The following is a 288,358-nucleotide window of genomic DNA, read 5'->3' as shown; positions in this document are numbered from 1 at the left end:
AACAGGTGCTACTGACCAGCCTGGTCTAACCTGCTTCCAGCCCTGGCTCTTGCATTCACCAGTGAGAACCCTGGATCTCACGTATGCCAGCAAGGGTAGTGACCCTGCTTGACACGGTCTATACTTAGTCCCACCTCTTGCATGTGTCAGTGCAGGGCTGCAGCTTGACCTTACTTGGGCTCCTCTCAGCCCCAGTTCCTGCAAGTGTCATATGGGTTCCTTTCAGATGAGTTCTGTGGTCCAGCCTGGCTCGAGCTGCTTTTTGCATAAACCGGAGGGTGCTGCAGGCACCCAGAGGTGAGCCCACAACTCCCCTAGAGAATCTTTCCTCAGACTCAGTTTTCTCACATTCTGGTAGGTGTTGCAGCCCAGCCTTATACAGCCCACCCCATGTTCCAACACTTGCAGGTGAGTACTGTGGCCTCACCCAGCCAGACATGCTCCATCCCCGGCCCCAGCTTTCTTGAGATCCAGCAGGCACAATTCCAGGGAGGTCCCCTGCAGCCCGTATTGAGTCTCTGAGTGTGTGTTCCAGTTCCTGATCTTAGTTTCCTGCTCAAGTAAGTCCTAGGAGGCAGTGGTGACTGTACAAGGAATTGGGTTCTTGCTATCTTGTGGGCGGCGTGGTTTGAGTTGGGAGTTCCCAGCTTCAGCCCCAGCAAAACCAGGAAATCTGGATGGCAGTTCTCACTACTTGTCACTGTCTGCCTCACAAACACAAAAATTTTAGTTGAAAGTTCAAGGAAAACATGGCATTAAAGATAAATTTGACTTAATGGAAAAAAAAGTTTGAAACCCAGGCAGAAATTTTAATATGTGTTGCCAGGGAACTGGAAGTACTCTATACTTTTACCAAATTTGCTAGCATCCAAGGAAGGTTAGATAAGGGTCTTCTGCTGTTTCTCTTCTTACAAGTACTCCGGGTCATTAAAAAGAAAAATCCTAAATGCCTGTCAAAGCAGAAGTGTAGCAGGAAGGGCAAGTTAACCCAGGAGATGTGCTGAGGCTGCCGTGGGAATCTCACCTGGGCTCTGATGTCAGGAAATGAATGCACTACACTGAGGCCCTCTTAACCCTGCACAGGTTGGAAGGGGCACTGTGGATGGAACAAATTGTACTTGGCAGCGCTGGAACTAAGCTGCTCTTCATGTTTGGAGCAAAGGGAGGTTGGGCTGCGGGGAAGGGCAAAAAATGCGAGGGGCGGAGGCGGGGAGGGACAGAGGGCTGCCCAGGTCAGCAGACAGAGGAGAGTGCAGCTGCCTGGGCAAAATACGGTGGGAAGCAGCCCAAGCTGTTGCTGCCCAGAGACACCCCCCCCCCCCCCGGCTGCAGCCTGCGCAGCCCAGGGAAGGGTCTGGGGGCTGCGGGCAGAACCTGGTCCCTCCAGCTCTCCCGCTGCCAGCGTCCAGCGTGGGCGAGGTAGTGGTGGAGGTTGGCTGAGAAGAACCGGGCGTGCTGCTGCGCTGGACCACCAAGCAGCAGCCATGGGCTACCAGGAACAGCTACCGGTCATTCCGGTCATTCCGCTGCAGGTAAAACTGGCGAGGATAATCTCTGAAGCCACTTCCTTCTCCCCGGGAACACGTCTTGGTTTAGCACCGTGGGAAAGTTCTCCGGGAGGGAAAAAAGTTGTCTTGGTCTTTTTGTTTGCTTCCTTTTTTTTTTTTTCTTTTTAAATTGTCAGGCACTTTATAATGCATTCGCTATAAATTTGGTGACTTCCTTAACAAATCCTGTCTGGGACTGTGTGTAATAGCCGGGCAACTGTAGTGTGGCCATTCTAGTTTGATTTGAAAGATCTGTGAAACTAGTAGGTATTACTGTTGTTCTTCTATTGCTGTTATGTTTCTTGCTGTATTATCCTTATTGACAAAGCTTAATATTGCAAATAGCGTGTTAATATCGAGTATTGCATACTTGTCCAGCATTTTCTAACCTATGAGTAATGTCTATTTAATGTCTATTTCATCTATGAAACTAGAGAAATTTAGGTGACAGAGAGACCCTGGTTTCCAATCAAGAGAATAAAGGGAAAACTTACCAGTCCGCTGCTGTTTTTAATGTTGTCAACTCCATTATAGGTTCTGGTATAATAGGTAAGTGTTTTGTTTTAATTTTGAATGAATATATAATTTTTGAGAAAAGTATGTTGCTTGCATTCAGCATTTTTAAGGAGAAAAAAGTCATAGTGAGAATGTTGGTAACTTTGTTCCCTAACAGCTTTCCATGTTTCCCATAGTTACAGTCTGCCCTCGCCCGCCTTAAACTGAAGCTGAGGTTGTGATTCACACTCCACAGCTAAGAGCATTCACCGCGTGGGTAGATAAAAGTAGAGCAGCATATGGGAGGTGCTGAGATTTTTAGGCTGTGTGGTCAGTAGATAATGTTACTTAGTTTTGTTTTTCTTTGGCCCAAATAAAAAAGTGTAAGACCTCCAGATACCGCTAATATTGCAGCAGCAGCAAAATTAAATGTGAAAATTTACCAATCTTGTGCAGATTGTCAATACAGTATTTCTTATGCATATTAATAGTGCTAAATTCTCAAATACAAACTTAGCATGATATACTAAACTTAAATATCCCTGATTCAGTAACGCCAATATGTTAACTGCAAAAGCATGTGATCTCTTAAACATGTGATCATCGAATCATCAGAATGAAAAAAAGAAATGCGCAGATCATGTTTTCCCCATGTATTTGAAGCAAAACTTGTGAAAAAAATGATTAAACATGCATTGCTTTATAGTTATAAATGCAGATTTTTTTCCAGTATTTTTTTTTTGTTTCCATTATTCAAGAACATTCTCTCTAAGAAAAGGCAAAGACATTGAGAAATCACATTTGGTCATATCACACACATTGAGCTACCTTTCACAAGCTCATGTGCTCCTGGATATTGTATTTTGTGCACACGTACACCTTGTTTTTCAATGAATTAGAAGCAGGTAAGGGCGAAAATTGTTTAGAGCCGGCCTCTGCTCGGAGAGGAACGCAGAGCTCCCCCTAGCTGTCGTCTGGAAGTCCCAGGTCTGGTTTGTGTTCCTTAAGCTTCTGCTGGGCTCTCCTGTCAGCTCAGTAGGAAGGGATGGGAGCCACCTCAACACATTCCAGGGTACATGTCACCTTCACCCTGACGGAACCGCTTGTGTGAACTACCACCTACTTCTCACTTGCTGTTTTCTAATTTTTATTCCATCAACTCACCAACTTGCTTTCTGGGCACATTCCTGAATGGATAGCCATAAGCTGAAATAAGTGTGAACATTCTAACCTTTCAGTATTGTGCCATGTGTGTGACTTGTAACTGCCATGTAAACTTGCAGATTTGCATAACCCATGATATAGATGAATTGGGAGGACACGTGTATTTTGACACGCTACTAATGCAAGGGATGGGGAATTTTATGCTTTCTTTCAAGGATTGCCTTATTCGATGAAGCAAGCTGGATTTCCTTTGGGAATACTACTTTTATTCTGGGTTTCATATGTTACAGGTAAAATGATACATGACTCTTATTCCTGCAATTTTTATTGTACCATGTCTACTCACACACACACACACACACACACACACACACAGAGAGAGAGAGAGAGAGAGAGAGAGAAATAGACTTTACAAGTTAATTAAAAAGTGCATCAAAGAATCTTAAAGAATTTAAGTACTTATGTCTGATGAGATTTACTTGTTTTGCTAATCCTTTAAACAGATTAGGAAAAGTTGTAGAGCATCATATGTTAAAAAAGACTAAATCCTTTTCATGTGCCTTCACAGTTTGAGCAGAAAGTGGTGGGCGGGAATCACTTTAAGGGTAGATTAAGGCTAAGCGAAGCCTGTGCCATGATAGCACAGATGGCAGGGCTTCGTGAGCAGGTGTCTGCAAACGAGTAAACTTTTCCTGCCATGTTTGTGCAGGTGGAGCTGAAAACTGTACTTGTTAACCAGCAGGGTTCACTCCTCCCCACCTGGCCCCTGCCTGCCCACACTGCCAGCCTGCCACTGTCTTTCATTGCAGCCATAAGGTGCTTGTTTACCATGGCTTCTCTTCTCCCCATTGTTCATGAGCACTCACACCCACGGTTTATCATGCCTTATATAAATGCAGCTTTTTAAACTCAGTGATTTCCCTTCCTGCCATTCTCACCACCCATGCCCTGTCATCCCACCAGTTCGCTTTATGGCAAATACAGCATCTTTCCTTACCCTGGGCAGGGGGGTGGTCACTGAGAAATATGGTCGTCTCATTAACAGACAACATTATATAGCTCTGCTACCATGGTGACTGCTGTCTGTGGTCACACAGATGCTTTCCACTGCCTAACACAGCAGCTGCCCCCACTCTGGAGGGATCTATGAGGTTAGGATGTCCCTGTCCATTCCCTCACAGCTTCAGCCACTGGCTGAGCCAGCCTCTGGCTTCTCAGTGTGACCTGTGGGTGGAGCAGTTGGAGCTCCAGGGCTTCCCTGGTACACTGCTGGATGCAGTGAGCACCCTCCCCCCCCCCAGAGGGCATCTCTGCTGAGCCCATCCCTATTCTTCCCCATTCTTTCCTCCCCTTCTCCTGGGAGCGCCCCACCCATAAATCCCTTTTCCAAGAGCTATGGCTCAGCTCCGTTCTGGAGACCCAGATCAAGGTGCCATTCCTCATGAAATTTCAGGCTTGCCCAAGACCAGCCCATAGCTAGGTAGAGACAAAATGTGAGGTAAACTCCAAACTGCCTTCTTCCTGCCACCCCACCCTTGAAAGCTGAGCTGCTGCTAGCCTCTACAGCTCTTAATCCATGTGAGACTTCAGAACTAGAAGTTACATTTTTTTTTCAAAGATTTATTTTATTTTTATTGCAAAATTAGATATGCAGATATGAGGAGAGACAGAGAGGAAGATCTTGCATCTGATGATTTACTCCCCAAGTGGCCACAACAGCTGGAGCTGCGCTGATCCGAAACCAGGAGCCCAGAGTCTCTTCTGGGTCTCCCACGTGGGTGCAGGGTCCCAAGGCTTTTGGCCATCCTCGACTGCTTTCCCAGGTCGCAAACAGGGAGCTGGATGGGAAGGGGGGACGCCAGGATTAGAACCAGTGCCCATATGGGATCCTGGCACATACAAAGCGAGGACTTTAGCCACTAGGTCATCATGCCGGGTCCCAGAATAAAATATTTTTATTGTCCAAGCAAACATAAGGAACTAAAAGCAATTACCTCTGCTAAATAACATCAGTTGACCTATGGATATTTAATAATTTGCATGCAATGTAATAATTGATATTGGTAACTTGTGTTTTACAACTAAATGAAAACTTTGGTGTTTGGTATTGTCTAAATAATTAACAAATTCTTAATTTTCAGAGCAATGCATTTTGAACTTTTATGAAATACAAATACATAGTTTTTCTCTAAACTTTCACATTTTTGAAACTGCTTGCCTCCTCTTAGTGACACAAGTCTTCCTTGGACCTACTCCATAGTCAATAAGTTACATCTTAGCTGTCATGCCTCTAGTTTCTGGACTTTCGAACCTACCATTCTTCTGCAGTGGTGAAACTTCAACCTTATCCTCTAACTCTTCCCATGAAAACACGCTAACACTTTCAAATGACCATGACAACAACAACAGCAACAAATCATTGCATCCAAATCTTGTGTATGTTTTTCAATATTCTCAAATCGGCCACCCATGTGCTGAACAACTGGACCAGGTGCCAGTAAGGCAAAGCAGAATGTAATCTATTCCTTTATGAAACTCACAATGTAATGTGTCAGACAGGTAAAAAAACATGTAATTGTAATATTTTTTGAAAAGCAAAAATATAAAAATATTAAAAATAAATATTTGTGCATGAAGATGGTGACACTAGCAATGAACCTGGCCACAAAGCAACAGGAACATTCTGAAGGTAATGGATGTCCCTACTTAGTATTTATGGGAGGAAAAGATGTGAATTAGCAAAGAAAATTAACAGTGCTCTTAGTAGATGAAAATGTAGAAATGTAAAAGGAAAATTTAGGCCAATTCGAGTGTTGGGTTGATGATTATCAGTGGAAAGATGAAAATTAGATCTGCAAAAGGAAATGATGGGAATTTCATGTAATGGCAATCATTGCGAATTGAGTGCAGCATATTTATAACACTAAATCTTTATGAATTCATGAGGTAGATACTCATATTGTACTTATATGGAAGAAGTATTCATATTTTCCTTATATGGATGGAGAAATTAGCATCTTAGTAGGTTAAATGACAACCAAGGTTTGTATTTCCTGACAACAAAAGTGGAATTTTTTATTACATTCATGGATTCTGGTGCTAGACTCTTCCATCATTAGCCCTTCTGGGACATTTCCATCACCATCTCTGTGGAGAACAGCAATTTACCTTGCCTTCCCTGTCTCGCTTTCTTATCTACTAAATATGGATAGTAAAAACATCCATGCATGGTTGTTGTCAAGATTAAGTGAGTTATATAATGCATTTGGAATGTTCTAAAAACATTTGAGGATATTTTGTAGTTATTATTGTCACTATCTGACTCTAAAAATGATATTTTTTATACAGCCAGAGTTAAAAATAAAATCACAAGCTCTTGTTTCTTTAGCCTGTCTAACATGCCAGGCTTAAACATCATGATTTTCACACCTCTCCTCAAAGTTGATATTTCATTACTTTGTAGATAAAACTCAGTAAACTGGGATCTTTTCTCAGGATCACATAGTAATAAATAACTATTTCTACTGTTTGAAGAGGGTTTTATTTTTCTTCAAAGGCATTAGTGGGTCACCCCTGAATGTGAAACTACGGGCAGCCACTTTGTGGAAGGGGAGTATCCAGAGTGTCTTGATACAGAGGGGATGTCAAAAATAGCTTGGAGACAAATGAATAATTGGGAAAACTGCCAAGAGATCATTACAGTGATCTAGTCAAGAAATTCGAAAGCCCAATGTATACAGTAATGCTGGTTAAAGATTAGAAATTAGAGAATATAGTTCCATATTTATGCTATGATCATTAGTAGTTCTGATGACCAAAGGAATATAGAAAGTAATGGATAATGTGGGCCCGGCGGCGTGGCCTAGTGGCTAAAGTCCTCGCCTTGAAAGTCCCGGGATCCCATATGGGCGCCAGTTCTAATCCCGGCAGCTCCACTTCCCATCCAGCTCCCTGCTTGTGGCCTGGGAAAGCAGTTGAGGACGGCCCAATGCATTGGGACACTGCACCCGTGTGGGAGACCCGGAAGAGGTTCCAGGTTCCCGGCATCGGATCGGCGTGTATCGGCCCGTTGCGGCTCACTTGGGGAGTGAATCATCGGGTGGAAGATCTTCCTCTCCGTCTCTCCTCCTCTGTGTATATCTGGCTGTAATAAAATGAATAAATCTTTAAAAAAAAAAAAAAAGAAAGAAAGTAATGGATAATGAGAAATCTAGGACTATTCTCAAGTTTCTGTTGATACTCTTTATACCTTGGAGAACTATGCAATTGGTTTTTCAGAACAAATGTTAAAATTTTGCATTTTAAAATTAAAATTCTTGCATACCCTCCTAGGTGAAATATTTATTAGACAGCTGGATTTAGAAGTCTGAGATTTTGAAGAGATATGGGTTGGAGACATAAGTGTGGATTTGATTTAACAATTGGATGAAAATCGACATCATGGTACAAGTGTTCCGAACAGCTGCCACCCAGGTTCAAGTGCCAGTTTAGGAAGGCTACTCTCCTTCCCATCCAGCTTCCTGCTAAGGTATCCCAGGAAGCAGCAGAAGGTGGTTTAAGAGCCTTTGCTATCCATATGAGAGATCCAGGTTGAGTTCTAGGTTCCTGGCCTTGGCCTAGTCCAGACCCAGCTGTTGCAGGTACTTGGAAAATAAACCAGTGGATGAAAATCTCTCAGTTCATTCATCTCAGCCCCTCTCTCTCTCGTTTCCTCTTACTGTTTCCCACCCCATTACTATATCTTTGAAATAAATACATAGAAATACATTTTTCAAAGACAGAAATTTGAGAGAGTGAAAATAAGGCATCATGAAGAGGGAGAACAAGAAAGTCTAATAAATGAATCCAAAGGAGCAAGAAAACAAAAAACAAACAAACAAAAAGTAATACAACAAGTCCAAGATGAGCAGTGGAGGGGAGCAGCATAGGCAAAGGGAGTGATAAGTAGGAAAAATAAATTCTGAAAGAGCAAATAATCTAAAAGTTTAGGGAGGACCACTTCAAGTTTTTACCTTAGAGATATTGATGAACTTGTTTAACTGATGTGGGAATGTAACTGATATGGGAGGAATCAAGGTGGAAACAATATTGCCATGGTTGTGCTTTCTGCTTTGCATTTTAATACATGTACATATGATTTAAGGGAGAAATAGAAATTGCTGTTGTGGAAACATGAGAAAGATAAAAGAACAAGTGAAACGTCGTGGATTATTGTGTGCCTATTATCACATTGGTGTCTATCAGTATAAATAATTGAGTTAGAAAAAAAAACAAAAGCTTTCAGTTACACAATTTGTGTGTTACATCTTCAATTTCAATTCTAAATTATTCTAAATTTTGAATGGAAAACCCTAAAATGTAAATTTCTGAAAAAAAAATCTTAGAGTACTCTGTTAATCATTTTTTGTTCAACAGGTGTTCACCTAAATCCATTGAATTCTGAATGCGTGCATATTTTTCTTTCTCACTCTTCACATATTAAATATCTCTAAAATTTTTAACTATCTACATTGAGTCACTTTTTGACCGTAGGCATTACTGTCTAGAAAAATAAGCAAGCACACGGCATTCTGACAATACTAGCTCACTTATTTCTGTTTGATGCAGTGCCTGGACTTATAAGTTCTGTTTGGATCTTGACAGAAAGATATATAACTGAAGGTATTATACTTCCCTGAAAATTGTAATATGATAGTATTAAATTTAGCTGTTTTTTGACTCTCCCCTTTTCTTAATGATAATTAATTGAAAACATGAAAATCCTTTGCATTAAAAATATTTGCATTAAAAATATTCTGATATCTGCTGATTGTTTTGCTTGACACAGACTTCTCCCTCATTCTGTTGATAAAAGGGGGTACCCTCTCTGGAACAGACACTTACCAGTCTTTGGTTAACAAGACCTTCGGCCTTCCAGGATATCTCCTGCTTTCTACCCTGCAGTTTCTGTATCCTTTCATAGGTAAGATGATGAGGATACACACTGCAACGATTTTCCTAAACCTAGTCATTTCTGAATGAAATCGGTTTTTTTTATACAATTTAGTTGGCAGTGATTTTAACAGTCATCCATCGTGAAAGGATATCAGCAGTTGAAACATTTTCCAAATTGCATTTTTGCTTCTTTAAACATTTTCATTCTCCTTTTCTTCTCCTTCTGTTTTATTTTATAAACATTTTGAAAAGTAACATGAAATAAAGAAAGAGAAGGATGGATGGGGAATGCAGGAAGGAGGGAGGATTTGTTTCTACATTTGTATTGTGAAATACATGAGATGTGTTTATTTAAATAAAATGACTTCAAAGCATTAAAAAGAAAATGAAACTGAAAAGTATTACTATTGGGTTAATTTGGGGTTTTTTTCCTTAAATGGTAAAAAAAAAATGTACAATAAACTGAGATTAAAAGTAAATGAAAGAAATGTTATTTGCTTGAAAGCATAATACATATTTTTTAATGTAGGGATTTGTGGATACCATGTAGTCAAAATCCAATTTACAATTTGTTCCATACTAGTTAAGATGTTACTTAGCATTTCTTATTTTGCTAAAATGTTAACATTCACCAATGACCAAATTCACCTCATTTTAAACTCAGTATTACCAAAACTGTCATTAAGCCATGAGTTCTAACGTCTTCACAGAACCTTAAAAATGTATTTCCTCTAAAAAAAACTAAAGAAACCCTATGTTACTGGAGAGGCTATTTTCCTACTGCTATTTTTCACTTTAGGTACTACATGTGTTCCTGAAAATGTGTTTGGAAACTAAACTTTACCTACAAAATTAACTGTATTTTAAATGCTTACCCAAACTCACTATTCAAAGTATTTTGGAATAAAATTATTTGTAATGTTAAAATGTTAAATACAAATTGATATATGATATTGTTAGTTATATATATTTGATATCATATGAACATGTTAACATTTGGGAAGTAATAACATTACTTTGAGAATATTCAGGATGAAATATGCTATAGCTTGCTGTTAACTATTATTTTAATTATATTTTTAGCTATGATAAGCTACAACATAATAGCTGGAGATACTTTGGGAAAAGTTTTTCAAAGAATCCCAGGAGGTAAGTCAAATAGAAAATTTGAGGAATTAAATATATTTATTTTACATGATTATAGTTTTAAAAAACATTTGTCTTATTATTTATTATTTGAAAAGCTAAATGACAGAGAGGAATAAACAGAAAGAAAGAGAGAGTGTGTGTATGTGTGTGTGTTTGCATGTGTCACTATCCAAGAGTTGAGTCCTCAAACGGATGCAACAACTAGGGCCAAACAACATGAATGGCAGGGTCCCAGCTTGTGGGCCATCTTCTGCTGCTGCCTTTCCAGTGGAGTAGAAGGAACTTAGGCCAGCACTCTCATACGTGATGCTAGTGTCCCAAGTGGCAGCTTAACTTGCTGTGCCAGAACACTAGCACCTAGATGTAATAAATGCGGCCATGATAGTTTACAAGGAAAGAATATTTGAAAGTGAAAGAATTTTGTTACTTCAAATATCTTGCAATATCCCTAATCCAAAATACTGATTTACTTTTACATGGAATAAACTTTGTGTCTGCTGTTGGAAAAAAATGTTAATATTATTCAAACACAGAGAAATTTTGTTTCAAAGCCCTTATGCTTCATATCACCAGCTCTATGTAGTTACGTTTTTGACATACTACTTATGTTTAATAACTTCTTACATAAGCAAGCTACTTTCCCCATTACTTTCTTAAAGTACCCTTTAACACACTAAACGTAACCTTTTAGAATGTGTTTTTATTATGTGTATTATTATGATAAAGGCATGTAGTGCAATCACAGCCACAATCAAAATACAGAATAATCCTATTATTCCCTCAGATTTTCTGCATTCCCCCTTTGTAGTCAAGCATTCCCTCATCTCCAGCCTGTGGGAACCGCTAATTTGATTCTCTCCACCCTGTGGTTGCGCTTTTTCCAGAATGCCTTAAAAAGTGACGTCATACAGTGTGTAGATTTTGAGTCTGGATTCTTTCACTTAGCAGATGTATTTGAGATTCATCCATGTCTGTGGGTGTTTTTGGAGCTTGCTCTTTTTTTGCTGAGAATTTTCACATGTTAGGGATGTACCACAGTTATCTGTACTCCAGTGGAGGGACAAAAGCATCTATAAACATTCTCAAGTTGAAATCTTCAACATGGGCTGCAACCCTACTCCCTGCTCAACTTACCGCTGTATCATGGTTATTAAAGTAACTCAGAGATAATGTATCGCTTATATTTCTTAAAGAAAGATTTCAAAATTATTTTAAAAGGCAGGATTACAGAAGGAAATGGAGGAGAGGAAAGGAGGTAAGAAGAGAGGGAAAGAGAGGGAGAGAGAAACAGAAAGAGTGAATATCTTCTCTTAGTTTGTCCATTCCACCAGATGCCTACAATAGCCAAGGTTACATCACGCCAAACAGGAGCCAGACAACCCCACCTAAGTCTGCTGAGATAATGGGAACCCAAACATTTGGACCATCACCCACCGTCTCCCGGGTGCAAATGTAGGTTCCCAGTACATTAATGGGAATCACAGAGCACCCAGAACTCAAACATGGTTTCCTATCGTGGGATGTGAATGTCACACATGACAGCTTAACCACCGCCTCCTGCCCCTTTCATTTTGTTTTGAAGATCTTCTGATTAAAGTAGAGTGCCCCAATTCACTGTGACCTAACCACTAAAGTTGAGAATGTTGACGCAATAACCCCTTTTCTCTTAGTGCTTGGAATCCTTCATTTTAGTGACATTCCAAGCACTGATGGGACACTGATGTGAGTGTTGCAGGTGGCTTAACCCACTGTACCACGATGCCAAACCCAAAGGGACAACTTCTTCCATTTCTCTTAGATAACCACAGCATTTATTCTCAACGCATGTCAACATAGTAACAAATATCTGTGTATGAAATAGAATATTAAAGTTCTTTTAAAATTTTCAGTCATCTCAATTGTCCATGTTATTATTATCTCAACATTTAACAGCCATATTCAAGTGCATTTTTGGTAGAAAATTAGTGCACATAATGGCTGTTCTCACTAGATCTTAATGAAGAGGCCATGTTTATCAGAGCAGCCTGGGTCAGAATTTTTTCCAGGCCATAGCATTTTCCCTGAAAAAAAAAAAAAATTGCTACCAAGCATAGCAGAAGGGCCAAAGGTTTGAAGGGATTAAAAACAACACAAATACACAGATAATTTAATTTATATTATGTTTACCAGGAAATACGTAAATAGTTGAATTCAGTGTTTGCAATGTGAGCATCTTGTTTGAAGCCTTAACTTTATGAAGAGTGTTTATGGCTGACTTAACTGTGATTCATGTATATTATTTTATGGTAAGGAGAGAGAAAGAGAGAAAATGAGTATGCCATTTTGAAATTCATATTCTGGAACTTTTTAATAAGTTAATTAATCATGCAAGAAAATTAAACTCATCACTCGGAATAATGAATCATTTTTACTTATCACAATCATCCATTTGTTTATGTCTCAACCTTTGTATATTTTAATTTTGAAGAAATTAATGCCCAATAACTTCATACTATTGAGGACATTCCAACAATATAATGACATGATCTCTGGAAAGAATCCATTAGAAACTAAAAATTAGGGATAAACATGTAACTTTTTCAGTAACTATTTTGATTAGCACAGCTTTTAAAATATATAAATCCCAGGCATTGTAAATTCCTAATCCTCTGCCTTGCAGTGCCGGCATCTCAAAGGGGCACCAATTTTAATCCCAGCTGCTCCATTTCCTATCCAATTCCCTGTCTGTGGCCTGAGAGGGTAGCAGAGGATGACTCAGGTCTTTCGGCCCCTACACCTACGTGGGAGACCCAGACGAGATTCCTAGCTCTGGCTTTGGACCGGCTTAGCTGTGACTGCTGCATGAACTAGAGGAAAGACCTCTTTCTGTCTCTCTTTCTCTGTAAATCTGCCTTCATACATAAATGAAGCTTTAATATATACATATATATAAACCCTAGTATTTTACTTTAAAAATATATGTGTATCATCTTTATTTTTAATATATTAGGTAATATAAAAATTATGAAAATTGAACTAAAAGATAAGTTCATGCAAAAATTTTAGAATTCATGCATTAGTTTTAAAAATCTGTTTGTTATAAACTTTTAAAGACACCTCATATAGTTGCTTTCCATTTTTTCTGTACCAAAATTAACATTTGCTTTCTTTTAAAAAAAAAAGATTTATTTATTTTATTACAAAGCCAGATTTACAGAGAAAAGGAGAGACTGAGAGAAAACTTCAATCTACTGGTTCACTTCCCAAGTGGCCACAATAACCAGAGCTGAGCTGATCTAAAGCCAGGAGCCAGGACCTTCTTCTGGGTCTCCCACATGGGTGCAGGGTCCCAAGGCTTTGGACCATCATCTGTTGCTTTACCACTCCACAAGCCGGGAGCTGAATGGGAAGTGGGGCACCTGGGATACAAACTGGTACCCAAATGGGATCCTAGCACATGCAAGGCAAGGATTTTAGCCACTAGGCTACCACGCTGGGACAAAAATAAACATTTTTAGTTCTTGTTTTCTCTGAGCTTCCTGAAGTATCTTTTCAAAATGTTCTTTATTATTTACTATTTTTATTTGTTCATTATGCTAACAAAGAATCTCAGTGTATACCAGTAGTGGCAGCTTCCCTGTCACTTCTGCTCCACCCACAGTGTTAATTCTGTCTACTTTCCTACAAGCAAAACACTTCCTTCTTGCCAGATACACTGTCCTCGTGTACTTACTTCTATGTGAAGGGGTTTGCCATGATGAGGGATGTTGGATAGCAACTGACATGTGTTTTACCTTTGAAATGATCCCTGGTATTTCTGGGTCTAGATTATCCTTTAAGGGAACAGAGGAAGGCAGGAGCAGAGAAACTGGTTAGAAGTTGTGTGTTGGAAAAACATCCTGTGTCCACTCAGTTCCACAACACCATCAACAAAGGTGATGCTGTCCTCCACATCAAGCAAGCAATGAAGTGTGCAGGAAATTCCAACTGGGTAACCTTTATTCCTGCTCCATTTGGCACTACAGGTAGAATGCCACAACGCATGCAGATCAAAGGCTCAGTCCTCAAACCTCTCTGCTCACCCCCACCTTTAGATGCCAGTCAAATGCCCAAAGTTACGTGGCCTGTGCTTTGGTTCCCCCCTGTAAATCACAGTTCCCACAGCCCCTCAGATGAATTAGATCAATCTCCTTGAGCAACTCAGAGAACTGAGGAAACACTTGTTACATTTGCCAGTTTGTTTTAAGCAACATCACAGAGGACAGAGATGAAGAGAGATGACGCATGAGCGAAGGAGCAGGGTTTCAATGTCCTCTCTGGGCACATCATCCTCCAGGAACTCTGCTCAGCTGGTCAGAAGCTCTCAAATCCTATCCCTTGGATATTTTGAAACTTTTAATTTAATTTTAACTGATAGATATCCATGTGATGCTTAAATATAGGTATACATTGTATAAGCCTTGAATCAGGGTAAACGTATCTCCAAAAACATTAGTTCTTGATGAAGAAAACATTCCAAATCTTTTCTTCAACCACTGTTTGACCAAAGTATGCAGTACATTAGATAATGCTACCGTACTGTGCAATAAAATATCAGAATTTCTTTCTCCTATTTACTTGTGACTTACCATCCATCGATCCTGCATTCCCTATCCCTGCCTCTCATTTTTTGTTCCCTATTCAGAAAACATCATTGCTTAGATGGAATTGTTAATTGAGTGCATGAGCAAACCCAACAAACCTCTCTGTGCAGGTTCTTCTTGGCCTCTCTGTGTAATTTTCCTTTCCCACAGCAAGGGGGCAAGTCCATTCTGGAATGAGAAAGTCCTTATGACCTACTATCAGACAAAGTAATCAAAAAATTCCATTATAGCTACCTAAAATAAGACGAATAGAGAATCTCTAACCCATCTTTGGGAGGCAGTTATAAGACAGAAACTACAGTTGGGCCCGGCGGCGTGACCTAGCGGCTAAAGTCCTCGCCTTGAATGCCCCGGGATCCCATATGGGCACTGGTTCTAATCCCGGCAGCTCCACTTCCCATCCAGCTCCCTGCTTGTGGCCTGGGAAAGCAGTCGAGGACAGCCCAAAGCTTTGGGACACTGCACCCGTGTGGGAGACCCGGAAGAGGTTCCTGGATCCTGGCTTCGGATTGAAGCAGCACCGGCCGTTGTGGTCACTTGGGGAGTGAATCATCGGACGGAAGATCTTCCTCCCTGTCTCTCCTCTCTGTATATCTGACTTTGTAATAAAAATAAATAAATCTTTATAAAAAAAGACAGAAACTATAGTTAAAAACTAAAATATACTTATAATATCACATGGACTATTACAATAGTGGGAATGTAAAATATCACAACATCTTTCAAAGTATAATTTCATTTTAAGTGACTTCTTCATTACATTTTTGTGATTTATTTTTATTTTTCATGGTTTAATGAAATTTAACTCAAAATCATTGTCATCCAGGTAGTATTTGTATTATTTAAGTGGTTGTATGATTAAATGCCTGAATATCTAGTTGTGAAATCAACATGTTATTTACACCTGTAAGTCCTTAATAAATAATATCCATTGTGTTTCAGTTGATCCAGAAAACTGGTTTATTGGTCGCCACTTCATTATTATACTTTCCACAGTTACATTTATTCTGCCTTTGTCCTTGTACCGAGATATAGCAAAGCTTGGAAAGGTATGTTCATATTTTTAAAGATAGATAGATATTACTTTTATGATATGTATTCATTTTGCTGATCTACCATCTATTTGACAAAGTTCTTAACAATAGCAGTTTTCCTTAGTAAACTTATGACTATGTCAGAGTAAACTGGTTAAATCATTAGCTTCTTCAGGGGAGGGATGGGTATAGAGTTAACAAGTATAAAATAAGCATGCTCTTCCTTTTTTTCCCCATTAAGGTAGATACCTTTATTGTTGTCAAACCACACAAGTTAAACTGGAATTTGCAAAGGTTTATTTGTTTGTTTTTGGAAAGGCAGAGTTACATAAAGGGAGGGAGAGAAGGAGACACACACACACACACACACACACACACACACACACACGGGAGAGAGAGCACTTCATTCACTGGTTCACTCCCCAAGTGGCCACACTGGTCAGAGTTGGATCAATTTGTAGCCAGAAGCCAGTAACTTCTTACGCTTGGTCCAGGGACACAGCACCAATCATCCTCTGCTGGTTTCTTAGACACATTAATAGAGAAGAAGATCCAAAGTGAAACTGCCAGGATGCAAAAACTAGAGCCTGCATGCAGTACCAGTTCCACAGGCAGTGTCCACCACAGCACCATCCCATAATTTGGAGTTTTTAATTCAGTCATTTTATTTGTTAACATGTTGACTGATAAGTTTGATCAATATCTGATTCTCATTGCTAAAGATAATGAATTCTTTATAACAAAATCAAAAGAATTAGTCAATTCATGACAGAAATTCATTTACACAGATAAACCTTTATCTGCCTGCATTTTATTCTCTTACTCTGAAGGTAAGCTTGTATTTTGTGCAAATTATCATTGGTGTTGATCTACATGATGCCAAGCATTCTGATGAAAAAAATTTAAAGTTGTTTACATTCTACTTCAATACTGAAATTTCAGCAGGCTGAATTTTTCTTTCTCCTGTGACATTTGATGTGCTTAGTTCTGAAGTCTCTTCTAGGTAGAAGTGTGAACACAGACAATATTCTAGAGCATTCCTTCCCTAATAGCCATCAAGAAATGATCGAGAGTATACCAGAAGGGACATTTGATGAATTACCTGAATGAATCGACTGATTTTTAATTTGCATGCCATTCATATGTTCAGAAACAGAAAATGAGGTATTCATGAAACAAAGTCCTGTAATATTAATATCTGATTTAAAAAAATACCCCTTGGGCCCGGCGGCGTGGCCTAGCGGCTAAAGTCCTCGCCTTGAAAGCCCCGGGATCCCATATGGGCGCCGGTTCTAATCCCGGCAGCTCTACTTCCCATCCAGCTCCCTGCTTGTGGCCTGGGAAAGCAGTTGAGGACGGCCCAATGCTTTGGGACCCTGCACCCGCGTGAGAGACCCGGAAGAGGTTCCTGGTTCCCGGCTTCGGATCGGTGCGCATCGGCCCGTTGCGGCTCACTTGGGGAGTGAAACATCGGAGGGAAGATCTTCCTCTCTGTCTCTCCTCCTCTGTGTATATCTGGCTGTAATAAAAATGAATAAAATCTTTAAAAAAAAAATACCCCTTAAAATATAGAACTGAATTACCTAAAGGAATGTCCCAATAAGGAAACAGACTAGTTGAGAACCTTGACCTGACGTCAGGCTGCTTACAGTTCAGTTCCTTTTGTGTCTCAGTGGAGCTGTGTGTCTTTGCACATGTTACTTAATCTCTCTGTTCCTTGGGTGACTACAAACTTCTAATAGAAACTTCTTTATGTTTAAAGATTAGCAACTTAGAAAACAATTCTAATGGAAATCACATGCTACAAAAATGATAATATGATATTATCTTTTCTTATTAGTGGAAAAAAATCTAAAATGTGGTTATCCACTGGAAAATTAAGCATAGAAACAGTGATTTAACTTTAACCAGGTGAAGTAGTGACAGAAGAGAAAGGAAAGGAAAAATAAGCTGAAAAACACAGACCAAAGGGCAAAACCACAAAAACGAAACAAAACACCCCAGACCAATCAAGCTAGCAAGCTAACAAGCTAGCAGCTTCAGAGTTAAAACAGAGGCACATCCCCCAGATGTGAATGGGGGAGGTATCTGTATTGTGTGGCAAGGGAGAAGGTAAGCTTAAGACAGAAGTGTAAGTAATTGCAGACATATAAAAAGCACAAGTTAACACTAAGACAGGACCTGAAGACAACCAAAACTTAATTTCACTTTCACTTTTGTAAACTCAAAGTCTTTTGTATTTTACATGGGGAAAATGCTTAGATTCAAATCTCAAGATTATAATTGTTATACTTCATATTTGCTCACCTCTCTGGCAGAGGGGGCAAGACGAAGAAGTTGCGTGGCTGAGATCATGAACTACTAAGAACAACTGAGACTTGGATACAGGAAATCTATGTGGAAATTTACCTACGTAAAAGAAAAAATCCTACTATTATCAATAAAGTAATGCTTTCTAAACTGACAATAATTTTACATATTCTTTTGCAGATCTCCTTTATTTCTACAGTTTTAACAACTTTGATTGTTGGAATTGTGATGACAAGGGTAGTTTCATTGGGTCCATACATGTAAGTGTCTGTTGGTGCTATTGTTTTAAAATTTAACACATTTAAGTTTTCTTGTTACATTTGTTGCTCTTTGGTTTATACCTTTATCATAGATATTTATATGACATAGCATAAATGCTGTATAAATGTCAAAATATAAAGCAGTAGTCCAGGGATACCATTCATCTTTAGTATTTGAAAAAATGAGTGAAACAAATACAAACAAGATGATTGTACTTATACATTTTTCAGTTGCACCTTGCAAAGCTCACGCCATTATACCAAGTGTGTATCATCATTTTAATAAGCAGTCTTTTTTTTAAGATTTATTTTATTACAAAGTCAGATATACAGAGAGGAGAGACAGAGAGGAAGATCTTCCGTCCGATGATTCACTCCCCAAGTGACCGCAACGGCCGGTGCGCGCCAATCCGAAGCTGGGAACCAGGAACCTCTTCCAGGTCTCCCACGCAGGTGCCGGGTCCCAAAGCTTTGGGCCGTCCTCGACTGCTTTCCCAGGCCACAAGCAGGGAGCTGGATGGGAAGTGGAGCTGCCGGGATTAGAACCGGTGCCCATATGGGATCCCAGGGCGTTCAAGGCGAGGACTTTAGCCGCTAGGCCACGCCGCCGGGCCCATAAGCAGTCTTAAGTACTAACATAAGCAAGGGATTTTGAACAGTGAAAAACAAGAGCATAATAGAAGTATGCATTGCAAGGAAGAAATTATTTTTGACAAAGTTTACCAATTTAGGCTGAAATGAAGGTAAAGTAATATTTTCTCTTAAAAACTAAATGTTACCACATTGAAGTCTACCCTTTAATCTCCTCTATGATTATATTTTAAAAATAATCTTGTGCTTAAATCATCCATGATTTGTTAACTAGTGCTCATGGTGGTATTAATTTATTTTTAATGTTATTATTTGGCCAAGTAAAATGGTGACAAAATTGGTTCCCTCAATTTTGAAAATATGGCTCATTTTAGAAATGTAAAATGCATGTACTGCTAATCTGAATCACACAATGTTTATGCTTTATTTATAGAATGAATTCACCATGTATGTATTGGGGACTTTATGCTAATAGCTCCAAGAAAATGTATAAAATGTATCTGTAATATAAAATTGTGTCCTGAATAGATAAAGAGAGTAGCTGGGAGTTTCTATCACATCTTAATAATTTCTTCAATACTAAATAAGAATAAAAAAATTAATTTGCTACAATGTCTGGCACAATCAAACAATGCGATTTTTTTTTTTTGATGAATGGTATCTGCGAATGAAAGTAGAAAGGAACCCTAGTGAATACTTTTATGTGCTGGTGCAGTTCTCTGGGTAGTTGATGGTTTCCTGTTGATTGATAATTATTCCTCAATGTTATTTCATTTTCTACTGTACAGGCTTATGAGAAACTCCTTATTTTACCAGGAAAAAAATGCAAGCATTTCAGAATTTTGTTTGGTAATGTAAGATCTCTTGTCTAATTGCATTTGATGAATCTTCTCTTTGAAGAAACAAATGCCTATTTTTAGAAGATTTAAATTAAATTTTAAAGTATGCATATCTTCAATGTTTATGATAATTTTTCTCTCTAAATAACTTAACCTTGATTCTTAGTTGTATTACTGTGTGGATCAACCAACAGGAATCTCTGTTCTGCTAGTTCTGGAGTCAGAGATCAGGACGCAGCAGGATCAAGTCCTTGCTGTTGTGTGCTTTCTGGTGGCAGAGGCAATGTTGCTGCCGCATCCTCATGTGGCAGACAGAAAGCAGGCTCCAGGTGTCTGCTCACACAAGGGCACTGATCCTACTGACAGGACCTCACCCATAGGTTTTCTTTCAATTGTAATTGTCTCCCAAAGATCTCCCCTCTCAATAAGATAACTTTGAGAGCTAGAGTTTCAACATAAAAATGTAGAGGGAAATAATTCAGGCCATACCTTTACTAACTCTGAAATGCACACGATTCATTTTGACATGTCCATTTATTCTTTAAGTTAGTAAGCTGAGTGTCTATTTCCAGGTACTGTGCTGCATCCTGAGAAGAAAATGGAAAGGAAGGTCATAAATCCATACCCACTGCATGTTGCTCATGATCATTATAGAAAAGGGGTTTATGATTGTACACTTTGGAATGTGTACATGTATTGAAATATCACACTGACATCCATACATATGTATAAATTTACATGTCAGTTAAAAATTATTTTTAAGGATTTATTTATTTATTTGGAAGGCAGAATTACAGAGAAAAGGACTGAGAGCAATTTTGTGTTCACTGGCTCACTCCCCAAATGACTGCAGTGCCTGAGGGTAGGCCAGGCAGAAGCCAGGAACCTGTAGCTTCCTCCAGGTTTCCCTCGTGTGTGGTAGGAGCCCAAACATTTGGCCCATCGTGTCTTGCTTTTCCTAGGCCATTAGCAATGTCCTGAATTAGAAGTAGAGCAGCTAGTACATAAAGCAAAAAAAAAAAAAAATATTTTAAAATAGTAGCGAATAGAGAAGTTGCAAATGAAAAATTACATAACTATTGACAGCTATAGATGATTTTAGTAGTAAGGGGTAAGAATAATATCGAAGAAGAAAAAGTGTGGAAAAAGTAGGTTTGTAACTAGCACTGGAAAAACGTTGGAGTTCAATGCAGTTTAAAATCTGAATGCCACTTTCTAGCAAGAGTGTGATTTTGGATCAGTTGTCTTCACCTGCCAAGATCCTGGGTGATAATGCTATCTCATAGAATTGTGTTGTGTGAATATTACATATGGCACTATATGATGATTTGGACTATGTGGTGATAGTATCAGGGGTAGATGCCTATGTCCAAACTTTTCAAGATGTTAAATTACATGTGGAATATTTTTGTGTATCAATTATATGCCGCCCCCTCAAAAAATTTTAAAATGAAAAAGAAATGATGGTATGTTGGGAAAAGTGTCAAGTAGAAGCTTGACAGAGGAATGGAGACAATGCCAAGGAAGAACACTCGATAGTCTCTCCAGATCAGCTAGGGCTTCCTCAAAGAAGAAGTGTGATCTTCATATTTTGATGAATGAATTTGAATTTTTCCAGATAAATAGAAGAGTTAAAGATCTGACAGGCCCAGTAGAGGCATATAAAAGCACGAAAACCCATATTTCATTCCAGTGGTACTTACTTAGCTTCTGTTGTGCTGATGCTATAGTCCACTCTAGTTTTTAAAAGCTGAATTAACAGTAATGGAAAGACAATCAGAATATTAAATAGAAACCAAGAAATAATTTTTGCTAATACTTTGTGTTTGAGACAAAACTAAATGTTTTAGATTTATATATTTATTTGAGAGTTAACAAAAGAGCAAGAAACAGAGAGAGATCTTCTATCTGCTGTGTCACTCCACAGATGTCCTCACAGCCTGACTGGAGCCAAGCCAAAGGCAGCTTCTTCATCTGGGTCACCCGCACGGGTTACAGGGATCCAATCACTTGGGCCGTATTCCACTGCTTATCCTAAGTTACTAACAAGGAGCTGGAGCAGAAGTGGAACACCTGTACTAAATGCTGGTGCCACAGGTGGTTGCTCTACCTGCTGCTGTGCCATGATGCTAGCCCCTCAAAATTATTTTAGCTAAAGCTTTTTTATTATTGCAAATAATTCTAGAAAACAAATCATTTGGTTACTACAAAAGATCTTATAGATCGATAAATGATTAGTAAATGTAATACCATAAGGAAATCCTGTGGAGGAAAGGTAGCTAATGATAAAGTAACCAAATTCCTCCACAATTCCATGAGGAGACGGGAGAAAAGCATTGAAAATACTTCCTGAAACGTTAACAGACTTGTTCTAGGACATGCAGTGAATTTCATTCTTTAACAGTTGATCCTGTGAACCGGAATCTTGGCTTAAACAGAGTAAAACCACCAGTACACATTTTAAATGACACATCCTTTCCAGAGTTAAGCCAGAGATTTCATTATTTTAATGGCTGTTAGGTGATCAACTTGCATGATTCATTCCACAGTTTTTCTTTCATTTATAGTGTTTTATGTATAAAATGTCATTTGTGATACTATCATGAAGACAAAGAGATTTCTGCTCTCAATGGGTACACAGCTTAGTGGAAAATATAAAGCATACAGATGGCTATCATATAGACAGCGTGTCATGGAACAAGGGAAAGAGGAAGGGGAGTCCACTTCCTGGTGAAACTACATGAACTGATTTTATGGCCAAAGCGCTTTTCATTTCTGTTGTAAGCAAAAATGTTGTCTATACTTACCTACTGTAGTAGTAAAATAATATTTTAGCTGAGCCTTTGAAGTTTTGCTACTAATATATTATTTACTTAACTCTCCCAATATTTACATGTTAAAGAAGCATGTTTTATTTTAATACTATGCCACCTTTATTTCTGTTTGAATACTGCAAACAACTTGTGTTTGTACTGAATTACAACCAGGCTAACCAGATCTGGTTTTCAGGAGTCGGCAGGGTAGCTAGTCAGGCTTCTTTCTGAAAATGTAGGAACTATAAACAATTAGGATCCATAAAACATGAGAAATTCAATGCTTCAATGCTTCATGTGTGATTTCTCTCCATTTCTGGTTCAAATAAATGATCAGAAAATCTGTTGTTTTTCACCAGGCTTTTAAAGCGGCTTTTGTAAAAGATCTTTAAACTCACTAACAGAAACGATGAAGGCCTGTAATGGCTACTTGTATTGACCTTGTTACTATGGAAACACCTTTTTAGTGGTTGTGTTTTAAAAATTAAGCACAATTCAATTTCCTTTTCCATAAGTCACAGGGCCATAAATTCTGCTTTTTGATATTATTTCAGATATCTCACAGCCCAATGACCTTCAGTTCTTTTGGAAATTGCATTCGGTTTTCATTGTATTTTCTAACCTTTCGCTTCCTAAACCTGAGGTGGCAAGACAATCTAATTGTTTCCAGAAAGTGCTCAAGAATAAAAATATAATAACATAGTCCTTCCATTTTCCTAACTAGGATGAGAGCTTTTATCGCTATGAAAACCATTCAGTGTCTCATTAAAATGCATGTTTTAGCCTTAGAACAAAAACAACACTTTTCAAGTTTACAATTCTTTCTGCCTTCATATGATTTCTCTTTTACGACATTTTAGTGAACATTACAGTATTCTAAGTGTAATTCCAGAAAGTGTGTCTACATTTTGAACAGGCATGTATACATATAAATGTCCTTCCTCAAGAATCTCAGGACATTTTAGGATCCATTCCAACCCTGAAATTCTGCAATTTAGTGCTTCATATAAAAAAGGACTGGAGGAGGTAAAAGAAAGGATTAGAAGAAACAAGGTAGGGGGTAGGCAAAGAAAGAACACATAATTGTGGGAAGAAATTATTAAACTGACAAATGTAGGACACTGAATTTTTATGGTATATAAATTTTTGTCTTTTTATTCCTCTGTACTAGTTGAAGCAAAAGAGAATTAACTGACTGAAATGTAAAGTTTAAGATTAGTTCTGCTAAGTGTGGCTGGATTTAGGAGTTCAACAGATAAGTCTACACAGTTTTTGTTTTCTTGTTTTCCCTCCCTTGGCTTCGTCTTCTGTTTTGGCTTTAGTTTGTGAAGAGCTTCTCCCTTGTGCCAAAATAGAAGCAGGAATCCTAACCTACATTCAGTCAAAGCTACCTCTCCTACATTCATTCACTCTCAGAATTAGTTGCTCTCTCTCACTCTAAGAGTTGGTTTCAATTATCTCTAGTGAGGATCTGTAATGGTCCCAGGCTCCATCATGGCTTACATTCACACCCTTGTTTTCAGGTTACATGATCCCCCTTGGAGCTATGGTCAACCCACTAAAGCACCTGGATTGGGGGTAGTTCAAAGGGCAGTTTCGAAGGAAAGGAAATTGAATCAGGAACACCCCCAAGAGAAGGGGAAGGAGCTTGCAAACTATAAATTCTACTTCAGGTAACAGGAGTTTCAATGCAGTGGTAGTGGTGGAAGTCAGACGTGAGAGAATGAATGTATAAGTGAATGGTAGGAAAGTAAATTTCACAAACCCTAATCCTCTTTCTAGTCCTCCTCTATGTAAAGCATGCTTAAATGAAAGCAATGTGACAAAACAGTGGCTTGAGTAAGAGCTCTAGAAAGTACTTTTCAATTAAGAAATGTTGATTGTTTTAGATAGACGTAGGTGGAAGATGGAACCCAGTTTCTCCCTAAGATGTTAAAAAGTGGAATCTAGAATACAGTTAGGGCTCACCTTTGCTGAGGAGCTAGTACATTCCTCTTGAAACAATCAAAGTTGGACAAGAGCATTCTGGAGTGGAATACCTGTATGAAACCATGTGCTGTCTGGTTTTATTCCACTTAACTTGAGTGCTGTCTAACCAAAACTTTGAAGTAATGAGGCAATGTAAATTTTGTTAAAAAGTTCATTGTCCAAGAAGCATTCATTAAGTTTATTTCCAAGCTAATATACTTTACTAATTCATTTACAAAAAAACACTTGACTCCAGAGTTTGTAGTATATTTTGCCAGAGAGACTGCCTACATGAAACAACCCACAGAATTGTTTTTTGAATAAAGACTTTGTGAATTAGGAAAATCATCTGCAAGACAATACTCATTCTTGGAGGATTGTTTATTGCATTAACGGTGCTGTTTTATTCTCATCATATCCCTTTATAAATGTACCTTCATGTGCTTCATGAAATTCGCCACAAGAGATATGCATGTGCATATGCATATGCATATATGTATATGTATTAGTATATTCCCATCAGAAGCCAGACTGGTCTGGTTTTACTGGCTTTGCAACCAGTAAGCAAAGTAGAGTAGCCCATTGTTTGAGTTGTTAAAAATTTAGTGACTGTCTAACTGGAGCTAGCACTCTTTTAGGTGTTGGGTCTGCAGAGACAAAGAAAGCAGCATTCCTGACCTCAGATCCCTAGCGCTTGTGGACATGTAAAAGATAATGTCAATGTAACAGATAATAGAATTATGGGCAAGTGCCATGGAGACAGATTAAATATTCTTAGTTCAGACTGTGTAGGAAGGAAATATTTCAGGGTAAGATAATGTAATGATATGCTGCTTGGGAAAAAAGTGCATAGGCATTAAGTGGGTCAAAAAGGAAGAGTGGTGGTAGAGAAAGGCTGGACGGTATTGTTGGCAGAAATGTGTTTAGTCTATAGATGTGATGAACATGACAGCAGAAGAAGCTCTAAGAGAAAAGATGCAATGCCATGGGGGTGGGGAGCAACCATATAAAAGTGAAGTTCTTCCCTTAATAACATTCTCAAAAACCCCCTCTTGTTCACATGTTACTCTTTAAAATATACTGTCATCATGACTTTTAATAGCTGTCATAATACCTACCTTGAAAAACTTCTGAAAATGGCACTTACACACCTACTGTTCTGCCACTCTTACAAAATACTACAAGCTGCATCATTTATAAGGAGCAGGAATTTCCTTTTCATGGTTCTGGAGGCAGGCAGCCTGATCAAGGTACTGGCATGTAGTGTCTGCTAAGGGCTGATCTCCGTAATGGAGCCTTCAATTCAGCTTCTTGTGGAAAAGGCAAGTGCTATATCCTGACCGGATAAAAGGAATAAAAGAACAAAAAAGAACCAAACACACTCTATCTAGCCCATCTATACGAGAGCTATTTCCCATCCATGAGAGCTCTGTCCTTCTGGCTCAATGGCATCCTAAAGATCCTATGTCTTAATCCTGCTGTACTACAGATTGTTTCAATGAAATTTTGGAAGGATTCGAAAATCAATCATAGCACCACCATCTCCCACTTCCCCACTGCCACCAGCTTAATGGCTTCTGTTTTGGAGAAGTAACTAAGGTTTTGTTGATTTTGAGCTGAATGTTTGGTTAGAGTATAATACAAATGAGTCAAGAGTGTTTTTTAGAGATCAAGATAAAAGGCAACCTTAATGCGCAAGGTAAGAAACTTCAGATTGTTTTTAATTACACCATAATAATTTAAGCATACGAGAGTTATTTGTAACTCTATGTTTGCTGCTGCTCAATTAATAATAGCTAATCTATAGAATCAACTCAGATGTCTATCAGTTGATGACTGGATAAACAAAATGTATTATATATTCCCTACAGAATACTATTCCTATTCAGCCACAAAAAGACAAATCCTGGTTAGTTTTTGTTGCTTCTGTTGCTTGTTTATTTGTTTGTTTTTGCAACAAAATGAAAGCAACTAGAAACCACTGTGCTTAGTAACATAAGCTAGTCCCTTCCCAGCACTCCATAAAAAAAAATATTCTTTTTTTTCCTGAAATGTGGCACGGGTCATGGAACACACAAAGAAATTGTAGGATTAACTTTGGGATGGCATTGTTGTTTTTTGTCATGATTATATTTAAGTGAAATGTGGCCCTGTGGTCTTTCTGCTTTGTTGGACAATGAGATTACTGCCAAATTAAACCTGCAAATTTAGAACATATTATGTCTGTGCAAATATCATTAAAGAGATGGAAAAGAAGGAAGAATACTGAGAGAAGTATCAGGAGAGTGAGGAAGGTGTGATTGTGTCCTTGGAACTGTACATATGGGATGCATAAAATCTGTTCTCTTTATATTAAAAAAGAAATTTCTTAAGCAGAAGTCATCAAATCAAGTCTATGCTTTGATTTTTTTATTTATCAAAGATTTATTTTATTTATTTGAAAGACAAAGTGCCAGAGGGAGAGACAAAAATGAAAAGAGGTCTTCCATCCACTGGTTCACTTTGCAAATAGCAAAGACCAGGCCGAAGCTAGGAGGCAGGAGATCTGCCTCAGTCTTTCACATTGGCGGCAGGGCCCCTTCATGCACCACTTGCCCAGGCAAATTATTAGCAGGGAGCTGGCTCATTGGCAGAACAGTAGAGTCTTGAACAGGCATTCTGATAAAGGATGTCATGGCTTTAATCACTGAGTCACAACCCTGGCCCCCCGAATCTCAGTTTTGCTTTCATAACTCAAGCAACAGTGTGAGGAAAGATGGGATATAAACACCTGGACAGAGTCTACCTTAGTGGTTTTTCAGTCAAAACAATAATTGAAATGATGTAAGGGCAAGGCTTTTAGAAACGAGGAAAACAGAAATTCGAATTCATTTTAGAAAATTCAACAAATCCACAAGCATTAGTGCGGGAAGGAGACATCCAGAGAGTAAGCGTTTGCTAGGTGATAAATGATGATGCCCAAGTTTTCAGCTTGAACAACTAGGCCGGCAAATAGTACAGAACTCACCTCCAAAACAAATGAAATGAAAGAGTGTGCTCATTCATTGGGCGCCCATTAAATGCCCTCTGGGTTGGTCACTTTTCTTGGTTTGGGGGTCATAAAGATCAATAGCACATTCCTTTATGAAGCTGTCCTATAGCTTACTGAGGTTGAGATAGATAAAAAATAATCATAAGAGAAGGCATCAGTAGACTAGCAGTAGTTGCAAAGGGTACTGTGGCAATAGAGAGGGAGGGCCGTACCTTCATTAAAGTTGCTTGCTAGTAAAGACAAAAAAGTTGATGTGGAAAGTATACTTATAATTTTAATAGCTTGATATTACATAATCCATCAGGGAGAGAATGAGAGAAAAATGATAAGTTATCTAGACTTGGGAGATTTACTAATAACCCCAAATGCTAGAATTTCAACTCCAGCATTTGGGAAGATTTGTGTATAGATAAGATACTGTAAGAATAGGAAAAAAAAAAAAAAAAGGTGAAGACAAGAGCAACCCAAGCAAAATTTCAAGGGAAAATAATGATCTGGAAATCAAATCTGAAATTTTATTTACATTTACTAAAAACTAACACTATGTTTTAATTTTATTTTGTTGGAAAATAATATTAGAAAATCTAAAAACTCATAATTATTATGATTTTTGCTTTCCATTTGAAAGTCAAAAAGAGAGAAAGACCAACAGAGATCTTCCATTTAGTGGTACCTGCTGGGGAGTCAACGTAGGATTTCTGTATGGGTGTCAAGGCCCAGGTCACGTAAGCTGTCAATGATGTCTCCCAGTGTACACATAAGCAGGAAGGGGAAATTTGTAGTAGAGCCAAACTTATACCAACACATTCCATTACGGGAAGTAGGCACCCCAAACTGTATCTTGACTGTTAGAACCTACTATTGCCCTAACACACATAATCCTAACAAGTTCTTTATAACACAAAGATCAAATGCTGTCTACCCCCATTTGTTTGCCTATTACTCCAACTGAAATAAATAACATCAACTTTAAGAGAGTTGAACAAGGAATTGGAGTCAGCAGTAAAGAAAAGCAAGTGAAAGGAAGAACAAAGAGATTAGTGTCCCAAGCGGCAAAAGAGAAGTACTTGCAGGGTTTTTGGTGCTTATCTGTGCCAGGTTTTTGTATGACTCATATAAAAAATTGTGGTTTGGTTAAAAAAAAAAAGCAGCATAAACTTTCATTCAAATTTAAATCAAACTTGGGTTTTAAGAAGCAAATGTGTTTTAAAAATAGATTTGTTTAGTAGTTGGGATGATTCCCAAGTATTTTCCTAAGCAGCTTTATATATTTAAACCATATTGTCTAAAGATAGAGTTGAATCAGCTAAGTTGGAGTGGGAGGAAGTGACTGAGAGATATTAGTAGATCCTGGGACCTAAATGGGACATGCACAGATCCACCTACCGTTAATAGCAGTTGTGTTGTTTGACAGGAAATGAGGGGCCTTTGTGTGCCACCCAAAGCACTTACAAGCCAGATGTGTCTGGTCTCAGAGATTAATGTCTAAAACTCTCACAGCAAACAAGTAAGCTGTGCCTGGCTCACCTGAATTAGAAGGGGCTCTGTTTGGCCAGAGTGCAGAGGAGAAACCTGTTGACCTTTGATCCTCCTGGAGTCCAAGTTCCAGTGTTCCTGGGTTCAGAACAATCACTTGGAAGCTTTGTCTTCACAACTGTGAAGACCAGAGATATTTGCTAGGACTTAGGGCCTATCAGGATCAGGTAAATCTGTGTTAGTTCCTGAGAGCTTTGAGAAGAGTATCTGTGGAAGGCAAAAGCTAAAATAAGGCTTAATCTTATTTTACTGATGCTTTGTTTCTTGGTAACCAAAGTTGGAAATTGGTTGTTTGTACCTACACTGTGTAATCAATGAAATTCTCTCTGGTATAAATCAGGAAAAATTAGTTCTCCATTGTGTCCAAAGAAAATTATTCACAGACAATAGGCATACATACTCTCAAGACTTTATAAATGTGAGGTCACTTAACCTTGCAAAAATAAAATGCAGCACCTATAAATAACGCCTGAAAGTGAAATTCCGAATTTCCTGGTCTAGTAGGAAACCTCCTTCTCTTCATAAAAAGGTGGTACTAAGTGTTCAAGAAACTAACTTAAATGTCATCATATCTAGTATTTTAGCATGTCAGTAATAAAATATGTTTTTTCACAGTCTTTCCCTGAAATTAAATACAAAAAGAAAACATTTTACATTTGGAATACCAACCAAGTAATACTTATGGAATTGGAAAGTTCTATAACAAACAAGAATAATCCTTAAGTTGTGTGTGCATGTGCATAGATGGAATTTTTTTAAATGTACCTTTCTCACCATGTCCACACCAGCAGTATGTTAGTAAAGTTCTGAATGCAATTTAAAAAGCTTTTACTTTCAAATCATTCGTTTAGGATGCTGCCTGGTGATTAAATAACTAGGTAATTTGCTTCTTCATTTGAAATGTCAAATGTTGTAAGGTTAAATGCAAGAGTTCTTAAAAAAATATAGACGTACAACTATAGTTACACAGCTAAAGCAGCACCTACAGAGCTTAGTTGGGAAGACTGATGGCTGAGTAAAAATGCAAACTGCAATGAGATGAGCAATGTCAGATTTTTTGAGGTTTTATAAAATTGTTTTATGTGCTTACTTGCAAGGCAGAGACACAAAAAGAGAAGGCAGGCAAACGAGTTGAGCTCCCATTTGTGAGTCTACTCCCTAAGTCCCCACAGTGCTGGATCTGAGCTGAGGCTGGAGCTCAAGCCAGGAGCTGAGAACTCAATTCAGCCCTACACTGCCTCTGGGGTTTTGCAACAGTAGGAGGTTGAAATCTAGAGCTAAAGCTGGGAATCAAACCTGTGTACTTTGATTTGGGATATTTTAACGAGCATCTAAACAGTTTGGTCAGGCACCCACTCCAAAAAGTTAAATGGTGAAGATTTGCTGTGATTATAAAAAGCAGAAATGAATAATTTTTTTCTGTCTTTAGCAAAAAAATTGCGCTTATGTCGATAATCAAGATTAATTATTCATCTTTTTCTAGATTTTATTGTGGTAACATATATACAAAATAATAAACAGACCATATTAATCCATTTTTGATATATGACTTGGCAGTATGAAAAACATTCTTAGGGTAGGTGTTTGGTGCAGCAGTAACAACAGTGCTTGGAATCCCTGCATCCCATGTCATAGTATCTGAGTACAAGTTTCAGCTCAGCTTCCAATTCCCAACATCCTGCTAATGTAAATCCTAGGAGGCACAAGATGATGGTTCAAGCAGTTTGTTGGATCTCTGCCACTCACATTGGAGACCAGATTGTTTCTGGGCACCTGGCCTGGTGGATGTGGCCATCTGGGACATGCACTAACAGAGCCTGTCTCTCTCTCTCTCTCTCTCTCTCCCTCTCTCCTCTGTTCTCTCTCTTTGCCTGCCATCTGATCACTATCAAGGTTGGTGTTTTTGATTTTTTCCTTTATGGGACTTAATTTCTTGTTTCTTTGTATGCTTTATTATTTTGTGCTGTTTTTATTAAGCTGTATATTAAAATCTAACAATGTAGTAATGCTGTATATCTGATTATCACTGTTCTCTGAGGACTGATTTTATTAAGGAGTGTGTGTGTTAAAAAGTCTCTGTGCCATGGATCAGCCAAAGGAGTAAATTAAGGATCTCTTCACGCTTTTTTCTGACCTTCTCCTTATTTTCCTCATATATAGTTATGTTTGAATGCCACATTTTTTCAAAAAGATTTTATACACTTTTATTTATTTCAAAGGCAGAGAAGCAGAGCGAGAAAAAGAAATCCTCCTTCCATGCACCCAAATGCCCACAATTGCTAGTGCCAGACCAGGCTGAAGTCAGAATCCCAGAACTCCATCCCTGCCTTCCACTTGGGTGACAGGAGTCCAAGCACTGAGCACATCCACTGCTTCCCAATGCATGCACCAGCAAACGCCTGCACCAAAGCAGAGGCAGGACTCCATACAGACACTCCAATATGGGATCTATGTGAAAAGGCTTCAAAACACACGGAGCCACCAAGTCCTCCCCTGAATTTGCAATCTTTAATTCTGTCTCTCAAAAGGATAAAACAGAATGAACAGGAGGGAGGTGTACAGGCCTTCAGAATTCCTTGGACATTAGAGGAGTAATAATTTATACCAATGGAAGGAAGTGCAGCAGGAAGTTGGGATTCACCTTTGTTTCTGCAGCTTCAGGATCAGACACAGCAGTCTGAGTGCAGGCCTCTGATATTAGCAGGATGTGAATTTTTTGGCCCAACTTGGTTTTCTCAAGCGGGATGGATGTTCCTCCCGTAACATGTGCATGGCTATCTGGGCCAGGTTTCTAAATTGCACTAAGAACTTAAATACACAAAATTAACATCAGTTAATTTTTGTTATCATCTGTTTCTTTGAGAGTCACAACTTTCAACACACTCAAAGTGAGTTTTATCAAACTGATTTTGCCAATGCAATTGTTGCCTTCAAGACAGAGTTTTACTGCATTCTACTATACTACTTGCTAAAACATTTTCATTTGTTTATTTTATATAAGGTGTCTTGCCAGGTTCAAAATTCACTTTTCCTCAAAAAAATTATGAACATTATGATTAACATAAAATTTTCACTTTTGTGCCCTTGCAAGATCTTCATACCAAATTAAAATATGTGTTATTACTACAATCATAACATAGGAAAGGAGAAAGAGCAGAGGAGGTTTCATCTAACTTAACTATCCACTATGTACCTTTTTCTTTATTTTCTTATTTAACCTTATGTCTGATATGTAAAACAGAATTACGAATGTTGTCTCGGTTTACAGAAGAGGAAAAGGCTGGTGTCACTGATTTAGCTTCCCAAAGTCATCCAGCTAGTAAACCATGAAGTTAAGACTTAAACTCAGCCTGTCTCATTCAAAGCGCATTTTTCCTTAATTTTTGGATATTGTATTCCTTAATGGGGTCTCATAGTTATGAGAAACATTGTCTTTCATCAAAAAAATTAAGTTTTAGCTGTCATTTATTAGTGATGTTCGCCCCTATTTAGTCTGTCTTTAGCAAATAATCATGTTAAAAAAAAAGAGAGCAAGGAGGCCAAATGAGGCTAAGGAGTTTTCCATTCTTCAGCAGGTGATGTAATTTGCTGAGGAGGCAGGACTGACCTCGGTGTGCTACATCAGGTGTACTGTTTCTAATTACACACTGCAGACATCCATGCTAATCAATACTGCCGGCTTCAGTGCTTTAGGGAAATGGACTTCAACAACAGATCTAAAATAAGAATTACTGGGAAAGTAATTCATAACTGGGTGTTTCTTCTGAAGAAAACTCTCCTTATTTTGGCAATGGAAATACTACTGAAGTTTTATGTTAATTCATGTTTGAATTTGAATAGTCAAGAGAAAATCACTCTCCAGTAAAAAGTAATTTGTAAATTATTCAAAATATTTTTAAAAAGTAGAACCTATATTATAATTTGATGGTTTATAGTAACTATGTTTTATTGGCTCATATCTTAAGATATTTGACTACTGTATATTCTTTTTTCTTCCCTATATCTTTACTTATAATTACAATTTCAATTAAATTCTGGCTTGTTTTCCTTTTGTTCAATTTGTGAATTCAAAAATATTTAGCACTCTTTGTAAGTAGATTAAAAACATTTTTGTTTATCTTTAGATATGACTCCTGCATTCCTCTACTTGTCATTTAGAAAGTACAAGTGGTAAACAGTAGGCTGAAACAGATCAACTCCACTAAAGGAAACAAGAAATCTTTCACTAATTTCTTAAACGCTTTTAAGCCGTTACAAGATAATCCTGTTTTCTGAAACAAAAACTACCTGCATGATTCTTTTTAATATCTGCATTGTCCTTTGCAGTAGCTACTAGCCACTAGTGGTTTTTAAAATTAGACAAAATTAGAAATTAATTTCCCAGTCATACCATCCAAAATTTCAAATGCTCGACAGTCATGATTGGCTAGTGACAACCATATTGAACAGCACAGATAGCAAACATCTCTGTGTTACAAATGGTACTATTACACAGGCTATTACAGTGGTTTACATTGTGGTCCACAAATATTTGTTAAACACTGAATAAATTAAGTGACTAGGAAATATATATATCCAGTTTCAGCTGTAGACTGTTTAGGAAAATTCAAGTCTAAAATTTAGGCTCAATACAGAAAGGTTTCATGTAGAAAACATTGTACATTATATAAAAATCAGAGAGAACACACCTGAACTTCATCTTTTTGAAATATTTTGTTTACTTGAGATTTGATTAGCAATAGCTATCTTATTTAAAAGCTCATTATTTTTTTTACCAAAAGAAATTACATTTAAATTAGTTTGATTCATGCTGTTTAAGCCTTTATGCTGTTTTATGCAATTATATGTTGACAGAAAAAGATAGTATTGTAAATTATTACTCTGCCAAAAAGTTACATTCTCTATTATAACTTTCTGCCTTCCCCCAATATTTTATTCCACATATTTTCATTTTAACACATTAGCATATGAAATTTAATTGCTCTGTGCCTCCAAATTCTAGGATTATACCATTTTCACTCTTTTGATATATATTATTAGCAATATGGCTTGACATTGAGGTGTTTTTCAATATAAAATTAACGTAAATAATATAGTGGTGAACACCTTTATATAGTTCTCTGTAAACATGTGTGGCTCTCTAGCCTAGGCACGTATCTATAAATGTATTCATTTGCTAACAAGCTTTGTTGAACTTACCTTTTACTAGTTACTACCAAATTCATTTCCAAATTGCTTTACCATTTACAATTCCCCTGCCAATAATTCCTCATTGTTCTTTTCCAGTAATTTATCATTATTGATGTTGTTGGCTTAGTTGTGAAATAATTTTGTTTTTATTTAAATATCAAATCATTAAAAAAGTGAGCATCCTGGTATACATTGCTTAGCTATTCACTTTCCTAACCATTGTTGTCATTAATTTTCCATTGTTTATTAAAATATATTATTCTTATAGATACCTGATCATTCAGTTTTGTCTTTTTACTTTATGATTAATTTTATTATACAGATGCTTTCAATTTATATTCCATCAATTTTATACTCCATTGTACTTGATGGCTTTGTTTTTGGAATTTTCTGAATTCTTTCATCTTTAAAGATCATTTTTATTCTTTCAATTTAAACATTAATTTGTGAGAGCTGACATCTGCCTAATACAGAATGTTCTCATTCATGTTTATGGACATGAAATGTCTCTTTTTTTGTCTTTAATAAAAGCATAACATGACTTAAGATAATATATGCATTTTACAATATTTAGTGTTTGGTTGTCAGGCTATTTTTAAAACATTTTAATTGACTTTCATCTGTATACATCAACCTCTTTCATTTGCTCTGTTCTGTACCATCTTTAGTAATCTAATTGGATGAACACACTTACTAATTCCATTAGCTTATCAGTAGTTTTACTGAAAGTTCCCAAGTACATAATTACATTTTGTAGAAGTAACCTAGCCTTTTCCAGTGTTTAATACATCCTAGCTAGGAATTTCAAATACATGCGGATACCTCAAAACATTCATGAAAAATGGAATTAAAAGATAAATTTATTTTGGCCTGAAAATTTTTAATCCATGCATATGATAGATTTTTTTTAAGATTTATTATATTTTTGTTACAAAGTCAGACATTCAGAGAGGAGGAAAGACAGAGAGGAAGGTCTTCCATCCGCTGGTTCATTTCCCAAGTGGCTGCAATGACCAGAGCTGAGCCAATTCAAAGTCATGAGCCAGGATTTTCTTCCAGATATCACACATGAGTGTAGGGTTCCAAGGACTTGGACCATCCTCCACTGCTTTCCTAGGCCACAGACAGGGAGCCAGAGCAGAAGTGGAATAGCCACATCTCAAACTGGCACCCATATGAGATGCAGCACTGCAGGTGGAGGATTAGTGTGCTAAGCCACCACACTGACACCGCCATAAATCTTTTAAAGTACTCTTCCTATATATTTTGGAGACAGTGTTATTGAACACCCTTGCCTGGTTTCAGCCTTTAGTTACAGTATTTTCAACTTCAATCATTAATACGTAATTTACTGTAGAATTTTGGTGGATGTTCCATTCAGATTAAAGTACTTCTATTTTATTAATAGCTTGCTTAGTATTTTGATCATATGCTTTCCGGTACTTTGTACCAGTCAAGCTTTTTTCTCCATTAACCTGTTAATCTGTTAAATTGCATCAATATTGATAAATGTAATATCATTGAACTATTTTAACATTTATTGGAAAAATTCTTTTGTCATGTCTTCATATCTTATAAATTGCTTCACTGCAGTTGCTAGTACTGCATTTCACATTTACACTTTATTTTCTAAAGTCAGAAGGGTCTATATCTTTGTTTTTTCCCCAAATGAGTGTCAAAGTTTTAGCAGTCTCAAAATACACCAGCAAACTTTCCTTCTTTTTTTCCCCTATGGAACTGATTTTCTTGCAACTTGCTTTTCTCTTTGGAAAGTCATTTTTAGTTTCTCTTCCCTTTTCTCTCTGTAGACATGGACACGTATATTTCCTATGTTTACCATTTTTCTCTGTTATTTTCTGTCTCATAAAATTACCTTCATTAAAATGAACAGAGAAAATTCAAAATCATGTCTTGCTATTGCTTCACACTCCAGGAATATACTTAAGATGCCATACGTATAAGGGAAAAATTCAGGAAGAAAAATAAAGTAAAAGTCTTACATTTTAATAATAATCCATGCCTGCAATGATGGACTTATGACTGATTATGAGGAACTATACTTTTGTAATAATTTAGGGGAATTCAGTGCAGGGAGAAGGGTAAGGGAAATCCCAGAGCATATTGAATTGTATCATAAAATGTTAATAAAAAGTGAAAAAAACAATGTAAGACACTGTCGCAGTCTACACTGAAGGGGAGAAATGGATATTTCTCACATGCAAAAACCGAGATAGGCAGTTTTCAAATGTCCACAATTGCTAGCGTTGCTTGTTCTAAATCATATTCTAGGGATCATGAACAAAATATGTAGGTTTTGCACATTAGCATTGGAATTTAACAAGGTGTGTTGCTATTAACATTGACTGCAGTAAAAGTAGTGGAGCACCAGGTGGCAGCAGTTCCCACTCAAAACACTGCAAGTTGGGAGTAAATCATCTAACAGGCCTTCCCAGCAAACTAGCATTTCTATAAAGTTTCATTGTGTCTGTAACTGCTCATTTCATACATGGCAAGAGAAATGACATGATGGATTTGTGTGTTTGGGAGGGGTATGTATTTTTTATGAAGAGGATGAGTGACAAGCATGATGACTGGATGGGTTTTCATCTTCTGCATTCCCCTGTGCTACTTAAAATATGGTGGTCCCTTCATGCTTCTCTAATGTGCTTTTCTAACCCCTGCTCCTGTCTTCATGAATTCTTTTGGGATTCACTCTAATCCTTCCTTTCTAGGGCATGCACCTTTAAACATTTGGCTACCTTCCATGAAATAGCAGTAGATTACAGTGCAAGATGATTATCTACTGTGTGATAGACTCCCCAAAATGTTGCATGTTTTATCTTATTTAATCCATACAATAACTCAATGTATTGTATTATCTCTTTTATAAATGTAGCAACTGGAACACAGACATGGGGGATAATTTGCCTAGGATCACACAACTAATAAATGAGGTAGTCAGAAGAAAAGCACAGGCTCCACCATCTTGGAGCTTGTGCTGTTCGTATTTACTCATGGAGTGTGAACCAGGCAGCCTAATCCCTCCAGTACCGAAAATATTAATCCCGCTAGGTTTAAATGGTTTTCAGACTAGTTGGAGTTGTATTTCCAAAATTCCTGTGAGAAATGTGCGTACAGGTGGAAATATGAGACCACTAACAGTCACACATGGAATGATACATCAAAGTGAAAAGATCAAGAAAATGAATCTTGCCTTAATTTTCTGTGTAGAATTGGTACATTAAGTTGCCACCCAGAATCAAGCTTTCCTCGTGTGTTATGTGGTGAAAGCAGTACTTAAATGTCATGAAAATTAAATTAGATGATGCAGAATTCCCATAACATCCTCATGGTTAGTTTCATGTCTTCCCCTTCCAATAACCTGTAGTACCAACTAAACTCCCCTTTAGAAGGCTGAACATGGGATGACAAGGGCGAGGGGAGGGCAACATTAGAGCATTAACAGTTGTTGTAGCTCTGTCAATGAGTTCCTCACCTGGAGAATAACGAATGCATGTGTCCCGTGAAATTGACTAGCAACTAAATAAATTCAGAAAATTGCACAATTGATCAATATTTTATATACATAAAAAAGAAAATATACAAGTATTTGATATGCATTTCAGAAGGCAAGGGTTAAAAAATAACAAGGATGTTCTCAGAAAATTAGTTTATGATTAAATAAGATCAGTCAGACTCCTATTAATTCCTCATTTCAAGATATTAAATTTACATTAGTAACACCATGTCATATTTTCTGCTATGCTTATATTTGTTCAATAGTTTATCAAACTCTCTTCTAGACCCAAAACAGAAGATGCCTGGGTATTTGCCAAGCCCAATGCTATTCAGGCTGTTGGGGTGATGTCTTTTGGTGAGTACACATGAAAGAGGGCTGTGTTTTACTTTTATAGCTGGATCACAGATGTCCTGTTTTAGGTGTCCAATTAGCAGCATATGATCTAGTCTATGCTGGTGTACAATGAAGCTCAAGCTTTCTTCACTCATCACTGAAATTTGCTGTGATTTGAAGAAACTTGTTTCTCATGTAGAGAACTTGTCAGAGAAATCTTATTTCTTAATTTGGAAGTCTAGCAAATATTTTGGACTTTTTAAAAATCTTGCACACAAAGTGTTATGAGGTCTCCAGAGATCTAAAGCTAGTTTGTGCTACAGATGGCAAAAGAAGTCATGAGTTAAAAATTATGATGTTCCTTATATTTTTCCCTAAGATTAGAAGGGTGATTAGCAAAAAGAAAATTGGAGAGAAGATCCGATTGATCTGGTTTATATCGAGAGTGACATAGCCTGATATGTTAAAGGTTGCTATTCCCAGAACCTCTAAAGGAGAATATTTTCGGATGCATGAATAAACTAATATATTCAAACCCAAGTTCATTGACTTTCTATAGTATTACACACATATTAATTTTCAGGATTACAAAAGGAAACCTAGTGCGTACTTTAACAACAATTTTTCCACTTTTTTTTTTATCGTGCAGCATTTATTTGCCACCACAACTGCTTCTTAGTTTATGGTTCCTTGGAAGAGCCCACAGTAGCTAAGTGGTCCCGCATTATCCATATGTCTGTCTTGGTGTCTGCATTTATCTGTATGCTCTTTGCGACATGTGGATACATAACATTCACTGGCTTTACTCAAGGTAATGCAAGACTCAGTCATGTCATCTTTTGGTGCTCGTGTGAATTGGTGCAAGCATATTTATTATTATGCTCATTTTGGATACTGGTACGCACAGTGTTACATGTCAAAGGGTCACGCTTCCACCCATTCTCCTCTACACTCCTACTCCTTTGCTATGGATGCCAACTTTTGTCTTAGACTGCTAACTTCAGTTCCATGTTTTCTCCTTTCCTTTAACCTTTGAGCACACAAATTTTTGGTTTCTTCCCTACTCCCCTATTGTAGTGTCACATTCAGAGGTACCAATTTCCTCCAATCTTCAAGGCTAACAGTCTACTTGATTCCAATCTTCTTTTACATCTTTAAATCAGTCAACAAGTACAACTTTCTTGGAGTTGAAGTGTCCTGTTGAAGGAAAGAGCCTTTCAATGTTATCATTACTACACTTGCTTGTTGTTAAAATTATTTCTCCTTTGCTCTCTCTCTCTCTGACTCTCTTTTTCTCTCTGCTGTGTCTCCCAACCCCGCCTAGATAACTGATTCTGGCAAGTTGTCTGCCTTTTTCTCTCAACAAATTATCTGGTTGTTTTCATAAATTTCTCTCTAGTTCATACCTTTCTTCTCATCTTCAGGTTGTTATCTGTAAGTCATTTCTGCTTGAGCCGTTCTTGCCTTGATCACAAAATTTTCTGACAACACCAGCCCCATCCTTCTCTGCCTCAAATGTAATCTCCTTCCTTGTACACACCTCTCCCCCCCAGACTCAGCACCAAGAAGTTCCCTCTTGTATTTTGTTTCATTTGACATGCACTCATCTTTGCAGGGTCATATTCAGGGTCAGGATAGTCTGACAGCTGGACAAATGCTGCGATTCATGTATTTCACAGGTTGCGCAAAGCTAGTATCTTGTTTGACCTTCAAATCACCCTCTGAAAGCAAGTGGAATAACTAGTTCTTCTCCTCCTTAAAATGTGAATAAATGAAGCAACTGGCCCATGCTGGTTGGCAACATGTTATGAAACAAGTCTAGTAACTTCCAAGTCCAGTTTTCCTTCCCTTCTCTCTCTGCTCTCTCAATCTATTCAACCATAATCCATTTGAAAGTGACCCTTAGCCAGGTATTTCCCAGGAAGTGAAGAAAGAAGGCTTCACAGAATGATGGCCAACACAATGCAAGGCCATCCAAAAGGCAATACATACACGTGTCATTAGATTAGAGTAACAAAGTGACCCTGAATGTCCCGATAAGAACTGGCTTTGAAAATACTGCCGTGTGTTGCTATTGCAACATAGTTTGCCATGATGAATGTCCTGCAGGTTCTTTTCTACGAAGACCTTGGTTTGAATATTGTTTCTGAAAAACATAAATTTTTTTTCCTGCCACACTTTCCTGATGTCTTTATCAGAGAAAATAATTCAAATACAGTCAAATCTTTATACAACAAAGTTGGCAGGTAGGTGTTTGATGATGTTCTTTTCTCTTGGCTGTCAGTCCTAACACACACTCAAATTCAAGTTGGAAGCTGACATGGTGACTCCTCGTCATTTTTTAATTGGCAAATCTGACCCTAGGTATATGACTCCTCTTACAGTAAATTCAAGCTTACAAATCAAGAAGAATTCTAGATTCTTTTAGACAACGCTAGTGAATTTTGAACCTACATCTCTTGGTGAAGGTTTGTAAACGTCTGTCTTTTTGCCTCAGAGGGCTAGAACCTTTCCAATCAAGTTTGCAGCAACATGCTACCACTGCTGCATTGTAGCATTATCTCTTGATACCAAAAATGTACTGTGAATTTGTTATCAGCAAGTGGAGGAGGTGAAAAGATGAAGGTCATTTAGGGTAGGTATTTAGCTTTTTAATGTTGCAAAGTACAATGGTATTGCTTTGTTTCCTTCTTATATAAACACTATAGTGGTGTGCCTTTGATCTACTTTTTTTGTCCAGTTTAATTGAAAAACGCTCACTGCAGTTTTAAAGTTACAGCATGTTTTTTTCCAAAAATAAGCACGCTCGACTATTCAGTTTCATCCATGGTGTTTATTGACCTCCGGGCCTCCATTAGCATCCTGTACTGCTTCATTGATATCTGAGAATATACAAACTCTAGATAAGAATTTGTACAAGCATGTGTGGCTCCATTTATATGGTCCATTAATTAGTTTGCAACTAATTAAATATAATGCTTTTTGGGAACTAGCAGAATATTCCCAGTTCTCAAATAGAGCCTATAACTTAGGCACCTCAGATGACATGAAAGATGTCCTTGTTGTGGCCCATGGATTAGCCTCTATAGCGTGATATACAGGAAATCCAGCTCCCAGATGTACTGGTCAACTCTTCCTTTCAGGATTGTTCTTGAACTATGAATAGTATTTCAAAAGGAAATTTGTTTATTTTAACAAGATTTTTTTTCTGATAATGAAGTCACTTACTTACCAGAAACAAAGACCAGAAGCAAATGTACAAAGCCAGTTTACAATAATATAAGATGTTGCTTCTGATGTAGGAAGATAGTGAGCAAATTATTTTTCAGAAGTTGATACAAATGTACCAAACACAATGAAAATTTACCTTCAAGTGGAATATTTGCTGGTTTTCATGGCAGTGAACAGCTCCATAGTTACTGGATGCAAGAATTTATATTTAGATATCATAATCTGTTTTCTAAACTAAGTGAAAACCTATTCATGGTGCTTTGTTTGTATAACAAAAATGTAACATTTCATTAGCTACATAATTATCTCAAACATCTAGTAACTATTAAATTTATTTTATATTTTTCTCTAGGAGACTTATTTGAAAATTATTGCAGAAGTGATGACCTGGTGACATTTGGCAGGTTTTGTTATGGTATCACTGTCATCTTGACGTACCCAATTGAATGCTTTGTGACTAGAGAGGTAGGCAATGTTCCTTTCCAATACTCTACCCAGGTATTTGCTCTCCTCACCTCAATGTAGCGAGATTTGTAAATAATTCAATTCTACGTATTTATAAGTGAAGGAAAACTGATAAAATTTTTAAAATTTTCCTTTTAATTATGTCACTTTTAAAGATGAATGCATATTCATGTATTTATAAGATTTTTTTTTTCAAAATTTGGGTTCGGAAATAATGTTCTGGTTCAAATCACCATAAGCACAGATGTTTATACAACTGCATTAGTGAATGAATGAGAGCTGTTAATACTGCCTAGCCAAGAGTGCTGAATTTTTTAAATATTCTTAAAAAGAAATTAAAATATAGGCTTAAAACGTATTGTGAAAAATATTATCTTGTTCTTTTGTAAGTCAATGTGCATTAAAGATTAGACTGTAATTGGTTTTGCTATTTTTAAAAAGCTAAAATATCTTGTATTTTATCAAGAACCAACGTGAAACGTAAACCTTAACTTTAGTAGTTACATATTTCATTTATACATTCTACTTAAATATGGTAATAGAATTAAATCAACACTTGTATATAACATACAATAATATAAACAATGACAGAAATATGTAATTTATTATATGTATGTATATTTAGTTATAAAGTCAGCTTCAAATTATGTTTTGTAGTCTATCTGGCTTTGCACAGGAAGACTAGCTGAAAGTGAGTAAATTTTTTTTTGTATGAAATGAGATAACAAGGCTTGTCAGGAACCTCCTCTGTCCTCGGCTGAACATCCTGTGTCCCAGTCAGCAGTAAAACATGATCCTGCTTCACAGTGCTTCTTTCAGGAAACATACTGAAAGGGCTTAGTCTCAGAATCTATGCCTTGGACTGTCTACACAGGGCACCGTGTGAATGAGTCTAATGTGTGAAGGGAAATGTCTATCGTGCTTTAGATGCACTAAGTAACGGAAGGCCCTCTCAATCCAGGCCGGTGCTTGCCTCCTGCCAGCACTGAGGAAAGGGAGACGCCTGGCAGAATGTGTGTTCTACAGTCAGCGCTTCTGCTCGCTTACAAATGCCTGAGAACCCCTGGCCTGACCACCGGCGACACTCTACCCAGGCTGAGCTAAGGGTAGTGTCAGAAGGCTGTTTTTTAACATCTAAGAACCTTTCAGAAGAATGCTAACTACTGTCAGATGCAGGAAATGGTTTTAACTTCTGCCCAGCACTGTAGCTACAAAACGGATATCTAGATCAGCAGGAACAGATGGTGCACTCTCCGGTGGTTTCTGGTAAACTGCCTATGAGTAGTCTGAGTCACTTCACCTGCAGCCACTTCTGTCTGTGGCACTCGGAACCCAAGTTTCCTTCCCAGCTGCCGCGGCAGGAAGAAAGACCCAATCAAGACGTCTGCTGGGGCAGTAATCCGACACAGCAATATTCTATCTGCCTCACCCATTCCGTTTCTGCTCTGTTTCTTCTTTCTACACACACTGCAGCTGACATAAACATAATCAATATCATTCCTACACAAAGATAACCAGTTACATACAAGGCTGTCACAAAGGCTGTCTACCGCTGGTATGTTTCCCTCACTAGCTTCCTTCATGAAGTCACCTTTCACATATAATCATACCTATTGGAGGCCTCTATCAGAAATAATTTAAATATGATAAGTTATAATCACTAACAGTTGTTAATATCACTATTACATTATTAACAGTTTGTGTTAGTATCTGATGTATGGGAAGTATCTGAGCATTACAGCCTATTAGCAGCCATGCTTTTCTTAGGATGCCCCAGCGTCTCCCCGACTCCTAACCATGCCAGCTCTTGGCTGTTCTTTGCACAGCATCACCACTTTGTCCAAACCACATTCTCATTTGCTTTTGATAAATATTACTCCTATTCTTTCTCCTTTCTTCTCTTTCCCATTATTGTCTCATTTTGTAATTCTGGTCCAGATCTTACCTATTGTTTTTTTAAAGCCCTACCTCAAGACAAGACAGGCCAAACACATTTCAGAAATTCTGTAAAGCAGATTACTCTACGGGAGGCAGTCTACATAACTAAAGCTTCTTTTGGTTCTACATTCTATTTGATCTTTTTTGTCCTGTCACAAACTGATCTCTGCTTCTTAGGATTGATTGAGTTTCTCTGAATAGGATGTTAATTATGAGAGTTGGAATGTTCATCTTCTAGACATTTCCTATTTGCAAATCATATCACAGTGTGAGACATATGACCTAGGTAACTGCTGATAGATTTCCAGATCTGAGGACTATTGCGAAATGGCGATAAACTCACCTCCATTTTTTGCCAAGGAAAAGTGAGAAAAAAATAGAATTCAATGTAACAAAAGGGATTTTAACAAAAGGGATATTACAAGCTAGTGTTATTAGGGGAAATGTGGTAACTGCTTCCTTAGAAGCCATTCAAATAATCTTAATAGCATGTGGACTATGCTGGGCTCAGAGAAAAGAAAGACTGTGGTAACTTCCCAAGGGCTTTCTGAATCTTGAGGAATGTATGCATTCAGACACTGGGATCCAGTATTCCTAGCATTTACTATGATTAAAGGAATATAATAATTCAACAAAAAATATCAGTCTACTTATATACATGCATATGTGTAAGTGCTTGGAAAAAGAACATTCACAGTGGTGAGATTTGAGTATAATCTTTTTGGTATATGCTATTATGAAAACCTTTCTTACTAACCCGTGCATGCCTCTGACAGCCACTCTCAAAACATTCTTTTTATTTCGCAGGTAATTGCCAATGTGTTTTTTGGTGGGACTCTCTCCTCCGTTTTCCACATTGCTGTGACAGTGGTCATCATTATGGTAGCAATGGTGGTGTCATTGCTGATTGATTGCCTTGGGATAGTTTTAGAGCTCAATGTAAGTGTGTTTAAGGATTTATTTCCTTCATTCTGAAAATCCCTTTAAAAACTGTGTATGACAAGAGTACCCCTTTGTAAAGTCTAGTGAAAACATTCTTATAATAGTAAGGTTGTTTTTTTTTTTTTTTTTTTATTGGAGAGTCAGATATACAGAGAGGAGTAGAGACAGAGAGGAAGATCTTCGGTCCAATGATTCACTCCCCAAGTGGCCGCAATGGCTGGAGCTGCGCCAATCCAAAGCCGGGAACCTGGAACTTCCTCCAGGTCTCCCAGACGGTGCAGGGTCCCAAGGCTTTGGGTTGTCCTCAACTGCATTCCCAGGCCAGGGAGCTGGATGGGAAGTGGAGATGCCGGGATTAGAACCGGCACCCATCTGGGATCCCGGTGCATTCAAGACGAGGACTTTAGCTGCTAGGGCATGCCACTGGTCCCAGGTATGATTTTTCTTAAGATTTATTTATTTATGTATTTATGTATGTATGTATTTATTTATTTATATTGGAAAGTCAGATATACAGAGAGGAGGAGAGACAGAGAAGATGATTCCCCATTTGCTGATTCACTGCCCCCATGCAGCCACAATGGCCAGAGCTGAGCTGATCCGAAGCCAGGAGCCATTAGCCTCCCTCGGGGCCTCCCACACAGGTGCAGGGTTCCAAGGCCCTGGGCCATCCTTGACTGCTCTCCCAGGCATCAAATAGGGAGCTGGATGGGAAGCAGGGTCACTGGGACCAGAACCGACACCCACATGGGATCCTGGCATGTGTAAGGTGAGGATTCCAGCCGCTGGTTCACAGCACCGGACCCGAATCACCTTATTTGGTATAATTAGATAATATAGCATGTTATTTGATGCTCTTTTAGTTATTCACTAATACAAAACCCATTTAGAACTTTAATCCCATTTTTTTAAATTTGTGCTTTCATAAGACAACAATGAATAGAAAGCAATATTTATCCAAAGGTAAATACAATTGCAGTTTTAGTTTTTATATTTTGTTCATTTATATTTATTTGAAAGGCCGAGAAACAAATCTTTCCTCATTGATTCACTCCGGATATGGTTTACTGCCCGAAAGCCCTCAACAGAGTGGCGTTAGCTATGCTGAAGTCAGGAGCCAAGAACTCATTTCATGTCTCCCACAAGTAGCAGGAACTCAAGTGCTTAAGCACTCAACAGTCTAAGCAATCAGAGACCTCATGAGCTGCAGGGAGTTTCATTTAAGGGATATTTCATTAGTCCAAGTTGATCATAAAGTGGAAGTTTAAAGGAAAATAAGGACTCTTTCACTAGTTTTCATCTTCCTTGAATCATTTAAGAGATTTCTGTTAGTAAAAGGGGATTTATCTTCTTTTCTGCACTGTTTTGCCAACAAAATTCTTCAGCACCTTCTTTGCTTTCCATGTTATAAGCTGTAAAATAGTAGTGCTGACCTGCCTTTATCTTAAAAAAAAAAAAAGTTATTTTTTTATCTTTAACAAGTAGTTACAGTTCTATGTCTTGTAAAGCAATTTCAAAAATTATTCCAAAACCGAGGGTTTTCCCTCAGGCAGTTCTACATTAAGTAGATCAAGGAAGCTGCACTAATTGGTAGAGAATACATCAGAAGGTAAAACACTGTCCCTTGGCTCACGATCCTGAGCCCTAGCAAGAGCTGCAGGTAAAACTTTCCAATCACAAGCAAGTACCAGGTTTGTAGACAAGTTAATCAATGTACTGGACCTCTTCCAGTAGAACCTTCAGCTATGTTATTCTCATTTCCAGAGTTTCAATTTAAGAACTGTATCATAAATAGAACACCCGCTGCTTTGTACTGCCCAGCAAATGAGACTTGAAAGGGTTGCTGAAAGCTGAGTGAGTGCTGACAGCTTCTTGGAAGCATGGTAACAGTTTTCATCTTGATAGCACCCTCCACTTTGCAGCCCCAGATGAATTAGCCTCAAATATTCATGTCTACTCAAAGAGATTACAGGCTCAAACAAATGTGCATGTTTGTATCTGAATATCCCACCCTCCCCACATCATTATTTCAAAGCAAAGGACTTCCCCCCCTCTTTAAACATGGACTGAGTTCTACAGTATTTTCTGTACACAAAAAATATTGTCAATTCCAAGTATCATGAAAGAGTGTTATGAAGTCACATCCGTAATTCATTCAGTATCAGCTGACAAGTGGTATTTTCTTGATTGTGTGCTTTAATGATACTCACTTGTACTCAGGTGCTGTGAATGGCAATATATTTTGGTATGTCTTGGTATTTCCTCTTATATTTATTACTATGGAAAATTTTACCATGCAGTGTATTCCATACTTCCCCAGACTTTTAGATAGTATCTGTCTGACTTCAGAATGTTACTCTTAATTGCCATTTCTCTGAATTTTTATTTTTATGAAACATAAAGAGGTTATACTATAGGAATTTTAGTTGTAATATTTTGGTATTGAGATGTACCATTGAGATGGTACTTGAAATATATTAATAATGACATTGAGAAATAATTATTTTAAAGGTGTAACCTTTTTTACATAATACAAAATCAGTCGGCTGTAATTTTTTAAGCAGTCTGCCAAAACGAATGTTAAAAAACTTGTAAGCCATAGATCAGTACATTAGACTGTTTTACACTTATCTCTGCTTTTATGTATACTTACAAATTTATGCAATAACAATGTTTTTAAACAGAAAACATTTTGAGAGGGGAGGAGAGAAGAAGGGAGGGAAAAGGAAGAGAGGAAGTGCAAGTGGCAATGAAGGGGCTGAGACTCAAACCTAGGCATCCTGTATGGATGTGCTTGTCGCAATTCACATCTAACTACATGCTTTATTTTTTTTATTCATTGATTACATTGCATTATGTGATATAGTTTTGTTGGAACTGGGAATCACCCCGCCCTCCCCCCATGTGGAATATTCCACCTTGTTGCATATCCACTGATCAAGTACAGTTGAGATTCCCTCTTTGCAAGCATAAACTAAACATAGAGTCCAACATCTTATAGTCCAGTCTAGTTCCTCAGCTTCCTGGGGAGACCCTGTCCGGTCCGAGGGCAGAACCATCAGATTATCAACCCGATCAATTAACAACTCAAAATTGACATACTGTATGATCCAGCAATAGCACTCTTAGGAATATACCCAAAACACCTGTTTTATGAGAAGCCAACATGCACCCCTATGCTCATAGCAGCACAATCAGTAATTGCAAAAACATGGAAGCAACCAAAATGCCCATCAACAGAGGATTGGATAAGAAAGCTATGGTTCATCTACTCCATGGAATACTACTCAGCTATTAAAAAAAACCAAATGCAGTTCTTTGTGGCCAAATGGGCCAAACTGGAAACCATAATGCTAAGGAAATGAGCCAATCCCAAAAGTTCAGATACCACATGTTTGTGTTAATTTAAGAGGATATGATGTTATGTAAAACATGTTATTTTATTTATATTATGTTATATGTTGTGTATAAACTAAAACTGAATTGACAATGAGGTGATCACAGAAGATGGTTAAGAAATTGCAATTGTTTTTAACATATTGGTTACTCAATACTATAACTATTAGTTACACAACGAAGTTAATTGGGTATGTTGAGGGTATGTTGGAGCCTTTAACTACATGCTTTAAAAGCTTCTGCTTATGGCTGAAGAACATATAATTTGTGATACATCACATAACAGAATAAAAGAGAAAGGCTACATGGTCATCACAACTAATCCAGAAAAATTATTTGAGAGAGTTTGGAATTCTTTCTTAATGCAAATATCTAATGGGGGATGTTTAGCCTAACAGTTGACACTTCAGTTAAGATGTCTGCATCCTGTGCCAAGTACCTGGCTCATCGACTTTCTTGCTATTGTGGATCCTGGGAAGCATTAGTGACAATTCAGTTAATTGGGTTTCCGTCACCCACCTGGAAGTCTTGGATTAAATTTGTGACTCAGAGGAAGATGCGGGTTTTGGGAAGTGAACCAGGGGTGGAAGCCCTCTGTCTCTCTGCCTCTCAAATAGAAAAGAAAAAATATTACAGATTTGCACACTTAAAAGATGAATAAGATGGAAGGAGACACAAATAAGTAGAAAGATATCCTGTGTTTATGAATCATAAGGATTAATATTCTTAAAATATCCCTACGATCTAAAACAAACACAATTCAACTTAATCCCTAGTAAAACTGTAATGGCAATCTTCATAGAAATATGAAAACAAATCCTGAAACTGGTAAGGAATACAAACATTCTGAATATCCAGAGGAATTCTGATAATGAAAACAAAGTTGGAGGCATCACACTTCCTCTTTTAAAATCATATTATGAAGCTTTAGTAATCAAATCAACATGGTATTGGCATAAAACAAGCATAGACCAATGATATACAATTTAGAGTACAGAAATGCATCCAAACATATAGGGTCAAGAATGAAGACACAGTGGGAGAAAGAATAGCCTTTTCAGTACATGATGCTGTACTAGATTTTCACAAGCAAAATGATGAAATGGAACCCTTTTGTTACAGCATCAAACATACACACAATTCAAACTGTATTAAGTGACCTAATACAAGATTTAAAATAATAAAATTCCTAAAATAGAACATTGAGAGAAATCACTTTAATATATCCTTTTCAGTCACTGTAAAAGCAAGATAATCAATAAATTGGGTTATAATAAACAAAATCGCCTCTGCACAGCCAAGGAAACCACAAACAGAATGAAAAGGCAACTTATCTATTGCGAAAAAGTATTTGTGAATCACACATCTGATAATGGTTTAATTTCTAAAATCTATGAAGAGCATTTACAACTCCACAGCAGAAAAACAGCCTGATTTTAAAATGCAGACCAGTTTGTGGCAGAGTTAAGCCAGCACCTGTGATAAGAGCATCTAATACCTATGTAAGTTCCAGTCCCATCTGCTCCACTTCCAATCCAACACCATACATGTACACCTGGGAAAGCAGTGGAAGGTGACCCACACGGTAGATCGAGTGAAACTCCTTGATCCTGACTTTGTCCTAACCCCAGTCATTGCAACCATTTGGAGACTAAACCAACAAACAAAAAATCTCTCTTTCTGCCTCTCTCCCTCTCCCTCTTCTTCTTTCTCTTCCTGTCTCCCTCTCTGTTTCCCTCCTACCATCCTCCCTCCCCTCTTCCTATAACTCTACCTTTCAAATAAATCTTTTTTTTATTGGACTGTAGAGCTGAACATACAAGACTAGTGATGTTGAGAAGATGTTGATGAGATTTTGGATAAAAGGGAATCCAAAGTCATTATTGGTAGGAATGCAAATTGGTACAAACATTATGGAAAACAGGATGGAGGATCATAATAATTTAAAAAAATAAAACGACCAAATGAGCCAGAAATCCCTATTCTGAAAATATACCCAGAGGAAATGAAATTAAATCAACTTGTAAAAATACCTTCATCCCTATGTTCGTTGCAGCATTACTCACAACAGCCAAGATATGAAAACAACTAAAATACTCACTGACAGAAAAATAGATAAAGAAAAGGTGTCATGTATATGAAGATGTATATGTAGGATACTTCACAAATTCAAAATGTGCCACATAAAAAAGGTTCATGAAAATGAACTTCAAAGTTTTTGGAAATGTTCATTATCTTTTCACTTCATTTTAAAGTACCTTAAAATACAATAATATATTAATTGCTTAGCAATAGAAGAGCTTACCATTTGCCCCAGTATGGATGGATATGTAAAATATTATTCTAAGTGAAATAAGCCAGACAGAAAAAATGTATTACATAACATATATATATATGTTATGTAATACATTTATGTTATATATATATATATATATATGTGAGCTGTTTTAGAAATCACGTATACAAAGAAACTAAAATGGTGATTACCAGGGTATGAAGCAACATAAAAATTAAAAAAAGAATTGAATAGGGAAGAAATGGAGAAATGAAAACCATCAAAGACAAAGAGCCAGTTGTAGGGTAGACATGTACAGAGGTCTGGTGTACAACATGAGGATTACTTGTATTTACTAAGCCTGTATTTGAGGATTTTGTTTGTTGTTAAATAAGTAGGTTTTCTCTGTTTTTGTCAAGGAAAAAGATAACTGAAATGATACATTAATTCATTTTTATAATCCATTATTTGTATCTTATAAGTTTCTAATCTACACAGAAAATTATTTTATTATGCTTTATTAATACAACATTTGTCAATATTTTAAATGTATTTTACTTCTCTTACATTATTCAATCCTCAACATAATTCACATTTAATGTAATTAGAAAAATATAGTAGTTACAATGCCTTCACTTTTGACATGAAATTTACAAAGTCTCTAGTGAAAATTAGGCCTGTTCAAGCTGAAATATTATTTTCTTTTGAAGTCAGTAACTTGAGGTATTTTTATTATGAATAACCCTAGTACTCATTAGTTTCAATCTGACATCCCCCCTAAGGCTGGATTTATCCCTAGTTAATGTGGGAGAGGATGGCTGAGTTACAATCCTCTAGATCTTCTGTCTATTTTCTAGGGCAATTACTATGTTTAGTTTTACTTGAAAGAAGATTTAGAAAGTCTGTTTCATGACAAATGCCCTTAGGGTTATAGTTTTCCCTTCTCACAGAGGAATGAATGTATTCCTCCATAAAAGCTCAGATAAAGAGGGAAACAATATTCCCAGTACAGTTTCCCAAAAGTTTTCACTTGTATCCAAGGGGTAACTGGGATCATTCAGGTTGAAGGACATAGGAGCTACACACTAATTTTAAATGAAAATACATATATAAAATAACAGGATGTAAATAAAAACATGAGAAGTTGCAATAGTTTGTCAAACATTAACCTTGCTGTCTGCTCTATTTTCAATATTATTTTGTAGTTACCCTTGTCTTAGTTTGATATACAGTTATGCTATTTGACTTATCATTTGGAAATAATCTGTTGGTGAAGGAAATCCTATTTCAAAAACTTTCTTGGAATTATCTTTATTTTCTCAGTTTGACTCAGCGGGACCTATCAACTTTGTAACACATTCAATGAAACACACGTTTTGTAAATGCTTATGAAAACTGTTCAAAGAATGTCTCCATCCAGTAATATTATCGTGTTTCTTGTTTCCAACATACAGGGTGTACTTTGTGCAGCTCCGCTAATTTTTATCATTCCATCAGCCTGTTATCTGAAACTATCTGAAGAACCAAGGACACATTCAGATAAGATTATGTCCTGTCTCATGCTTCCCATGGGTGCCGTGGTCATGGTTTTCGGGTTTATAATGGCTGTCACAAATTCTCAAGACTGTACCCATGGGCATGAACTGTTTTACTGCTTTCCCGACAATTTTTCCCTTACAAACATCTCAGATTCTCATTTACAACTGACAACAGAACTTTCGCTTTTAAATATCAGTATCTTTCAGTGAATGTTTGCTTTTAAAAACATGTCTGTTTTCCTAGATTTTTAAATTGCATCATGATATTCATTTGTTTACCTTTATTGTATTATAAAATCATCACTTTGGCATTTATCAAGACTTGGTTTTCCTTACTGTTGCAATATAGAAGAAGAAAAATATAATGCATTGTCCTTAAACGCTAATATAAGTGTTTTGTTCAAAAAGCTGTACTACACTAAAGCTAATTGAAAAAGGAAAAGCAAGACTTTAGCATCTGCTACTAATCCCCTCAAAGCATCATTCCTTTTACTTAAAATGTCAGCAACTTATTGTGTTTCAAAGTATGGAGCTTACAGTGAGTGGTGATTTGGTCTAAGAAACCCTTAGGGATTTTTTTTGAGGGAGGGGACAGTTTGAATTCTGTAGAACTGAACTGAAGAAAAACTGAAGCTGTTACAAAGAATAAGTATCCCAAGAGCAAAGAGAAGCTGTCCATTATTACTTCAGGAGCATCCTTGTTTAGCAAGAAGTGGATCCCTGGAGAAATGAGCAGTCCTCTACACGTTAAGAAACATGAATAATAGACTAGACGTGTAGAACACGCTGTATGGGGAATCAAAATTACCTCCCAACTCCTGCTGCCATGGGACTATTATATGTAGTGCTGTTAAATAAATAATACAGAAGGAAACACACACACTCACACACTCACACACTCACACACTCACACACAAATTGTTCTCAGATGTGAGCCCAAGAGATCAGTTATGCACCAGATTCAGACCTGTTGAACTGGAAGTGTTGATGGGAATTTTCTACCTGAAGCTGTTTTGAGAAGACAAGGATGAGAGCCACAGAGAGGCATTTTGTTCCCTTGAGAGTCCTCAGAGAGGAATTTCTTGTTGACTAGGTTCTTTGGAGGAAAACTCTCTGAGTCTGTCGTGAAGGTTATTAGGAATCAAAGCCCAGGGAGGAGAAAGAGGGAGAGAGGAGTGGAACTGCACCTCGGCTGATGAGGCTTAGCCTTCCCCAAAGGCAGTCTACAGCAAACCAGATCCAATGAGAGCTGTCCCTATAGAGAGGAAAGCACCGGGCTTTAACATTATACCTCAGTTAGCCACAGAATGTGGGCATCTGGGGAAGGATGTGCGCCCCAGCTGGGAAGCTCTTTGCAGCTGAGCAAGCCCTAAAGCAACTGAGGCTGGAAGCTGTCTGCCGGGAGGTGGGGCAACTCATGCTTCCTTGCAGAGGAGAGGAGGTACAGCCGTGTGCGCTTCAGATGCACCCTGCTTTTCAAGAGGATGTTAGGTGGTCGTGTCTAGAACAGCCTTTAAAAAGTGATAAAGGGAAATTTGTAACTCTTATGATGGCTTCTTTAGAGTAAATATTTCCCATGATTCGATTTCTTGTCATTTCATTTACAGTTAAGATTAAGTATCCATAGCACTATTTTAATTGTTGCGAAACAACAACAAAAATCAGAAGCAGACTGAACACATGCATAGTGTGTTTTTGCAAAGCACAGGAAAGCAAATCCCACCAGGCAGGCATAAAGTACAGTTCCACAGTACTTTGAGTGGCGTGATGAGAGCTGAGTCATCGCATGACTCACAGTGATAAAGTTCTGTTGATCACAGGAACCTGCATTCATTTCAGCAAGCAGAGCCATGTTTCCATAAAATACCATCTGAGTTACTAAATACATTTACATAATGTTGATTGTATAGCTTTTCCGTATGGAGCTCAGAACTTTTTTATGATTGATTAAGACTCATTTGCCCTATTTCTAAATTGGTACATTGTTAGATGATAAAATGAAAAGAACATTTTCATTCCATATTAAGAAAAAGCCATGCAGGCATTGCTCCTGACTGAGAAATAGTGACTACATAGTTATTACAAAAATTCACAAGCGATGAGTTTTTCAAAAATGCAGAGAGAATATGTCATGAATGATGTAATTTAGCCCTAATAATCTACTGTTTAATCCTTTTAGTGCTGTTTCAGACTTACACCCTTGACTCTCAAAGCTGATGAAAAGTTCTTCCTAGGAATTGAATAAATCATTAATACCTAATAAATATTCTTTGGGGCAGTTGATTTTAGTCAACTGTGGAATAAAACTGCCTTTAGCCAATTATTTACTGCATTATTTACCAAGATCTTTCAAATTACACTTGAATAAATCTTAGAAACCTCTGTTTTATGTTCTACAGGAATATTCATCTGTTTCTTTACTTTGGTACCACGTGAAACAGCAATAACCACCTGTCCCATCCTATTTCTTGTCTCAGTTTAAGTTTACACTGAACCTCACCCCTTCCCTGATATGTGCTGCTTCTGCCAAAGCAACTCAGAGACTTATAAGCAGTTTTTGAGGCTGTTACCACCTTTAAACTTAAAAAATTCCTCTTTAAAAAAAAGTTTTGATGGTGGAACAAAAATATTTTTACACATAAATGCAGATATCTAGAAATACATTTCACTTAAGGATATAAATTGGATGTATCTGTGCAGTTCAGGAATTGGGTCCTTGTCTACTTCATTTAGAATCTTTCATCTCAACCCTAAATTGCATTAAATTCAGATATCAGAAAAGGTACACTGGCCTGTCTGGACTATTTATAGTGATGTTAAATAACCATAACTGCTTCTTATCTTTCCTAAAAGGAGTCTGAATTCAGGTTATATATCTAAGAAAACCCCAAATAATTCTCTGCTGGTCTCACACTATACCTACCTACTTAAAGTTTTTTGTTTGTTTATTTGTTTGTTTGTTTTCTTTTGGTGGGAGACAGGGTCAGGTAAGACTTTCTTCTGGTTTATTTGGTAAATCCCTGCTCAGGAAAGTAGTTGATAATTCATGTTCCTTAGCAAAGAATGTTTGCTACTTGGATCAGATATTGCCATGATGACAAAATGTAGTTCAAGCTTAGACCAGAAAGTGACCTTGAAGGAGGAAATATTCATAAACTCATTACTGACAGTACTGGCATAATAAATTCATTGCAGCAACTGGATTAAGATATTTTGACAATGTTTTCCTTACTATAAAAAGTGTTTAAAGAATTCTTCAGGGTTGGCACTGAGGTATAGTGAGCTAAGCCTCCACCTGCAGGGCCAGCATCCCAGACAGCTGTGCTGATTCATTTTCTGGCTGCTCTACATCCAATCTTGCTCTCTGCTTACGAACTGGGAAAGCAACAGGAAATGGCTCAAGTCCTGCACCCATAGTGGAGACCTGGAAGAATCTCTTGGCTCCTGATTTGGCTCAGCTTTGACTTTTGCAGCCATTTGGAGAGTGAACCAACCTATAGAAAACTCTGCTTCTTTCTATAAATGCCTTTAAAATAAAAATAAGTAGATCTAATGAAAGAGGATTTTCCAAAAACATGTAGAGTGGATCATAGACATTTTGAGGATATATCTTGACAGAAAGATGAGTAAAATCATTCTCTGGCGTGGTGCGCCTTACACTGAAGCGGCTGTCGGAATCACCTGGAAATCCTGTTGAACCAGACTGATGAATCTCAAGTCCAGATTTCTGCCTCAGTGCCCTGAAGTGGAGCCAGAGAGTCTGCGTTTCTGAAACACTGAAGGGCGCTGCTGCTGCTCCAGTGCTTCAGGAACCACATCTGAACAAACCTAGAAGTTGGACATAAGAGAGGGCTGGGTGGGACCAGCTGTTCAGAAGCTTGAACAAGATGTAGGCAGGGAAGAGAAGGGGAGTTAAGAACAAAGGGGAAAACAGATTATACACTAAAGTCAACACAGCTGCAGGCCTGGTTCAGTGCTGGCCATCATGCAGGGAAGGACTGACTAAGCCTCACCGAGCCATCTTGAGATGGGAGAAAATATATCAATGCCTCAAAAGTATGCTGAGTTTCCAGGAAACATGAGTACACTGGGTTACAATGCTCTTGATAATATGCAGATAAAAAACATCAATGTGGCTGTCTGTTGTAAGATGATTTTATGTAATGTTTTCTCATAGACAATAAATATTAGCTATGTATTTAGCTGTGTCATTTTAATCATTATTAATTTACATTAAAATGCTAATGTTTCATTTTAAAATAAACACCCGATATTGTATTTCCTTGATTCCTCTCACCTGATGTGTTCCTTAATCAACGCACATGCAGATTAATGCCCTGACCTCTTGCTTGAACATTCTGCCTCAGGATAATGTGTGTATCACTTCAAGAATTTTCTTTCTAAACAGATGTGTTGATACATCACTTGATTCCTTAGGAACTTTCCAGAATTACTCAGGAGCTTAACATGAAACTTTCTCGTAGAAAGAGGTAGTAACTCCATTGCCTATATTCAAAGCTATGATAATAGGGCCTTATCATGCTATTCTTCCCATATAGCACATCACTGCAGGAAAGGACCTTATATTTTAGCATAAGGAAGACACTTCTTTATACTAAAAATGGTCTGTGAATCTTTTGCCTTTTGTCCTGGGTTTTTGCCATTCTTTTGTCCAAAATGCCCAAACCTCCATTAAAATCCTGTTTACTAGTCTTCCCCATGTATCATCACAGAGCCCATCCCGTGTGTTGATTCTCCCATCTTTGAAATTCTGTAACTTGTGGTTGTATCATATAAAGGAGCCTTGCTTGCCAGTCAGGCTAAAGTTCCTTGAGTACAGAATGTATCTTAAATTCTCTTTTTGTTCATATTAGTTCATGGGATAGTGTCTTGGAATGTATTACACACTTAATGATTTAACATAAAATTTATGTATAAAAAGAAAAAATTTAATGCACTGGTAGCATGCAAATTACTTAGTTGGATTTTCTAGCTACAATAATTGTCATTTAGTGAAGATGCAATTTAATATGAAACAATCATTTGTTCAGCAAGCTTTTGGAACCTCAAACTGAGTTTCTTGGTTTTATGTATGATAGACTGAACTTTCAGATAACTTTTTAGAATATTCACAAAGCAACTGACATACATATAAACCAATACATATCTTCTCCCTTATTTCAATTGTTAAAGAAACATTTACTTGTATCTTGATTATTATTAGTTCTTTGGGAGAAAAGACCATTTAATATTTAGTTTTATTTTGACAGTGGATGTCCCTATATCTTTTCAATTAATAAAGATTTGACTTTATCTAATTTAGAGTTAACCACATTGAAATGCGTGATGTATCATAAAATGTACATTAGTACCCTCTCTTAATATTATTTCTAAACAAAAAGTAAATCTTTAAATAAAACTAAGTCTATGGTCTAGGTACAGTTGTCTCATTGCTTGACGTTAGCAGGCAACTGAGAAATGTATTATAGTACCAAAAGGAACAAGTGGTTCAGCCACAACTGGTCAACAACTGAAAAATACAACAGGCAACATCTCAGCTGATCTCTGAAATTTGCAAAACTGAACATACTACTTCCAAGGCATGGTGGCAAACACATGTGTATAAATTTTAGGTTTTTGCTTTGCCTAAGGATAGTAAGAGCAGTTCCAGAAAGGAGACCTTGGTACAGCCTTCTTAGGGTCGTTTCCAAATATCTAACAACCTTATTTGTTTGATTTGATTCTAGAAGAGAAAATAGCAAATATCTTCTTTTTAAAAAGCTACTTTATCCCACAGAAGCAGTTGTTGGATGATTTCTGACTTACCGCACATAATTTTACATGATTATAGACTCAGAATTCTCTAAATTGTACCCTTTAACTACCATTCATTCCCTTATGTGAAAGATATAGATAGACCAGAAATTGAGTAATACAACTTTAGGCTTTATGGGTCCCATTTCTCAAAGCATTTCAAAATGACTACATCTTAAAACCTGTGAAATTAGACAAGGGAAGAAAAATATACCTACATGTCAAAAAAAAAAAAAAAGCACTTCGGAAACTGTAGAGATTTTTTATTCTGCTCAGTTGTACAATCTCAGTAAAGACACAATTCCTAGTGGAAAAGATAATCTGAACTGTCAATGAAGACATTTTAAAAAGAAAATTGATAATTAAAAATGTTAGCTTTAGGTGAGAAGTTTCTGAGGAATAAGTAATTTTATATGTGTAGGCTAAATGCCAGCTAAGGCCTTCCTGCCCCCAGGTCATCTGGTTTAATTTGGTCTTAAACCCCATTCTTAAGCCTTGGTGTACTCTCTAATTTCTGAAAATTCTTCTGGCTTCTCACACTCCCCTTTGTTGCCATAAGTTGCTGTACTTTGGTTTTGTGTCTATAAAGCTCTAGAATACTCTATATGTGAAACACAGACCTTCTCCATTTTTCCATAAAATTACACTCACCTCCAGCAGTGAACTAAATGTTTTATTGGTATTGCTGTCATCTATTAAATATTTAGGGCAGTTACAAGGAGCATCACATCCCAGAACATGACCTTCCAACAGTTTTCAGGCATCATTATCCCAGTCTGTTCTCTCCTCCTGTTTTCCACCAACTCTATATAAACATGCAGGTATTTCCCCTTGATTTTGTCTGGGAGGTACCAGGACATCTCAAACTCACACTCAGAGACACTTTTTTACCCTCCACTTTCTCTTTTACAAAACAAATTTTCTTCACAAAAAGCACAGTTATTCATAAGAAAAGCTCAAGTGGAAGATGCCAGTAGATCTGTGTTGCTCCATCCTCTCACATATATCACTGGCTCATTAGCTGAGTTTCTGGTGACTTCACTCTCCATGAAAAGAGAAACCCAGGAGATTTTTGCTTTTCATAAAATTAAAACTTGGGTTCCTAGCATTAAATAGAAGCTACCATATCCAGATGGGGAACTGAGGTTGACCAATTCTCACTGTGACTTTCCCAGAGCATGAAGCTACAGAGTATAAAGCTGTACTCCCACAGGATTCTACAACCACTTTCATCTTTCTGCATCACCTCCAGAAAGTTCTACAAACAATAGCTCTGCATCTGCCTCCTTTGTTTGCCTTTTGGATAAATCTTGCCTTTCACAGTCAGAGCAGGTCCAGCTGTGATGGGTGGACAACCATCTCCTTTAGAAATAAAATGTCTGCTAATTACTCAAACATTATCTATGGAATGATTCTGAGGTTATTCTTTGGCATTTCTTAAATATTCAAAGACATGCATTAACACTGCAAGATAAGTGACAGGCTAATACTGAGAAAGTGTGATTCTAAGACTGAGAATTTCGCCCTCCATGACTTCTCCACCTTTCTAATCTCCAAGATCCTGCTAACATAAGATTCTGCTCAGGTATCTCCTCCTGTGAAAGGTCCCGTAGCCTATTTATACCCATGGTAAATTCTCTTCCTCTGTAACCTACAGGTAGATCTTTGAGAGTAGAATGAATACCCAATGTACGTTAGAATGTTCTAACAATCGGAACTGACCCACGGTGGGAAGGACTGCTCTGCAACTTAATGAACCTTCTTGTGCCTGGAATAACCAAAACAGAGATTTCACAAACAGTTTGTCCACAAAAGTGGTTTGAAAAGTTAATGTGCAGGAAAAAACTGAACTTGGTGATTTTAAAAACAGCTTCCTTCAGTGTTCAACTGCTAGTTTCTGCCTTGTGATTTATGTCAAAATAAAACAGATCTATTTTGAAACTTCTTTGTTGTTTGCATGTCTTTATTATGATGTATGAATATTCAATAGGTTTGGAGTATTGGTCATTCATTCTTTTACAGTGCTTACTCATGTTATGTAAAATAAGTGTTCAAAAATACCTGTGGATTGGACCATGACAGATGATTTTGAAGGGTGGGTTAAGAAGGGGAAAAAGATAAGGTGGAGATAGTAAGTTAAACCCAAGCAGCAAAAGGAAGTCCCAGATTTCCATAGTTCAGATCACAAGCAAGGGTAATAACTCACTGGGACTTAGAGGGTCTCTTCAACAGCTTAATTTATCCCTAACACTGAGTCTACTCATGCAAATTTTTGCTGCCAGTGCAGACCAGAATGCAAAGTCATTTCTCATTTACTTTCAGAGTCCAGAGTGCTAACCATTACGCTCTCATTTACTTTCTTTTCATCATATTCCTGTCCTTCTATTTTAGGGGAAGATTATTTTCATGAAATACCAAACTATTTAATCATAGTTGCAAATAGATCCATAAATTACATATTTACCCCCTCTGATTGGAAGAAATACTGCAAGAGCACAAGAAAACCTACACATACACAAAGCACAAACACTGCATAGCCTCAACTAAGCTCCCAGGCATGCAATATCTGTTGGTGCATAAGAGCTGGGAAACAGTTCTGTTGCTTTACCCATGGACCAGTGACATTGCCATTACCTGGAACATTATTGCCAGCTTGAAAGCCCTTTATTTCTTTTTCTTGCCTAATTACTCTAACTAAAGACAATACCCTGTTGAATAAAAGTGATGAATAGGGTATTGTTTCAGAACTTGAAGTTTTCAGACTTTATCCATTCAGTATGATTCTGGCTGTTATATATGGCCTTTATTGTCTTGAGTTATAATCCTTCTACATTGACTTGATGAGAGATTTTTGTCATGAAAGGGGGTTAGAATTTAATCAAATGCCTTTTCTACATCTAGAAAGGTGGTAATACATTTTTGTGCTTCACTCTCTTGAAGTGCTAAATCACAATTATTGATTTGCATATGTTGAAACATTTTTGTGTCCATGGGATGAATCCCACTGGATCATGGTAAATGATTTTTAAGAGTGCTATTTATTGGATTTGATTTACTAGAATTTTGTTGAGGATATTTGCATCTGTGTTAATCAAGATTATTGGCCTGCAGTTCTCATTTTTTTTTGTAACATCTAATTCTTGTATGAAGGTACTTCTTGATAATTTGTCATGAATTTGGAAGAGTTTCCTCATCTTTTGTTTTCTGAAATATTTTAAGATGAATTGGTGTAAATACTTCATTAAATGGTGGAATTCAGAAAAAATAATCTAGTCCTTGACTCTTTTTTTGAAAGGCAAAGCAGATAAAGAGGGGGAGAGGGGGAGACAGAACAGGAGAGAGAGCAAGGGACAATAGAGAGGAAAGAGATCTGCCATCTTCTGAATCCCTCCCCAAACGGCTGCCAACACACACATCAGGGCCCAGGAGACACAGGAGGCAGGAACTCCATGCTGGTCTGCCTAAAGATCCAAATATTTTAGGTATTTGCTACTGTCCTCCCAGATGGAATAGCAGAAAGCTGCTGCTGAGTTGGAGCAACCAGGACTCAAATCATCACACTCATAAGCAATGTCGGCTTCTTGAGTATTGGCTTAACCCTCTGTGCAACAAGGACAGCCCCCTTGGCTTTTCCTTGACGGATGGGAAGTTTTACATCACTTCTTCAATCTTACTATATAAAATTGTTATGTGTAAGTATTCTGTTTTCTCATGACTCATACTGGGTAAAGCATTTAAGTCCAATAATCTGCCCATTTTATTCCACGTTATCAAATTTGTTGCCATGTAGTTGTTCATAGTAATATAATCATCCCTTATATTTATGTTGTTTCTGCAGCAATGTCTCCATTTTCATCTATAATTTTATGTATTTGAAACTTTGTTTTTCCTGATATCCTAGCTAAGGTTTTATTAATTGTTTATCTTTGTTAAATAATCAGTTTCATCATGCCAATGATTGCTTATATTGTTTTGGTTTTTGTGTCATTTATCTATGCTCTGAGTTTAGTATTTACTTCCTTTTACCATTTTTGAATATGATTTGTTATTTTCTACCTCCTTGAAGAAATAAATTGCTTGAGATCTTTCTGCTGCATTTGAAGTAAGAAGCGTTGATGAGTATAAACCTCCCTGATAGTGATATATTTGCTGTAATACATGGGTTTTGATAACTTCTATTTCCAATAATATAGTGATTCTTGGTTATTCAAGGAAAGACTACTTTTAACCTTAAGGCCTTCACTGTAAGAATGAGTTACAGGGCCCGGCGGCGTGGCCTAGCGGCTAAAGTCCTCGCCTTCAAAGCCCCGGGATCCCATATGGGCACCGGTTCTAATCCCGGAAGCTCCGCTTCCCATCCAGCTCCCTGCTTGTGGCCTGGAAAAGCAGTTGAGGACGGCCCAATGCATTGGGACACTGCACCCTCATGGGAGACCTGGAAGAGGTTCCAGGTTCCTGGCATCGGATCGGCGTGCACCGGCCCGTTGCGGCTCACTTGGGGAGTGAATCATCGGACAGAAGATCTTCCTCTCTGTCTCTCCTCCTCTGTGTATATCTGGCTGTAATAAAATGAATAAATCTTTAAAAAAAAGAAAAAGAAAAAAAAAAGAATGAGTTACAAAAAGGGATTTCCTTACAAAAAAAAAAAGAAAATGCTTGCATTTGCAAATACAGATGAATTTGAAAAACATTTGGCTAAGTGAAGTAAGCCATAATACACAATTTCACTCACTTGTGGAAACCAAAAGAATCATGAAAATCATGAGTACAATCGTGTCTTCTGAGTTTTGGGGGCTATGTATGGAAGACACGGGGTGATGTTAAACAAGAAGTGACAAGTTTCAGTTTTGCAGGATGAACAATTTCTGGATATTTAGTACATACCATGTTGTTATTTTTTAACAATATTATATTGTGCGGTTGAATATTATAGATATAAAATATTCTTATCACACCAAAAGACGGTAACTATATGCCGTGATGGCAACATTAATTGGCTTGATTATGATGATCAATTTTAATATAAATATATCGAAACATCATGCCTTATTCCTTAAATACAAAAATCTTTTTGTGAGTTATACTGCAGAAAAGGATTGGAAAAAGAGGGGTTGGAGCTGTAAGAAGTGAAGCTACTTGCATTCCCTTGGGCCAAGTATGAGAAGACATGGGTCAAGCATTAACAATATCAAATCATCTTTATGTTATAAACAAAATGAGAACCAAAATTTGTATTTCACTTATTGCACCTGCCTTTCTGCCTTTGGGCTTTTATTTATTTATTTATTTTAGTATATTGATGGTATAATCCACTTAGGAATAATGTAAAGGCTTATTTTGGTACAAAAATTTTGGAATTCATGTATAGGAGCAGGTCTTCAGAAAGAAAAGTAACTGTAAATACACACTATGAAAATATTGTTTCAAATGGATTTCAAAATGTATTGTTCAAAATGTTATGTTTTAATTATCACTGAGCTTTTTAAAGTAACCTTAATTATAGTAACTTAGAAACAACTTATCATCTATTTTTAGTCTTAGTAATGATTATTTAACTTGTTTATCCCAGAACCAAATATTTTTTCTTTAAAATTCTTCAATAGTTTATATGTCATTATTCAACAAAAGTAGATAATACTTTACATACATTATCTTCTAACTTATATTTGCAATTCATCTTTTAGGTATATTTGCAACAAAATTATAAAATGTATATTGTGAATATAATACAATAACATAGCAGAAAATATAGTTAACACACTACTGATAATTTGTTTCATTATCTTATTGTCATTTTTCTGCTGTTTATTATCTCCAAAATTGAGTCAATACTGTGTATAGCATTTGGAGTCCTTTCTAAAAAAAACATTCGTGAACATTTCCCTCACTAATAAAGTCCTCATCGGTGATATGATTTTGATCATTTATATAACATTTCACTTTTCCTATATTCCTAATCGTTCTTCCATTTTTTTCTGTCATTTCTCTTTTCCCTCATGAAGAACCTTAACAAATCTGTATCTTTGCGCCATGTTTCATTATACTCTATCAACAAGCCCCTAGGAATAGAACTACTGAATTGAATGTAAATTGTAACATTCCTGATTTTTTGTTACTGCAAAATTGAAATCTACACTAACCTAAAAAAAAAAGTGTTTGTTGATAACCATTCTGCAGCCTATGAATATTGTATGTCATTTGAAATGTCAGACATCAGATGAGAATAATTCTAATAAACTTGAAGAATAATATTCTGGATGTAAATGCTTACAGTCATAGATAAAAAACAAAAAGAGCATTTCCTTGAAAAAGCCACCATGGTCTATAATCGTAGTGATGGTACACACGGTGTATAGGCATTGTTATTCCAAGATAATATGTCAGTATTGTAAAGCAAGGTAAAGGGATAATTATCACACTGTCCCTAAAAGTCATTATTTTACATGCAATAAAGGAGACGAAGAAACATCAACAAATTTAGCAAATTCTTGTGATTCTAAAACTGAAGTAGAAGTATCCATGTAAATTAAAACATATTTTTCACTAAAGCAAGGTTGGAAAGACGTTTTAGTCTATCTATGCATCAGGATTTTACAGTGATCAGTGTGTAATGCAGCAATGCTGAGACTATTTAAATGGCTTTCCACTAAATTGAATATAGAAGTTTTGGAGAGATGCTGCATTGTGGAACACAAGTTCCAATACAAATATGAACCATCATTTGATAACAGAAAACAAAGAATCAGAACTTTCAAAAGAGCTTCTAACCCAAACTTGAAAGGGTTTGGATCCATTATTCAAAGATGGGGAAATCTAAACATAGATCAGAATAATAACATCCTGTATACGTCTATAGAAGCAAACTTCTTCATCATCTATAGAGAATTCAAGGGAGACAATTCATAATTTGAAAATGGTCCTGTCAAGTCAAATCACAGAACCACCTAAAGAGTGCATAAACCGGGACAGAGAGACCTGGGAGGGAAAAAGTGGGTTCCCCCTTCTTGGGTCACTATTCCCGTGGGAGGGCATGAAGACTGGGACGGGGGCTGGGATGGCTAGATAGAGAGGCACTCAACAACACCCGTGAGGGCTGGATGGTTGAGTTGGATAGATAGAACTAAGCTTTAATACCCATTGACACGTACAAGAGCCAAATGGGATGGGGGACAGACTGGTCTTCTGCTACACATACTGGCAAACCAGGGTAGGGGGCGGGCCTGGTGGGGGTTATTGTGGGTCGCCCCGACTAGGCTGCAGCTCCCACTGGTTTGTGTGAGGGCCGAGTACGTGCTGGGCAGAACCAGACTGGACTGCAACACCCATTGGTTCCAGTGCAACTCGGGACTGAAAACAGAACCAACCCAGCAATTGCAACCACCAGCTGATCGTGGTGATGGACTGTGCCGGGCCCTGTGCTTGCTAGAGCATACAAGAAACTAGTCTGGGAATACCTCAAAGTTTCTTTGGAGATCTCCCTAATCGAACTGCTGGACTCAGAACTCTAATCAAGAAAAGACAGAAGACAGAGCAGATCAATCATTCATCTCAGCTATATGTTGGCAGCGATATATGGGGCAAACGGAGACTTTATGATGGACCATATCAATCAGTGGACGACCTCATCGAGCGAAACTGGCAGCGATTCATAACCGGAGAACTATTAACACCACTCGGGCACATATCTCAGAGCATGCCCCACATCCGGGACTCGGGGTGGGCGGGAATCCGGGTGGGGCTTCCCCCTCAATATCCCCCTTTACCTCAGATACAAGATGGAAACAATGTGGACATAATAGTATTACCCACTTCCCTATCCCCCTGAACCTATTTTTTTTTCTCTTTTCTTTTTCTTTCTTTAACTGTAATTAACTATGTAAAGATTGTCAACAACACAATAAAATAGATTAAAAAAAATAATAATAATTTGAAAATGGTCAAGACAGAGGTGAGGGAGATGAAACACTGTTGTCTCTGCTACAAGTTGTACTACCAGTGAGAGAAGAATTGATTGGAAAATGTTTCTCATTATTGAGATAGCCTTGAAGATAAATAAAAGGGAATAGATAGAATTAAACTAGTATCACTTAGTGAAATTTTTAACAAATTTACAAATGTAAGCATTTATCTTCACTAACTACTAATGCCACAAAAAGAGAAAGCTATGTAATTTTTGTCACTATTTGCAAACAGCAATTTCCCCTGAAGGCATCTAAATTTGTCCTCCAATTTATGTGTTAATTGTGGGGTGTGGAAGAAGGAAACCTATAGCTTAAAAGAGATTCTAAGGACATACTGACTGTTCACATGTCTGAATCTCATTTAGAGTTTAATTACAGCAAACAGTTTAGGAAGGGGGTGAAACACTAGGGCAATTGGAACACGGATAGACTATTTGGTGATTTACATAACCATTTAAATTTTTGTGTGTGAAAGTAGTAGTGTTTATGCGTTGGTTAGAATTTCTTCTTTTATAGATCCACAGTAAATGTTTATGAGTGAAGTGGTGTTTAAGCTATGCTACAAATACCCAGCAAGACAGAAAAGGAAAAGGAAGGATATAAATGAAAGGAGACCAGTGAAACGGGGCAGCAAGGACATGGGGTTTATTTCTAGTCCCTTTACTATTGTTTACATTTGAAGTCCTTCACAACAAAATTGTTTAGAGAAGAGACAAAGTTTTGGAGTTATCTCTTGTGAGATGGGGCAGGGTGGGGAGAGAGAATGAGTCTAATCACAAACAATTTGCCATGCCTACAAGGAAGAGATTATATAATCTGAGCTACATTTAAAAAAAGTGAACTTACAACCCTCTGATTATTGTGAAAGAAATGTGCTTACAAACCAAATCTCTGTCCAACTTTATAAAGAATATCAAAAAATAAGAGAATGGTCACAGCTCTTGGAACTCAAATAATGCTTTTGTTGGGTGCAAAAATCTAATATAAAGAATTTAATATAAAGAATTTAATATAAAGAATTTTTTAAAACCAAATAAGAAAGTAAACAGCCTCATTTAAAAAAAAATGACCACTCTAACACCTTACTGAAGAAGATAACCAGAAGGAAATTAAGCCTATGAAGAGAGGCTTGCATCAGATGTCATCAGAAGAATGAAACCAAAACAGTGAGATACCACCTGACACCTTTTAAAAAGGACAGATCTGAATGTTAGCATCGATGCAGAATAATGGAAATTCTCATTCACTGTTGGTAGAGTTGCAGAATGATACAGCTAACCTGGAAAACAGTTTAGTTGTTTATGATAAAGGTCATTATTCTGTTTCTAAGGCAATTACACTCCTCACTACTCACCAAAGGAGTTGAATAGTTTTACTCTTGCAAATATCTGTACATGGATATTGATCATATCCTTATTCATAACCATTGAGGCATGAAAGCAGCCAAAATGTCCCTCAGTAAATCAAAGTATTCATAAATTGTGGCATATCCAGGCAATACAACGATTATCCAGCAATTAACTATTAAGCCTTAGAAACACATGAAGGGAACACTAAATGCCCTCTATTAAGTGTAAGAACCCAATTAAGTGAATACACTATACACTGTATGATCCCAACCACATGATATTCTGGAAAAATAAAAAGAGTGGAAAGTGATGATCAATTAATGGAATTGTCAGAGCAGTGAAGAATCTCTATTATATGATACTATCAGGATGGATACGTGCCATTACACATTTGTCCCAATCCACAGAATGTCAATGGAAGATTATTATGAGTCAATGTAGGCTCCTGAGTTGTACCAAATGTATTTCTCTCGTGGGGAATCTAAGTGAGGGAAATACTGCATTTGTGGGAGTAGGTAACACACAGAAAGTAGCTGTATCTTTCTCTCAATCTGACAATTATCCTAAAACTGCTCTTAAAAAAAAAAAAATAAGTGTTTAAAAAACTTTTCCAGAATATAGACAAAACAACCTTGGCATCTAACCATGTTAAAGACATAACTATTATCTACCATGAAATTTACCATAAATAGGATTTACCAGCACACCCAGGGGCTAACAGTCGTACTGTGTCTGAATGGGATCCCAAATGGGAGGCATGAGTAGAACTCTCTCCTCATTGTGTTTCTTCCAACACTTTGGACACATTTCTGTGTATTTGCAGTGGCAACACTGCTCCCCGCCAAGATCCACAGGGAGGACCAAGGTTTCTTCCTGTTGTCTCTTTCCTTCCAGCTACACCCAACTCCAGTGCCGCTCACAAAGACGCAGTGTCCACAGGACTCAATGGCACAAACATCTTGTAGAGATGACAGAGACTAGATTAAAAGATGGCAAACCCTTTGAATGTATCACACGAGAAATTTTCAGCATGCAGATTTTAGGGTGCTGAGGTAGCTTTGAAGCACACTGTCTCACTCCTCAGTAAAGCTGGCACTGCTTTAAAGCCTTAAGCAGTCTATTCTTGGACAGTTTTGCTTGTACTCCACGGAGCAGCTGGTCCCTCCTTCAACCCAGAGCTGTTGGCCTTTCTTGCTAGGCACTTGTCAGCCCAGTGCTCCTCTGCATTTTATGTTCAGGGATTTCCTACGCCTCTGAAGCACCAGCCTCCTTTCCAGACTGGGATCTGAGTCTAGCACAAACTTTCCTGTCAGCTCCAAAAAGCGAGCCGAAAGTTTCTTGATCAACCTTTCGTTGCTGTCTGGGCAACAACGCAGTTTTCCTGAACTGAGCTTCCTGCCAATAATGAGTACATCCTGAGTTTCTCTCAGATACTTTATCTGATTCATATTTCCTTCTTATGCCTCAAAATCTCACTGTAATTTAGATTATCCACTTCTTACTCCCCGCACATATCTATCTGAGCATTCTCCACCAACACCTGCCACTCACATTCCAATTGCAGTCTCCTTGAAAAGGCCAAGGGGATTGGTGTTATCGTAAGAATTACAGACATGTGCCAGTATGTGTTAAACAATTATTCTTTCCTTAAATTGTTTTCAAATAAATATTTGATAGCTCTATGTCAATACTCAAAAAGCATTTAGACATCAAAAAAATAAATAAATAAAATGTCACCAAACCTCAATGCTTGCAAACTTTTCATTGAAAATCCATGTGATAACATTTTTGTAAAAGAAAGTGAAAGTGTGACAGAAAAGAGAGAAAGCTCAATATTCACTCACTAGTTCATTCTCCAAATGGCCACAGCAGTCAGTGCTGGGTCAGACAGAAGCAGGGGCCAGAAACCCTAGCCTTGACCCCCACTTGGGTGACAGGGACACACATATTTTGGGTCATCTTCCACTGCTTTCTCAGTTGCATAAGCAGGAAGCAGAGTCGGAAGCAGAGTAACCAGTACTCAAACCAAGCACTCCAATATGGGATGCCAGCATTGCAAGCAATGGCTTAACCCACTAAACATTATGTTGCTCCCAAAAAATTTATTTTGACTGTCTTAACAGAATAAATCAAATCAGTAATGGCCATAATTTTCATTAACAGGATCATAAAAAGAAAAAAAAATGATTGTACATGAGACAGTTTTATAATCAAAAAGAGACTCTGGCCTCTAAAACAGAACATCTCTGTGTATAGTGGACACATTTGGATTCAGACTAAACTTACTTTAAAACCTTTCCTCCTGTTATTATTCATGGAGAAAAGTCTACAAAATCTGACCTCTTTTAACTTTATGGAAAAAGTTAGATAAATGTATTTTCCAGGCAGTGACTTACAAAGGGAAAAATATTCATGAGGTACTAGAATACTATGTCTGGCAACACAAGAACCAATCAAATAAGTGAGTTTTTCCTCACCTGAGAGGTATTTTTAAATTCATCCTGATTTTTAAAAATACACATGCGCATTAGTCAGCTATTTGATGGGAGCATTAGTAGTTACATGGGAACATTTTTTAAAAATTTTATTTTTATTGGAAAGACAGATATACAGAGAGGAGGAGAGACAGAAAGGAAGATCTTCCCTCTAATGGTTCACTCCCCAGGCAGCGCAACGGTTGGAGCTGAGCCAATCCAAAGCCAGGAGCCAGGAACTTCTTTCTGGGTCTCCCACGCGGGTGCAGGGTCACAAGGCTTTGGGCCGTCCTCGACTGCTTTCCCAGGCCACAGGCAGGGAGCTGGATGGGAAGCGGTGCCGCTGGGATTAGAACCAGCACCCACTGGGATCCCACCACGATCAAGGCGAGGACTCCAGCTGCTATGCTATCGCGCTGGGCCCATGGGAGCATTTTAATAGATATATGAAGCTAAAGCAAAAAGAGTTCACGTGAACAAATTTTGAACAGAATATAAGACTGGCTGAAATGTCTTCGATAATTATTTTGGCTGAATAAAAACTGAAAATGAAAGAAATCCAACTATCTTTTACAGAACCCACAGACTCAATATAACTAATTTTATAAAGTCTTAGGATGATGTATGACAAATCAAACCTTAAAATAGTGTGGTCCTTAGATGTGCAGCTCACCTTTGTTGACTTCATGAAGCAAACAAAAACAAAGGAACTTTTTGAGTTTTTCTAGCACACAGAGTCTGAAAATATGACTTTTTCATGAAGTGTTTTATCACCCCTTTACCAGATGGCATATACTCCTTTTTAAACACATCAATTTTTCTTACTTCTCAGAAGTACGTAGTTGGACCAAAGACCCAAGCGTTTCACACGGTCACTTGTTTTAATACATAAGCTATTTTTGCTAGGTAAGAACACAAGCCAGGTAGAAACCTTGGCATGATTCATTGCCACAGGGGTGAAATGTAGAACACTCTAGGACCGTGCATTTCTCTCAGCATGTTAAGGCCTGTTTTTGCATTTTCTAAACTCTTGTGTTTTGCTCAAATAGGGGAAAGTAAACTGTGAAGTGTACCTCCTATGTGTCCCTGGCAAGATGTCTTTGCCTTTTACCTCCCTCTAATAGAGATTCACCTGCTTCTTCTAATACAAGACTGAGGAGCTCTCTTTGTGGCCCTGCCTGTTCCCCACATTTAACTGGAAAAGCCAAAACAAATAACATCATTGAAATATATATATATATATATATATATATATATATATATATATATATATATATATATAGCTGCACCTTGCCAGGAGCTCCAGCACACTTGCAAACCCTCAGGGGCTCTCCAGGAGTGAGCTTAGCCTGTCATACCCGCCTCCAGGATTTATGGAGCTTTCTTCTGCCTAATAGTCAATGCTCTTTTCATTAGCGAAGATGTAAGATAATTTTAATACGAACTTCTTCTATTTTAAAAATGTATTTGTTTGAATGGAAGAATAAAAGTAATGGAAACCTAGAGAGAAAGAGAGAGAGAAATTTTCCATCACTGGTTCACTTTTTAAATAACCACAACAGACAGGTCTGGGCTACAGTGCAGCCAAGGGTTCAGAATTTCATCTGGGCCTCTGGTTTGGTAGGCAAGGGTGCAATCTCCTGATGCCCCAGGCATGGAGTGGATCACAAGCAGAGTAGCTGAGACTGCAGCCGGCACTCCAACATGAATGTGTCAAGTAGCAGCTGAACTTGCTGAATCACAAGCCCAGCCCCAGGATGACTGCTCTGATTCATTCACAGAGCTTACCATGAGGTCTGAGTGTAGCAGAAGTAAAACAGGATCCCTCTGAGAACAGACATGTGGGTATATAAATGGCTGACACCACATCTGAGAATATCCACACTCCAAACACTCTGTTGTGCTGTGCCTGCTCACCAAAAAAAGCCACAGGACTGTATTTTTAAGCAATACAGCATTTGTCAAAGACTGGGGAATCATGGAAGGCTATAAGAAAAGGAATTGTGGGCCCAGTACTGTGGCTCAGTGGCTAAATCCTCACACTGCAAGCACCAGGAGCCCATATGGGTGCCGGTTCATGTCCCAGCAGCTCCACTTCCTATGCAGCTCCACTTCCCATGCAGCTCCACTTCCCATGCAGCTCCATGACTGTGGTCCGGGAAAGCAGTAGAGGCTGGCCCAAAGCCTTGGAACCCTGCACCCATGTGGGAGACCAGGAAGAGGTTCCAGACTCCTGCTTTCGATCGGCTCAACTCTGGCTGTTGTGGCCACTTGGGGAGTGAACCAGAGGACAGAAGATCTTTTCCTTTGTCTCCTTCTCTCTGCATATCTGCCTTTCCAATAAAAATAAATAAAACTTTTTTTTAAAAAAAGAGGGATTTTTTTAAATAAAAATTTCTATGGATTGGAAATCCCAATGCTATGGAACTCTATCATAAAATAATAAAAAATAATTTTAAAATGTTACTATGGATGCTTTGAGGAATTCAGGTTTAAGAGAACAAAAGTAAGAGTGAGGAATGAACCCAGAGTCCTTTGGTATGAAGTAGATGGTGGTAGTTTAAAGTACTAGAAGGTAGATTGTATCTCTAATAAATTTTGTTTTCATTTATTTTTAAACCTTTAATAGGATTATTTATTTGCTTGGAAGGCAGCGTTACAAAGAGAGGAGAAACGGAGATTGGTTAGGAGGAAGGTGAGAGAGAGAGAGCTCTTTCATCTACTGGTTCACATCCCAGATGGCTGCAACAGTTAGGGCAGGCCCGGTCACAGCCAAGAGCCACAAGCATCACCTGAGTCTCTCAAAGGGGTGCAGAGGCCCAAGCCATTGGCCATCTTCTGCTGCTTTCCAGGCTTATTATTCGACAGCTGAAAGGGAAGTGGACCAACTAGGAATTAAACTGGTGCCTATAAGGGATGCTAGCATTATGGGTGGCAGCATGCCACAAGTAAGGCCAACATTTCATTTCAGAAGGGTTTATGTAAAGATTTGCTTTGTGGGAATCATCGTGCATCAGAGATGATTCCTAAGACCACACAAAATACCCCAACATCCAATCGCTCTCTTTTTGTATAACAGTGTGTCTCTGTGCTAACTTCCTTGTACATCAACTTTTTCTTTCACAATATGTAATAAAAATAGGGCATGAAATTATAATCAGAATTAAAAGTACTGGGAAATGCAAAGCTCTTGGAACAGAGTTTGCACATTAAACGTATGAATAGATCCTAACCATCGTTGCTAATTTTCTGTTTTCTGTTTTCTGTGTTGGAGTGACGGGAAGAGATGAACGTCTTACAAAACTTGTAGTAATCCTTTAAAGTATCATGTAAAAAGAATAAGAAAACAAGTTTATTTTGCCATACCAGTAAATATTGTCTATGATGAGCCAGTGTTTCCATTTACTGACTCTCCTCTGGCTGTATTATGAATGACTCCAGTCAGTACGATTCAGTTTAATTTGTGGTTGATTTCCACCCTGAACCAAAACTCAATAGCCTTCCAAGAACACCAACAGGACTGCTTTTCCTTCCACGGAGGAGTTGGTTGGCTCTTCCCCACTCTCCTTGTTCTGAAAGAATCTCTAGATGTCTCCTTCATCTCTCCAGCTCCTGCCAGCAAATACTTTTGACTCCTTGCCTCCAGTAATCACTGGGCCACTGCCCATCTGGTACTAGCACCTATCTGAACCAAGCTTCTGCATCCTGGAACCCAGACATTCAAATGCCATTCTCCCCATCAAGAGGGAACTAGAGCTTCCTGCGGCTTAATCTCAGGATTGTTTTACAATCTCTGCTTTCCATCATTTGAGCAATTAGTTTCCAATATTTTAGTTGCTCTATCTGAAAGATTGATAGTAATTTTCATTTATCAGCCTAAATATGAATGATGTTTATACAGTTATGTTTGCATTGTTCATAACATTTATAGAGTTGATAACATGGAACACCTATCCAAAGATGTGAAGTTGCTACTCATAGCATCACACAAATATCTGAAGATAGGAAATCTTTTTGAGAGGCATAGTACACAAGGGATCTTCAAAATAATTTTAAATGATGTTTTACCTTCTGTTATAAATGTAGTAGCTGCATCATTTAGAAAAAATTGGGGCGTGTTAAAACTTGCTATGTTTATGACTTTTAGCATACATCTTTTTTCTTGGGCACAGTTGTGTTTGAAGGTAGGTAGACCATGCAATATTTATGTTTAAGCCAACTAAATTTCACCTTGTTAGACCTGAGCCACTTCAGATTGTGTAAACACAGAATTAACATTAAATGTATGATACTAGAGCTGGGCAGAGATGGGAAGGAGACATTGAGGATCACCTAGTGAAGACTTATTTGACCTCTTCTCCGACTAACACTGGCAGGGACAGTTTCTAAGGAGATACAAAGGGGATTTTTGTCTGGGATCTTTCTACAGGCCTAGAACAAGAAAAGACAGATGAAGAGAGAAAGATTTCTTCCGGGGCAGAAGACTATACCCCATAGAATACACTGAGACACTCAACTCCATTATTCCACTTTTATTCCTAAATAGTTCCTTTTCAAAGACACATCCCTTGAGATTTTCCTGCTTATCCAGGACCACGGAGCTCAGATTACACAGTGGCTGCCATCACACCACAGTGTTACTGACTAGTCAAATCCTAGAAAACAGCTTACATTCTTCGTTTTCACTGGTCCTTGCAAAGAACTCAAAAAACACAAACTAAATACTTAAGAATCACCCAATTTGAAATAACTTGTCTCAAAAATTACAAAATATTCTGGAATTTGAAAGAATTTAAAATTTTAAAGTGTCCATTATTTAGCCACCAAAATGTCTATTTTAATCAGCAATCGTTATGAATACATGTATACAAATCATCTTTCTCAACTTTCTTTTTTTATTGTAATCAATTCTATTACCTTAAGATTCCAGGAAAGAATCAAATGACTATCCTGTCCTCAATGAAAACAACTACTTTTGGTTTTACAAAGACTTCAGGTAGCCCTGCCTTCTGCAATAGACACTGAAAGGAAATTAAAGCAAACTCATTTTCCTATTGAAAGAGAGAACTGGCGACTTTTTCTTAGTCAACTGAATTCTCCATAGCTTCTGCTTACAACAGCCTGAATCCTCTGGAGCCAAGGGAAAGTCCCATTTTAAAACAATGTAAAACCATGCTAAACAAACTTCCACAGGTCATTTGAAATCAGAATATGCTAAAAAATCTATCTTAACCTGGACTGAACAATAAAGTATCAAAAATTATAAACCTGGTTTATTCATATTACTAATTGTCAGAAATAACATTTGACCTTAAATGTTTTCCACTTTAATTTCTAAACAATTTCTCTTTCAAGACTTCAAAGACATATCTCTTGAGCGCTCTTCCTGCCCAGAAGTGTAGAGCATTGTTTGTATGTTGTATATGAAAATATCAGGATGTTACCCATTGAATATAATTAGATCTTGCCAAAAATCAATTCTGCCAAATAATAGACTCCATTGGAAAGGACTTTCTCATTTTAGCTTTCTTCCTTTCTCTTTTTCCACTCCTCCCCCTCCACCCTACTTCTATTCCTTTCCCTTTTTATCTTCCTAATTCATGTTTCTTCATTGAACTGAAAACTAGCTCCTAAACTCCTTCAGATTCTCATGTCCATTTAGACTAGCATGCCATTCCTTCTCCACAACGCAGCTTAAAATTATATCTACCCTCAGGCTCGGCAGCGTGGCCTAGTGGCTACGGTCCTCGCCTTGATCCCATATGGCCGCTGGTTCTGGTCCCGGCAGCTCCACTTCCTCTCTATCTCTCCTCCTCACAGTATATCTGACTTTGTAATGAAAATAAAATAAATCTTAAAAAAAAAATTATATCTACCCTCATTAGAAGCCCCTTGAAATCTAGAATTCAACAACATATCACACCATTACAATGGTCCACTAAAAACCTATTGCAATAGCTCAGCATCACCAGCAATTAACAAAAGTAACAACAGCAATATCATAGCAAAGTTAAGAAAATTCATCAGCTATTGGAAACCACCATAAAAAAAATTCAAAACTGTAATCTATCCACTAAGTCTATAACCAGGTTTCTATTTGCAAAACAAATTTCCTTCAAGTTTATTGGGATAATGCAAATTCGTGCTATTCTGTGAAGTTTGGCAGTCCCTGAGAGAAAACTTTGTATTTGCACAAACACAGGAATGAGGAAATAAAGGCCCAAGAGAGGAGGACTTATAATGTGATTGGGAGAACTGGCTGGTGTTTTTCTGGGTTCCATGGTCTGTTTGGACTCTATGGCTTAGAGAAGCAAGGATATTCTTGTGCTTGACAGCACCAATCATGTAAAGCCAGAAAATAAAATGCTGCAAGAAAATCTGGGCCTTTAATACTTGCAAATACTCTGTGTGTTTTTCTTCCATTGTATCATTCCCATTTCCTTTTTAAAAGATTTATCTTTTTTTTATTGGAAAGGTAGAATTACAGAGTGAAGGAGAGGCAGAGAAAAATTTTCTATCCTGCTGGTTCACTCCCCAGATGGCTACAATAGCAGGAACAGAGTGGATTTGAGGAGCTTAGAGCTTCGTCTGGTGGGTACAGGGCCCCCAGCATGTAGGCCAATGGCTTGACAAAGGCTTTAAGACAGAGATTTATCGAACTGAATTTACAGCAATATTGGCACACAAAGACTTCTTCTTCTTTTTTAATTTTAGCTCCTGCACATAAGGGGGAATGAGATAATGTGGATTTTAGTTCAACACAGTAAATGTCCCTTTGATTTTCTTTTGTCAGTGGAAGAAAAAAAGAACACGATAGGAATAAGGATAGCACTAACGGCAGGATGACAAATGTTAGCCCAGAAAATGCCCCAAACCGTAGTTAGTACTTTGTGATTTAAGTCTCTTGGCTGATGCTATGTCATTAGGCCATATGAAAAAGTCAAGGTTTTAGTAACAACAACAAAAATTGCACTTTAGATTCATGATAATTAGGATGTGTCACATACTAGTTATTAGCTCTTTGCTTAAGGAAAAATCAGTAATACTGATTTGTCAGTTTCCTAACCTGTGAGGTATCTTCCTAGCAAGCTGTCTCCATGAGGATGTTCAATGTGGACTTGGAGTGTTAGGAATGCATAGTAAAGTATAGCTGCTATTATTACTGCTTGGAGAATTGGTTTATTGGGAGTCAAAGAGCCAAATTTCGATAGGTAGTATTGGAAGAGTATAATTTTATTTTTATTTCTTTATTTAAAAGACAGAGAAAGAGATAGAGATGTTTCCCATTTAATAGTTTGCTTCTCAGATGCTCACAATTGCCAGAGCTGGGGTAATGAAAGCCAAGAAAGAGCAAGGAATTCAATCCAGGTCTTCCACAAGTGTGGCAGGGACCCAATTACTTGAATCATTATTTACTGCTTTCCCAGGCTTACACTGGAAGAAAGCTGTAGCTCAGCGCAGTGCAGCCAGGACGTGGAACCCAGGCATTCTGATAGGAGATGTGGGTGTCTTAATCACTGCATTAAATGCCCACCCAGAAGAATATAATTTTAGATTAAGGAAACAACATAATAAAGACCTGGCAATAGGATAATTATATCAGATAATTCAGTGTGTGTTGAGGAAATTTCTCATTGGTTAGCCAGATTGTCATTCATGTGAAAGGTTGCAATCTGCAGATAAAATGCATATTGGCAGTGAGATTAGAGAGGGTTGTAGAGGCTGTGTCAAAGAGCTGGGATGCCAATCAGCAGACAGTGCGGAACCATTGATGGTTTCAATGCAGAGGGAAACCAGAGCAAGGAAAAGGGCAGCAGGCAAATTTATATCTAAGTACAGTACAACAAATGCCTGAAGTGTGCTAGTAGCAACAGAATTTAAATACAACACCAATGCTGCAGTGGCTTTTAAAAATATTAAATACAGAGTGTGGCATCCATTAGAATATAAAAGATCAGAAAAAAGATGACATCAAGGTAGGGAGCTCAACTTTGAGTTAAATGTATTATTACCCAGGGTGGAGAATTCGGTGGGGAGGAAGAGAATCTCAAAAAAAAAAAAAAAAAAAAAAGTGCAAGGAAAGACTGGAAAGAGCAATTCAAAGGTGAAGAATTACAAACAACAACGAAGAAGCAAGATAGCTGTTAATGTAAAATAAGATGTATAAAAGTGGTTATATTCTATGACATCCTTTAATCCATAGTAGGAATTTTCTCAGGCAAATTAAGACACTTGTAATGCCTAGATGCCTAATCCTAGGCTTGTACTAATCTCTGTGGGAGGCATTACTCACATAAATTTTGCAGCATTTATTTGGGGTTGTAACTATGTTAGTATAGAAAGTATGTAGATGAGTTTCTGAAGGAAAGTCCCAGTCCTTAGCTTTACTGCTCTATTTAGCATGCAAAATTATTCATCTGGAAACATCTGAGCATAGTCTATCTTCTTAGAGGCAGAGGGATGAGTTTACTTACCTCCTGGTATCTCTTTCACATTCTTATCCTGTCACCATGGGCTCTGGGCTTGGTTTCAGCAAATAATAGCCACAATGGAAATCCAGCACTGCAGCGGACTGGGGAATCATTGCTGGAATCAGGCACTTTGTCACTTAGAAAAGAACAGAGAAAAGGTACATAAGTGGTCTATTGACAAAGTTGTTTGCTTATCATTTTTAGCACAGGACATTTAAAACTAAGCAGGAAGCACCTTGGAAAAAATGATAAACCTGAATAGTCAAGCACTAATACAGTGCTTTTATCTCCATTTCTGAGGTTATGGTCATTGCGGTTTGGGCATTTTATATATCCTTAAATTATGCATTCTTAAACTGGCATTCTTATCTCTTCTCCTTTGAACCACCACTTTTTAAAAGATCTCAGTGGAAGCTCGATAGATACAATTATTTTCATCAATGATTCAGTATAATTTCAAGGAAGATACTTCAGTAAAATGTTAGTTCACTGGAAGCCTCAAATTCTCTTTTAAAAACGTTATTTGTGCTTTCTTCCATTTTTTTTAACTTTACAAGTAATCATTTCTCCCCTAAATGAAGCCATGGGAATTCACCACAGTGTTTAATTTGGTACCTGTTTTGACTAAAGCATTTAATTAGTACTGATGTTAAAAAGGCACAGCTGTAATATATTAAATTATCTCATGAAGTATGCGATTCAGTCTAAATAGCTTAAGCACTCAAAGTAGTTGCAAATAAATTTATATGAGAGAACTAAATGAAAGAAAGTCTGTGCTTCTCAATTTTTGGAATTTTATTGTATGTGACGATATAAGATTCCATTTGTTTATGTCACTTAAGCTAGAAATAGTACAAATGTTAAATCTGGCACATAATGGCATCCATAAAAAGCATTCTAACAGCAAAGGGCTATTTGTGGTACATCTTCGTGTTGATAGGTATGTAGAACAAAACTAACCAATTTTCTTTCTTCCATCAAATCAATAGAAGTATCCTGCCAGTATCTGAATCTCACTCTGACATTCCCAGCTGCTGAAATAATAATACCTGCAATGTACATAGGACCTCCCTCACGGAATTCATTGGCATAAACACCAAAGAAGGGAGAAGGATATAGCTCTTATAATCTCCTTCTATTTTCCCATAACCACATATTTTATAGGCTTAAAAAGGAAGGGTGAAGTCAAGGTCACCTAGTTAGTGATTAAGTTTTCTACAGAGTCTACTGTTCCATTATTACCTTATCTTTATTAACTCAAATGTAACAGCTTATATTTTCAGTTTAAAATGTGTAAAGCACATGTTACTTCTGGAAATTAGGTATTATGCCTTTCAAGCTGCTTGCTTAATGAATGCATTTGCTCAGCACATAATGCCAACTTTTAAAAATTCAAAGAACGCAGCCTAGGTTGCTTTCATTAGCTCCCGTTACAATCTCCTAAATTAAGTTACAAACTCAAGTGCAGCTGAAACTGCTCTGCAATGAGGCCTGCTATGACTAATGAAAAGCTTTCAATGTCTAATGCCCATCTCCGGAACATTTACCAAGAACTAGTGAGGAGAGGCATTTTTATGTCAAAATTTAAGTATTTGGATTCTTTTTTAAGATAATTACAGTCTTGAGCTCAAAGAAGTGTGGGGTCCAATTATTCCTATTGCAGTTATCACTGATTTCAGTTAGTGTTACTAATTTTTAACTGTGTTACACCACTTTTTCAACATTATGACATTTAATTCTCCCTGAATCAGTGGAAGAGAAGTAGCAATCCCAGAGTCACATGATGAAATCTCAATGTTCTAAGATTTAACCTGATTTTGTTAATTGTCTCATTAAAAAAAAAAAAGGCATGAAAGTGACCCAGAGGTCCTTGCCTCTTTCAAGAGAGAACTGCTAGTAACTAAGATGATGTGGATGCCCACAGCAGCGGTTCCATGAAGGAAGTCAAAGTTCTTCTATAATTTTTTTTTAAAGATTTATTTATCTTCACTACAAAGTCAGATATACAGAGAGGAGGAGAGACAGACAGGAAGGTCCTCCATCCAATGATTCACTCCCCAAGTGAGCGCAAGGGCCAGTGCTGCGCCAATCCAAAGCCAGGAACCAGGAACCTCCTCCGGGTCTCCCACGCGGGTGCAGGGTCCCAAAGCTTTGGGCCATGCTCGACTGCTTTCCCAGGCCACAAGCAGGGAGCTGGATGGGAAGTGGAGCTGCCGGGATTAGAACCAGTGCCCATATGGGATTCTGGCGCGTTCAAGGCGAGGACCTTAGCCGCTAGGCCATGCCGCCGGGCCCTAAAAGTTCTTCTATAATTAAGTGGGTACCCACACTGAAGAGAAGGTGGATGACAACCAGAACAAATGAGGAATCTGTCCTACCAACAAGGATCAAGATAGACTGTAAAGGAAAAACAATTAAGCTCTGACTTAGCAAGGATTAACAAACCACAATTTCCTAGCCATAGGAATATAATCACCAGAGAAAAAACTGAAGGACTGGACCACACTGACCACAAGTGACTGTCTATCACCATTTTGTGAAGCTAGGTTATAGACCAGCACAAAGATTGTCAGGAAGGAGGCTCTCACTGCTCTACTGAGAATCTTAAACTTTCCATATGGACACTCAGCCATAAAGGTGGCAAGCACAGGACAAATATTCCCCCACAAAGAAATCAAATTGTTTTAGTTAGAAGGAAACATTATGCCTTGATTGGAAAGTTGATGTGTAGAACCTGTCCCAATTAGGTCCACTGAATGAACAGAAGCCTCAACACCAATTTTGCTAGTTATAAATAAAAAAATCAACAAATTCTTTGCATATCTGCATGATAATGAGCGAATTTTCTATCCTACAACTTGAGAAAGCACCTTACTCTTCACCAATATAACCAATCCTGAATGAAAATTCTGTGACCCATCCAAAACCAAACCAAATACTAAATTCTTCACATTCTATTTCATAGCAATCATGAGAGGAAGAAAACAATTTCAGCTCTGTCTAGCGTCTTAGGATGTACCGCTATGCAAAGGATATTTAAATGGAAAAACAATGAGCATTTATGGTGATAAAAATGTTGGCTTTTTATGGTAGTTTCTTCCTTTAACTGAATTTCCCTGGGAATAACCAGTTAAAAGTAATCTATATCAGGACTTGGGTTTTTGCATTGATAACATAATGAAAGTAACAGCCTGTCCTTTGAAATAAAAATAAGGAGTTATATCATGTTTCTTTTTTATTCAGTAGCTGATTAGGAGGTTTCTTGCCTAAGCAATTAAGCTAATGCCAAAGCAATTATGTAAATTGTAGCTTATAACCCTCGACTCACTTGGGAAAATCATGGTCTTAAAGATTTATTCACTTACCTAGACCAAATACTCCATCCATCTTCCAAGTGTTCTCTTTAAAATAAGACAGCTTAAAATAACTGAAGCTCATTGAAACATTAGAATTTGATCTAGATATTCAAGTTATTTAAGACATTATAACCAGTTTCAACATGTACATAAAATAAAAGGTATTTAATGAGGAATCCAAAGGAAAAACATATTTCATTGCTTTTGATACATAGTTTACTAAAAATGGTTGGATGTCTGCCCCATGAAAAATGATTTCTAAAAATACTTATTCTTACTGCTAATACTATTCTCTACTTCTGAATTTTACCATTTCCTACACTCAATGATTTACTCCATTTTCTCTAATTCCTGTTCACATCTAGTTGTAGCTGCTCCTGAATGGTAGTGCTTCATACTACTGCTACACTTAAAGGTTTTTTAAATGTAAAAATGGCTAAAAGTAAATTCAGTTATCAGAAACAGCAATAAGCTCACTGATTGCAAAATGCTACTGTAAGTTTAAGATAAATAAGGAAGCAACGAAGAAAAATTTTATGTTCAGAGTAATGACTAATCAGTAATAACTACGTCTACAGAAATATAATTTTACCATTCATTTGACAGAAATTTCCAAGACCTAGTTAGTCATCAAAACTGAACAGAATACTTCCTTAAAATATAAAAACAAATGATTTTTGAAAAGCTTAATAATCATTACTTTGCAGTAAATTCTCAAGCTTTAATCTTAATAGTTATTCAATCATAATATAGTTATTTTAGTAAAGTGTGAAAAATGTTTTTTGTAAACTTTGACCATATATCATTCTTAAAAATATTGAAAATGTGATTAATACTAATGTAAAATACATATGTCAGAGATTTATTTATTTCACTAATGAGGGAAACAGAAGATGTTAAATCTAATTTTAGGGAGAAATAGCAAACTGACTAAATTGAAACTCAAAACGTCATTGTTTTAGGTGGGGATAAGATATTTTCCAAACCACTTAATCTTACACTAACAATAACAATAACAGGATCTCCAAGGACTATTTTTTAAGACAAAGGCAAGCACATCCCGCTTTATCTTCACACATGAGTATGTTAATTAACCACATATGCCTCTTCTCTATGAACAACATATCTACAATTTTACAGAGCTGAGCAATTACTTAGGCCAAGAAATTAACTTCAGTGAAAATTCCATGAGGAATTTCAAGTTAAATTTTTAATGAACCCTATAATTTCAGATTTTAGAAAATTCTTTTTATTATTTGTTTTATTTTGAGGAGAAGATCCAAACACAATCTCAACAAAGTTCACTTATGATATCAATACATTAGGGAAAATTGTTGTCTTCTCAAGGTCCCTAAAAAAAGATGAGGTCTCTGGCCTGCAAAGCAGTGCTGTTATTTACAGCGTATAAACTCATGACCACATATCAGACCAATTTTCTGGGCTGGTTTTATCGCTGTAGTTTTCACCTGTGTAGCATAACCTTTGTCCCTTCTTAGAGGACTTGTCAGAACTGATAATATGAGATTTCTTTTCATATATGGCACTTCCAGGAATGGCTGTGTTGTGCAATGTGTTTATAATTAGGTCCTGGAAAAGGGGGAACAGGTTCTTAGTGAGAATGTTCAATTAACTGTTAGCCATAGGAAAAGGTGAAGGCTCAGCAAAGTATGTTTCTCAGTTCTAAGGAAAAGATAGATTACTTAAAACATACTTCATTTTCAACTTGCAAAAGTACTTGTAACTGTAGACTGAGGGCTACAAAGGAGTTCTTTTAAAATGGAAAATAAAGGCTTATCATATACCAGTCAGAAAAAAAATTGAAAAAGTATCAATAATTACAGTGCCTCATTTTAAAAATGATATATTCATTTTTTTAGTGGAAAGGCAAATACACAGAGAGGAGAAACCTTTCCAATTTAAAAAAGAAATCTAAAAAAGTAGTCTTCATTTTAGTACTCTATGACAGTTGTAAACGTTGATTACTTTAAGGTCAATGTTCTATACTCACAAGTCTATGTCTTGAAACAGCAACAGTTAAGAGCACATCGCTTGTGGCCTGGGAAAGCAGTCGAGGACGGCCCAAAGCTTTGGGACCCTGCACCCGCGTGGGAGACCAGGAGGAGGTTCCTGGTTCCCGGCATCGGATCGGCACGCACCGGCCTTTGCGGCTCACTTGGGGAGTGAATCATCGGATGGAAGATCTTCCTCTCTGTGTCTCCTCCTCTCTGTATATCTGGCTTTCCAATAATAATAAATCTTTAAAAAAAAAGAGCACATTGCAAGCTCCATACTTGTTTTTAATGGATATACAACAAAGTACCACAATTTCAGCAGCCTAAAGCAGTACCTATTGATTTTACAAAACTGGTTAAAAGGCCTCACAGGTATCAGGCATTGGCTTAGTACCAATGGCACAGGTTGTGATGCCAGCATCCTATATTGGAGTGCCTGGGTTTCATTCCTAGTTCTGCGTTCCTCTTTTTGCTCCTGTAGATCCCGGCTGTTGACTGAAGAGTAGCAGCAGCAATGATGGCTGAAGTAATTGGATCTTTTCATCCTATGTCAGAGACTTAGTTTGAGTCAGCTTCAGTTTCATGAGCTTACAGTGCTCAACTAGAGTTAATGCTCAGTGTCTCACTGCATTGGGTTTTTGCCTGCAGGCTCCGAAAAAGCCCACTTTCAGATTCATTTATGCTGTTGAAGAACGCAGCTCCATGAGGCTGTGGAGCTGAACTCAACTGCTTGGCTCTCAACTGGAGTCCACTCTTTTCTCTTGAAGACCCCTTATATTTCTTCTCATGCAGCTCCCCTACATCTTCAAAACAGCACAGTAAACCAATCCTCAAATTTCAGCCATCCCTGGCTTTCTGCTACAAGTTAGAGAAATGATCTGCTTTTAAAGATCCACTTTGGGGCCTGGCACCGTAGCCTAGCAGCTAAAGGCCTCACAGTACATGCACCAGGTTCCCTTAAGGGTACGGGTTCTAATCCCAGTGGCCCGACTTCCTATCTAGTTCCCTGCTTGTGGCCTGGGAAAGCAGTTGAGGGTGGCCCAAAGCCTTGGGAACCTGCATCCACATGGGAGACCCAGAAGAAGCTACTGGTTCGAATTGGCTCAGCTCAAGTCATTGCAGCTACTTGGGGAATGAATCAGTGGATAGAAGATCTTCCTCTGACACCTTCTCTCTGTATATTTGACTTTCCAATAAAAAATAAATCTTTAGAAAAAAAAAGACCCACCTCTGATTAATTGCAGCCACTGAGGATAGTCTTCCTTTTCTAAGATCAACGTATCAGTAGCCTGAGTTACAACTGTAAAATGCCCTTTGTCTTGTAACAACATAATCACAGACTTGCTGTATCTTCATATTCAAAGTCTTCCATAGAATGTCACTCATAAATATTTCATATGCATCTTACTAATGTGTCAGTTAAGATAAAGAGCATTACTACAGACAACGGACACATTGACAATTTTGGGTCTCCCTGTTGAGTATGTTCAATGAAATATCTATATTAATAGAATTTAAGTATAACTACTCACAGTATTTAGGGGAAGTATGGATTCTCTGGGATGTGCTAAGTATTCCAATACAGATTTTACAGTAGTGTGGAGCTATTTAATACAGAATATAATAAGCAACTCAAATGGTATTGTGCAGTAGTGGGTTGTGTAACCACCTGTGATGCTGCAGTCATATGGGGCTGATCTGAATCCAGCATTCTATTGCCCTTCCAGGCCCTTGCTAATGAGCCTTGGAAGATATCAGATGATGGCCAACATATTGGGTCCCTGCAACTACACAGGAGTACAAGCTGAAGCTCCTAGTGCCTGGCTTCAGCATGGCTAAGCTCAATAGGAGGCCTTTTAGGGAGTGAATCAGTAGACAGAAAATCTCTCCTGCACGTGGTCTCTCTCTCTCCCTCTTTATCTCTCTCACTCTCACTCTGTGTAGGTGTAGGAGTATGTGTCTATCTGCCTGCCTGCCTGCTTGTCTCTATCTAACGACTTTGAAACAAATAAATCATAAGACAAAAAAGCAACAGTTTACCTTTTAGAGCCAGACCTTAGGAACGTAAAAATCAAGTTGTCAGAGCTATTTGGTCACTTAAAGCAAGGGATCACAGAAACCTGAAAATAGTGACTGGTTTTTGATTGTCTGCCAGTCATCAAAGTGTCAATAAAATGCTTTAAATAAGAGCTGCTATTATTTAATTTTGTGTAATCAGGGCATGAAAATTCCCATTTTCTGAGTATTTTACACAAAGAATTAGTTTTCATCACTTCTGTTTTGCAGCAAACAAAATTCTGCAACTTTAACAGCAATAATTAAATTCTAATTCTCATAAACAAAATACCTCACAGATGCTCACTCATAGTATCTTATTCAAAATATTACCAATTAACCTAAACAGCCTGAACAAAGTTTCCAAAAATATTACTCATGGCATTGCTTCTTTGCAGAACAACCAATGGGAGATAATAATAATAAACCAAAGTAACTAAAATTAACTTTCTACAAAACTTCTAAGATTATCTATATCTAATCAAATGTATTTACTATATTCTTTCATTATTTGGAAATATTAGACATGTTACATTAGGATAATATTTTTCCTACTTTCCTATCCACTAAAACATAGTGCATTATCTTGATTCACAATTGTAGTTCTTGGCTATAGCTGTTTTCAGCATAGTTTTAATCGTCAATGTTAGTTATAACCTTAATCAGAGTAACTAACTTCAACTAACTGAGAAACAGGTGATTGGGAAATTTTCATCATACCCAAGCATTTTAAAAGATCATCAAAATATCACAATCAACCATGATTCCCTGTACACATTCTTTTGCATTTTGTTAAAGTAGCAAAAATAAATGTGCATGCTAGCCTGATTTCCAAATATAGATTTTCACTAATGAATAAAAACTACTGGCTAATTCTCAATTTACTATATTACTTAAAAAACCTTCAGTTACTCTAGTAACTAATCAACTGAACTTAACACTAGTTTCAGATCATAAAAATCATAGAAATTATTATTCTAAATGTAATTTAAACATCTATTTTTATTTGAAAGGGAGGTTACTAAATTATGGGAGCTAATTATTGTTTTTTTTAACGTCAAATATATTCATTAGTTGAGAGCATAATTGATATTTACTTTTTCAATTATAAAAATTATGTGGTAATAATGTTAGCTTACCCCTAATTAGTAGACAGGACAAGAAGTTTAGTTTTCTCAAGAAACTATTTAACAAGTCAGACTATCAGAATAGGTAACAAAGTAAAAAAGAGTCAAATACACCACATTGAACATAAAACTATCCATCATTGCACCTTGTATATCGTAACTGTTTAGTATAAATATCTCTATAAGGCCCGTGTTGCCTGCAAACTGAATTTACAGCACAAATTGAAACGCTCTGGAAATATTACACAAACCCAAATAGAACCGCATTGATTTTGAGATTGGCAGACTGAATGGAGAGACAGATGGATTCTTCTCCATGTCACTGCACGGTGATGATTTTGGTGATTATGGAGTAGATTTTCAGGGCTTTTGGGGTTGACTAGAGAATTTCTTCTGTGCGCTTGCCAAAAATTATACTTCACTGATATTGTGGATACATATTTATGAAGTGGGGATTTGAACATGTGCAGGGGCCTTTCCTTACTGCTTTATTAGCCAAATTATGACTCATGCGTCCATGGCCAACAATTATTATTGATATGGTCAAATTCTACTTGCTTCAGGCAGACTTCCTTAAAATCCACACCCCATTCTGAGGCGGATGACCTCTTGCTCTCCTCTTAGCCGCACAATCTCTGCCTTTACTCTGTCTTGTATTATATTTACTTCTACTTATTGAAACACATTCCTGGGGTAATGGCAATAAGCCAGTTCAGTGCTGCAAATTCTTTTGCTGGGTCACAAATCTACTTGACTTACATCACTTTATTTCATCAATTCTATCTTCATGGTGAATTTTGGACAAGAGTGTATGTCCTTAAAATGTAGGCTATAAAATCGTGCCATTTTACCAGCACTACTTGAATAATAAGATTGTTGATTGCCTTACTGCAAGTGCTTAATGCCTTTTACTGTTAAAAAAAATAAAAGACCACTTTTACTGGAATATTTCACCTTGTGTTTCAATAAACATGAGCACTTCAAATATATTTTAAGGACCTCTAAATATAATAGAATAGTATTTGTTCTCTTTAATATAGGGCATTTTGTGCTCTGTGCAGTATATGGAAGGAAAATACAATGATGAATTAAAAATGAACTGCACAGACAAGAGAACAAAGAACGGCAACAAAGCAAAACATGAGAGTTTCAATGGGCAACACCTCTTCCTTTTAATAAGTAACCTATTCCAGAAGAGAAATTGCAGTGAATTTGTTGGTTTGCAAATTATTATTTAAAATGAACTTTTAAAAAAAAGGGAATAGGGCCTGGCAGCGTGGCCTAGTGGCTAAAGTCCTTGCCTTGAAAGCCCTGGGATCCCATATGGGCGCTGGTTCTAATCCCGGCAGCTCCACTTCCCATCCAGCTCCCTGCTTGTGGCCTGGGAAAGCAGTGGAGGACGGCCCAATGCATTGGGACCCTGCACCCACGTGGGAGGTTCCAGGTTCCTGGCATCGGATCGGCGCGCATCAGCCCATTGAGGCTCACTTGGGGAGTGAATCATCGGACGGAAGATCTTCCTGTCTGTCTCTCCTCTTCTCTGTATATCTGACTTTGTAATAAAAATAAATCTTAGAAAAAAAGAAAAAGGGAATAGACTGTCACTAAATCTTTTTTTTCCTCTTTTTACTGTTTAAGATTTATTTATTTTTATTGGAAAATTAGATTGAAAGAGAGAAGGAGAGACAGAGAAAGATCGTCCATCTTCCGGTTAAATCCCCAAATGCACGCGATGGACAGAGCTGAGCCTGACATGCCTGAAAATCCCTGAGTTTCACCCTGGACTCAAATTGTATCCTCCATTGCTCCTTGGAAAGGAATAAACAAAATAAAATGAAACAAAAAATCTTTAAATCCTGACTTTTAATCATCTTCTGTGTGATGCCCAGTGCTACTCATATCAATTTAATCCTTCTCTTAATTGTGCAAAGTTTTCAACTTGAATTTTAAGATTCTAAGGAATTTCATGTTTATTACATCTGATAACTTTAGTTCAGCTTAACTATGATGTTTTGATAAACAATATGCATTTTGTTTCAATGAGGTCTATAGATAAGCATTTTTTAAATATTTGGGTAGTAGCAGACACAGAATTCTCATATTTATCTGAAGTCCAAATTAATAACATCAAAATTTAGTCAAGCCTCAGAAATGAAAGGAAAAGGATTATTGCATTCTGTGCCTGTCATAATGGAGTTGTGTCTAACAGGTCCATGTAAAAGTGAGTGAAATCTACAGGAGAATTCCCTTTGTTTGACTTGCCACTTATGGCTGAGTCAAATGCAGACCGCCAAGTTAGGCATGCAAAGAATTTGTCCAGTAGAAAAGTCCTAAGATTATGATTTGAATACCTTACAAGAGATACTTAGTTTGTATCCAAGGTAGCAATCTTATTCTGACATCTTTTTTCTTTAGTGTTTCTTCATATGCTCTTGAAATATGTTCATTACCTTGCTAAGTTCCTCATTAGCAAGAAAGTTTATTCTTACCTTCAAAAAAAAAAAAAAGCCTGTTTGAGAAAGAGATAGACAGAGGGTTCCTGACTGTTGATTCATTCCACAAAAGCCCACCATGGGTGGGGCCACATGGTCTGGGTTAGATGAGGCCACAGCCAAGAAGCCAACACTCAGTGCAGGACTCTCATATGGGAAGCAGGAGTACAACTACTCTGAGCCATCACTGCTGCCTTTGTGCACATTAGCACAATGCAGAAATTGGGAGTGGAGTACAGGCACCTCTGATGTAACAGGCACACATCATAATTACTACCCCAATTTCCCTCACATAGATGAGTTGTTTATGAGCTTTTAAATTTCTATTTAATGAAATGTATGTTTTATGTATTGAAAATTATGCATTGATAGTTTGGAACGCTTTCACACTGAGATACCTAACGAAGTTCAGCAGCAAGACCAATTACAAAGTGTTGCAAATACCCTGTTTAACCTCAGGCTTTTAGTTCCCTTGCTCTCTTGTCAACCCCAAGCAGTGCTGGAACTCTACCTTTGCTGGCTCTTTTTTTAGTTTTGTTTGTTCAATGGTTTTCCGATACTGTGCTTCTGTTTTTGTTTTTGATTTTATTCCCTTTTTTTTTTTTTTTTGGCAAAGTCTGCCAAGCCATTCACATTTTGTACTGTACATAATTTGTGTCAAATCCCTTCTGAAAGATAGATGCAAAAAAATGATTGGATAGAAAATTATGAGGCTGTCATCATACCTGGACTGTTGCTGATGATATGTTGGAGCTTCTAATTGATCGAGGTGACGCTCTGCTAGCTCTGCCTTCAAACCTGAGGGGGCCTCCCTAAGAGGCCGTTGAACTTGAACTGGACAAGAGGGATGCTGGACTCTGTATGGTGTGAGCTTTTAATTAGGGAATCTCAACGGAACTTGAGCTGTGGTTATGCATCAAGGTGAAGGAATTCACCATGGGGGAAAGGTTTGGGGTGAAGGGGGGAGGAATCCCAGTACCTATGAAATTGTGTCATGTAATACAATGTAATTAATGAATAAATGAATATTAAAAAAAAGAAAAGAAAATTATGAGGCTGTTTCCAAGTAACTGAAAGAACATCCTATATGTCTGTGTGTCTGGCTTGTGCCCTGCCAGTAAGTGGCTGAGTGTTTGAGAATCTGGTCAGTCTGATAATCTTTGCCAAGTGGATGATGGCAATCTGTTCTCTTTAAGGTAAGAAACAGTAAAAATCTTGCTTTGTTTCTCAAGACTATGTGTTCATTTATCAGCTTTTCTACTTGTCAACTCAAGTAAATCACAAAAATGTTTTATTTCCTCTAGAAAACAGTCCTTGAGATCAAGGGCTTGTGAGATATCATGATTCTGTGTATAATTTCACCACAATAAAGACCAGAACTGGAGCTATCAACTTTTTGTATGTCTGTAATAGTGAAATGACTTGGCCTCTCATTGATTGATGTGGAATATTTTCATAGCTAGGGAAGGTATTAAAATATTTGTAACAATGTCTCTTACAATAACAGATCCTGTTTTTATTGACTTATTAAGGATAAATGCCTACGTCTAAATGCTTAGAAAATAAAGGAACTGAAGTTATAAACCTTCAGAAGAAATAGATTTGAAGGATGTAAAAATGCCATTTTCCCAGAAACTACTAAGTCAGGATACCTTTTACATAATAATCAAGGTGACTTTATGAGTAAATTAGACTGGTAAAAATGTTTAGTCTTAAAAAACAACGTACCTGGGGCCCGGCGGCATGGCCTAGCGGCTAAAGTCCTCAACTTGAACACCTGGAATCCCATATGGGCGCCAGTTCTAATCCCGGCAGCTCCACTTCCCATCCAGCTCCCTGCTTGTGGCCTGGGAAAGCAGTGGAGGACGGCCCAATGCATTGGGACCCTGCACCCGAATGGGAGAACTTGGAAGAGGTTCCAGGTTCCCGGCTTCAGATTGGCGCGCATCGGCCCGTTGCGGCTCACTTGGGGAGTGAATCATCAGACAGAAGATCTTCCTCTCTGTCTCTCCTCCTCTCTGTATATCTGACTTTGTAATAAAAATAAATAAATCTTAAAAAGAAAAAACAACGTACCTTTTCCCTATATAGAGCATAATACAAGCATGTCATTTACTTATTTATTTGTTTATTTAAGATGTGGGTTTGCATTCTAAATGAACTAAACAAGTTTCTTAGCCAGGCTAAGCTACACTGCCCCCAGTTATCTCTGCCCTTTCTGGAAGCTTCTGGACAAGCAGACTGTTGAAGACAGACACCAAGCTGCCGTTATTGGAGGCCAAACAAGACAAGTTACACACTTCCGTGCATCATATTCTCATGCTTACCCAAGTCTGCTAATACTCTTCACCTACCTGGAATGCCCACCTTCAAGAAAATACGGGCATTTGTCCTTCTCCTTCAGCTTCTTTGTGTTCTTTATCTATTCCCACAGTCTGGGAGAAGTAAGCTTTTTGCACATTCTCTCCAGACAGCACATTGGTTTAGTCACAGACTCTTCAAAGGATTTCTGTTGGTTTAGCAGTAAGGACAGGTGGTGTGCTTCTCCACTTGTTGAAACATATCCATTGATCTGGGGATCCAAGGCTTGTGTTTAAGATGCAGCCTCCTGGGTCGCGAGGATCTAGGGATGACTCAGCATGAAGGCATACAGGTGTAGGATGTAACTGATTCTCTTCCTGTAAGGACAAGACATAAATGAATGAAGTTATGGATTGTGTGAGAATGAGAACTATTTAAATATAAATACATATATCCTACAGTAGTGAAATTATCTACAACATAAAATGATACATTTGTTAATTCAATGGGCACGAATTGATGAAGGTAGGGAAACATAAAACATAATTAGAGTTCTGCTTTCCTGGAGCTTTCATTGAGCCAGGACAGGACACATCAAACAATCACATCGTCTTGAAATATATAATAAAATTTTCCAATGCTACTATGGAAACTACAGAGATGCTTTCCAAGGAAATGTTATTATGCTTTAGTAGATCTGTTGATCTCCTGATGTATTGGCAGTGAAGATGCTAAAATGTCTTTTCGGATTGCTGCATGATCTTAAAGTCATCTCCTATGTGTAAAAGTTCATACTATATTTTGATAAAATTAATTTTAAAGAAAATGATGGCTACACCTGCTCTTTGTCTACAAAAATGCTTCCTAAATAGTTTGAACTATCTGTTCAATTGTCATATACTAAGTGATGTAACTGAACATTAATAGATTTAGAGACTGAAAACTATAACTATTATTGAAGAAAGAATCAGAAATAAAAGTGAGAGATTTGAAGGAGAAATGCAGACATTGGTTTCAAAAGCTGGAGGTCTGTGTTATTCAAAAAATAACATCTTACTGATAAAAGATGAAGCAGAAAACAGCAATGAACTCAAATTTGAGCTTGTGAACTTCAATAAAAACAACAGAAAAATTAAAAAATAATATCCTGCTTTACAATATAACTTATAGGTGGGTAATTAAGACACAGCCTCTGCTTTTTGACAGATTGGTGTCCAGGCAAGTATAATGCGATAACCGCTATTGACAAGACAGAAATTGAGAAGAATATCATTGCTTAAGAAAAGTTGTAAATAGCAAATGACAAAAATGATGGCTGAAAACATTTGAACACAATTAACTTTTAAAGAGGAACCTGCTTTTACTGGCATGCTTTTACCCTATGATCTTATCTACAGCTCAAATAGCAAACAAAGTGACAGGAGAATTTCATTGGCACTGTTGCTATTCTGTGTGTTTTTGAAATAGGCAGTGCCTAAAATCAGAAAAACGAGATTTGTATTCTAAATTATGTCCTACTGTCTAAACGATTGCTTGATATTTGATAATCAGTTAAAATGTTCTTATGTAAAAGCTTACATAAGATTATAAACTTTGATTAGTATTGCACAAGTTTCTTGCATACTTGAGAACTATAAATCTTTTAAATCTAACTCATGACTGTTAGTTCTTATGCAAAAAAGAAAAAAAGAATACAGAAAACTCACCAAATATTATTGCATAATACCATTGAAAATGAAATATACAAGGTGAATCCCTGCATTGAAGTATTCATAAATTTCACTGAGCATCTAAAAACCCTTGATAGCCCAATAGAGGACAAATGCCCTGTCTCTAACATACCCTCAAATCCACAGCTTAGGCAGTTTGCACTGAAGCTCATGAGGGAAGACATAAGAGAAGTAGGAGTGGGGTGAATTCTTGAGGGAACAGAGTTAACTCACTTGTTCTTATCTTAGAGTATGAAAACTTCTATATCACAAAGAGCCTGGTCTAATAACATAGAAAGGGGACAGAGACTTTAATAGGGCTTCAATTGTAGTAGGGTTCATCCCGAATGCTGTTGTTAGGCTCATTTTATACTATTCGTATAAATTGGTCCAGTAATTAACAACAACAACAAAAAAAAGGTTGACACATATGGGAGACTTTACGTCATTTGCTCAGGAGAGAGAATATCCTGGTCTACTTGTTGTTTTTGTTGTATTGACTTATTGATCATTTCATCTTTGTATGCAACAATATAATTACATAGTCAGCTGGTCCTGAAAGAAAAGTTATCTAAACTATATGTCAATTCATCATGCTGTTGTTCCAGACACAGCGTAAAAAAATCAAAGTTTCAGATATGTACTTTCCTTCAAAACGTGACTGAGTAGCTAAACAACACAGATCATTGTTACAGTTAGGACCTTATCATTCCAAGCTAAAACAGGACTAATCTTTGACTGTATTAGACCGGTTCAAAGTGTTAACATTACTATTACTGACAGAGAATTGGTTGCCTTGGTTACACATTATATGCATCAGAATTGGTCTGGTTTTCTTTTGTGATGTTCAAGTTCTGAATAGTAACAATTATTCATAATTATGTTAAATACCAGTAATCATAATTTGACAGTTACAAAATAGTGGCAGTGTGATTATGATTCATTTTCATATATATACTGCATACAGCAAGAATCTTTTGATGCAGGGCAACATTGAAGTTGGCATGATTAGTCTCAGAAACATCTACATGACCTTATCATCTGCTTTAATTATATTTTGCAATCTTGAGCTATACAATTTTGCTTATTTATTCAACAGCAAGTATGCAGCAATATAGGCAAAACTTTCTTAAGTAGATAAATACCTCTTATTCTGTAGCTCTACAAAAAATTTATCATAAACTTTCTTTCTTAAAAAAGCAAGTGCCTCTTTTACATATATATTTATACACATCAATTTTTGAATAAATTTTACGAAGTTTCTTAAGTGAATGTTTCAAAAAGAAACTTAGGAGAGTTTAAAAAACTTTAAAACCACTAAGATTAAAGCTGCACATTTCCTTAATTGGGATAATAGCAAAAAAGAAATACCTATATTTTAGTTGTATTAGTAAAAACTCTTTGATTATAGCTAAAAAATAAAATTATATTTTTAAATAATTATTTCAGTCCAATATAAGACTAATGGATGGAATTTGAGACATATCTTGGTAACAGAAGTCCAACAAGACTCCATCTTAAAGGAGGGTAGGAAAGGATTCGGCATTTCTCCAAAAAAAGTGCAGAAATTTGAGAGTAATTTAGTACAACTAGCAACAATATTTTGGGTAGTCTTTAATCTTACCTTGAAATTGTGTTTAGTAAAAAATGAGCAGCTAGGGAATGGCATTGTGGCTCAAAGGTTAAAGCTACTGCGTGCTAAACTGGCATCTAACATGGTTACTAGTTTGTGTCCCAAATGCCTCACTTTCAATCCAGTTCCAAGGTAATGGACTGGAAAAAGTAGTAGAAGATGGCCCTTGGGCACTTGCCACCCATACGGAACACCTGGATGATGCTCCTTTCCAGGATTGCTCTAGGCCAGCAATGGCCATTATGGTCACCTGTACAGAGAATCAGCATATGGAAGATCTCTCCTTCTCTCTCTCTGTAGCTCTTTCATACTAAACATTTTTTAATGGACAGCTAAAATTCATTTGACCGTATTAAGCCAAGAATTTTGTAATAACTGCTCACTTGCTAATAAGACATTGGAAAAGCACATCATTCTTATTAAAATTCGTACAGAAAACACAGTTAAAAGAGTTTTGAAGAGAAATAAAAAATATAAGTGAAGGATCTATCCTTTGTTAATAAAGAGCCACAGTTTTCTTTTCTAGAATACAAAATGCTCTGAATCAGCTTTTACTGTTCATTAAAAAAATTCATAATATCACCTAATAAGAGCCAGTTATAGCGCTGTGCTATCCTTCCTTACATTGTGTGAGAAAAAGACATTAGTGGCTCATCCTTATTATGCAATAATACTTTAAGTGTTTTTACAATAGTAATTATAAGACTTTTCATCAGTCAAATGAAGGTAATAATGTCAATCATACTGTTTTTGTGATTATTAGAGATAATGTCTATAAATTACCTAATACACCCTCTGGAACCCAGTAAATCTTAAACACTTGGTTAAAAAATCATAATTCTCTTGGTTTCTTTGCAGAAATAGAGATGCCTCAAGATGGTTTATTTGAAAAAAATTCTGGAAAATGATCTAAATAGAAAACAGTGTGGAAACTTGTCATTTGTTTGTTGGCCATTTGATAATCAAGTTAAAAAAAAACCCTCAAACACAAAAAGTAGGTCCTGTTCTAAATTATACTATGCTGTTTAGCTGGATATCTGATATGCAATAATCAGTTAAAAAGTTCTTATATAAAAGTTCACGTAAGATTTTAAGCTTTGATCACTATCTCACGTTTCTTACAGAATCATGAACTATAAATCTTTCTAATCTAACCTAAGATTTGCAAAATACACAAACACATAAGAATTCTGTTTTGAGTCCTGTGCCCTCTACACCAGCTGGCACCTTCTATTGTGGTTCATTTTTCATCTGTATTATTCACAGTTGAATCAGAGCTTCTGTCCCTACTTGCAGCTCTTTCAACTGCTGAACCAGACTTGCTCCCAGATTAGGCTCTCTGAGTGCAGCCATGGTCTGCCAGCACACAGCCAGCCAGGGAGAACAGGTATTAGTTCTTAAAAGGAATCTCCACCTAAAAAATTAACTGAACCTCTATGGAAAGTTCTTAAATGCAAATTACCCATTATTTCTCTAGGTTTTCAAACAAATAAGGCATTGATACTGAAAATTTAATAAAAATGAATCAGGGAATTGGATGCCCTCGGAGGCCGAGTACTCTGAGGTCACCCACCCCCAACCGGAGCTTCCACAGGGGATGGAAGAAGTCCAAACACTACCGTGCAGAAACCAACGTCATCGGAAAGACAACCAGAAGCCCTGAGTGGTCCGCAGAAACAGAAGAACAATAAACGTCCTTCAGGACCAGGGAGGAGAGTTTTCTCTGGTCCGAGCCTGGCTCCACCTCTGGACCCCCGCCCAGCCTCGCAATGACCATCCGGATTGCTTCGAAAACCCCTCACAGCAAACAAACAATCATACAAACTAAAAAAAACCTAAAATAAATAGACAAACAACAAAAAGTAGAGCTTGGAATCTGACAGGAAAGAGCTGGCGTGGATTGGCTCATGCCTCGCTGGGTGGGACACAAAGATTAGTCACTCCTCACCGTGGTGTTGAGCATTTTCCTGCACACCCCCCCCCCAAAAAAATGTTCTGCACCTTAATTGTCGACAAATGTCTTATTAGAGTTACAAGCCAGTCTAGATTATCCTAAAATCTGCCAAGATCAGCAAAATTATACTTCAACACAACAAATGGCTAAATACTAAAATGAAATAGACACGAGACAGCTGAATGGTACCTTATAGCCATTTTAAGGTATATAGCAGCCGGTCCTGTATATAAACTAAAATTGAAATGTCAATGAGCTAATCAGAGGTTGTGGTTAAGAACCTGCTTTTTTTTTTTAACATACTGGTTACTCAAAACCATGTCAATTCCATAATGTTGCAAATTGCTGTTGATGTTATATTGGGACTCTTAATTGACTGGGATGATATTCTACCAGCTCTAACTTCGGACCAGAAATGGTCTCCCCAAGAAACTGTTCAACCCATCTGGACAATAAGTAGCTGGACTCTATGCTTGGTATACGTTTGCAAGGAAAGAATCTTGATTGAATTTGAACTGTAATACTGCATCAAGGTGGAGGAATCCACCAGGGGGGAGAGGTGTGGGGAGGGGTGGGAGGACACCCAGAGCCTATGAAACTGTCACATAATGCAAAATAGTTAGTAAAAAAAATGAATCTGCTTTTCATCTCCTAAAACTTTTCCTTGTATGAATCATACACATATATGTATATATAAAATGTAACTTGAATTTGAAATTAATGTATGCCTACTACTGTTATCTTAGCCTCAAGGTCATTGTGGTTTCCAGAGACAAAGATCTTTGCACAGTTTGCATGGTTAGTTTCTAATACACTTTGGGTAGTCAATGTGAATTGGTACGTTCAGAAGGTCATTTTGGAGTATTTGCGTCAGTAGCAATTAATGATATCCAGAGAGGAGAGGTAAAATGGCAAATGTTTTACGTGAAAGAGGGCCTGGCATTGAGATGCAGTGGTTTAAACCACTATCTGTGATTCTGGCAACCTATATGACAATGATTCACGTCCCAGTTGCTCCTTTTCAAATAGGCCTAAGAAACCAGCAGAGGATTGCCTGAGTCCTTTGGCCTTTGCATCCACAAAGGAGACCCAAACAGATTTCCAGGATATGGCTTCAGCCAGGCCCAGCCCTAGTCACTGTGGACAGCTGGGGAGCAAACTAGCAGATGGAAGATCTCTTTCTCACTCTCTTCCTGTAAGTCTGCCTTTTAAATAAATAAATCTTCAAGAAATATTAAACAAAGAAACACTGAGCTGAAGCAATGTAAATCCATTCAAAAACATTATAAGAACAATCAGTTTTTATTTTAAAGCACTTGAAAGTGTATTGTAATTTCAATGAAGATATTTGAAGGATTATGAAAAACTTCCTGTAAAATATGTGTACTATGAAAAAGAATGTGATTGTGCATGTGAGGAGACATGTAATTCAATAGCTAAAAATTCCCAAGTTCTACATTGAAGTACCCAAGTTTGATATCTATCTCCATATCCTGACTCCAGCTTCCTGCCGGTATATACCCTGGGAGGCAGTGGTGACAACTCAAGTAACTGAATTCTTGTCCCTGCTATGGAAAATCATATGTGATTTCAGTGCCTGGATTTGGTTCAGGCTCAGCCTTTACCATGGAAAGCATTTGGCAAGTGAACCAGGGGATCAAAACTCTCTTTCTCCTTCCTTCTTTCTCTTACTGTGTCTCAAAGAAAAATTAAAATTAGAAAAATAAAACCTATATATGGATTTTGAATTTTCTTCACCAAAATAAACACCTTTATTCTCAATTTCAGAATACCCTGACACATCAAAATAAAAACTTACTAGAAATTATGTGTAATTCGGAATGTTAGGGCTGTTACACATCACTGGACACACATTAAAAACAAAGTAGCATTTCCCTTTCTCTAAAGAAGCCTGCTTTGCAGAGACAGAAATTTTCTTTTGCCCATCTTTGCATATGCAAAGCTCTCATTGTTATCCCCTTAATATTTACTCCATTACGATTTTAAAAACAATCCTCTATAAAATAAGCTTCACCTTTTAAATGAGGCCATATATCTCAAGATCTTTCCTGAACCTTAGAAAACATTTCATTCAACTTTCTAACAAATCTTTCCCTATGGTTGGGATTCCATGTTGTTTTTCAAATCGACAACTCACTCAACCACTGCATGTCAACTCATGTTGTTTCCAGTCAGGAATGTTTCTGTACTTGCATGTTTTAATCTATGCCAATTAACATCCATTGAGATTCTCTTTAACAAAGCCGTCCGCAGATTTGTCATTTCTCAGAACTTGTTAAGTACTTGCTTTCAGGAATACAGCTGCACTAAGCACATACCTATGTACTGCCCTCAGAACACGCAAATGCATCCTGCCATACTCAAGAAAGCAAGCGGGCCACTCAAATGCAGGAAAGCTACTTTATCCTTATTTACAGCCTAGTTCAATGAGAAAATCATGGATATGAACTATACATTAACCAATGGAGCTACTGGCATATTTTAAGAAGTCAAAAACCATCTTTGACCAAAGTTTAACTCAGAGGTTCTCATATTCTGTGAAACAATACAAAAACCTATGTGAGGAGTAAGAATCTATACTTTAAATACCAAGTGATTGGGCTGTTCAGGCATATAGGAAATCCTCTGCTATTGATAAAACTCAAATTCCAAAAATGTCACAGGATTGTTAATATTCATTGTATTAGAAAATGGATGCTTATTAATATGAGACTTAGTAAATAAAAATGCAGAATGTCTACTTAAAATTGAATTTCAAACTGATAAATTTTATCAGTGTATGTATCCAAAGAAATGTTTCTTATATTAATTGCTTGTAATCTGTCTGAATTCAGATCAAACTGGCTGTTAATATTTTAACTACAAACTCATTTTAAAGGCATCATGATTCTAAATTTAACAATCCTGTGGAAAATCATGCTAGTTCTGAGATACCTGAAGTAATTTGGAGGTTTTTTTTGGATCAACTTCTATAACTAATGTCAACTGAAGCACAGAACTCACAAGAAGCAGAACTATGTTCTGATGCCACCATTAGCACACTCTGGCGTTTGAGTTCTTCGACTTCCTCTAACATCGCAAAGAAAAAAGTCTGAAATATTTCAGGAAGAACTGGAAGCAAGCTCTTGGGCACTGAAATAGTGTTAGTCATAGTTCAGATTTTTCTCTGACACTGAAAGATTACAGAATTTATAGCATGCAGCCATGCCCAAAGTGATAAGGTCAGACTTGACCCAAGTCAAAATATACAGAACCGAAAAGTAGCCAGATGTAAAACTGTACTTTTTTTTCTTGTCATGAGTCCCTGTGTGGTCAGAGAATTCAGAAGTTAAATGTATGCGGCTTTATTCCATTTCTTCTAGCACTTTCAGAGGGTACATCTTAATCCCATCGTCACACCTTCATACCACAAAGAATTAGGTATTTACCTAGGATATTTTTAGATCTCTGAGAATGTTCTTTGTTGATCAAATTTGTTCAGTTTGTTTATTACAGTAGAAAATTTTAAAGAAAATACATGAGTATTATGCTGAATAGGTTTGGTAACTGATGGAGTAAGAAATTCACCTAAAGGCAACCCCTCTTGCTACTGACTTGTCTTGTTACAGCTGATAGATAGGTAAATATAGGAAGCCCAGCAGACAATATTTCAGTCAACAGTGATCTGCATAACCCTTTGCTGGTTGGCAGGACTTTCTGAGTGCCACTAGGAGCTAGACAGTCTATGGTGTCTATTATTATACTACTTCATTTTATTTCTCAATTGACCTTATGAAATAGGTATTATTTTCCCTCCTTATTAGAAGAGTTTATAAAAAAGGAAAAATCTGAAGTTTATTATACATGATAATTATATATTATAAATTATATATATTATACTTGATATATATAACTATATACATAACACATGTATAAATATATCGCGTCTATAAATTCTATCGCGTCTTTCCACCAGGACAAAATCACTGAGGTAACCAATAACTAGTGTTCAAAAGTTTGAAAATCCTAATGTTCTGTGGTTAAAAAATACATATATACACACATACATCATATGTGTGTACACACACACGATACCCATTACAAAAAGCTAGCTTCTTGGCATTATATTATCAATTTTCCAAGTATATATTTTGTGAAGTATTTTCCTGGTCTGGTTACCTCTGTTATTGCTAGATATTATTTTTCTTGATAGTGGACAGAGATACTAGCATAAACCACAGTTATGGTCGTAACAAATTATTGATGGGATGACTTCTGAAAAGACTTCAGAGGGATTGGATTCAACCCTATTCTGTCCTCTGCAGCTCTCAGAGTGCCTGGAGTGATTCTACGATCCCACACTAAAACAAAAAAATATTAATATCAAAACTTCATGTTTTATATCATCTTGGCTCTCAACATTGTCCAGGTCTTAGGGTTCTGACCGTCCACTTCAGACTGCATCTAGATTTCTGATCAATGAATTTTTCTCCTGTTTTGTCATCTTGATCTTCATATTCTTTGGATGAAACTGGATACATGCATTACTTTAAAGTCTTTCCAGACTAAAGCTGATCAGCTCAGACCAGGCTGATTGAGATAGCTACTGTTTTGAAACCAACCTGGAATTCAGAGATGGAAAAAGTTTTCAGCATGCTACTTATGCAGTTACACTGATTTGCTGTGGGATTACTTTTTTTAATGTGTTATTTGCAGCACTGTGATTATACTAGTTTAAGAAAATAAAAATGAAAGCCAAAAGTAATAGTTTTATATTTTAGGTTTCTTTTACTAGTTTCAAAATTTTAGATAGGGTATTTAATTTCATTTCTAAAACTATAAATAAGGATATAAGTATCTATCTCTGCAAACTCTTCCAGGGCGCAAACTAGACTAAGTGGCTGAAAGTCTTTGTAAGCTTCTATCTAATAGGCCATCTTTTTTACTAATAATGCACACATATGAATCCAAAAGTTTTTAATACAATGAGCTTTAGTACTGATCATAGAAGGTGAGAAAAATGGAATAGATGAGAAAGAGAGAGAGACTTTACTATAGAAATATAAAACTGAAGATTCCATAGTTGATTGACTTGTTCAAGGTCAGCATAGAAGTCAAGAGTTTTCAGACTTGAGTGTAAAGATTTCTTAGAGATCAAACCTTGATCAAGACAAGCTCTCATTTGTTAGACTCCTTCATCAAGGGCTTCCATTACTTCACCAGACACTTCCTCATTTCCAGGAATAGTGATTTCCCTAATAGTACTCAGATAGTAAGAGGTAAAGCAAGGGATGTGAACTCAAATCTGTCTGGCTCCAGAGCCTGAGCCCTTAGCCACTGTGGTATTTGGTTAACCACACACACACTCACCTCCCAGGAGAAAAGATACACCAGGGCTATGATTATCATGTCTACTAAGAACTATATAAACAATATTGATTTAATTGTTACATTTACCTTTAATTATAATATTTGTCTTGAAGTAATTTCATTAAGCAAAGCTATTTCTATCAATCTTTATATTTGTCTACTCTGGACATTAAACTTGTAAATAGCAATGATTAGTGATTTTTCATATACGTTTTTATATGTAAATCTTCAACACAAAAAGGGAAACAAGCTTTCAATGAAGCATCAAGAGAATTTTTGATATGCAGCTATTTCTGTATCAAGAAAACTGTAGTATTTCAATAAGCATGGCAGTTGAATTTATTTGTCCTTATCTGTTAAAAGCAATTGCTGGGTAGTTTGTAAAAGGAGTTAAGATTATAAAAAGAAGCAAGAGGACAAACAAGATAGAAACAACAAAGATAAAGATGGTAGTGACTGAGAAAAAAAATCTGTTTCTGAATTCCTGTCAAAGAAGATATTTGGTATTTGGGGCCCAGTGAGATGGCCTAGCAGCTAAAGTCCTCACCCTGAGTGTGGCAGCATCCCATATGAGCACCAGGTCTAATCCTGGCAGTCCTGCTTCCCATCCAGCTCCCCACTTGTGGCCTGGGAAAGCAGTAGAGGATGGCCCAAGGCCTTGGGTTCCTGCACTTGTGTGGGAGACCAGGAGGAAGTTCCTGGCTCCTGGCTTCATGTTGGCACAGCTCTAATGTTGTGGTCACCTAGGGAGTTAATCACCGGTTGTAAGATCTACCTCTCTGTCTCTTCTTCACTCTGTATATCTGACTTCGCAATAAAAATAAAAAAATATTTAAAAAAAGAAGGGGAGAGGAAAGTTCACCATGAGGGATGATTTATGCACTTTTTTAAAAAAGAAAATATTTGGCATTTTGAGATGATGTTCTTTGAGTTTTATAGAGAGAACACTGAATACTAACACTACTTTCTACAGGGAGGAGGATGGGAAATGGAGCCTCTGGGACACAAACTGGTGCCCCTATGAGATCCTAGTGTTTGCAAAGGAAGTACTTAGCCATTGAGCCATCATGCCACTACCAAGATTAGGTACATTTTAAAAGATTTATTTATTTTTATTTGAAAAGCAGACCCACACAGAGAGAGGAAAGACAGAAATCTTCTAACTGCTGGTTCACTCCTCAAATGGTTGCAATGGCCAGAGCTGGGTCAGTCAAAGCCAGAAGCCTAGTGCTTCTTCCAAATTTCCCACATAGGACTTGGGTAATCTGCTGCTTTCCCAAACACACCAGCAGGGAGCTGGTGGACAGTGGAGCAGCCAAGGCACCAATACGTGATACTGGCACCCAAAGGAGGAGGCTTAACCCAGTTTGCCATGGTGCTGGCCTTACGTAAATTTATGAAACATAAAATCTTAAGACTTCTGTTAAAATTCAACATCGCGATGCGATATCTTGAGCCTTACTGTATAAAACCACCCACCCATAACACATATAAATACAGTCTAGGAATATTTTAAAGAACTGCTCCTTTAGGCCATCGTATGTGAAAGCAAAATGCACAGATAGTAATACCTGTGACACATAATCTTTCATTTTAAATGTATCTTTTCAGTGATTTGATTACAACAAAACTTATTTCAATAAACATGTAATGTTTTTATTGCTACAAATAGCCTATAACAGTTTGGACAATGTTTGGATTTTCCACTTTATTCAGTCCTTACTTTTTAGTGTGTGTGTATATATATATATATATATATATATATATATATATATTATATTTGTGTGTGTGTCTATATAGATAGATGGATGTAGATATAGGCATATATATGAGGGTCCTTCAAAACTTCAAGAGAGATGTGTATTGAGAAAAAACACAGGGGGCCAATGTTGTGGTGTGGTGGTTAAAGCCACCTCCTGGAATGCCAGTATCCCATGTGGGCAATGGTAAGAGACCTGGCTGCTCCACTTCTGATCCAGTTTCCTGCTAATATTCTTAAGGAAGCTGTGGAGGATGTCCCTAGTGCCTGGGCTCCTGGACCCATGTGGGAGACCTGGAAAAGCTCTTGGTTCTTGGGAAGTAAACCAGTGGATAAAAAGTATCTCTCTTTTCTCTCTCCTAATTCTGCCTTTCAAATAAATTCTGTTTTTAAAAATTGCATGAATTTCAAGATGTTTTCACACCAAAACAGACTTATTTCTAAGGTTATTTTCTCATTAACTTTTTAAAGTACTTTTACATATTTATTAGGCACATAACCTATTCTCTTTATACTTTCCAATAGAACTCTGAAACCTAGGATATCATTCAAACAGATACATACAACAATAAAACTTTCTACCTTGGAAATTAAGTAATCCTGTGTACCGTGCTTTCTTATTAGGATAAACTCAGTTTTTCATCTATTCCATGTGAAGTAGTCTGTCATCCAATTTTAGCAGAAAAATCCTTTTCTGATCCAAGTTCTTCTTGAGATTTCTCCAGAGGAATGAAATCCAGGTTTCTCCTTCCACAAATATTCTCAGGATTCCTCCTGTGATAAGGGTCATGTCAGGCAACAAAGCAGAAGACAGAGTTAGTCCTTAAAATTTCAACCCCTTCAACTCTGCACTTGAGTCAAGCAATGATTAAAAAAGTGCCATGGGCCTTGTCCCACTAAACAGAATCCAATGGGGGCTCAAGAAAGCGCCAGGCTCCTTCTGCCTGTCAGCCAGCTCAGTCCTGTGGGCTAGTGCCTGAGCACAGGCAGTCAAAATGCCTGGATGCAGCAAAGGCAGTGAAGATTTCTGAACAGAAAAAGTGAGCAAAAGCTTAGAAAACAGAGTAGTTCTGACACAATCTGGTATAACTAGAGGGAAAATTTTATCTTTATGTAAAACAATGAATGGCAATAATGATTACTGATTTGCTAGTGAGCTGTGTAATCAACAGACCACAGCAGAGGTACCACAGTGCTACAGCAGAAGAGTATTATCAGAACTAGTCTTTGTTTTGAAAGTTGTCTTAAGTTACTAGAGTTAAGGTGGGTTCAGTAATGCTGGGAAACAAACCACTTCAATATCTCAGTGGTTTTCCCCATGTACATTTCTTCCTTGGTTTTTCAGCTTGAGTAGGAGGTTCTGAGATTCTCCAAGCAGCTGTGCTCAGTGTGATGCTGCACACTCTGGCCAGTGTTCATTCTCACCCTCTCCCTGTGACCGCAGCCACAAGGGAGAACAGAACCAGGCCTGGCCCTTGTGTGATTCTCCCATGAAAGGAAGCCATGCCCATCTGTTCATAGTTCACTTACCAAGGTGAGCCACATGCTACACCTGGTTTCACTGGATGGGGAGTCTGACCTTCCTTATGTCTCTTACCAGACGGAAGAAAGGAAAAATTGGTAAGCACTGAAAATACCTTCAGAGTGATGAAGATGTTACGAAAACACCACATTTGATATTTAGGCTAACGCGGTCTACAATGTTACTAGCAAGTCATAAATTCAGTTGAAAACTAAAGTTTCAATCTAGATCCGGTGATCGAAAACTAAAACATCAAGAGGTTTCACCGTTACTCCATATTTGTACCAATGTCCGTGTAAGCAACTGTAAAAGCTAGTCATTTATAGACATAAATGATTCATGAAATTATTTAACCTGGGTTATTGTTTCAAGATTAAAATGCTGGCATTTAGGTGAGCTGCTTTCATTAATTCTGCTTCAATCACTTAAAAGCAGCTTTTTGTGATTATGATTCCAAAACTCTAGTGTAAATAAGCCACTTTTTTCCCTTCTCACATCTAAAGATACACTGAAAAAACTGCATACTCTGCACTAAAAACAACAAATACTGATATTTGCCCATCGGCAAATGGCATATTATTAGATGTTGGGGCCTTAATTTCAGCAATCTGTATGGTTACTCCAATAAATGACTAAAGGCGTATTTAGTCAAGTATTAATTCTAAACATCAATTTAGTTAGCAAATGATACCCTATCAAGGTGAAGTGGCTGTCACCTGGTCTTACTACAGCAGAGACCACTCAGATGCTTCCTCTTTCAAGGTCTCTCAGTAAGCTCTATGTTGCTCGGTAAATTTCACAGTATTTTCTGAAAGCATGCTTTTATCTACCAAAATAACCTGCACCTTAAAACAACCGGGCACTTGTGAGAACCTAAATGAAATATGCAAATGTACCTCTTTGTCAGGTGTAAAGAATCACCTAAACAGTATGCACGTGGTACACAAGCCCAGGGCTCTGCGCGATTCTTTTACTCCAGGAAAACTTTCAGGAGGTGAATAAAGCCCGGCATTCCTTAGTTTATGGATTGCAATAACGTCCAGTGCTCCAGTGCTCTCCTCACCTCTGTTGGTCTGAAAAAAAAAAATACCTCTGAAGACAGGGCAAGCTTAAACCTGCTAGCCATGAAAAAGATGAGTTTCACAGGTAGGCTTTTAAAAGAGTAGTAATCATTCGTAGAGGTCACGTCAAGCAGGAAACACACACACAAAACCCAATTCTGGACGTCAAAGGTCAGACTGGCGTAAGCCTGCAGGCCGGTTCTTCGAGTTTCTCTTCGCACTTCCGCGGCCAGCTGGGTCCTTCCCAGGCAGGTACCCTTCCTCCCGCCCCACCTGTCGGGTCTGGGCGCGCCAGTTTCCCCAAGCGAGGCCCTAGTGGTGGGAATGGGAATACTCCTCCAGGGAGCTGCCTTTCTGTTTGGCTTCCCCAACCGGTCCCCAAAACACTCAAAACCCTGGGGAAGGAAATTCCAGCTTGTTGGTCGCCCGCCCCCGCCCCGGTCCTCTCTCCGGCTCGCTGCCTCGCTCGCTCCAATGCCGCCCAACTCGTCCTCACTTCTGGGTAGCCGGGCGGCGAAGGCGGCGGCGGGCTGCTGGGCTCCGGGCAGAGCATGGGGCAGGGTGAGTCCGCGGCCGGAGAGAAACCCGCGGGGAAGGGCAAGGCGCTGAGTAGGCCCGGCCCCTGGGACGGAGCCTCCGGGAGCGCGTTCTCCTCAGTGCAAGTCCTGGATTGCGAGCCAAGCCGCCAAGCGCGCGGGCCGGGGGCGGAAAGAGGAGGAGATGAAGCTGCGAGAGAGAACAGGCGAGCCACTGTCTCCCTTTGGAAAGAAAGTAGGAGTCCTGGGTGGGAAAAGAGAGGTCCGCCCTTCCAACTTTTCCTCGGGAGAACTTTTCTCAGGGAGTTGTGTTTGTTCCAACTTGGCCGGAGGAACCCGGGGTGCGCTGCCGGCGTGGCGGTTGTGCCTGCGCGCCCGGCCCGGCTCCTCTTCCTCCTCCTTCTGTAGCCCGGGCAGCTCTACTCCCTCCCTGAGAGGCGCCAACTGGTCCCCCCAATCAAACCCTCGGGGGCGGGGGCTGCCTGCTCCCAGCCGAGGCCACGGCGCCCGCGGCCACAGAGCCGGACCTGCAGGTGGAAGCGCACCGGGAGGCGGGCCGGCCCGACGCTCACGCGGACCGGGCGGGCTCTTGACGTGCGGCCAGCCCCGCTCCGGCCCTGGGAAGGCGGGCGGCCCGCCCTGACCTCCCGCCTTTCCTACCCCAGCAGTGACGCGCCGCCTCCGAGCTGGAGCCCGCGCAGAGCCGCGCAGGGCGATGGACGGCCGAGCCTCCAGCGCGCACGACGCCCGGGCGGCGTCCCCGCCGCTCGCCACCGCCGCCTCCTCAGGGTAAGCCCCGAGCGCCGCGCCACCTTCCCGCCTGGAGGACACCGACGCCTCGCCGCCGGCTTCACCTGCCTGGCGTGTCACTCGCTGCTCTGCCAGCGGCCTGATTTCACTCGCCATCCTACGAGGCGGCCGGCGAGGCGGCGTCCTCCCGGCCTTGCTGGAGGGGAGCCCGTCTGGGGTAGGGTCTTGGGCTGTGTTGGGTGGCTTTCTTACGGGGGCTGCCCTGGTTGCGGAACGCCGGCTGAATGCCAGGAATTGGGCTAGGAGTCCGGCAGCAAAAATTGTAACAAAGGGCTTCTTGTTGGGGCTCTTGGAGGAGCGATGGACGATACCTGTAAGGGAGCTCCCGAAAAAGAACAAGGACAGCAGAAAGTTTCCTTGCTTAAGGGCAGGGTCCCGGGCGGTGGAGCAGGGTCAAGGTGACTGGGGAAGGGGCTTTCTGAGAGCGGGAGGAAGGCGTCCGGAAGGTGTGCCAGCTGTCAGCCCGCATGACAGTTCCGGGAACAGGCGGGGTGCTCCCCTCTCTCGGGGGTGTGTGCGCCCGTGGCCAATTGCTGGTGCCAAAGCCAAGCGGGCAGGAAGATTGTAATCAACTTTTCTTATTCTCACGTGTTTGAAGGAGAGATTGGAGGGGAAGAGGCCGTCACACGGGGAGTTAATATACAATGAAGCATGTCTTCCTGCCAGATATGCTAATCATCACCTTGCCCAGCTGTTGGGCAAACAGTCCGGAGAACAGGTAGTGCTGCAAGGAGAGAACTGAGAATAACCTTGGGCTTAGTGAGCAGCTCAGACCTAGGTGGCCTCTGGTACAGGAAACCCCTTTGATGACCTGGAACTTTCCTCCTTAGTGTGCCCTTGACCCAGAGCGTCTTTTGTTGCTTAATCTGAAACTAGAAGCCTCTAGTAGAGAATACCAACGTTAGAAAAAGACACACGTTGCAAAAGAAAAAAAAAAAAACAAAAATGAATGAGAGTTGTGTAGTTTTCCTGACTGAGTAGTGGAGAAGTCATTTTTCCCTGGAACATGACAGGCGTTTCCTTAGAAGCAAGTCATAGCGTGTTTGTTCATCAGAAACCATGCGAACACTGGTGGCTGCAGAGAAGAAACATGGAAAAGTCTCAGCAACATGACTAAGCTAAAAGATATTTAGTATAATGCTTACACAAAGGAAACATGTCGCCAATGAATTAATGCTTTCATTTTTCTCCAGTTGGCTATCTTCTTCCCACAAAAAGACTCTTGCTGTTGATTTCTGTTTCTCTCCTTTCCCTAGCTTTCTTGTTTACACTGTTATAGATTCTGCTGTGTATTCTCACGTAAGGATGTCTGAGTTTAAAAAAAAAAAAAAAACAGGTAATGAGTATAAATGCAAGATCTCTGGCTGGACCTGCAGAGTTGCATACACTGATTCCGGAACGCTGACTTACATCCAGGTACCACAGAATACGGTAGAATTAAGCTGGTGACTTTAGAAACAGATTAGGTTAAGGTGCTTTTAACAATACCCTCCCACAGCAAAAATGCAGAAATTAAATGATAACTTTTTACTTTAGAGTATTTTTATTTCTCTTTATTTTTTATTATTCATTTGCTATGATTTTTGAGAGAGAGCTCTTCACCTTTGGTTCATTCTGCAGTTGTTGGCAATACTGGAACGGAACCAGACAGGCCTGGAGTTGGGAACTCTAGCCAGGTTTTCTAGGAGGATGGCAAGGACCCAACTACTTGAGCCATCAGCTTGGTCTCCCCGGTTGTGCATTAGTACAGAGTGAGGATCTGGTGCTGGGACTCGAAGGCAGGCACAGGTGTGGGGTGCAGGTAGCCCCAGCAGTGTAGGAACCACCCCCAGACTCCGCTAAAATGTTACTTGAAAGCAGCAGCAGATGAGTAAAGGTTCACAGAAAATGAACTTTAAAAAATAATTTTGAGCAAGTAAAATGGAAATGCATGCATGATTTTTCACAATATACATTTTTCCATTAAGGTTTTGAAAGCCCCTCTGAGGTGAAGTCAGAAATCTGAGTTGAAGGAATGGAAAGAGCTTTCTAGTGACAAGCACTATAGAAAAATGCCTCAGGGTTTACTTTGGAGAACTTAAGGCTAAACTGATAAACTCTTTGCTTTAAAATAATATACAAAAGTGCTTTAGTTCCAGTCTCAAAAAGAGGAGTCTCTATAAATTTTTCATTGACTTAGTTTTACTTGTTTGAAAGGCAGGCAGACACGCTCTTCCATCTGCTGGTACATGGCCAAGTACCTGCAACAGCCAGACAGGGTTGGTCCACACTGCAGCAATGAGCCAGGAGTGAAATCCTGGTCTCCTGCATGGCTCTCAGGGACTCAAGGACTTGGGCCATCACCTGCTGTCTTCCAGGCTGAACATTCACAGGAAGCTGATTCTGAAGCTGAGCAGGCACTCTTAACCCCAGGCGTTATGGTGTATGTGGGATATATGTCACTATGCTTCTAAGCAGTGACAAAATGCAACCCCCCCAAAAAAAAGAGTGTTTTCAAAGAAATGTGCTATTCCTTCCTCAAATTTAAGGAGGGACATCTAGAAAAACATAACACCCTTTGTGAAAACAACACTATCATATTATTTTACTTTATTATATTCAGAGAAATTATCACAATCTGAAAAATATGAACATCAAAACATTACATCTTGTCCCTTGGCATAGTCCTCCAAACACCTGTTATAGAACATTTTTGAATAGTCTGTATGGCTTTTGTTCTTTCTCAAAATGCCAGAATATTAAAATGCCTTAGATTATAGGGGAGAAGAGTAGTTAGAAGGTGGCAGGAAACAATCTTAATGTTAAAATTGTCAGGTTTAGGAGGTAAATTCCCAATTCTGAGACCAATTGTATTAGGACCCAAATCACCAGTGGGGCCTAACTGAGGCCTTGTCTTAAAATATTCCCTCATGAAAGAATTCTTCAGTGGTATTTTCCAAATTTAACACTTGTAGCAGGTCATTCCATTTTCCTTTATTTCTTTTTTCTTTAAAATTTAATTTTATTTGAAAGGCAGCTCATATTTGCAGAGAGAAGGAGAGCTGGAGAGAAAGCTATTCCATCTGCTGGTGAAACTGAGCCAATCCAAAGATGGGAACTAGAAGCTTCTTCTGGGCTCCCATATGGGTGCAGGTGCCCGAGGTTTTGGTCCATTCTCTACTGCTTTCCCAGGCCGTAAGCAGGGAGCTGGCTAGGAAGTAAAGCAACTGGGACACGAACCAGCATCCATATGGGATCATGGTGCTTGCAAGGTAAGGATTTAGCCACTGAGCCATGGTCCCAGATCCTCTATTTTATTTTTCTTCTTTTATTTTTATTTAATTTTTATTTTGAGATGGCATTTTAAAATTGCACTATGATCAAAAGCATAATGCTGCACTAAAGAGTTCAACAAATAGCAAAAAAGGGTGATGGTTCAGCAGTAGAATAGACAAGGAATACACACAGCAATCAAATGAAAATATGTTCAGCTGTACTCATATGAAGTAGATTCTAAAGTCACAATCATGAAAACTAGCAGCATGTAATTACTAACAATTTATCTAGTGAAGATGTAAAACCTAGCTCGACAAAACAGTGCATTTGCAGCAAAACTGACAGTTGCAGACATTTTTTTTTTGTTTATAAATTTAGTTCCCACATGAAAGGAAGAACATGTAGTATTTGTCTCATAGCAGGTCATTTTAAGGAAATGCAGTGCATCTTTGTGTTTTACCAAGGAGACTCTGAAGCCTAAGGAGACTAACTTTGTTGAAGCCCCAGAGCAAAGCTGGAAGGAAAACACAGGGCTTGAGTTTCCCAGATCATGGTGTTAATTGTTTTTAGTGTTTTCTTGACCATGGAATGAGATGATAATCTATGTTCTAATGAATTTCTGGTGTAGACATCTGTTTTGCTGGGAGGTGGTGCCTTTAAGAGGTGAGTGGGTTGTTAGAGGCGTTAATGCATGTCTAGTGGGAGTGGGTTACTGTAGAGTGAGTCTGGCCTTGCTGCTTTCGCCTTCCATACAAGTACTGTTTAACTCAAGGAGCTTTGCTGTAGATGCGTATGTCATAAGACAGCCCAGGCAGAAGGCCCAGATGAGGGCCGCTTTACCGTGTCTTGGTGGCCTCCAAAATTTTGAGGTAGGTAAATGAATTTTTTTTTTTTAAATGAAGTGCTTTGGCCAGATGGGTTGGCTAGCCCCAGCGTTGGGCTCCCAGGTAGTAGGGCTCCGGCCGGGTGGCTCAGCCCCATTGGTCAGCCACAAGTTTGGAGCCAGGTGGGTTGGATGAGTAAATCAATAAGTTGAATAAATAAAGAAATTAAGTGCTTTGTCTCAAGTATATACTTGTGTAATCAATGTGGTTGCTAGTTCCCTCCTGACTCTCATTGTTTATATGATACAGTTGTACTTGCAGAAATGAGTGACCATTTTGAGAAAAGTTGTTTTCTGGTCTCTTGGCTGCTGTGTTACAGTCTCAGTAACAGTTGTAATACCGCAATGAATACTTTAAACATTTTTACATTGCCTTTATACATTTAAGCCTTAGCATCATTAATTCCTACAAATTATGTAGGATGGATGGCAATCCATTTTCAGTGAAGTAACAGTGCACCAAGTTGTAGGTGATTTAGGGTCAGCTGCTGAGAAGTAGCTGTCCTCAAGTGCTGCTCTTGAGTGTCTTTCATTTGGGCCTCTGGTGTACTGTGTCAGCGTCTTACCATCCAAGATTAGTGCCTTTTCTTTATGAGAAAATATTCATTCCACATCTTTTGTTTTTTTCCCATGGGATTGTTTGTTAGCCTTTGAAGTGAGACAGAGGAGTTAAATCTCAATAGTCACTGAGTGTTAGACATTTTGATTTTTCCTGAGATTGTTTTCATGCAAATTATATAGATTATTTATGTCTTTATTGTGTTATGCTTACATAAGTGCTTTTTCTAAATACAGTTGTAAGAGATAATTTATTTTGGGCTCAAGAAAAAAAGCCCACATGAAGCCAATATGGAGTTTAATCACAGTAAAGGAGTTTTGGCTGGTTGCAGAAGACACTGTAGCCAATTAACTTGTTATAAACAATTAATGACAGTGTGTAATCAGCTAGGTGACTTTCTGCTTGTTGTTTTCTGTATAAAATTTCTTTAAAAGTTGGCTAAGCACCATGTTGGAGTTTTCTGGATTCATTGTGATTCTGTAAACTGCTTGATTTGCATATTGATTTTTTTACTTTGCTCCCATAACTATGGAATTCAGTTGATCTAAGGGATTTTCATTGAATATAACAGCATATAATACATGCTTATAGTAAGTATTCATTCCTATATGTGACTATTGCATATTTTCACATATATGAAATTTAGCTGGTTTGATTTGCATAGAGATTTAGATGAAAATGATCCCTTTTATAATTGTTTTCTACAAAGTGGTTTGTGTTTTTCTTTTGAATGGAGTAGCAAATGCTATTAGAGTACATTGACTGTCAAGTTGAAATGCTGTTTGAAGGGGAAATTGGCTTCTTTCTTTGCTGTGGATAATATGGTACGCTCCACTTAAAAGCAGGTGTGTTCTCTGCTCTTACTTGCCTACAGTCATCTGTGGTCCGAAAACATTCTATAGAATATTCCAGAAATGAACAATTCTGAAGTTTTAAAGCGTGTGGCATTTTGAGCAGTGTGATTAAGTCATGGTTTCCCATCCGGACTAGGAATTGCCCTTTGTTTAGATTAGTTACCCTATGTATGCTACCCCTCTGTCAGCCACTCACTAGCCATTTCCAGGATCAGGCTTGCTGTGGTATCTTAGTGGTTGTTTTCAAATAACACTTACTTTGCTTCATAATGGTGCCCAGCCTCAAAAGCAGTGATGCTGGGAATTGTGATCTGCCAGAGAGGAAATAAAATTCTTTTGGTGAAAAGGTGAAATTATTGTAAGATATTCACCTAACTTTTATTACAGTATATTGTTAGCATTGTTCTTTCATTGTTGGTAATCTTACTTTAATTTGTAAGTTAACTTTAGCATAGTTATGGATAGAAAAAAACCAACTCAAACAGTATGGCTGTGGTTTAAGCCGTCTGCAAGGGAGAGTTCAGGACAGGGTAGGAGGTGCTAGGAACTGAAGTCACCCCGGTGTTCTGTCCTAGCACTTCACCGATTAAAATGACATTAATGACTTAGAAATCGCTGACATCAACCTGGCCGCTTAATCTACCAGGGCTCCTGTTCCTTACTTCCTAAGCAGATAAGCATTTTTTTTTTCTTTGACTCTTTGAAATTTAAATGTCAAGGACTTAGTTGACCTTACTTTGAATGATTGTAACATTTGATTCTGAAACAAATCTTTGAAAATAGACAAGGGGAATAAAACCCCACATTTGCAGCTTTGAAGCTATGGAGTAAGTAATTTAGTAATTGCTTTTTTTTTTTTTTAAGCTTTTATTTGAGTGCATTATTGATTCTATTGTTTTATTGATTTATAAATTGAACTACTATTAGGGAACATTTCCTGAATGCTTGGAAATTCAATGAGTTAGCTGAGGCTTTAATACCAGATTTACCCAGTGAACTTTAGTACCCATTCTCTCTCACCCCTATCCATTCTGATTTAAATTGATTCAGACTGGAACAAGAGCATAGCTGGTTTTAAAGTGCCCTGGAGGTGACTCCAGTTTGCAGCCAGCTTTGATGAACTATCTGGAATCAACAGCTGTGATGGAGATGATGTCATAAATGGGTTGAAGGCTGCTATTTATCAATGTTAGGTATCTCCAAATGGAAAGCTTGAGCATCATTTTTCTGTTCTAAAGATTCAGTTTAGGTTCTTTACAGCATTATTTTAAACTTTGTTGCTACTCATTTGTGAGGAAGAATATTGATATCATTATGCGATTATGATCCCAGATCTTCTGTCTTTATCAATAGAATCATTTTCACCCAATCTATTGGCTAATGTTAATTATACTGAGTAACCAAAGAAGATTTTTATTTAAAACGACTTGGTACATACATTGTTTTTATTCTTTTAAAAAACTGGCATGGTGGCCTAGTCACTAAAGTCCTCACCTTGCATGTGTCAGGATCCCATATGGGCACCAGTTCGTGTCCCAGCTGCACCACTGCATTCCAGTCCCCTGCTTGTGGCCTGGGAAAGCAGTTAAAGATGGCCCAAAGCCTTGGGACCCTGCACCCTGTGGGAAACCTAGAAGAAGCTCCTGGCTCCTGGCTTTGGATTGGCTAAGCTCTGGCCATTGCAACCACTTGGGGAGTGAGCCAGCAGACAGAAGATTCTGTTTCTTCTTCTCTCTGTATAATTGCCTTTCCCATAAAAATGAATAAATCTTTTAAAAGTTCATATTTTGTGTTTAAAGAGCTCAAACTTTTATGTGTATGTAAAACCAGTGTTCAGCATTTAAATGGAATTTGGGAGCAAGCACTTAGTGTGTAACTTCAGGCACTAGTATTCCACGTTGGAGTACATGACTTTCACTCCCGCCTCTCATCTCTTGGCTCCAGCTTTTCCGATACAGACTCTAACTAGCGGCAGTGATGGCTCTGGGACTTGGGCCTATTACTCACCTGGGAGACCTGTATTTAGTTCACAACCCTTGACTTTGACGCTGGCCCTTGGGGGAATCTGGGGAGTGATCCAGTGGATGGGAACTCTCTGTCTCTGCCTATCAAAAAAACAAATATTTAAAAATATGGTCAAATATTTGAGTTATATCATCAAAGTTATATAACATTTTCATAGGTTTGGGATGATTTAATTAACTCATACTAAACTGGCAGCTGTATTTGGTTGTACAAAGTCTGTACCTTGCTATTTGCCAGTTATGAAATTGCAACAAAATATTTAAAAGGATTTGTTTTTACTAAGAAAAATGAAATTACTGATGCAAACAATACTAGACTACTCTTTCAAAGTCTAATTTCCTCCGAATGAATTTCAGTATACTTAAATAACAGTATTATGACTAATAAATGCCCAGTGCTATGTTATTCAGTCAACTGCTTTTCAATTGGTCAAAGCTAGGGATCCCTTATTTTATGGAAAGTATTCTTTAAGGTATTCAGAGATGGCTTCTTGTCTAAAGGGCTTTAGTAAAGAGATTATCTGTACAGGAAATAAAGTATGTTAGGTTAGAAAAAGTATTTTGAGGCTTGCTTAAAAGCCTGATGATTTTGGCATGGCGTGGTAGCCTAGCAGCTAAAGTCCTTGCCTTGAACGTGCTAGCATACCATATGGCCGCCAGTTCTAATCCTGGCAGCCCAGCTTCCCATCCAGTTCCCTGCTTCTGGCCTGGGAAAGCAGTGGAGGAAAGTCCAAAGCCTAGGGACCCTGCACCCACATGGGAGACCTGGAAGAGTTCTTGGCTCCTGGCTTTAGATTGGTGTAGCTCCAGCCGTTGAAGTCACTTGGGGAGTGAACCATCTGACGGAAGATCTTGCTCTCTGTCTCTCCTTCTCTGTATATATCTGACTTTGCAATAAACATGAATAAATCTTAAGGAACAAAAACTTGATGTTTTCAGTATTCCAGGGGGTTAGTTTTGAGGTTAAGATGCCAAGGATCTCACTGGAATTATCCAGGTTTGATGCTTGCCTCCTTATTCTGATTTCCACTTTTTCAGACCTTGGTAGGCAACTGTGGTGTCTTATAGTATTAAGTTCCTGCCACCTATGTGAGGGAACCTGGATTGAATTTTAGCTCCTGATAGTGGCCCAGCTTGGGCATTTGGGGAGTTAACCAGCAGATTGGAGCTCTCTCTTTCACATACCTTTTAAAAGTTATTAAAAGTTGTTAGCCTAATTAATGGGCCAGCAGTTATGTTTGTAAAGGTTAAAATGGTCCATTGTTGTTTTTCTCTTCAGTTGAAAATTACTTATATAAGCTGAACAAATGTCATGTATTTCACAATGCATGTTTAATACAGTGATACAATTAAATATGCATGACAGAAATGTGCCATTTTAAACATTTTTGAATGTGCATTTCAGTGGTATTGCATACATATATTTGTTATTTTGTTGAATCTGAGTTCTATATTTTGGATATTTTGTGTTTATATGTCAGAAAAAAATGGAAATGATTTTTCCTCTGTTGTGACACCAAAATCCACACAGAAAACTCCTGAAGGTTCCAAGTTGTGAGGGTATCTTCCTAGGAGCAGGCAATTGGTTTTGTAGCAGCAGACACCAGCTGACTGACTGTTAATTCAGTTCTGACATTACCTGGAGATAGCATCAGATCCCACAGCTGAGGGCTCAGTATCTAAGAGTACCCAACTTCAGATAGCAGTACAAAGTCCCCAGGAGTTTACTTGTAATTCCGCCCAAGCAACTCTAAACTGTGGTTCCCACAACCCTGGTTTCCTTCAGATGTCAGTTGTTGCTTGAATGGCTCACATTACTTGGGGAAACAATGTACTAGTGTATTATAGTGCTTCCCCTTATAATAAGGTATATGCAGATCCAGAGAATGCAGCTATCCACAAGCTCTCTGACACCTGTCCCTCTGTGTTTTTATGGAGGATTGATTGTGCTGCTTTAGTGGCTGATGGACTGGGTGGGGAGCCCTGCAAGCCTGTCCATTCAAATCCATCAGCATTTCTTTCTCAAAGGTATGGAGCAATGCCCTTCTGGAATGAGGAGGGTCCTTTGACTCTTCTGAGGTTTTTTTTTTAATGACCTCTGTTGGTGAGGGAGTTATCAGCCAGTTATTGTGTCTAAAAACCAAAACCTATGTATCATAGTCTCAGCTTGTAAAGAGTTTTATTGACAGCTGACAGGTGCTATTCCATTGTATCTGTGGAGTCTAGATGGAGACCATATGGACTTCAAAGTCAAGAATATTTGCCCTCTGACTTTATAGAGAAAATTTTCTGGCCCCCTGAAGTTAAAAAGTTATTAAATTAAGTAGTTCATTTACAACAGGAGATTTCTATATATTGAAATTATGTTATCTGCATGTAAAATAAAATTTTAATAAGGAATTTTACAGAAATACAGTTGTTGGGACTGGTGCTATGGGGCTGGCATCCCATAAGGGCATTTGTTTAAAAGCTGACTGCTGGGGCTGGCACAATAACTCAAGTGGGCAATCCTCTGCCTGTAACTACCAGCATCCCATATGGGTGTCAGTTTGTGTAATGGCTGCTCCACTTCTGATCCAGCTCCCTGTGTATGGCCTGGGAGAGCAGTCGAGGATGGTCGAAACCTTGGGCCAACCCTGCACCCATGTGGGAGACCTGAAGAAGCTCCTGGCTTCTGGCTTTGGATCATCTCAGCTCTGGATATTACTGCCATTTAGCAAGTGAACCAGAGATGGAAGATCTTACTCTCTTTCTCTTTCTCTCTGTACATCTGCTTACCAATAAAAATAAATAGATCTTAAAAACAAACAAGCAAACAAACAAAAATATCTGGCTGCTGTCCTTCCAATCCAGCTGGCTGCTAATGTGCCTGGGAAAGCAGCAGAGAATGGCCTAAATTCTTTGGCCCCTAAATCCCTGTGGGAGGGATTTCTCCTCCACACTTTGTGGGAGACTCCAGGCTCCTGGCATCACACAGGTCCAGCTCTTCCTATTGCAGACATTTAGGGAGTGAACCAATAAGATCTCTCCCTCTGTAAATCTGCATTTCAAATTGATTATTCTTATTAAAAAAAACCCAGGCTTGGGTCCTTTATAGATATTTTAGAGTTGTAACATTATTAGGTATCAGACTATATCAAGAAATTACTATGCTAGAAAAATTTTCACAGAATATAACTGTTGTGATGTTGAAAAACAATGGTGTCTAAGAAGAAATGATCTAGAGATAAAAGGAGTTCCTATTTAGTTATTTGAGTATATGCCTATTTCTTTTAAGATATATTCATTTTATTACAGCCAGATATACACAGAGGAGGAGAGAGAGAGAGGAAGATCTTCTGTCCGATGATTCACTCCCCAAGTGAGCCGCAACGGGCCGGTGCACACCGATCCGATGCCGGGAACCTGGAATCTCTTCCGGGTCTCCCATGAGGGTGCAGTGTCCCAATGCATTGGGCCGTCCTCAACTGCTTTCCCAGGCCACAAGCAGGGAGCTGGATGGGAAGTGGAGCTGCTGGGATTAGAACTGGCGCCCATATGGGATCCCGGGGCTTTCAAGGCGAGGACTTTAGCCGCTAGGCCACACCACCGGGCCCAGAGTATATGCCTATTTTATAAGTTAGCTTGTTGCAGGGTGCGAGCGAGATCACACCAGACACGTCTAAGGTTTATTAAGGAATCTTTATTAATCAAGCTTGAAGACAACAGAGCACAATAGCAAATTACAAGTCCATACAGCAATCCACCTAATCATAAACCAACCAATCATAATCCCAAAAGAAACAAATGGTCATCATCCTTAAGTCCATCCATTAAGCTGAAAACCTATGTCCCAGCTTCCCCAACAATATATGTTATCCTAAGAGACATGCAACAAATAACCTGGACACTCTCACAAAGAACCTGGACACACTTACAAAGCTGCAGACATTCACCTTTCCCTGGCTTCTCTGCCCACATTCTACTACTGCTAGGCCTCACCCCTCCTGGAACTCCAGATAGCACACAGACCAGAAACAACATTATTATAACCATTGTCCCACCTAAGCAGCACACAGGGACCATGCTCAGGGGATTACCTGTCCTGGGTCAGCCAAGAGTCGAGGTGCCAGAGTAATGGAAGCACCTGGCCGGAAAGAGTGAGAGCCCCTGCTTCACGGGCCTTTTAAAGGGGCTTGTGAGGGGCGTGATTACACAACAATGCAATACCGTCCCCTCTCAGTTGATAGGTGAGTCACAGGTGGGCAGGAGCCAATACCTAAGTGTTGTGGGCTAAAGAGTTCATTAGTGCTTGTTAGGTTGGGCAGGAACAGGAACTGGGCTTGTAGCTAAAAACACCTAGACTAATTGGACTTCCAATATCCTGGCTCATTTAGGATGTGGGGGAAGTGGTTGAGGATGCAGTTACTATTCCATTGCTGTTAGGACCCACCTTCAGGACAGAGGTTGGGGGACACAGCCAAATTTCATTTGCCCACTGTCAATGGGTGCTGGCTATCACAGGCTGCACCCCATAACAAGCTACTTTCTTCATAATTACTTAGCAAGTGTTATTTTTGATAAAATATTTCCTTTCATTAAGCTTTAGCATTCCAACATTACTATTATAGTTAAGAGGCATATTTTTATGTCTTGGCTAACTTTTTCCCATCTGTTACAGTAAAAACAAACTAAGAGTATGGGAGACAGTCTTTTCCCATGACTATTTATAAAGGGCCAAATGTCATCAATTTTGCATACAAAGTTCATGTCTGAGGAGTAAATCCCACAGAAGAGACCCAGAAACACTGGCTAGTCTTTAGCATAAGGCTAAAACTAGCTTGGATTTTTGTTTCTATTCTAAAGAGTTAGAGTTCACAACACTCTATAGGTTTAGCTGTTTTGGAAGCTATTGCTTCACTTGAAATGTAAAGTCCTGGAGTTTGAAATTTTAGAGTGTTTTAACAAAGTTTTTTTTTCCACTGGGACAGCCAGCTCAGTGTTAATACAATGAAGATTGTAAAGGCAGGAAGAAAAGCCTGTTAAGCTCAATCTACGACAGTTGAAAATTTAATTGTATTTGTAGCTTTCAGTGTATTGTAGCCATTTATAGATTCAAGATCAGCAGCAGCCAAGTTTGGCAGGTAATAAAATAAGTTCTGTGGGTCCTTAATGCTTGTGGCATCCTGTCTGGGGAATATCCTGATTACATTTGTGCCTTTCCCTGCTCATTTAACCTCCTCAGGGATACAGCTACAAGGCAGGACTTCAGGAACTTGAGGAGGAGGAAACAGTGCCCTGAAGAAATGGATCAGTTCAGTTCTACCTGCGCTCTAGGAATGGTAGTGCGGTGTGTGGCTGTGAGATGGAGTGGAGGTGCTAGGCGAGTGGAAGAACTCCCTCTGATTCTCTTGCTTTCGTATCCTCCAGTTTCCTTGTTCTCTGCTTGATTTCCCAATTGGAATCATAGATTTAAGGATAATATGGCTTTGTTTTGTTATTTTTAAGAAAAAAATATATGGGTTAATAATAGAGATGTTTTAATTTGTAATTGCTTCACACTTAAAGAAAATTTTATTTTGGGGGAGACATGTATTTGAAAATAGTGTGTTTAAGAGGCCGGTCTCTGAAATGTGGTTGAGAGTTGGAGTTTTGGTTCAAGATAAGGCTGTAATGATACAGTAATGATTCTGATTGTGTGTGTGTGTGGTGTGTGTGTGTGTGTGTGTGTGTGTGTTGACTTTATGTAGAACTCAAGAGCAGAGGCATCACAATATGTCTTTGAAATGATAACGTGATTGCAAAAGGTACATTGCTTCTCAGATCATTTTGAGAGATTAGCACCAAGCAATTGTTATGCATGCCAGTGAATTTGTTAAAATACAATATTTTGTTTAATAGCCTGATACCACAGGTTCTGCTATTAAGGCATAGAATAATTGTCAGGAAGCAGAGTTTAGAAACTCAAATCTGTTTGAGAAACTTATCACTAATCATCAAGAATTTCCATCTCTTACTCTGCCCATGCACATGTGCTGTTACTCTGGAGAAACAGAACTGAAGAAGTATTAGATGAGTCCTAGGGGAGTAGTGGTGGCGGGAGCCAAAGTTTGAACAGCTGCTACACTTGGGTATCAGTTCAAATTGCTTGAAAACAGGAAATTGGACTGCTCAGTTTTAAAAAACTACCCACTACCATTCCCAGGCTGGATGGGTATGCCATGGTCTCTAGATCTGTTGATCAGTAGTATATACGATAATTGCTAGCATTATTAAATTTGTTTAATCCGTTGTGCCAAAATGGAGTATTTAACAGCAATCCTTTCTTTCAAGCCTGTGAGTCACTTGCTGTATCATTGCTTTAACACAATTAAGAAGGAAACAGGGTTACCGTCTTATGAGTTGGAATTTGTGTTTCCTGGTGTGTGGCAGTTCTTATTCTGTTATTATTGACTGCGAAAGTGAACCTAGTGTTCTCCCATTGCAGGAGTAGGTTCTTCCTGTATTTTGCTCCCATGTAAAATGTGTTATTTGTCACTCCAAGAAAGCAACTAGGTACTTTATGTAAAAGAAAAAAAAAATTGAAGGTTTTTTTTGCAATGCCATGGGAGCACAGAGCTTGAAGAAGTTTAATGACAATTGAATCTGCATTTGAAGACCAAGGTGAAGAGAAGACCAAGAAATTACAAAATGTGTTCAGTAAATCCAAAAATAAAAAAGGGGGATTTCTGATGGTGGATGAAAGGCACTAGTGCTAGTGCTAGACTGCGCTTGCTACTGAACAGTTTGAGGTTTGAGGGCTTTGATCCTTGCTGTTTATCTTGTAACTGGTACTGGTTGTGAAACACTTCTGTGATGTTAGGTTATTAGGAAGCATTTTGAGTCCAACACAGTGTGAGTCTTTCATTCAGAATTAAACTGGTGATGGCTATTATTACATTTTAAAGATTTTTTATTTTTATTGAGAAGATAGAAGGAGAGACAGACTTTCCATCTGCTAGTTCACTCCTCAAGCAGCTGCAACACAGAGAGCTGAGCTGGTCTGAAGTCAGGAGCCAGGAGCCTCTTCCAGGTTTCCCACGTGGGTGCAGGGTCCCAAGGCTTTGGGCCATCCTCGACTGCTTTCCCAGGCTACAAGCAGGGAGCTGGAATGCAGTGGCACATCTAGGACACGAACTGGTACCCATATGGGATCCTTACACTTACAAGGTGAGCATTTAGCCATTGAGCCAGTGTGCCCGACCCCCTTTGTGATTTCTCTATTGGTGATATCTTCTCATAGGAAAAATTTAAGAGAATCATAACAGTGAAAATTCACCTTAGGGCCCGGTGCTGTGACCTAGCAGCTAAAGACCTCACCTTGAACACCCGGGATCCCATGTGGGCACCGGTTCTAATCCCGGCTGCTCCCCATCCCATCCAGATACCTGCTTGTGGCCTGGGAAAGCAGTCGAGGACTGCCCAAGGCCTTGGATTCCTGCACCCGTGTGGGAGACCTGGAGGAGGTTCCTGGCTCCTGGCTCCGGATTGGCACAGCACCGGCCATTGTGGTCACTTGGGGAGTGAATCATCGGATGGAAGATCTTCCCCTCTGTCTCTCCTCCTCTCTGTATATCTGATTTTGTAATAAAAAAAATAAATAAATCTTTAAAAAAAAAAGAAAATTCGCCTTAATGCCCTTTGTTTCTATCACCCAGTACCTTCTTCCGTGAAACAATTTGTTACTAATTCTTTTTATTCGGGTAGAATAATCTGTATTGGTGTTGCCCAATGAAAATACATGCTTCCAATGCAATTAAAATTTTATAGAAAGCATATTTCTAAAGTTAATAATAATTCTTAATCATTTGTATCAATTCCCTGAAATCTAAATTTTCAGCAGCTTGTTATTTTGATTCAGGACCCTTGCTTGTGGGGGAAATAAGCCTTTTGTTGTAAAGAGTAATAAGGTGAGGAAAAGCAAATAATAAAAGCTGTGTCCTTTTAGTTGATGAAAGAAGACACACAAATTGTAGTGGTATCATGAATGCAGCAAGTTAAATTTTCAAATAGATATTCGGGAAAGAAAAACTATACCAGTGTTATCAAGTGTTATACTTCAAAATGTGCGTAACACTGTAAATATTATATAGAAAGAAGACTTGTTCAGTTCTTTTCTTTTCTTTTCTTTTTTTTAAAGATTTTATTATTATTGGAAAGCCGGATATACAGAGAGGAGGACAGACAGAGAGGAAGATCTTCCATCTGATGTTTCACTCCCCAAGTGAGCCGCAACGGGCCGGTGTGCGCCGATCCGATGCCGGGAACCAGGAACCTCTTCCGGGTCTCCCACGCGGGTGCAGGGTCCCAAAGCTTTGGGCTGTCCTCGACTGCTTTCCCAGGCCACAAGCAGGGAGCTGGATAGGAAGTGGAGCTGCTGGGATTAGAACCGGTGCCCATATGGGATTCCGGGGCTTTCAAGGCAAGGACTTTAGCCACTAGGCCACGCCGCCGGCCCCGTTCAGTTATTTTCTAAGAATATTTTTGGCCAACAAGTTGATACTTCTCATTGTCCCCAAACCTTAAATAATAACAGCTGGACAGATAACATGGCATTCCAGAAAGCATTTTAAGTAAGCTGAATGCTCTTCATTTAACTCTGCCACCTGCCTTGTATTGCCTGATGCGGTGAACCGGTGCTCTCGGCTGTCTCACAGTTAACACATTGGATTTGGTTTCAGACCAAACTGGTCCAGCCAGAAGTCGGACAGTACTTGGCAGGCACCTATTGTAGAGTGGGCTCTGAAAAAGAAGTCCTAGACGTGAATCTCTACTTTGCATCTTATTGGCTGATACGAGCACTTGTTTCCCCCTCACACACCCTCAGTGTCTCTATGGTGAGAGATGATATTCATAGGATGAAACGAAGTTTAAGAAATAACACCAGTGTACAGCAGGCATATGATTTAATTTTGAATATTATCTGTTGCTAACAACCTGTTATGGGGATGGCATCCTTGTACTAATTCAAAGCTAAGGATGAACATGGCACTCCTTGCTCTGATTTCACTGCCTCAGGAAGTGGAAGGTGGGGTAGGTTAGTGTGTGTTTATTTATTTTAAGCTTTGATTATTTATTTGAAGAGCAGTTACAAAGAGGAGTAGGCAGAGACAGATCTTCCAAATACTCATTCATGTCCTAAATGGCCATAATAGCCAGGACTGGGCTAGGCTGAAGTCAAGAGCTATGCTGGGTGTATGACTTGAGTGCAGGGGCCTAGGTATTTGGGCCATTCTCTGCTGCTTTCCCAAGCACATTAATGGGGAGCTGGATGAAAAGTGAAATAGCCAGGACTCCATATTGGATGCAAATGCTCCCGGCAGTGATATAACTATATAGGCCACAGCCCTGGCCGCTGTTAATGATTATGAAGTCGACAGTGGAAGTCTTCATGCCAGATGAAGGGAACTTGTTCTGAATCAAAATGTGCACTATCCTTAATGAACATGCATTTCCTAGAGGAGGAAAATACCTCTATAGGATGAAAAATATGCTACTTAGGTGACTAATTTCTATTGTTTGCTCACTTTCCCGTTGTGGGGAGTTGTCTTTCAGTATGTCATTTTTCTTCTCTGTAAGATGAGAATATGTGTGTCTTTGTGTTAAAACTGCTATGCATCAAGGACAATTTTCTGTAGTAAAGCCGTAAACAAGTCCATCTTAGCCTGAACAGTGGGAACCTGGGACAACTGTTGTACTTGTAGGTTGTCATACATGAAGATTATTTTATTTTTATATTCAATTTAAATCTGCTTTATCATACACAAAGATACTTTTATTTTTATATTCAATTCATGTCTGCTTTCCTTCTTTAAGCAGGAAGTTAAGGCATTACACTTTGCCACAATTGCCATAAGGTATGATTTTAACGATTGAAAAGAGCAAGGAGTACCTAGTAACTCCTGACCTCTGCAGGGTCCTGTGATTGCACCATTCAGTAGAGAGGGTAAGAATGTGCAAATTAGCCTCAGGGGGTTTGGAGTCACCTTGCATTCTGCTTCTGAGAATTTCCAGGAATAACAACATCAGTATAGTGAGGAATAGTAACAGGGATCTTAAATGAGATTAAATACTTGCTGTTTGCTTCCTAGGTTGTATTTTTTAATCATAGTATTAACATGCTTGTCACAGAATACTTAAACAGAAGATGCAGGGGAAGCTAACCACTGCCTATGATGTCTACCAGTATTATCACTAGAAACACAGGTTTTATTTTTTCCAAAAAATGTGCTGATTAAGGTACAAGTTAACTTATTTTCTGTAAAAACAACTTTCAATTTTATTAAAGCCTGGGCTAAATGAAGTTAAATTACAATCTTCTGTAAAGGTCTTTTAATATGCCAATGTGGGTGATTAAGATTCTAAAATAGAAATCTAAGTCATATTTCCAAGTTTATCAAAAGAACACCAATGTATGTCCTGAAATTAGTGTTCTGTTAGATAGTTTAGGTGATGCTATAAATAGAACATATTTTTCTAGATTTCATAGATTGTTAACTCTGCAGTCTTTTTCATTCCTTTACTGCAGATTTATGTTGTAGGTTATTTCAGCTACTTGAAGTTCATTTGGAGATGTTTTCTGAAATAGTTGTATTGCAAACTATATGTATGTCTTTGGTGACAATATTCTTTTACATTTTAGTGACATTATTCTATTGAACATTTTGGGTCTTTCCAATAAAATCATTAACTGGAAAAGGATGTGAGCTTTAGTTTGGATGAGGGGATTGTTGAACTGAAAGACAGGAAAGTCTGCAGTAGTTTAGGAAACTAGTCCCAGTGTGTATTATTTAACTTGACATTGTGAAAGTCATTGCTGTGTAACATGGCGCTGTGATTTACCATCAGGAAACAGATGTACCAAGTAAGGCATTCTTAGAGGTAAATTAGGAAAAATCAACTGTTGAAATGAGGTAGAAAGTGAGCTGCTTGCATGTGTAATCACCTGGTTGGTTTCAGGGGATGCATTTCACAAGCACAGCCTCTGCGTCCTCAAGTTTGGACTTGGTTCCCTCCCAGAAATACTGGGGAAAATTAGGTCAAAAAGGAATTCTAGTTCTTAATCTTTATTGAGGTGAAGAAGAGTGAAGGGGTTGGGGTGAAGAAGTTGGGCCTCTAGATAAAAATGGATTTAAGTGGAATATTTAAATTTGAATTAGATAGAATTGGGTTTGAAATTATTCAATAGATAACCCATTGTAACAACAAGGAAAGAAATGTTACTGATTGAATCAGCAGTTTATTAACTTATTTCCTGCATTAACAGATACTTATTGAAAGTCAACTCTGTGGCAGACATTGGGCTGGGCACTAACAGCTAATTGTGTTGATACTATTATACAGTACGTGGAAATTATATTCATGGAATCAAATCACTTTAGCTGGAATGAAAACATGACTCAGTCTTATTAAAAATACACGACTTTTGAATAACTTCCAAGGAGTGTAAACAATACTTTCTTTGTTTCAAAATGAGGAAAGTTCAAACTCTGAGATGCCATCTCTAATGCAGTTTCAAATACCTTTTATTTTTCTGCCTTTGGTAACATTATGTCTGGTCCTAAGAGAATGTATCCTTTTTGGAAAGTTTACATGAATATAGAACATGTAAATGCCATATGCCCTCTCCCAAACCACACTGAAATGTTCCCTGAGATGCAGTCTTATTATTAGTCCCTGGGCAGTTAGCTTTGACTGCTATTAGCTAGAACCAAGAATGAGGATCCTTGCTGTGGTTCCGAGAGGTGATTGGCTTTTGCCTATTCCTTTCCTGCCTGGTTTCCCATGTTTCTCCAGCTCAGTGGGGGCTGGGTCAGAGCAGTTAGTTTGATATCAATGGTAAGGGAGATTATTCTTCATTAGCTCTAGCTCAGGAAGTTACTGTTGTAATCTTCAACTTAGGCTTGACTATGTGGAGTGATAAGAGACTGAGAATAGCGTTAAGTAATACAGCTGTGGCATTTCAGGGAGACATAGTATTGAATCCAGGCTCTGTCATTGAACAGTTTAGGAGATTTTGTAAACTTATCCCCTTTGCTTCTTTTTGTTTTGTTTCCATTGAAGTTGAGGATAACCTAGCTACCCTATACAGTCAAACTTAAAATTAATTGGAAGCACACACATGTAAAACTATTAAAAACTGAGAAAGCAGTAACTTGTTGAACATGGTTTTAAAACTAGATGTCTGTATCAACGTTATAGTTTGTATGTTATAACGTTTGTATGTATAGTACAAAAAGTACTATACGTTGGATTTTTCAATTCTAAAAGTTCACAAGACTGGTTAAGTTGCCTACTCTGTTTCTCTTCAGTCAGTCTGTGGTTGATCCTTGGCGTAGGACCAGTACTCCCCAAATATAAATAAGGATATATTGCAACCCATTAATTCATGGCATGTGATTCTCTGTAAGGAGGTTCCCCAGACCTAAGCACTCATTAGAAAAGTACAGTCATTAGATAAGGCAGTACCTGCCAAGATGTGGAGATAGTGAACACACAACATGTACATTATAAAATTTAATTACCTTTAGGGAAAAAAATTAGCAAACCAATTATATTCTGTCACTGGACTTTATTGTTGCCCGTGGTTCCTGATGAAAAGACCTTGTTTCTGACAAGACAGTTCCCCCTTAGTATGGGATAGATTTTGTTTTCTGCCTCCCCAGCCATGTCTAGGCCTCCATTCATTGTACACAGACTGTAAATCGCTCACCGCCTGATCTCCCCTGGGTCACATCATTTTCATGTCTATAAACTGGAAATAGCTTCTTTACATTAATAATTTCTGAGAGCCATTTACTGACTGTCGATTATACATATCTTGAAACAAAATGGTCTTGTCTTAATAAGTTATGCTTTCTACTCTGAATTGTTGAATGAATTTAGAGAATTCTCTTGGTTGTGGAGAGATAGAACACCTGTGTGAGGCTGTTGTATCTCATTGAGCCTTGTGGTCCCCACTGCATGTCAGCTCAGCTTTGTTTGCACTTGAATTCTTCTCTAATTAAAAACTGTCAACAGCATTCCTGAAGGCTTGCTACTATTTTGATAACGAAGGAGACAGCACTTTTTTTTCTTTTTGTTCTTATGGAAATATAACCAGGTTACTACTAATCATAAATGACTGAATATTTGTGAGAACCTCAAAGTCTTGGAAAGGAAGATATGATCAGGTAACTGAGAAGCTCATTAAAATGTGTTCACACTCTGAAATGGTATATTTTCTCATAAATGCAGCTGCTCTGATTAAAATCAGTGTTTTTCAAGCCACTCAAGAAATGGACACGGGAAATGGCAGACACTTCACAAAGGAACAAACCCAAATGGCAAATAAACATATGAAAAAATGCTCAAGTTCCCTGGCAGTAAGGGAAGTCCAAATTAAAACATCAATGAGGTACCACCTAACGCCAGTAAGACTGGCCCACAGGAATAAAAGCACCAACAACACTTGTTGGCAAGGTTGCGGGGAAAAGGGAACCCTATTCCATTGCTGGTGGGGCTGCAGGCTGGTACAGCCTCTATGGAAATCAGTATGGAGAACATTCAAACAACTCAAAATCAATATACCGTATGATCCAGCATTAGCACTCCTAGGAATATATCCAGAACACTTGTTTTATGAGAAACCAACATGCACTCCTATGTTCATAGCAGCACATCAGTAATTGCAAAATCATGGAAGCAGCCAAAATGCCCATCAGCAGAGGATTGGATAAGAAAGCTATGGTTCACCTACTCCATAGAATACTACTCAGCTATTAAAAAAAACCAAATGCAGTTCTTTGTGGCCAAATGGGCCAAACTGGAAACCATAATGCTAAGGGAAATGAGCCAGTCCCAAAAGGTTAAATACCACATGTTTGCCTTAATTTGATATGATATGATGTTATGTATAACATGTTATGTTATGTATGTTATATGTCGTGTATAAACTAAAATTGATATGTCAATGAGGTGGTCACAGAAGGTGGTTTAGAACTCGCATTTACTTTTAACATATTGGATGTAAATTTTTGCTAATGGTATGTTGGAGCATTTAATTGATCGGGATGATACTCTGCTGGCTCTGTCTTCAGACCAGAGAGGGTATACCTAAGAAGCCATTGAACTTGACTGGACAATAAGATGCTGGACTCTATGTTTGGTATATGCTTGCAACGGGGGAATCTCACCTGAACTTGAACTGTGGTTATGCAACAAGGTGGAAGAATCCACCATGGTGGGAGGGTTTGGGGAGGGGTGGGGAGAATCCAAGTACCTATGAAACTGTGTCACATAATACAATGTAATTAATGAATTAAAAAAGGAAAAAAAAGAGTAACTTGAAAAAAAAATAAAGTTAGCATAAGTAAAAAAAAAAAATCAGTTTTTTTTTTTGAGGGGGGACAGCTTTAATGCTCGTCACACATTACTGTTTTCTGATTTCAGAGAATTAGGTGATTTTAAAAATCTGTCCAACATCACTTTTTGACACTTATGTTTTCCTGAGAGTAATTATATATTTGACAAATATAAGAGGTTTTTCGCCATCTATAATAAACAGCTCTGGGTAGAGGAAGAATTTAGAATTCATAAAGAAAAAAAAAGTAGCTAAACTAGTTGTTTCTTTATTTCTCCCCTCTGAAACGTTAAAAAAATTTTTTTTAATTCTTCCAAAATTTTATTTAAGGATGTCTTTAAATGAGTCGGTGAAACCATGAAGTTTCAAGATTACAAAAATAAAAGCATGTTGAGTTTCTGAACAGTTCTATTTTTCTCACCTTCACATTCTTTGTTTGATAGCTTAGTACATTTCCCGATATCAGTTTGATTTAAAAAAAATCACTTTCTTCATTCTCAAATTTTGCTGTTTTCCAGTCTAATAAAGGGAAATATCTATTTTTGCGTGTCCTAAGCATTTTGTGACATTTGAAAACATAAAATAGTTAATGTTCATTAATGTTTCTCAAATGAATTGAATTCATTTTATATGCTTTCTCTTTTATGTTTGTGTATGCATCCTTCTCATTGATTCTTTTAAAGCTCTTAAATATATAAAATTTACTGGTGATTTTGAATTTAAATTTTCCAAAGTTTTAGCATTTATCATAACACTTTGTAGAAGCATTTTTAGAATTATAGTCTTCACTGGTATTTAGATCATCCCATTTATTTTTGTCTTGTTTAAAAATGTGTAAACTATCTAAGTCTTTAAAATACTGCTTTATCTTAAGTTTACAATGGACTAAATATTTTAAAGGAAAGGGCAAAAGTTTATATTTTTGGAATGAGATAAATTCTGTTTTTTAAAGGTAATTGTCAATGTTATCTCATAATAATACCTTTATTATATATTAAGTTTAGTTTTAGTCACATGTTTTCTAATGACCTGTCCATTGAGCTTTACTGATTTTTTTACTTTGCCTGTCAATCAAAAATATTTTATTTGTGATATTTATAGTACGTTTCAGTCATTTGATAGGGTAAGTCATAATGGTCAGCATTCTTTTAACTTTCTTGGCTGTTCTCAGGCATTTGGATTTCCAAGAAAAATTTAGAATTGGAAATTAGAGTGAGTTAGTTGCATCCAATTTCCATATGAACATGTGGGAAGCTGGTATATCTGCTGTATTGAATTTTCTCATTTAGGAGTATGTCCCAGCACTGTTTTCTCCACCAGATGTCTTATCTCTTTGCATAGAATACTGAATTTTACATTTAAGGAGGTATTTCTTCATAGTTTGTGTCTGTTATGAGTCAGTCATCTTAAGGACTATCACTCTAACTAGATGCCTAAAATAAAGTGATGTATTTTATCATTACAGTGTTGTTAAATGATTCTAAGAATTTGGTCCCTCCTGTGTTTGTATCAGTGGAGAACTGTGGAAATGCAGATTCTCACACTCATTCTAGGTACACTTAATCAGATAGTCTGAGAAGCCGCTCAGCAGCTGTGTACAGTAAGCTCTCTAGGTTTGAGATTCAGAAGCACTAGTAGAGTGAGTAGGGTATAAGCTTTGGGGTGACAAGAAGATCCCACTTTACCCCTTTGTTGCAGTATAATTTTGAATAGATCATTTTAAGCTGTATGTCCTTATCTGTAATGTGGGCTGTTATAAGAATAATCTGTGAATGAAGGCTACAGATACTTGGTAGCTAGTACTATCTTCTCAGTGCTTCTGGTAAGAGAGCTGAAGTGGTATGCAATGTTAAGGGAGCTGGACAGAGGGCATGGGTGCTGCATTCTTTCAACTGATGATGTCAACAACAGCATAAAATAGTGAGTCTCAGTGCTTTAAGTCCTCAGGGCATCTTGGAGACAGGCAGACACAGCTATGATAGAAAACCATCAATTCCTTGGTAAGGTTGTATGCAAGATTGGTACAGTAGTCATTGAAAGTAAAATACAAATTTTTTTTTTTTTTTTAAATAAGCGAAACGGGCCTGACGGCTTGGCCTAGCAGCTAAAAGTCCTTGCCTTGAACGCACCGGGATCCCATATGGGTGCTGGTTCTAATCCCGGCAGCTCCACTTCCCATCCAGCTCCCTGCTTGTGGCCTGGGAAAGTAGTCGAGGACAGCCCAAAGCTTTGGGACCCTGCACCCGCGTGGGAGACCCGGAAGAGGTTCCTGGTTCCTGGCTTCGGATCGGTGTGCACCGGCCCGTTGCGGCTCACTTGGGGAGTGAATCATCGGACGGAAGATCTTCCTCTCTGTCTCTCCTCCTCTCTCTGTATATCTGACTTCGTAATAAAAATAAAATAAATCTTAAAAAAAAAAAAAAGCGAAACACTTTCTGCCATGTTTTTTAGTTGTAAAAGGATATTTCATAAATAACTGAAATATAAGTTAAATAAGGATTAATATCTTAATTCACATGATGAAGATTAATATGCAAAAGTAATTATGCACACATATATACGTAACACTTTATCAGCTATTAAGAACCTGAAAAAGTGTATTTTATTCAAGGTATTAGTAAATTACTTTATGCTAGAAGGTGGACTAAAAAATGAGCATGAAGTGATGACTAATACATTAATGATTCTTACACAGTCTATAATGGGGAATTAAAAATAACCAAATGATAGAGTACTGTTCTGTGTCTGGCAAGATCTAGTTCCAAATTCCGCCTCCTTGAAGCTTTTACAGAACCTGAAAGCGTCTGTATTTTTTCTTTCAAGGTACGTTTGCCTCTAAATCTGTTAGAGTAGATATTGTCTTCTATCTTTATTTTCCTTGAGATCATACTTTTTTCTACAAAATTATTAAGTTCTTAACAGCAAGGCTTGTTCATCTTTTTATCATGGTAGCCCTTTACAATGTATGGTCCACAATGTACTTTACAAAATTGCTTTGTCCATAATTATAATTTTGATGTCCTAGAAAAGATAGGCTCAGTCGGAGAATTTGTATTTTTTCAAGCAGATGCTCTATCTTTCTTGGCCTTTTTTCTTCTTTGGAACATCAGGTAGAGGAATCTAGCTGAGTGTCTGAAGCTATGTGAAAAGGAATATTTTAGGCAGAACATCGCTTCTCAGCCTTCGGGCTAAGATCAAGTATAGTTTAGGCAGAACAATCCCTATACACCTTTAACCAATCTGGGTGTATAATGCTTTGCTCTAAAATTAGCCAGAATTCCTATTATATGTTAATATTTTGTTTATTTTAAAAGTATTTATTTATTTATTTGAAAAGCAAAGTTACAGAGGAGATGGAGATATCTTTCAGCTGCTGGCTCACACATGAATGGTTGCAATGGCCAGGGCTGTGCCACGCCAAAGCCAGGTGCTTGTAGGTTTGACAGGGCTCTATCTTAAAGGTAGCAAGGGCTAAAACACTTGGAACCTGGTCTGTTGCTTTCTCAGGTGCATTAACAGGAAGCTGGGCCAAAAATGGAGCACCTGGAACTTGAACCATTGTCTATATGTGGTGCTGGTGCTGCTATGGCAGCTTAACCCACAGCACCACAGCGCTGGATTTATATGTAAAACCAGGTACTCTGGCAGCACTTTTTATACTCACATGCGTTGGCTCAGCTAATCCTTCCAGTAACCCAGAGGTTTCACGTAGGCAGAAGGAAATACATGTTCACATGGTTTTGTTGTTGGTTAAGTAAGGGGTAGGGCAAAGTTTTCGTGCCAATTCTGATTTCAAAGCTCATGTTCTTCATTGCTGTGCTCACTGGCTTTGCTGAAGCCTTTGTGGCGCTTGTGTTTCTGACTCCATGTCCCTATCAAAGATCAGATGAAGGTCCATTTCAAGATCACAAGGGATCCCCCTCCCTGCTCCCCAAAGATTAAATCAAAATCAGCTTCAAGATCACAAATGCTCTCAGCATGTGCTCTTCCCCACACTGTGGCAGACTGAAGCTGAAGCCGTCACAGATGATTCTGTCAGTCTCAGTATTAAACAGGATAAAATGGCAGATGTTTATCTGGAGAAATTTATATGAGCTTTATCAGCAGCTTAACCAATTAAGACCTGGCTTAGGCTCTTTTATTTTTTTTTTTTTTTAATGAGACAGACGGTTAAGAAAATTTGTTGTTGGAAGGTATATGAGGACAATGAGAATTTACACATTTCTGAAGAGTTAAGGGTAATTTATTTTCACATGAAAAAAAATTCTCATTGGGGTATATTCATTCTACATGCATATCTGCCTGATTTTTTTAAATATGGGAGGTAAAGTCTATTTTTTTTCTGTAATTAAGTAGGACATCCTGTGGAACATTTTTTTTTTGTTCTCAGAAGGCATTTAAATACATCATTGTGAGAAAAAGTGCAGCAAAAAGAATACTTGATAATTTTACTCTGTATAGACATATGGAGATAAATGTGAATGAAAATTCTTAAGTTCAGTGTCTGTTAAGCACAATGTGAATGAAAGTGTTTTAAATCGTATAGGCAATGATTATTAGATAATTTTTAGTGGTTTGCTTTATTGGAAAAGTGAAGTAGTAGGAGAGATCTATCCAGTAGTTCATTCCCTGAATAGATGGCAAAGGTAGGACTGAGCCAGCCTGGAGCCAGGATCCCCCGTATTCCATGAGGATGCAGAGGCCTAAGTGCTGCAGCCGCTTTCCACTGCTTTCCCAGATGCGTTAACAGGAACTTGGTGGGTGGGTGGGAAGTATAGCAGGCAGGACTTGAACATGTGCTCCGACTACAAGCAGTGACTTAATCTGCACCGTGTTGGTAGCCCCAGCCAATGGCTGTTGTAAAATTTGACCAATATTTATTAAAGCCTCATCAAATGCAATGCCTTACGTTAAGTATTTGAGTATTTTACCCTTATAGCCTTGCATGAAGGTTATTCCTTTATTTGTACGTATTTATCAGATAAAGAAAATATCTGAAATAGTGAGAGAAGGAGCTGCTTCCTCAGGGCAGTCCACGTGTGGTTTCTTACTATTGAGATCCGTTTTTCCTAAGTATGTATTATTTTAGAATATACTACATGAGATGATTTCTTCATGTGTCTGTTTTCCTAACCTTTTTACAATAAGTTTTATTATTATTATTTTTTTTTTTGGAAAGACAGATATACAGAGAGAAGGAGAAACAAAGATCTTTCATCTGCTTGATCACTCGCCAGTGGCCGCAACCGCCAGAGCTGAGCTGAGCTAATCCAATCCAAAGCTAGGAACCAGGAGCTTTTTCTGGGTCTCCCATGTGGGTGCAGTGTTCTAAGGCTTTGAGCCATCCTCAGCTGCTTTCCCAGACCACAAGCAGGGAGCTGGATGGGAAGTGGAGAGGCAACACATGAACCAACATCCACTAGGGATCCTGGTGCAAGCAAAATGAGGATTTAGCTGCTAGGGTACTGTACTGGGTCCCCTAAACTTTTTTTTTAAGAAGCATGGTTTCTGCCTGCTTTGAGTTTGTCACACCAACAGGTGTCTAAATGAATGATGTGCCAATTTCTTACTGGTTGATCTTTGGCAAGTTAAATTCTCAGAGCTTTCCTCCTTTAAGTATTAAATAGGAATTAAAGTTAGTTGGTAGCACAACAGAATAAACCACTATTTGTGATGCTGACTACTCATAATGAATGCTGACTCGAGACCTGGTTGTCCTGCTGCTGATCCAGCTTGCTGCTAATATTCCCGGGAAAGCTGTGCTTGGGTCCCCACAACCACATGTGAGACCCGGATGAAGTTCCTGCCTCCTGGACTTTGGCTTGGATAAGCCACAGCCAGTTGTCAACATTTAGGGAGTAAATTAGTGGATGAAAGATTCTCTCACCCTTCTCTCTGTACTTCTACATTTCCCATAAATGAAATTTTAAAAAAAGAAAATAAAACACATTTTGCTGTAAGTGTGAAACCCTTGGTGGTAAGGCATTGAGTTCCTTTTCCTGTTTTTTGTTTTTGTTTTGTTTTTTACTTTGCCATAAAATCTTTTGAGAAACTATGTAATTAGAAAAGGTTGTGCTGAATTTTCTAGTTTGCTCCATGGCAGTGTTCTTTTTAACCTGAGGAATTCCAACCGTCCAGTAGCTTTAGTTCTAACGCTGGAGAGTAAAATCCAAATCAAACTTGGAGGCCCTAATTTCACAATTAACTCAAGGCTTTGTGCTAATTCAATTCTTGAGAATCACCTTTAGAGTCAGGCAAATGAAAATAACCAACACTGGTGATATTTCATTGGGATGGTGCTATTATGATACTACATAATAGAGATAGTACTGTTTCTTTCTTTAGCAAACTAAGCAGCAATGAGCAGGACATCCTTTTCACTGTTAACTTTCTTGAATGCCTAGCTTCATTGTGTAACTTTGTACCATTTGGTTATCCCCATGAGGTTTTTTGAAGGGTATATGGTTGTTTGTTCAGTGGTTAAGTAAATGCATGACTTTGAAATCTCTGGTTAAACAAAGATGCCATATGACACTGGATTTTCTTTAGCATATTGTTCTGTTTAGCTGCGGTAAAAAGAATTATAACTAAAATAAAAACTGTACACATTGAAGGTTCATAATACTATATTAGTGTCAACATTTCCATATGCTAATCCATTTTGCTGAACCAGCTATACTAGTCTTCATTATAATTAGATATGTATCACTTTCTAAAATCACAGTCTGGAAAAGTTTAAAATCAGTTTTTTTAAGTTTTGGAGATTTCTGTGAGGAAGTCAGCGGTGACATTTTTGAGTGAATAATCACCTTTATTTTAATTTGTATACATGAAATCCATCTGATTATACCATATTTCTGAGCAAATTACAAAGAAGTCTTAATAAGTCCTATACTGGCATACAGTGGTGTTTGAAATGGTATCTTGCTTAAAACAACTATTTTCATAGTTTCATTCTATGTTAAAGTAGATTGAGGGCTCTAAAAACTACCCAGTTATTGCCAAATGCTTATTATATACCAGGCATTCTACCAAGCACATAATGTTTACTTCTGTAACAACTTGTTTTACAACTTGAAAAGATTACGCAGAGAAATGTGAGTTCTTGCCAGATTTATGTATCTGGAAGGTGCTCGTGGAGGGGGAACAACCTAGAACATTTCTCATTCAGCTGGTGTGTCATTGAGTATATAGGATCCCCAAAATACTATATTTACTTCATTTGTGTTTCATGTTTGTTCTGAAATATGAATTAATAGCTAATAAGGATATACAGTGCATATTATAAAGTTTTAAGAAGACAGGAATCACAAATGCTTAACATACTTTGGGCAATTATTGATTCAAAATTGAATCAGATAAAATATTTTGTAGGTTTGTAATGCTGACAAAACTTTACATGTACTACATTTTCCATTTTTTCTGTAAAGCAAGCTATCTAGATTCCAATATTCTCAGTTGACTGACCTAATATCTTACATAATGCTGTGTCTGTTGTTCTTTCTTCGTGGTGCTAGGTGTTGGTGAAAATAGGATATATCTCAGAGTACCTCAATCCGTGTGTCATGGTGTGATGCCAGAACAGAGAGCTTTTCCAGAGTTGTAGTTTGAGATGGGTGCTGTGATTCTATATCTAACAACTGTGGTGTTCAAGATGAAGAGCTTGTTATCATAATTTTAGTTTGAGGATCCAACCAAACATGTCTTGGCATATCAGGCTTACTTATGAACTGTTGAACCTCGGCAAAAATACTACCACTGAGGGTTGTAAATTTGGCCAGCTGTGTCTAGAAGGTTCTGGAATTAAATTTGGAGAATATAAGTAAAAGCATTTCCTTAGTTGAACTTCTACAGATTGTTCTTCAGGTTCATGACTTATTTCTAGTCGAAACTTGACGGAAACCTGGATGCAGTGTTTGGGTGTGCCATGTTTTCATTTATTTCTTGTTGACTCCTTCCTTCATGACTTTCGGATAGAGATTTTTGAAAAATGAAGCTTATGTTTCTGGATATCACAATATCTTTTTTTCAAGATTTATTTTTATTGGAAAGCCAGATATACAGAGAGGAGGAGAGACAGAGAGGAAGATCTTCCGTCCGATGATTCACTCCCCAAGTGACCACAAAGCTGCGCCAATCTGAAGCCAGGAGCCAGGATCTTCTTCCAGGTCTCCCACGCGGGTGCAGGGTACCTAAGCTTTGGGCCGTCCTCGACTGCTTTCCCAGGCCACAAGCAGGGATCTGGATGGGAAGTGGAGCTGCTGGGATTAGGACCGGCACCCATATGGGATTCCAGTGCATTCAAGGCAAGGACTCTAGCCGCTAGGCCACAGGGCCGGGCCCCACAATACCTTCTTAAAATCTATTCCTTAGGTCAAGGGAATTGAGAGAAACTAATGTGCATTACTACATTTGAATATGAAGGGTCTACGATATAAAATGTTGATCACAGATGATGCGATTTTAGTTCTTTACATAGTCTGTGTACGTTCTGTAGGTACAGATTCTCCTTCCACCTACTCTACCTCCCTCCCCATTCTCCCTACCTTATCCCCCCATATTATTATGATATGTAGTCCTTCAGCAACATACATAGTTAATGTTTAAATAAACTATATTTCATTGAACCAAAGATACTATATAATTGATTTGTTATGCGACTAAACAAAGACATATAGAGCCCCAAAGACTTTCGTTCACTTAAAAATGGTGAAATTTGATTAATTTAAATATAGTTTCACAAGTTTTAGCAAGTACATGCTGTCAAAATACCACCATTACAGATGAGATATAGTACAATTCCATGCACAGTGCAATACTACTTGGTTAGGTTACGTTTAGTGAAGTTGAAAGGCATTTTAAACTTGCCACACTTTCATAATATATTATAAAATCACTGAAGAGAAATACATAAACAAATAGCCTTAGGATATTTCTCGGACTTCATACTTACTTCTGCTTTCCTTTGCAATTCCCAGCTGTCAGTGACCATCGTCTCATTCAGGCTTGTCCTTTGGGCAGTGAAGATGTGGGAGATGCAAGAGTTCTGCAATTAGAAATGCTCTCTGGTTGTCCTTGGGACATTCTTTCAAGTGGATTATACCACTCAATTTTGTTTATTTGACCAGTTCTTAATTTTGGTTTTTGTCTCAATTGAGTAACTTGTCCTTGGAAGTCAAATAGTTTTTGTTGAACATCAGCAAGAAGTCTGATAAGGTGATACTTAAAAGCATTATTTCTTCATTTTCCTTAATGTTTCTTTTCTAACAACTTTTGTTAAGGATATAATGTTCATAAAGTTCCCACGGTAAAATGGACCTCTGACTTCTGCATTATAATGCAGACTTGAACAAAATTCATCAGAAAAAATTCTCAAGTAATTTAGATAACTCTGTTTTTTAAATCGTTGTATAAACAAAAACTACAATATTATATCTGAAAAGAATCAGTTATTTTAATTTTAGAGTGTTTCAGTATTTTGAATTCGGGATTTATGCCCTTCATCAGGATTTCTATATTACAATGTTCATCAAAATTGTAATACATGTAACATCTTCATAATATCTACATAGTTTACTTAGCTTTTATGAGTCACATGCTTACATATGTAATTTTACATTATTTTAAAATGTGAGTTTCTAGAAAGCAAGCTTTTTTTAAAAAAGCTTTTTCTGGTGGCCGTTTATTGTGAAGCATAGTATTTGATACACATTTATGTTTTTAGAAAATGCCTCACTACCTTTAATTCAATTTGCATATCTCTTACTTTAGGGAAGTTCTGAAGTGAAATTTTTAGAAGTAAAACACAATAGACTATTTTTTTTAAAAGATTTATTTTATTTTCATTACAAAGTCAGATATACTGAGAGGAGGAGAGATAGAGAGGAAGTGGCGCTGCCGGGATTAGAACCAGCGGCCATATGGGATCAAGGCGAGGACCTTAGCCACTAGGCCACACCACCAAGCCCAATAGACGATTTTTAATGAGCATTTGGCATCTACTTTAAAGAGGGCTTATTTTATTAAAATTGTCAGTCCATTTGCAATTCTATGATTACATAGCTTTTAAAATGTAAGTACTTTCCTATTTTACATTATTTTTTCTTTTTATTGTTATTATTTTCATGATACAATTTTGTAGGTATAGGGATTTTCTCCCTCTCCTTTTCTTCCTTCTTCCCTCTTTCTTCCTTCAACATTTTCTCCCATACTAATATACAAATATATTGCATAAAATCCTGAGCTTAATATACATGAAAGATTTATGCTTGAAAGATTATCATCATCAGGGTAAAATGATGATTCTGAGTGTTTTACAATCAATAATTCTGTGGTGTATGTAGTGGAGATTGAGAATTGTAAGCATTTACACTAGATGATTTAATTTAGGTGATTTACAAAAAATGGTTAGGTGTTGAATGCTCATCCTTGTGGTTAATCCACCAATCAGGATAGTGGGATTAGGTGCCAGGCTCCATGCTGACTGCAGCGTCTTGCTGATACAGAGGCAGCAGCAGTGGCTCATTGATTGAATTCCTGCCACCCGCAGTAGGGTTCTGATTTGAGCTCCGAGCAGGGGCTGTTGCAGGAATTTCAAGAGTGAGTTAGTATATGGGAACCCTCTCCGTGCCTCACAAGTAAATAATACATCATGTCCTATTATAAGTAAATGAAAAGTAAATGAATATGTTTCTCTTTTAAATGGATAAATGACAAATGTCTACTTTAAAACACTTTTTTTTTTTTTTTTTTTTGCGGAGGGGTTGACAGGAGGAAGGAGAATGAACATGAGCTCGCATCATCTGGTTCAGTTTCCCCTGACGTCTGGGCTTGTGCCAAGCCAAAGCCAGGAGTCAAGAGCTCAGTCCTGATCTCTCACATGGATGGCTGGGACCCAAGTGCTTGAGTCGTCTCCCGCCGCTGCCCAGGGTACACATTAACCAGCAGCTGAGGTTGGAATCAAAGCAGAGCCTGCATTTTGCTATCTAGACACATTTTGTTATATGATGTAGGGATAAGAATTCATCAAATTTAATATTAAATGAGTATTGATTTCACTTATAGTAAAGCCATTTAAAATAGTATATATGACTGTATTAAACATATATACCAGAATGTCAAGGTGTATGAACTATATAAAGTTTTCATCTCTGGTTTTATAGAAACAAATTAGCCAGGTTAATTTTTTTTCTCAAGCTTCATCAAGTACAAATTTTATTCCTATGTAATCAAATAATAGAATTGATCCTCCAAGCTGAGAAAATGCTGTTTCAGACTAGAGTATTTCAGCTTCTTTTGAAGATGACATAGTTGGAGATCACAGGATTCCCAGTGCTGGTTTAGTGCTGCTCTCTAATGTACACTGAGACTATTTAGAGAATGTTGTATAAAGCACTGCATTGTTTAGCTATAAAAGAAACATTGTTCTTACTTTTTAAGACTGTGAATGGTGTAACAAACCAGTTATTTCTGGTTGGAACCACTTTTACTGATCATCACTTTTTCAAATGTAGTGCTATAGAAAAGATTCTAAAACACTCAAGTTTTGTATTATTTACTTACAACAAAATTTTAAACTTTTCTGAGTAAAGCACAGGGTATTTAAATTTTTGTTCCATACGCCTTAGTGCTTGAAATCTTAGTACCTTGGAAAACTGAAGATAGGGAACCAACTAAATACAAGGTCAGAGTAGCTAAGGTAAGGAAAATGAGCTTGGTCATTTTCCCTAAAGGGCACTAACAGATTCCTAGCCCAAGCCTTATCAATGTTAATATTTAATCCTAACAACAAGTGGCTGCTTGTTTTCAAAACCAAAAGCAGTTGCTTTTTGTTTTTGTAGTAGTTGATGGTAGTAGTTTATACTAGTTGAGATGCACAGCTGCATACCTGATGTTCTAACATCAAGCAGGGATGGCTGAAGAGGAGGAGACAGAACCATTGCAAGTACACTTGAACTCCACAAATCTTGCCATCAAGATCTGTATGTATCAGTACATTCCTATTTTGTAATGTAATCCAGCAAGGACATAGCCTTACCAAATCAGAAGAGACCATGATGCATGACACTAAGGTACAATGTACTTAGCACATTAATGAGGCTTGAAAACCTGAATATTTACCGTGCCTGAAGGAAAACATAATTCATTTTCGTAAGTATGAATTATATGGAGGTGTTCTTTGACCTAAGATGTTTACATTTCAAATAAATTCACCCAGTTGGAATTAATCAACTTTGAACACTTGTAATAGAAAGGAAAAAACCAAACTTGCAGTTATAAACTATGAAAATAATCCTAATAGCCATAGACTAAGCTAAGAGGCAAATATGTATATGTATGGAATTTTATTAATTAGGAAGGGAAATGGAAACATACAGGAATTAGAGATTGATAAATCCAAGGAAAACAAGAGTCATAGTACAATATAAGTGAGACTTAAAAGAGTAAATACAGAATTAAACTGAAGTCATTCCCATGGAAGGACAATACAGACACCTTGAAAGTTATAAGAAAGGGGCCCGGCGGCGTGGCCTAGTGGCTAAAGTCCTCGCCTTGAATGCCCCGGGATCCCATATGGGCGCCGGTTCTAATCCAGGCAGCTCCACTTCCTGTCCAACTCCCTGCTTGTGGCCTGGGAAAGCAGTTGAGGACGGCCCAAAGCTTTGGGACCCTGCACCCGTGTGGGAGACCTGGAAGAGGTTCCTGGCTCCTGCCTTCGGTTCGGCGCGGCATACCGGCCCGTTGCGGCTCACTTGGGGAGTGAAACATTGGATGGAAGATCTTCCTCTCTGTCTCTCCTCCTCTCTGTATATCTGGCTTTCCAATAAAAAAAAAAAAATCTTTAAAAAAAAAAAGAAAGTTATAAGAAAGGATACAATGATTCCATTGGATTTAAATACCTTTTATTTAGATATACTAGAAAAATCTTGAGGTAATAGTTTATAAATAACATGAAATGACTTCCTTTCTAGAAAACAAAGTAAATTATATTGAGTAAGAAATCAGTACTGTTGAAGCCGTAATAAAAAAAAAATGAAAAGAAAGCTGTGAAAAAAGTTTTCAAATGACTCTCTTCCAAAATATCTATGCACCCATTTATAGAGGCCAACTTATTTTAGGAAATATATTATACATTTTTGTAGCTTTACAAAGCATTGAGGAAGAAAATTTGAGTTTATTTCACATGGTGAGTATATTTTTGACATTTCACGGATAAGTTGCACAAAATGAAAAACAAACAAACCTTCTGGGTGTGATTGCGAAAGTCCAAAATAAAATTACTCTATTGGTAAATAGAATTAGTACAGGAATTCAAGAATGGCTAAGCTAGTAGAAAACTACTCACATGTACTAATCAAAGAAAAATAATATTCGAGTTCCCATAGTATATTAGGAAGCAGGACCACATTTCAGACTCAACTTCATGATGCACATATAATCACTTCCCATTTCTGGGCAGCCACTGAAATTTCCTTCTGTGACTTACAGTGTTTATCCTAGCCTGTTCTCAGAAGTCTGCCATTCCTACCTGTTTGCATTAACTGTTCCTCTCACTCGTGTTGAAATGACTCGGAGGAAGGAGTTCTCAGGCCAGCCCATGAGTGCCTGGCTTTCTGTTCCGTGTATGACCTGTGCTAAGCATCGTCCCTGAACTATCCACCGTGCCAGAGGCAGCTCGGGAGAGTCCTGACTGGAAATTTCCTGCCAGTCCTTTCAGCATTGTAATGAGCTAGACCCGAGAGTATGTTTTATCTCGTTTAATGACCATTTTTATTTTAGTGCATTATAATAAAGGTCCATTCATTGGCTTGTTACTGTTTAAAATAAAAAGTTGACTAATATATTATGCATATAAACATAATAATGTACCAATAAGACAGAAACCTCAGAAGGAAAGGCTGGGAAATATCTAAATAGGACAGTTCTGTTAGTGACAGCTTGTTCAGGAACTGAGTAGTATGTTTTCATAAATAGTTATTTCATGGCATTTTAAAAAATGCATGAAAAATGGCATTAAAGGATAAATCTTAGTGTCAGAAAATATGAAATCGTGGTATTTTCTCCTCTAATTTGTGTTTGCCATGATCTTTTGAAAACCTTCCATATTCACAGACTGAAAAGTTTTAACCCAAGAAATTGGTTAAATTTTTAAATTACATTTTTGGTGAAACCAAGCACCCATGTATGCTTGTATAGATACATAGAGTGACACATAATTGAGTTCTGTAGAGACAAATTCTGGCCTGGCAGTGAAATTTTTAGAAATTTAGAAACCGAGATGTTGAGTAAATGATTGTTTAACAATATGAATATTAAGCCAATAGCAAAGGTAATACTTAACCATGACAAATTAGCAGATTTATCATTGAAAGCAGGCAGGAGTGCCTGATTTCCATCACTTATTGCCCGTTTCTCCGACCCCCACAAAGTTCTGGTCAGTGCCCCTAGAGAAAAAAAATGGATTTCTCCTCTCCATCTCCTTAACCTTTGGCAAATAAACGTCCTAACAACCTAGGGGAATCAAAGGAAGATATTTAGAATATTGTCTGGATATGAAAACATGCATATAATTATTAGAAAGGTTGAAATTTGAATCAGGAACACCACCAAATTCTGGTGCATTTAACTGGGAGCTAGATCAGAAGCAGAGTCACTAGGTCTCCAGCGTGGCAGTGTCCCCGGTGGCAGCCTAATCCCCTGAGCAACAATGCTGAACAGTGTTTGTTTATTTGAGAGATGGCATTTGGGGGTAGGGAGGAGGTGGCGGTGAGTGGGCAAGTGGGAGGTTCTCATGTAGGTGGCAAGGACCCAAGTCTTTGAACCATCACCTGCTGCCTCCCAGGTATGCATTAGAAAGGAGCTGGAATCAGGATCCCAGCTGGGACTTGAACCAAGGCACCAATGTGGAATGCGGACGTCTCAAATGTCTTTCCTGCTATACTAGGTTTTTTTTACCTTGAATCTTCTCTTGTATGAACTAGCAATTGTGCTTAGTGTTTACCGAGATGAATTAAAAATTCTATCTGCACAAAAGCCTACACAAAGATTTTGTAACAGCTTTGTTTATAATTACTAAAAATTGAAAGCAACCAAAATGTCCCATAATAGACAAGTAACCATGCAAACTGTGGCAAACAGTATTCAGTGCAGTATCATTCATAATTAAAAAAAAAAAACAAGTCACAAACGTGGAGAAACTTTAAATATGTAACACTAAGTGAAAGAAGCTGGACTGAAGATGCTGCATTTTATGTGCAGGAAACAATAAGCATCTGGAAAAATTAAACTTTGAATACAGCAAAAGTATCAGTTTCCAGGGGCTTAGTTTGAAGAAGGGAAGAGCTAATAAATGAATTATGGAGTTTTTCAGACAATGAAACTAATATGTCTGACATAATAAGTAGACATAATGTGTCATTATATACATTTTTCTAAACCTATCAAACTGAATGAAACCTGTGAGTTTTAGCTAATAGTGATAAACCAGTTGTGGCTCATCACTTGTAAGAAATGTATCGTAATCATAAAAATGCATATAACATGCGGAAGCTGCGTATGCACGTAGAAATAGGGGCAAAGGGCACAGGGAAAGAGAACCCTAAAATAATTTTTAAGGTCTCATTAAAAAATACTTTGAGAGAATCTATACCTTTGCTCTTTAAGTCGGAAGCATCTGCTTTCTTGACAAGTAGGCTCTGCAGAACCGGAGGTATACTATGAAGTAAAGCACGGTATGGAAAGACAATGTTAGATGCTTCATTAAAGGGTGATTTCAGGTGTTACTCATCTCCACTGCAGCAGTCACCTGTCATCTCTGAGATGCACCATGACTGTCTTCATATGTGCAGTGCTTATTTCTGATCAGATAAATTGACTGAAACCCTATTTTAGGAGGAAAATTGTGTGTGGGGTAAGGAAATGTATACAATGTTAATTTGACAGAAAAATAGATTATTATAAGCTTGTGTACCCCAGAAGGTATTAGATACAAGATTATAACAAATAAAGGTTTTGCTTGACAAACTTAGTTACTTCTTTTATGGTTACTTGAGCACTGAGCACTTTAAAGGTATCATATATTACTAAAATATTTTGAGAGGCAGAGAAATATGCAGTAACTTAAAATGGTTACTTTCTTTTTCCACAAGTTTGGGTCCTTGACCAAAGTTACTGTTCAAAACATTGCTAAGGCACTAGGAAATGCATATTTCCTCATATTTAAGGTAATATTTTATACCATAAATTTCAAAAATTAAAACAAATTTAAAAATCTGAATGGAAAAATCTGTATTATAATCTGTTTCCATGCCTGAAGTGGCAGTGTTGCTCTTCAGAAAGAGAAGGATTTAACATTGACACTGTGTCACTTATTTGTTAGTTTGGGACAACTTAGTCTTTGAATTATTCCTTTGCCAGTTTGCCTGTGACTTTGGGCTACCTTGAGTCCAGCCAGGGAAAAGGAACAAAGACCATTTAATTCTATGATTCTAGTTTACTTTTAGATAGATACTTTGAATTGTTGCTTCATTCCTTCTGTATGGTTTCTGTCACTGCATTCTATTATAGAGACAGAGTAATATATGCTTATCCCATCTTTTCTGAGACTGGAACAATCTTTGGCCGTGATTGATTGTAATTCTAAGAATAGTTTAAATTTTGTTTGCTGTTAGCATTTAGTCCCTTCTCTATGTTGAGGTCTTGTTTTCTCCTGATTAGGTAAATTATAATGCAGTTCCTCTTCCCGGCTCTTATTCATTGCTTTATTAAAATAGTTATTATGGAAAAACACAGTAAGTATAACTTGAATAGTTGTCAGAATAATGTGTCTGCGACAGTTTTTCTTGCAGAACTTGTAGTGTCTGAGCAACTATGTGGAAGTTATTTGTTACTGCCACTGAGGGCAACTTTAGCATGCTTTAGAGAAGACAGAAATATTGTTATTTAAGAAGTAAATTTTTGTAAATGTGAGAAATTTGATGTTATACATAGAAAATGTTACAAATAACATAGCAAATAATTAGATACAAAGGCAGGTATTTTGAAGACGGCATCTGTAAGCTATATAAGAAATTCAGCTTTTTAAAACCACTGATTTATCTAACCAGAACATTGAAAGCTATTGTGCTGGAATTGGGGCAAATAGATTTATAAAATAAATAATGACTACTGCTATTTCCAGTTGATTTTAAGCTTGCCAAGCACAAATAATAAACTTTGGATTTCTGACCCAATTTTCCATAATAACAGATTGTTTCAATGTAAACTTTCATCATATTCCAGCCAAATATATAATGCACAGAAAGTTCTATAGTTTTATGTCTATTCTAATTTTCCCTTAACTGAAAATATTTAGTAATATTTGGGTGAAGTTATGTTTTTGCTGTAAACATTCTTTGTGTAAGGAAAAAGAAAATGTTAAGTTTGTGTTTGTGTAAAAAAGAAAATAGGTCATAGTCCAAAAGTATGGAATTAGAACTTCCAGGGATGACCAATGGATTATTTCAGTAAACCTCATTTTTATGAAGAGAAAAAAAAAGGAATTCGATGGGGTGAATGATGCCTGATCATGATAAAGTGAAGGAGCATAGACTTGGGTCATAAGTATCTGGACTTTAATCTAAGCTTTCATTAAGATGGAGGGCTATGTTTCTTTAGGCTTCTCTTAAGTATGAGATATTTATCTAGTCAATTCATGGGTTTGTTCTGTGAATTCAAAAAGAATGCTCATAAAGGGACTATGCGATGGGATTGTCATTGAGAAATGGTGCCTTCCTTATGCAGTAGTCAGAGCCAAAGAGTAAAAGTAGCTTAGTATTTATTTGCTTAATTATGAGAGACAGAGATAATATAAGACACATAGAGCTTCCACCCGCTATTTACTCCCCAAATGCCTGCCTGCAGAAACCAGAAGGGCCAAAGTTGGAAGCCAGAAATTCATTTCGGGTCTCCCTGATGGGTGGCAAGAGCTCAACCACAGGAGCCATTACTGCTCCCTCTTGGGTCCACAAGAGCAAGAAGCTGGATTGGAGGGCTAGAAATGGGTATTGAACCTAGGTATCACACCGAGGCTTTCTGGTGTGAGACAAGGGCATCCTAACTGGTGATATATTGCTAAGTCAAATAGCCATAGTTGAGAGCTTCAGAAAGATCATTTACTAATGTTCAAGCTTGATAGTGCTGAAAGACTACTAATTAGCTTGCCTAATATGGTGGATAGTTTTTGGTGAACGGACATAGATCTGATTACATGTCCTTAAAGCTGAGATACCAAATAACAGTGGGTTTAAAGTAAGGCTTAGTCAAGGCAGTGCTCCTTATCTAAGGTCTAGCAGCCTTCGCTTGCTCCTTATTTCCCTTTAACTTTTCTCTTTTGATGTATTGGAAGGTTGTCATAAAGTGACAAAATGTTTTAGGCCCCATCTCATCTGTATCATTTGATAACATCATTACAAGCCTTGACAGGATTTATTTGGACATTCTAGTCTCTAGGATGAGTTTATGAAGGCATTGGATTGATTATAGAAATAGAAAATAGCTAGTAATAGACCATATGGTAAATACATGAATTTCTCATCATGTGTTCCCAAGAAAACTTACTGTTATTTGGCATCTGTGGCAGTATCAATGCATTACTGATACATAGACCATAAGGTAGATTAAGCAGGAAGTTTAAAAAATATTTATGAAAACTATGGTAAAAGTAAGTACTATACCCATATGTAAGCAACCATGATACTTAAGGGCTAAGGCAAGTTACCAAGGCAGATCAAATATGAGCACAATTCAGACTACCTTGCAAACAGTGTGGGTCAGCCCACTCCAAGTTGACTATCTTAGCCAGAAAGGCTGCTGTTTGGGCAAATGGGCAACTCTCTTATAAATCTGACTTGAACAAGCAATGCTGAAACAAGGGTGTGGATGTAATCTACAGTGGGAGAGCTTTAGAGTTGGGCAGAAATTCTTTTCAGTACCCTTAATGGAAAGGGTGAGGAGGCATGAGTGGTATATCAAGTTAAGGCCATGCCTGTGACATTGGCATCCCATACAAGCACTGGTTTGTTTTGCTTGATTCTCTACTTCTGATCCAACTCCCTGGAAATGGCCTGAGAAAAGCAGCAGAAGATGGCCCAAGTGTTTGTTCCCTTGACACTGTGTGGTATACCTGTATAAATCTCCGAGTTTCTGGCTTAAGTTTGGTGCAGCACTGGGCTATTGTTGCCATTTGAGTAGTGAACCAGTGCATGGAAGTTATCTCTGTCCCTCCCTTTCTCCTCTGTAAATACTAAAGTAACTATTAAAACAGCATGAATCGGCTACTACTTGGTGCAGCAAATGCAGGAAGCCTTCAGAGATTTTAATCTGTGTGTGGCAATAAGTTTAGTGTCAGAGTGAAGTAGAAAGATTGTTCCCAGTGGTAGCTCCCAAGTCATGGAGGGACCTTATTTTGTCCCATGACTTGAGCAGGTTCTGCCAGGCATCTTCATTTCCATACCCTTCACCCCCCCCAGAAAGCCCCTATATGTGTTCGTATATGGCCATCGAATGGAAGGCTTATTTAGCATTGCAATATTTTAAAGCAGCAATGCTTAAAGGAAATTCAGCACCATTTTTTCTCATAAGGAATACATCAATGGACACATTTGGAACTGTGAAGCAGTAAGTCGTTAATTCACACAGCATCTTTTCATATTAGAGAAACATGAAAAGTTTTATCAGATCCTAGAAACTGCAAATTGTGAGCTTCATACCCATTATGTAAGAATTGTAGAACTTAGGAGAACTCAAATCATGGTGATGGTACAAGAGACTTGCTGAACATTACGACATCCTTTAAGTCTGCTGAAGCTGTTTAGGTTTGCAGTATCTGATTCCAGGTTACTGCTGATGGTCTGAATGGCAGGCAGTGTTTTGGGCTGTCGTCTAAGGGGCGAGGTTTCACCTATCTCTCTTACTCTCCCTTTTCCCTTCTACCCTCATCCCATTTCGACAGTTTTGAGCTAGCAGGCATGCCCAGCGCTGTCTAGCCTGGAAATGTCTACTTGAGAAGACTTTCAATCATATTGATGTTTCAGTTCTACCTGATGACTTCAGCCAAGTTGCTTGAATAGCACCTCATTTTCCTCCAGGCTTGTGAGTTGCATCAGGTTGTGGAATCGTCACAGGCGACATTAAATGTGAAAGGCCTTCAGTTAATATTTTCTTCTCAGAGGATGCATGGCACCTTTCTCTTTACTCTGGAGGTCCAGCAATCCCAAGGGTCATTATGTGCCATAAAATTTCAGATTGGTTGCCTTCACAAATTTTTATTAATTTTAATGAATTTAGATTACTACCTGATTGTAAATAGCATATATCCACGATGGGAGTTTAGAAGATATTGATGATCGTAAGTTAAACAAAGCAACATTTTCTTGTGAAGAAGTTACCACTGTTTACATGTCAGTTGTAAAATTTTAGTTTTATTTCCACATATACTTGTTTTTAAAAAATGGAAAACTATTTTGGTTATGATATTTTAGGAGCTTATTTTTTTCTTCAAACAATCTTTACCTTTTCATGTTGATTCATTTCGTCTTGTACAAATCTTTTCTCACATCCTTGCCTTTACAAAGTCCATTCTTAAAGTTGCCGCAATCGCCTGCAAAACATTTACAGGTGTTTAAACTTAACTAGGATCTAAGTGAGACTTTGCTTTCTGTCTGACTGTCTCATACACCTAGGATAATGTCCATCATGACTCTGACTTTAATAAGACTCCACTAGTTGCAACTCTTCGATTTATATGGTTGTTTTCTTACATGGTGTTAGTTGCTAAGTCCCAGCATATGGAAAAGTTAACATCTAGGCAAAATAGACTCCAGTTAAATGGTTTTGATTGGGACATGTTGTAGTCCATGTCGTGTATGTCATAACATGTTCCTGTGGGTGCAGTATTCAGAGGGGCTACCATTCATTCATTCACCCAGTACTTCTAGCTAAATAAGTATAATAATTTCTTATATTTGGGGTTATTAAATGTTGAAAAATATGATTTTTAGTGTAATAAAAATCTTAGATATTTCCCTTCAAAGTTAGTTTTAAGTGCTACATTGAAATTACTTAATCTTTCCTTTTAAGATTTATTTTTATTGGAATGGCACATCAAATTTATGGAGAGAAGAAGAGACAGATCTTCTATCCACTTATTCACTCCCCAAATGGCTGCAATTGCCAGAGCTGAGCCAACCTGAAGCCAGGAGCTTCCTCCAGTTTTCCCATGTGGTTGCAGAGTCCCAAGGCTTTGGGGCCATCCTCTTTGCTTTTCCAGACCACAGGCAGGGAGCTGGATAGGAAATGGAGCAGCTAGGATATGAGCCAGTGCCAATATGGGATCCTGACATGCAAGGCAAGGATTTAGCCATTGAGCTATTGTGCTGGGCCCTGAAATTACTTAACCTTGAAGCTACAAAATTTTTTGAAAAATTATCAGTACACTTCCATTTGTATCCTGGTCTTGTGAATGCTTCAAAATATCTTTTTTTTTTTAAAGATTTATGCATTTTATTACAGCCAGATATACACAGAAGAGGAGAGACAGAGAGGAAGATCTTCCATCCGATGTTTCACTCCCCAAGTGAGCCGCAACGGGCCAGTGCGCACCGATCCGAAGCCGGGAACCTAGAACCTCTTCCGGGTCTCCCGCGCGGGTGCAGTGTCCCAATGCATTGGGCCGTCTTCAACTGCTTTCCCAGGCCACAAGCAGGGAGCTGGATGGGAAGTGGAGCTGCCGGGATTAGAACCGGCACCCATATGGGATCCCGGTGCTTTCAAGGCGAGGACTTTAGCCGCTAGGCCACGCCACCGGGCTCCAAAATATCTTAAAAATATTAAAGCATCTCCTATGAAAATGCTGTCATAAAACCATAACTTTAAAAGGGATGTTTAGAATAGTTTCCCTCTTGAAATAAACATTGATTATTTTATATGTAGGAAAAACTTCCCCTAGAGATGGAGAAGAGACCTAGAAGGAAGTGGATTTAGTGAAGATAGGCAGTTGTGATAAATATTTCTCAAAATTAACTTTTGTTTTCATTGGCTCACACTGTTGGCATTGACTTAATTGAAAGACACTAAAGCATCCCAGAGCCCTGGGGTCTGTGTAGGGGTGTGGGGATTATGAGTTGCCCAGTGATTCTTGGGGAGTAGCTTCTGCCGTTCAACATGTACTGGACACTGGTTAGTCCTGCTTCATCTGTTTCCTTTTCCTCCACCTGCTTTGTTCAGGATGTGCACCTGACTGAACACTGGAATTAGCCAAACATTATGAAAGTTGCCGGGTCATCAGTGTGCCAAAGGATCACTGAAATGTCAGAATTTTAAAGGTGGTATTAACTCAGAGTTATGCCTGTATTTTCCCTCACCTGATTTTTGTTTACTATACCTTCTTCACTCCATCCTGCACTTCTTTCCTTTGATAACCTGAAATGAACTTTTATTTATATACTTTTGAAAACTTTTTAGCAGACATTTAACCAGATATAATAAACATCTCAAACTCAAGTGTTTGCTTTATACATAGCATTTGGATGAATGCAGTTTTCTTTCTTTCTTTTTCTTTTCTTTCTTCTTTTTTTTTTTTATATCTGTGGAGTGACTTCTGGTTTGTATGGCTGGAACCTTACACTAACACTGTTAGGAGCAGGACTTGGTGCTGCAAGCTGCATCTCGGCTGTGCCTCACTTTACCGTGCAGGTCTGAGGCTTGGGTTTTTCCTGTCAAATTAAAAAAGCACAGTTTTCCTTATCAAAGGGAATACTACTATGACTTCTCAAAGTCTCTCTGCCTTTTCAAAGTATGCATGACCTTGTGCTTTTGGATAGAAAACTATATAATGTAGGGGCAGTATTTACTATGATTAAACAATTAGTTTATATAAAGTTGTTTTAACCATCTGGTAAAGCTTTCCATTGCATGCATTATTGAACATATAACAATAACTTTAAAAGGGAAGTAATTGAAAAACAATTTTTAAGTGACCCCAGTGATTTACATACTTCTTACTAGTTTAAAAAGGTGTATACTTTTAGTCTTAGCAACTTGCTCTAAAATGGGTGTTTATGCTTTATTTCCAATTGTTGAGTGGCTCCTCTTTTTTCTATTATATGCCAGGATGTGACTTTTTAAAGTATGTTATTGTCCTATCTAGTTCTGTTAATACTGGAAAGGAATTCACATAGAACTTAACATGGAATGTAACAAAGTAGAAAGTATATTCAGATCATTAGTGATTTTATAGATGACTGATCTCACGTTTGAAAACAAGTGATAAGTATCTACAGTAAGAACATAGATCAAGGCACAACATTATCATAATAGTCTTGTTTGCCACTAATATTTTTCAACCAAGCAAAATCCATGTCAGAAGAACTTGGAAAATACTTAGAGTCAAGTTGTAACTACATTTATCAAATTTGTGAAAAGGTCACTTGGTAGTGCTGAAAATCTAAGACCATCTCAAGTTCTTCCATTTTGCAAGTAAATTTCCCCCCACCACTCCCAAATAAGTTTTTTGTTAAGAAAAGGGTAGAAGGAATGAATTGCGTATTTCCTATAGCAGAATTATATTCTTTTGAGGGCCACAGTCCACTAGGGTAAATTTGTTTTGTTTGGTAGGATTCTCAGGGCTGGTAATCTAGAACTACTTTGAAAGTAAAACACAGAAGATAAGCTTGTCCTTATCTTTGGTGATCCTGGATCCTGGACTGGAGGATGAATGGACTTCTGTGGGAGGAATGTTCCTGGGTAGGACCTGCAGGGTGTGTCTCCCAGTGGAATGTTCACTTCAAGATTCCAAGATTGAGTGGAACAAGGAAGGAATTTGTCCTGGGGTGCAACAGATTTGGTCACTTTGTCTTTCCAAATCTAGATTTTCACACAGACTTGTTTAAGGTATGTGTCTCAGCAGGAGAGTGCTCAAAGGTCTTCTCCCTTGGCAGAGCACACAGCAGACATTGTGTTCAGTAGTATTGGATGGTTAAGCAGGGCTTGAAAAGCAAAGACAGCAGTTGACTTTCTCACTCAGGACATCTAATGTTTGCGAAACTTTACGTTTATAATTTAATATAGAGACTGGTTCTGCTGCATTTGAATGTTTGAGACATTGAGGCTTGGAAGTTATGTAATCTGCTCTAGGTTTCATAGTGAGCAAGAGAATCTCAATATGATCCTCAGTGCTTTGAATTTGTACTTCTTTTTAAAGATTTATTTTATTTTTATTGGAAAATCAGATATACAGAGAGAAGAAGAGACAGAGACAAAGATCTTCCCTCTGCTGATTCACTCTCCAAGGGGGGCCAAAATGGCTGGAGCTGTGCCAATCCGAAACTAGGAGCCAGGAGCCTTTTCCAGGTCTCCCACAGGGTCTTAAGACTTTAAGCCATCCTCGACTGCTTTCCCAGGCCACAAGCAGGGATTTGCAGGGGAAGTGGGGCCACTGGGACATAAACCAGCAACCGTATGGGATCCCGGTGGGTCTAAGACGAGGACTTTAGCCACTAGTCAGTTATTTTTGAAAAGACCTTCTATCCGTTTGTTCATTCCCCAAATAGCTATAATAGCCAGACTGGACCAGAAATTAGGAAATCCAGCTAGGTCTGTAACATGGTGGTAGGGGTCCACATACTTGGACAATCATTTACTGCCTTTTCAGGCACATTAACAGTAAGCAATTGGAACACTTGGATGAGCACTCCAGTGTGAGATGCTGGTGTGATAGCATTGATTTAACCCACTGCATCATAGCGCCTGGTCCTGATCAGCAGTTTAGCTGCCCTGTACAGCCTCCTCATTCCCTGCCTAAATTCCACATGGCTGCTTTGCTTTACTTAGTTTTGTCTTTACCTGTCATTGTGATCTCTAAAAATGAGGCAAGTGGCTATTATTCTGTGCTAATGTGTGTGTTTGCAAATCTTCATGTCTTATATAATTTTCATGCCTGTGAAATGATAAATTCAAGCATCATACTGTATAAATATGCATTACTCTTTCATTCTAAACTCTTTCTACAATGCTCAACATCTCTTGAATATTAAGTATATATAGTAACTGGATTTCCATTTATTTATTTCTCTATAGTGGTTAAATTTCAGGGTCATTTGATTCAGTTTCAAGTATTTTCTTCCATTTAGACAAACCTTTCCCAAACATGCTGCCAACCAAGAGTTCAGAGTTAGATTTGAACTCAGGCTTTCTGATGCATAGGACATGGCAGAAGTAGCAGTTTCAAAAGTCATATCAGCACTTGATCTGTCTTAGAGGAAGAGAAGTCATTTTTCTAATTGTCTAACACAGGTTCTGGACTGTGTCTGGACCAGTCTCATGCAATCCCAACAAAAATTGCTCTGACCAGAGTAATGCCCGTCTGTAGGCAGTTAGGGTTTGGGTTACTGCCAATCATTAGTAAAGTTGTGAGACCTTGCTAATTGTTTTAGGCAGGTTGCAACTTGCTGCTGTAGGTTAGTCACCAGGACTGCTCAGTTGCACAGGAAGTATGAATTGGATGCTTGTAAAGCAATTGGCAAGGGTCTGTTAGAGTGGCTGATAATTTTACTCAGTCTAAAACCTTACCTTTTCAGATTCTAAGTTATTTTGCAGGTTTGGAAATTTAGAAAACCCAATTGTAAGCAGAATATACTATGAACCCAATAGTAGAACCACTTCAGGGTTTATTCTCCTCTTCAGAGTTTATTATTCCTCTCTGGGAATAGCACTTGCAAGTTGGGTTTATGAACCATGCAAGCCGAAAGATTGGGAATGCAAAGTAATTGAGGTTGTAAGGGAATGGATAGCTCAGGTGTTTCACCAAGTAGTCTGTGGTGGATGGCATGTCATTGAGGCTAGTAGGGTATTTAAGGAACAGGGTCACAGTATAGAGAATGGATATGTGGAAAAACTATGTTATATTCTAAGAATGGATGCTAATTGTTGGATTTCTTTGTTTTTTTCAAATATTTATTCTACTTATCAGAAAGGCAAATTTACACAGAGAGAGAAAGATGGAGATAAAGAGATATTCATCTCCAGCAGCACAACAAGAGCTGGGCCCAGTGAAAGCCAGGGTCGTCTTCTGAGTCTTCCTCATGCCTGCAGAAGTCTGAGGACATGATGCATTCATGTCCTGTTTTCCCAGCACATTAGCAGGGAGCTGGATCAGAAGTGGAGCAGCCAGAACTTGAACAGGTACCTGTATAGGATGCAGAGGCTCAACTGGCTGTGCCATTGGACCAGCTCCTTTTGAGTGTTTTTGATGAAACCATTTAAGCTCTCTCAACAACCCTCAATTTAAAGCTTTTTAAAGCAAAAGCTGACTACTTTGTATAAGAATAAATGAAGAGCATCTCAACATAGTGATCAAAGGTCCACAAATCCACAGAACTTTCTCTTATTGTTTTGGAGTATTCCCGACAGCTAGTATTCCAGAAGGTATCTTACCAAACAGCACAAGAAATGTGTGAGATATGCAGTCCTTGCATAAACACACACAAAATAGGTGCAAAGCGTCTGAAAACCATGCCAAGTAAAGCAGGAGAGATCTAGGCAGAGGTCTGAGACAACCCTCCAGGAAAAGCAAGGTTAGATCACCATCACCATTGTCAGTACTCAGACTGCTGCTGCATTCAGCATGCTGTCCAGCATACCAGCCTCCTCACACTGCACATCATTACCATAGGAGCTCCTTGTTGAGTCAGGACTAGGAAACTTTATCAAATGCCAAAGATGACTTCTGGCCATTTAATGGTAGACATGTATAATACAATTAATATTGTGTTGAATAGAAAAAAAACTGAACTGAGCAATAACAACAAAGAAAATTGACTTTCTTTAACAACACTGCTTCATTTCAGATTTTTTCTGTTACCTTTGACTGCCTGTTTTAAACCTGTTTGGTAGATGGCAAATATCTGCCCTTTGGGAGAGGGGAAGAGGCTCTCTTCTATCCATTTATTTTTTCATTAAATATGCGTTGGCTATAACCTAGAACCTGATTCAGTTTCCTAGTTTCTTTTTTGAGGATAAGCTTCACTTTTTAAAAAAAATATTTTCTTTTTACCTTTCTTGGACTCAGACTCCCCAGAAACCCCCAGGAACAGAAAGGATAATTAGATGATAACTCTGCAAGGTTTATTTTGTGTTTCCATAGCAACCACCTGTGGTTTCATTGTGTCTCACTTTGGGAACTCCCATTTCCTATGAAAATGTTTGCTGTAATTTCCTGTGTTAACCCCCCTGCAGAAAGTTAGGGCCCTGCCTCTGGCTGCTTATGAGGTACTGCCTTTGTTGTTGTTGTTGTTGTTGTTGTTGTTGCTTTTAAAAAGCCAAAATCAAATAAGCCAAATCCAGCTCCAAATCTTTGACCATTTCTATTGCATCATGGAGTGCTGCAGAAATTTCTTGTGAATGTCCAAAATATCTTTTGGTCTTAATTTATTTGTGCTGCTGTGGCATTTCCAAGTACTGGCTAATTATAAAGAACACCACTATCTCCTCACTGTGTTGGAGGCTAGCCCAAGATCAGGGTGCTGGCATCTTACAAGGGCCTTCGCTGTGTCCTCAGGATGGCAGAAAGCTGAAGGACCAGAGTGAACTCACAACCTCAAGCCTTATTCAAACCAGTGGAGCCCTCATGACCTACCTGCCAACATGGTAGCCCTGGGGATTAAGTTTCTAACACATGAGTTTTGGGAGGACACATGTAAACCATGGCATTTTGCTTTTAGATCCTTATTGAGCATTTGAAAAATTATTTATTAGCTCTTCCTGTATCAACAAAATTCAAAAATGAAAGTAAGTTTATTTACCAAAAGGAATCTGCAGTGTGGGAAGGGAGAGAAGTAGATACATGTGTAAGGAAGTGTCACTTAGCATTTTTGTGCTCTGATTACCCACCCATGGCTTGCCTCCAAGTGCTTAGCGAATAAAGAACAGGGAGCCAGAGTGCACAAATGGGGTGAAGGAGCAGGAATCAGGGATGTCTTCTCAGGGCAGTTAATATTAGAACTGACCTTTCCAGAGGAAATCTGGTGTCCTGGGCAATAAGATGGATATGCAGCATAACCGTGGAGTTTGGAAGCAGCTAAATAAAAAATTAGATCTGTAGATCTGACTCTTGCTGTTACATTTCAGAAACATGAAAGGAAGTTGAAAGACTTGGGAAATAGCTAGGAGGCCTTCAAGAAAGGAACTTAATATTTAGTTAGAGTTATAAAATGCTGAAACAAAATTCAAATAAAATCTGGAATTGTATACCTAGCAAGTGTGTAAAGACTATTTTTGTATGCTGTGCACTGTAGTTACTCCATTTAAGAGAACCCGTAATATACATAAATAAAAACAGCATTTTAGCACATTAATAAAATTCATGTGAGTGGAGTTAAAGTGAAGTGTGGTGAATGCTGTGAAGTGAGAGAAAGTACTCCAAGGAAGGAAGGAAGGAGTGAAGATGGCCGTGATCTGCTCAGACCTGCTGCTTCTCCTTCCTGCACTCTGGTCTGCTCACCTGCACCCCATGGCGTTGCTCTGCACCTCCAGGAGTAGCATGATGATCCTTGCCTCCCTTTGGAAATGCTGGATCATTCAACCCCATTCTTACTGCTTACTTACAGTAACAAAGCATCTGAAGCCGTTGCTGCTGAATCCTGGATAGGATTCAATGTCTGGGATGGAGGAGGAGGTTACAGTGTTTGGTGCTGGCCACCTCAAACAGGAACATGAGTTGTGACCAAGCTGATTGGCTGGACTACCTTTGTCAGGGCCACAGTCCAGAGTTTGAGAGCCTGCAACCTGCTTTCTGAGTGTTCTGTGAGCTAGGCATTTCTTCTTGGATTATTGCTGTGCAAGTCCCAAAATACGTACATTATAATCACATTAGAAAATCTTCATCTTCCTAATCCTGGGAGTTAGACAAGCTGCTGAACTACTGATATTTCAACACTTTAAGTATAACCATTTTAAACACACCATGGGGAAGTTCCAAGTATTCCAGAGATAATATTATACATGCAGTGGGTTTTCTTGACATCTCAAACATGAACATTTTGTTAAATATCATTTAATCAGTGAAGTATTAATGGCATGCAATTTTTATTTCCTAATTGCTATTAGAAAATGCAAATATTTGACCAGAAATCTATTTGTGATATTAACAGCAGCATCAAAGCCTCACTGTTAATTGTAGCAAACATGTACAACACAAAGTGTAGCATTTTGTGCACAGTACAGTGGTGTTTAGTGTAACTATAATATAGCAGCCTTCACTGCTCACCTGCTCCAAAACCTTTGATTGTCCCTAAAGGGACCCTGTACCTTAAGCAGTCCCTCTCCATTCCCTCCTGGCCTAATTCTTGGCAACTAGCAATCTGTTTTCTGTTTGATTTCTAGGTGAATACTTTGAAATCAAGGTTGCATAATAATGTGAATAAGCTGGTTTGATCTTTGTTGCCTAGTTTATAAACTGGGTTAAACTTTATCAGTCAGTTTATAATAATTATTTTCTATCCATTTAATTATAAAAAATCAAGTGATGATTTTAAATATATGGAGTTATATGAATGAGTTATATGCAAATATTCTGCAATCTTATATAACAGACCTGGCCCTCTGCAGGTTTTGATATCTACAGGAGTCCCTAGAACCGTGGTTCTTGTCCTGCGATATCCTTAAGTGTTTTGCAAGTAAGCAGAGTGCCTGTTTGTAGAGTTGTTGTGAGGAGAAGTACCTGAGAAGTGCTTTATTAAGTACCTGGTGTGCACTGAAGTGCACAGTGAACATCAGCTGTTACTTGAGATGATGATTCCAAAGCTTTCTTTAATCTAAAAATCAAATACTAACCCAGGGGCTGGCACTGTTGCATAGTGGATTAAGCTACCACCTTTAGTGCTGGTATCCCATGATGGCTCCGATTCAAGTCCCAGCTCTATCACTTCTGTCAGCTCCCAGCTAATGTACGTGGGAAAGCAATGGAAGGTGGCCCAAGTGCTGGGGTCCCTGCTGCCCACATAGGAGATCCTGAGGAAGCTCCTGGCTCCTGGCTTTGGCCTGGGCCAGCCCTGCCAGTTCTGGCCTTCTGGGGAGTGAACCAAAGAGAGACATACTCTTCTCCTTCTCTCCTCCTTTCTGTCTCCCTTCTTTCTTTCCCTCTGCTTCTCTCCATCTGTGTAACTTTGTCTTTCAGATAGATGAAATATATCTTTCGCCCAATATTCTATGATTCTATGAAATAAATCATTCACCCAATATTCTGTGGTTGACATCAGTATCAATTTTACTTTTAATTGACTGTGCAAAACTATTCTAACTTCTTTCTATCGTATTAACATACTTTGTTGGGGATGGGGGAAAGACGTGGACCCTTATCGTGCTTTTATTATAAACACTTAACAATAAGTCTTCACTGAAGCCTAATAAATCAGTATAAGGAAATGTTTTTTTCCATGTGGTAATCATTGTGATCTGTGTAAAAAATAGTGAACCTTATTTTTGTACTTTTCATTTTAAGGTAATGAAAACTACTTTTTCTATCAAAATATTTGCTGGAATTCACACTGTGACAGAGGGAAACACATTACTCACTCTGGTGACATTCTGGAGGGATATGTGTGTACTTAAATCGTAAGATTGAGGAAACGCCCAGGGAAAAATGTGCACAGCACAAGCAGGGTATTCTGTAGAGGCGTCTGCTCCGAAGCCTGACTAAGGGAAAGTAAATTACTGACTGGGAATCGTGTTTACTCCTTGCCCAAGACCTCACAACACGAAGGTGTGTCTCCCTGAAAACACAGCATCTGTGCTGTGTCTGCTGCTTACCCTGCTTTTTAGATTTCTACTTAGCCAGTCAGACACACAGCCGGCACCACCCAGGGCAAACACTTGGTTTCTAAATAAGGCTCAAAGCTGAAAATACACAAAAGTGGAGTGGTTGCTGCATAAACAGGAGTATTACAGCTCTAGCCCATCCTTTAGAAGGATAATGATTTTAATTAATTTTAATTTCTGTTTTTATGGAGCTTAGAATCCAATATCCTGAGAGCTAAGAAAATTAGATTTTTAATTACTGTTTAATTATTCATTATTTTCCAAGAGGAAGCTGTGCTTAAAAGGATAGTGTAAAGTTCTCATGAAAAATGTTAAAGCTTTTCATGTAGCTGGCTCAGAAGCCTTTGAAAAAAAATAAACATAGGATATATCTTTGGCCAATCACTTTTAGATTTAAACCTTTTAAACAGAATGCATGGGATCAGTCTGAGGATTCACTCCCTAAGTGGCCGCAATGACGGGAACTGAGCCGATCTGAAGCCAGGAGCCAGGAGCTTCTTACGTGGGTGCAGGGACCAAAGGCTCGGGGCTGTCATCGACTGCTTTCCCAGGTCACAAGCAGGGAGCTGGATGGGAAGAGGGGCTGCTGAGATTAGAACCAGTGCCCACATGGGATTCTGGTGCTTGCAAGGTGAGGACTTTAGCCGCTAGGCTACCATGCAGAGCTTAAGAGGGAAGTTCATAATGCAGTCTCACTTTCGTCTGTCCAGAAGGGAACCAACCAGCTGTTCCTTGGACTTTAGGGGGGAAATAGCGTTGAAGCAATACTTTCTGCTTTTGTCCCTATTCCTTCCTTCCTTCCTTCCTTCCTTCCTCCTTGTTCCTTTTATTTCCTTTCTTTCTCTCTCTCTGTTTCTTTCTGTACCAATTTATTTTATTTCTTTGAGAGAGAGAGAGAGAAAGAGAGAGAGAGATCTTCCATCAACCGATTCAATCCCTAAATGACTGCAATGGCCAGAGCTAGGTCAGGCTAAAGATAGGAGCCAAAAACTCAACCTAGGTTTCCTTCAAGGGGATTCAAGTCAGGGCAGTTGGCTCTATCCTAGCAGATTGTTTCCTGTTTAGCTAAAGCAGAGCTTAGTTTGAATTGTGGGATTAGAGTGATGTTGAAATTATGTATCAAACCTGTACAAGGAAGAAAAGTAAGTCATGTTTTAAGATTTGAGAAAAAAAAAAATCATGAGGGAAATCTCTTTCTCCTTGGGCACCTGACCAAGAGTCACCTGACTAGCCCATATTTCACATTCCCTTTGGTTTTATCTCTCAGCTTGTGTACTCTATCATTTTATCTCTTTTCTGTGCTCTTGGAGTGAAGATCCTAGTCTGGGTGGTCCCTTCTGCAATCACTGAAGGGTCTTTTCTGGTCTGGAGCTCAGGGGCTCTTAGCAAATTCCCCGGGGGTGAATGTGGGTTGGTTGTTTTTAAAGCACAAGGAAGCAGGAGTGAATCCTTCCTGTGTCTCAACTACTCTGCTCTGAGGGATTTTAGACTTCATTGATCTCAGTAAGGGCTCTTTAATATTGTTAAGGTTGAAAGGAGTGGGGAATGGAATGTCCTTGGCTTATCTTGTCCAGAAAAAAAAAAAAAAAAAAAGATTGGGATGCCCTCAATGTGACATAAATAAAGCAAAACAGTTGTAAGGAAAAATTCTCCGAGCAAAAAAGATGTCTCTGTCATGGTTTGCACCATGAGGGTCCAAGTACTTGTGTCCCTGTCACTCCTGGTGTTGGCCTGTTCTGTTTTGATTTGTAGGCATTTGAGGGATGACTCAAAAGATAGAAGGTCTCTGTCTGGCTCTCCCTTCTCCCCACCCTCCCTCGCTCTTTGTTTCCTCCCGCTTTCATTCTTTCTGGGTCTCTGTCCCTCAAATAAGTCAATAAACTCTTAAGAAGTCTCCTCACCCCTTTCTTCTTTGTTATGTCCGTGCTACCAGGGCCTGGCATTTTGCACTTTATTTATTCCCATTGACTGATGTCCCTTGTCTTATACTTTTAGTCCCTTTCATTTTCATGATAGTATTTCCGGAAGTGAATCTGATTGCATTATTTCCCGATTTACTGCCTCTGAATCATCTATAATATAAAATCTAAATTCCTTGCCATGACCAACGTGACCTTTGAGAAACCGTTTGCTGTTTTTTGTTGTTGCTTTTTGCTGTTGCTGTGGAAGGTACCCTGTTGTTCATTCAGTGCCTTGCACTCTCCCATAATGTAAGGGCTGAATTAATGTTGAATAAGTTTTCCCTCATTTGAGTCTCCTTGCTGGTGATGTCCTATTTGAGGTTCCTGTTATTGACAACTCTTGGTCACTGATTATGAGAACAGATTATAGCAGTTGAATCTGGCCACTGGTTTAGAATTTTCTGTTCTTTTTCTAGGACCACACAGAGTGTACTGCTAGGTGAAACAAATTATTTGACAGTGTTGAAAGCTTAGAACATTTCAAAGAAGAACCCAGAGCTCTTATTCAGAAAACTTGGGAAGTTTGGTGATGCTGCTGCTCATTTCTGATTCTGAGTTTGATTAAGTTGGATCTTGGTATCTGTTATCATGGACCTTCTCTCCAAATAGCTGTAGGACCCCTGGGGTCAGTAAATTTTTTTTCACACTTAGCCCATTTCACTTCTGTTTCTGTGCATTGTTGACCTGTTTGTTAAGGAATTTGTTCTATGCCATTTAAAGACTGCTTTAGGGAGCAGGAATTTGAACTATTGGCTTAATTATTGGTTGAGTTACTGTGGTCCCATATAGCAGTACTTGAGTTGATTCCTGGATCCGGCTCCAGTTTCCTGCTAATGGGGAGGCAGACTATGATTCACGTGGTTGAATTCCACTCACATGGTAGAACCGGCTTGGGTTCCCAGGTGCTGGTTCAACCCGGCCACTGTGAGCATTTGGGCGACTGAGCCAGCAATTATGGCAGTTTGATCACTCTTTCTCATTTTTTTCTGCCTCTGGATTACATTTTTGTAAGTTTATGAACAGTTGCTTTAGGAATTTTCATGCCTACAGCTCTGTTGAGCTCACTTATTTAAAAGAGTATGTCTCACACTTCTTAAGCTTGACCAGTATAAGCATTCTTACTGTTGTCTACATTCATATACATAGCAATATTTCTGTCTGCCTCTCCTTTAATGCTGCGTGCAATCCTCAGGTGCATGTACAAAATGTTTCAGGGGAAAGCTGCTTAACTTCCTTAGAAAAGCATGGCAAGAAAGCTTAATGACCTTGGGTTAAGCAGTGGCATCTTAAACAGTAGTATATATACATGTGTGTCAAACTATTAATTTATAAATTTTTTTGTTTTTCTGATATATCTTTCATACTGGGTTAAATTACTTCCTTTTTAAGGAATTTAAGCTCAAAAGTATTTTTTAGGGGCCAGATTTCTAGTGTAACAGACTAGGCTGCCCCATTCAGGTGCACAAAACCTACTTCAGAGTGTCAGCTAAGGTTTCTGGGAAGCAGCAGCAGATGAGTGTCAAGTCTTTGAGCTCCTGCCATCCAAGTAGGAGACCCACATGGGAGTTCCTGGCTCCTGGTGTCTGGCTGGACAAGCCCTGGATGTAGCAGCCATTTGGAAAGTGAACCCGGAAACAGAAGTGATCTATTCATTCTCTCTCTCACTCCTGCTCTTGCAAATAAATAAAACAAATAACCAAGCAATCGGTCTTTCTCAAAAGACTATCCTGGGGGCTGACATGGTACAATAGCAAGCTAATCCTCCTCATTCAGTGGCATCATGTGTGCATGTCAGTTCAAGTCCTGACTGTTACACTTCTGATCAAGAGTCCGGCTGATGACCTGAAAGCAGCGGAGGATGGCCTAAAGCTTTGAAACCTTGAGCCCCTGTGACAGACCTAGAAGAACCTCTGGGCTTGCAGCTTCCGACTGGTCCTGCTCAGGCTGTTGCAGCCATTTGGGAGAGCGAACCAACAAATGGAAGCTGTCTCCCTCTCTCTTTTTCTTCCCATTACCCCCGACCCCATAACTGACTTTCAAGAAATATAAAATCTTTTTAAAAACACACACTTGGGCCCGGCAACGTGGCCTAGCAGCTAAAGTCCTCGCCTTGAAAGCCCCAGGATTCCATATGGGTGCCGGTTCTAATCCCAGCAGCTCCACTTCCCATCCAGCTCCCTGCTTGTGGCCTGGGAAAGCAGTCGAGGACGGCCCAATGCATTGGGATCCTGCACCCGCGTGGGAGACCCGGAAGAGGTTCCTGGTTCCTGGCTTCAGATCAGTGCAGCACCGGCCCGTTGCGGCTCACTTGGGGAGTGAATCATCGGACGGAAGATCTTCCTCTCTGTCTCTCCTCCTCTCTGTATATCTGACTTTGTAATAAACTGAATAAATCTTTAAAAAAAAAAAAACACACACTTGTCCTCAACTGCTTTCCCAGGCCACAAGCAGGGAGCTGGATGGGAAGTGGAGCTGCTGGGATTAGAACCGGCGCCCATATGGGATCCCTACGCATTCAAGGTGAGGACTTTAGCCGCTAGGCCACGCCACCGGGCCCAGTACCATTTTCTTTAATAATAATAATAATAAAGATTTGTTTATGAGACAGAGTTACAGAGAGAGAAAGAGAGAGTACATGAGCTAGAGAGAGATTTTCCATCTGCTGGTTCAATCCCCAAACAGCCAAGACTGGACAAGATCAAAAACAGGAACAAGAAGCTATCTGGGTCTGCTAAGTAGGTGGTATGGGCCCAAGTACTTGTACTTCCACTTCTTGTCTAGGGATAGTAGCAGTGAAACTGCTGGACCTTGAGCCAGCATCAGCCCAAGCATTGCCCTTTTTTATATGTAAGTTAATCCCAAGATTTTCCCAAAGACATTTAATTATAATTCATGTAAGAATTTAAACTGGTACAGTTAACCCAGTTAACGGGAAAAAAAATTTCTCACAACTGATTCATCTGTTTGACAAGGTATGTATTCTCAGTTTAGATTCTGATAGGGACAATGATAAATGCAGTGAAGAAAAATAAAAGGGAGTGTGATATGATAGCAACTGTCTTTGCTACTTAGATAAGATCCCTGAGACTCTTTATGAGCAGGTAGTATGTAAATAAAGACCTGAAAGATGAGGCAAGCTCAAGAGAAGGGAATTCCAAGCCCAGGCAATAGCAAGATCTCACAGAGATCAAGGGATAGCAGACTTACTGGAAAGCTAGTATATCACTGGTGCTCAGCTAATGAAGGCCTGTGTGTTGATAGCTTTCTGTCTTCTTGGGCTTCATTTATCAAGATGAAGAGTTTGGGATTATTTCCAATAGCCACAGGAGCCTTTGGAGATTTTAGCACCCAGAGTAAAGTGATGGAATTTCTTTCTTTAAATGATCAGTGTTGCAGTTATGTAAAAGAAAACTGAATTACAGTATGAGAGTAGAGGAAGGGAGGCTGCTGTGGTGGCGTAGCAGACATGAATGGTGGATTGAACGGGGGCTGTTTGTAATGTAGAAGTTCTGGATTGAACATCTGTTTGGAATTGAATATGGGAAGCTAGAGAAAGAAAAATAGAGATACATTCTTAGGTATTTGACTTTAGTAGGTTCCAAAAAAGTAGGTAGAGCTGTTTGAGACAGCCTCTAGGTCCATCTCGGGCACAGTGGAACTCCTAGTGGGAGCTCATGTTTTCCTAAAGACTATTACTTTCTGAGAATCAGTATTTCATATGTGAAAGAGTCAGTGCTTCTGTAATGACAATAATCGAGCATTTGATTTTGTGTAATGGTTTCTGTGGCTCTTATTTAAATAGTCTGCATTTGATTTTGAACATCCCGGAATGATCTGAATTATTGCCACCCTATTTTCTTATTCATGAATGGAATGACAGTAAAATCTGGCTTTTCAGGTTCCACTGTATTTCATATCAGGGGCTGTATACTCATGAAGCTATGAAAGTCCATCACCAGTTTCCGTTGTCTGTATTGAATTTTCCTTGGAGCGGAATGGTATTTGCCGTAGATTATTTGGGAGAAATCTTGGGACATTGTCCAGGAAATTACCAGTCTCATTTTCCTTTTCACAATTTTAAATGCTTGCTCTTTTTCTCTGAATGTTAGCGTCACACAGCTAGTTTTTTTTTTTAAGCTACTTTACTACAAATAATTTTAAAAGGTTTTCTAAACTGGTGACCTAAACTGGTGAACTAAAGTGACTTGGGGGTGTTGCTTAAGAATTCTGAGTAAATTTTGTGTATTTGAGAAATTGCAAGCTTTCTTTTTTATAAAAGGGTCAGAAGTAGTGAATATTCTGGTTTTTAAATTGCTTAATGTGGAGTTGCTTTTAAAAATTACTGTGTAAATTAAATTCCCCTAAGAAAAAAAGGGGCCTGTGAAAATGTTAAATCATTCCTGGAATGATTTTGTAACACCAGTGATTTTTTTTTAACATAGTTGCCAAAGTTAAGAAGTGCCTGGCACTTGCAAACACATGATAAACAGTAGACTTAGAACTGGGCAGGACAGCTGGTTTAGCATTCTCTAAAAGTAAATAACTAAATGGGCCCGGCAGCGTGGCCTAGCGGCTAAAGTCCTCGCCTTGAACGCATCGGGATCCCATATGGGTGCCGGTTCTAATCCCAACAGCTCCACTTCCCATCCAGCTCCCTGCTTGTGGCCTGGGAAAGCAGTTGAGGACGGCCCAAGGATTTGGGACCCTGCACCCGTGTGGGAGACCCGGAAGAGGTTCCTGGTTCCTGGCTTCGGATCAGCACAGCACCGGCCCGTTGCGGCTCACTTGGGGAGTGAATCATTGGACGGAAGATCTTCCTCTCTGTCTCTCCTCCTCTGTGTATATCTGACTGTAATAAAATGAATAAATCTTTAAAAAAAAATAAAAAGTAAATAGCTAAATGAACATTGCCATTTCATGGAGACTTTCTGGGAAAATTGTAAGTATATACTATTTGCCATACTTTTTAAATGGTTTAACATTGTCAAGTCATCTGCTGTAAAAATATGTAATAGTTTCATTTAAACTATTATTATCCTAATTTTAATATATCAGTACTCTCAGCATTTTGAGAAAGAATTAAAACTATATGTTTTTGTGAATTAGTTTATTATGGTTCATTTCTCTTAAGGCAGTCATCACACACCACACTTGATGATGTAATTCATGCTTGTTATTTTTTAATGTAATCATTAAACTGCGTACAGAACTGTCACTAGTCATTATTTAAAACTTTTTGTTTTAAGGCATGGTATGATTTCTTTCAAATTATGGTCAACATCTCTAGCAACTATATGATAAGTTACTCTTATCTAGAGCTTTAACTTTTAGAATATATAATCACTGTCCTTTTTTGCTGGTAAATGACTAAACTGAAATTGGCAGAAAAATTCAAAGTAGACTAGAATTGAGCATTTTGACAGATCAGTGTTACTGAACTAATGGTCCTATGGTACTGTTTTTCATAGACTGTCCTAGCCTGGGTCACCTGTAAGGTGATTAAGAAACACTTCGTTGTATAATTTAATCACTCTACAGTAATTTAAAAATGCACTTGGTTAATTTTGTCTGACTTTGTAAAATGCTACTGCAAGACTGTTTTGGTTCTTGAGTGCAATATTAACTCTGTTAGAATGAACCTTGACAGGGTGGTGTGTCCTGTAAGTTCTGCCTTGGCTGATGATTACTCATGACTTTCGTAAACTAACTAAAGAGCGCAGCCTGTGTGTTGAAAGTGCCGTGCTTCTGTGCTAATGTTATGCACGAAAATATCCTTTCCTTTTAAAGAACACACCAAGCTCATCTCTTCCAATAGATGCCTGGCATTGTGTATACTAGATGAATGTACAGATGAGTCTTGGGTGTGATATAGGTTGGGCATAGAATAACAGTTAGTGAAAATACTCCCTTTAAACTCAAGTTGGTTTTCACTGAAAATTTGATGACTTAAACAAAACAAAAATGAGGAAATAAGTTGGCTAATGTTATGATATGAAGTATTTTTTAAAACATAGCTTATTATTAAGGATATTGTCTTGGAAGGGATAAAATTATAAAAACCTTACATTTCTTAGGAAAAGTTCTAGATATTCAAGTTAGAAATTTACTTGCTATTTTAGATGTCTAAAACCTGGAAAATAATTACTCAGTAGGAACAACATGGTTACATTATTGAAAATAAGGGTTGTTTCTAAATGCATTGTGGAAATATGACAACATAATTCAAATTTAATTTTCCCATAGAAATAAATACATGTGATTTGTATTTTGCAAATTTTGCTCAAAAAGGAATTTTTTCACATTTAAAATCTATGTAAGTTAGAACAAAGTACAATCTTTGTGTTTTTTAAGATGACAGAGTATCAAGTTACTATTCTTACTGGTTAATTGCTGTTTAAGCACACAACCAACCAAATCCGTTTATTCATGTAGGCCATAAGATCAGATGGTCTTGGCCATACACAGGCCGACTTAATGATCTCATTGATAAGATGAGAATGTACCCCTGTTTGTCTTGTTTACTCCTCCTAAGTACACATTCCTTAGAAAGCTCCTTATCAGACCTTACAGAAAAAGGAAAAACCAAATGTGAGTGATGCAATTGTGTAACACAAATTAACACATTTAGTACTAAGAGTATTGTAACTTTCTGTTTGAAATAATTGCACATTCATTCTTAAATCTTGTCTTTTTATATATTAATTTTAGAGTTACATAGCTCTAACTGTAACTGGGATGTTTAGATGCCTTCCTGTCACTTTTTAACCTTGTCAAAAAAAAATCCTTGTAATTCATACACAAACCATATATATGGAGGTGCTTAATTAGAAACTCATTCTTTCTAAGCCTATTTCAACTCTTTTATAACACTATGACTGATACTCCCTAATGCTTTTTAGTGTCAGCCTGTTGTCAGTTTAGTCATGAAATTCCGGATTATATGAATAAATCCACTTGTAATGTTGTGGGGTAATGGTTTATTCTGGTTTGCAAAGAAGGATGTCTTTAAGCTCAACTTGTTGTTGTAAAAGATGTTCATAATGCTCTTCTGTAGTGCATGAATTCAAATAAAACTAGGGACTTTTTTTTGCAGAGTAACTCTAGGAAACAGTGTATTCTTATTGTTTAAACAACAGACAACATTTTGGATAGGTTTTGGAAATTGACAACCTTTTTTGGTATCAGTTCTTTGTGTTGTTGGTGTCTCACCAAATACATGAAAATAATAATCATTCAAAAATATTTAGGAAAGGGATTAGTTTTGCTTTTGAAATAACACTTTTTAATTTTTTTAATTTTCTAAGTGAGAGATTTAAAACAACGTAGTAGGTCCCAGTGCAGTAGCCTAGTAGCTAAATCCTTGCCTTGTGTGCCTGGGAACTCATATGTGCACTGGTTCATATTCTGGCTGCTTCCGCTTCCCATTCAGCTCCCTGCTTGTAGTCTGAGAAAGCAGTAGAAGATGGCTCAAAGCCTTGGGACCCTGCACCCATGTGGGAGACCTAGAAGAAGCTCCTGGCTCCTTGCTTCGGATGGGCTTAGCTCTGGTCATTGTGGCCACTTGGAGAATGAACCAGTAGATGGAAGATCTTTCTCTCTGTCTCTCTTCTCTCTATATATCTGCCTTTCCAATAAAATTTAAAATAAAATCTTTAAAAAATATAGTAAAGATAGCATGAATGGTGTTTATGAAATTAAAAATGCAAAATATAGAGTGTAATGATCCTTTTATGTGATCATTACAATATATACGTCCAGTTATTTTAAGATCACAAAGCCAATGTTTCAGTTGCTGTTTTAGCTCCTATTCACAGTAACTGAGCCACACCTATTATAGCAGAATTTTTGTACTCAAAAAAAAACTTGTTTTACAAAGGGTTTTGATATGTAAGAGCTATTTTTGAACAAATTCTTTGAGCTGTGCTGACCACCACTGCCACTTGCTACAAATGCCTTTGTCTATTGATCCACCTATTTCCTCAGGGAGAGTTTGTGTAAAAGAGATGCCTGTAGATTTGTCATTTCCTTTTCTTGTTTCAAGGGAGGTGGAGTTGCAGTGGATTTTATGATATCTATAATAGTTGACTTTCTGTGGAATTAAATGATACGGCAGGTGGGAGGGCCTAGGATAGTGTTTCAGTATGTTAAAGTAGGCTGACGGGAACGGAGCTTTCCTCTTTAGACTGGTTTTTTCCTTAGTTTGAATTTTGTAGATCGTTGTTTCAATAAATTAATCTTTAGTGTGCACATGGCCCATCACTTTCTTCTGGTGAGGTGTCACTCCAAAGAAAATAAAAATGGATTCTTGGGGATAGGTACATACAATCTGACTTTAGTTTTTCAGTCTGTCACTTTGAACATGAGGATCTTCAAAACGTTCATGCAAAATAAAATTAGATAATAAGGTGATTTTGGTTCAATATTCATTGGTTGGTAATTCATCTATAGTTTTTTTTATCATACAGGTTTTGCATCAGTTTTTTGAGGACTGGTTGTTTCCCAATCAAACTTAATTTCATTTTTCATGAACTATTTAAAGTCTTCTCAGAGTTTTGAGATCTTTAAATGGTGTTTCGTTAGTGGTGGCTACAGAAAGGAAGGGGGTATGGTAACACAATGGTGGGGCGGAAAGGGAAGGAACTTTGAGAATGAATTACACTGGGCTTAAAAACTGAGATTTGTGGCTGAAGGAAAGTTAACTCCTCTCTCAGGGATGTGTTTCTTATGTAAAGTGTAACACAACAACTCACAGGGTTGTGTAGTAGGTTAATGCCTACATTGTCTGCTATTGATGGTAGATTTTCAGGGATGCTTTGGCAGTGCTCACTGATTGGTATCTGAAGTGGAAGGTGCAACCAAGTAACTTTGGTGACTTTTATGGGGAATATATATTGTAAAATGATAAACTATTCTTTGAATGCCTGAGCTGTAATGTTTATTTTCCTTCACAAAGGCAGCACAGGTGCTTAACAAATACTTAGGAAGGGTGTGTAGCAAAACATGAGTTTTCAACCCTGAATCAGAGTTCTTTCCCACATACATTTATCTCTATGCAATTTCTCTTAAATTAGCTCAGTTTACTTACTACATATCTTAACTGTTTTTCTATAACAATACTACAAAATCTTATTTGCTGATAACTAGGGAGAACTCTATATCTTTGTGATGTTTTCAAAGCAACAATGTGAAAGTTCAAGAGGTCTTCAAAAAAAAATTCATGGAGATAAGTGTAATGTGAAAACAATGCAAGAATTTCAAAACCTTTGCACCAAGGTAAACTCACCTTTTAATTCCATTCTTCTACAATGATTTGATATACTATCATTTTAATAAAGATGAACGATTCCTTGCAACAGATAGAAGAAGAAGAAGTATTTATGAGATTTAGATCCTGGAAATCTTCATAACTGTTTATATGTGTATATATATATATTGCTTACAGACAAGTAGTCTGCTGGACAGCTAGCAATAATTTTTTTCCTTGAGCAGAATTCCTGGTTTCCTAAGAATCAGGGTAAAATAATAGAAAATAATACACGAGTACCTGCCATTTGTTATTAAAAACATACTATCCCAGATGCATTGAAGAAATTATATTTTAAAAAATAAGGAAACATATGACCCATGTATGTATCTAAAGATAGAAATTGATTCAGCAGTATTCTATTGAGCATCTGCATTGAAAATGGTGTAGATGAAACAATAAATCAGTGTTATTCATGCCTCTGGGTATCATAGGGATTCAGAGAGTTAAAGTGCCTGAACACAGTGAACTTTCATTTATTTGTTAGAATTCGTTCATCTGAATAACTCACTCTGCAGAATTGTGAACATTTACAAGCTGCCTTTTGTATATTGTACAAATGGAGTATTAACAGTTCTTTGCTTAAAAAACCATATGTACCTGCAATAAATTCCTAAAGCTAGAGGGTAAGCAGCACAACCTTCCAAAGAAATCTCTAAGTTACTGTTTTCCAGCCCATATTTGATTCTTCATTTTGTTGTGATGTTTCATTTCTGACAACACCAAAAATTTTTGTACAATATTTTAAAATTTTGTATTAGATGGTTCCCTATTTCATGACTATAGATGATAGGGATGAAAGCTTTTAATTAAAAAAAAATATTATACTTTCTGAGCATTCCTACCACATATAGGAGAATAATTGCTGCAGAAGAATAAAGGTGATGGTAACTGGAAAGCTGTGCTTCTGCATTTACATCTTAATTTTACTTAGCCATAATTCTGATAAAAATTATTTAGTATAATTTCTGTTATGTGTAATCCAATCCACAATGTTCTGCTTTTTCCCCTACCCTTCTTACTGTGTACTAAATTAAGAGATACTGCTTGGTGTATACATGACTAGATGGACCAAAAACATGAAGTTGTATGCCCTAATTTCTTAAGGATTTCTCAGTGTAGAACTCGAAGTTGTCCAGCAGTGCTGAGTCTGGTGATAGTATAGAGGTCGTTGGGCTTTAAGGCTAGCAGGGTACAGTAAGATTGGGTACAATAAATGAATGGCTCTCCTTTGCATTTGGAACCTGTCATGAAGGCTTACAGAAATGACATACCAAGAAAAGGGATGTGCAAAGATTTGTGGGTGAATGTCCAAACACTGTAGCCAGAAATTTGAAACAATTCAACTCTTCATTAGTGGGTGAGTAGTTAAGTAAAATGTGTATTGATACATTGGCTTACTGCAAATAATAGAAACGAACAAATAATGGATATGTGCTGCCACATTGATAAACCTCAGCTGCATTTTGCTCAGTGGCAGAAATCAGACGTAAAGCCCATATTGTATGATTTTATTGTAAGCCACATTTACAGTCGTAGATATGGAAAGTGCATTAGTTACAGTCTTGGGTTGGGTGGGTTAGAGTTAGAGAGGATATTAGAATAAAAGTGAATTTGGCTTATTTAAAACATTTATAAGTAATATTGACATCAACAGAAATTCAAAGATATTCTGATATAGCCTCTTATGTTATATATGAAAAACAGAAAGTGACTTTCATTTAGATCTGGTAAATTTGGACATATGATGATATCTTACCAAAGCTTTGCCTTGCATTTCCCCTGGAGAGAATAGCATTGAATTCATTTGTGTGTATTTGCCATTTGCACTTTCTATCTATATTTTAAAAACTGAACTCTTTATATTTTTAATCTTGATTTTAGAAGGTTCACTGTATGTTGTAGATGTATCTTGTTGAACATCTGACTTGTAAATATTTTCTGTCTATAGCTTGTCTTTTATATGTTTAATAGATGCTTTGACATAAATTTTAATTTTTGATGAAATCTATTGAAGCAAACATTTGTTTTTAAAAACATTTTATGATTGTTTCTTTGGAATTATGAGTGAGAAACCTGTCCAACAGACAGACTTTTTATTTTAAATGTGTTTATTTATTTGAAAGAGTTACACAGAGAGGAGAGGGAGAGAGAAAGAGATTTTCATTTACTCCACAGATGATCACCACTGACAAGGATGGATCAAGCCCAAGTCAGGAGATTCATCCACGTTCTCCCATATAATTACAGAGGCCTAAACACTTAGACTGTCTTTACTGCTTTTACGCAATCCATTAACAGGTAGCTGAATTAGAACTGGGGTAGCTGAATTAGAACTGGGGTAACTGGGACTTGAACCAGCCCTTGTGGAATGATGGCGTTGCAGGTAACAGCTTAATCTGCTATTTCACAATGTTGGCCTCAGTCTGATAGACATTTTGCTCCTGTGTTACCATCTAAATCTATTATTACTTTGTTTGACATTTAGGTAACTTTTTTATATATATACTATGGTCCTTACAATTTTATTCTTTCAAGCTTTGAGAAGCTATGTCCAAATATTCTAGCTAATATTTGGCAAAACTTGTAGCTAACAGTTATTTTGTGAAGTTTTTTTCAATTCAGATGCTTTTATCTGTAAGGAGTGGGTATTATGCTTATTTATTCCAACACAGACTTAAAACATTAACAGAAATTAATAACTTAGTAAAATTTGATTCATTCATGAACATTCTTGCTTGACTAATCTATTGTGCACTCCCAATATTTAATTTGTGTATGAGCAACATATCTTAATAATTAGGATTCCTGTGTCTCTACTTCCTCACCTAGCATACTTTTGAAAGTTAAAAAAAAAATTTCAACTGAGACCTTTTTTTTAATGGAGGAAGAATGAGGGTTTCTTTAGATTGGTTATTTTATTGTTTCAGAGAATGTAAGACAAAACAAACTGTGGATAATTTATTTTTCCTAGTAATTTTTCTGTGCTTACTTTGAATCAAGACTTTTGACAAAGTGTAAATGCCTACTTATGACAAGGTTTATCGTGTTTATAATACTTATACTTTCACTTGCCAAATAAAGAGGTCCAAGGGTTGCCTGATTTTTCTCATTTTGTTAATTTAAAACAAATCTGAATTATACTGTTTCAATTGTATTAGCTTTGTTGAACTCATTTTCCCATTTCACATATCCGCTTCTGCGTCTAGGCAAGGCGGCAAGCGCAAAGTACACAGGAAGCTTTTGGTAGATGATGCTGACTTCAGGAGCTACTGAAATGTGCTCCAGGGAAGGAAGCTGTTGAAGGAGTAAGTGGAACAGAAAGCAATAGTGGAAACATAGCTTCAGCCTGCTGTCAAGAGAAATTACTATTTCTTTGAAATGTTTATGAATTATCTTAAGGTATTATTCAAAATAGAATAATGTCAGGTAATTGTTGGATGAAAAACAATTGGCACAGTTTCCGCAGTTAGCTCAGCATTCAGTTATTGGATGCTGTTTTTTATTTAAGTTGTTACTGTCTTTTTAGATTTTTTTTTCAAAGATTTATTTTATTTAGCTGACAGATAGTGTTACACAGAGAGGGATGGGGTAAAGATAGGGAGATCTTTCATCTGCTGATTTCACCCCCCAGATGGCCACTCTGGCAGGGGCTGGGCCAGACCAAAGCCAGAGACAAGCAACTTCATCCAGGTCTCCATGTTCTTTCAGAGGCTCGAACACCTGGGCCATCTTGCCCTCCTTTCCCAGGCATATTAGCAGGGAGCTGGATCAGAAGTGGAACAGCTGGGACTCAAACTGGAACCCTTATTTCAGCATTGCATATGGTAGTTTAAAGTGTTAGGCTACAGTGCTAGCAGTGCCTGGACTGCTTTTAAGGTTGTTTATATTTCTGAGATCTTGAATGTACATGGATGTGGTTGCTTGGCCTAGGTGTCGGCCTTGAGACGATACATTTCAGAGTTGACAAGGTTCTAATGAGAGTATCTAGTTTCCTTTGAGTGTTTACTCTGTTATGTGTTAGGTAAAATTGGTGGCTCTCCGCCTTGGCTGTAATTTTTAATAACTTGGAGGAGATCAGAAAGTCCCCACAAGCCAGTTAAAGCAGAATTTCTGGAAGTGGAATCTGGGTCTCATTTTGTGAACTACTCAGATGAGGTCATTGGATAGCCATGTTTAGAAGCACTGTGGGAGATAGTGCCTGCCCACTCATTGAACCCTCTCAGCAAACCCTGTGCGTTAGGGGGCGTTATTCAGCTTTGTAGTTAAAGTTCCAGTGAGATTAAAAGACCAAACAATATATGCAGGCACTGATCCTAAGCAAGATCTCTCAATTTTTAAAAAATTTTTCCTTAGTAATTGTAAATATATGTTTCTATCAATTTCAGCTCTCTACTGTGTCTAAATATTGCTGGAAGATAATAGTATATATGTTTCATGAGCTAAACATTTTTGTTTTCATCTGAGTATATCACCCAAGTACAATCACTAGAAAGAAGTGAAAGCCTTGGAATGATATGAAGGAAACAATGTGGAAATAATGGTCTTACCCATTTTCCTGTAGTCCTTGGACCTTTTTACCCTAATTAGCTATGTAAAGATTGTCAAAAATATAATAAAAATTAATTAATTAAAACTGTTGAAAAAGTGAAAGCCATAGAATGAGTGTGTGTATATATATAAAATATATATATTAAGCATATATTTAAAAAGAGATATTTTTGTTAGAGCTTATGCACGTAGGATATGTTCAGGAATAAATTATTAGCCTATTGACTTTCCTAAAATGTGAAATACTCATATAGAAGTATGTGTGTGTGTGTATGTGTGTGTGTGTGTAGAATATATTGAGGATAAGGCCCTATGTATATTAAAGACATGAAATGGATAAGCATGAGTCAGATCAATTTATGAGATGTATTCGGTAGCTACCTTTGCAACATGTGGTGATTTCTAAGAATACATGAGAAGTATGGCAGAATAAGACATACTGTCTATTGGCATGATTTAAGATTAGGTATTTCAAAGCAACTATCAAATTTGGTTTAAGATATACCATCTTTTGACCTGATGTCTAACTTAACTTTAAAAAGTTCTGGCATTCACTGTTCCTGCTAGGACAGGAGGTGAACTGAGTAGGGTTGGCTCAAGGACCCCCTGGCATGCGCAAAATCTGGCATTGGGAGGGGTTCTGATGGAGGAGCCTGGGCAACTCCTCTGGCAGGACACAGTCCCTGCAGGTAAGCGCAAGAAGCATGATAGGAAACAGCCCAGAACAGGCCATGGAAAGTTTCCCACTGGCACACATCCGGCATGGGTCAGGAGCAGACCAGGCTGAATCAGTTCATGTCACCCACTGGCAAACCCGATCACCAGAACAGAGTGTGGGATGAGCCGGGTTTGGTCGCAACAAAACCAGTACACATTATGGAATGCCAGGGCGTGGTTGCCTGTACTGGATATGAATGCAGCACCCAACCAGCACACGTGAGATCCAGGAAGGGAGGGATAGAGCTGGCAAGGGGATTAAGGGGCTGGTCCCCTCGCTGGACAGCTACTCCCACTGGAGAGCGTGGGCTGGGATAGAGACAGACCAGACTAAGCAAGGCTACAACACCTGTGCGCTGCATGTGGACTAGATCAGGGAAAAGCCAGGCTGGGCTGATTATTCCTGCGGGTGCAAGCATAAATTAGAGTGGGTGAGGGATGTTTGGGCATAGCCGCAGCATCAGCTGGCAGAAGCTGGCACTGGGGACTAATTCTGTCAAGTCAAATCACAGAACCACCTAAAGAGTGCATAAACCGGGACAGAGAGACCTGGGAGGGAAAAAGTGGGTTCCCCCTTCTTGGGTCACTATTCCCGTGGGAGGGCATGAAAACTAGGACGGGGGCTGGGATGGCTAGATAGAGAGGCACTCAACAACACCCGTGAGGGCTGTATGGTTGAGTTGGTTAGATAGAACTAAGCTTTAATACCCATTGACAAGTACAAGAGCCAAATGGGATGGGGGACAGACTGGTCTTCTGCTACACATACTGGCAAACCAGGGTAGGGGGTGGGCCTGATGGGGGTTATTGTGGGTCGCCCCAACTAGGCTGCAGCTCCCACTGGTTGATGTAAGGGCAGAACCAGACTGGACTGCAACACCCATTGTTTCCAGTGTAACTCGGGAGCAAAAATAGAACCAACCCAGCAATTGCAACCACCAGCTGATCGGGGTGATGGACTGTGCCGGGCCCTGTGCTTGCTAGAACATACAAGAATCTGGTCTGGGAATACCTCAAGGTTTCTTTGGAGATCTCCCCAATAGAACTGCTGGACTCAGAACTCTAACCCAGAAAGGACAGAAGACAGAACAGGTCAAACATTCATCTCAGCTATATGTTGGCAGCGAAATATGGGGCAAACGGAGACCTTATGATGGACCATATCAATCAGTGGACGACCTCATCGAGCGAAACTGGCAGCGATTCATAACTGGAGAACTATTAAAACCACTTGAACAAATATCTCAGAGCATGCCCCACATCCGGGACGTGGGGTGGGCGGGAAACCGGGTGGGGCTTCTCCCTCAATATCCCCCTTTACCTCAGATACATGATGGAAACAATATGGACATAATAGTATTACCTACTTCCCTATACCCCCTGAACCTTTTTTTTTCTCTTTGTTTTTCCTTTAACTGTAATTAACTATGTAAAAATTGTCAACAACAATACAATAAAATAGATTTAAAAAAAAATTCTGGCATTACTTACATGACCCATTTTCATATGAATTAGAATGCAGAGCAGGTTCTATCTTTCTAGGTAAATGGCAAGTCAATTACAAAGCAGCTCCATCTATTTGCTAACCCCAGTCTTAAAGGCCTACTGATCTGAAGAAATTCTGTGTTCCTGTGACCCACTTTATATGATTGCTGTGTTCCTAAAATAAATTGAAAGGGAAAATTTGAGATGGCTGCAATTTAAGAAGAAAAAATGAACAAACCTAATGGAAACTGCATTGAAATAGATTCATTCTTTAAGAAATAATTGACCATACACTGAAAAAGGCAATAGATGAATCAGAAATACCGATCTTACATTCAGATGTCTGCCTGTTGGTTTGGAGGAATATTTGTACCTTGTGTTTGCATTTCGCCACTTAATCCGTGCATCGATGTGTGGCTGATTACCCTAGCTTTTTTTTTTCTTCCTTAAGAGAAGGTTGTACACTGTGTCCTAAAAATATGAATAAAATACTGAAAGAACACAAAATAGAAGAACTTCTATATGCAAAATATGAAGGTTCTTGATGGTTGTGATACTTAGAGAGGGGTTTCATTGGTTGGTTTCAAAGAACAGGACCTGTAAGTGCAGGTCATCCATGAGCAGTGGGTGTTTTAAAGCACAGCTAGGAGGACAGATGACATGTGAAATGGATTTACATTGTGTTACAGTCCTCAGTGTGAAGTCTTCACAGGTTTGGGATCTGCTATCATCCTTATTCTGTTTTGTTTTTGGAAAGGCAGAGAGATGCCGTGTGGAGAAGGAAACGTTTTCAAGTGCCCCCGTGTGCTGGTTCCCTCCCCCAGACACAACAGCCAGGCCTTGGCCAGGGATTTTAAAACACAGTCTGGGACTCCCAAATGGGCGAGAGGGATCCAGACCCTTGACCCATTACCTGCTACCTCCGGCATGCTCATTAGCAGGAAACATGGAACAGAGAGCAGGGTGAGGATTCAAACCCACACTAATACAGGATGCAGGTGTCCCACGTGGCGTCTTCACTGCTGTGCTAAAGGCTGACCCAGCCCTTTTTCCCACCTGAGTTGCTTACTCTTGGGGTTGGTAGCCAGAGATATCAGAAGCCACATGAACCTCTCCATAGAGCAATTTCCAGCATAGCAGCCTGCTTCCCTCAGACAGTGTGCTCAGGACAGATGCCAGGGTCTCATTAATTCCTGGGAAAAATGACATATCATCATCATGTGTTGCCTCTCTTTATTGAAACTGAGTCAAGCACTGAGTCCAGTAACAAAGGGAAGGGTTTATACAAGGAGCTCATTGGGAACCATTGTAGAGGCTGTCTTTTGTAGTAATGTTTTATCTAACCCGGCATGTAAAGTATTAGTAAAATATACAGAATTATTATGTGTTTAATATTTTATGTTAAATCTCTTATAGACCATTTCAGTTCAAATGTTGTGTTTTTCTTAGAAATATATGATCTGTGCTTGTACTTAGATGCCATAAAATTCATAGTTGAAAAACAGATTTACATACTCAGGTTGTTCAAACTGTACTGAAACATTTTCCAGTAACTGAATCAAAGCTCAATTCTTAAAATAAATTGAAATTAAATAAACTAAAAATGTAGTTTGTCAGTCACATTAGTTATTTTAAAGTATTCATTTGTTCAAGTGTTCAAGTGACTACCATTTTGAACAGCAAAGTTTTACAAGTTGGTCTGCAAAATGAAAGGAAAATAAAGACACAAGGAAGTCTAATTACATATGTGTATAATGAATATATGTACATATACATATAAAGGTATTAATAATGACTATATAGATATATATCAATGTACAAAATGAATATATTTACATTGTGTGTATATATGTCCAGGACAGGAAGATTTAAGATGGCAGAAAAATGAGGTGTGATGAATGTGGGTTTGGGTTCTGGAGCTCTGTCACATTGGGCAGCAACACTGAAGTGGAGAATGCCTCACAGCCAAGACTCGCTATTCTAGGTGTTAACACATAAAAGATTGAGTGTGGGAGACCAAAGCCAAAAGCTTCTTAACATTTCCTGTGTTTGTCACTCTGTTAATTTTTTCCTAGTGTGTGTGCCAACAGAAAGTCACTTTGGAAATGGAACTCATTTTCCAGGCTTTCATTTCCTATGAGCCTCAGAGGAGATTCTTTCCTGACCAGGACCAGAAGTGTTCTCCAAATGGGCAGAGCACCCTGGGAATGGGCATCCTGTCCTTGTCACTGTTTCAGCCAGTGTTTGTAGGCTTCTTCAGCCGGCAGGCCCTGATTCCAGTACTGATGATTTTGTCACCATGCTAGATCTCCAAATTCATTCTGCAGAAATCTCTATATGGTAGAGGTGAAGGGATGCGGCATTATGTAGTTCTTAATTTGGAAATGAGCAAATAGAGGTCCAGCAAAATGAAGTGGCTTCTGTATAAATAAGGTAACACAGCGGCGGGCAAGTTATTCCTGGGCCTTTTACTGCTCAATACAGTCCCACAAGGAGATGTAACATCTGTTGCTGTGGTTGGTCCTGGTATGGACACAGCTGGCACGTGCATTTCTATGCAAATATCAGGATTTATCTGGCTCTTCTTAAGGCTATTGTGAGGCAAGCCAAGGAACAAAATTCGGGTTTCAATATGAATGCGTCTGAAAATTAGTGAAGGATAGGACACTAGATATGACTTGCATATTTTAAGTTCTGGCTACTCCAAAAAAGGAGCAGCTTTAACATACAGGAGGAGAAACAGAATAATCAGAAGACCCTTGAAGTAATCCAAGTAAAAGATGATGATTTAATGAAAATGGTGATAGTAAAAGGACTGGCGAACAGTATACAGATTCAGGATGTATTTCAGAGATAGCCCAGGCATCTTTATAATAGATTGTAAGTGATTAGATTGTATGGGATTAAGATTAATCAAAAATATGTTAAGGATTTTAGCTAGAATTTTCACATAAGGATAAGTAGAGGAACTTGAGGGTGAAAATGACAATGGGACATCGAGAAGAAAATCAACACTTTTGGCAGTCTAAGTCTTGACCTATCTATGGGGCATTCAAATGGAGATGACTATGAAATTACTAAATATAAATGTGAGAGTTCAATAAACAGATGAGGGTTGGAATTGTGAATAAGAGAGTAGCTGACATAGAGAATATTTAAAAGTCTGTGGTTTGAAGAAATTCCCTGAAGTGCTGATTGGGCAAAGAATGGGCCCCAGAATTTTCCTACTTCCAAAAGTAATGAGAGGATTATAAACTGAATTTAGCAGTGAAGAAAGAAGGAAAAAGTAAATCCAGAAGTTCAGAGAGGAGAAATCCCAGCAGAGATGGATTGGGGGTTGACCGTGGGGATGAAGCAGGTAATTGCCTATTGGATTTGGACCCCCAAAGTCACTGGTGATCCAGCCAGAGAAATACCTATCGGGACTCACGTAATTCCTTGTGTTTTCATTGCTGCCTTTCTTTTAAGACTACTTTGGTATTCACAACTACTTGAAGTTAGGCATTTTCAAGGAAAGGGAATGAATTTTGTTCAATGTTCTGTCCACCTTGGAACAAATTTTAGTTGTTACACCCAGAGAAACTGAGAAATTGTTTGGGGAATAGAATCCTCACTTTACATTTGAAGTGATAATTTTAAACATTGAAGGTTTTACAATACTGCCTTTTCGGTTGTTACTGCTGTGAACTGAGTGTTACATAGCCCTCTGTGTGTGCTGAAACGGGCTGCCTATGGAATGTTTTTGTGGTCTTTAGACTACAATAGTTCCAAAGGTTATTATTGTAAGGCTTATAATTCATGTTTGCATGTATTAATTTAATACTGAAACTGTATTTTTGTAGAGTACTTCTCAGAATCTATAAGAATACTTCAAACTGTGTCCAATATAGCAAGCAAATGAGATCCCATTGGATTTAAGAAGCTTATTAATAATTTAAATATATCTCACATAGTGTTTAAAGCTTTTATTTGAAATCAAGACAAGACTTGATTAGAATTCTGTTGTTTTTCCTGAATTTCCTTTATTCTCTTTAAAATCTGTTTTAAGGGCATGGTTAATCTTAGTAATGGAAGTAATGATTGCAAGGAGCATATTTTGCAGTGCCATGCAAATCACAGAAATGATAAAAAAAAAAACGCCAGTGGAACTAACAGAACAATGCCAACAGAATTTTAAAATAAGTTTTTCATATTTTCAAAATGGATTATTTTAATGTGTGAAATTATACCATAATTATCACACAAAATGAATTTAATTCTATATTAAGACAATTTTAGGATATGAAGCCATACTTTATGTAAGCAATGATATAATGTGTCTAGTTGTTTACAGTTTGACTGTTGAATGTCTGCTCTGATTGTAGAGGTTTTCTTTGTCACATGTATTACAGGATAACCCAACTTTCCCTACCCTGCAGTGATGTGATTTTTCAGGATGTCTACTATTTTTATCATCAATGAGATAAGGGATTATCTTAGTGATACTGAAAATTATTTATTAGAATAGCCCTTTAGATAGCTTTTCTTTGAAACATATGTAGTTTATCAAATAATCAAACAGTTCATGATTCATTACCAGGCACATTAGGAATGCCATCTATAGCATTCCTGCAGAGTCATAAATAAAGGGAAAGAGATAAAGTTGGTGACAAGGGGGGAAAAACAGGAGTAAAGTCTCATATATTAAAACAGAAGAAATTCTCTGAGTGTAGGAATTCTGTATGATAGGTGGGAATTGTCTGGGTGGAAAGTCTGAATATACTAGATTGGAAATAAAATGAAGGAGCTAGAAGTAAGAACCATTTGTGAGAGCAAGATATTAATTTCACCCTGAGACTTCAAAGATTTTTGTAATTTATCAAAGAAAATGTGTAATTTAATGTTTACGTTAGGGAACACCTGTTAGCTAAAGTTAACAGGGAAAAATATGTACTCTCTTTATGGTGTTTATAGGTAAAGTGCTTGAAACAGAATGCTGATGGGTAAGGAAAAATGTTTTACTTACTTTCACTATTCTTAGTTACATAACAGCTAACATTTCAGTTCACTTTCGCCTGAACGTGTCAAATTCTTCTTAATATATTACACATTTTTGTGGAATTAAGTCATGTTAGAAAATTATCTTACCATATGTATATATTTACGTTCTTATTTCTGTTTCAGGAGGAAACCAAAAGCAAAGGCACCACTCCCACCAACTGACACTAAGAATGTTGACGTCTCTTCAGCTGAGGATTCTGTAGAGTCGGCTTCTTTCATCATGGAACAGAAAGAAAACATCATAGACCGAGACATTGAACTCTCAGTGGTTCTTCCTGGGGATATCATCAAATCTACTACTGTTCATGGCAGGTATGCCTTGGAGGGACTGGAATCCTGGGACTTCCCTTTCTGTTTGCACCACTACTAACCTCTATGAGATAGCCCTTTGTATTTTTTCTTAGAGAAAATACTTCAACCTTCAGTGCTTATCTGTTGTGTTTTTTTTTCAACTGCTGAAAAAGGAATGAAAGCTTTCCCATCAGTGTTTTAAATCTGGCATTTTCAGTGCCACCATGCTAGCGAAGAGACTGAAATTTCAAACTACTTCATGGCTGGTTATTCAAAGTATATTTTTTAAAAATAAGCTTTCTTAGCTGGACTCTATGTTTGGTATATGTTTGCAAGGAAAGAATCTTGATTGAATTTGAACTGTAATACTGTACCAAGGTGGAGGAATCCACCAGGGGGGAGGGGCGTGGGGAGGGGTGGGGGGATTCCCAGAGCCTATGAAACTGTCACATAATGCATAATAATTAATAAAAAAAAAAGTAAAAAAAAAAAATAAGCTTTTTTGGAGGAATGCTCAGAGTGCTACTGATTTGGTAAGCTTACAAACCCAGCAGTGTTTCCCTTTCCTTATGACTTGTCCTACTTTCTTTTTTCTTTTTTTTTTTTTAAAGATTTTTATTGTTATTGGAAAGCCAGATATACAGAGAGGAGGAGAGACAGAGAGGAAGATCTTCCATCCAATGTTTCACTCCCCAAGTGAGCCACAACGGGCCGGTGCTGCACCGATCTGAAGCCGGGAACCAGGAACCTCTTCCGGGTCTCCCACACGCGAGTGCAGTGTCCCAATGCATTGGGCCGTCCTCGACTGCTTTCCCAGGCCACAGGCAGGGAGCTGGATGGGAAGTGGAGCTTCCGGGATTAGAACCGGCGCCCATTGGGATCCCGGTGCGTTCAAGGCGAGGACTTTAGCTGCTAGGCCACGCCGCCGGGCCCCTACTTGTCCTACTTTCAACCCTGTGAATTTGAGCTTTTAGAAGGTGTCACTACCCAAAATATGATATACTCTTATATATTGAAGTAGATAAATCTGTTTGTAAAATTAGTAGAATCAATCTAAAAACGTCATTGTTTAGTTTACTTAAAATGTGGATAAACTGCATGAAAATATAAGATCAAACTGTAGCCCAGCAAGGTGTAACAATGTGATATAAGAGACAGTTTTAAGTACCTGCATAGAAGTTGGAAAAATGGAGCAAAGCCAAGTGTAACGTTCCATTTCATTCTGAAGTGGAAAGTTACATGATTGGTTTTCTTGACCTTGTTCTCATATCTGCCTTCATTTGCTTGTTTCTGATCCTTACGTGCTGTGGAGAAATGTTGTTTTGACCTTAATATATAGAATATGTGTGTGTGTATGTATGCACAAGTGTATATGCAGAAAATAAGAGTAAGTAGTATGTTGGGTGTTGCTTTCTTACAGTGTGGTTTTGTCTAGAAAACTCATTTAAGAAAAACCTTAATTTCAAGATTCATATTCAAAATTATGACGATCTTCAAAAATTAGTGAAAATAGGTGAAGACAAAATAGTTCAGCTTTGGGGAATATGAAATAATTCAGATCTGATTGCTTTTAAAATTTTTAATAGGGCTGAAGAATTTTCTTGAGTAGAACTTCATTTGAGTGTTTTTAGTAGAGATTGATTTAGGGACTTTACGGTAGTTATTTGAGAGGCAGGGAGAAAGAGATGAGATGTAGATCTCCCATCTGCTGGTTCACTCCCCAAGTGCCCACAGGACTGTGACTGCACTAAGTCTGCATCAGTTCAATCCAGATCTCCATGCTGCCTCCCAGGTGTGCATTAACAGGAAGCTGGAATCCACAGCCACAGTGACATTGAAATCTAGGAACGAAGACATCTCAAGCTACTGCTTAACTCTTTTTTTTTTTAAGATTTATTTATTTTATTACAAAGTTAGATATACAGAGAGGAGGAGAGACAGAGAGGAAGATCTTCCATCCGATGATTCACTCCCCAAGTGAGTGCAATGGCTGGTGCTGTGCCGATCCAGAGCCAGGAGCCAAGAACTTCCTCCAGGTCTCCCACGCGGGTGCAGGGTCCCAAAGCATTGGGCCGTCCTCGACTGCTTTCCCAGGCCACAAGCAGGGAGCTGGATGGGAAGTGGAGCTGCTGGGATTAGAACCGGCACCCATATGGGATCCCGGACACGTTGAAGGCGAGGACTTTAATCACTAGGCCACGCCGCCGGGCCCTATTACTTAACTCTTAGGCCAGATGTCCTTCTCAATTTTTTTTTTATATTAGGTGTTTCTGATGATAATAATTATATGAATCTGACTATCTTAGGCATACGATTCTGGGATATTTTAAGAATGTGATTTATATAATCTAAGGAATGTGATTTGGGATATCTTAGGAATGTGATTTTAGGATATTTTAGGACCGTAGTTAGGATTATCTTGAGTGTTATGGCTATTGCATGTCTGTCCTTTCCACTCAAAAATGTAACAACATAAAGCAAACATTCAAATAGAAAAAAAGTTCTGTTTTTGAAACACATTGTTGTGAAGATTCAATGACAAAGATAAAATCTAAATGATGATGTTACTATGAAAGAAAGAGGCAGTTTGAGTGATCAAATAATTTTTAGAGGACTAGAAAATGTAATTTCACATAAATTTAGAATTTGAGGATTTCTTAGATATATCATACACCCTAAAGCAATTCTAATACGCTTTTTAAGCCCATTCTCTTTTTGTCTTAATATGTTATTTTAAAGTATCAACACATTGTCCTACTTAGAAAACCTAAATATTTTGTTTAGCATTTTAGAAATAGCCTTCTCCAAAGTCCCTTCTCGGTGAGAATTTTCAGAGCATCCCCTGCTTTCCCAGCCCTCTCCTGCACATTTATGTCTAGAATTTTCCATTTATGGAACTGTGAGTATACAGCATTATCTTCAGAGTAATACGCTTGTTTGTAATTTGATTTTCAGAGAGCTTTCTCAGATTGAGAGCACAACAAAGTTGGAAGTGGCAGCAGCCTGTTTGCTCAGATGGAAGGCCAACACTTCTCATCCTGACTAGGTGGCGCTGTGCTAGCTCAAGAACTGTTGGTATCAGAGCTGAGGGACACTGCCTTTGTAATGACTAAAAGCTGCCTCCCTGCCTTGCTTCTGCCATCTGTTGTGTACACTGAGGGCAGGTGCAAGGGAACATCCTGTCTGTCCAGATGTCAGGAAGGACTGACTTGCAGGAAGGAAGAATTCCAGTATGGCACTTATATTTAACATGTTAGAGATATGTGCAAGATCATACGTATACATACGTAGATGTGCGTGTCTGCATATATACCCAGTGTGGAGTCAACTGCGATTTTTACCAGGCAAGACATCTCGGTGTCCTGCTGTCCTTGAACATTAAAGCATTTTGATGATACCAAAGGGCTGTTGCCAGCATGCCCACCCTGGATAATGCCACACTTACACAACCTAGTCATTGGTTCTTGCTACTCATTTGTATTGAAAATGAGTGTATAGCCTGTCAGATGGTATGCAATAAGGAACTATGTGTAGGTACGCTGGTATAATCTTATAAGCCCTTGTCTTCAGTGGCAGTGTCTGCTCCACACATAGTTATCAGTCATTGTGTGTGACTTCCCTTTTCCTATTTCTTATCTTTGAGGTATTCTTGATGTGAGATTCAGTCTGAAATATTTAATAAAAGATTGACATTGAGCCTCTTTGTAAGGCTACCAGAACATTCTATAGCTAAAATGTTACTGAAAGGAATCAGTGTGATTTATAATATAGGAGGACATTTCTTTTTTTATAAGATTTATTTATTTTTATTACAAAGTCAGATACACAGAGAGGAGGAGAGACAGAGAGGAAGATCTTCCGTCCGATGATTCACTCCCCAAGTGACCGCAACGGCCGGTGCTGCACCGATCCGAAGCCGGGAACCTGGAACCTCTTCCAGGTCTCCCACGTGGGTGCAGGGTCCCAAAGCATTGGGCCGTCCTCGACTGCTTTCCCAGGCCACAAGCAGGGAGCTGGATGGGAAGTGGAGCTGCCGGGATGAGAACCGGCGCCCATATGGGATCCCGGGACTTTCAAGGCGAGGACTTTTAGCCGCTAGGCCACGCCGCCGGGCCCGACATTTCTCTTTTTATATCCTTAAACTAAAACAGCAATTTACTTTTTTTTTCTAAAGACCCATTTTTTTTTTTTTTTTGGTGGAAAGGCAGATTAGAAAGGAGAGAGAAGTCTTCCATTTGCTGATTCGCTCCCCAAATGGCCACGATAGCCAGAACTGAGCTGATCCAAAGCCAGGAGCCAGGAACTTCTTCTGGGTCTCCCACGTGGATTCAGAGACCCAAGAACTTGGGCCATCCTCTGTTGCTTTCCCTGGCCACAAACAGGGAGCTGGATGGGAACTGGAGCAGCTGGGAAATGAACTGGCACCCATAAGGGCGCATACAAGGCGAGGACTTTAGCAACTAGCCTACCATGCCAGGCCCAGCAGTTTACATTTGGCAGATTTGAGGATATTGTGAATATGAACCATAGAACATGAAGCTTTAAGTTCCAGCTGGAAGTTCAGAGTTTTCCCCCCAGCTTACTTTGTGCTGTCAAGCATATCACCTTAGCCTCCTGGGTGTTTCCAGTAAAATGAGTGAGGGACAGATTTCACATGATATGTGGCTTTATTTTGCTGTCCTGTAACACCAGCTTCTAGAGGGAATGTGGAGATCACTCCGATGTTGTACTGGCACCTGATGGATGGGTCGGCCTCAGAACTCCAGTGCCTTTTACATGGAGTACAGCGCCATCTATTGGAAAAATGACAGAAAAGGACAGTACTGGATTAACGCAGGTTATTTTTGTTAGAAGAGTAAGGCCACAATTTCTTAAGTTCACTTCATACTTTGCCTTCCTGAATGGTGAAAATTGTCAGCACATTTATATAACAGTTGATTATTAATAAACATTTGGCCTGGTGCAATGGCTCAATTAGCTAAAATCCTCCCACTTCAAGCACCAGAATCTTATGTAGGCACCGGTTCGTGTCTTGGCTGCTGCCCTTCACATTCAACAAAACCCTGCTTGTGGCCTAGGAAACCAGTAGCGAATGGCCCAAAGCCTTGAAACCCTACACCTTTGTGAGAGACTGGGAAGAATTTCTTGGCTTCAGATCTACTCAGCTCCAGGAAAGATCTATCTCTCTGTCTCTCCTCGCTGTAAATCTGCCTTTCCAATAAAAATAAACAAATCTTTAAAAAAAAATAAGTATCACTAAAGTTACATAGCACAGTGTAAGTTTTGGTTGAGATTTTTATTCAGCAGTGGCTACTTAGAAAAAAATCAAACCTTCAATTTTAGCGATTTAAAAAGTTCAGAGAAAGTTGAATTAGGTATTAAGCATTTTGATGAAAACATTTTTGGAACTGATGCGTGATTTTTCACAGTATGCCTTTTCTATAAGCTAAGCTAAGAACACTGCTTGAATCTTCAGTTGCTGGACCAAGAAAAGCGAGCTCAAGGCTCCAGCACTGCCCTGTCATCCCCAACACCCCCAAGCCAGGTAGCAAGACTTCCTGTGTGCACTGCCGGCAGTCCGCTAAGGACAGCGGTGAAAGTACCCATGGGTGTCTTCCTGACACTTGCTCCTGGGGGACCACTCTTTTCTAGCATGTATAACATAATAATGACCCTTTCCATTATTGTTTTAAAGTTTTATTGTTACATATAAATATATATTTACATAAATATAATAAAAATTTTATGAAGTTAGAAAAGATGTATAAAAATTGTACATGCACTGTCATTATTAGGCAGACATTTTCTACCGGCATGATGGTATCTCAGCATTTGTTCCTGTGCACGTGTGTGGGCTCACAGATCCATGAGGTGGTTGTGCTTGGTGTCTTGTTACCAGGTTTTTTTTCAGTTAAACATTTCTGACTTTTCTGTCCATGAAATAGTATCTTTTGTCCATTTTTAGATTGCCCTGATTGCAGTGAGATTTTCTTTTTGGAGTATTTATTTTAAGTATTTGTTTGTACAAGGGATGTGTGTGGTTATAGGTTTGCTCTTAAATCCACAGGCATTTTTAGGAAGTTAAATATTTGTAATTAGCTCTAAATATACATACAAGAATAATAACCAGATTGAGTTCAATTTATAATAGTGACTTCCAAAAACAATTTTCTTTTGATTTTAGTTTAACATTTGATGAATGAACTTCTTATAATTTCAATGACCATCTGATCTGTGATTAATTCTTCAAATCCTAACTATAGGTATTACTTTCTTCAGCATGTTTTTGGTGCATGGCTCAATAAGAATCCCTCACTTGAGATTAGATTTGTTTTTATGTATTTGATGCACTTCATTTCTTAGGCATATGCATGGTTTGCAGATTGCTTCATTGCTGAACTCGCTACGGACTCAGGTGGATTAGCATGAGATGAATAAGCATTTGTAATGATTGAGAATACTACTTTCCAGATTATATATTGAAACTCCATTGGGTTGTTAGAGTGCATTTGTAAAGTAAAGAAACAATTGATTCATCTTAACAGTTTGATGCTCAGTTTTGAGGAGTTTTTTTTTTTTTTTAAGATTTTATTATTATTGGAAAGCCGGATATACAGAGAGGAGGAGAGACAGAGAGGAAGATCTTCCATCCAATGTTTCACTCCCCAAGTGAGCCGCAACGGGCCGGTACGCGCCAATCCGATGCCGGGAACCTGGAACCTCTTCCGGGTCTCCCACGTGGGTGCAGGGTCCCAAAGCTTTGGGCCGTCCTCGACTGCTTTCCCAGGCCACAAGCAGGGAGCTGGATGGGAAGTGGAGCTGCCGGGATTAGAACCGGCGCCCATATGGGATCCCGGGGCTTTCAAGGCGAGGACTTTTAGCCGCTAGGCCACGCCGCTGGGCCCGAGGAATTTTTTTAAAGATTTATTTATTTGAAAGTCAGAGTTTGAAGGAAAGAGACTGAGAGAGATATTCCAGCTGGTGGTTCACTCTGCACATGGTCGCAAAGAGCCGAGGACAGACCTGGCCGAAGCAAGGAACCAGGAGTTTCTTCTGGGTCTCCTACATGATGACAAAGGCAGGGGTACCAGGGATGTTTCCCACTGCTTATTCTAGGTCCCTAGGAGAGAGCTGGATGGGAAGTAGAGCAGCTGGGCATGAACCGGCACCCATATGGCATGCTGGCGCTGCCGTGGTGAGTGGCTTTAACCACTGTGCCATAACCCCAGCTCCAAAGAAGAATTTTTATACAGTGAAATAAAACTGTCTTTTGGAAACCATTAAAGAAAAATCTATAATATTGTGGCAAGGAATACTCAATTAGGTAACATAATAAACCCAAATATCAGGTATTTTGTAAGATACAGCAGGAGAAGACCAAACGTTTTTGAATTAAATGATGCTGATGGGGTTCACCTAGTGCTTTTCCAGGTCTCACATTTTGCTAACGTTTCAGAAGAACCAAATGTGGGCGTTCTGCTTGAGGATACAAAGACAACTCTCCCCAGACAATGCCGTTAGTAGATCCTGCTCACCAGCTGCTGTCAGGTGCATTAGCTCAGAATTTATGTCCCTGGCAAAGGTTTGGCAGCCTGGTAGAGGATTCTAAGCAACTTTATTGAAGAAATGGTTTTCTTTGCTGTGGATGCACCTTGTGACAGGTTCGTACCCGCAGCAATACCATTGAATAACGAATCTGCTTGAGGAAGTATATGATACAAAATGTTTTCTCGGTTACTTTTCTTCAGGTGGATAATGAAGACATTGTTCTTAGTAGTGTGAATTAAAAACAGTCTGTATCTAGAATTGGAGTTTGTTGGAAAGGGAAGCAAAAAATTGGGCAATTTTTCTGAATCTCAAGTTAGATATGCAAATTCATATACAAATTAGCCCTGCATTAATATTGAACAACCACTACTTGAAATCATTCGAGGGAGGCCTTTTTGTGGTTACTTTTTAAAATTGTCTGTCACAAGAACTCAAGAACCTATTCTGCCAAGATCTCAGAGGTAACAATATTAAGCTGCATGAGTCATACAGTCTAAGTCACGTTCGTTGCACTGTGACATTATAACATAAAAGCTGCCTGGAATTGGACAACAAATGGGCATGACCATCTTTCCACAAAACCTTCTTTACAAAAAATGACCTGTAGGTCACTGTGTGCTGATGCTTGGTCTGGTCCATCAGAGGAGAGATCCTATAGGAACAGGTGTGCTATCAGACTTTGCATTGAGGTTATCGTGCTGGGACACATTAAATTCTTTTCTTTTAAATGGGTTGAAAAACTTCTACTTCAGTCTTGAGGATTGTGTGGGCTTCCTCATGTAGATATTTGCTGTCTGCTCCCTAAAGCCAAAAAGAAAATCATTGTCTTTCCAAATGCTGCATTTTCCTAAGAGCTTTGAGATGTAAGTGGTTCTGAGTGTAGCAGTGCCTCAGCTGCAGACAGGATGTTGAAGGAATGCCTGTTGAACTGAGTACTTGAAAATGCTAACGTTAGCATCTTACAAAACTGATTTGTGCACTTTTATAATGAGCATTCTTCTTGTTTTACAGTAAGCCTATGATGGACTTGTTGATATTCCTCTGTGCACAGTATCACTTAAATCCATCAAGTTACACAATTGATCTGCTCTCAGCTGAAAAGAATCCCATTAAATTTAAGCCAAACACACCAATAGGAATGTTGGAGGCAGAAAAGGTGGTTTTAAAGCCAAAAGTTTTGGATAGGAAGAAACCTACACCTATAATACCAGAGGTAAGAAATTCACTATAGATTTTGGAATCTTATGGCTGAAATATTAAGTTCATTTTTCATTTATCTATAATTCATAGTAAAAATGAAACAAAAATTGACTTTCTGAGCGAATTGGATGTGAATAAAGCTGTTATGTTTTCTGATGATATTTTGTTGATGATCCAGTTGGCTATTGATGCGTAACTGGACTTTAGGTAAGTGCTTCAGACTCTAGATGCTTTAAAGTGATCCGTGAGGCTTCTGGAATGTAACACTTATGAGTGATCTGTATTTTAAGCTGCTCTTAATTCTTTTAGACTTACAGGAAAGCATTAGAATTTTAAATGAAAGTCCCTGTAAGTGTTGCTTAGCTTCTGTGTACTTTCTTAGCTTCTATATACTTAAAAAAAAAAATCACTTGCAACTTAATGCCTATATTATTAATTGATGACATACAATGCTTCAGGTTAATGTTTGAATCTTAGCAAAATTGCAGAAATAGATAGATTTCAAGAAATAGGCTTTCATTATGAACACCAACCACTTTTCACTTAGGAAAACACAGAAATGTTTACATGTTAAATATATAGGTAATTTATATGACTTCTCTACACATTCTCACCTTTTCATGAAGATTTCTATCAAACATTGACAGTTTTAAAAATAATATTGAAATTTCATAACTTTCTGAGGGTGCGTGGAGGTAAATTAAATTTTTAAATTTTATTTTTAACATTGTTTACATATTCAAGAGGGATACATGCCCATGTGGGCCTCTGATTAGAGTGAAGAGGGTCAGGTGTGGAGGAAGGTGGGTGGGACAAATATTTCAGTTCTTTTTATTTTCCTGGTCAGCTGGGGTATAGGAGAGGGTTTTCCTCTCCTGTTGTCAAAATACCTCCACGTCCCTGGATGGGAACAGCCGTTTGATGATTCCTTAGAGCCCCTGATGTGGGGAAGAATGTTCTGAAGTGTTACTTGAATAGTTTTGGGATTTCTGAGACATTGTCTGATTCATTGCACCAGAGTTGCAAAAATCTTTCCAAGGGCTACCATCTGACTAATGCCCACCTCAGTGTGCCTACACAGACAGACACTTGCTGCAAAGCTTGGCCTCAAGAGTTGTCCAACCTGTTCTGCTTTCCTTCCTCTGACGAGGCACTCAGTGTCCTCTGCCAGCCTTGATGAGCTGGCTGTCATATCCCCTGTGTGCATGTGGGCAGGTAGTTCACCACACAGACATCAGCAACTGAGGAGGACCAGATCCAATAGATGCACTCTAATGTCAGACCACCTATACTGTGATTTTCCCTGTGGCCAGGATTTGAGTCCAGCGATCTGCTTGGGGAGAGGCCTTGCCTGGAGGGTGGCCTCAGACTTTACTCTAGAGTGTGCCAGCTAGTGCAGGATCAGATTCAGTCCCTTACCTTCACCAGACAACACACATACCAGTGGATTCAGCTGCCTGGTCAGTTCTGCCTCCAGTCCCAAATCTCACTAACTGATGGGTGCTATTACCTACTCAGTGTGATGCCCCTAAAACCCCACCAGGCCTGCCTTCAGCCACGACTTTTGTGTTTGCTGGCATGTGCTGTATCCTAGCCTGGTCCAGTTCACATCTCATCAGCTCTCAGGCACACCCATGGGTGCTAGAGCTTAGCTTAGCCCACCCTGCCTCCAGATCCACCCCACAGGCACATGCTCACAGGCACTACCTTGAGCAATCTGTTCTGCCCCCAAGCCCTGGCACTCATGCTCACTTTCACCATCAGGAGCCACGGCCCAGCTGGTTTTCCCACAGCCCTGGTTGCTGAACTCACCAGTGGTAGCTGCAGCCTGGCAGAGGAGTCCCCCAAACTTCCCTGGCAGGCCTGATCCCAGACAAATTTCTTGCATGTACTCGTGGATACTTCAAACCAGCTTGGCATGGTCCACCTGCAGTCTCAGCTCCTGCTGGCAGGTGTTGCTGCCTAGCCCTGCCAGATGCAGCCCAAACCCTGTCCTGGCCCTTGTGCATGCTGGTGGGTGCTGGAACCTGGCCCAACCCAGCCTGTCCCCAGTCTTGGTTCACACAAATGCCGACAAATGCTGTAGTCTGACCTGACCTGTCCTGGCCCACCCCCAGCCTAGGCTCTTGTGCTACCCAGAGGGAGCTGTTGTCTACTAGGGGAGTTTTCCAAGTTCTCCTACCAGACCTGCTCCTAGCCTTGGATCTCAGGTGCTGTGGTCCTAAGTGACATGGTCTACCCTTAGTCCCAACTTTTGTATGTCCCAGTGGGTGCTGCAGCCTTGTCCAGCCTTCTCATTCCAGCCCCAACCTCCACAAGTATCAGGTTCCTGTCAGGTAAATTCCAAGGTCTAGCCTGGCTTGGCCTGTCACCACTCCCAGCTCTTGCACAAAACAACAGGTACTGCTATCACATAGAGGCAAGCCCACAAGGCCCCTACAGAATCTTCCCCAGATCCACTTCTCCCATGTTCTTGTAGGTGCTGTACCCCAGCCTTACATGTCCCCTGCCAACTCTGACACATACAGTGGGTACTGCTGCCTTGCCCAGCCTCGTATGCCCTCCAGCTCCAGCTTTTGAGAGCACCAGTGGATGGTGGGTCATGCTGTTTAACCCGTCCTGGGTCTCCCACATGGGAGGGTGCCTTGACCTGACCTAGATATGCTCTCCAGTCTTTCCACTCTAATTCACCCTGTCTCTGCCGAGACACAGTCTGTGGGAGCCCCCAGAAGTCATTCCTGCCCTGTCAAACATGCCCTTAGCTGCTCCCACTCCAACATGTCCACAGATTCTCTTTCCCAGACAGTCTACAGTGCCCTGCCTGGGGGCCAAGGTGGTGTGTCCCAGCCCAATATCCCTGTCTTACCCACACAGCTTAAAAATAATAAAGGAGGAAAGATAGGCAACTATGCTGGTACTGGTGTAGTTATCACGAAGTTGGCATTATGTTAGCCCAGAGTGCCTGCCATCTTTTGGCTGCTTTTCTCCTAGCAATGTAACACTTTCCTAGGTACAAGGCAACCTAGAGAGTAGCCTACAACTGCTGGATGACTTGCTATAATATAGGATTGAATATTAAATGTTAGCCTATTAGGCTGCTTTCTCTATAGGCGTATCATTATTGCATGTTCACACTGTTTATCTACTTGGAAATAGCTTTATTTTGCTGTGAAATGAGATTTTTCATTTTGGGAGCAAATGTCTGAGAATTTACAAACTGTAAAGTTTACTTAGCATGAGCCCATGTAGTTGAGTTTCATTTGCACTCAAAATTTAATCAGTTACATCAAAATGATTAGATGCTTCAAATCTGTCAGTTATTTTGAATTATTTGCAGATACCTAAATAAAGAAAATGTAATGATTTTACTAATATTTTAAATGACACCACAATTGTAAAAACAGCTGTAAAGAATAGTTACAATAGCTAGTATTCATTTACTGATAATAGTCTATGACCAGTTACCAAATCTATTTACATGGATGATCTTACCACATCTTGAATTGAGAAAAGCACAGAAATATTAGTGGTTAAAAAAAAAACTCCCTCTCTAATTTCAGTGATTTACAAACCATGTGAGAGAGAACATGTGTGACTCTGTATTGTTATGTAGTAATTATGAAGTAAATGTTTTGAGGAATGAAATACTAAGTATTGGGCCCAGTGCGGTAGCCTAGCGGCTAAAGTCCTTACCTTGTACGTGCCGGGATCCCATATGGGCACCGGTTCTAATCCCAGCAGCCCACTTCCCATCCAGTTCCCTGCTTGTAGCCTGGGAAAGCAGTAGAGAACAGCCCAAAGCTTTGGGACCCTATATCTATGTGGGAGACTCAGAAGAGGTTCCTGGCTGCTGCCTTCGAATTGGCTCAGCTCTGACCATTGCAGCCACTTGGGGAGTGATTCATCGAACATAATATCTTCCTCTCTGTCTCTCTGTAAATCAGACTTTCCAATAAAAAAATAAAATTTAATTTAAAAATATTAACTGAGACTTTTTATTCCCTTTTGGATTGACATCTACATAATATTTTCCTGTACTAACATTGTGAGTTTAATCTGGATTGTCTTATCAGCAAACCACTATTTGTTTCTAAGAATCTGCTTTGGATTTATGAAACATGAAGAAGAGAACTTCACCAAAAATAGAACATTGCTGTTTATTACATGAACACTTAATTGTATATTGCTTCATTGTTCCAAATGTCATTGTAGAAACTTTGAATCATTAGTAAATCATGGTGACCATATGGCTCTATTCTGTTTCAGAAAACTGTGAGAGTAGTCATCAATTTTAAAAAATCCCAGAAGGCAATAGTGAGAGTGAATCCGCATGCGTCACTTCAGGAACTCACCCCTATCATATGTAGCAAATGTGACTTTGATCCATCACACACACTGTTGCTCAAAGATTATCAGTCTCAGGAGCCTCTCGACTTAACAAAATCTCTTAATGACCTGGGACTAAGAGAATTATATGCCATGGACATCAGCAGAGGTAAGTGGAGTCTGTTTTACTCGTTTACTAGGATGTATACATGTGCATTGTTCTTACACAGAGGTGTTCTCAAGTTCAAGCTGGAAAGTCCAGGAATCCTATTGAGAGAAGTAAATATATATAGAGTCAGAAGAGAAAATAATTACAAATCAAGTTAGATTGTAGTGATTGAAATTAGAATGAAAACATGTCTTTTTAGCTTTCATCTAGATTTTATGGATTTCTGCCCACAGATTTTTTTTTTAGTGACATTTAAATTCTTTATGATTTTGAGGTTTGACAGAAAATAAGTATTTATGCGTGAATTCGTTGTTCTTTTTAGGGGTAAGTTACCACAGGTTCACTGTGGTTTCATCTGAGTCTTAATTATTTAAGTTTGAAAGTTGCTTGCCAAATTTCTGTAAAAGGTTAGCACCCAAAGTAAACTGGCATGTGAAATTGATCTAATTCCCAAAATTTGTAAAATAGCTTGCAGTATTCATCTACAGAAATAATATTAAATTTTGGTGATCTTAGATAATGTTGATTTATATGGTCTCATAAAATATGCAAATTTGTTGATTCAGTATAAATCTGTTTTGCTGAAAGAAGTGAAAGTTTGGTGAAGGAGACAATTACTTACGTATTCAGTGCTTAGAAAGCTTGAGACGTTTTTCGCAGGTTGTGGTATTTTGTAATCTGTAGACTACAGCTCAGCAATGTTTTATACTTGAGCAAAAGCGTCTTTACAGTCCATTTACCCTCTTTTACCCCTCCTTCTGTAGCTGCTTCTGCTACTGCCTTCAATAAATCATCTTTACAAGGTAAGATGTACATTAATGCAAAGAAATTATAGCATAAAATTGGGTAAATCACAAAAATAAGCATCTACTGTAACCTGTTTTGTTTTTTTAACATTACTAATCCATATGTCCTATAAGGAATTTTAGCTTAGGAAAACTCTGGTTTTAATTTCCTTAATTTGTAGGTCTTCCTCTTGTTTTTTGAATTTAATTAAAAGAAGTTTATTTCAGTAAATGCTCAAAAAATCATATGATCCTCAAATCATAGCAAAGCTGTATCTTCCTCAAGCAAGAAAAATGACTTCGTTGAAATTTTTACTTGGTAGATGTTCCACATGGTGTGGAAGGATCTCGAATTTTCATTCAATGATTATGCAGGATGGTGATGTCATGTTCATCACAAGGAAGCTTTGTAGTCCTGAACTCCAGAGCGTTCTGCAGCATCATGAAAATACTTGCGCTAACACCAACTTTCAAAGTGTGTTAATGTGTCTAATATAGTATGTGGAAAAAAAATCTGCTGCCTAATATTCTGGGAAGAAATAGGAGAGGGTTTCAGAAAGTTCCAGTAAAATGAACATTTCACTTGACTCTCATTTTTAATGAACTTATATATAAAAACTTAATATATAAAAACTTTAAAGAACTTACATGTAAAAACATATATAAAAACCTTTGGAAGGTAGCAGTGAAAGTAACTTTTCCATATTTATATGATGAAATTCTATAATGGTCATTATTACTTTCACATAGAAAAGCTTTATTAAGATATTTGATAATAAAGTCTAAAACTTTTCCTTTTGAAAAAGGATATGTTCAGATAATTGATTACAGTAATAATTACTGCCCTACTTTAAATAAAAACTTTAGTAAAAAAATATATATGATACATTATTAGAATCCTGTCTTTGCTAGTTTTTTGAGCTTTATTGATACTCTGCATTCCAAAAATTAAACCTGCATAAATTTAAATAGCATGATTCTCTTTAATCCGTGGCTAGCATAAAAATTGCCAAATGAAGACAGCTGAAAATTTTTATGATCTTAATATGGATCCTGGCTACAAAACAGAAGAGGCATTTTAATTTTTTGGTTTAAAAATTGATTTGATTTTTTTTATGTGAAAGTCAGGGCTACAGAAAGAAAGGGAGGCAGGGAGAGAGAAGAGAGAGAGCTAATACCCCATTGCTGATTCACTCTCCAAGTGGCCCTGAGGGCTGGAGATGGACTGGGTAGAAACTGGGAGTAAGGGCCTTTTCTGGGTCTCCCATGTGAACACAGGGGCCCAAGCACTTGGATCATCTTCTGCCACTTTCCTAGGCACATTAACAGGGAGCTGCATTGGAAGCAGAGCACCTAGGAGAGAAAACAGCTGGCTGCTTTACCTGCTGTGGCACAGTGCTGAGCCCCAGAAAGGCATTTCAAATTTTCTATTTCTTCTTCCTGTATCTGGTGGAAGGAGGAGATAAGAGAAGAAGCCACACCCAGCCTTCCAATAACCTCAGTACCTGGGGATGGGGAATGAACATTCAGTATTAACCAAGGGTCATGATTGTGGCACATGCTTTGAGGATTCTGCCCATGTGGTTTCTGTAGTTCTGAAATGTTGGTCTTACTGACCCAAGGACACTTTCAAAGTCCATTGGCTGAGGTAGTCAACCTTAAAGTCTCCATTCACTTTTGGACTCATTAGGGTATGTTAAATGCTTTGATTTCTAATATCTCATCCATTCATGAAACTGTGTCTTATTGAGGCTTTTATGTTGTGAGCTATAGCGAATGGAATAATGAAATTAAGGAGCGCCTTTCACAGCATCAGCATCCAAAAGCTCATTCCAAGTACTATCATATGAGTAACTCCTCTTAGCCCCCCTACTTTTCTGATATGATGAAACATTGCATGCACTTGCTTCTAGCCTCTCCTCTAGAAATAGGAAATACGATGTTTGAGTTGTTTTTCTAAGTAAGCCTTTTCTGTCTCAGGACTGACCTCTGGTTTGTAGTAATTCCCAGTTAGAGCTGGATGCAGATTTAGAAGTTAACTAGTGTGAGTTCTGTGGCGGTGGCCTTTTCCAGGTTTAGTCCAGCTTCTTGTGGATTCTTTGTGTGAGAAAGAATCCAGGGAAGAGACACAGATAAAGATCAGCAGAAAAGCAAGATATTTATGAACAATGGGCAAGTATGCCCCATGAGAGTGTGTGGCAACTTCAAGAAAGGTCTGTGATTCACGGAGCTGTCCTTTCCTCTCTGAAAGCAGGTTTCATATAACTGAATAGCCAAAGAGCACAGGGTTTGGGGCGAGGCCTGAGTACTGCCCATTTCTGTGACTTTCCCATAAATCTCAGAAGTGGCATCAGAGGCATGACAGGAATGGACTGTTGGCAAACTTCCGCTCCTTTTGACTAGCAACTTCCCTGCCCACATTAGAGGAAGGCATTTTGCTTATGTTTACTCTGCTGTACTACTATATTAATTCACTGTCTATTGGTTCTAACAAAATTTAACTGTTATTCTACATTCAATTAATAGAGTTTCTATATGGAAATAGTGGCACTTTAAAAATCACAGGTATTATAAGTCATCTTTAAATTAATGACTGTTGTTTAATACCTATAGATTTTCAAGTTGTTCAAATTTTCTGGTGAGCTGGTACCGTCAGATATGAAGCGTCATGAGACAGTTGCTTCCATTTCTTTTTTTTTTTCATTTATTTATTTTTATTGGAAAAGGCAGGTTTACACAGAAGGAGGCACAGCAAGATCCTCCATCTGCTGGTTCACTCCCCGGATGGCCACAATGGCCAGAGCTGAGCTGATCCAAAGCCAGGAGCCAGGAGCTTCCTCTGGGTCTCCCATGAGGGTGCGGAGTCCCAAGACAGCTTTTCCAGACCACAAGCAGGGAGCTGGATAGGAAGTGGAGCAGCTGGGACATAAACCAGTATCCATAAGGTATACTGGTGCATGGAGGTGGAGAATTAGCCGATTGAGCCATCACACTGCATCCCATTGCCTCTAGTTCATTACAACCTTCAGAGTGAATGCTAAAATTCAGCAGATGAAGAAAAAGCTCAGAATGATACGTTATGATACCTCCCACACTGGGATTTTTGTAAGATACAAGTCAAGTATGTAAAAAAAAATGATGACAAGCCAAAGTTGACAATAAAGGGCTGTCCACGTGATTATCAGTGTAAGTTGTGAGCATTGTCACACTCACTGTGCAGAATGCGTTTTGTTTCTTTAACATGTGAGTAATCAAATTTCAATTTTTATTTATGAAAGAAGTACCACTTTGTCGTAACTTATTTAATTTTGTAAACACTTTGTTAAGATTTATTTCTCTTTGAAAGGCAGAGTTACAGAGAGTAGGAAAGTCAAACAAAGAGGTCTTCCATCTACTGCTTCACTTCCCAAATGGCCACAACAGCTGAGCTCCAGGAAGAAACCTGCAGGGTCTCCCGAGTGTGCCCTAGGACTTGGACCATCCCCTGCTGTTTTTCAGGCCGTAATCGGGCAGCTAGATGGGAAATGGAGCAATTGGAATACAAACCTGTACCCAAATGGGACGCTGGTGCTGCAGGCAGAAACAGCCTACTGTGTCATGACACAAGCCCCTACACACTTAAAGTGAAAGCAGTAAGAACGTGTGTTTATTCCAAAATTAGAATTTGTCAGATGTTGACAGTGCTTTGTTTCTAGTGTCATTGAAATTACATAATTTGCCATAAAACCCACATTTCTCTGCAGAAGAAAAATTTTCTGCAAAGAAAAATTTACATTTTTTTTATTTGAAGAAGCACGTTATTTGTCTTAGAGTTCTCACAGCAGTAATTTTGTTAATTGCATCCCGTGGTGTCACGTAACATGTTTCTTCTCCCGCTTTATTTCCTGTAAATTGATTGTTTGAGAGACTTGATCAGGTCTCTAGGTGAGATGTTTTGCAAGAATACTTTATAGGTGTGTTATGTATTCCCGGATTTTTTTCTGATGTTAGCCATCATTGTCATTGTATCTTGCTCATTATGAGTCAGAAACCTGTGCTATTTTGATTCAATATGTTTTTACTTATTAGATGAGATGTTCTCCCCCCCAAAAACGGAAACCTCCCAATTTCAGCTGTTTGATTGTCAAGATGGGGTTGAATCATAATAACTATAATAAAAGCGTGTGTGTGTATGAGAGAGAGAGAGAGAGAGAGAGAGAGAGAGAGAGAGAGAGAGAGAGAGAGATTGAGTTACAGAGAGAGAAGAAAGATGGACCATCTGTTGATTGATTGCACAGATGGCTTCAGGGGCCAGGGTAGGGCCAAGCTTGAGTCAAGGAGCTACTTCTGGGTCTCGTGTGGGTGCTGATACCCAAGGACTTGGGCCATACTATACTACTTTCTCAGGTACATTAGCAGGTTGCTGGATCAGAAGTGGAATAGCTGAAACTTAAACAGGTACTGATTTGCATTACCAGCACTGCTGACAGAATCTTTACGTACTGTGCCACAGTACCAGCCCCCTGAATTATTCTAATGACGCCCAAAGTATCCTGCTTTCTTGTTAATAAAAACTATCTCAGGCTAGGTCCTGTATCCTTCTAGCATGACTCCAAGGGTCTTGGATGGCTTGCTCTCTGCTGTAACTAGGAGTTCCAAATTTATCTTGTGTGTTCCTTGATGCCAACAAAGATTCAACCATTCTCAAGCACTCATGGTTCCTAATACTGAAAAGTGCAGTCGGGCCGTGGCAGCTTAGCTCTATTGGATTGTCAGTCTATAGGCCCATTCAGGTGACACTGAATACCTTCTGCCGAATTTTAAAGAAATATTGCACGTGCAGCCTCAGTGTTTTTGCATTTACTATTCTGCTTGAAGTGAGGCTTCTCATCGAAGGTGGCAAGAATTCTTGGTTAAGGAGGGCTGTCATAAGTGCAGAACTGGCCTGCACCATCCACTGGCCTTTACCCCTAAATGCCAGAGCAGATTCTCCCAACCTCATTCCCAGTTTTGACGGTGAAGATGTTCCCAAGACACTGTCAGATGTCCAGGTGAAGAACAGTAGATTAAAGAGGCAACATTTTTGAAGCATTTTACAAAGTGCTAGATACAGTCTTCACTTCAGGACTGTAGGAAGCTGTCTAGGACCCCCCGCAGTTTCAAAAGTCTGCAGATACTCAATAACCAGTGCGTATTCACCTGTGTGTTTTCTGCCATCTCTAGACTATTATAATATCTGATAACATTCACATGATATGTACATAGCTGTTATATTCTATTGCAGGGATGGGGAAGCATTTTCTGCCAAGGCCCATTTAGATGTCCACATCAGTACTCACAGCCCTTACAAGATTACCAACTTAAAATTAGCGTGTTGTATTGTGGAGTTACAGAATTTCGAATCCTGCCTATGGTTGCCTTGACAGGATCAGGCCAAAGGATTTCTCAGGAAGACCTTACGTGATACACAACAGGGTAGATATTCCCCCGACCCCTGGAGGGAATAGTGAGAACAGAGGTCTGTATGTGGTGGTTACAGATGCAATTGCTTTTTCAAATACCAAGGATGGGGCTCGGCAGCATGGCCTGGTGGCTAAGGTCCTCGCCTTGATCCCATATGGCCGCTGGTTCTAATCCCGGCAGCTCCACTTCCTCTCTATCTCTCCTCCTCTCAGTACATCTGACTTTGTAATAAAGATAAAATAAATCTTAAAAAAAAAAAAATACCAAGGATGGTCGAATCTAAAAATGAGAAACACAGATGTAGGAGACAAACAAAATATAACTCACATTTTGGAAAAAAGTTCATGATAGTAAAGGCTGAAATTGAATTAATGAGACAAAGGGCCAAACAGTATGGCAACAGCTTCATAACATGGAATTTGAAGCATCCGTTTTACTTTTATCCTTGAAGTGTTGGTAATTACGTGCGAGACACAGACTCAGTTACAGTCCATTGCATTCATATCCTTGCTCTGTCATTTTCTGGTTGTTGCTCCTGTGTGTATCTTAGTATCCTTAAGCTTCAAGTCTTCTGCTGTGAAATTGGAACAGTATTTGCTTGCTAGTTTGAGAATTTAATAAGCTCTAAGGTGCTTGGCAGAGGTGCCTGGCTTCTAACTCACTGTAGTTAGTCCCTTTAATCATGAAGTGTGTTGTTAAGGGAAGATAGTGGAAGAAAATCTCAGGAGTGAGCATTCATCCCCATTTCCGAAGTAATGTGTTACTCTTCTGTTTTAGAGTCCTGCCAAATACCGCAAAACCTGGACTTCATGAAGGAGAAGGAAAATAAGGGGTTTTTCAGTTTTTTCCAACGCAGTAAGAAGAAACGAGAGCAAGTAAGTATTTTCTTCTGGAGCATTTGCAAGCGTGATCAAATCCTGTTTTAAATTGTGTTTTGTAATCTTGAAATCACATGTAATTATTACCTCTCAATTCTTCCCTTAGACTGCAAGTGCCCCGGCCACCCCTCTGATAAATAAACACCGCCCAACTTTTGCAAGGTCCAACACCATTTCCAAGCCATATATCTCAAACACACTGCCTTCAGAGGCACCCAAGAAGAGGCGGGCTCCGTTGCCACCAATGCCAGCATCTCAGAGCGAGCCACACGATCTGGCACGCATCCAGGAGAGGCCAGCTTCCCACATGGTGAAGTCCACGAGTGTGAATGAAAATGATAAGGTGCGTAGCGGTGCTTTCTTTCGAGGATGGGGAATATCTGGTTTTTTTCTGTTGCCTCACTTGTGATTTTTTTTTTAACAGAAAATCCAAGGAAGGTTAGTAGTGGTTACAATGTTTAATAGGAGGAATAAGTAATTGCTAATGGAATTGGTTTTAGGAAGAGTCTGTTTGAACATTTCTCTGATGCAGTGCAAAAGAAATGTCTATTTTAAGTAGCTTTTACATTCAAGCAAATCATATATCTGTATATGTCAAGGCCTGTTTTTGCTGAAGCCCATCTTGGAGAACTTGATGCATAAATTTGGAAATGGCCATGCTGAAAGCTTTTTTATTAACTTTCCTTATATTTGAAAGGCAAAGGGGAGGGGAAAGAACAGAAAAAGAGAATGATCTTTTGTCCTATGGTTCACTCTCCAAGCACTCAAAACACCCAGGCTGGGCCACACTCAAGGCCACGCAGTGCTAAGCTTTTGAACAGTTTTATTTTCCAAAAACCAGTTCAATCTTTATGCTGTGTTCATAGATTTCTAAATGTATGTATTTTCCCCTGCATGAGTTTCTTCGGGGGAGAATCCTGTTGTCTGGTATACAAATACTGTCCAATTAAAAAAATACTTATGCACACAATGAATTATATTTACCATGTTCAAAGCATTGTTCTAGCTGGGTCTCTGTCTTAGAGTTGTTGTTACTCCCCTTTAATGCCAGATTTTTCTGAGTATACCATTTATAGGGATCCAATCGCCAAGTACATTCATGGCTATACAAAGTATATATTTCTTGCTTTACTCTTGTAGAATATAAATGAATTTGAAAGTTAATGTGATTGAGCCGGAGACAATGTCTTTTGCCCTTTGAAACACCAATAATATTTTTTTAATTTAGTTGAAGAATTTAATTTTCCTCTTTGAAACTTGGAAAGTCAATGCTCCAGTGAATTAATAATTACTGTTAGCTATGATTAATAGGATGGCCACTGATAGTTACCTGGAAAGTCTTCTACTGAATTGTCTTAATTCTAAGATTTTCTTATCTATGATATTAAATCTCATCTCAAAATCAGGAAGATCGTTTTTCAGATGATAAAAGCATCAGTCTTGTCCCCATATAAGTTAATAGGCATTTATTTGTTTTTCTGTGAAGAAGATTTTAGAGGGACGCGATGGAAGCCTGTTTACACACTCAGATGTGAAGGTTCTGCGCATCTGGCACAGGAAGGAAACAGAGCCCTGCTCTAAGTGAAGGAGGCAGGACCCGAGTCAGAGGTCCAAACCTTCCATCCTCGTAGCTCTGTTACAGCCTTCCTCCTGTGCGTTACATGTTCACAGTTAGATATTCTTAAATACTGTAAAATGTTTCAGGAGTATTCCTTCACGGTGTAAAATACCATTTCCAGAAGTGTTACATATTCTTAAGTACTGCAAAACTATGTTTTAAGAATAGAAATTATTATGTTCTTGAGTAACTACCAAAAGGACTTGTTTTTCTTTGTGTAGAAAGAACTCTTGGCCCCTGCTCCTGACTGTAATCCAGCTGTCCCCATGCAGTCTTTTGCAGCGAGCTTCCTCTGTGCTCTGGGCCCTGGAGCTTTACTCTGGTCAGTAGCCTGCTGTGTTCCCAGTGACCTCACTGAGAGCTGCTGCTTTGGGTTCTCACCCTCTGCGCTATGGCCAGCTGCTACCCCGTGTGTGAAGGAATCCTCTTGGCTTCATTCTTCTCTTTTTTTAAGTATGTTGCCTTTTGCAAACTACACGTCTTAGTAGAATTTTGCTAATTATGTTTTCCTTTTGATCTGGACATCTGGATGATTCTTTGATGTATTCTGCAGTGGGACCCAGAATTACTTGTTTTTCCTGAGAAAAGATGAAGAACTTTAAAAAAAAAATGATTGATATATTTTTATTGAAAAATCAGATCTACAAAGAGAAGGACAGACAGAAGGATCTTCTGTCCGCTGGTTCACTCCCTAAGTGGCCACAATGACCCGAACTGAGCAGATCTGAAGCCAGGAACCAGGAGCTTCTTCTGGGTCTCCCATGTGGGTGCAGGGTCCCGAGGCTTTGGGCCATCCTCAACTGTATTGCCAGACCACAAGTAGGGAGCTGTATGGGAAGTGGAGTAACCAGGACCTTAACCAGCACCCATGTGGGATCCCAGGCATGCAAGGTGAGAATTTAGCCAATAGGCAATGGCTCCAGACCCAAAGAACCTTTTTTTTAAAAAAAAAAAAAATTCATTACAAAAATTCTTAATTATGACTGTGGTTGACAGTGTGTGTGTGTGCATCACATGACAGCCTGGGCATCCCAGCCTGAATTTCCTTAAGGTTTTAGCCGTGTTTGATCAGTCACCCTTGGTGTTGCTTTATCTTCTTTTTTCGGTCTGGAGATCGTTCTTGTTGCGCCTTTTGGTTTTGGAGTCTTGGGTTTTTTGTGGTTGGTTGTTTTTGCATGTTACTACTTCCTTTGCCTGGTCTCCTTGGTGTTTTCCCGTATTTCCTACAGTCTTTCTGAGAACACATCTATTCTATATGGAGTTCCTGAGCTCTCAAAATGCTTGTAAGTCCTAGCCCCAAAGATCAGTGAAAGTGACCTTATTAGAAAGTGTTTGACGCACAAGTTAAGGAAATGGAGGTGAGATTGTCTTAGCTTTAAGTTGGACCCTAACCCAGTGACCTGGTGTCCTTACAGGAAAAGGAAACACAGAAGAGGAGGATCGGTGTGGATGGGATGGTGACGTAGATAGCAAAAGCACAAAGAAAGATGTTCCTTAAGCATTTACAGAAGAGCTGAATTGTTAATAATGTTCTGTTGAAATTGTATGGCCAAACAATAATATATTAGTTACATAGGAGAAATTATAGTTCATTCTTGAATTGAAATTGTTATTACAGTCAGATGTAGATACTGAGCAAATTATGTGAAACATGGATTTTTGGGTGAATTTTACTGCTTATTTGCTTTAAACTGAAAAGTCAGAGATAGTTATAAGCATATGATATCTGATTGAAAAATTTTGATTTTAAAATTTCAGAAATTTAATTACTTAATGATATAAAATGAGATTTGAGAAAAATATAGGTAACATAAAAGTCTGACCAAATAACTTGTAAGCACATGAATAACTGTGTATATGCTTTTATTCCTTTAATTTCTGTTTGCTTTTGGAAAATATTTTTTATTGATTTTAAATTTATAAAACACAAATTATGAAGTAGTAATTCAAAAGTGGACCACAAGGGTGCGCTGTTTAACAGATGTACAGCATTCTGATTTTTCAATTTTTTCCCCCAAAGCTTCCGTTAATAAAGCAGAAATAAATTTTTGGAGGTATATTCAATATATTAAAGTAGAAAATGTTTGATTCTTACAGGCAAGGTTATATAGAGCTTACGACATAAATATCAGCAGTGCATAACTAATTTATACAAATAGCAGTTTTACTCATTTTGACCTTTTGATTTTCTTTCAGATATTCTTTTAAGGACATACTGATCTGTTTGTCTTAATCAAGGCATACCGATAAGTGACTTCATCTGGAATTTGATACTGTTTGGCAGTCCCCATTTAATAACTTGCCTCGTTCCTCTGAGACATTTCCTAATGCTGGCACATTAATATATTTGGGTAGTTATTTTTGAGCTTATTCTGGAAATAGTTTTTAGTAAGGTTCTTGATTTTCTGACTTAGTTGTGTAGCTTCAAGAGTGGCTTCCATAAAGACCCAAATTAGGGGCTGTTGCTGTGATATTTTAATGTTCTGGAGCCTGCCTTGGGTGTAGCTGGTGGAGTCTCCCCCTGTGATACCTGCTTCAAGTCCCTGGTGATTCTGCTTTCTGATTTACCTCCCTGGTGATGTGCCTGAGCGTGCAGCAGAGGAAGGCCCAAGCGCTCAGTCACCTACACCTGCTCGGGAGTCCTGAGCGAAGTTGCTGGCTACTGGCTTTAGCCCTGCCCCAGCCTGGCTGTTGAGGCAGTTTGGGGAGTGAGCCAGCAGACGGTAGATCTCAATTTTGGTCTGTCTCTCTCTCTCCCTTCCCTCTCCCTTTGTCCATCTCCCCCTCTCCATATAACTCTAATCTATAAATAAATAAATATTTTTCAGCCATTTTTTGGTAGGTTTCACTTGGAAGTTTTCCAATAGCAAATATTCTGGAAGTTATCCTTGGTACCTCTTAGGCATTTTGACAAGATGCTTGCTGCTGACTTACAGTGTCACACAACAAGATACGTAAGTTAGGTCATCTTGTGATTTGCATGCATTACTGTATAACATAAATAATTATTCACCGTAAGACTGTCATTTTGAAGCAGAAAGTAGGAGGTAAAATGTTATTAATATAAAGCTAAAAGTGATGTAGAATTCTGAGGTTGAAGCTAAGACCTTCAGTGTGCATTGTGCACTGTGGCTTCTGAGCGCTGAGTGTCCATGGAGAGCATGTTTAATCATAAACCAAAGGACACTAGTCGTAGTGACCCAGAAGCCTCTGGAGTCTGTTCTGCACTTCAGCAAGAGAAAGGAGAATTGGATAACAGTTATGGGCGATCTTGACCACAGAACTAACAGAAAGCTGTTTGGAAAATTTGATAGTTGGCTCGTCGGAGTGGCCTTGCTTCTTGGGATCGTGTGGAGACAGCATCACGTCACTCTTCCCCTGACTCATAGCGTGGCACATTATTTTCTTTAGGGTATTGGATTGCAACTGAAAACACATTCCAGTGAGGAATGATGTTTCTTTGGTCTGATTTTGCATCCTGCTACAGACAAGCACTCAAATGTTGAGAAATCTCAGTATTTTTGCCATCTGGTATTATGCAAGTGAAATTTAATATCAAAAGTATAATATCTGGCTAATTTTTTTAAAAAGTTTTACATTATTGACTTTTTATGCAATTTTTTGCATATATTATGGTTTATGAATTGTGGTTTACAAGCAGATGATTTGTTGTCATGTTTATGACATTTGCAAATAACTGTTCTTATTTTTACTTAATGTGGTTTAAACCTAGTTACTTCATACAGTATAATTAAGGTTATATTTCTATTATATAGACATGTATAGATATATATAAATACATATAAGAACACAGTTCTTTTTAGTTTTTTATTCAGGTTTTGCATAGTGGTTATTTTCCATTCCACTCTCTTAGTATAATATAGAAAGTGGACCACATACACATAGAATTCTACAATTGCCTAGAAACAGTGGTTACCATGGCATTTTCAGTTGATATACAGAATACAGCTATCTGTATTTCCAAAAATATGACTGCTTTCATTCAGTAGAGAAATGTACCAGCACAATATAACATTTAATCTGCTTGCCTTTGTAAGGCCTTCCCAGCTAAAGTGCATGCTTGGCATTATAGTTGTCATCATATTTACAAAGGATCATATTTACGGTAGCAAAAGCAGTGGAGTGAATGCTACATTTTATGTTTTTGTTCTAGATGGGCGTTCTAAGCACATTACTTCTTTATTCCTTACATCTATCTTCTCCATTATGTTTTACATTTTTTAAAAGATGAATTGATTTACCTTGAAAGGCAGAGTTAGAAAGAAATGTAGAGAGCTCTTGTCTTCTGATTCACTCCTGAAGTGACTCCAATGGCCAGGGGCAGGCCGAATACAAGCTGAGAGCTTCAGCCAGGCCTCTCCGGTGTGCAGGGGCCCATGCACTGTGTCTGCCTTAGCCTGCTTTCCCAGGCATGTGAGCAGGGAGCTGGATCAGAAGTGGAACAGCTAGGGCTTAAACCAGCACCCATGTGGGATGCTGGAATTTCAGGCCATGATGTAACTTGCTGTAACACTACTTGGATCCCCATGTTTTAGATTCCTGTCAGTTTTACCTCCTATTAAAGAACTGTGTTCACTCACTCTAAAGTTGTTAAATTTTAAAGAAAAAGGTAAGTTCTAAGAGCAGTTGGTCATTTGTGGAATTTAATGTGAATTTCTCTTCTCATCTGTATTAAGAAATTGTACCTTTCGGAAGCTGCATTCAAAATTAATATAGCACCATTGTTAAGAGTGCTAGGAGGCTTCCTGCCCCAGAGCTCATTGTGTGCAGTGTGCCTAGCCTCTTTCCCGCTGTGATGCTTGGAATGTCATGGTGACAGGTGTATTTACAGAGGCCAGGGAAGCGTGTGAGCCATACATTGTCACTGTGATAAATCCTGCCATACAACCTTGGACCCTCTCTGGGATGAAGTGAGTTGGCCTCTGTTTCTTCCCTTGATTGCTATTTTGGTCCTGGGCTAAATTAACTTCAATATATTGAGTTTGTTAAACAGAGTATCCACATGTTACCATTAACTAATAATGATTTTTAAATGGAATGAATTAGAAATACAGTTCTGAAATTGAACACTCAGAATCCTGTGAGTAGGTTTAATTTTAATGGGATCCTGAAAAGGTACAAGCTAATGGTGGTGGCGATATTTAGGATACCTAAATACTGAAACCAGTTCTCGTTGCTTCATCTCATAGTATTTCTTGCAGTAGATTAACAGCAGCAGAGCCAGGCAGAGCAGACAACTGCTTCTATAGAGCGACTGAGAAGCTCCAAGGCCTGGTACTACTATCCCACTTTCCTTTCCCCTAATTATAGGTGTCTGGTACGTGACACCCAACTTCTGTATTTCACATTCTTTCACTTTGATGTGAAAGAATTATTCTTAGACGAAGTTGACCTAGATAACCAAAGTCTTTCAGTGTGATATCAATGAAAACTCTTAAATCAGGTTTCTACAGAGAATAAGAAAATAGAATATATAAGTCCCAGATTTTCCAGAAATATGGAGAAATTGCCCCACAAAGAGAAAAAGTACCATTATTTCAACAAGGAGACTCAGAGCGTGAGAAATAAACTTCCATGGTCCCATTAAAAGATAGCATTTTACTTTTAAAACTCCATAGCAGCTAAGACACTTTTATTGTCCAAGCTGTAAAATGCTTTAAATGGTACCCCATCAAGGGTAAAACCATTATCTTCGCATCACAAAAAACTTAGTCATTGGAACGTAATTCATAGTTATAATAAATTTGACTAAACATCATATAAATTTTAAGATGAAATAGAGAGGAAGAAGGAGCTGAGGAGGAAGGGAGGGAGAGAGGGAAAGAAGAGCAGGAGAGGGAGGGAGGGAAAAGGAGAGTTATCTGTCATTTCCTGGTTAACTCAGCAAATCCCTGCATCTCCCAAGGCTGGACTAGGCAGGAGCCAGGAGCCAGGAACTCCTTCTGGATCTGCCTGTGGGAGACAGGAATCCAAGTACTGGGCCACCCCCTGCTGCCTCCCAGAGACAGGCAACCCAGAGAACAGCGTCACCCCCTGCACCCTAACACTCACTCCTAAGAAAATGGTGAAGGATCCTTTGTGTTCTGTCACTAACCTCACCCTTCTACACTTGTGTAAAACACATTTTAAACAGAAGTAACTCCAAGATTTCTAATAGAAACATTTCACCACATCCTTGAGGTTATATATTCTGCTCATACCCATTAATGCAGTTTTATCTTATTTTTCTTTTTGTATTTCATTCTTTTATGCAAGATGTTGATTTCAGTGTCTAATATCTTGCTATTCATTCGTGATTAAAAAATGGTCCGCTGACTAATACAGAGCTGGAGCTCTGTGATTCTGTTGAAGGCCATTTAATTCCATTTGCTTGAGCCAATGTGAATTCCCCGGATCAGATCTCCCTGGTGTGACTTTCAGGCTGGACTTGTCTCTTTGGTTAGTGTATTCTGGTTTTCCTTGTCCTATTTCCCTTTCACAGACCATAAAATTTGGCGATGCGCATTCCTGTTAGAGAAGCAAGTTTCTCTATTTGCAGGCCGACTTATCAGTGATGGACTGAACTAACGTAAATAATTGACTATCTCTAATGATTAAACCAAAGCAGTGTCTCCTAGTGACCTATTTTATCATTTTGTGAAAAATAATTTTATCTCAAACTCTACTTAAAAACATTGTAAAAAAGAAATTGCATCCAGGTGATAAAGCTAAAGGGGGTTAGAAGGAGACCTTTAGTTGTAATTCTCCTGAAATTTACTGAAGAACTGTTTAATTTTATATACAATAATTAAAGCATTTGTTCATCACCAAATTTAATAAACTGGCATTATAGTAAAACCTTTTATGGTTTGATGAAGTGACTGGAGGTGACATACTTGTAGAGGACTTTAGACACACAACCAAATTCTGCAGTGGGCTAAGAAGTTCCTGACCTTTAAGTACTGATATGGTTTAAGATTGGTTATATTGAGATTAATTCCAATAGAATCCCCAGCATCACTGTCACCAAAGACAAAATATAGTCTTAAATACTTCCCTTTAGACATTCTTTTAATTCTAGCATCAGGAACTTTCATTTTCTTATTTTTATTTATAGAAAGCTTTCACATTATTTAACAGGTGAATTGCCTGTGATAATGTCAGCAGGTTTCTATGGAGTACTACTGTATGCTAGACGCTGTGTTCAGTACTTTCCCCTCCTTCTAAGGACATCCCTGGTTCTCCTTCCATAGATGAAGAGACAGAGGTTAAAGACAACAAATGACCTGTGTCTTGGTCCGATCTTTTCGTGTTGAACTGAATGTCCATTTCATTGCTAACCATCATGGTAGGCTGCCTTCCAACTTACAAACCTTCCAAAAGCCTCTTGGCAAGTAACGCAAATTCATACTCAAAAGCACTGGGTAGTTAAATTCCAGAATCTATTAGAAGATTCTTGGGAGGAATGTATGTGTGAAGGGTACATATACTCCTACACGAAGTTGAAGAATGTTGCTGTTTTGGCATCACTGGCCTCTCCAGTGTTTCTTATTTTTAAATATTGTGAGTGGACAAGTATGGAATATATTACCTCAGTAACCACCATAGTTTAAAGAGTCTGCTTTATAACATTAGTCATGCTTGGGTTTGATCCTCTCCAGTCTTCTGTGTTAGACCTGTCTATTCTCTGTATATCCAACACCACATACCAGTTTTTCTGCATGACTATCTATTTAGAAATATCTAAGTCTTCCAACTTAGATGTCCTACCTTTTCCTGCAGAAATTCCTCAAAGAAAAGGATGTTTGCAGTACACGTGCAAGGAAAACTAACAAAGTTGATAGGAAATAAAATTGAAAGATAAGTTTATTTTAGTGCAAAAAAAATGAAATCCATGGATGTAAGGGACTTATAAAATATCCATTACAGTTGTGAACACTTAAGCTAGTGGTGGAGACGCCAGTTAGAATGCCTTTGTATCAGAGTGACTGGGTACTAGTCCCTTATTCACTCCCAATTCCATCCCTGCTTATGCGCACATCTGCAGGCAACCGGTGAGGCTCAAGTGACTGTGCCTTGCCTCTCATGTGGGAAACCAGAACTGAGATCTGCCTGGCTCCAGGCTGGGCCCTTTGGAGATGAATCATTTACTGCAAGTTCTCTCTGTGTCTCTCAAAGTTCACAGAAAGTATTATGATAGAAACTACTCATGAATTTCAAAACTTTGTATCAACTAATCATTTTTATTTCTATTTTCCATGAACTTTTGAAAGATTTATATTTATTTGAAAAGCAGAACTCCCATCTCCTGATTGACTTCTCGGTTCCCCACAACAGCTGATTTGGTCCTTGGCTTGGCTGAGATCAGGATTCCCAAACTCCATCCAGTTCTCCCACATGTGTGCCAGGGACCCAGGTGCTTCCCAGGAGGTGCACATGCAGGGAGCTGCGTCAGAAGGTGGCTCCCCTTCGCTCAGGCCTTCTAGCTGGGCTGTGGGAACCTCAAGCAGCATGGTTGCCACACACCAAATATTCACCTCCCCAGGGAACTTTTTGTAGTACTAGCATAGAACATGTCTCCTACAAGGCTCCGGGTTCCTCCATTTGTCTTAACAGTAATACTGCAGTTAACACAAAATAGCATCATATATGATTTTTGTTTACCTTTGGATATTGCTTAGATTTTTAAAATTTTCAATATTTCTTTATTAAAGGAAACAATTCTTGACTTTTTGCATTGCAGAACAAAACGTGTATTCAGCTCTCTCCTTGAGTGCTTGGTAACACAGATATCACTCCCATCTCAAAACAAAACCTAAATTCCTGCTGATTGACTAAAGTTCCTGTTTTTACTATTAAAAACTCTTGCCTTTAGACTATTCCTAAAGCAAGAATTGAGTTTAAGTTTTAACTAATCTAGTAAGTTTAAATAAACACAGAATGAAATTAAGTTATGACAGGATGCATAAGGCCACTACAAATTATTCGGTAAATATCATGTTCTCTTTTAATAACATTATTCTTTGTCTCTTTGATCCAAATTACACCTCAAGAAATTGCACATCATTTACCATCACACAGTGGCTGCAGAACAGGGCAAGTAAAGTGAATCTTCCAGAATAAGTTTAATAAACATAGTACCTCCAGAAATGCTAATGGCTCTGTCCTTCCTTTGTATGTTGCCTCAATTGTTTATAGTTAATTGCTATCTAAATAATTATAGCATTTATAAATTTCAAATTTCTTTATCTAGACTAGTTAAAAATTCTTTATACATAGAAGTATAAATGTCCTATAAAATAGCTCATTTTAAGACTTCTAGGCTGATAAATAAAATCAAGGTATATTGTATCTTTGAGTCATGAATAGGTTCACATAAGGTTTTCATGTACAAATTCTTCTCTTTTAATGTCAATGATGTCTGCTTTATTATAGAGAAAATTTTACTTTAACCCCTTAACAGATGTTATTGCTTGAGAAATTCATGTCATGACTATATTTATGGAAAAATGGATAAATGATTGAGAATTTGACCTAAAGGTGAAAAAAATTTTATGATTCATGATACCAGTCAAAGCAAGGGACAGGGAGGGTTTGACTGGAGCAGCTTATTGGCTTGGTATGGGAGGAATTTAATACTTCAACTACTTGTAAAATTATAATATCCACTTTTCTTAGATGTATTTAGAGATCTGCCGAGTTGCCAGAATAGACCTAACTGATGCTCTGTCCCTGTAAGGTGACTCACCCTCCTCACACTGTGAGTGGCTTCCTTTACTTCTGGCAGAAATAGTATAAAATACTAAGTTTATTCTCTGTGTATAGCAGTGCATAAAGACCAAAAGAGTTCTCATGAATTCAGGCATTGCATTATTCTATTTTCATTCACTCCACAAATATTTATTGCAAAGCTTCTATCAGCCAAATACTGTTCTAAAGTTTGTGGCAGTGATTAAAATAGGATGGAGCGAAGCCTGGTAGCCTAGCAGCTAAAGTCCTCACCTTGCATGCTCCAGCATCCCATATGAGCACTGGTTCTAATCCCGGTAGCCCAACTTCACATCCAGTTCCCTGCTGGTGGCCTGGGAAAGCAGTGGAGGATGGCCCAAAGCCTTGGGAGCCTGCACCTGTGTGGAAGACCTAGAAGAAGCTCCTGGCTCCTGGCTTCTGATTGGTGCAGCCCCGCTGTTACAGCTGCTTGGGGAGTGAACCATTGGATGGAAGCTCTTTCCCTCTGTCTCTCCTCCTCTCTGTATATCTGACTTTCCAATAAAAAATTTTAAGAATCTTAAAAAAAAAAAAAGGATAAGGGAAAATCCCTGCCATTCTAGTCAATCCTAATGGGAATGGACAAGAAATAAACTAACAAGTATTTTTGAGGGGGTTTTAGATGCTAATTATAAAAGTAAATATAGGAAGGGGGACCAGAAGTACTGGGAGTCCTGGATAAGTTCATTGGAAACATGATGTGTGTATTGACCTCAATCAAATTAGGGAAATATTGAATAACCACAAAAAGAGCATTCCAGGCACAGGGAACCAGCACAGGATGTGCTTCCTGTGCATTGAAGAGACAGGACGAAGGCCTTTGTGGTGGAATGAGAAAAGCAATGGAAACGTCTAGTTGTCCCTGACTTCGTAAGTCCCTCTGAAGAATTTGGGTTCTCTTTACCGACTGGGAAACCTTCAGCAGGCTCTAACCAGTCTAATGTGACTTACATTTGAGTCAGATCCTTTCTGTTGCTGTTCTGAACGTGCACTATAGGGAAGCAATGTAGAAGCAAAGGCCAATGAGAAGGTTCTTGGGGTTTGTGGTTGTAGCCAAGCTGGATCTCGTCAAAGGGAGGCATGGGAGGATGGAACTGATGTGGACTGAGAAGGAGCAAAACAGAGCAAATAGAAGGATGTCCTGCTGCGCCAGAGCTAGAGAAGATTGTAAGAGCTTATGGGAGTGGAGGTTGGAGAAACGGGATTATCACGACCTCACTTTTAATAATGCTAAATTGAGTTAGCCTTAGACATTAAAGGCAAATCAGAAAAGGGTGGAAGGATGAACTGTATATTAATTTGCATCATGAGAATGACCATAAGTATTCAAGAGTATGTCTTGGAGCTGGGTTATACCAGCATTAGTGAAGAGGTATTAAAAAAAGAAGCAAAAAGAAAGCTGAATAGTGTGAGTACAGCTGAGTGGAGAGGAAAGAAGAGACCATCCTGGAAGAAAGGGGAGAAAAGACAACAATTTTGCTGTATTTCATGGTGCTAGCAGGGCAAATAAACGAGTTCTGAGAAGTAACTATGTATTTATTCATGGTCAAGTTTATTGATGATTTTGGTAGGACTAATTTAAATGAACCAGGTGATAAGAAGTCTAATTGGAAGGGCCAGAGTGGAGTGGGGGGAAGACACAAACACTGCTGTTAAGCAGTTTTGTTGTTCAGAGAAAGAGCAAAATGACATGGCCACTGGCTAGGAGGCACCAACCAGCTGCTGAGACAGAACGGTCTTAGCGTGTGCTGACAGTCACCTGCTGTGAGAGAGAGCAGTAGATGTCTGATTGGTGACCTCAAAGGACATTGCCTCCAGCAGACAGAGAGATTTTTTAAGTGTTTTTCAATGATACAGAGGTGTTGAAAAGAGATGGATGGTTCAGGCAAGCTATTATTGTATACATAATCTTAACCTTTTCATCTTACTTTATATATAGTATTTTTCCAGGATTTATTTGCAAGTTTTTTAACAGTATTACTTATGAAACCTTTATATTTTAGTTATTTATTTGCATGTCTGTCTCCCATCATAGGCTAAGATTATGTGAAGGGCCACATTTTATTTCTCTTGTGTGTCCATCCCATAGCTCAGCTTCTACACACAGCAGATGCTCTATAAATGTTTTCTTGAATAGATGTCTGTTATGTTCCGTTTTGGTATATGATGTGTGTGACAAAGTTCAGTGTAACCCTAAAGGTTGCTGCTAATTTCTAAAAATAGAACTATGTCTGGTCATTTTGTTCTCTGCAGAGTCCTGGTGGAGCAGACATCATGAGGACAGGTTCACTCAGTAGTACATCCACAGGGAATTCATCTTTGAAAAGGATGAAGCGTAAAGCACCTTCCCCTCCCTCCAAAACTCCCTCTCACCAGAGTGTCGAGAATAGCCCTGTAACTGGTAATGTTCCTCTCCCCGTTAACATCTGATTAAGGCTGTGTTTTGTTTAATGCTGGCAGTAGAACTGACATTAGGTCTTTTGATTAAAAACTGTGACTACCACTTAAGGTTTATAAATAGTCCTGATTGTTCTCACTCAACTCTCTTCAAAATTATTCCCGCTGTGTGATCCTGAAATGTTATAATTCACAAATTTCTTGATTCACGAATTTATTCAAAAAGATACTGCTATTCCAATATTGACTACATGTAGGAGTGAGAATCTAAGTGAAGCTTTGTTGCCTCACAGCTGGCTGGTAAAATGTCTTCTAACAAAGTTAGGATTTAGTGCTTTTTGAATTCCATAGCGTTAATTCAACCACTAAGTAGTTGTGTCATTTTTGCATGTGCAAGCCATGAGTTGTGTTGTTTCTTCTAGTCCCGCAATCAGAGGATGGAGTTCCTGCAGACAGTGCCTCAGAGGCCAGCTCCCCCGAAGCGCTGTCCAGCCCAGGTATGGCACTTTCACTCGCAATGTTTATTTCCTAAAAAAAGAACTTTCATGACAATACAGAAATGAGTATGAAAGAGCAATGGATTCTTTGGCCTCCTTTCCCAGATTGTATGCCGTCAACGAATTAACTCTTCTCCCGTGTGGTATTACAGACTAGACCATGCCACTGGCAGAGAGCGCAGGTTCACTTCCAGAATGATGTCTTGAGAATTTTCCTCGCCTTCTGGTTTTTTCCTTAGGCATTGTCAGGTTAACATATATTAACCTGTTTCCCGAGAGTAATGACACAGCATAGTTAGGACTGTTCTTTGGTGTGTTTAGAAGAAAAATTACATGAAAGTGTAAAGACAATTTCCTGATGGGACTATGAGCACAGGGTGTTTAACACTAATTGCAAAAGTGTTACAATGAAAATTTTTCTATCATGTGGCTCTTATTTTAGATACTTCCAGAAGAAATGACATTCTAGTGAAAAATAAAGCATTTCAAATGTTTTCAATAATAATTCTCTAGTAGTTGTAATAGAAATAAGTCTGGTAAGATTTCTTAATTCTTAGTGTTAAAATTAGACAAAAAAAGATGTGACAGACCAATAATGTACAAAAGTAGGATGCTGCTATGCTGATAATTACGAAAATTAATTATTTAAAACTTTATCTGATTTTTATAATGTTTATATTCAGTACAGGTAAAATTTTTGAACAATCACATACCCTTGATTCTTTCATTTTTAACTGATATTTTAAATTTGGAATTTAAATGCATGTAAGAATTCACCACTCCTGTTTGTGATTTAAAATATTGTTGATGGGTAACTGGTAATGGTTTCTTCAGAAGTGTATCAATGACATTATTTTATTCCATAAGGAAACTTATGAATAGCCTTCACTTAAACAGGATAGAAAAATTAGGAGACTCTGAAGTGTTAGGACAGTATGTGCATGCTTTTCATACTTCACTTGAAACTGTTTCTCTTTGCCGTTTGATCTCTTGTTAATGGCATGGGTAATTGTGAGATAACAAATCTGATTTTTCTCCCAATGTTTTCTGGTCTCTGTTTGCCTTTATCCCATTGTCTAAGTGCCGTTTCCACGGATTCTGCTTCTTCGACAGGAGCCTCGCTGGGCCCCGCGTCCCCCCATCAGGAGCAGTGCACCACACCCACACTGCTGGAGGAGCCCACCCTCTCAGAGGGCCCTGGAACACCCGAGGCAGCTGTGCCCTCGGTAGCATCATTGACCTGTAGGTGGTCAAGCCTCTCCTGGCTGGTGTTTCATGCAGGCTAAGATACTCTCAAGTACAAATCTGATGACTTGTTGAACCTTTGGGTACCAGTTTTTCATAAATAAATACAAGTTCCCTCTTTTCAGTTAAAACTTCATTCATACTTGGAGTTTGCTGTTTTTATCTAATCATATAGAAAAATATGACAATGTATGAGGTGAATGAAATCAGTGATTCTGTGGGATTACCATTTCTCTTCTGTTTGGTTTTCTGCTTTTGAGGGGAAACTGAGCTTTCTAATTTCAACATACATATAGATACATAATTAATACTTGCATTTATTCTTTTTTTGAGCTCTTTTGTTATCTACATATGGCTTATTTTCTATCATATTGCTTTCATTCTAATTTTTAAGGTCACTGGAACTTTAAATGTGTTAAAGTTTTAAGTGAAAGACAAATTTCAGAAGGGAGGGAGAGAGAGCTTTCATCCACTGGTTCACTCCCCACATGTCCATCATGGTTGGAGCTGCCCAGGCCAAAACCAGGAGCCTGGAACTTCACCTGGGTCTCAAGTGGGTGGCAGGGACCCGAACACTTGCATCTTCTGCTGCTTTCTCAGCGTATTAATTGGAAGCTGGATCGGAAGTGGAGCAGCCAGTACTGGAACCAGGGCTTATATAGGATGCCTGCATTAGTGGTGGCAGCTGAACCAGCTGTACCACTGTGCTGGCCCCAAATATTGAAAAATTTTAAAAATGTCTCTACACTGAGGATCAGATAAACAATATGTTGTCCACCCCTAAACCAGAAGGTGGTACTGCACCTGACCATCAAAAAGACAGAATCTCAAATGTGTGATTGAAACGAGGAAGCCAAGTTCCAGTGGCTTGAATAATCATATTTGTGTGACATTCTTGCAAAGGCAAAAACCGTAGGAGTAATAGTGACCAGAGGCTTGTGTTAAGGTGATTGCTGACTACTGGAAGATGTAAATGACTGCAGGGAGTTAGTGGACGTTTTCTGTGTCTTGACTGTGATAGTATTTACATGTTTATATATAGTATTTTCATTATTTATATATGTCCGTCAAAACTCCAAAAATTGTCTTCCAAAAAAGTAAAGTTTGCTGGATAGAAATAGTGTCTGTCATTGTCGAAAGAAAAAGGTTCTGACAGAAACTACAATAACGTGTGATATGGCAAGAATTATTTTGAGGAACAAATGAGAAGAAAGGTAGTGTATATGAAGAGATTTAATTTAATACAATTATCTTTCAGCAAAGCATAATGTTTGTCAGGCAATTTTGCCATTTTGATGATTCCCAGAAAAATATACACAAGATATCTAGGTCCTCATGAAATCTTAAGCTTTAATAACCTCACAAATAAAATGCTACACTTCTGTGGACGCAGCACAATGGCCTAGTGGCTAAAGTCCTTGCCTTGTATGTGCCAGGATCCCATATGGGTGCCGGTTCTAATCCCAGCAGCCCTGCTTCCCATCCAGCGCCCTGCTGGTGGCCTGGGAAAGCAGTGGAGGATGGCCCAAAGCCTTGGGACCCTGCACCCACATGGCAGACTTGGATGAAGTTCCTGGCTCCTGGCTTCGGATTGGCTCAGCTCCAGCCGTTGCAATCACTTGGGGAGTAAATAATTGGATGGAAGATCTTCCTCTCTGTCTCTCCTCCTCTCTGTATATCTGCCTTTCTAATAAAAATAAATAAATCTTTTTTTAAAAAAATGCTACAGTTTTATAAAAATGTCTTTTGAAAAGTTAAATATTTATATTTCTTTTATGTGTTTCACATTTTATGAATTATATTTGAAGAAAAATTTTATTTGTTTCAAAACGTCCTTTTCTACCTTCAGTGGGATTGAAAAATTAAACTATTAAAATTATCTGAAAAAATGTATGTGTAAATAAAATTTCAATAATTATATTTTCAAACTGATTTTTGTAAGAGCTATAGTATACTGCATAAGTTGTTTAAATCTTAAAACAGCTCCAAGATTTTTGGATGCTCTCTCCTTTGAACATGAATATACTCCCTGTAGTGCTTATGAATCTGAAATACGACAGTTGTAAATACAACATTTGTGAAACTTATTCATTGTCCAAAGTACCTTCTTCAATGTCTTTTGTCATCACAGTCCTAAAATTTGGCCAACATATACAAAGCAAAGTTGATTTAACATTTTCAAAGCTTAGGGAACATCTGTTCTTTTCAAACAACAACCTGAAGATTCTTTTGAATGATTAGAAATTTTCTAGTCACTGCCTTTTCTAAAACTTTTAATAATAGAATGCTTTCCTAGCTAAAAAAAACAAAATATGCAAGCAAGTCTATAGGGTGTTGGTAATTACCAAGCTACAAAAACAGAAAAATAATTTTAAAAAAATCTATAGCTTATTTTTCCTTTTTTGTTGAGACCAGTTCTTGCAACCCCATACTTAAAGATATCTGTCTTTTAAATACTTGCCATAAGTAAGAGAAATAGAGACAAGGTGCAATAATTTGAAGAATGCTGCTTAAGTTAATGTAATATTCCCAGAGCCTTGATATGTTCACACACCGAGGAGTTACATATAAGATCGCATGTGTGTCCGAATGACTATGTGCTTTCGTTGTTCTCAGTATACAACTTGCAAATTGTGTACATACCTCAGTATTGTGTTCTGTGATAGATAATTCTGTACATTGGTATCATGATTTCTACACATCACGATACAACAGCATTTGCTAAAACATGTATATTTGAAAATCCACTTAAACTAAGCTGCTACTTAGTGTTTTTTTCTATTAAGTGGTTTTTATTAACCATAAAAATGTCATTAAAATTTTCCATCATTTTAATGTAAGAGAAAAAAATGATACTTTTTCTGTCTGCATGCCTGAAATTAACATTAGAGAGCTATCTTTTAAGTACATTAAAAACTCTTTAAGTGTATTACACTTATGTTGGATTTTGCAGGTGGTGGTAAATCTATGATTTGGTGCTCTATCAGTCTTATTCTCCCACCATACATGCACGCGCGCACACACACACACACACACCCCTCAGGGTAAAATTGAACTTCATTGAAATATTATTGTATAAATAGAAATGTTTAATTTTATTTAAGGAAAAGTCTAGAAACTTGCTCTTGATGTAAATATTTATTATTATTACTATTATTGTTAAAGGACAGTTAAATAGAGTGACAAAGGAAAGGGGTAAGGAATTAAGCAGGGTAGAAAGGTAGAAGGGAAAGAGGGAGAAAGAATGAAAATGTGTCCTCCATCATTTAGTTTACTCCACAAATGGCTACAAGGGTTGGGGTTGGCCCAGGCAGAAGCCAGAAGCTCCATCCTGGTCTGCCCAATTGGTGGCAGGGACCTACTAAGGCCTCGGGTCAGCTTCCACTGCTGTCCCTGGGGCATTAGCAGTAGAATGGATTGGAAAAAGAATAGCCAACTGGAACCAGCACAGTGCTGACCCCTTTAGTTTAAATTTTGACATTGAGTATGGATTGTAACTTCTGAAGATGTGTCTGCTTTTACCTTGATTTTTGTCACTAAAAAACAAAACGTATATTTAGGCAGTAAAATTTTGGTCACAGTTTTTTAAAGGAATAATATCCATGCATACAGAGATTCATATGGGACACTAAGATAAAGTACACAAAGTAGAGAAAAGCTAGGTGGAAAACATTAGGTATAGTGTGCTTCCACTTAGAATTAAATAAACTAGCCAAAAATTAGGGAAAGGAAATGTGTGAACTTGGGCATCAACTTATGTATGCATGTGTGCTTCCTAATAATGCACAGGGAATATTTATTGCTAATGGAACTTGTGTCTGAGTGTCAAACTGCAGGGGAAGAAAAACTCATTAATACTTGTTTAATTTATTTCCCATTACTTAAGCATCTAGATTAATGGCTCCTTTTTCATACCTGATTGTACATTAGAATCATCTACAAAGCTTTAAAAGTTCTTGGCTCCCACGCTTCAGAGATTCGGATTAAGCAGTAGGTTGTAAATGTATTTTTAAAGATGGGTCAGGGAATTCTTTTTTTTTGAAGGTTTATTTATTATTTTTATTGGAAAGTCAGATCTATAGAGAGAAAGATCTTCTGACTGCTGGTTCACTCCCCAAGTGACCACAGCACTGGAGCTGAGCTAATCCAAAGCCAGGAGCCAGGAGCTTCTTCAGCGTCTCCCATATGGGTATAAGGTCCCAAGGTTATGGCCATCTTCTACTGCTGTCCCAGGCACAAGCAGGGAGCTGGGGGAGACGTGGAGCAATCAGGACACGAACTGGCACCCACATGGAATCCCAGTGCGTGCGAGGCGAGGGTTTAGCCACTATGTTACTGTGCCAGGCTCACAGAGATTTCTTAAGTATAGTTAGTGCTGATAATTACTGAGTCAAATTTTATGCTACCCTTGTAGACAGTACAAAAATATCTTTAAGTAAATTAATTAGCATTAAATTTGCATCTAGCGCTATATGACTATAATTAATTGAAATATATATTCTTAAATATTTAGTTGGAAGTTCATGAAATCAGATTAAATTAACCTGTGGATAAAACCTACAATGTTAGCAATTGGTTTTTTTTTTTATAATTGTATCAATCTCAGATAATCTAATTATGTTTATGTGATTATTCACAATTAGAAAAGTGTTTCACTGTTTCTGAACTAGATTTTAAATGACTGCAACTAATTGTTATTTTTAAGATTCCTTCAATATTAGTATTATGTGTGATGAATGAGGCAAATTAATATTTAGGACTGTATCTACGTTTCTTTGTAGCTGGAATAAGCTCTGATTATAGCCTTGAAGAGATAGATGAAAAGGAAGAACTGAAGGAAGTGCCTAAAGATGAAGCTGAAAACATTTCTCTGAAGTCGCCACATAGTTATGTTGTATCTACTGATGTAACAAATGCACTGAAAAATGATCCTGACTCAACCCCTGGCAGTGAGCGAGAAGAGTCCTCACAAAATGACAAGGAAGAAAAGCAAACCACCGGAACCACAGATGGACAGTAAGTAGTTCGTGTGCCAGTTCAATTCATGAAAGACTTCTGAAGTGTAGATCTAATATTTTAAACACAAATCTAGTTGGCTTTTGGTTTGGGCTCTCTCCCTTTTACCATCAAGACCAAATTTGCTTTGATAAAGCAAATGTTTGCATAGAATTGCTCTCAAAGAACGTGAAATTCAATGCTTCTCGTACCCCTGTTGCGTAACTTATAAATAAATTTGTCAAATTTATTTAATCAGTTAATTGTTCTGCTCAAAAATTAAAAGAAAGTTGATTTTCAATTCTCACTAAACATTCCTCGAAGGTTTTCACTGACTAATATGTGAATATGATTTTGCATGGTCCAGTATGATGTTGAATCACCATTATGTTCTATTACAATTCACCCTGTGCCGAGATGCACTTCATAAGTGGTCTGAAGAATTGAAATCCACATTCCACTCAAATTTTGTTTCAAACGCAGCACCGTCAATAAAAATGAAATTAGCTAAACAAAATAAACCATCTTCCTTAAGAATTTGCTATGATTTTCATGGGCTTATCTCAAAATTAAATATTACACAAAAAACCACAGTCATCTACATCCTGATTTGTATAATTATTTTTCCATACACAAAATAAAAATGTTCCATTTAATTTCCTTTTTCCTTTTTCTTTAAAGGTAAGTAGCTGAATAACAAAGATTCTATTTTTGGAAAAATGTCCTCCTTATTAAGGTTCTTACTAAGCTTCTTACATCTTTTTTGTTTTGTTTTGTTTTGTTTTTTTGCTTTATTTGGAATAGAATCACCATTTGAAAGATGATGTTTCATGACTGCAGTTTCCTCCCAGTTGTATTTCTCCTTTGCTTTTAAATTTTCAGTATCTGGCAGGAAAAGATGATTATTTCAGCCCATCTGTCTTTGGAAATTGTTGCCTGTTTTCTCATCATGTGTATGTATTATTTGAGAATTATGGACATACAATATCATGTCTTCCAGAGAGACACACACTATTGTGCATGATACAAGCAATGGAGGGATAGCCATGGACACTGTAATGAACTTGAAGTCACTGGGCCCAAATAAAGAAAATGGTGAGTTATATAAATCCTGTTAACCTACCTTGCATAGCCTTGTGATGTGACAAGAATCATTCTTAACAGTTATTAAGTCAATTGATCTTATATGTTGACTCACTTAACAAACATGAGTGTTATGGATGCTGTTATTTTGGGGCCCAGTTTACAAATGACTGAGCTACAAAAATGTTAATCCAGCTACACTTGTAAGTGTTGGCACCATGCATTGAATTCCGTCAGTATTGCTCCAAAGTGTGCCCTTAAATACCCTGTATAATACCATAGTTGTTAAATCTTGGAGAATGTCTACGTAGAACACTTAAAGCTGTGTTCAATAGATGTATCTGTTTGATTTTTTTCTTTTTATTCTTCTTTTTTTTTCCTATTCATTTATTCATTAATTACAGTGTATTACATGACACAATTTCATAGGTACTGGGATTCTCCCCCCTTCACCCCAAACCCCTCCCCCATGGTGAGTCCCCCCACCTTGATGCATAACCACAGCCCAAGTTCCGCCGAGACTCCCTAATTAAAAGCTCACACCATACAGAGTCCAGCATCCCACTTGTCCAGTCAAGTTCAACGGCCTCTTAGGGAGGCCCTCTCAGGTTTGAGGGCAGAGCCAGCACAGCGTCACCTCGATCAATTAGATCAGCAACAATCCAGGTACGATGAGGCTGGTGCAGAGTCCACTGATTGACATAGTCCATCTTAGAGTTTCCCCTTGTCCAGTTTTTCGCTGCAAACATATAGCTGAGGTGGTTGATTGATCTACTCCATCTTCTATCTTTTCTTGGTTAATGTTTTGATTCCTCCATTTTGTTCAGGGGAATCCCCAAAGAAACTTTGAGGTGTTCCCAGTCCAGGCTCCTACATGTACTACTAGTAAGCACAGTGCCTGCCACAGTCCATCACTCCAATCAGCTGGTGGTTGTAATTCCTGGGTTGGTTCTATTCTGAGCCCCAACCTCCATTGGAACCGATGAGTATTGCAGCTCTTCCCGGCTCTGCCCATCACACTGTCGTCCCTCACCTAAATCAGTGGGAGGTGTGCTAGTTGGGTGCTGCATTCCCTATTGGCACAGGCCATTTCACCTTGGCATTTGGTCTTTTTATTCTTCTAACTGTAGCCCAGCCTATTCTATTGCCTAGATGTTGTATCTTAATTCAAATTTTTGTAAGTTTCTGGCTAATATAACGGCATAATGGCATCCCATGGGTATGTTCGAGTCCCAGCTGCTTCAATTCCAATCCAACCCCCTGCTAATGTGTCTGGCAAAGCCGCAGAAGATGGCTCAGGTCTTTGGGCCTCTGCACTCCTGTGTAGACCTGAGAAGCTTCTGGCTTCCAGGTTCAAATCCGCCCATCTCTGACCATGGCAGCCATTTGGGAAGTGAACCAGCGGATGGAAGATCTTTCTCTCCCACTGTCTGTCCTCTCTCTGCAAAAAAAGCAAACGCAAGAAACATTTGTAATTTCAATGCCTCAGCCTTTTATATTGTGACCTTATTTATCATCATTTCTAAATCCCTGTTGCCAAATCTAGACTAGTTCTTTTCTTCACGTTTTAATTCACTCACTGTGCTCATATTGTCTTTGCTTGGAGACCTGTTTTTCTATTTCTATTTTCCACTTAAATCCCCTATTCAGAAGTCTCTAGCTGAATCACATCACTCCATTTGTCCTCTTACTTGTTTACGAGCAGCCATGTAGTTCTATCTTCCTGATTCCTTAACTCAGTTGGACACTCTTGAATCTGAGAAAAAAACTTATCTTATCCTTTGAATTTCTCCTGTACCGAAAAACACACTGAGGTGTTCTTTATATCCTTAGGATTGAATTTCAGAAAAATGTTTCTGCACAGTAGAAAACTCAAATAACATTCAATGATGCGTAAAGAGAATAAGAAGCTAGCTATGAATTTGCATGGTCTAATACTTACTATACAAAATTAAGATTCTTTGAAAACATAAAAATATAATCTTATCTATAGATTTCAATATATGTTCATATTAGGGTATTTTTTAAGTTCATGGACGAATATGTATTGTGAAATATACTGTGCATGAATGTCAATTTTTTTGGTCAAAATAAATTTGCATTCTAATTTCCACTTTTCCATGAACCTTTGAAGTTCTCTTGTATGTCTGTTTTACATGTGTGGTATGTTTTGGTTAATGTGACTATGTATAACTCTAATTCGTTTTCTTCTAGTTTATTACCAATCAGATACCTCACTGAGAAAGTCTAACATTAAATCATTTTTTTAATTTTCCTGCTGCAGTTTCCACAGTATAAATTTATGATGACAGTAACATTTCTATTGAGGAATTGTTTTAACATTTCTTTTCAAAATAACAGCTTTTTTTTCACTAAAACTTTGGCATCAGATGAGTGCTAAGGTCCTGAGTACATCTACATAATATTTGATTTGTGGGTAGCTTGTATTAACCTCTTTCAGCACTCGGTGATTTTTAAAATAATTTTTGTTATCCTCAAAGCAGTTTTATTCTGTTTCCCTTTTTACCTGCCCTATAATTTACCTATATTCCAGTGACAGTTTTTAACAGGGGAATAGTAGGAAATGGGAATGTTACCTTCTCCCTCTACTGGCCAACATTAGAACATGGCTTAGACATTCATACATTCCTGGTTAGTGTCATTGTCAGTTTGGAATGAGGATGAGAATTAACCAATAAACCATTCAGTGGTTATTCCAAATTTCTAGACCTGATCATTATTAGGAATAATGATGAAATATAAAAGAGGAATTCAAAGTCAGACAATGGTTAAATAAATGCTATTGACTAAAAATAGGAAGAACAAATTTAGAGTTCTACAACCAACCAGTTTGAGTTAATTATGGGGGACTTGATTTTGAAGATAAATTAACATTGATTTATATCCTTTGGAAAATTTTTCTGCTGTGTAAACTAGGAAAAACCACCAATCTTTGTAAAATGAGACATAATAGAATATGTTTATGTATTCATCTCCTGTTGTAAGGGAGCATTTCTTTAATTCTTCCGTACTCCTAACAATGTTTATATAAATCTTAAACATATAGCTTTATATAAACATTAAAAATACTTAGAAACCAAATGAGACGAAAGATGAAGCACACTTGAGCATCTTACACAGTTCCTCATCATATGTGCTCTTAATTTCATAAATCACAAAAAGAAGTCACATTGATGATGCGTCTTCTGATCATCAGTTGCATTTATTTGGGAAAAACAAAATTGTGTTTTTCTTTTTTCATCTTTCTTTTTCTTTCTTTCTTTCTTTCTTTTTTATTTATTTTGTTTTATGACACAGTTCCATAGGCCCTGGAATTCCCCCAACCCCTCCCTGTACCCACCCCCCATGGTGGATTCCTCTACATTGTTGCAGTAGTACAGTTCATATCCACTCATGATTCCCTCATTGCGAGCATGTACCATGCATAGAGTCCGGCCTCTCGTTATCCAGATAAGTTCAACAATTTCCTTGGGAGATCATTCCTGGTCTGAAAGTAGAGCTGGCAGAATATCATCCCCTCCAATGAAAGGCCACAGTATAACCTCAGCAACAATTTACAACATTATGGAGTTAATTGACATGGTATTGAGTGACCAATATGTTAGAAAATGCAAGTTCTTAACCACATCCTGTGACTACTTCATTGACATTTCAATTTTAGCCTATACACAACCAGCTGCTGTACACCTTAAAATGGTTATAGGGTTCTATTCAGCTGTCTCCTGTCTATTTTCATTTTTATATTTAGCAGTTTATAGTATTGAAGTATGATTTTTACTGAACTTTGCTAATTTTAGGATAATCCAAACAGGCTTATACCTCTAACAAGGCATATGTTAACACTTGAGGCACAGAACAGTTTTAGGGGGTGTGTGCAGAGAAATCTTCAATATCTTGGTGAGGTATACCTAATCTTTATGTCCTGCCTAGTAAGGTATATGTGAGTCCAAGCTGACCATTTCCTGTCTGTTCTAAACTTTCCTTATTGGTCTCTGTCCATCTAATCTAATTTTTTGGGGGGGACGGTCTCCGGAGCGACCCCAATGGTCATTGCAAGAGAGGGTGGGGATCCAAAGTTGCAACTAAGTAAGGACTAGAGAAAGTTCCTCTCCTGAGTCCCGAAGGAAGTTCACTGTTCTTCTGTTTCTGAGGTCTGCTCAGGGCTCCCAGGTGTTGTTCCGATGACATTAGATCCTGTGAGGTTGATTTGAATCTTACAACACAATATAGATATTGCTATAAACAACAGGCAAAATGAAAAATCTGAAGATTTTTAAAAATTATTTGCAATCAAGTTTGCCTGGTAACATCCCTTTACCCTCCATGCCTACATATATGTTGTTTTCTTTTTAAATGCAGGATGTATAATATGGACCCCTTAGCATTTAGGCAATATACTTGATCTTCTCCTGTTGTAGATACGCCAGTGAAGACAGTGTAAATAGATACTTGATATCCTTTACTGTTTGTTCACAATACCTGCATTTCCCTGGGGGCAAGCACCAGTGCTGACACCTCATGCAGGGTGTTTGACTGAAGCAGCACTACTGTGAGTCAGTTCAGGATTAGGTGTGTGGCATGTGCTGTATATTCACAAACTGGGGCTTCCAACCAGCACCTCAGTCGAGACCTTTGTCATGTTGTAGACTGGAAGTTATTGCCTTGTTGTCCTAGATACTGGCACATTATTTTCATTTTCAGGGTAGAAGGAATCTGGTTTTCTCTGTTTGGGTTGTGACTCTAGAAGATTAAGGATACCTTTTTCCCACAGAGAGATATCCAGATCTGCATGATCATTTTTACATAGTTTGAAATCACCCATGTCGTGCCTCAAACCCCATGTCCTCTCCAGGTCTCTAGTGAGAACAACCAATTAACAAGATAGTAACTTGGATTCAGGTTTCACTTCATAAACTAAAGGGGAGCATAATGAAGACTGACAACATTTACAGATATTATTTTCCTTCTAATGTTGGTTTTAAAGTGTAAATACACTAGAAGATTAGATAAAGTCAAAATGCAAAAAAGAAAAAAACAGTTTTCTTAATTCATCAGTTTATTTTGTCATTATTATTAATGCCTGAAAACTGAAACCTTTGCTTATAAGAAGGAACATAAACTGCCTTCTGTGTGGTGCTGGTTTGGGCCAATAACATTTCCTGCCAAAAGTGTAACATAAAGTATGTAAAATATGGGTGTGTACTGTGTTATATCTGGGAGAACTGAGATTCGAAGGGTTGCATTAACATGTTGTAGTCATATTCAATTCTGTGAATCCAAGCCCATGATAATGTCTTTGTGTGCAACTTCAAGACTTTTAATGTTTCATGAAGTAAAAATTATTCATAGAATTCAATCCAGCCTATTTCCAGTTGGGTAAGTGTTAAAAAGCGTGAATTCTTCCACCTTTTTAATATTTTCAATCTGATTTTTTTTTCTCTCAGTAGTTCCAAATGGAGTAGCTGTCTTTACAACAAATATGGAAGATAACATTAAAAACAGAGAAAACAGTGTGGGAAGTGTTGCCAAAAATAAAGATGTAGACATGGAAGTCAACAGACAACCAGACCATCCAGGATTTAAAAGTCACAGTGCTCTAAGTTCCAGGGAAAATGATCTTGCAGCATCCGCAGGTCAAAAGCCGAGTCAGCCTGCTGCAGAAAAGACAACAATGCAAGATGCAGCTATTCAGACAGCCCCTTCCTGTAGCAACTTCACAGAGAATCACCAAGATCAAAATCTGTCAACCTTCAAAGTCGGTGAAATTGTACAAACTTCAAATAGCAGATCAACTCAGCACTTGGCCTTAAGTCCACACAATTCTGTTGATATCTCAAATGAATTCAGGAATCAGGATACCCTAGCTAAACCTTCAGAAGGTGAACATGCCATGAAAGTTCCAGTTTCCGCACACAACAATGAGGATCATTTGTTGCTCACAAACGAAAATGTTAAAAATTCACCGGCTTCCTCCCTAAAGAATCATCCACTCTACAGACAGGACTATAATCCCAAGCCAAAACCTTCAAATGAAATTACAAGAGAGTATATTCCCAAAATTGGAATGACTACTTATAAAATAGTACCTCCCAAATCCCTGGAAATATCAAAAGATTGGGAATCAGAAACCGTTGGACATAAAGATGATCAAAAGCTACCTAAATTAGACGAAAGACATGTGAACAAGAATGTGAAAGAAACTGCCATTCAAACAGAAGGCTTAGTTATTTCTGAAGGCGCGAAGGAGCCACCTCCAGATCTCAAACCAAAGCCAAGCTTGAGAGCAGAACATCAGGTGCTCAGGGCTGTGAACTCCCCTGTTGGGACCACAGCAAATCCTCCGAAACCTCCTAGAATGACTAGAGACTCTGGTCTTACTCCTTTTGCACCAAATTTGGAGGATATACACAATATTTTGGAGACAAAATTTAAACCTCGGATTTCAAATCCCCAGGCCAAACCAAGTTCCTTTTTCTTACAGATGCAGAAGAGAGCTTCAGGTCAATACGTGACTTCTGCAGCTGCCAAAAGTGTTCCTGCCACCCCTCCCCCTCCCCTCACCCCCACCCCTACCCCTGCTCTCACCCCCACCCCTACCCCTACCGTCACCCCCACCCCTATCCCTACCGTCACCCTCACCCCCAAAGAACTAGCCAATAAAGAGGCGGAAAGGAATGTGCTGCCTCCTCCAGAGCAGACTCTTTCTCCTTTAAGCAAGACAACACTCCCTGCCCCACAGCCCCAGCTGAAAATTCCCGATGGTGACATCAGTCAGAAGCCTGCTGAAACTTCCCTTCCTCCTGCTCCTCCTCCTGTGGCTCCAAAACCTGTGTCTCTTCCAACTAGTCAGGTAGCAGCACTAAATCTGAAGACTTTGAAAACTTTTGGTGCCCCCCGACCTTTCTCCAGTTCTGCTCCTTCGCAGTTTGCTCTGGCAGTGGTGAAAAGGTCCCAGTCCTTCAGCAGGGAGCGTGCTGAGTCTTGCAGTGATCATGTGTCTGCCCCACCGCCTGCTGACTCCAGGGAAGGCGCATTCTGTTCTGCAAACACAGTTGAGGATACCCCGCAACTCGATGCGGTTGAGAAGGTAAATGTTACCACTTTAAAAATAAGGATTTTGATTCAAACATCTTAGTTTGGAGGTTTAACCAGCTTGTTAATATGTTCATGCATTACCTTTCTCTGAACTCATTAGTGTGAAATCATGCTATTATATGGCAAACAGAGTGATAAGACATGGAATCAGATCATTTACTCCGATAACTATAGTTCATATGACCTGATATCGAGCACTACAAAGTTAATATTATGTCATTAATAAAGGGTTTAAAGTCTCTTGTAAATTTGTAAAATGAGCTGGTTTATAATTTTAACTGATCATAACTTGTTTTCAGCTGTTCTGGAAGCTCTGATTTATTTTCTTCAGCTTTTTGTTACTATATAATTGCAAAATAAAGAAGCTTATGATAAAGAGATAGAAGCAGTGTCAAAGACTAGATGAAATAAGTATATTAGCTATGCATTTTCCATTATGTCTCTTCAAGCATGGCTTCCCCAAAAACTTTGGCATATAAGTTGAGAGCTAAATTTTTCATTGTAATTTTATTAATTAGCCTTATTTTATTAATTCAGTACCAACTTTCTCAGCTGCATGATTGCTGACCAAAACATCATTGAACTGCTGTTAAATTATATACCCAAAAGAAATGCTGTTGGGCTCGTGTGTAGTCAAATAAATGTTGTATTTGGCTAGGTCCAGATAAGGAAAGGAAAGGGTGAAATTCACAATCTAAATCATGTTAATCCATGTGCATTTTTAAAGAAATACTTTGTATACTCTGATGGTGTTTAAGGAATACTTTTATATTTGTCTGATGGTTCCAGAAATATTTTATCCTACTTTTCAAACATTCCTAGAGGAAGAGAACTTTAACCTCATTGCCAAGTAAAGATTTTTACATGACTTTTAAAGCAATATTTATGTTGAAAATTATTTTAGCATATATATTTATAATTTTGATATATCATCAGAAAGAGATACATGATGAAGAGAATAATTCTTTATTTGAGAAAAATCCTGTATTTTTTTTTTCCTGGAATGGAATGCCATTCCCTAAAAATATGGAAGCTTGATTTAGATAATAGAATTTTTCAGTCATTGCCTGAGCCCTCTGTATGTAGCTCATTCTTTGTAAAGATATTTGTTCAACATTTTGGAAAAAACATTTTTAGTAACATTAACATAACATTTGATAATATTAGTTAAATTAGTTACTAAATATTCATTCTAAGCAGTTTAATTAAGTTTCTGATCAGTTTGGAAGTTGTTAATCTTTGTTTTTACAACCATCAGAAAAATGTAAAAAATGCTTAATTGGCACTTAATCACCATGACCTCCTGAATTATAAAATAACTTATTAGGTTTAGGTAAGTTATTAATTAATATTCTCCTGTTAAAAGAAATGTTAGATTCAGTCAGTATGAAATCACCAATATTTGATAGTGTTGTACATTTAAAGATAATAATTTCATAGCCTAATATGTTAGAACCATGAAAATGCGTGGTTTTTCATTTTGTGAGTTTGATTATTTGTTTCATTCTTCTGGTCAATTCCATTTGTATGAAGTCAATGAGCTGCCTGACACAAGCTGACTTTTAAGAAAAAAAAGTTTAATGATGCAAGTTCAGTGTACAAAAGAGCATAATGCAGGCTGGGCAAGGACCACCCATGGCCACATGAGCTCACGGCATGGGTAGCAATGGCAGCAGCAGTTTCAGAGTGATGGGTCACGTCTTAAACCAAGAACAAAGAGTAGGTGTCATCTCCCATATGCTTTCCCAGGGAATATTCCCAAGGTGATCATCTCCCAACAATGCTACCATTGGGACAGAGTCTTTAATCATAGATTTTTGGAGAATACCCAAACCAATATGCAAACCATAACACTGTATGTTGAAAAACCCATCCTTACTATACTCAAGCACGATAGAACTACTTTTGAATGTATGAAGTGGATGCCATTTTTCTTTCTTAGCTCCTTGAGTTCATGAGAAGGGAAGGTGCCGGAGTCCAGCTCCAGCCGAGAGCTCGGAGCTCGGGAAGGGTGCGTGGAGTCGGCGATAAAGAAAGACACAGACACTGACACTTGGTCGCTTCTTGCTATATGCTTTATTCTCAAGAAGAAGCTGTCCTTTTTATTTACTTAGACACATCACTAGCCTCTGCACAAACGTTTGATTTTTTATCTTTAACTTTAGAACTAAGACAGCATACACAGATGTTCAGTTAATTTTTACTTCATGGTCAACCAGGTGTTCTTAAAGATAATTCTGTAAGTTACTATAATCAGTTTCTTTAAAGCAAGCCATTATTTATTCTTCAGAAGTAGCCATTAGGTGACAGCCAGAACTCCAAGGCCGAGGCACAGATGGTTACTTACTAATCAGTAAAACATTCCTACTACATTTTATTTTCACAACTTATCTATCACTTAATGGGAAAAATACATCAAAAGAGAAAGAACATAAGGATCTAAGGCAAAAAGTTTCAAACGTTAAATCTCCCTACAGCTGCACACCCTACAACCCCATAAACAATCAAACAATAATCAAAAGTATATCTCTGTGATGTTAATAGAATCGCCCTATATTTCCTCTAGTTAAAAATTATGAAAAGCGGCTAAAACAGCTACATTTTCTATGCTCTAAAAAATTGCAAAAACATGCTAGCCTTTGAGATAACAATAACTATATTTATTGCCATAGCAGTTTCAGCTCTCACTCCCATCAATTCCGTTAGTTTGTAAAATTCTTATTAAGCCATTTCCCAGAAGGCATGCTATATGTCTGGGCCAGATTTCAGGGCAATGGGTAGGCACACAATAAGGTGTCCAGAAATGGCATGGGTTTAATTGTACTCCTGTGCGCAGTTAAAGGCCCACTCACCAAGACATTATCAGTAACATTAACTCTCAAGCTCACATTACTTGCCAAAGCCATATCACAGGGGCAAACAATGCCTCAATAGATTACAGAATTCTTAGTGGGGTGCTTGAGTGTCTATGCAAAAAGGTGGTGAGACTGCGTCAGGGTGGTTAGAGAGAAATCCACTGGGCCCTGCCAGTCAGCTGGAACCCCCCCCCCCGGGCCCTGCCAAACAGGGCAGCTGTTCTCTTCACACCTTCGTGCCATCTACACACATACTGCACGGACCCCAGCAGGAAGGGAGTGCCCACAACCCTCAGCTTAGCTCTGGCAGCAAAGGTAGTTTGGTGGAGGAGGAATCAGTGTTGTATCTGAAATGCTGATGTGGAAAATGATGATGATTTTTAAAGCACCGTTGGTTGAACATGCTTTGCAAAAACAGTCCATATAAATATTCATATAAATATTTTTCATCTACTTTTGTAGGAAAATAAATCTGCCCATAATGAGCAAAATTCCAAAGAACCAACTGCAGCTGACAGCCCATCCTTCACCCTTAAGAGACAAAGCTCTTTGACGTTGCAAAGCTCTGACCCAGAACAGATCCGACAGAGTTTGCTGACTGCGATCCGTACTGGGGAGGCTGCGGCCAGGCTGAAGCGGGTAAGTTCTGCTGATGAGGTGGGTGAGAGTGGACTTATTTTTAACACTGCCAAACTAATACTCAGGGAAAATGCATTGTTTTTTTTTTTTCCTAGAATTTAAATCTAAGTAGGGAAGATGGCAGAAGTTTCTCTTTTGTGTCAAGGGTCATTTTTGAAGTTAAGCTGAAAGAGTCCAGAGTCTTTCACATACTTGAAAATATGTCAGGTCTATTTTCCACTTGCTGGGCTGGGTGTAGAACACAGGTTTAGTACATGATTTTATAACTCTATATATAACAAGTGTCCTGAACTCTTATTTTGAGAAATTACGTTAGCACAGTTGAAAAAACTTTTTTTTTTTAAAATACCTCCCTATATTCTGGAAACGGTAGACTGGCGATAGGAACCTACATGTTTTCAGTTATAGCTCTGACAGTAACCTAAGTGACTTTCACATGTGAAGTGTCAGGGAGCTTTGTATCTGAAGCTGAAAAGGAAGGCGGAGAGAAAAAAAATTCAAGACATGTGCATAAGGCCTGATGCAAAGTTTCGTGTCTTTCCTACGAAAGATGTGGAGCTCTTCGCTGCGAGGAAAGAGTGCCCAGAGAGGAGGCAGCTCCTTTCTGTGGCAAACACCACACGGTCGTTACAGGGAGTTCTTTGCAGGTGATTTTCCTCCTTGTGTCTTCTTCACGCTCTTGAAAAGGTTTGAGGAAGCTTTAAGCAAAGCCTCATCCCTTGGATTTCCCAGAGGCAGGCTTCACCTGCTCTCCCTTCACGGTCGTTGCGAGAAAAGCCTCTGAGGCAAGGGAGTTACACACCTGTTCTTCCACTGAGTACCGAGGCACTTCGTTGTATCAACTCATTTTGAAAGTTATGTGGAGAAGAACAAGAGACCCGTTGAACACAGCACTTAACCCACAAGAAGGGAAATCTGCCAAAGAATAAGAATACTGCAAAGATGGGGGAAGGGAAGAGAGGAAGCATTACAAATAAAGCAGTATTCTAATTGACTGAATTTAGCAAGCCAGTTTCTTTGGTGTGTTTTTATGGAGCCGAAAATGACAGCATTTTTCTTTTACTCCCAGAGGCCATGGGGACAAGGCAAAATATTGGGTGCTCTCAGGATGAAGGAAGCAGGAAGGAGTAATTCGGAGTTTTGGTCTGAATTTTCGAGTGTAAGAGTGTGTATTTAAGTGATAAGAAACATAAAAGCTTGGGTTAGTTTTGATTACTGAAATAGCTATTTCACAAGTCATAAATTTGTACTTTTGAGGAGCAAAGCCATTCATGTTTATAAAATACACATTCTCATTTATGAAAAGTTTTCTTGAATTTTGCAAGTTAAGCATCCGTTTCAAGCCATCATTACCAATCTAAAGCATTCTTAATTCATTTAATTTGACACGTATTTTTTAAGCATATCAATTCCACCATTTTACATGGGAACAAGGATGAATCAAGTGAAGCCTCCATACTTTTACAGCTTGGTTCTTGGGGGCAGTGGTACATGGAGACCCAAGGGAGAACCAGGTATCCAAACCAAAACTGATCACAATGCCATTGTACTAAGTCAGTGAATATATTAATCACTTTCAGTGAACTAATTGTAGAAGACTGTGCATTAGATTGAACATGGCTTTTGGGCCAACAGAATTATACAGGCCAACAGCTCTATTCTTTGTGTGTTATGGACTCCGTTTTGGCAGTCGCTTCACATAGAAGGTCATTGTTTCTGGAATGAGCTGGATATGAATCAATACAGAAAGCAGGCTTCAGTGATGATCCTGTAATTGTGTCCTATTTAAAGCTCATTACGCTAAGTTCCATTGAGTCTAAAATGTCTCTGTGTAGGAAGTTATTGGTAGTTCTGAATCTTGATTGCCAACTCCTGAGGTTTTTTCAAATTAAAAATTAAAAAGTAGTTAATTTTATTTCACTAAAATTGTATATAGGCTATAGTCAATAGTCTATGTCTAACATTTTTATTTCCAATTAAGTACTCCAAAAATTATGTTTTTATGTACTGGGACTCACAGTTAAGAATGCCCCTGGAATAGTGTTTACTAGTGCAGAATAAACATAACCTTAGTTCCCCAAAATAGTAGAATAAATAGCATGATATACAAACATTGAATCGTACAGCAGTAAAATGGACACAAATACAGCTAAACCAGACAGTAAATAAAAGTGTACAAAAATACATATGGATCAAGTTTGATAGCATTCTAAGCTGTATCATTTTGTGATGCATGCTTAGGTGATAATTCTTTCTAAAAACAAAGAATTGATTACTAAACAATCACTATTTTGGTTACTTTCACTGGGAAAAGTAAAACAGTTGTTAAGGGCTTAATGCAGTAGACAGGCACAAAATTTACAGGGGAAATAAAAAATGAAGTAATCAAGTGTTATCTTACTGCAGTGTATTTTAAATATCCAAATGAATAGAAAAGTACATGGTAGAAGGAAAAAAGAGGTACAAAGAAAGGTAACATGGTCAGGCGCCTGGAGATCTTCCACCTCTTCACTGGGCGGTGGCTTATTGCGCACCTCATTTCTTCTGATTATTGTTAAGTCACATGTTTCTGTGTTAAAGTTCTTGCTTCTCTTAAATTCTGACATTTCTTTTATAGCACAACAATTACACTGCCAAAAAAAAAATCTCCAGTGATTTTGACAGTAGGTTTAAATGGCTCATCAGAAAGTTGGCTCTGTGTTTGCTTATATCTTGGCACACAAATGTTCAGTTTAACTCCAGGCACCAACCTGCCTTATGGCTCTGGTTAGTACCTGAGAAATTAGCCTTCATTATATTGGTTTGTTCACATTAGAACAATTATCTAGTTGATTGCTTTAGTGATGAAGGAGGTTTTTCATGCTGCTTAAGGGCTTTCCTGTACTCTATCCGCACTCAGTCTCCGTGGATTCTCAAAAACTAGCCTGATCTTAATATAAAGACTCAGTTTTCTGGCTGTGTACTATTTAAATTATGTTAAGATTTAAATTCAAATAACATTATTTACAGAGAATAAGGCAGATTAAATAACCCATTTTCATGGCCTGTGTTTACACAAGAATTTCGTTTTGGGTGCTTTCAATATTTAATGATGCATTAAGTTATTAACAATAAGGCTGTTACACTTTTATAAATAGTATATAGGAATAGTATATAGGCTTTTAAAAATAAGATTGGAAAGTAAACTGATGGATGATATTTGGTGGTTGATATTTAGTGTTTCTTCACCATATCAGATTTATCTTTGGCTAGATAAGAGCCTGGAGGGAAGGAAAAAACTGGCTACGTCACCCAGAGTCTTGCTGACTTGCGTTTTTTTTGGGGGGGTGGTCTTTTTTTTTTTTTTTTTTAATATTTCCTTGGCTAGAATTTGAGTAACCAAAGACTTTCCAGTTGGCAGCTCTTTCTACATATATTTAAAATAAAAAATTAATCACATACAGTTTTGTAGTTATGTTTCATATGTAAATAAGAAAGCTATGAAAGTATTCTTGCAAATTCTTTACTTTGAGGATTAAAAAGTCACAAGTAGATGGACATTCATCACTGTAAATTCTTTTTTTTTTTCTGTTTCCTTAATATTATTCTTTTTTTTTTCTTTTTATTGTATTGTTGTTGACAATTTTTACATAGTTAATTACAGTTAAAGGAAAAAGAAGAAAAAAAAAAGGTTGAGGGGGATAGGAAAGTGGGTAATGCTATTATGTCCATATTGTTTCCATCATGTATCTGAGGTAAAGGGGGATATTGAGGGAGAAGCCCCACCCGGTTTCCCGCCCACCCAAAGTCTCAGATGTGGGGCATGCTCTGAGATGTGTGCTCGAGTGGTGTTGATAGTTCTCCAGTTATGAATCGCTGCCAGTTTCGCTCGATGAGGTCGTCCACCGATTGATATGGTCCATCATAAAGTCTCCGTTTGCCCCATAATTTGCTGCCAACATATAGCTGAGATGAATGATTGTCCTGTTCTGTCTTCTGTCTTTTCTTGGTTAGAGTTCTGAGTCCAGCAGTTCGATTGGGGAGATCTCCAAAGATACTTTGAGGTATTCCCAGACTAGATTCTTATATGTTCTAGCAAGCACAGAGCCCGGCACAGTCCATCACCCCGATCAGCTGGTGGTTGCAATTGCTGTGTTGGTTCTGTTTTCAGTCCCGAGTTGCACTGGAACCAATGGGTGTTGCAGTCCAGTCTGGTTCGGCCCTTACATCAACCAGTGGGAGCTGCAGCCTAGTTGGGGCGACCCACAATAATCCCCACCAAGCCCGCCCCCTACCCTGGTTTGCCAGTATGTGTAGCAGAAGACCAGTCTGTCCCCCATCCCATTTGGCTCTTGTACTTGTCAATGGGTATTAAAGCTTAGTTCTATCTAACCAACTCAACCATACAGCCCTCACAGATGTTGTTGAGTGCCTCTCTATCTAGCCATCCCAGCCCCCGTCCTAGTTTTCATGCCCCCCACGGGAATACTGTAAATTCTTAAATGTTATGTTTAAAGCATTTTGATTATTATAATCCTCATTGATAAAAATGTGACACTTTTTAACAAATAATTTTCACATCTTAATAAATACACATTGAACAATTAAATAATTAGAATAGTGTGGTATTAAAATAGTTCTGTGCTCTAGAATTTACAGAATAGCATTCTGATTATATATTGTCAGAGTTTAAAAGTTTAGTAGAAAAAAGTTTTAAGATCCGAGGAGATATTTTTCTCCCAAAATACACTTTGGATAGGTTGCTGTATAATCTTTCCGACTGCTTTTGTAGAATGGAAATATTTTTAATTCATCAAAAATTAGCCCTCTGCAAGTAATTCATAAACTGTTTATCTGAAGCCTTCCATCTTATCACATACATATATCTATTCTGTCCGTTTTGTAGCCAGGATTAGTCTAGTCAACACGTGCTGAATAGCTTGGCCTGTAGTCAGTCTGTGCTCTTGTCCTCTATGGTTGATATGGCATTTTTGTAAAGACTAAGATGTGTTAATGGACTATTTAGCTTGTTTGTTGTGAAACAACAACTCCTAATTTCTTGTCAGCGTAATCACTTATTCTTTGTTATTTGGAATTTAATGACGAATCAATACTGTGTTTTCACATTTACAATTGACTGGAGGTTAAAATGTAACTGTTGAAAATTGAAAATGAGACAGCTGTCCCATTTTAAACTGATGGGTGCAAAGTATGTTTCTTTCTCTTAGGTTACTGTTCCATCAAATACGATATCTGTGAATGGGAGATCTGGACTCAGTCAGCCCATGCCCCCAGACGCCCAGCACAGCTGTTAAGTGCCGCTCTGTCATAATGTGCTTCTCTACTTCGGTTACACACACCAGCCTCACGCCAACGGACAACATTTGGAAATGTATACTCAGATGTACACTAATATATTTTCTATCAAAGTAGATGCTTTGATGCCAAAGGAATTATCAGAATTTATAATTTATAATAATGTTTTGGTCTTTTTTGTCTTGAATCAGATATGCTGCTTTAGAACTTTAAGACTTATTCAAATCAGAAGTAATCACCTTTATTGATTTATTTTACTTACAAACACAGTCTCTTAGACAAAAGGATAAATTAAGATTCCTAGACAGATAGTTGACGTATACATTGCTAAGTAAACCTAGCTCTGACATTTGTTGTCTCAATGTTACAGTTTTATTGAAAACATTTATAAGTTATATTCAAGCTTATCTTGTGTTGAGTAAATCTAGAAAACTACTGATATCAAATAAGTGTATTCGGTTTGTAATTATTTTTATGATGAATCAGTGTGCAAGACATAGCTTATGCATTTTTATTTAATTATAAATCAGTGTCAAATTTATGAGAAATTCATAGTATTTTAATATTTTATTAACATTGAATACTTTTGTAATCTTTAGAACTTAAGTTGCACAAGAATTGGAAATATTTTCTGTATATACTTAGAGCATTATCATTCCACATATAGATTTTCTGTGCCAGAGGCCTTAAAAACTTCCTGTGAAAATGGTGAATTACTGTGACAGTCACTTCACACTTGATGTGTAGAGAGCAATGGCGGTTGATTTACGTGCGTATTGGAAAGTCTGAAAGAGGTTTTGGAAATCCCAGGATGATAAAATAGCCATTAATGTAGTTTAAAGATCATGGCATGTATTTACATGGAAGCTAACACTGTTAAGCAAACCCAGCACCCAGCTTGCTCTGTTCACTCGCGATGCTCCAGGCCATGGAGTATTCTGGTGTCCTGTTCCTACACTGAGAATGTTTTCTTGCTCACCTTTTCTGAGAACTTTATTCACATAAGCAAAAATTAAATTGTTTGCAATAAACCTACTGAGATATCTGCCTCTTTAATAAAAGAAAGCTACATATTTGAGGTGTTGTTTTTTTAATTAGGTAGTGTCAAACAACATAGTTGTGAAACTCGCCTGTTGAACATATTTCTGTCAGCCCTTGAACAAACAAGCACTCAGAGCCACCAGATTTCATAAGCCCTAATTCCAGACACCTTGTCTGATCACACAGTGTGCTTAGCCGGGCCCTGATGCAAGATCAGGTCACCTGCAGTGCCACCGGCTGCTGCTGCTTTCCTTCGCCTTAGATGCAGACACTTTTGATGCTTAAGTTACATCATCAGAAACCAGTAAGGAGAAGAATGGATTTTTGAAAATTGTGTTTGAGTAATTGATTAACCAGTTCAAAAAATAAATAACTCCAGCCTCAAAGCAGAAACCAGAATATTTGGACTAAAGACTTATTTTTATTAAATAGTAGTTATTGATTGATTAGAAAAACAGAATGGGAGAGATTTGATCTGCGTCACAAGCCCAGTGCACACAACAGGCAGGGACACGCCTGGCCAGACAGTTCTCTGTGGGTGGCAGGAAATGAAGTACTTGAACATTCATCAGCTGCCTCCCAGGAGCGTTAGCAGGAACTGAATTAAAAGTACAGTAGAGCTGCACCAAGGTGGAGGATCCACCATGGGAGGAGGGTATGGGGAGGGGTTGGGGGAATCCCAGAGCCTATGAAACAGTGTCACATAATGCAATGTAATTAATAAAAAAAATTAATAGGCAAAAAAAAAAAAACTGCAGTAGAGGAGCCACTACAGTGGCTAATAGGCTAATCCTCCCCCTGCAAGTGTCAGCATTCCCATATGGGCACTAGTTTTTGTCCCAGCTGCTCCAATTCCAATCCAACTCTATGCTGATGGCCTGGGAAAGCAATAAAGGATTGCACACGTCCTGAGTCCCTGCACCTGTATGGGAGACTCAGAAGCGGCTCCTGGCTCCTGGCTTCAGATCAGCTCAGCTCTGACAATGGGGACCATTTTGGTGTGAACCAGCTATTGAAAGACCTTCTCTCTTTGTCTCTTCTCTCTGTATTATGTTTTTCATGTAATAATAAACCATCAAAAAACAGGTTTAAATAAAAATAACAGACAAACACTAAGATTTGAATTTATTTTAAAATTTATTCTCTAAAGCAAGAAGAATCATAGGATGTTTTCAATATATATGAAAGTCTTAAATTATGAAAACTACTTAGTTCAAATATGAACACCTTGAAAAAATAACTTCTTATAAGAAGGAAATCTCTTAAGCTCAACAAACATGAAAAATATTTTTCACTGATATGGGAGTAATAAAAGTAAAAAACAGGAAATATAGTGCTTGTGGAAAAATCTAACCTTCAAAATTGCAGGTGTTATGAACATGAAACAGTGGCAACTTGTAGTTACGGAATAAAATGACTGGCATAACCATAGATTTTGCAGTATCAAGTACCATTAAATATTCCTCTCCATGTTCTGTTTAAGTACATATGCATGTGAACAGGAAGACTTAGGAAATGTTCATGGCAGCCTGTGTTAAAGCAGAAAAGGAATCTTGACAAGGATTCTATCCAATTCAGACATCCATATCATAGACTTATGTTTAACAGTCGATGAACAGGCAACAGCTATGTGTTTCAGTAGGGATACATCTCAGAACTGAACAGTGATAGCAGCTATGGACAGCATAAAATTTTACGGTGCCTTAAAGTTATAAAATAGTTAAGTGATAGTGTAGATTATGAATATATATGCAGAAAAAGTACATTTACTGCTAGATACCTCTGAGAACCAAGAGGGAATATAAAATTGAGAGTTTTGTACTTGATTCTGGTATACTTGGAAAACAGTTTATATTTGATGTCTTATAGGCTAAATAGGAGTTAGTGGGCTGTATATGAGTGTTTTAAAAGGTAACGGTAATCAGGCCCAGCACAATAGTGTAGGAGTTAAAGTCCTCGCCTTGAACGCGCCAAGATGCCATGTGGGCGCTGGTTCTAATCCTGGCAGCCCCACTTCCCATCCAGCTCCCTGCCTGTGGCCTGGGAAAGCAGTGGAGGACGTTCCAAAACCTTGGGACCCTGCACCCGCATGGGAGGCCCAGAGGAGCTCCTGGCTCCTGGTTTCGGATTGGCTCAACTCCAGCCCTTGTATCCGCTTGGGGAGTGAATCATCAGAAGGAAGATCTTCCTCTCTGTCTCTACTCCTCTCCGTATATCTGCCTTTCCAATAAAAATAATTTTTTAAAGAAGGTTAATGGAAATGGCATTAAAAGATAAGCTTATTCTGGTGGAAAAAATATTGAAATCCAGAAGAGAGGTATCTTCAAAAATAGTATGAAAAAAATTTCAAATTCATTAAAGTATTCACACAGTTTATTACCTTGTATTTTGCATAAACTTTTGAACTACTATCTTCTATGATCCATTTGTGACATAAAGGGTTACCTTCTCCATGATGTTTAAGAACACAGGCAGTGCTCTTAAGAAATTTGTAACAAGCAGTTTTCAGCTGTCAGATCCTCACATAGCAGCAGAAGTAACAGGGACAGTTTGTAGCTGTTGGTTTCATATTCTGCTTAACTGGTACACATTCTGCTCTTCCCCTCCAGGTTATTTAGAAAAACATGTTTTATAATGATTAAAATTTCCTATAAATTACATGTTATTAAATACCATCTGTTGTCTCCAATGTTCCGTTCTTATCTCCAGAGATAGCGGTTGTCAACATGATACTACCTCACAAAGTTCAGTTGAGTGGAAAAAGTTTTGAAATTCAAATCAATACAGAACAGTCTTTAGCATGTTCATAGAAAATGGGTATTAGAAGAAATCTGCATGGATTTCAAAAAACTTGCATGAACATATTTAATTCTATTTTCCACACACTTTTTTGAAGCCTTCCCACATTTTGATGTGAATCTCAATAAAGATGTCAGGTATGTATTTATAGACTTTATTTGGGTTTTTGCATTTTTCCCTTTTTATTAACAAAAAGTCATACTAATACTAATTAGCATCTGTTATATGATCATGTTCTCATATAGCATTCCTTTTACACATAGGGATCTACGGCATTTCACTTAACCAAACTCCAATTGTTTGTTTCTTGCTGCAGTATATAGTCCTGACTGAAGTCAAAGCATTTGGGTTCACATCACGGGTCTGCCCCTTACAAGTTACAGAACCTTTGGCAGATTACTGACCCTTAATTTTTCTTTAGAAAATTCAATTTTTTATTTATAGAAGGTGAATAAATTTCACGTATTTCACATTATACGTTTAGAAACATAGTGATGCTTCCTACCCTGTCCTGCCACCTCCTTTTTTCTTTTGTACAATGACAAACGTTCTACTCGCTTGAAAATCACAGGCCTAACCCCCAACTAAGTAAAACATTGAATTCAACATAATGTTGTAGGAGGAATGTAAGGATTAAATTCTTACCCACGAAGTTTGTTAAGCGTACTTATCTCCACCACTACATGTACTGTCAGACCAGGCTCTGGCCACTAGGCACTGACAACAGCAGCCACTCTGCCCCTGGATCCAAGTTCTTGAAATAAGCCCAGTCTTTTTACTGAGCTGAGAGTTGCTTATCCTTGAAACTGAGTCTAAGTTCATAGAAAGCCAGCTCATTTTCTGCCCACTCCAAGTGGATAAATATAAAAGACACAAAAACCAAACTCATTTTTCTGATTTTGATAAATGAAAGAGAAAGGAATGTGGCTGTTACTTGTTACAATGAAGGTGTAGTCAGAATGGTTTCTCAGATTGTCTGCTTGTAAAAACAGGTAATATTTATTTGCATGTTGGTGTTTGCACCGGGTTTTTACATTACTGGACCTAGACTTGGGGTAAAAAGACTTCTTGCAGAGAAGAGTATTAACTATTGCAGCATATCTATCATTTTCCAAATGAGCAATTTTTTTCCTCTTTTTTTTAAGATTTTTTTTTTTTATTGGAAAGGCAGATATACAGAGAGGAGGAGAGACAGAAAGATCCGTCTGCTGGTTCACTTCCCAAGTGGCCGCAATGGACAGAGGTGAGACCCTTCCAGGTCTCCCACATGGGTACAGGGTCCCAAGGCCGTGGGCCGTCCTCCACTGCTTTCCCAGGCCACAAGCAAGGAAATGGATGGGAAGTGGAGCTACCAGGATTAGAACCGGCGCTCATACGGGATCCTGGTGTGCAAGGCGAAGACTTCAGCCATGCGGGGCCCTTTCATCTTTTTTCTTATGTTCCTACCTTGCCCCTTGTGGTAGATTAAATGATGTCTTCAACTCTTTACCTCTCCTGTGTCCACACTTCTCACTTCTTGCCCTGTGATTTTGCAGCTCTTCCTTAAGAGGCACAGACCAGTAGAAACACATTTTGTACCTGAAACAAATGGAAGCACATGTGACATGGTGCCACAGCTGGAGACCAGCCCTCGAAGATTTGCAGAGAGACACTCTGAGCTGGGTGAATGGCCCAAGTGCAGGTGCAGGGATTACAGCTACCAGTTGAGGCCAGCCTACCTCATTCAATAGCCAGACCCTAAATGTAAGCCAGCCCAGACAGGGTCTCTTGCATATCCTACTACCACCGCCAAGTTGCACCACACAATCTTGAAATTAATTGTTTTAGGGCATGGTTGTGGTGATAAAAGGGGAACACCTTCCATCTATGACTAATCCTAAGCATAAATTCAATCTATTCAATTCCATATACCCTCTGTCAAAGTTTCACAGTTTTTCCAAACCCAGCACAAATGTATCTCAGATCTCTTGTGCAGCTCCCAACCAGCAAAAAGCAATTCTTACTTAGTTGTATTCTTTTCTTAGTTATGACAAAAAATCTTTACATCATCCTCTCTCACTTTATCTTTAGAAAACAGATACATGTGTCCCCAAATATATGTAAGTATCTACAGTCCTCTCAAAAATACCTTGAGCTTGTCTGCTTCAGAGGGTTGAAAAAATGCAGGATACTGAATAAAATTTCGATTTGGAATAATGACATCTAATAATTATGGGTGGGACACTGTGGATCAACTGATTACATTTCCAGTTGAAATGCCCACATCCAGTATTGAACTACCACTTTTAGTCCTGGCTCCTCCACTTCCGATCCAGTTTTCTGCTAATACTTCCTGGGAGGTAGGTGATGATTATTCAGTGGTTTCGGTCCATGCCACTCATGTGCGAGAAGCAGATGGAGCTATGGGTGCCTGGCTTTGGCCTGACCCAATTCTGGCTGTTCCAGGCATTTGGAAAATGAACCACCAGATGAAAGTGCTCGCTCTCTCTCGCTCTCTCTCTCCCTATCTGCCACTTTAATTTTGCCTTTCAAGCAGATGCAAAATGAAGATATTTGTAAGTATTAATTGTTTTCTTAAAAACTAACTTGACATTTGCTATTTTGTGTTAAACCTGACACTCATATAATGTCACTGAATATCCAGAAGAAATAAAATAAGCAGAAGTATTTCTCATATGGCAAAGTGTAGCGCCAGTATCAGCTAAGCCAAGAAGTCAATAGGTGGACCCGGTGTGGTAGTCTAGCGATTAAAGTCCTCACCTTGCACACACCAGGATCCCAAATGGGCACCAGTTCACGTCCTAGCGGCTCCACTTCCCATCCAGCTCCCTGCCTGTGGCCTGGGAAAGCAGTCGAGGATGGCGCAAAGCCCTGGGACCCTGCACCCATGTCGGAGACCTGGAAGAGACTCCGGGCTCCTGGGCTCAGATCAGCACAGGTCCGGCCATTGCGGCTGCCTGGGAAGTGAATCAATGGACGGGAGATCTTTCTGTCTGTCTCTCCTCCTCTGTATATCTGCCTTTCCAATAAAAATGAAAAAGGTAAAAAAATAGTAAAAATAACCTTTTAAAAAGAGACCATCTGGTGGCTCTTTGGGTGAGTGTAGCTCAACCTTTGTATTCCATGATTTACCATCAGAGCAATCCTCAATCAGTGGAAACAAAATTGTTCAAGAGTTCACAGTGAGGAAACCCTTTGGATGCCAACTGTTGCCGTGCTTAAGATACCCTCAAGCCACCAGAAAAAGATATAAGACATTCTGGTAATGTCCTTATTAAATACATAATTAGTATACTAATTATACCTAGTAAAGTCTCGGTGATCTGTGTAAATTTTAGTTCTTTGCGTGTCTGTTCATAATGAAGTCAGCAAATAGATGATTGGAACACTTACTCCTACCTTCCTGACCAGCTGCACTATATACTTGTGAGTAGAAATGATCGTTTGCTCCATTTCCACCAGTTAAAAATGTGAGTCAGGTTAGGGTACATGATGCGTGCCAAATAGAATTTCGTAAAAACGTTTCACTCTTAGCAAAATTTATTGAAACATGTTAAGGTTCCATCTTGACTACTAATAATGCAGTCCTACATGACCAAAAGCAACACTTTCAAGAGAGAAAGGAAAAGTAAGGAGAATAAAGTTGGTCATGGACCAGCTGTACACTCCTTCGTCTCTCAGATTCGCTTTGCTATTTCATGCAGGTACCTCACTTGGGTGGTACTGACACCAGAGACAGCCATTGATACCCTGACCCATTTCCCTTCACATTTTTCACTGCCTTATTCCTGTCATAAGTGAATGCTTGAACAGTCAACCTTCAAAACACTTCTCAATCCTTTGTATTAACTATCTTTCATGGATCACATTGCTAACTTTCCTAACCTGATCTCAGTGGCCTAAACTTGGGGAAAAAAATCATAAAGAAAATATGTGTTGTGGTTTGAATGTCCCCTGCAAAGCTCAAGTTGAATTTTAATTGCTATTGTTAACAGTCCTAGCAGGTAGGATCATGAAGAGGTGATTTGATTAACAGCACAGTCACCGTGAACAGATTAAAGCCATTATTCCAGGAATAGGTATCAGAGGGAAAAGTTCATCCTAAAAAGAATGGATCTGGTTCCTTTTTCTGTATGTCTCCAAAGTTCACTTACCATTCCACCAGGGGACAAGGTGTTGTGAAGACCCTTGCCGGATTCAAACATTCATGCTCTGGAACTTCCCAGTCTCTGGAGCCATTAGCCAAATAAGCTTCCGTTTTTTACTAATCCCTAGAGTGTGGTATTCTGTACTTGGAGCAAGCATGGACTCAGATCACAGTACTTTTCTTCAGACTAGTTACTCTGTGTTGAAACTTGATGAAGATTGATTATTTGTACTTGATCATTTGCCAAATCCCAATAAATAGTAATTAACTATCTCTTGGAAGTTTACTTGAATCCTTAGAGGAATAACTCTGTCCTGTAAGTTTAGAATCAAAGTCAGAGAGAGGAAATGGATGTTGAAATATGAAGTAACAAGCTTCAGTTAGGCGTGAAATGCCACCAAGGACCATGTAGTGAACAGGAGAGTCTGTACAGGGGAATGTAATCTGAAATGTTAAGGATGTATGGGTAGAAGGCTCCAATGTGACTATTGGAGGACAGGTGTTTTAGAGTGGCAAGTTTATTTATTCAATGAACGTATGTTGATCATTTTCTTTCCATGATGAGTTGTGTTGGATGATAACAGAACAAACATACCTAAAACATAATTCAACTTCTCCATGTATTATAAACTAGCAAAGGTTCATAGAAGGCTGGCTAAAACAAAATTATGCTAGAAATGTTAAGTTGCCCATTATTCCATTAGGTCATTTGTCTTTTCTCAATTTTGAAAGCTTTTGATATTAATTCATTAGCTGTATACATGGCAGATTTCTTTTTCATGTATGAATCTAAGTTTTCCTTTAATGAAAACTTCTTGTTAACGTGGCAATACACTAATGTTCTCTGCTATTTTAAAACTTATGTGTCTCATTTAGGAAATAACTCTCTGTTCTGAGGTTAGAGAAAGTATTCACTCATATTTTATTTTGAAAACCATAAGGATTTCTTTATTAAAGGTCTGAACCCATCTGAAGCAGGATTTTTCTGTGATAACAGTCCATTTTCTTTTTTGCACCCTATTTCTCATCTCCTTTTTCCCTCAGGGATCTGACATATTTGGTAGCTCCCAAATTTATAAGTTAGGTTGGAGGCCTTATTTTTCTTCCATTAGTCAGTACCTTTATAAGTAAACTAATATTGCAAGGGTACTTCGAGACATTCATGGAAAAATGAGGGATACACAACTATCACAGGTTCTTGAAGACTACACATCATAAACTGTCTTAATCATTGTAGCCTTATAATATTCCTTGATATGTTGAATAAAGGTCACTCCTTTTCATCTCTTTCAAAAATGTCTTGGCTGTTTACTCTTCTGCCAATAAACTTATGATTCATAGTGCACAGCTGGCATTTTTTCAGAAGAGTCAATGTATTTGGCTAGTAAACATGAAAAATAGCTGAACTTTTAAAAACCGAAGAATATAAATGAAGACCCAAGGAGATACCAGATGACTGTATTGCCAAAAATCCAGAAGTCCAGTAGTATGAAGTGTTGGAGAGGATATAGTTCCATGTAATGTCGAACACTGCTGACAGGAATAGTGAGTGCTGCAAACTCTTTGAAAACAAAATGAAATTCAATGAGATTCAACATTTGCCACTCTGTTTCTCTAGACCTGGTTCCCATCTGTATCCACCCTACTCTGTGTTTTTGGAAGCTGGTTCTTTTGCACTTACTTCCTTCATCATATTCCCTTGCACTGTGCCTTTTCTTTGGGTTCCACTATTAATAATTACATCAGACAGATAGAGTAGAATTCCAGGCTGAGAAAACGTATCTTCTAAGTAATAAAAAGGGGGAAAAAAGATCTAAGGATTAATAGAAGTGAATGTGCCAAGAGTGAACAAAAGAGTAAATTCAGAAGCTTATGGTTCCTTTTCCAAAATTTGAGTATTAGCTGATGAAGTTCTGGCGATGAAGTAATGGTAGGGATGTTGCAAAGGAAAGAGAAGCTGAGTTAAAAACTGATGACCTTCTTTGTAGAAACACAGAAGGCATAAACAAGAGAGTACTCAAACACAAGAACAGGAGTTAAAAATCCAAGACAGATTTTTCCATCTCAGATTTTCTTAAACAAACATTTCAACTATAATCTTTTAAGGTAATGTGAAGAACTATAAGCCATTTCACACTATACCCATAATAGCTACATTTATTCAAAGTGCCGTCATTTGTGGGGTGGGGAGGGGAGCTCTTCCCAGTGCTTACTGTGCAAGAGCAATTGAATATGAGAGCAAAGCTATTATTTTTCAGATAATGGTTGGACATTAGATACATCTTTAATTGTAAATTAGCTCCTCAAAAAGGTCATGGAAAACATACATTGTTTCCCTGAGCATCTTGAAACCCCTTTGCAGGTATTATAGCTGATATTATCCGGCTGTGTGTGTGTGTGTGTGTGTGTGTGTAGTTGTTGTAGTAGTATTAGTTTAAAGAAACTGCACTTCAAATCCTAGTGATTTAAATCACGTCTTGGATATAAATCACCCTTAAACTCAGAATACACTGTGCTAATCAACATTTCCCTTAAATATTTAAATAGTATCCTATTTCCTACACTTAATAAAAAATTACCCATCGTTAATGATTTCAGTCCTGAGGATTGAGTTGCTAATCCCAGTACTCTATTTATACAATTATTTTTCAAGTATATTGTCTATTTTTATCTTGTCCTTCAACTGCAGTATAGTTCAGGGTTGTCTATTTTTAGTACACTCAAGTACTACACCATGGAAATGCTTTAACACTTTACTATATAACCGCAGCAGGCCCAGGCTGCACCTTTCCAGTAAGTTGCATTGGTCAGTAAGTGACCAGTGACTGGGTGATCTGTGTCGTTGAATGCAATGTTTGAGTCTAGAATTTCCTACTTCACCTGTCATTAAAGAAAAATCCATGTAGTCAAGAGCAGGAAAATAGCAATAAAATACTTTACTACATTTACATTTTAGAAAATATCTTAAAAACCATGTCTAAAATAAGATAATACATTTCATACTCATGCTAAAGATAACGTAATCATTTCCATAACCCTGGGGTTTGGCTTACTCTTTACATAGTCTTGAATGGGAATCCTGAAATCGCTTTATCTAATTTTTTGAAAAAAAGAATCAGAGAAAAGGTTTGCTGTTTGAAAATCCTTTGACAGCTCTTTCTTTTACACATCCTGGTCTATGTGAGCTGCTTGCAGAAAAAGCTTATGTCCATTTAAGTTGAGATTAAAGTACGGACCATCAACATGGTTTGGGACCAAAATGCCAAGTGTATCGATGAGTACTGTGTTAATATTCTTAATATTCTTGCAAATTATTCCAATCAGCTCCCTGTAGAAGGCTGAAAGATGGCATGCTGGAATGAGACAGTGATTGTGGAGTGAATGGGGATGTCCGTCAAAGTCATCTTTTGCACCCTGCAAGGGATAACAGAGCCTACCTCTGAGAAGCACTTGCAAATTTGTCTTTTGATGTTTTCCCCAGTAATACTTGTTATCAGAACACAGGACCCTGGAGGCTCACAGAGGGTTGTGCTTTAAAGATTGTAGCAAAATGACAATTCGATTGCTTTCTCAACATTTTAAGTGATCATAAATAAGTGAAATGAAAAAGGAAAAACTAAATGATTCCAAAGATGCCTGACACATGGTCCTAATACGAAGTTCTACTTATACGAAAGGCGTCTAGACTCAGTCACCAGGATGTGGAGCAGGAATGGTCAGTGTGGCTTCCATTGGTTGAAGTACTGGGAGAAAACTCCACATGAGCGTTTAGAGAAATCTTAGATCAATGTTACATTTCTCATATTGCATCTCTCCTAGGTAGAGTAGTTGGAAAATTTTCTGTTCAATTATTTAATTAATGATTATTTCCCTATTGACTTTATTCTCCATGAGTATACAGACCATGTCTACCTTTAGTCTTAATCCATTGTTGATAATCAATCTATTATCGTGGCATTAATGTTGTTTACCCTTACCTATACGCTCTTGTAATTTTTATGGTGGTTAATTAATTAATGCATAGTAACCATAAGTAATATTGCAAAGGAGGAGTCTTGGGAAAAATTTATCATATACTTACCAAGCAGAAAACCAAAATGTGATTCCAGACACTAAAATTCTTCATCTTTTCATCTTGCCTGTCATATTAGTTCTATAATAACTGTTTCTTGAAATAATAATAATGTTGATTTATGTTTTTTATCTTGACTAAATGAGAGATCATTTGAATTTTTCCTCAAAATTATCTCTAAAAATGCCACTCATATTTTTCTAACAGTGTTGTAAGAAAATGGTGGTAGCCAACAGTCAAGCTTCACATAACTATTGTAGAATTTCTAAGAAGACATCAAAGAAATTTTTGCTGTTCAGATTCAATTTGGTTAAAATTGTCATGATTTCCAATTAAACACATTTTGCTGTAAATTCACACAAAATATTGGAAAACATGGAATATTTTGTTAGTGTTAATAAAAGATGATTTCAAACTGAGAAATTCCTATGAATGACTTTCCTAATGGATTTTTTAAAAGTTTCATCAGTGTCCACATATGGAGTTCTGGCTTTTAGACAATCTATACCTCCTCCTCAGGTCTTTATTACTCTGTCTATGGAGGCAGATAACTCTGATAACATTCTCTGAATTTGTATTTATCATGCATTTTAAGCTTTGTTTGATTATTGCTTCTGTTTTAATAGATTTCTGCAGGGAACTGGCAAGTTTTACTGTTTCATTAACGATATAAATCTTATAAAAATACAAGGCATTGTGTATGATTATAATACAATAGCTTGTTTCAACATTGTATTACACAATAAAATACAGTAATGTATAAGATGTGTTGTTGCTTTTGGTTTCATTCATTAACGCAGAGGATCTTGAGTGGCACAGGGAGGGAAGGGACTGCATTCTGAACCAAGGCAGCAAAGAGCTGCATTCAAATGCTGGTGATTCCAGACGTTTTCTTCTCAAGAGTATCAAGTTCTTCATTTCCAATACTAAGTTCCTTTTTCAAAGGTTGGTGTCTTGACATATGAGGGTATGTCAAACAGAATGTTGGGGTGGGGGGAAGGAAGGGAGAAATAATTTTATTCTGTAAAAATTTTTTAAAATTTGTGCAGTTTTTCTATTATATGCATTTTCATGAACTTTTGGAAGATTCTGCTTATGCATGGATGTTAAGGACCAATCATACCAATATCCAGATATCAGTGAATTTTTCTAATATAGTCATTTTAAGGAGAAAAAATATCCTTTCTCAATATCCAGATTCCATTTAAGTGATACTATCTCTCTATGAAGAAATAGAATGAGCTATGGTGAAGTGACTTGTGTAAATGATCGCTTTCGGGAGGCACCAAGGGGACAGAGACTTGTCACTGCCAAGTAAGTCACATTTAAATTCCCTCAAGCCTTGGGAAATAATGTGAGGGAAAGAGCAAAAATAGCAGTCATTCCTTTGGACTAAGTCGACTTGTAGGCCTCTTGAGAGCGTCGCAGCAGCTGTGAGTTCATCTGTATGCAAAGAGAAATAATAAGAATCCTCTGTATTTGGCACATGGTGCTTTTCTCTGTATCAGTGCACTCATTGATACATTTTATGCTGAATCTATCTGTAAGGAAAGATCCACTATGCACACTGTCTTGTGAACGGCCAGAGATGTTTATTGAAGATGCCTTTTCTGCCCGTAATACAGAAAATTGCAGGAGCACACAGCCATACTTAACCAACCAGAGTGAAACTAGAGGCAGCTGGATCTGATTGAAACCGTGGCAGGAATTGAGATTGACAGAGTTGCAGGGCTGGGAGGTTAATGAATCCATAGTCCTGCCTCCAGGCAGAACTGTCCTGAACCATTCCAGGCAAATGACAGCTCAGCCTCTTGAAAAAAAAAAAAAATCTCTGTACCAGGCTTTAGTAACTTATTCTTGTCTAAATGTTCTTTTCCTCATAAAGTTCTGAGAGCAGTTTATGTCCATACTCGCCTCTGTTTAATCTCAATATTGATAGATATACATATAGATATATGAAAGAATATATATGTATATAAAATGTATATCTATGAAATGTGTGTGTATATATATTATATATATATGAAGTAATAAATGGACGGTCATGTCAAAGATGATATTGAGAGCTTTAGAAATGGTCCACAGACATGGCTATTATCACTTTTCCAGAGAGCTGGTAGAAAACAAAACTTAACAAACCTGTTGTGTGCTTTAATGATCTGAGTTTCAGTAGTAAGTCCTACTAACATGGCTCATTAAATGAACTCATGTTTTGCACCTCAGACCAAGAACTATGGATTTGGAAACATTATCCTGAGCTAAAACACAATCCAAAAATAGGTTCTTCCATGAAAAGAAATGCAAAACCAGTCACAAATGGCCCAAACTGCCTTCCTGACTGTTTTGTGTTCAGTACTCCAACCTATGGCTGCTTTTGATAGTGGATGACAACCTGCCTTTTGCCTCTGGAACCTGAGAGTGATGGGTGTATTACTGCTATGGAGAAGAGAGTAGATTTGTGGAGTAGCATATCAACTCCGTCTATAACTTACCAGTCATGTGGAGTCCAGGAAACTACTTGATTGCTGGGCTTCATTACCGTCACCTGTAAAGTAGGATTCACAATATTTATTTCACATTATTTTCGGAAGAGAAAATTGTGTAACATTGGTAAAATCATTTGGGAGCTAGAGGTCTGAAAATAAATGTTAGTTGGCTGTGAATCTTATCTGTCACATGCTGTCTTTCCTTGTTTCCGTTTCTTGTAAGTTCTCAGAAATGACACAAACCTGCCTCTTGTGACTGTCGCTACATTTTTTTAAAGATTTATTTTATTTTTATTGCAAAGTCAGATATACAGAGAGGAGGAGAGACAGAGAGGAAGATCTTCCATCCAATGATTCACTCCCCAGGTGACCGATAGGGCTGGAGCTGAGCCAATCTGAAGCCAGCAGTTTTCTTCCACGTCTCCCACGTGGGAGTAGGATCCCAAGGCTTTGGGCCGTCCTCCACTGCTTTCCCAGGCCACCAGCAGCTGCCGGGATTAGAACTGGCGCCCATATGGGATCCCGGTGCTTTCAAGGTGAGGACTTCAGATGTTAGGCTACTGCGCCGGGCCCAAGTGTCACTAGATTTGTCTCTACCATACAAGCCGATTGGGCAGGGGAAAGGGAACTGCGAGAGCAAGGAGCCCTTCTGATGGCAACTTCAAGCTGCTACTTGGTGTTCAATTTGAATTTCTAAAAATCAGTACAAGTTATATTTTTGCTAAAGAAAAGCAGATGGAACTCAAGTTGTAAAACACTACATTCAGTTTACTAGGCCATTGTAAACTTCGTGCAAAGGATACAAAATTGATTCAAAGATTGACTACATTTTATTTCATGGAAGTAAGAAGGATAACTGTCATTTACTGTTCAGTAGAAGACACTACTGTCTTTAGTACCTGGGATATAGTTCAATTAAATAGGCATGTTTACCTATATAAAATAAATAAATGTAGAGATACATAAGCTATAACTCAGAATTCTGTAATCCAGAGACAGCCATTGATAACATCCACATATATTTTGATTTTTTTTCCTGCACATTTGACAGGACTGCTTTCAAGTCCAAGTGCTGTAACTTGCTAATTTTTTTTAGCAAGTTCTTTAATTTCTTTGAAGTCTGTCACTGTGTCTGTAAACTACTACTACCACCTTCGTGGAGTTACCGTGAAGATTAGAAAACTAATGCATATAAATTCCTTATACTATATGGGATACATTGTAAGATGTTGGTCAGGTCTAATACTGCTACTGCTGTTATCTGTATTGTATTTTTAATGGAAAATAAGAGTGCCAGAAGAGATGAAAGTTATAAACACTTTGTTGTTTTCTGGGCTAATGGAGTCCATATAATAAAGAAGGCCATACATTTTTACTTAACAGTAACATTGACTACTTCATATTTACAGTGTAGTCCCAGCCACTATGATGCCATAACTTATTTAATTCTTTGGAGACAAACCTATGACACAGATACTACTACTATTATTATTCCTATTTTATAGATGGCAAACACAAGGGAAAAATCAGGTTAAGTCACATGTAAAGTCTAAGCGGAGAAGCAAATCTGGAATGTCCATTTTTCTAAGTGGTTACAGAAGACATTAATATTTAGCAGGAATGTGTGTAGATCTCACTGTTAAAGCCAGATATTCTGAGGTCATCAATTAATAATTAACTATAAGAGGGCTAAACAGATAACTAACAAGAAAAAAAAAGTAGAAAATAAAATGTTTCACAATGTTCCCAGTTGGTGATTTATGCCCAGTCAACAAAATTACAGGACCTCACACTCTTTCTGTTTCTTCTGGACTTTTTCTAGGTAACTGGAAGTGGTTGGGCAGCCAGCAGTGTTCTAGGAAAAATAATCCCTTCTAACTCTTGGAAACAGAATGTGTTGTAAGAAATATCTTTGGCATAAAACAAGGCTGATGTGGATTTGAAAACATAAGTAGATAAGCCAAACCTTTTAAGTCTCCCTTTTCCTTTGAAATGAATTCCAGAATATGTTTCATTTTTTGAAATATAGCATTCATTTTTATCTTTATTTCCACATGATATTCCATTGAGTTAATAATACTGTTGAAATAAAATAACAGGATCCTCTGTATTCCCAATTGAAGACGATGGTTCCATGTTGTCTGAGTTGGTCTACTCATCCATTGTTAAACAGTGAGGTGGATGAAGAAAAGGCTCTGAAAACCACGGGGTGAGCAAATGAAACAACTAATTGTTGTCAAGATTTAAGGAAAATGGCTATGTTCATATACATTGCCAAGGAAAGTGTAAATTAGTATGTTTCTTTTAGAAAGCAATTTGGCAATACTAACAAAATGCACTATAAATGTCATATCATTTGGCATAGTTCTCCCTTCCCTGGGATTTTATCCTGAGACAATAATTAAAGATAAAACATATATAAATGTTGCAAGAATTCAAATGTACTGTTAATTACAACTGAATCCTCAGGAGTAAACTGATTGTTCAATAATACTCAACCGAATAAACAGGTATCTGCTCAATATCTTGCTCCTTCAAGAAATTATAAACATGAACTATATATAGCATATAAAATGAAAAGCTAAAAGCAGAACACTGAATTAGTCAAGTAGTTTAGTTTTTATTTTAGCATACAATGAAAATAAAGTAGAAGGTAAGATTGAATAATGGAAGTCACGGTGTTACAAGCTTGACAATAGCATACTGGACTTTCTACCACTGTCTAAACCTACAATGCCAGGATGCACTTAACTGGTAGAGTGACAGACTTGTGACTGTTATTGAAGAACTATACTGTTGTAATAACATAGGGGAAATCAGTGGAGTAGGGGATGGAGAGCGTGGAGGGGAAATCCCTGAACCTACTCTGCAACTGCATCATAAAAAATAAGTAGATAAATATGTTCTATATATTTTTTCTTCTTTTATTTCCTTGAGTGTCACTTGGGAAATGTAGCACAATTATAAACAAGATGAATATATGAAAAAAGCGACTTCTTGGTCATGAGAGGAGCAGGTAAGTCTTCCTTTCCCCTCCTTCAAAGACAAAGTACATCAAAAGCTGGAGGAGTGCCAGTTTGCCACGGAGGGATTTGCTAAGGACTTACATATGAGTTAGTCACCAACTGAGAGAAGAGATTGTAGATGAGATTCTGGAGTAAGGTCTTCAATTTATAGGAATATTTTACTTCAAAAATTAGGCTATGGGCCCAGCACGATAGTGTAACAGTTAAGGTCCTCGCCTTGAACGCACCAGGATCCCATATGGCCGCCAGTTCTAATCCCGGCAGCTCCACTTCCCATCCAACTCCCTGCTTGTGGCCTGGGAAAGCAGTGGAGGACGGCCCACGGCCTTGGGACCCTGTACCCGTGAGGGAGACCTGGAGGAAGTTCCTGTCTCCTGCCTTCGGATCAGCGCAGCACAGGCCATTGCGGTCACTTGCGGAGTGAATCATCGGATGGAAGATCTTCCTCTCTGTCTCTCCTCCTCTCTGTACATCTGCCGTTCCAATAAAATAAATAAATCTTTTTTAAAAATTAGGTTATGCCATGTCTTGAAAAAGAAGACAAAGCACCACAGTAGACACCACCGCCCCTCTCCTTCCCCGGCACCAGCTGACCTCCTTGATGAGCAAGAACTTTCTGTTTCCCATTTTGTTAGCTGTTCAGCTATTAATTTTTTCTCTTTGTCTGACATATTGTTGTTTGTTATCCACAGCTGATTCTCTAATGCACTTTTTCTCTCATCCTGTTTCTATGCCACTTAAACACACCATGGCTAACTAGTTACATTTTCGTGTTCAGTGCAGAACAGAACTGAAGACTAACTCAATGCTGATTTTAAACAACATTTTAGTTACTGAATTTCTGAGAAGCACTAAATGATCATGGCTTTGTGTCACTAAGAATATCTTCTAATTATTCTCATCTTGCTTTCAAATTTTCTGTTGCAAACAGAAGATAGGCTTTGAATGTCCTTATAATTATATAGTTTAAATAGATGGTTCCTGGGGAAATTAACTGTTATTTTCCACCTGTTAATAAGAATTCTTGTCATTTACTTTGCATAGTGGGATCTTACAGTTGAATAATATTTATATTTTTCTATTGTGTTGAAGTAAAATAGTAAGATACCCAGATACCCACTTTGCATTAATGCTGGTCATTCATTCTTTGTCATTCATTTGCAAATTCTTCCATTACTAAGTGGGTCAGTGCCTAAGGTGCTTCTGATATTAATAAATATAATTATCAAATGGATTTTTATTTTATTCTAAAGTCTTGATAATGGACAAGGGATGTAACTTTATTCTTTCAAATTTGGACATTTAACTTATAAAAATACAATCTTAGCACAGAAATGCCTGCTTCTCCAAATGGGAGTGTAAGACCATGGGATGTTCCTTCTGTTTAAGGGTGATGTGTGACTCATGCCTGCTTGGCTGTGAGAGGGGACTGCTCCAGCAGCATTGTCATGGCAGAACATGAAAATGTTTTGCTCTTCATTGAACAGTTCTCAGTTGGAATACTACAGAAAGCAAAATCTTGCCTTCATCACTCTCTGCTTTTCTGCTCTGGAATATGAGGATTCTTCATTTCCAAACCACTTCTAGGTGTTCATATAAGTCCACAGTAAAGATGATTATTTTATATATATAAAAAATAAAGGATACCACATTGTGGTAAAAACAGAAAGATGTTTCCAAGACAGACATGTCTAAGTGATTCATGCTTTGACACTTGAATGTTAATTGCTATTGACTATGACTGGTGAACAATAAATTAAAACAGAAGTGGAAGGTTTTTACATCTGTACCAACATCAGGCCCTGAAAGCTTCAAGGCAAATACTGGGTATCCCCACTACCATGATGGTGGAATGAGAGGGTGCTCCCACAGTGTTATTCTTGTGCAGTGACTCTTTAGAAAACTCAATATTAAAACTTGTAAACTCATAAGAAAGAAGTTTATTAGGTTCATGTCACCGCAATGGTGGTTCCATATGCAAAACTTGCATTTCCACAGTTTCTCAGTAACAAAGTCTGTTGTATAAAGCACAATATATTTGTAATCTTCTTATACTTTATTAAGCAAGGCTGAACAGCCTCAAGGTCAGTCAGACTAGTTTCTGGCTTCTGTGCAAAGTTAGCCTCAAGCTATTTAAGGAATATCTGGCTGCTAGAATACTTGTAGTTCATCACTAGCAAGCATGTGCTTTTCAGATGTGAACCTCACTCCTGGCTCCATCTAGCTTTTTCATTTTTATTTTTCATTTAATTTATTTTAAAACGCTTAAAAATGCTTTAAAATGTTTAAAAATCTTCCTATGTTAAAAATCAGTAATACACCATAAATTACATGTAGTGCATATTGGAATACAAATAAAGACTAAATAATTTGTATAATCATTAGGGAGCACAAAAGACTAAAATTATGAAGCAGGCTATTGCCTTAGTTATTATGCTGCAACAGAATAGCAGAAACCATTAAGATAGCATGATTTGTTAATGCACACTATTCCTCACATTGATATAAACAAGGAGCTAGCATGGAAAAATGAGGCAATTTCAATTTGGGGTTGTATTTGAGGTAATTCTAGTGACATTTGCTTATAAACTAAATCCCAGTGTGTATATCTGTATAAAAGGGATATGACACTTTGATAACTTTCAATCTTTTAAAAAGTGTATTTATTTGAAAGCAGAGAAACATAAAGATGGTATTCTTCATATGCTAGTTCATTTGTCAAAAGGAAACAACGGTTAAGGCTAGGCCTGGGGTGAAGCCAGAAACGCAGTTCAGGTCTCCATGCAGGTTTCAGGATCTCAATTTCTTGAACCACTCTGCATTCTCCCAGGACCTGCATTCCCAAGAAGCTGGAGTCAGGAGCTAGAGCCTGGCATTGCCCAACTATTCCAGTGTAGGATATGAGCATCTTAGGCATGAGGCTAGTTGCCTACCCCTATTTCAATATTTAAAATGGCATACTGAAGCTAATTTACGGTGCTAAACCTCATGAAAATAGTTATGGCATATAAACTAATACACAGTGAAACATCTGTGATTTCTGCATGGATCAACCATACACTGCTAAATCTAGTACCCTAATACATAATCATTCATTTACTTCCAAATATTTGAATAAGCTTAAAATATCTGTATTAAAGCAAAAATTTTCAACAACTTAGTGGGAAATGCACCTGAAGGAAAAACTATACCTTGTTTCATAAGAATGTTTGCACCAAAGTAAACTTACATCTTCATTCCATTTGCTGTTAACTTTTTGAAGTATGCTCATATAATTTTCCAAGAATTAGAACAATATTTTGGATTCACTGTGAGAATTTATATACCTTCAAATCACACTTTCCCTAAACTTCCTTCACAGTCCTGTAATTTTATTGTTTCCAAGCAACCAGCCATTCTTCTATTACATTAGCCACTGAATTGCTATAACTTTCCATTGATTTTCTTTGCTGCATTAAGAATTAACACTTCAGTTAGTTCTTAGAACAGCTATTTTGTTATCATCATGGATTTTGTAGATAAGGAATTTAGGTGACACAGTGGAAATATCTGATCTGTTCCATGACATCTGTGAGGTTGGCTAGGAAGCCATGACGCCTAAGAATGATCGAAAGACTGGGATGTGACTATGTGAAAGCTCTGGTAGCTAAACTGAGTTGACTGAGAGATGAGAACTTTGTGCATCTACACATAATCTCTCTTAGCAATCACGTGATATGACAAATATAAAGTGGTTGCAGAGCATTCTGAGTGCAAACAGGAAATAATTTAAGCAGTTATTTCAATTTTGCCGAGTAGGATCAGACAAGTCTAAACTGCAGCCCTGAAATCAGTAGGATTTGAAATTCCTTGAGCCTCATCAAGGCCAGATAAAAACTTTGAATTCTGCTAACTTCAGTAAGATTCAGTAGGGCAACCCACCACTTGCAACAGTTTATATTCAAATCAGCCTGCTGATTGCACACACACAAAAATAAACTCTGGTCCACAAGCCAGAAAAGGATAACAGTGAAAGAATATGGTTTGGCTCAGATAGTCCATGGGAGAGCTAAAGAAACAAGCTCGGCAAATGGGCTTATGTAGAGATTAGGAGGCAAAAACTTCATGTAAGCTCCTTATCTCAGGAACAATGTGAGAGGACTTTGCCAGTGGCAGTGCAGCCAATGAATCCTCACTGCTATTGCTGCTGCTGGTGACAGGAACACTTCTCACTACCATGCTTACCATGCTGTTTTGACTCCAGACAGCTTCTAACTATCTCTGCACATAGCATCCCATTGACCAAACCTGAGAGACATACCCGTTACTAAGCTTCTAGGGTGATAAGAAGTTTGAGTGAAGGTTCCTTAGAGAGAAGGTTCCTTAGAATCAAAGGTTCCTTTGATTCACTCCCTTTATACAACAAAATAGTTCGCAAAATGAAAAGAGGCTTAAATTATGTGTGGGCAAAGGCATAGCAAATACTCATTAGGCATATTTGCTTTGATTATTTGATAATTAACATGATTAAATGAGTGTATCAGAAATAAGAATTAGTTCAAGCAAGCATCTGCATAAAAATAGCTCAAAGTTTGATCCCTGGCATTAACTCTGAGTAAATCATTTAACCTCTCCAGTTTTGCTGTCACAAACCTTAGACCTCTGTTTTCCATTAAAATTTAACTTCCAACTTCTTTTTCTTTTTATAAAGTTGTTGTTACCACTATTTGCAAAGGCTCATCCACATGGTGGGGCCATATGTCTAGAACTTGGCAGTACCCCCTGCACAAGTAAAGAAACTCTTAATGAACACAGTTGACTTTTTTTGAAGTCCCAGTGGGTTGCTTTATGTGTGTATATAAACAGTCATCATTATAAAACACCATATAAAGTTGGTTAAACTGAATGATGTCATATCTAATCTTTCATTATGTGAGCAGAAATTAGGGGATATTTTTAGACATAGTCTTGTGTTTGTTTTTTTTTTAACTTCAACATAGCTTCATTTTCCAGGATAACCCACAGACTAGGGAACAGCAAGTTTGGGATACATCCTTCCTAAGAAAAGGTGAAGCCTTGGTACAGAAAGGTTCTTTATGAGGAGCTTTCAGAATTTTTCCTTAAATTCACTTCATATGAGTCATTCCTTCCATGGCCTTGATATCACCTCTGAAGATGATCCAAATTTTTCAACATGAATTCTTTTTCTCTCCATATTAGGGAAGACCACAACTGCTATCAGAGGAAAAGCTGATGGCACTCCAGAATTACCTGGTTTTCTCTTTCACAGTGTTATCTTTTGTGAAAATTCCCAAGTGTAATTCTTACAAGGATTTCCCTCTGATCCATATCTTGGCAGCAAATATTGAACCAAGACTCAGTCTTCCAAGATTTCCATCCCAGTGTCTCCCACAGTCCTCCTATGTGAGTGGGACAGAATTTTCATAATAAATTGCTGTCTTGGGAACTCAGAGAAGCATGAGGCTTTTGCCAAAATGTGCTCAGTACAATCTAAATTCCCAAGCGGAATTATGAGCAACAAAATTGAACAATGGAAGTAGGCATTAAGAAATAGCTGTTAGTCCAATAATATGAAATTTCCCATACTTGGGTATTTGGAGTTTTACTTACTCTTCTGAGTCAAATATGTACTAAAGGGAAATTCCCAAGAGATCTGGGTGTGACCACTGAGTCTGTTCCAATCTGTTCCAACCAACATCAGATCAAAACAGGGCTTCATTCATTGAGGACTGAATGCTGTAGGATCGGCTTCGTGATTTCAGGGACACTCACACGACAGGGATATATATTCATGAGCTGCTTCTTCTTCAACCAGCCACATTAAGGTCCCATATTAATTCAATCAATGGTTGTATTGTATCACACAGGCACAATTAAAGATTACTGATTAGTTGCAGATTTACTACAAATAGTCAGTAAATTTTGTGATTGTATGTTACTTGAAACTTTTTCACCAAAATGGAATACATAGCTGAAGAGACCAGTAATAATAACCCATTTAATGAATTTAATGCATTGGAATTCTTCCTATGGGGCCAAGCACAGAATGAACAGCATAACAATGAAATAGCCTGTGTTAGTTTTATGGTAGACGGATTTTTATTGTATCTACTTCCTAGAGGAGAAAACTAAGGTACCAAAGAAAAAAATTCAGTTACATTGCCAAAGTACAGCAAGAACAACTAGCCAGAAATGGAAATGGAACTCAAGTTTGCCCTCATGTCTTTAGGTATTTTCCTAACAAGCTCATGGGATTAGTTACATAGCCACTCTCTGCCTCTTCAATAAATAAATAAATAAATAAATAAATAAATAAATAAATAAATAATGTTTTATGTATTTTATCTAATGATAGTGTTTTAAACAGATAAATAATGTTTTATCTGTTTAATCGAACACACAAGTGCTTCTTGGATTCTTAGCACCTATGCCTCTTCTCCACTCCTACAAAACTTCTTTTATTTTGTAAGCACCTCCTACAAAGTTGAGTCAAATATATTCTCCCTAAACTCTGTGTTCATGTTTGGCTTGCCTGTGTTAAGCTTTCGTGCATGACACCATTTACCTTTGTGGTATGCATTGTGTAACTGCTCTATTCCCAAGTTTCTGGTTAGCTCTCCAAGCCTATGACCACTTCAACTGTTACAGTCTGGGACTGCCTTCATGGGAATTCTGGGTCATGGAGACTGGAAAAGCAGTGGATTGAACGTGATATCCATTGCTGCAGAACAGCATAGCACCAAGGCTTTTCCCACACTATGCTTTCATGCCACTGATGCTCATTTGCCTAAGACGACTGTAAAGAGCTGTCTGTGATACAGACCTGAATTTGATCTGCCCCCTGTGGGCCATGGACTGCCATTCTTGCAGTGGCCAGGTTTTGAAGCTCTATCTGTGGGTACTAGATGGTACATGTGTCAGGGGCAAGCCATTCTGCTCAGTGCTGTTTTACTGGTTTCAAAGACAAAATCATAAATGTAACTCCCTTTCCTTCCCTTAGGTTAGCAATGTCTGTCTCTGCGCATTGCTTCCTAGAGTTGGGGAAGGGGTGATGCATATAGTAGGAAGCTGACCTTCCTCCCCTCTTATTAAATGTATTTTTTTAAATTAAAAGTTGGTAATGGGCCTGGCACAGTAGCCTAACGGCTAAAGTCCTAGCCTTGAATGTGCTGGAATTCCATATGGGCGCCAGTTCTAATCCTGGCAGCTCCACTTCCCATCCCGCTCCCTGCTTGTGGCCTGGGAAAGCAGTGGAGGACGGCCCAATGCCTTGGGACTCTGCACCCGCGTGGGAGACGTGGAAGAAGTTGCTGGCTCCTGGCTTCGGATCGGCTCAGCTCTGGCTGTAGCGGCCACTTAGGGAGTGAATCATTGGACGGAAGATCTTCCTCTCTGTCTCTACTCCTTTCTGTATATCTGACTTTGCAATAAAAATAAAAATAATTTTTTTAAAAAGTAGGTAATATCTAGGTAATGTGATATTTCACCTTACTTATAATGTAGGTTTATTTACATGTGGATAGTTGTTCAAACTGATGTTTCTGTGTGAGGATAATTACTGAAAAGTATTAAATCCTTGTACTTCAGATTTCATTCAGTAATTATTTTAATTATAAATGGATTGGGCCCAGCGGCGTGGCCTAGCGGTAAGGTCCTTGCATTGAATGCCCCGGGATCCCATATGGGTGCCGGTTCTATCCCGGCAGCTCCACTTTCCATCCAGCTCCCTGGTTGTGGCCTGTAGCAAAGGAAAGATGGGAAAATTTTAAAAAACACAGAAATTAAACAATTTTCCGGAACAATCAATGGGTCAAGGAAGAAGTAACAATGGAAATTAGAAAAATTTTGCAGATGTGCAGCAAAGGAAATACTCAGCAAACTGAAGAGGTGACCTACGGTATGGGAAAAAAAATGTTTGTGACCCTTATACTGATGAGGGCTTAATATGCAGGATGCATAGAAAACTCCTTCTACCCAAAGCAGAAATAGATACCCAAAATCTAAAAATGGGAAAACCAGAAACAGCTTTGAATAGACAGTTATCCAAAGAAGTGATAAGCTAACCAACAAGCATGGGACTAGATGCTCAACATACTAATTAGGTGGGAAATGCAAATCAAAACCAAATAAAATATAAAATCTCACGAATTAGATGGCCATTTAAAAAGCAGTAAAATATCACTGTCAAGGCAGTGTAGAATTTGTAAACCTTGTGTCTCACTGGTTGGAATCGAAAACTACTAGTTACTATGAATATCAATATGGTGTTTTGTCAAAAAAATTAAAATTAACCTGTAATCCAGCACTCCCAAGTATAAACACACAAATGTTTCAAAAACAGAATCCCAAAGATATACCACATGTTTTCAAAAAGTTCATGGAAATTGCTTATTATGAAAAAATTGTGTCTGGATTTCAATATTTTTGAACCAAAATGAATCTATCGTTTCATTGATTTTTTCACGAAAAAATTGTTCATTTTAGCTTTATTCATGGATGCCAAGAAGTGGAAGTAGCCCAATGTCTATAAAGGTATGAATGAAAAATAAATATGGTGCACACAGTACGTATAATGGACTATTATTTGATTTTTTAGAAAAATAAATCCTCATATATACTACAATATGGACATTAAGGCAGATGAAATAAACTAGTCACAAATAAAAGATGCATAAACTCAGTTATCAGAGGTATTTAAAATATCTGAGCTTTAAGAAACATGATAAAATAGTAGTTGCTAGGGAATGGAGAGAGGAACAGGAAGTTACTGTCAGTGGGTTCAGATTTTCACGTTTGCAAGATACAAAGTGTTCTGGAGAGGAACAGTGGTGATGGTGCACAGCCTGTGCTTGCTGCCACTGACTGAACGGTGCACTTTAAACGTGATTAAAATCAGGGCCAACATCCCATAGGGTTCCAGTTTGTGTTCTGGCTGCTACACTACTAATCCACCAGGATACCATATGTGCACAGTTCTAATCCTAGTGGCCCTGCTTCCCATCCAGCTCCTTGCTTGTGACCTGGGAAAACAGCTGAGGATGGTCAAAGCCCTTGGAACCCTGCATCTGCATGGGAGACCCAGAAGAGGCTCTGGGCACCTGGCTTCAGACTGGCTTAACTCCAGCCATTGCAGCCACTTGGGGTGTGAATCATCAGACGGAAGATCTTCCTCTCTGTCTCCTCCTCTCTGTATATCTGCCTTTCCAATAAAAATAAAATAAATCTTTTTTAAAAAGACTTAACCCCCAATATCTGTGAGTATAACTTTATTTTGCAATAGGGTCTTTGCAGCTATAATGAAACTATGATAATGCCATTAGGGTCACATTATATAGTTGTTAACCATTAAAAGAAGAGAAGACAGGGGCTGGTATGGTGGTTTTACTGGCTAATCTTCCACCTGCAGCACTGGCATTACACATGGGTGCCAATTTGTGTCCTGGCTGCTCCATCTCCTATCCAGCTCTCTGCTTGTGGCCTGGGAGAGCAGCAGAGCATGGCCCAAGGCCTTGCGGATCATGCACGCATGAGGGAGAACCGGAGAATGCTCCCAGCTACTGACTTCAGATTAGCTTAGCTCCAACCATAATGGTCATTTGGAGGGTGATCCAGAGGATGGAAAAAGCTCTCTCTCTCTCTCTCTCTCTCTCTCTCTCTCTCCTTTTTTCTGCAAAATTGTCTTTCAAATAGAAACAAATATTAAAAAGAGTGAAGAAAAGTGGCATTCTTTTCTTCAAGAAGGTTTGTTATTTCTTTTTCATTTCTTCAGACATATTAGTCATTAAGTAGCATGTTATTAAGCTTCATGTGGTTGTAAATTTCTGAATTTTCTTCCTGTTGTTGATTTTGTTTTATGGCTTAAGGAAATGTATAGTAACTGTGTAACAGAAACAATCATAACCAGATATGAAGATACAATGCAGTATGCATCTCTACTTCCAAAGCAAAGATGGACTCCCAAAGAAGTTTAAATACATCTTGACGATAGGATGTTGGACTCTCTGCCATTGTCCATACCTATAATGTTAGGATACACTTAAACAGTGGAATGATGGGCTTATGACTATTTATGAAGGACTATACCACTGTAAAGATGTTGGGGAAATCAGATAGAAGGAGGGAGGTTGGAGAGGGGGAAGCACAAGTCCCACAGCATATGGAATTGTATTTTAAAATAATAATAACAAAAAAGAGTGAAGACAGAAACACATAGAGAGAGAATGTCATCTGAATACTGAGGCAGAGAGTAAAGATGCATATATGAGGCAACGAATACCAATAATTGTTGACAACTACTGAAGCTATAAGAGAGGTAAGAAGCTAAGAACAAATCCTTTCTTAAATCTCTCAAATAAGACCAACTTGCCAGTAACTTGACTTCAGACTTCCACAGAATCATTGGACAACACATTTCTGCTGTCTTCAGCAGCTAAATTTGTAGAATTTTGTTAATGGTAGCTATATGAAACTAATAGCATGGTATATAAATATGTGTTGAATTTTGTATGCAGTATGCCACCATACAATTTTTTTTAAAGATTTATTTATTTTTTATTGGAAAGGCAGATATACAGAGAGAAGAGACAGAGAGGAAGATCTTGCGTCTGATGATTCACTCCCCAAGTGATCAAATCGGTTGGTGCTGTGCTGATCCAAAGCCAGGAGCCTCCTCTGGGTCTCCCAAGCAGGTGCAGGGTCCCAAAGTCTTGGGCCGTCCTCGACTGCTTTCCCAGGCCACAAGCAGGGAGCTGGATGGGAAGCGGGGCTTCTGAGATTAGAACCGGCGCCCATATGGAATTCCAGCACATTCAAGGCTAGGACGGGATACTGGTGAAGACCTTAACTGCTACACTATCGTGCTGGGCCTACCACCATACAATTTTAAGTAGTCCAAGAAGTCATAAATCTTTGGCTGTGTTTTTCTGTAATATAGCAAAGTGTGCAGTATTATTGCTACCATCATTATGTTTTGATTTCTAAATCCATGTGATGACCAGAAAATTAAATATTTGAATTTATTTGTTCATTAAACATCAAGTACTTAAGAGGTACCAGTTACTGAATGGAGCACAATGGATAAAACTACTGTAAAGGAATAGTGCTTTTCTTCCAAACTTTGGCCATTGTAATAGTAACTATAATACTTAACTGTGATGCCCCCGACATCAAGAGCTCTGAAAACCATTACGAGAGTATTTAAACGCAAGCTGATTTGTTCTGAATAGTACATAACAGAATTGAGATTCAAACCCAAAATAGCTGATACCACATAGCTTTTTTTTTTTTTCCACTGATGAAGTAAGGATACTGTTATTTACTGAAGTTTTTGTGGAGAGTGAGAAGATGAAGCACATTGTCCAGATGTCTTGGCACATTAAACCTTACTAGTGCAGTAGCTGGTCTTCCTCCTTTTCCTGAAAACCACTGCTCAGATCCCTCCTGGCAAGTAAGTTACTAGTTCTGGTTAATATGTTAAAGCTGATGAACAAGAGCCAGGGTGCAATTTTTCATATTTCCCTCCCCTGATGCAAGGACCAAGGAGACTATATGTTCTAAATGGTCAGGTTGCAGATGATAACATTTCAGTCATCTGGGATCCCAGAGCAATGACGTGGGACAGGACCTCTGCCAGTGCCTGGTGGGAACAGATCTTTGTTTTGTGAAGGCATTAAGGCTGAGGGTAAACTTTTGACAGTATCTTATCTTAGTATGTCCTAAGTAATATACTTCTTCATAAAACATGTTCTACAAATGTTGATTTTTTTCTTTCTGTTATCAATAATTTAAGTCACAAGGTTATAGGAAACAATTATAAATTAAAAAATACTCTTATTCTGGATTCTGAAACAAATCAAAAGTTCCTACAGCAGCTGTGAGAGTCACTGTGTCCTATGGAGGGCTGACATGGAACGTCAATTTTTGAGAAAAAGTCACCTCTCATTAAAGATCATTTCTCTCATTTCTCCAAGCCAAATTAAGTTTAAAAATAGCAAAAGAACATTATAAAAATATGTAAATGCTAAAATCCGAACTTGAGGTTTCAGTCACTGTCCTTAACATAACTTGAAGAGGTTTCACTCTTCTTGCAACAGGAAGGAGTCTTATTTTCACAGAAAGTAAAAGACAAAAAGTCTGTCTTATTTTCTGTAAAAAAAAGAAAAAAGAAAAAAAATTGAAATGTGGGAAGAAAGGTGAAAATAAACACAAATCTAAGTTTTCTGCTCAAATTCAGATGCCTGGGCCTACCATCCAGTTTCTTGATGACACATTCTCATTTACTAATGTACTTAACTTGCCACTTTTTCCCAACCCAGACTCCAGTTATTTGTCTTCTCAAAGTCCACAAATAAGTTCTATTCATTCTTTGTTTTATCCATTCACCTGAAATGCTCTCTCATCTTTAATTGGAGAGAAAACTTGGAGTCTGTTTCCTGCAGTTCTTTTGTCCTCTCATATTTTCTTTTGTAATGCCTGGTTACTTTGTCTGTTTATTTGGTCTGCATGCTGTTGAGCAGCAAGGGGACCTTTCCTTATGCTCCACCTCTGTATCTCCTAAGCTCAGGAAGAGCCCTGCATACCCCACTAGCTGCAGATGAACACTTCCTGGCTGAATGGCTGGAAACATGTGTAGAGATGGATGGATAATATAGTGTGAGCAGGGGCAAAGAAAAATTGGAAGTAATTTGAAGTGCGTATCAGTCACTGAAGGCAGATGGAATTGAAAAATCATCTTTTTTTCTGTAAGGCTGAGTATTACCAATTATTGGCCATTAGTATTAGCAATTAAGAGCTACTTCAATACAACTGTCCCATATAGTATGGAAATATATAACAAGGTACTACAAAAACTTTCCTTCTTGGACCTGTACCATGTGTGAGAAAGAGGCTTTATAAATGATATCATTCATCAAGTACTGAATTCTCTGTTGTTTTTTCCACTTTTGAAGAGCAGATAGATAATCACTAACTGATCTGTGTTTTGTCATTTCGCCCAAAGTGTCTCCCATGCTACAGATGGATGTAGCACGGAGAGGTTGTGTGTAACCATGGTGTGTCAATTTATTAATTATGTGATACAAACTCATGTGAAGTGCCTTTGGATGAATAAGTTAAAACAGAATTAAAATATTGGGGTAATTTTTATTCCTAGCTGAAAAACAACATCATGGATGATGTTAAGATTATTCTTTGATGTTCCTGAATTTGAAAGGTGCTACGGTAGAGCCAAGCCATGAACTGAACAGCTTGAGAAGGTGGTACTCAGGGAATGGAACTATTTAATGGGCTCGGTTTATTCATTTAAGTGTTTCTTGAATACCAGGCACTATTTTAGGTACTGAGCAGATGCAGATATACCGGATAGATTTGTTCTCTACAACCATAGAAAGTGTATTCAGTTTGGTGAGATAGGCACTAAACAAATGAATGAATAACCAGGTTAACTTCAGGCAGTGGGAAATGCTATGAAGAAAAACAAAACAGGGTGTGAAACCAGGCAGATAAGGGAAGATTATTGAGGAAAGACTGTGGGGAGGCAGCACATCCACAAGTGTTGAGGAGCCTAAAGGACACAGCTCTGATATGGAGAGTGGATGTGGGCACAGGCTTAAGGCTCAGGTAAGCACCTTGTTTTTGTGTCTCAGGCATAGTGTGAAGACCAGTACGTGAAGAAAAATAAGGGTAGGAGTACGACAAGAGAAGTGGCAGGGGTGGGGCAAAACTGTAGCTATGGCAAGGGGTTTGGGTTGAATTGAAGTGAAAAATGAATGGCACATACTGCCTTCATGGTCTGCCTGTTCCAAGTCAGAACTTGAGGTTCATTATTCTTGTAACTGCTATTCGTATCCACCAGTTTTCAAACAGGAAAATTTAACGTATTTGGGGAAAAAATGCAAACTTGAAGACATTAGCCGTTCTGCATAAATGTATCTTACAAACATGAGATGATTTTGTAAGAGTAGTGTACTGGTTGTCAAACTGAAATCTAAATATGAGGATGAGTAAAGTGTTGTGCCTTTTGAAGCTTTACATACTTGGTTATTATTTTCATGCCAGGTGACATCCACTCGGAACAGAAACCCTCACAACACTTACAGGGGCTCTCCAACATATGTCAATTTCTTTTAAAATCAGAAGAGAAAATGAGCTTTTAGGTTGAAGAAAACAGGCAATATCATCATATGACTACTAAGCCAATCATGAAATATAATTTTAAGTACACACTGTCCTTGATTTACCATGAGCTTATATTTCAAGAAACTTCATTAATGGAAAATTTCATTCACAAATTCAAAATGCATGTAATATACTCAACCTATCAAACATCATAGCTTGGTAATACAAGTCAGCGTACATGGTCAGCAGTTCCTCCTCATCACTGTGTGACTGACGGTCACAGTGACTGTGGCTCACAGTTGCTGACCAGCATCATGAGACAGCATCTGTCTGTTATACACTGCTAGCCAGGGAAAAGATCAAAATTCAAATTCAAAGTATGATTTATACTAAATATTTGTTTCTTTCATACCATTCCAAAGTTTAAAACAAATAGCAACTTCTGTCTGCTTATGCAAGAAAAATAAAAGCTCTTTAATAGCTGATTTGAAGTGATGCAGTTGACATCTATCCTACTTCTCAACTACTAGTAATTCAATTTACACTGAAAGCAAATTGAAATTTGGCCTGGAAGTTACACCTAAAAAGTTTTATAGTAATAATTTATAAGAAATCCATTGTTCACCTACAGTTTGTTTTGCCATATAAGGGAAAATTGTCTGTGAAATTGTATCAGATTTTAAGTAGCATTGTAAGGAAGGTTTTCAAAGTCACTGGTCACAGAATATTCTATTCAGCTCATCAAATTTGCCTTGGCCTAATCCATATTTACCAAGTTACTTCCATCTGACTGTTTTCATCATCTTCTATTATTAAAGGAAGACAGTACTTGTCAGTCTTAAAATTCCCAGAAATAACTCCTTGAGGGAAGTAATAACTACCTGCCTTTCCAACCACGCCTTCTCTGTCCACTTTGAGCCTTTTTCTTCCTTCTGTACCCTAAATATTTCTGCCTGAGGTTTGTCCAAGTCTTTACTTTTCATACCCCTGTCTCTGATATTCTTACTCTATAATTATAGTTATTTCCTCTCTAGGGAAGAATCTCAATGGGTGATTCTGAAACTTTCAAAACTATAGTCTCACATTGCAATTTCCTGTTGTTCTTTCAGAGAAATTGCAATGTGGGCTTAACATATACAAAACCGAAGCACGATTTCCCTAAACAGGCAATTTAATTTCTTCATTTTCATCAATACTTCTGGTTTTGAAATTTGAAGGTTTCTGAATTTCTTCTTTATTCCTTTTGCCCCATGCTCAATACAAGCACATATGCTGGGCTTTTCATATTTCTTCTTTTGTTAAAGATTTTTCCCACTTAATTATTTGAAATTAAAATTGCAGAAACAGAGGGAGACAAGTAGAGAGAACTTCCATCTGCTGGTTCACTTCACACATGGCCACAATGGCCAGAACTAAGGCAAGACAAAGCCAGAATCCTAAAATTCCACGCAGGTCTTCCGCATGAGTGAAAGAGGTCCAAGCACTTGGGTCAACGTCTTTGCCTTCCCAGGTATATACCGGGGAGCTGGATCAGCAGTGGAGCATCCAGGACTCAAACTGGGATGTATTTGAGATGCTGGTGTTAAAGGCACAGCTTAATCTACTATGCCACAAAACCAAGCCCCTCAAAAACTTCTTAGATAGTGTCCTTACAGCCAAATGAGGATACATTGAATTGGGTCACCATTCCAGAGCATGGTTGATTTCTCTTCATATATTCTTTAAAAACTTACATTTGCTCTGATTCTTTGTAGAAGAATGACCAAATTCCTTGATCTAGCATTCAGATATTTAAAAATCTGTCAGACATTTCAAGGTTTTTCACCATTGTTTTACGATTTTTAATATACTTACAGCTGAACTTTATTACTATACTAAATATTTTCCCAAATGTAAGTATTGATATTATGCTCCCTTCATATATGACTGAGGCCAGGTATCTGGACTACAGGTTGAAGTACACATGAGATTCAAAGCTTAGGTGACATTCAACCTTCTCCATGAGCTTTGGCTGGTAGTTCCAGCTAGTTTTGATCTCTTTTGATGGGCACCAAGAAGTAATGGAAAGAGCATTGGTTTTGGAATTTCAAAGTCATTCTTTTAGCTTTGGGATTGTAGAAATGCTGTCTAACTAATTTATATTGCTATCATCGATAAAACAGTAACAATAGAGCTCACCCGTAATTTGAAAAGAAGTCCTGTGTAATGTAATTGATGTCACTAAGAAAAGCTGGTAGAAGATGTTCAAGAAGCCAGATAGTAGAATACTTAGATATAGATACAGAAATTTCCCTCTATGAATCGGGAACCTTAAAGAGTAACAGGCAAGATGATCACAGTTTTGCATTTTGGAGCTAACAGTCTTCAGGGTGTCAATTCATCACAACTCAGGGGCCAGTCCTTTACTCTAATAACTCATAACTTGACTTAGAATGAGTTGCATCAATGCATACATTTCTTGTGCAAGTAACCCTTGAGACTGGAATATGAAACCAGAATAACAATTTCTTATTTACACTGATGATTTAATTGTCAATCAATCTGATCCTTCAATGTTCGTCTTAGCAGGTAGCCATAGAAGTCAGAATGAGAAGGGAAAACGGTTTAAACCTTCAATGGCTAAAATTGCCAAATAAGCCCATCTCTAAAACTGAAAGATGTTCATTCTTAAAGCATACCCTAAGGAGAGGAATCTGCTAACCAGAATAAGAGAGCAAGAGACAGAAGCAAGAGACAAGAGACAGAAGCACAATGAATATTACTGATGCTTCCCTCACAAAGGTGCAAAAGTCTTTGCAATGTCAGAGTTAACTGAGGGAGACATCAAGGAAATGGGGGATAAAGAATTTTAAATACTTATAAAGCTTCTTAGTAACAATGAGAAGCACATGCAAGATGAACCCCAACTGAACTCACTGCTGACCTCTCGAGGGAAACTCTACAGGCCAGAAGAGAATAGAGTGACATATTCCAAATTCTAAAAGCAAAAAACGGTCAGCCCAGAATAACTTACCCAGCAAAGCTGTCCTTTGTCTTTGAGATTTTTGAAATACTCTTCTTCCACAGTAGAGAAAGGCTCAAAGAATTTTTCTCCACCAGACTTGTCCTACAAAAGATATTTAAAGATTTTCTGTTGACAGAGTAAACGAATAGCACCAAAACAAAGGCCAACATGGAGAACGTCCCAATAAAACAACAAAAGAAGACTAAATCAAACAGTGAACAACCCATTGCTAAAATGACAGGTCCAGATCACGACCTATCCATCCCATGCACTTGTTGCCTACAGGAGACACATCTCACCAGCTAAGACAGGCAAAAACTGAAAGGATGGAAAAAGATACTCTAGGGTAATGGAAAAGAAAAATGAGTTGATGTCAGATAATATAGACTTTGATGTAAAAAATATTAAAAGAGATGAACAAGGATACCACATAATGATCAAAGGATCCATTCAACAAAAAGAATTCACCTTACTAGTTTCTTAGGATGTTTTCTTTTTCATCTATAATTTTACTTGGCTTTTCTCGCTTGCTTTTCTTGGCTAGAATGACTGAAAGTTTTTTCTGCTCAGCTTCTTAAAAATTGCTCTTCCTTGTTGCAATCTGTAGTTTTTCGGTTTCAATTCCATTTATTTTGCTGTGACTTTTATAATTTCTTGCTTTCTGTACATTTTTATTTATATTAAGTCCTTGAGATGCATTATTAAATCATTTATTTGAGATGTTTCTAGTGTTTGCAAGCACCTAATGTTAGAAATGTACCTCTTGGGCCCAGCGCCATAGCCTAGCAGCTAAAGTCCTAGCCTTGAACATGCCAGGATCCCATATGGGCGCCAGTTTTAATCCTGGCAGCTCCACTTCCCATCCAGCTCCCTGCTTGTGGCCTGGGAAAGCAGTCGAGGGGGGCCCAGAGCATTGGGACCCTGCACCTGCGTGGGAGACCCAGAAAGAAGTTGCTGGCTCCTGGCTTTGGATAGGCGCAGCACTGGCTGTTGTGGCCACTTGGTGAGTGAATCATCGGACTGAAGATCTGTCTGTCTCTGCTCCTCTCTGTATATCTGACTTTGCAATAAAAATAAATAAATCTTAAAAAAAGAGAAATGTACCTTCTATTACTGTTATAGCCACATCCATGATTTTTGGTATTTTTTTATTTTCATTTCTTCAATTTTTTTCTTATTAATTTCTTCAGTAACACATGGGTTATGCAGGAACGTTGTTTTCTTCAAGAAGGATTTTTATTTTCTTTTTCATTTCTTCAGAGACACACTGGTCACTCAGTAGCATGTTATTTAACTTCATGTTGCGAATTCTTCATTTTTCTTCCTGTTGTTGATTTTGTTTGATGGCTTTTCATTTAAGGGGATGTATTGTCACTGTGAAATAGAGATTTTCATATCAAATGTGAAGATACAATGCAGTATGAATCTCTACTTTCGAATCAAAGATGGACTCTAAATGAAACTGTTAAATATATTTTGATAATAGGAAGTTGGACTCTCTGTGATAGTCCATACTTCAATGTTACAATACACTTAAATAGCAGAATGATGAACTTATTACTGTTTTTGAAGGGTTATACTATTGTAATAATATTGGGGGATTCAGTGGGAGAATTTGGGAAGAATGAAGGGGAAACCCTAGAGCCTATGGAACTATATCATAAAACAATTTTTTAAAAAAAGAAAAAGAAACAAACACGGTAATAGAGAGAGAGCATCCAGCCTATCAGACCTAATAAAGTCCCTGAAATAATTTTCCGCTTCTTTCCTTTACTTACTGAAGGATTTGCCGAAAATTTTTCCAAATATAATAAGTGTAAAGAAGGAAATACTTTCCATAATTCTGTGGATGACTTTATTTCAAAGTGAGTCTGAAGGCGTTGTTGAGAGGAAGAGATGGAACCTCAAATTAATTTTAGCAGGATTATTTTTTGCCTCTTTATGTGATAAAGAAAAACCTATAAACAAGAGAGATGCAAGTCGATTCAGAATCTTGTATCAGGCAAAGTAGCGGGTACAATGGCAAGAAATAAAAGTCAGTTATTTAAATAATTAATTAAATGTATTCATTTGAAAGGCAGAGGAATGGAGAGAGAGAGAGAGAGAGAGAGAGAGAAATCTCTCAGTTGCTCTAAGAGCTGAAGCTAGACCAAGCCATTGATAGGAGCCAGGAACTGAGTCCAGATATCCTATGTGGATAGTAGGGACTCAACTTGAGCCACCTCTTCCCTTCAAGGTGGCAGCTTAACCTTGGAGTGGGAGCAGAACTGGGACTTGAACTTAAATGCTACAAAATGGAATGTAGGCATTTCAATTGGCAACTTGATTGACATATGAAATATTCACTCCTTAACATCTATCCTTAAGTTTTGTATTTCATTTCTATTAAAGTTTATGTTTGTCACTATAGTAATGAAACTGAAAAACTGAAATAAGGCTTTCTATGAGAACATCATCTATGAATAACACACCTTGAACTAGAGCTTGAGAAAGAAATAAATGACAATTTTTATCATTAAGAGGGTACATCTTATCTGAAAAGCATCTATACATTGGATAAGAACCTTATGGGAGACAGCTTGGGAACGTGGCATACGAAATACAGGCCATCAATAGCAAAAGATTTAAATAGTACAAGGTGGCACCAAAAGGGAAGAAAAAGTTTTTATCATAATTATGATCCCATCTTTTTGATAGTGAAGTATCCATTAAAAGAGAAATTCCCAAGACCTACTGACTGATCCTAAGCAGAAAGCAAAATGCAGTTAAGACAGCCTTATTAAATATGTTTCTTCAGCTTTGCCCACATTAATTATACAAGTCACAGAGCCCATCGTAAAATTGTAGACTATGTTGTGACTGCTATAAGCCATTAATTGTTTTTCTTTTTTTAAAAAAAGATTTATTTATTTTTATTTCTTTTATATGCATCTATCTGCTATTAAGCTTATTATAAAAAGGATTCAGGGTGGCTTGCACAAAAGCAGCAAAATAATGGTAAGTGACACCACCAACAAAAAGTATACAGGGGGAAGTCAAAGTCAATGGTGAGAACAAGGAAAGGAAACTAAACGCAAGAGTTGTTCTCATCTACATAATACAAGATTTAGGGATTGGTTTACTTGCAATAATTGGGGTAGAGTAGTGATACAGAGCTTCTTACACAAGCAATTGATCTTTGCTGTACAAGTACATTTGGACTCTTCGTTTGGTATATGCTTGCAATGGGGGAATCTCAACTGAACTTGAACTGTGGTTATGCAACAAGGTGGAGGAATCCACCATGGTGGGAGGGTTTGGGGAGGGGTGGGGAGAATCCAAGTACCTATGAAACTGTGTCACATAATACAATGTAATTAATGAATTAAAAATAATAAATAAATAAATAAAAACAAGTACATTTGATTCCTTTGAAAATCCCAAGATTGTTAGAATATAAAGCCAAGAGAAAATCTGTAGGGAAGAAGGGATACATTAGCACTTCTGAGGTTATTATAGTGTCCTATTTCCTTAGGTCTAACACAGGTACATTGCAACACCAGAAGAATGTTTCACAAAAGGATTTTCATTTCAATTTTTATCTTGACACCCTTTCAATCCTTTCACTATTTCTTCCTTTCTGCTTTTAAAAATCCAATCCTGGTGTGCCTGTAAGACATTCTTGTAAAGGCCAATTCTTGTATTTATTAGCATCGCTGTTTAAAAGAAGAGATACCTAATTTGTTCATACCTCAAAAAATAGCAATGAGAATTACATGCAGCCTTTGAAAGAAATAAAAGAATATAAAATAACCATATGTTACACTTTCATATTAAAAGTTGGTGGCAGGATCACTGAGGGCCACATGGAGCTCAGAGGTCTAAGAGCATGTGCAGTTTTGGTCTAATAAAGCAGGCATACACAGGTGTGCTGAGAGGCACTCCCCAAAAGTTGTGCTTCTACAGAGGTAGAATAAAGCACACTCCCTGGAGCACAGTTGTGGTTTCCTTTTGCACTTAAAAAAATGATTTCCTACTGAATGTAGCTCATAAAAACATCAGGCTGACAGGCATGGAGCCTGAAATTTCTTCTCACAGAGCAAGAGTAGCAGAGGCAACAGTATTATAAATGGGCTGAAGCACATTTGGTTTTAGTATGAATTAAAAGACATAACTGGGGCATTATAGGAATTCATGGTACCAAAATTTTTTACATAAACCAGTCAGAGAAATTGATGCTGGTGTGAGAGAAATGAAGAAATAAAATGCAGGCAAATCTCTGTCAACCCATTGTTGCTTCTTGAAGTTTCACTTTTAATTAGGCTCAACTTTTTTTTTTTTTAAGTGGACCTTCATGGAAGAGGGAAACTTCAAAGAGTATATCTAATGAGACCTCATGCAAATTGTTCTATAAAACAAGGACATTGCCAGTTTGCAACAACACTACTCCTCTAAATCTTAAATTGTTCCTAATTTTCTCATATTCCTTATATTACTCAGGTGTGGATTTTACCACCCAAAAACATGATTCTTCAATCAGATGCAAGATGCTTAAGGAATCCTCACAATTATTTGCTAGACAAGGCAGCCATCACCAAGGAGACTAAAGAAGTCTTTGGAGGAATAAAATGTACACTAAGTGAGGATTTGCTGAAGCTCCCAGCCTCACCTCAGGAACATTTGCCAACTCCAGGGAGTGGCTAAAAGGCTGAATAGTTATGTTTATGTCCTGTGGAGGCTGTAAACAGAGGACAGAGCAACACACAGGGAGGTCCTGGCTAATGCTTTGTGATCTGGGAATAATGGTGAACAGAAGGGAGCTAAGTAGTTAGAGGACCAAGACCTGAGGTCTGAGTCTTGTCCATACAAGGTAACTGCAGCTTCCCAGGGCTTCCAGCAGCCAGACAAGAGAAAATAGAATCCTTTACAAAGGGAGCTAGCACCAGGGCAGATGATTGGCTCAAAAGTTGTACCATCAATTGTGAAGCTTGCAGCCCACATTGGAGTGCCTGTGTTGAGTCCTACCCACACTTCCAACGACAGTTTCCGGCTAATAGGAACGGTCTTAAGAATGGCTAAACGCTGTAGTAGTTGGGTCCCTGCCAATCACACAGAATTAGACTTAATTCCTTGTGTATAAGAATTCCTTAATTCTTTGGCCTGGCTTATCTCCAGGTGACATGGGCATTTGGGGAGTGAACTAGAAGATGGCAACCCCCCCCACACACATGCACACACACGCACACACACACATTCTTCCTCTTTTACTCTCAAACAAAACTTAAAAAAAATAAAGAAACTATACCTATCTCAGGCCACCCAGTATTTTTCTTAATATTCATTTATTTATTTTGAAGATTAGCGTTACACACAGACACAGATATACATACACACATAGACACAGAAAGAGAGAGAGAAAGAGAAATAGAAGAGGGAGAGAGAAACAGAGGGAGAAATAGAGAGAGAAGAAAGAAGAGTCATTCATCTCTTTGCATAGGCAAGGCAAACACCTTGGCCATTTTCTTCCTCTGCCTTTCTGAGGCCACTAACGGGAAGATGTATGGGAAGAAGAGCTGCCAGAACATAAACTGGAACCCATGTGGAACGCTGGTGTCTTAGGCAGAAGCTTTACTACCTATAGCACAGAGCCAGGGCCTCCAAGTATTTCTAAAAGTTGGTTTGCAAATCAGTGTTAGGCAATAACTAAAAATAAATAATTTGGTGTCTAAATAGATAACATGGCATGAATGAAATCTTGCCAACAGAGCAAACAATAGCAAGACACCTACGAGGGATTAAAATATCACACCTATCTTCTAAATAAAGCTATTATTTTCAAGGATATAAGAGATAAAAGTAAAAATGTCAGCAGCTCTTAGAAATTTAAAAAGAGCAATAAAAATTATGTACTAATAAACACTCTTATGAATATCTGAGATTCAGCTGGGGAAAGGTGTTGTATCAGAAGGGGCAGGTGTTTGGCAAGGTACCCTTTTCAGATAGTTAAATCCCGTAACCCAGTGACTGGGCTAAACTCCTGACTCTGCCCCCAATTCCAGCATACTGCAACGCATAACCTGGGAGGCAACAGTGATGGCAGATGTAGCCGGGTCACTGACATTGACCTAAGAGACTTGGACTGATTTCCTGGCTTTGGGCTTACACCTGGCCCAGCCCTGCGTCCTCCAAGCAGATGGCAGATATCTGTTTATCTCCCCTGCCCCACCCTCTCTCTCTGCTTTACAAATAAATGAAAATAAATAGCTTAAAGGAATAAAGGGAAAAAAAATGTTAGAAAAGATACTTAGAATAAAGTGTGGGGAAAAATTCGGTAATACATGAGAAATGGCAAAAGACTGGGAGGAACAATGATAAGATTACATACATTTTATATATGTATTTTATATATTACTAAAAACTGTAAGGAAAGAAGAAAGAGCGAGGGGTGAAATGCTATTTGGAAAGAATGGTGAAGGCATTTGCAAATTAACAAAAATTAAGACACAGATTCAAGACTGCTTATAAACCACAGGACAAAAAGAAAAAAAACAAAAAAGAAATCTTTCCCTGCGTATATTAAAGCAAATCGGCTGGAACCCAAGAAAAAGAGAAAACTAAATGCATTGTAGAAAACAGGAAAAGTTACTTTCAAAACAAATAAGAGACTGAACTTTATCTCTCAATATAAACAATTAAGTCAGAGCAATAGAAGAATGTGTTTAAAAAGTGTTGAAAGAAAGTAACACCAGCCAATATTTCTGTAGTCAACAAAAACATTCTTTAAATACAAAGGTGAACAGAAAAATCTAGCACCTCTTCATCATCATCACAACCCCAACAAACCGGGAGAAGCTCACTGAACAAAGGGCATTTATGAAAAACAGTGGCTAAATTCATTCCTAAATCTAAAATGTTGAGTATTTTCTGACTAAGATTAGAAACAACACATGAATATCTGTTCTTACCACTTCTGTTCCCTTGTTCTAACCTGGGAAATTAGAAAAAAATGAACAAGCAACCAAGTAAATGACACCTAGGATGAAATGAAGAACTAATTTTTTCATTCGCAGATAACATGTTCTTGTATATACAAAACCCTCAGGAGTACACTGAAAGCAGCAACAAACAATTAAAGTTAATACTTAAAAATGGAATCAGAAAGATTGCAGGATCTAAGATTAATATACAAAGACCAATTTTATTTTGATGGACTAGGAATGAATAAAAATGAGATTAAAAACTTCCATTAACAAAAAAAGCACGCAGTATTTAGGCATAGATTTAGGCAAATTAGGCTTGGCACAATGGCACAGTGGATAAAGTCCTTGTCTTGCATGCCTGGGATCCCATATAGGCAACAGTTCGTGTCCCAGCTGGTTTACTCCCCAAATGGCCACAATGACCAGATGATCCAAAGCCAGGAAACAGGAGCTTCGGATGGGTTTCCCACATGGGTGCAGGCTCCCAAGGCTTTGGGAAAGCAGTGGAGGCAGGTAAAACACCTTGGGAACCTGCAACCATGTCAGAGACCACAAGAAGCTCCTGGCTCCTGGCTTTGTATCAACTCAGCTCTGGCCATTGTGATTACTTGGAGAGTGAACCATCAGATGGAAGATCTCTCTGTCTCTCCTTCTCTCTGTAAATCTGCCTTTCCAATAAAAGCTAAATAAATCTTTAAGAATGATTCAACATTTACAATGTGCAATATACAAAACATTGTTGGAAGAAACTAAAAAACAAAATTAAGCGATAGTATTCCTTATTCATAATTTGGAAAGCTTAATGGTATTAGGAGAAAACTGGTCTGCCACTTAAACCACAGATTCAACGCACTCCCTATCAAAACTCCCTCTGACTGCTTTGCATTTACTGATAAGACAGTCTGAAAACTTCTGTAAAAATTTAAAGGGCTGATAACCACTTAAAATGTTTTAAAAAGAACAAAGTTAGAAAATTCATGTGATAATTTCAAAATTTTTAATCTGATTTCAAGGTTATAGTACTCAAGTGGAATGTTACAGCAAAAGGAGAGCTGTACATATAGAGTCTTTAAATAAATCATCCTATTTGTGGCCAACTGATTTTTGATACAGATGCCAAGACAATTCAGTGGGAAAAGAAAAATGCTTTCCAGATTTGATGCTGGGCAACCATATATAATTATGCAAAAAGAATGAAGTGGACTTCATCACAGCATATGCAATGGTAACTTAAAATGTATTGTTAACTAAAGCTGTGACATTGTTTGAGAAAAAAGAGAGGGTCAAGTTTTGAAACTTGGCTTAGGGGAAGTCACCTAAGATGTGACATGAAAATCACATGTGTGAAAAGAAAAAAAATAACCATATTTTATCAAAATTAAAGCTTTTTATTGACTCAAATGTACCATCAAGAAAGTGGATGGGTTTGAAAGGGGAATATTTGCATCCAATGATTCTGATCAGGAACTTCTGTATATGTTAAGTAAATAATCCTGAAAGCCAATAATAAGAGGACAAATAGCTCAACTGAAAAACAAAGAATCAGAATTAACATTTCCCTAGACAAGACACACCAGTGATCAACACGTAAATGAAAACATTCTCAGGGGTCCAGCATGATAGCCTAGTGGCTAAAGTTTGTGAGCTCAGTTTGTGTCCCGGCTCCTCCACTTCCCTTCCAGCTCCTTGCTTGTGGCCTGGGAAAGCAGCTGAGAATGGCCCAAAACCTTGGGACCCTGCACCCGGGGGGGGGGGGGCCAGAAAAAGCTCCTGGCTCTTGGCTTCAGAACAGCTGGTCCTTATGACCACTGTCTCTCCTTCTCTTTGTAAACCTGATCTGCCTTTCCAATAAGATATTATTATATCTTTTTAAAGACACAAATCTTTAAAACAAATAAATCTTTAAAAAGTATTTAAAATAAATAAATCTTTAAAAAAGAAAACATTCTCAGTATAAACTGACCAGTTGGGAAATACAACTTAAACCATAACAAGATAAATCCATAATGAGATACTGATTTGTTCTCGGTAGAAGGCTTACAATTTAAAAAGACAATAATAATTGTCAGGATATGGAAAGCAAATGCATTGATGTTGGAATATTAAAATGAATCAAGTAATTTGGAAAATATTCTGGCAGTTCCTTCAATAATTGAAGATAGAGATGCCTTGCAACTCACCAATTTTAAGGAAAAATGAAAACATGAGTCTAAACAGAAACTTGGACACAAGTTCACAAAACATGAAAACAACAGATAAATGGATTAAACAAAATGTATAAAAACACAATAGAATATTATTCTGCAAGGAAGAGAATGCAGTTAAGGTCCTCACATTATCTGAAAGTATGGCCAAATTGCTAATAAGTGTATTTTGATAAGTCAATGATATATGTTGTAATCTCTGATGTGATTATCGAAAATAACAGTAAAGATGTGAACAACTTCCAAGATAACAGAAAACAGCACACTTGAGCTGAATAATTTAAGGAGTTTGAACAAAGCACCACTCTATAAAGATATAAGAAATTAAAAGAAAACAGAACAAAGTACAACAAAAAAATATTTTATCAAGAATGTTGAAGAGTCTGAGACTTTATTCACCTTGCCAGATGATGGTATTACTGCAGTTCAGAAGGTCCAACACTACTGGGTCAAAGCAAAGAATAGTTTTATCATACACAGAAATAGCAGTATCCAGCCTACCAGCACCAAATCAAAGTTCCAGGCTTTCCTTTCTGTTGGATAAAATGAAGAGAGGCAGCTAACACCTGCACATGAGTGGACTGTGTGGCAGAGTAGCGAATGTCCAATGAAACTGGTGCCACATAATTGTTATATCTTAACCTGGATGCTTCCCTTGAATCAACACAACCAGAAGTCAGGGAACAAGGAAGTATTTTGATGCTATCCATATTACAGAGAAATTTGATTCATGGATTTAACTATAAATACTTGTAAACAAATATACTAGTAAAATTACTAAAATGTATAAAAAAGAATGACTAAGGTCATTTTGTGAATGTCATTTAAAATAATCATTTAAAAATTCAACATATTCAAGAGAAAGAAGAAAAGCTACATAACCAATCCGTAAGAGGCAGAAAGACAGCTTAATAATGTTCACTCCACATTGTGACAAAAACTATCAGCAAATAGGGAAGATGACGGCACCTTTCTCCTTAATAAATGATATCTATACGTTTAATATCTGTCCCTTTGAGGTTAAGATTAAGATGCCATGACATTTACTCTCAGCACTGTACTCAAATGTGTAGACAATGTGATAACATCAGAAAAACACAGAAAATACATAAACAAGAGTTAAAAGGATTAATAAAGCTCATCATTCACAGATAACATAGCTTCATCTGCAGAAAACTTTAAAAAGTTTACAGGTAAGTTTTTTTTTAAGATTAATGTGTGAAAGCAAGTATGTGGATAAAAGGATCATGAGACAAAGTTTAATTGCTTTCCTGTTTAGAACAAATGATAGAAAATAAAAATTTCAAATGAATTCAAATTAGCATAAAATATCAAATTGTTCACAGTATTTCTAACAGGAGATATGCAAGATATTTTATGAAGAAAAATATAAAACGTAATTGCAATGAATTAAAGAGATAAGTAATAGAAGCAAACAGTAATTTCATGGGACCCTATTTTTAAAAAATATTATTTCTCCTCATGTTGCTTTACAGGTTCAATCCCATACATCCAAAATCCAAGCAGACCTTTGTATGACTTCAGAAGTTAAGTCTAAAATTAGTAAGATAGTCTTGAAGAAGAGAATGAAAAGCTATGCTCTACTAAAAATTAAATTTTATAATTAGAGTAATTAACAAAGTGACATAGAGATGAATCTGATCAATAACTCCGTAAAAAAAGTATGGACAGTTGGCAATTGAATTATAACAAAAATGGTAGTGTAAAGTTGTAAGCAAAAATAATTGTTTCAACAAATGAATTTGTGATATTATATAGAAAAAAGTAACTTACACAACTTCATAACAAGAGAAAAATCAATCTAAGGTTGGCCACAGATTTAAATATGAAAGGAAAATGATAAATTTCAAGACTTTATAGGGAAAATTGATACTCCAGATATTAAAAAATAATCATTTGGTATTCTAAGAATTTGTTTATGGCACCATTAAGAGTTCTAAAATAAGAAATAGTGGAAAAGATACTCAGAAACCTATAATCAACACAGAGCTAGAAAGAATGTGGAAATCATTATAAATTAAAAATACTGAATAATTCATCATAAAAACAGCAACTATGTCCCCCAGAATTCAGGAGTTAGTTCCCTAAAGTCTCATGTTAATAAGGTAGAAACCTAATCTAATTCATGAATATAGCTGTAAATAAGACTTGCAAACAAAATATTAGCGAATGTATTGATTAAAAAAGAATGAATGGAGTCATTTGGACTCTTTGGGAGGTGACTGGCATGCAGTCCCACTCCACCATTGCCAGTTTCCTCCAGACCTCAGTCTGTGTAGTTGCCTGATCCTGAAATGTGACCTCCAAACAGCTGCAATAAACCTTTTCCTTCCCAAGGAATTTGATTAAAGTAACAAAAGCCGACTAATGCAAGATACTACTTGGTGTTTATTAGAATGTCTTCTGTGAAAATCCTAATAAAACACTAATTGTCAAGGATGTGGACCACTGGGGAAACATGATTACGCATTGCTTTTGAAAATTGGTACAATAAATTTGGAAAGCTGGAATTTTCTACAGAAGTGTGTATAGGCCATGGCCTTCCAAAGTCATATACCACCCAGCAGTACATGTGCATATGCACTAATTGCACAAAATACACAGAGTAG

The 288,358-nt window shown here is 38.1% G+C and overlaps 2 protein-coding genes and 2 long non-coding RNA genes across 7 annotated transcripts; 2 read left to right on the top strand and 2 right to left on the bottom strand.

Moving 5' to 3' along the window:
• The first annotated feature begins 1,272 nt into the window (after window positions 1-1,272).
• Window positions 1,273-52,997, top strand: SLC38A11 (solute carrier family 38 member 11). Of its 3 annotated transcripts, XM_058664209.1 has the most exons (12): window positions 1,273-1,532; window positions 1,982-2,096; window positions 3,422-3,496; window positions 9,034-9,168; window positions 10,224-10,289; window positions 15,854-15,960; window positions 18,436-18,515; window positions 38,287-38,357; window positions 38,986-39,147; window positions 41,920-42,032; window positions 44,778-44,909; window positions 52,038-52,997. In XM_058664209.1, exons 1-12 carry the CDS (start codon window positions 1,485-1,487, stop codon window positions 52,329-52,331), a joined length of 1,398 nt encoding a protein of 465 aa, XP_058520192.1. In that variant the 5' UTR covers window positions 1,273-1,484; the 3' UTR covers window positions 52,332-52,997. The 3 variants fall into 3 exon arrangements, with proteins under 3 accessions (XP_058520192.1, XP_058520193.1, XP_058520194.1); XM_058664210.1 differs by lacking the exon at window positions 1,982-2,096; XM_058664211.1 differs by lacking the exons at window positions 1,273-1,532; window positions 1,982-2,096; window positions 3,422-3,496; ... (1 more) ...; window positions 10,224-10,289; window positions 15,854-15,960 and adding an exon at window positions 18,201-18,358.
• Window positions 52,998-78,202: 25,205 nt separating this feature from the next.
• Window positions 78,203-104,688, bottom strand: LOC131480305 (uncharacterized). Its single transcript, XR_009245403.1, has 3 exons — window positions 104,541-104,688; window positions 91,600-91,910; window positions 78,203-78,326 (listed from the first exon to the last, which is right to left on the bottom strand). It is a non-coding gene; the product is annotated as an uncharacterized LOC131480305 (long non-coding RNA).
• Window positions 104,689-106,572: 1,884 nt separating this feature from the next.
• Window positions 106,573-242,907, top strand: COBLL1 (cordon-bleu WH2 repeat protein like 1). The gene is made up of 17 exons (XM_058664569.1): window positions 106,573-107,102; window positions 107,743-107,866; window positions 183,852-184,040; window positions 192,579-192,780; window positions 197,034-197,262; window positions 198,027-198,065; window positions 204,267-204,364; window positions 204,474-204,710; window positions 218,007-218,154; window positions 218,573-218,647; window positions 219,761-219,889; window positions 224,674-224,908; window positions 225,888-225,982; window positions 231,436-232,543; window positions 232,628-233,078; window positions 236,404-236,580; window positions 241,788-242,907. The coding sequence occupies exons 1-17, from the start codon at window positions 107,093-107,095 to the stop codon at window positions 241,872-241,874; spliced, it is 3,633 nt and encodes a 1,210-aa protein (XP_058520552.1). The 5' UTR covers window positions 106,573-107,092; the 3' UTR covers window positions 241,875-242,907.
• An 11,735-nt stretch (window positions 242,908-254,642) lies between these two features.
• LOC131480373 (uncharacterized) lies at window positions 254,643-276,844 on the bottom strand. Of its 2 annotated transcripts, none has more exons than XR_009245456.1 (3): window positions 276,575-276,844; window positions 256,427-256,479; window positions 254,643-255,377 (listed from the first exon to the last, which is right to left on the bottom strand). It is a non-coding gene; the product is annotated as an uncharacterized LOC131480373 (long non-coding RNA). The 2 variants fall into 2 exon arrangements; XR_009245457.1 differs by lacking the exon at window positions 276,575-276,844 and adding an exon at window positions 270,765-271,543.
• Between the last annotated feature and the right edge of the window lie 11,514 nt (window positions 276,845-288,358).

The sequence above is a fragment of the Ochotona princeps genome, chromosome 5 (genome assembly GCF_030435755.1).
Source record: "Ochotona princeps isolate mOchPri1 chromosome 5, mOchPri1.hap1, whole genome shotgun sequence".
Taxonomy (NCBI): Eukaryota; Metazoa; Chordata; class Mammalia; order Lagomorpha; family Ochotonidae; genus Ochotona; species Ochotona princeps.
The sequence above is the reverse complement of the archived record's forward strand: the minus strand, read 5'-3'. Positions and strand labels throughout refer to the sequence as shown.

What these genes read in the sequence shown, in the direction of transcription:
- COBLL1 (XM_058664569.1), top strand. An exon ending in GCCACCGCCGCCTCCTCAGG is followed by an intron (nt 107,867 to 183,851) that starts GTAAGCCCCGAG and finishes TTTCTGTTTCAG; the next exon opens with GAGGAAACCAAAAGCAAAGG. An exon ending in CTCGGTAGCATCATTGACCT is followed by an intron (nt 219,890 to 224,673) that starts GTAGGTGGTCAA and finishes GTTTCTTTGTAG; the next exon opens with CTGGAATAAGCTCTGATTAT.
- SLC38A11 (XM_058664209.1), top strand. Translation starts at nt 1,485, where the DNA reads ATGGGCTACCAGGAACAGCTACCGGTCATTCCGGTCATTCCGCTGCAG. An exon ending in ATTCACTGGCTTTACTCAAG is followed by an intron (nt 39,148 to 41,919) that starts GTAATGCAAGAC and finishes ATTTTTCTCTAG; the next exon opens with GAGACTTATTTGAAAATTAT. An exon ending in AATGCTTTGTGACTAGAGAG is followed by an intron (nt 42,033 to 44,777) that starts GTAGGCAATGTT and finishes TTTATTTCGCAG; the next exon opens with GTAATTGCCAATGTGTTTTT.